The sequence below is a fragment of the Elgaria multicarinata genome, chromosome 7, assembly GCF_023053635.1.
Source record: "Elgaria multicarinata webbii isolate HBS135686 ecotype San Diego chromosome 7, rElgMul1.1.pri, whole genome shotgun sequence".
Lineage (NCBI taxonomy): Eukaryota > Metazoa > Chordata > Lepidosauria > Squamata > Anguidae > Elgaria > Elgaria multicarinata.
The window spans coordinates 80,495,654-80,784,011 of NC_086177.1; the positions used below are offsets into that span (position 1 = coordinate 80,495,654).

The window sequence follows — 288,358 nt, forward strand, 5'->3', positions numbered from 1 at the left end:
CTCTCGCTGTCTTGACTTTCTTTCTAGTAACTCTGCTTTGGATCCATTTCAATCTGGATTCCGTCCTCTGCATTCCACCGAGACAGCCCTTACTAAGATCACCAATGATCTCCTTACTGCCAAGTCTAAAGGCCATTATTCCGTTCTTATTCTCCTTGATCTAACTGCAGCCTTTGACACGGTTGATCATGATCTTCTCTTAGATTCCCTTCATGACCTTGGATTTTGTGGCTCTGTCTATAACTGGTTTGCCTCCTATCTAGCGGGTCGCTCTTTCAGCGTGTTGGCTAATGGCAGCTCGTCTTCCTCCTTTCCCCTTTCAGTAGGGGTTCCGCAAGGCTCGGTGCTTGGCCCGTTGTTGTTTTCCTTATACATGTTGCCCTTGGGCAAGCTTATTCAATCTCATGGCCTCCAATATCATCTGTACGCCGATGATACACAACTATATCTGTCATCTCCGGAACTTTCTCCTGATGTTCACGATCGTATCTCGGCATGTCTTTCAGATATCTCAGCTTGGCTGCTTCATCGTCGCTTGAAGCTTAACATGGCAAAGACTGAATTGCTTGTTTTTCCTCCTAAACCTTCTCCTCATCTCTCATTCTCTCTTACTGTCAATGATGTTACGCTTACTCCGGTCAAGGAAGCTCGTAGCCTTGGCTTTATCTTCGACTCCTCGCTCTCCTTTATTCCTCATATTGAGGCAGTAGCTAAATCTTGTCGATTTTTCCTGTATAATATTGCCAGGATTCGATCATTTTTGTCTGTCTCTTCTGCCAAGACGCTTGTTCATGCACTGGTTATTTCACGGTTGGACTACTGCAACCTTCTTCTCTCTGGCCTTCCTTCTTCTCACATCAGTCCGTTGGTTTCTGTTCACCACTCTGCCGCAAAGATCATCTTCTTGGCTCGCCGCTCCGACCATGTTACTCCGCTTCTGAAATCTCTTCATTGGCTTCCAATTCACTTCAGAATCCAATATAAACTTCTCCTGTTAACCTTCAAAGCTTTTCATGGTCTAGCTCCTTCCTATCTCTCCTCTCTCATCTCACACTATTGCCCCGCTCGTGCTCTTCGCTCCTCTGATGCCATGTTTCTCGCCTGCCCAAGGGCCTCTACTTCCCTTGCTCGGCTTCGTCCATTTTCTTCTGCTGCCCCTTACGCCTGGAACGCTCTTCCAGAACATTTGAGAACTACAAGTTCAACCACAGCTTTTAAAGCTCAACTAAAAACTTTTCTTTTTCCTAAAGCTTTTAAAACTTGATGTTGTGCAGACTTCTACTGTTACTTTCTACTGTTAGTTTTTCCCTACCCTGTGCCTGCTTACCCTACCCTGTGCCTGTTTGCATTCTCTTCCCCTCCTTATTGTTTTACTATGATTTTATTAGATTGTAAGCCTATGCGGCAGGGTCTTGCTATTTACTGTTTTACTCTGTACAGCACCATGTACATTGATGGTGCTATATAAATAAATAATAATAATAATAATAATAATAATAATAATAATAATACCCCTGATGGCTGTGCACGGCTCCCAGCTCTGTGGCAACGGGCCACACCTTCTGTGGAAAAAGCGGGCCCAAAGTGTAGGTCTGTATCCCGGGGCCAGGGAGGGATGATCCCTCCCTGATCCTGGGATCCCTTGTGTGTCATCTGGACGCACAGGGACGATCCCGGGGTTTGCCCCTGGATGAAGGCTGGTCTAGCTAAGACCTGAGAGAGAGAGCCAGAGAGAGAGAGAGAGCGCACATTGGTGGTAATAATTTGTGTTTGCTATCTGAACTGAATCACCTATTAATATATTTCAATCAGAGCTCCATAGATATACAAACTTGTATTGAACACTTGTCCTTTGAAGATGTAAAATAGTTCTGATTGTAAGCGGTGCCATTTCACCATTTAGCACTTCAAAATAAATTTGCAGAGCTTGGTATGTAATGCATACTGATGCACTCAGTAAATGCATTAATTAGGCAGATCACTCTGAAATGGTTTGAGTTAACCACATTTGCAAGTTAAATTCAGTATCACTGTACAAATTTGAAGAATGATCTAAAGTTTCAATAGTTTATACATTCTGTTAGTGAATGGCTAATTCCTGGAGAAAATTAAACTAAATAACATTTTACGTATTGATTAGGTGACTTCATATTTTGTTATTAAATAAAAAAAGATGTTCTTTGTGTCAGAATCCTCAATGTCCATTTAAAAAAAATACTGTATTACTATATGACTAGAAATCATTGCTAAGCAAGAAATAGTTTCATTATACCTTTTGTTGTGGCTTTTATGATTCCATAGCTTTAACATAGGAGTTAAGAATGTAAGAGAACCTCTGCTGGATACCACCAAGGGCCTATCTTTTTCCAGGATCCTGTTTCCCACAGTGACCAACCAGATGCCGGTGGGAAGTCCACAAGCAGGACATGAGGGCAATAGTCCTCTCTCATTGTTAGTTCCAAAGAACATGTATTCAGAAGCGTGGTGCCTCTGATCCCAGAGCTAGCATATAGCCATTATGAAATTTTTGCCACTGATAACTTTATCTTCCATGGATTTGTCTAATCCCCTTTTGAAGCCATCCAAATTGATCGCCATCACTACATCTTGTGGTAGTGAGTTCCATAGTTTAACTATGCACTATGTGAAGAAGTACTATATTGTGTCTGTCCTGAAACTCCCACCCGTTTCATGGGATGACCCTGGGTTCCAGTATTATGAGAGAGGGAGAAAAATGTCTCCCTGCCCATTTTCTCTACACCATATATAATTTGGTACACCTCTATCAGGTTTTCCCTTACTTGCCTTTTTTCTGTTAAACACCCCCAGAATATGTTCCCAGCAACTGGTATACATAGGCATACTCCCTCTGATACTGAAAGTAGTGTATAGCCATCATGACTAGCATCTATTGATAGCCTTAACCTCTATGAATTTGTCTAATCCACTTTTAAAGCCACCTAAGTTCATTGCAATCACCACATCTTGTGGAAGCAAATTCCATAGAATTACTTTTGTCTATGACGAATCTCCCACCATTCAGTTTACTGGATACTCATGCACATGTCTTGGCCACCTCATATGTAAGGTAAGCACAAGAACTCTGAACCCACCCTAAGAGAATTTTCTGAAAGTTTCTTCTTCTTTGAATTTCTTTTCGAAAGCAAGTTCTTGAATGACAATGGTTGAAAATAATGTGGAATAAATTTTTGGCCCAGCACTAGTTTTAACCAGCCTAAATAATTTGGTGTCAATCTGCAAACCTGGCCATCTTGCTACTCACTCTCAACTCCAGATAATTTATAAACAAGTTTGAAAGCACTGATCCCAGTACAGATCCTTGGGGCACTCCACTGTTTACATCTTTCCATTGTGAGAACTGTCCATTTATTTTTAGACCATGATCAGACAACACACTAAGCCACAATGGGTAAGCATTTTGACCTAAACATTATGGCTTAGTGCGTCATGGGAATCATTCCCAACCATGGTGGCTACATAACCATGGTTTAACCATGTTCACTAACCATTTACTGCAAAAGGATTAGCAGCCTAACCGTGGCTTTGCGCCTTGCTAGATGGAGGTTTAGCCCAGTGCTCGCCCAGGCTAAACCTCCATCTACTGGGCTGAGGCCGGGACCGCGGGCGTGTGGACCGTTCCGCCGCTTTTCCCAGCTACCCCACTTACGCATGAGTAGCCGGGAAAAGCGGTGGACGGGCCACAGTGCTCCCTTCCCCTGATTCCCCCCACGACCTCCCCTGGCCTCTGATCCCCCCCTGTCCCCAAGTCCATGTCTCGCCACCCCCCATCCCCACCTCCTGTGCCCTGCTGCTGCCGCCACTGTCCCCAGCCAGCATTTCCTGTTGACGCCATGTCCAGCCTGCAGGACATGGCAACAGCAGGCATCACAGGCTGGACATGGCGACAACAGGAAACACTGGCTGGGGACAGTGGCGGTGGCAGCGTGACAGAGCGGCTGGGGATATCGGTGGTGGCAGCAGCAGGACACAGGAGGTGGGGACAGGGGTTCGGAGGCCAGGGGAGGTCATGGGGGGGGGAAATCGGGGGATGGGGGACCTTTTTTTTTCTTTTTTTTTTTTAAAGAACCCTTACTTTTCCGGTGGTGCGCTCCTGCGCACGCTGGCCTCTTTAACAAAAATAAATAAATGGCGGACATGACGGGGATTTGCCACGTCTGACGTGTAGATAGGCATGATGGCCTGTGCTAATTGTAGCACGGCTGCGCCTGAAGCACTGATTTTCGGGTGGGTCTAGCAAGGCCCTTGGTGTGTTGTCTGAACAGGCCCATTCTCTCTGTTTCCTCTGTTTTCACCAGCTACCAATCCATAATAGGATCCAAGTTGTCAGTCTTCACTGTACTAAGGCCAGTTCCCACAGTCAAATTTACAAACGGTGAATACTAATACAGTAATTATTTGTGTATGAGTTTTACAGAGTTTTGAACGTAGGTGAGTGCTGATGTAAATATTTTCTAATGTTCCCGCTTTGCATTTCAATTCACATTTGCTCCACTGTTGTTTTACCCTCTTTTGAAAACTTTGAAATTACGCAAAAGTGAATTTGTTTGTAAACTGGGTGCATGGTGAAGTCACAACTTCACCCCAAATGAGTTTCTTCAACTCACATTTCCTACATGCCAATTTAATTGAGTGAATTGGTCCTGAGTGAAGAGAATCATTACTGTCAAAGAGATAAGCCATTGCTATCACTTGTATTAGTTAGATAGTGCTGATCACTTGTGTGTGTGTGGTGTAAGTGGTGATAGGACAGGAAAGCGGATTTTAAGAATCAGTGATGGTTTCTGTTACTATTCTCACTACTGTTTTTTAGTGCTGTATATGAGTAACACTTGGGCCTTAGCTAGACCTAAGGTTTATCCGGGGATCGTTCCAGGGTCATCCCTGTTCATGTAAATGACACACAGAGGATCCTGGGAGCAGGCAGGGACGACCCCAGGATGATCCCAGGATAAACCTTAGGTCTAGCTAAGGCCTTGGTTGCATGATTCAAATTTTCTCTTTCTCATATATCACCTTTTCATATACATAGAGTTGTATTCAGAAGGGTAATCCATGCCTTGCTGAATCACCATTCCTGGAAAGCCAGTATTGTTCTAGCTTTAGTGATATATGGACTGGATTTAAATCAAGACATAATTCAGAAGGTAGCATTCTTTAAAATCAATTTTAGCAGCCTTTTTCTACATCTAGACTGATGAAGCATCTATGTAGTTTTTGTCTTCAGAATTGCCAGCATAGGCTGTAGCTAGACCTAAGGTTTATCCCAGGATCATCCCGGGTTCATCCCTGCCTGAGTGCTGGATGCCCTGTGTGGCACTTAGATGAACAGGTTTGACTCCAGGACAATCCTGGGATAAACCTTAGGTCTAGCTACGGCCATAGTCTTTCAAATAGTCATCAGCATAAAGGAAGTGGGACCTGTATCCACTAACAATTAGCAAATTTGTTCTAGGAAGGTTTATAGACATTTGATTTTTTGCGGGATACTTTTCAGGATTTCAAATGGGGTTGTAAGTGAAAAGGTTAAATATTTCGTCAGCATGATTTATGGATGCTTCAGCTATACACTAACAGCTACGAGATAGGTATGAACTCTTAAATTCCTCTTCCTCTCATGTTGCATCCTTAAATTGATCGACACATCTAAGCTATACATGTTTGGTCTGAATGAAACAATTAAGTGAACAACGTTTTTCAGTGTTTTGGGCTATAATTTTGACCAATTTCCCACTGACAAAGACCCTTGTGATCAGAATGTGTATGGGACTGGTGGATGTGTATAGATTTCCGTATGACCAGTAGCAACAAGTGAAATGTGTAGTTTCTATTTAGAGCTTGTGGGCTGTTTAACTTCTATTTCAGTATACTTTTATGCTATGTGTTAAATCATTAAATTTTTAATGTCACTTTTTATGCTTAGCAGTATGGTTTAATTTTATCCCACCTGTATTACCTTGAGCCCTGCCCACTACTGGAATGAGACCGCTGAGAATTTGTCTGAAATTGAAATTTTCAGCTTCTCAGGCGGAAAGAAGATCCCCACTCCTGTGTTAAGATAATGACTTGATGATGATCCCTCCTTATTTCCCCAAAAAAGAAATGAGTCTCTTGCTGCACCATTTTTTCTGACATTACATGGTCCTCATCTTTAATAGTTGCACGGCAGGCAGGTACAACATGGTCCTCTCCATGCTAGCAATGGCTGTACCTATTGAATTTGACTGGTACAGATGGGTGAGAATTTCATTTGGTTCATTGTTTGATTAAAAAAAACCTTACCAAACTCCACACATTTTTTTCATAAACAGGATGGAAAGAACGTGAGATTTTATTTAAAAAAAATGAATGTGGGAGGAAGCGAAACCAACAGAATTGTCCATCCTTGGCCATTAATTATGTGAAGTTGTACTTGTTCATGTGAGTTGTATCTTTAGTCAGTTGCATATAGGTGTTGCTTTGAGGAAGTAAGACTGCAAATGTATACATGCAAAATATTTCTGTAGGTATGGGAACCAAGACATAAATAATAATGGTGCAATTCTAGAGGCTACTTGGACACATGAGAGCTCTAGAAAATTTGACAGATCTTTTTAAATAATGGACCTTTGGATTTACCCCCTTTGTGTATAACTCAATATGACTAAATATTCAGATTTTTATGAGTAAAATTATAAGTTTTCAAAATAGATTGGTAGCTTCCTTGTGTTTAAACCAGCAATAACTGTTAAAGAGAGAAAGAGAGAGACTGATTACTGCCTAGTTGTACAAAGACAGCCTCAAAATACAGATTAATACAACAAAAGTTAAAATACAACAAAGTCGTTTCAAAAAGTCTCTTTCCATTCACATATTTGTATGTGAGTTAGTTTTCTTAGGCACTACAAGCTTGTGTGTTTTCAGCTTCTGGAAATAATCTCTTCATTCCTTCCCCTATATGGCTTTCTAAGAGAGCTGTATTTTTGTGCTTTCATTAGCAATGTCTAGAAGAATAGCAGTTTGCAACAGTATCTTTTTTCACCAGCAGATTTGTTCACAAGAGCTAGAATTTATATTCTAATTACTAAGATAAAGAGTGGTTTTCAACTTTATAACCAAACAATGGGGGATTTTATTATTATTTCAGGGGAAATTACTTTGTTTCCTTATAAACTTTAAGAATAAAATAATGAACCACTTTGATTAGCTTCCATTTACTAAAAGTAATCAGAACATCCATGCACTGCATAGAAAGTAAATATATCACATTAATCCATTATATAATAGGAATTATAGTTCTTAGAGTTTAAAAAGGAAAGTACTCTTGTTAACTTTGGGGAAGTGATCATTTTTATTTTATTTTTTGCCCTGTTTGACGTTTATTAAGTAAATGCATTAGTGATTTCTTATTTCCATTTTTACAAAGATAACAATAGTTCCCTTATCCCCACCAATAAAGGAAATTGTCAGTAGCCTATTGTACAAGCTGCGTCATTGGTTTGGCAGACTGGCTTTGCATGCTAACTTATCCCTGGGGCCAAAATTCTGCTTCTGTCCTCGATTTCTGCCTTGCTGCTTCATCCCTAAACTCCTCTCTTGCACAGTTTCTGATCTTGACTTTTGCCCTTCTGCTCTTTCCATGTATTCATCGTCATGTTCCTGGGTATACATCTGCTCTGTACCATTACTTTGTCACAGACATCTGAGCTCACTCTATGCTGACCCTTTGCAACCAATACTTGGCTTGGTTTGATATTGTAGTTTCTTATCTCCCGGGGATGTACAATGTCTTCATTTTTCTATGGTCTGTTTGGACTTTCAGTTCTCTTGTCCCTGTGCTCCTGTCTGTGCTCACTATAGGCACTGTTCTTGTGTAAGCTGCACATTGCCCCAATTTCTAAGTGTTCGCACAGAGAAAAATGCCCACAGCACTGCCTTCAATGGCGATAAATAGAACTGGGTACCTGGTCATGCATTCTGGTTAGTTAGTTTTCACAGTTCCCAAACAGAGTAGTAGTTGTTTTTAATACCTTGACAATTTTTGGACTGTCAACAATCTCGGTGGAAGCCATTTTTTGCCCATTGGATTTGGCAAAGCAAATGACCAAGACAGTCTCAGGAAAGAGAACGGTTAGGGAAAGTATCTATGTATCTCTCACTATCAGTGCCCAGAGCAGGAGTGGGCAACTTGTGGCCCTCTGGATGTTGTTGGACTGAAATTCCCATCAGTCCTACCCAGTATAGCCAATGATGAGTGATGATGGGAGTTGCAGTCAACAACATCTGGAGGCTCATAAGCTGTCCACGCTTGGCCTAGAGACTGTTGTGCAAGGTAGTTAAAATAAAAAAAATACTTCGTACTAGGGCTGTGTGAACCTCAGCTTCAGATTCGGATATCCGAAGGCTCGGTGGCTATGTTATGCTGAAGCTGCCATTTAGTGTACAGCCCCAGTGGGGAAAGAACACAAACAGCATGCAGTGCTTGAGAGGGAGTGATTTACCAGGCCCAGGAACAGCAGGCACTTGCGGCCTTGCCACAGCAATCGCCTGCCTACTGGTGCAATTGCCCACTCACGGGATCCAGGATGGGCAAGTCACTGAATGGGTCACCTCACATTCTGCAAGCACGCCACAGCCTCCTGCTTCCCCTGAGAGCTGCCTTCTTCTGGTAAAGGCTGGGTTCCCAAAAGTGGGTGACTCATCCAGTGACTTGTCCATCCTGGATCATGCAGGCGGGCAGGCAGTCACGCTGGTGGGCAGGCAATCATGGCGGCACTGCTGTTCCTGGGCCCTAGTAAGTCCAACTCTCCCAGGCATTGCATGCTGGGAGTTGTAGGGTCTTTCACCGCTAGGACTGTGCCCTAAATGGCGGCTTTGGTATGATATGGCTGCTGAGGCTTTGGATATCCAAATCCGAGGCTTCCACAGCTCTACTTAATACCCCAATTTTGACAAATATCGTGTTTGGATTTGACTTGGACCATAGATTTTCTAGTGAGACTAGTGATTTGGGAGAGTGGCACTAGAGTGTGTGGCAAGTGATTGAAATTGACTGGTTACTATGGAGATGGACAAATTTTAAAAAGACAGAGCGAGGGAGAGATGTGTCTGAATCATGAGGCGGTTATGTCTGGGAGATCCTGCCTGAAATTCAAGGGGAAAGGATCTTCTATAATAGGTAGATCTTCTGAGGCTGGAGGAGAGGGTGAACAGAAAGGATTTTTAGCATAGACATTGGTACTATGGAGAAAATTAGTACTGTGCAGTTAGGGAAAATGTATGTGTTGCACATGAGTTTTTTGTAACGTTCCAGTCACTTTTCCAAAGCAGCCCACGTACAGCATTGCAGTCATCCAAATGAGATGTAACTAGTCTTCAAGAACAGTGTAGCTGGTGCATTAGTCTAAGCTAAACAAAGATGAGTCTGAGCATGGGATACACCTGGGCATCCAGGGCTTTAGTCATCAGTGCTCCTTTATAAAGACCCAGGGGGTGTAGAACCTCAGTCCCGAAGGCTAAATCTTGTCTGCTTGCGGTCCCAATCTCGCCCTCTGGGGTTCCCTCGACGGTCATGCCTCCCCCTCCCCCGAGTACTGATCATTTGGTGGTTTCCCAGCTTTTGCAGAGTTTTTTTTCCATTCTAAAAGGTTGAAGGCTTAGGTACTGGCAATAAGAGTTTTAAGCTAAAATATGCCAGTATTTTGATAGTTCATCCCTGCCCACTCCTGAGATGCAGCCCCCAAAAGCTTCTCCCAAAAGCATTTCAACGGTTGGGTGGAATGCTGTTCAACACCCCTGATATAGATCTAGGAAGAACAAGAATCAGTTTGGATGACTTCATATATTCGTCAGGTGTTACACCTTCATCACTCACCATTTGAAGAATCAGTCACTGTCAAGCTGTAAAGTGCACTATGTAGCTCTCCCTTGCTCATTGGGTGGAAATTTCCCTTCATCTCATTGTCTAGAATAGGATGTTCCTTTTTATATGAAAAGAAAGGTTCCTTAAGAGCCTTTATGCCATTATTTTTTTAAAGTCTGGGCTTCATTAAAAAGAGAGAGAGAGAGTGAGTGAGAGAGAGAGAGAAGAAACATCTTGTCCTGCTTTTTCCCCACTCCTAGCTTCCCTGCTGCATTCTGAATTATTCAAGGCAGACTTCACTTGAGGTAAATAGTTTGATTTGAAGGTTTTTGTATCTGGATTTGGATGCAACAAGGAGTGTTAACTGCTCTGAATGTTAAGTGAACGGAATTGCAGAAGCCTTGTTATTAAGATGGAACACGTTTGCTGCTAGTGCTCTGGGGCTGCCATTGAAATTTCAGCGTCGTGCTATTTGTCATTCTGGAGTAGGAAGGCATTATGATGCCTGGAGTATAAATCAGCCTTTACATGGTGTCGAGTCCTGAAGCACTTTGAACATTCTAATCCACTTCAGAGTTAACAGAACATATTTTTTTGGCTTTACAAGCTTTAAAGTTTCCTTTTTAAAATTTAACCCTGTCGTTGTAGTGCTAAGCATAATGCATATTTTTCAAGACTTTTATAGTCTCTTTGTAAGCAAATACCATCCCCACTGCTTCCTTTATAACCATAATGGTAAGAGATGTAGTCTTACACTCTTACGCTGAATATATAATTTCCATTCTAGTCATTCTTTTTTTCATCACTCTGTCTGAACTGATTGAATTTTGGGAGGAGGAGTTCCAGTCTTTTACTACCAATTTTGTTGGTTGGACTGACAGTGTTTGAATCCTGTTTGGCAGATATTTGTTTTACTTATGCATTTAGATATATATATATAATATCTTAAAGCATCAAAATCACTGAGGCTGCAGTCCTGTATTCTCTTACCTAGGAGTAAGACCTATTGAACTCATTGGGACTTACTTCTGCGAAGATGTGCATAGGATTACACTGTAACAGATTTACAATCCGATTTACCCAGGAGTAAGTTACACCGAACTCAATGGATTTACTTCTGAGTAGAATGAACATAAGATTGCATTCTGACATAAAGCTTCATGAATTTGAGCCCACTTCTGCATTTGATGATGTGGGTTCTGCTCCACAACAGTAGGCTTACCTGGCAACCACTATGGAATTTATTTTTTTAGGATTTTCTCATGAACATATTAGGTTAGAAGGAAGTTGGATCTTGCTCACTTGAATTTGCTAGTGGTTAGATATTGTCAGTTTTTAGGAGAACAACCATTACTGCATAAATGTAGCACAGAAAACCATGGGCACAATTGACCTGGAATTTCTCCATTACATTTCCCATCAAAATAAACATGCTTTCTGATGGAATGTGAGCAGAAGGGCCCTGTAAACTCTGTTTCCTATAAAATTAGTAGCATCTGCTAACAGTATAAATATACTTGGCACATACAAAAGGTCCAAAATCTTCAAGGCTATGAATCCAGTGGCATAAATAGAACTTTGAGAACCAATTCTTTGCTTTGCTTTGATTTCTTTTCTTTCTTTCTTTTAAAGAATCAAGTGTCTAGGCCTCATAATTTCAGGAAGTTTTAAAGCAGAAACCATTTCCATTGGTCGCAAGTCACAGCAACCCCAGACATTTTGCTGTCTGAGGTGAAGGACAATTCCATTTACAGAATCCATCTGGACTGGCAGTTGACACTGGTGATGGAACAGCATCCTTCAGTGCACCTGAGGACAGCAGACTAGATTCCAGGGCATAGGGCAGGCTGCATAGCACACACAGCTCTGCCTTCAAGCACTTAGTTGCAGTTCATTCACTCCTCTCGTGGGCACCTGTTCAAACAAATGCAGCAATGTAGCAGCAGTGGTGCCAGTGTACATCATGTGAGTATGCACGATACCTGCTAGAATGTGTAGCCTGTTCTGGCCACCTCTCTGCCTGTCCACTTGCTCAGGGAATTTTTTCTGATAGCACTGGGAAAAAGTGACTAGGACCCTTTCTACACCTAAGGATTATCCCAGGAAAATAGAGGGACCATCCCTGCCTGCTCCCGGGATCCCCTGTGTGGATGCACAGGGATGATCCCGGGACGATCCCGGGGAAAAAGGTAGGTGTAGAAACAGCGTAGGTCATACAGCCAGGCAGCCCATCAGGAGAATAGGAATATTGGGGGAGGTCCCTTAGGAGAAACACCAGTAGGGACGCTGCTTCTCCCCACTGCCTTACTCTACCTAATGGCAGGGCCGCTCCTGACACAAGGCATTTTTGAGAAGTGTGACTTCCATTGGTCTAAATAGGGCTGGGCGCACAAGGCTACCCCACAATGATTTCTTCACATTTACTTTAAGCCTACCATATTCCATGTACTACATCATTGCTGGCTGCCTCCTGTGTCACTGCTTTTCTGGTAGTGTTACTTAATTATGTCATCTGGAAGGGTGGTCACATACCCCATCACACCCCATTCCTGTTTCTGCCACGGCTGGGAGCGTTCTGGCTGCCTTGTTTTTGTTTGGTGCTATTGCAAAAAATATTTTTTAAAAATGGGCTGTAAGAATCAGTTAGGCAATAGAACTGGGGGGAGATAGAAATGTGAGAGACGTGGGTCAGGAGAACGGGTAGAGTCTTTCTTGGTGAGTTGGAGAATCAGGCTTGGCCAACAAGATCTGGGCCATTGGCTGGATATTGCCTTTCATTTCATTTATTGCATTTTTATACCACTCAATAGTTGAAGCTCTTTACGAAGATATTAAAAATGGCAGGGCATTAATCGTAATCTCCTATAAGAAGATTTCATTCTGGTGCTATTCTAGGCAGAGGCAATTATCTTGTGCTGTACTTCAATATAGTCGTTATGGGTCATTCACTCTAATGTTTATTTTTCCTTCTGTTGTTATTCTAGACTATTAGAGTAACCAAACAAAGAAACCTGTCTTTATTCTCAATCCCCTATAGATATTAACCACAAATTCTTGTATTTTATATGATAGAAATAATGGCAGGATAGGAGTATGCCTGCTGAAAAACCTTTCCAAGATGCTGCAGTTTTAAGTGCTTAGTATTCTGCAAGGCACAAAACTATTGCTGTTTGCTGAGCTCACTCTTGTTAAATTAGATTAGGTACTTTTAACAGTACAAATGGGTTTTGGCATCTTTGTTTGCTAAAAATCTTTGGAAACACTGTATAATGTTTTCAAAGTTGAAATGAATTTTTCTCAAGCTGTGGTTTTGAATTAAAAGGTTTAATGTACTTTAAAAAAAAACAGGGCATGTTAAAAGTCAGAAAAATGATAGTTTGGTTAAATGTATTTTGCAATTGCTCTGAATTTGCTGTGTAGTAAAATGTAGTCATTATAATAGAAAATCCATTTGTATGATTTTGAGGACCTTTGTTTTCTCTTTAATAGCTAAATCATTAGTTAGGGTAGTGATATATGCAGAAATAGAGGAACTTTGATACTTTCCATTTTAGCTTGTAAAATTTTCAAATTCTAATATTTATTGATTTATTATTTATTTACAATATTTATATACTGCTCCCCATTCAAAATTTTGGAGCGGTGTACAAGATAAAATACAATAAAAACAGAATAAAACACCTTAAAATAGATTTTTTAAAAGAAGCAAATTGAAAAGTGAATCATGAACCGTGGCTGGTCATTAAGGAAAGGTAATTATACAAAGATATACAAATAACTCATGTTTCTGAAACCCTTCTTCCAAAGACCTTGCTTCCAGCGATTCACTGTGTGAACATGTGAGGCTCCCCTATGGGTACAAATTAGGGCTGTGCCTGAGGGCCCCCCCGAACTGCTTCGTGGCCCGATCCGGAACTTTAGGATTGGGCCGATCTGCTTCGGGTTGATCCGACCCTCCACCGCAGCCTGCTCTTCCGGCTTGAGGCATGGCCCTCAGTTGAAGCCGGCGCTGCACCACAGTGGAGGCAGGTAAGCCCCCCTTCCCCCTGCCCCCTTACCTGGCTCCACCGCCATCGCCGTATGGACTGCGGCGACGAAGCCAAGTAAGCCCCCCTGCCCCCCCACTTACCTGTGTCCATTGCGGTCCATCGCAGGCTTCAACTGAGGCCCAGGCCTCAAAGCGGAAGCAGGCCTGCTTCCGCTTTGAGGTCTGGGCCACATGTGAGCCTGAGATAGACACAAGTAAGCTCCCCTGCCCCCTTACCTGGCTCTGCCACTGCCGCCGCACAGACTGCGGCGCCAGCGCCAGGTGAGCCCCCCTTCCCTGCGTTTGGAGCTCTGGATGGAGGCGAATCGCTTCAGCTTGATCCGCAGCTCCCCCGACCCTATTCGGATCTGCCTTTGGCAGAAGCGGATCAGGTTGCTCCGCTCCAGATTCGCGATCAGAACGGAGCACATCCCTAAAACGAATCATGTTTCCCTGCTTTATATTTTTGATTGGAGAGAAAGTGTTCAGAAGCACAAGAGATTCCTTTTTCTGCAATCTTTGCTTCTTTGTAATGTGCAAATTAGCCTTTGGTGTTCAGTGTCAATGATGTACAGCCTATTTCCTCCTGTAGGAAAAAAAATACTGCTGTTAAACTCTTGAAAGTAATTGGAGGAAGTATAATGTTTCATATCTGCATTTTCATATTAGTACCTGAAGGCCTTCTTATTATCAATTCTTTAAAAGAACTTCAAGAATGTAATTGACATGGGTTGAATGTTTCAAGTAATGCCAATATTCTCAAACTTGCTGAAGTGTCTTCCTTTTCTAAACTTGCACTACTTTCTAAAGAGTCACAATCAAGCACCAAAAATTTGTTCCACAGGGGAATGCATAGAGTACCTTGCACATAGTCAGGTATACATCCCGCTGCTACATACAAGGATCTGTGGATTGGCCTGGTAGTCTCACACTGTCTTTAGAACAGGAATAGAACTCAGACGTGCACCTAAAACCACATGTACCATTCTTTCTAAGCTCCCTTCTCCCCCAGATCCCACTGGGTTGATGGGCCAGTAAAGGTCCAGTTGCCTCTCCAAACCCATTTGGGATCCATGATAGGCCGCTCATTCAATCTATTAAAGCTTTAGTAAAGAAAGGCACCATTTGCCTCAGAATAGTATTCCTCCCAAACACCTTATATGTGCCCTGTGGTCTCCAAGAGGGGGAGGATAACAGAATCATGCAAATAATAACATCAGGAAAGGCAATTCTGTTTTCCTTTTTAAAATGGGTGAAGAATGCTGTTTACTAAAATCCACTATTGTCCTCATGGTGATAAAATGTATTCATTCAATTTCGTGGGGTTTCATGATAAGGCAGGTAGGACAACAATCATGTAAACTTATTTTCCAGAGCTGGTTTGCTCTGGAAAATGAAGGAAATAACTCTTTCCTTTGTGTTGCCCTTTTTCTTTGTAGGCCTCTGCTTAGATTTCTATGTAATTTTGCCTGATAGGCAGTATACTAACTTTCAGTCCAATCCACAGCTTGTCTAAATGCTTTGATTCAAACTGATTTGAGCCTATTGATTGAGTTGTTTGTTTTCATTATTAAGTATTGGTGAACATGGACAAGCAAATGTCCTTTTCTTCTTACCATGGCTGTGCTTTTTATAGTTTGATCTGTTTTCCTTACCTTGTTCATTCCTCTTCAAAATACAGTCCATTGCCCCATCTCTGGAACTCGTATTACATTTAGATCTTAAAATATCTGCAGGTGGCTTATCCTGGACATTATTCTCTATGCAAATAGAGTTTTCCATAAGACCAGGAATACAGAGAAACAAAAATGGTATGTTCCTTTGAGCACCACTGAATTCTCTCCTTTTTTGCAGAGCAGGGGAGGGCACCGATTCTATTTCTTCAAGACATTAAGAGAGCAATTCTGTATCTCTTGGACATTGTCAGAGAGGCCATAGGATACTGGCAATTTACCCCTCCAAGCCTGAGCTACAACCATAGCGTGAAAGGGGGAGGGAATTCTCACCCACTGTTGAAATTTCTGTGGCAGCTCTCTCTCCCGAGGTAAGTGTCAGAGCCCTCTGTTGGTTGCCATCATTCTTGAAGGATTGTGTCCTAAATGACTTGAAGAAATAGCGATCATCAGAAAAACTGTTATATAAGTACTGGTAGGCACCATATTTCCTGTCTTCCCGTATTGAATTCCCTTTCCCATTGTTTGGCAATTAGCAGCAGTTTTCTAGCCCCTTGCAATGCAAATTTCCTGAATCTATAGACATTTTATTTCAATGTGATTGATTTACCTAACTTTTCTCACTAATCGTAAAGTTACAGTAGTCTAGTATCCTTCCTCTTTATTACTGCACAAAAGCAAACCTTAGAAAGGTTGCTGAGTCATATAGATTGAAATGGACTGGATGGAATAAATGTTGATGTATTAATACTTAAAGTACCTTAGCTTTGTTTTGTGTAATTTACTAGAACCTGGAGAATGGATGAAACACGTTTCAGATATAAAACCAGCCGTATTCTAATAGAACTGTGCCTGATAATTGTGTTTTAACAGGAAAGTTTCTAAAAAGTCTGACATTTTTGGTGAGGGTCTGGTCAGTTAGTGCTAAAGCAGTTTTATGGACTGTCAGCACGAAGAGAATATTTACATATTTTTTCCTCTTATCCAGGAGCTAGTAATTGGGTTTTTATTATCTGCACTTTCTGTCAAATTGAATTATGGAATTTCATGTTCTTCATAAGAGATGGCAGCATTGTCATGTTAACAAATTGACATCACAGTGTTACCTCAAAGTAGCATACTTACTGTCTTGTAGTTGTTGATAGAAATGTGAAATAAACCAAGTTGTAGAAGTGATATTTTAAGGGTTTTTCAGCCTTTCACATAGCAGAAATATGCTCCTAAAGACATAAAAAATGATGAGCAATTGAAACAACAACAATGGTTTACATATGTTATAGATGCATAATACTAAGAGACCAATGGCAAGGTTCCAAATATGGCCATGTTTAATTGATGTATGCACTGCCATTCTTGTGATGCATTGGCACAACACAGACGACGCAGCTAACCAGCACAGCATAATGCAAGTAGACTTTTGAGTTGCATGACTTTGATCTATGCATGCCCCAAACATGGCAGGTCCACACAGTAGTACCTGGCCTCTAAACAAGCCCCTTGAAATATTAAGGTTAGTTACTTATTTAATGACCATGAGCCATTTGCTTGTCTGCAGCTTACGAAATGGAAGAAGCTCCTATCCCTTCCACTTAGTCATCCTCCACTTGTGCTTGAGTGCTGTCAGTGTTTCCCCCATCCTCCTACCAGTGGTTCCCTATATGTCTGCATTGATTAACCATTGTTAATATCAATCATTCCTGGGCCTGGATGCTTAGAGAGGAGGCATGTGGAGAGGAATCCCCATGTTATCTCTGATTACCCTACACAATGCTCATCATCACAATTGGAGGATGAGCACAATGAAGGGGAATCTCTTTGTTATTTCCAGTCAGAGATCGGAGATATCATGGGCAACGGGGATTGCAGGACCAGCATCCTACAGTCCACTTGGGATGCGAGCAGAGTGGACAGGAGGCACCCCATTCACTCAGTGCATGCAGGAGCCTCCTCTTCCAAGAGTTGGCTGACTCTCTTTCTCCATGCAGAGTGAAGCATGGAACTCTGCACCTCTCTCTGCATGGAGAAGAGGGAAAAGTAGGTATGGCTGGGTAATACTATTGGAAGGGCAAGACGATGGGATGGGACTCTGCTCCTTAATGTCATCTGGCCTGCCAACTTGCTCTGGGGAGACAATCTGATCCCTGCACCGAAAATGGTTGCCCGGCTTCTGACATGTTGTATAGGAACAGAACTGTCTTCCAATTTTGTATTTAGTGTTGGGTTATTATTGTGTGTGTGTGTGTGTGTGTGTGAGAGAGAGAGAGAGAGAGAGAGAGAGAGAGAGAGAGAGAGAGAGAGAGAGAGAGAGAGAAATAAGCCCAGAGTCCTAAAGAAAAGAGTTGGAACTGCTGGAGCTGGACCATTGGAGTAAGATATTGCTTGGAAAAAATAGGGACACGGTATAGTCTGGCTAGCTGGATGAGTTAATCCCTGGTTGTTTTATTATCCTATTGCTCATATGATTTTTTGGGGAATGATGTGTGCCTGTGTATCAATTTGTTAAAACTTTTCCCTATTTATAGTTTTCTTCAGTAAAAATTAATCTTTGTTATTTGAAATGTTTCAGTTTGTTTTTTGAGTACCTACGCAATGTCAGCCTAAAGTCGACACCTGAAACCCAGAGAGCTTTGAGGCTGTTTTTGTAGAGGCAGCCAGAGAAATAAAGATTTCTACCTGGTGCAAGCAGAAAAGGCCACAGAAACGCAAGAGCAAGAAGGCTCACTATTTTGCCTGTTTTCCCTTCTGCTCATGCCAGCCCATGGCACATATTTTGCATGTGAGATCTATGATTACCTGAAATAGTTGGAGGCTGTTTCCCCACACACACCAATTTCTCAGTTTGTTTTCTACCTTTAAAATTTACTGGCTATATTACTTGTTTTAAATATTCATACGAACCACCATGTCCTTACTTTTTTCTCATCTGGAAGATCTCTTGTCTCTTTGGAACTGTCAGCCAGGTTATATACTCCTTTGTTCTTCACTCTCTTCCTCTCTGTTGAGGAGGTTGTGGGTTTATGAATAGTGCTAGACAATAATTGCAGCTTCATTTATAAATTACGGGTTGATAAATTATCACGAGAATCTCTGCTGACAGCCTAAGATCTAAGATTGCCTCTCTCCTCCTGTTCCTGAATTTAAAAGCAGAAACACTCTGAAGGGGGAGAACTGAGCCATTTGACTCTCACCCTCTAAGCTAAATCATTTAACTTACTAAAAGAGAAACTTTTAAATCAATTATTGTATCTGCATTCTGATAAAATTCATTCAGTGAATGGTAATTTTGTTGGCATGAATGATGCGGTTGGCATGAATTGTGCAAATACTCCTCAGTACTTTCTTTTAGTTCACTCTAAACAATGAAGGATATTTCTTAGTAAGGCTGCTTTTCTTCTTTGGTATTAGGGAAGGATGGGATGGAGCAGAAACTAAGGGGCCAGATAGCATGATTGTAGGGACAAAATATCTTACCAGTGTGATAGGAATTGTGTCGGAAACAGCACCCCCCCTCCCAATATTACAGAGAATACTTGTGAAAATAAATGCTTGTTTCTTGGCAAACATTCCCTTCTCTAGTTTGCAAGAACAATGGAAGCTTTAAATGGAGAAGATAAGATTGAAATAACCACCGGGTTCTTGACACTGCTGGAAAAGAAAGTGAAGAGAAGAGGTTTGGGGCAGTATTATTATTATTGTTGTTATTATTATTATTATTATTATTATTATTATTATTATTATTATTATTATTTATATATCACCATCAGTACAGCACTTATAGCCAAAATCCACAATTTGCCATGTCGTTCTATATATGTTTACTTGAAAGTAAGTTCCACTGTGTTCAATTGTTACTTTTATTGCATTTTAAAGTATTTGATTCTTTTAATCAATTTTAATTATGCCTGTAAACCTCCTTGAGTGCCATTTTTTGGTAGAAAGGTGAGATACAAATCAAATAAATTAATAAATACATTTTTATAAATATTTTGCCTTTTATTGTGAATTTAACAAAACAGAAAATAAATCATAAAAGAAAAATGAAAAAAGAACAGGGATTATATGTATAGAAATGTCAATATTCCATCAAGTGCAATATTCTTTTTAAAAGGGGGGGAGGGAGTTTATGCATATGTTTCAAGAAAAGCAGACCAACTATCTATATATTATTCACTTACAAGTGGCACCTGTATACCACTCATTCAAATGTTGATAGCGTTGTTGGGTCCCCAGACCATTGTATTATCGGATATGAATATTTATCCTTCCAACATTGCAATAGCAGTCTTTTGGCTGTCATAAAGTCTCAGAAAATTCATTTGCATTGACCATATGTTAACTGCCAAGAAACTGGTAAATAGTTTAGGAGGACATGGACTCATTCAATATTAAAGGCTGTTCCAATATGAAATTTATCTGTACTATGACCTCCTTCCAAAAGAAGGCAACTATTGAGCATTGCCAAAACGTATGAATAAAAGAAGCGTTCAGTGCATTACATTTCCAACAGTTATGCAAATTAGAAAAGCCCATATTAAAAAGGCATTGTGGAGTTCAATAAACCTGAAACAAGTTTTTTTGCTGAATAAAACATAGCAGAGGATCCATAGAAAATTCAGGTACAGACACTAAAACAGCGATCCATTGATTAGGCAAAATAGAATGCTCCCATCCCTATTTCATTCCTCCTGTCTTAGACGGTGCATATCATATTTACTGATAACAAGTATTTATATACATAAATCGTGGGTCGATATGCCACTACTGTAAGTGTTTCAAATAACAATGGGGGATCTGAAACTGTAAAAGCAGCCTGGCCAAACCTGGATTCCAGCAAGCGTTGCAATTGCAAGTATTGCCATTCAGCCATGGTGGATAAGATCCAAAGTAAAAATCATCCTATCTGTCCATGTCCTCCACAAAACATTTTCTTTTCAATTTTTAAATCTGGATTTCCCCATAAAGTTAATTTAGCATGGGAGAATGGATCAAACTGTAATTTTATTTATTTATTTATTTAAAACATTTATATCCCACCCTATATCAATAAGATCTCAGGGCGGCATACAGATAAAAGCTTACAGTATAAAACAGTAAAATATACACAGCTAAAAACAAAATTAAACCATAAACCAAGTTAAAACAATATATAATTTAAAAGCAGTAGAACTATTAAAACAGTTAAAACAATATAATTGATGTGATACTATACGCCATACCTCTCTAAAAGCCAAAACTGTGGGAGAAAGTTTATTTATTCTGGTATGCCGAAATCCTATTGCCATCCATCTTAGGAAGTGGGTCCAAACAGAAGAATTCCAGAACTGACCAGGGTGGAAAATCTAATTGGACTGGAAAAGACCAAAATTTAGTGCAAGTCAACAAGTAGGCCCGATGGTATAAAGGAAGGTCTGGGAAACCAAACCTACCTTCTTTAATTGGAAGCTGTACCCATTTAATAGATATTTGTGGTGGAGAAGAACCCCAGAAAAAATTATGAACCAAAGCATTAAATTTTTGAAAATATATACCAAGTATAAGTAGAGGAATCCCTTGTATAACATAAACAATTCGAGGTATAATATTCCTCTTTATTGTGTTAACTTTACCCCATAAACTCAAGTTTAACAATGCCCATCTCTCTTACACACATGCAATCTCATTCATCAACTTGTTCAAGTTTATTTTAATCAGTTGAGTTATATCTCTTGGAATAAGTATTCCCAAGTAGGAATACTGATAAAATCTTGTGGTTGATTACGGGTGGTTTTACATGATGTACAGACGATCTCCAGGGACACCTCCTTCTACAATGCCTGGCTCTGGGAAAGAACTCCTCATTTGAGCCTGACTGTATCTCTGAAGAGCCATGCTGGCCATTTTTCCAGCCGGCATGACTCTTCAGGGAGCAGGAATAGGGTGGGAGAAATAGTCCAAAAGGGGTGAGTGAGCTGGGCTGGCGGGTTGGGAGGAAGGTAGACATGGTGTACATGTGGGTAGGAAGGGGGGAGTCAGACAGGATTGGGGTAGAAGGGAAACGGGCCCAGCAGGCAGGGGGGAAATGGACGTGAGAGGAGATAGACACATCATCAGTGGGAGAGATGGACACGGTGGCAGGATGGAGGGGAGAGGGACATACCAACAACAGCGGCAGGTTGTAGTAGGTGAGTGGGCACTGGCACTGTGTGCTTTTTGTTTTAAAAAAATTGCAGTGGGGAGAATCTTGGAACTGTTGTTTGACTCTCATTGATTTGGAGAGGATTGTTGTAGACCATCTAGTGCAGGAGTGGGCAACATGTTCCAGACGTTTTGGCCTACAGCTACCATCAGCCTTGGCCAGCATAGCCAATGGTGAGGAGTGAAGAGAGTTGTAGGCTAAAATATCTGGAGGGCCACAAGTTGATCTCATTGTTTGATGCAAGAAATCCAGAGCATCTGCAAGAGATAGCTGTCCTGCCTCTGCTTGAAGACTCCTAGGCCTTAGCTAGACCTAAGGTTTATCCCGGGATCGTCCCTGCCTGCTCCCGGGATATCCTGTGTGTAATTTACATGAACAGGGATGACCCTGGGACGATCCCAGGATAAACCTTAGGTCTAGCAAAGGCCCTATTGAGGGAGAGCCGATCACTTGAAATGACTCTGAAATTTGATCAACTGTAATGATCCCGCTCCAATATCTTCCTGTTATTCATTACAGCTTGTGATTTTTGCCTTGGCAGATTGTAATTGCTGTTTGGTATTTACGTAATTTTTTAATCAGTTTTATGCCCCTCTTTCTGTCAATGTCTACTTTTCTTTTATTTTTATTTGAGCACAGGTTTATTGGTTTTATTTATCTTTCTGTCACAGAAGGGGTACCATTTCTATTCCCATTCTTGCTTAGAACCATTCTCTTGTATATGCTGCTGATGCTTTACAACTTATTATTATTATTATTATTATTATTATTATTTATTTATTTATATAGCACTTTAACAGCATGGGGAATTATTATTATTATTATTATTATTATTATTATTATTATTATTTTACATTTTTATACCTCCCAATAGCCGAAGCTCTCTTTTAATGGCTGCGCACCCAGTGTTTCTGTTTCCTTCTCCTATTATATATAATACATCTATAATATACCCAAACTTAATTGTTATAATGGTAAAATATCACAATTTTGCCCAAATAATATTTTTTGTCCTGCAATGCAAAGGAGGGAAAATGTCACTTCGAACAACTCAAATACCTCAAATTTAAGTTTTCTTATTTTTGTTTCCCTTCGTTTCTGCTTTCTTTGTCCAGTGCAATTGAAGTTCATGCTCGAAATGATTATTTTAAGTCCTACTTGAATGTACCACATGTGTGTAAAATTATTAGGGTCACAATGTTTAGCTGATCAATTGATTGTGTTTATTGATTAAAAACCTTTCAGTCAAATAAAACGCTGCCCTAGTTTATTGGCATGAAAAAAATCGGAAGTAATATTGCCAAAATTGTAGTATGGCGAATATATATCATTCCCCAGCTTTGGCAAGGAGATTGTTAAAAAGCAACTACTAATCACTGTGAATATGTGATCTTTATTTTCCTATCATGCAGGTGAGTCCTCACACTGAAAGAGACTTTACTTGATATGCTTTTCGTCTCTTTTTGTATAGCCCTTCATATGCAGACCATTAGACTAAAGGAATATACCTCCTAATGTTGCGCTTCTGCTGAGAGTAAAATACAACTGTCGGTTCATAATCATTATGCTCTTTTATGGTTGACACTGAAATATTTTACAAAATCTGATACCTCAGGTTTATCTTCAGTACCTTATGCTTTCTAGTTAGCATTCATGAACCAGTTTTTTGTCCCCTAAAGCAGAGGGGGATGGAGAATCAAGAAAAGCATTAACAATGGCAGTAAAAGCTCTACTTAATCATTAGTGGTAATGATGGAACATATAGAAGTTCCTCTCATGTACGTTATCCATAATAGGATGTCTACTTACTAATTATAATCACAGATGTATCATCTGACATCTCTATGAAGTGAGAAGGTTAATGGAGTTGAAAAGCAAAATACCCCCTAAAGCAATTGGAAATCTGCTGTGAAGTTGGGGAGCCAACTTCCACCCACCCCAGTATTTAACTGTCCTGTAAAGAAGATTTTTATATTAACTCCTTGATTTCTGGGTTTTTGTAAGAGCTGAGCTGAGTAGGGTAGGTGGAAACAACTTTTTTAAACCATGCATTTTCACCGATAAACTTAGAAACTAGTTAAAAGAGGAGAAAGGGAATAGTTTCAAAGCTGTTGAAAACAAACGGAGCTGGTAAAAGGGTTGCATGTATTGCTGAGACATTTTTGATAGGCTAGGTATAATTTAAAGTGTACAGTTGCTGCTGACTATGTATGCCACCATATCCGCAGGAATTTTCTGGACCATCATGCCAACCATGTTTCTCCCCCCCCCCAAAAAAAAAAAAAAAAATTGAAGAGAAGGTTTTCCAGTAACCTTAGTATATTTCCACATCTCTTTTGACTATAGGAAAGCAGGCTTTATGAAGTTCACATGTGTGCGTGAAGGCTATAACCATCTGCTGAAATTACGAACGGTTTGTTGGGTAAATTTAACATGTGGAGAGGAGGTCTGAAGGTCAGTTGTGATTCAGCAGTGCTGGTGTATTTCAGGGAGACTTTAAAGTTTATCCAACCATGTTGAAAAGCTGCAATGAGTGCATAGCTATCATATGAAGTAGGTCAATTCATTTTTCCTTCTAATGTCCATTGGTGGTGGTAGTGAAGGAAAATTAGTAGACGTGATGTTGAACTTCTTAATTTTAGTGGGGACTAGAATACAGTTTTTAAAATCCATGCTGGCAATTTTCCTAAAAAAACTTGGGAGAGCAAGGGAGAGCGACATGAGGAAATCTGCTATTCTGAAAAGAGAGCTGATAAAGAAGCAGGAGATGAAATAGCAGAACCTCCGCTTTCAGTTTTGCATAAGCCATAAATTATGTCAGAACTTGGGAAAATGTGGTTTATTTTCACCGTGGTTAGTTAGTCCTAAATCAAGGCATAATAGCCTTACTCAAAATCAAGGTGGAAGTTTTTGATTGACCTCTCGTCGTGTATGAGCTGTAGGAATCACCACAGTTCTCGTAAAGAGGAGAAGAAGGTTCTCGTAATGGGAAACCTGAGTGCTGTGCTCACACATGCCATCCTACCCTCACGTGCTCCACTGAATTACTCGTTGGTTTGCAGAAGACTATAGCTTGCTGCTACATCTGACCCAGGTGCATTTCAGTAAAATAAGATTTTAGTAAGCTACTGATTATTTGTATTTTTGTTCTTAATTCGTTAAAGTCCTTCTCCCTGTTCTCCATTGTGTAAGGTTGTGTTCGCTCAGTATGGATTAAAAATGCATTCTGTGTATGCTCAGAGCCTCATTTCATTGTTAGTATTTCATATGTTGCATAGATAAACACACAAAGAAATGTCTATTTGCTAGGCTCTGGTGCTGAAAGCAATTTACTGTGCCTTTGATATTCATTTGGATGCTGGGGTAGAGATGCGATTTGTCTGAATTTATTTATTGCCATTCTAACCCTTTTATATAATAATAAAGAAATTTGATTACACCTAACATTGCTGAAAGAACAACCTGAGAAAATAAATGTGTTAGAAATCTTATAAAAACATAATAGCATATTACTATAGAAGAACAAAACATTCAGGGAGTTTAGGCACAAGTAACTATTACACCTGATAGAAAGAAGTGGACCAACAGGTTAGACAGTTCCCCTGTGGGTGCTTTCCTAGCTTCTCAGACAATCTTTAGGCAATTCATTGGCCAATGGCTTTCTTTAAGTGCCATCCACTATGTCTAGGGTTGCCATACGTCCCAGAAAACCAGGAATGTCATGGTTTCCAAGTATTTCCAAAATGTCCTGGCCAGTCAGTCAAGAATCCTAGATTCTTGTTCCAGCCAGCCGGAGAAATTCCAACCTCCGAAATGGTGCCTTGAGCCTGCTCAGTGGAGTGTAAGGCCTTAGCTAGACCTAAGGTTTATCCCGGGATTGTCCCGGGGTCATCCCTGTTCATGTAAATGACACCCAGGGGATCCTGGGAGCAGGCAGGGATGACTCTGGGACGATCCCGGGATAAACCTTAGGTCTAGCTAAGGCCTAAGTCTCCATATTGAAGTCTCCTCTAGCTTTGGAGAACTAGTGGAGAAATGTAATTTATTGTCACTTTTTTCTGTTTGTTTGCTTAAACTGTTCTTTGTCTATTATTTATTTGCAGGTGCTTAAGTACTTTAGGCTTCAATCCTATGCATACTTACCTGGGAATAAGCCCTATTTAACAATAGGATTTGTTTCTATGTAGACACACATAGGATTGCAGTGTTAGATAACTAAACCTTAGATAGCTGTCTTTCTTGCCCTAGACCTTTACATATTGCTCAGTTTTTTTAAAAAAAAATCCTACTACCAGCCCCTCAAAAAAATTGTGGATTCAGAATTTGGCAACCCTAACTATGTCACCTCGCACAATAGCTTACCTCTAGTCCTGTCTTTCTCAGCCTGATGCCCTCCAGAAGTTTTAGACTACAGCTCCCAGCATTCCTACCCTTTGCCCTTCCTGGCTGGGGCTGATGGAAGTTGGAAGTCCAAGACATCCGGAGGCCACTAGGTTGGGGAAGGCTCCTCTAGTCCATGCTTGGAACAGGGTCTCAGTCTGGCCAGGTTTTTCTTCTTGTAATAATGAAAACATTAAATATAAAACCAAAAAATATATTAAGGCGTTGTTCAGATATATTGTTGATGATATGTTCCTCTAAATCTGGTTAATATTTTCAGCACTAAATGCTTTTTTAAAAAAAACTTAATTATTAGGTTTAGCTGTCCAAATTGCTTGTACCTTTCCTTTTCATTTATTCCAGCCACAGTCTGTCAATTATTTTTCACCTCCTACTTGGAACATCCAATTTTTAAATTGCTTCATCCACTAATCATAATCTAGGTAAAGCTCAGTACAAAATTAAGGGAGAGACCAGATGCATCATGTACTGAAATAGATATATCAACTGTGAAGTGGATATTAATAACTGTTCCTTGTGCAGTACTGTAGTAAAATCTGCAAGCATGGCGGTTTATTTATTCATAATGAAATAAATATACCACTGGGAAGAATTACTACTTAAACAATTATTATTTTTGAACCTTGACAATGAATCAAACTGATACTTTTTGCGGTCCCACTACTTTTTCTAATTGAAAAATTGAAACATGTATTTTCGTGATACTTTGAAAATATAGCAGAAATTAAACAAATGCTATATTTCTTATTACGGACCATCTGCCGTTCAAGAATAAGAACATAGCAATCTGTCCTATACTGAGTCAGACCATTCATCCATTTAGCCTAGTAGTGTCGACCCTGACTGGCAGCTCTCTGAGGATTCAGGCAGGATTCTTTCCTAGCCCTGCCTGGTGATGCTGGCAATTGAACCTGGGACCTTCTGTATGTCCTCCACCCCTGTGACTATGCATCACTGCTTCATCCAGGTCTGCAACATCTTTTCTGACCAAACACTGATCAAAGGATATGTGGTTGGTAGTTTGCAGAGATCCTGTTCCTCCCTAACGTTACATGCTACCCCAGTTTGGGTTTTTTTTTTGGGCATGTGTTTCTTGGGCAGGAGAAGAACTGCTGACTAATTCACTTCTACTTAGCAGTGCCACCTGGTATCTGTAGGTATAATCATTAGGGCTGTGCACGGTCTCCCCGATTCGCCTCTGGGTACTTCGGGGTTTACCCCCCTTGCCTCGGTGCCAAAGCCGAGGTGAGATTTCCCTCCCCCTGAGGAGACTCAGCATTGCAGTCCCTGGCTGCGCAGCTGGCATCCAGGAAAGACGAGAGCAAGTCTGGGTAATAGTCCATTGGCCTCCCAATTCCATGCTCCCTCCCTCGCCCCCAACCCAGAGCTGCTGCTGCGGGGACTTACCTGCTCACCTGCTGCCCCCTTGCCACTGCTGCATCATTCCATCGATTCCAGTATCGCTGCCATGAGCAGGAAATGTGGCATCCTCCTGAGAGCCAAGCCGTGATTTCAAGATATTGGTGGGGCTCTATTTTAGTACATCTACGGCCACAAACTACGGTGGCCACAAAGGGCCATTTTCCCTTTACGGCTGCCATAGTTTGCAGCCCAGAGACCTCAAGATATCTTGAAATCGCGTCCTGGATCTCAGGAGGACGCTGTGTTTTCCTGGTCGCAGCAGCAATGTGGTGGCGGCAAGTCTGTGGGGAGAGTGAGGTGAGTCCAGCGCTGTCCAAATAGGCCCGAGGTATCCCAAAGCTTCGGTACCAATCTGCTTCAGCCTCAGGCCGCCCCAAAACCGACTTGGAACCAAGGCGAAGCAGGCCGAATCAGCCTGCCTCGCCTAGATTTCAGGGATTCGGCCTGAGGCCGTGCACAGCCTTAATATCCATATAATTTCTCCCCCCCCTTCCCATAAGCTATTGTTTTCATAGTGAAACATTGATAAGAATAGAGTGAAATTAAATTATTTGAAATGATTCAATAAACAATGGACTTTGCTGCATTTAAGGTTTCTGTAAGCACAGTTGTTTGTTTGCGTGATACCTTTGGAATCCATCACATTGTAGATTCCTTCAAACAACTACTTGATTATTATTATATTTTTTACCAAGAACAATTTTTCACAAATGGTATCTCTGCCCATTTTCCCCCAATCACCTTCTTCCTCCTCAGCCCCCTTTGCCCCACTCAGCAGGGTCCCCCAGCACTCAGGGAACATTTTCAGGATATTTTTGGAGGCTGGCAGGGAGAGAAAAGGAGACAGGAAAGTTTGCTTCCACTCACCTCATTCCACAGGTAGATATCTGGATCCAAACCATTGTTCACAGTCCCTTAGACAATCACAGTGCTATGTTAATCACAGAGAAATGTCTTTGTATGTGCCTTTACCTAGAGCATGAAGAAAGATTTTAATTGCTCCAGGCCTAGTGCAATTTGATTAATAATGCAGGGAGCTGGATATTTTCTGTTCGTTATAAGACTGCTGCATTTACTCTTTGTGCATCTCATGCCTTGATTAAGTGGAATCAGCATTTCTGCAAATGATAATACTTGGAGTTGCCATAGGCACAGCAAGGAGCAAAAAGTATGGAGATATTCCTCTCAGTAGAGACAAACAGACAGAAAAAAACCTGGAATTGATTCTTCTCTTACATATTAAAAATCAGAAGAATGGTATAATAAAACACTGAAGTGAGCATTTTTGAAATACAATGGAGTCTCAAGTGAATACTATATTACAAATAATAAACAATAACAATTTTATAAATATGGATTAGGTTTTCTGCATTTTGGAACATGGGATATTCAAGCTAATTACATTGCTTTCATTGCAGACTCTGCAAATATATTTATTGTAAATGAATTCATACAGAAAGCCTGTAAAGAAACTTGTAAGCACGTTAGCTTGTAAATCTACAGTAGTTTGATCACTGCAATATGCAATTAAAAAATAATGTTTGGTTGTTTGAAGGCAATGATAAATCTTCAAGCAGACTTTCCCATCCTGGTGCCCCCAAGATGTTTGGACTACATGTCCCAGTATTCTTGCCCAATTACTGGCTATGGCTTATGGGCACTGAAGTCCAAAACAGGTTGGGGAAGGCTCCAAAACTAAAGCTGCACCCTGGGAGTAAGCCCCATTAACCTCAGTGGGATTTAATTCTGAGTAAATATGCATGGAATTGGCTGCATGTCTGATAGTATTCTGAATTTGGATTCATGATAAATGCTAATGTTGCAAAAGAACACCAAACCTCTGTCTTCTTGAATTACTTCAGTAAGAGTAATGTGAGGACAGGGCAGAAGATGTCATCATATGTACCTTTGTAAATCAAATATATAAAGATGCATGAGAAATACAAAGAGAAGAAGCCTTGTCTCAGAGTTGATGAACAAGAAACCTAAAGATGAATTTGCCTTAACTTTATATAGGAAGCAATCAGATATTTTGCATTTCAGGTTAAAATCTCTATAGATTTCCATCTAGGAATAGGAGCCACAGGCAACTGAAGCTAATGTCCGTTGAAATTAATGTCAGATTACTCAATTCACAATGTCAGATTACCCTGGTTAGCGCAGGAATTGTGGGGAGTAGTGGAGTGTACAAGACACGTGCTGGTTAATTTCGCTGGTTGATTCTGCTTTTAAATAAAACCCAGGAACAACCCATAAACTTCGGTTGTTTGGGGGCTAAATAGCCCAGGTTAACCCAACAACAAACCATTGGTAATTATAACCCATAAACAACTCAGAGTTCCAGGTTTGCAGGTCATTAAACAACTCAAGAACAGGGCGGGACATTCCTGGGTTGTTTATTCAAAGCAGAAAGAACATGCGCACAGCTCACATGCTCCATTCATCTATGCAGTTCTTGGGTTAAACAACCCAGGAATTGCCACTCTGACCTGTAAAGGAGGTCATGCCACAAATCAATTATGTATCTACAAAATCAATTTGAGAATAGTTGAAATCACCTGGTATTGTACGGCATTTTCTCTTCGGGGTGATTTCTTTCCTCTCAGGATCACCATCAGTACTGGTTTAAACATTAATTAATTTGCCTGTTATCTAAGCTCACAGTGTCTAGATTTAATATTCAGACATAAACCTAGCCCACTGATGCTCACTGTCCCACCACATTTCTGACATGCCCACTATATCTATACTTTTTTTAGTACCAAGAAGTCCATTTATCCCATTTTGCCTTGGATTTCTAAAATTAAGATAATTTGATTATCTCTAACCTTGTGCAATTTTAAATTAGGGGAAATAAAATAGGGTAATGTATATGGAAAGGCAGGAGCCACACCGAGCAGGATATAGCGGTATGAAAGCGGCATATGGTATATGTCAATGGGCTTCAATACCGCTATAAAGCAGTAGTGTGGCTCCTGCCTTTTATATATCACTATCATACGAATATCCTGCTTGGTGTAGGTTAGGCCTCACTGTCTGCTCTCCCTTTATATAAACTCAGGCCTAATCTACACCAAGCAAGATATTGTACTATGAAAAGCAGTATGAAAGTGGTATATAAAAGGCAGGTTAGAGTGTTGGACTGGGAGTCAGGAGATCCGGGTTCTAGTCCCCACTCAGCCATGGAAGCTCATTGAATGACTTTAGGCCTGTGACAGACTCTTAACCCAACCTTCCTCACAGAGAGAGGAGGAGGATTATGTACATGTTCCAGAATATACAGGACATATAGATCATTTGCATTTGAGTGTATGATGTTTACTAATGCTAGTGTATGGATTTTTCAGCATTTTATCTATTACAACAGAGAAACTATTTTTATTTGCAATAGTTGGGAGAATATATCTCGGCATCCTTCCAAACCATCAAAACATGTCAACTATTAAGCATTTGCCAAAATAAAAATGGAAATTGCATGCATAAATTGCTCGCTATAATGTATACATTAATTGTTCGGTATAATAAGTATTAATAAATAATTCATCAGATCTACATAGAGTCAAAATAAACCAAAAAATTATCAGATATCATCATATTCACAGGCCAAGAAAATAATAAATAAAAATAACCTCTGAATCTGGGAATATGAAAATATCTGTCTATTAAACTGCATCCTGGATAGATTAAGTGTCAAGTGCTATAAATAACAATGACAAATCACTTGCAGTTTATAATGAGAAATTTATGACTGGTGTAAATTAAAGCTTCAGCTGTCTTCCCTTTTCCTTCCCTTATACAGAATAGACTATAGAAAGTCTTGTTCATGTGGTTTAATCCATAATCATAAAAATAAGTCAGTAGTGGTCTTCAGTAGGATGTAGGATGCGTCCCACAAGTCAGTAAACTCCTGGGTATCAGTAGTGCTTCTAATGAGAATGAAAGTGAACTTCCTAATATAAATATTAATTAGGGATGGTAATTGGTGTTTTCAAAACTACCCAGTCACAGATAACCCACATTTATTTCAATTCATAGGAAGAGATCAAAGAGCGCATCACATATGCAGCAGATCACAAACTTCAGTACCTCAGACAGCTCCCTCTGTTATATATGTGGATCATCATACACACAAGATCAAAGCAGGGGCACAAATGGGGACATAGAAATATGCCTTATATGAAGTCAAACTATTTGTCCAGGTTGACAGCCGTAAAAGTTCTTCTTTATGTTGGTCCATGGAAGAAAGGATGATGATGCTCTAGCCACTAGGCACATTGCTCCAAATCTCTCAGGTTCCATTTTGCACTTGGGAATCAGCTGTTGCAAATGCTCTTGCAACAGCTGACATGCATTTACTGACTTTGAAGGTCATTTTCCTTGTGGCGATAACGGCAGCAAGGAGGGCAAGTGAGCTCTGCGCACTTTGTTTAGATTCCCCATTTGCAATTTTTCTCAATGACAAAGTTGTTCTTTGTCCAGACCTCAACTTTCTGCCTAAAGTTGCTTCAGATTTCCATATCAGCCAACCTGTTATCTTATTTTCATTTTTTCCTTTTCCATCTATGCATCTAGAGAGGAGGTTGCATGCGTTGGATGTCCGCCGGGCCCTGGCATTTTATAAAGACAGGACTCCACCCCCAAGTTTTCATTCATCACATCATCTCTTTATTTGTTATGGAGGTGAAAGGAAAGGGCTACCAGTGTTCAGCTAGAGGCTATTAGCTTGGCTAGTACAAACAATGAAGCTAGCCTACCAATCGTCAAAACTAGAGCTCCCTGCTCAAGTTAGACCTCACTCAACAAGGGGAATGGCAACATCAACTGCCTTTGGTAGACTTGTTTCTCTACAGGAGATCTGCAATGCAGCAACATGGTCCAGACCACTGACCTTTGCAAAGCACTATAATGTCGATGTCAGATCCTGGAGTGATTGCTCGTTTGGCAGAGCAGTGCTGTCCTCTGTGTTGCATTGACACCTACCCACTTAGTTTAGTAATCGCCTGTACGTGTGATGCGCAGAGACCACAAAGAAGAAGAACAGGTTGCTTTGCATCTGTGCAGTCACTCAACACCCCCCACCACCATCCCCTCTATGGTATCAGAATTGTTCTAGTGTTGATACCGTGGGGTTCCTCGGTAATGAGACTGTTCATTGGTGGTCTCAAGGAACTGAGGGGAAAGGTGGGAACCTGTCAAGTTCTGGCCAAAACATTCCTCAGCTTTAGAATCTTCCTGAAGTGAGGCTCCGCACAGACGCAGAGCCCCCCATAAGTGTGACTGCACAGATGACCGCTCAAAGAACCACAGTTACAGGTAAGCAACCTGTTCTTCTGTGGAAAGTAAAATGGCGGCCGCTCTGATTTTCTTGCACCCAAAATAATTTTGCCCTTCACCCTGAAATATAGCAGAAATGAAACAGACAATTTCATAAGTGGGTGAAACTGCTGAGAAATGGTCCTAGTCAGTTTGGCACAACCGTATGCCTTGCCACCACAACCTAGGAGTCTGCTGGTTGGATATCAAAGGCTACACCTTATGTTGTAATATTTGCGAAGATAGCAAACTAATGTTATAAATATGAACAATCAAAACTATATAAAATATTACTGCTCTACCAAGGTAACAAGCAATAATTATTTGAATAATTATGTTGATTTACAACACATTATTTTATTGAGGCTGAGTGGAAGACTGTAATTGAGATCAGGTGTTCATTGTGATGTGTATGTTGTTAAACATAATAGATGGAAACACTGTACACACAGTCTAAATTCAAAGGCCCTGGGGAGTAATTCACAAGATCTGAACTGGCTTTAGTTATATAAAGACAATAGGAAGAAGACAGGAGCTAGAACTTTAGGAACCTTAGGAACAAAGAAACAGTAATAATAATACATTTGTTCAGACAACTGAAACACATATAGACCTGGTTTGCACATAATACTAACCCATGGTTAACCCATGGTTTGTTCTCCTACCAAGGGTTTATCTGGCAGACGATGGAACAGACATTTTTTTTCAATCCCTGGTTTGTTTGTTTCCCTCCTCCTTTGCCAGCTTCTTTCTTGTATCCCAACTGCCCTTGCAATGCTGTAGTACTGGCATGTAGAGTAGCTGTTTTTTTTTTTTTACACCATTCTTTCCCACCACCCATGTAGCAACCCATGGTTTAAAGAACCCAGAGTCATAATCCAATAACAAACCATGGGGTCCCTTTCTAGGTTATTTGTGCTTAACAAATCATGATTTGTTAATGCAGCTTGGTTCATGCAACATAACAAAACTAGAATTCAGCAACTCATACCATGGATTCATATTATGTATGAACCCATATATGCAGTTTAGTGGGGAGAGTGAGAGCACAACTTGTGCAGAGTTTCCAACCACACATTCAAAACCTACTTAGTCTTCTACTTTTTCAGACTTAGGACCCACTTTTAAACTAACTATACATTTTAGGGACCCACTTCTTCACTTTTTCCTATATATTTATATATAAGTGCATGGTGGTAATACTGCTATTGTGACCCAGCTTAGGTTAGGCCATGATCCAACCCCACCAATGATCTAATGAACATGCATTGGTCAAGGGAGTTACACTGACTCCCATCCTCCCACTTCTGGTGCGCTCAGTATATCTGTTTCAGTAGAGATGTAAAATTTCCAGAAATTTTGAAGCCATGGGAGAAAAACTCATTTTTTCCTGGATTTTTTTGGGGGGAAACAGACATTTTTGGAAAAAATGTAAAATAAAATCCAATATTAGCTCTTCTTACAGATTGAATGTCACTTTGTTACTTTAGGAACATCAAATGTAATTATGTACAAGTTGGTTTGGCATAAAATTATTACATTTGGTATATTAAAACTACTGTGTATTCAAACAATTATTACAAATTGAATTTACCTTTTAATTTTTTTTTAATTTTTTTGGTAACAAGTGGAGCTACAAGCTCCTGAACTGTAAGGAACACCTGAACTGTAAGGAACCTCTTTGGTTTTGCCAGTTTATGAGGAGCAGGAACATTTTTTAAAAAAAAACACGCCAGAAGAAATCATCAATGTTCATAACAAAGAAAATTATTTATGTCTCCACTAGTCCTCTACAGTGTCAAGCATACATAAAGCACCCATTCCCAAAAAAAGAACTGAGAAAAAGGGGGGACCAAGATTCAATATGCATGAAATCTAATCAGACTCTTTTTCTGAGCTATAGCTATCACTATCAGTTTCAGCCTCTGCTTCAATGGCAGTGCCCCCTAGAGGCAGAAATGCATCTTGCTCTTACATTTGAGAGTTGTAGTCTCAGTTTGCAACCTAGGACTTGCTTGTCCTCAGTGCACAGAAATTGTAATAATCTGATACTGTACATAGTTTTTAGAAATCGTTTGGAGAAGTAAATATCTGAACACTTTGTCTTAAACATTTTATTCGTCATGCTAAAATAAAACATTCCATAATCCATTTTTTATTCATTTTTTTCTCAATTTTTTTTGGGAAAAAAAGGCTTGTGGGGAAACGGGGGGGGATTTTTTTTTGCAGAATTTTTTCATTTTTTTCTAGGCCTTCACATCTCTAGAAAGGACTAATCCCTATTACAATTAACTACTTGTTGTTCAGAGCATGGTATCTAGTAGGACTGAAAATTAGCACTGCAAGTAGACTTGACCCTTATCAAAACTGTTCATTGCTGTATACAAGTTCATCACTAATTAAGGCAATTTATGAACTCACTGGTGCCATCTGGCTGACAGAAACTCTCAACCTTATTAATTAGCTCCCAAATACTATATTTATTCCTGTTACCCTTTCCTGCTTCCCTCCCTACTTCACTACATAACAATCTATATTTTAAAACTGCAGCTTCTACAGCAGGTACAATTGTGTTGTGGGATGTTGTTAATGAAAAATAAAGTGAAAGCCAGGAATGAGAAAGGATAAATTAGAATATTGAATTCGGGTTGTGAGTACTGGTAGTTATGTATCCAAAATTGAGCCAGTGAGAAACAAGAAGGAGGTATTGGCATTCTCAGGGGAACTGAGGTCTGCAAAGATACAAAAGCATTTTAAAAAAGGCCAACCAACGTAGTAGAGCAACCTCCCTGCATGGGTAGCTGGGCATGCTCAGTAGCACAGAATGTCAAGTAGCAATTGAAAAAATATAACAAAATCGGGATGGAGGATGCAGTATTCTGGAGGAGGTTGACTGGAACCCTGAACAGTAAGACTTCTAGGGGTTGAATATAAATTGGACCATTTTATTGCAAGTCCCACTTGTAAATAATATATTACTTGCCTTGAACCCTTAGGTTGGGTCAGGGTATATGTCAAAATAAGTAAAGGCTATTTGAAGGACTGCCTGTGCCTATATGAACCTGCTCATGCCTTATCATTGTCATTGGAGACCCTGCTCATTGGCCCACACTAAAGTCAGTTAGATTGGCAGGCACTAAGGACAGGACCTTCTTAGTACTGGGCCCCCACCTTATGGAATTCCCTCTTAAGGGATGTGCAGTTACCCTGTCAGTAGCAGCAGTAGTATTCAAAAAGATTTAAAAACTCAACTGTCTTAACTTATGTATTTTTTGGACATGCTGGTTTTTCATTGTTTTAGTGATGCAGCTTTGGAAATAGTTGCACACTGGCTGAATTATATTTTAACGTATTGCTAGTCTTCTGTATTATTTTAAGCTCAATGTTTTACTATAATGTTATATAACACTATATTACATTGCATTACAGCATATACAATGTTATATTATTGTATTTTTATGGTAATATTATTATTCGCTGCCCTGGGTGACCGTGGCCCAGAAAGGTGACTTATACAAATTTAAAATGAATAAAATAAATTAAAAAGTTGTTTTCTAGATTGTGTCTCAAGGGTGAAGTTTCACTGCCGTTGAAATCAAAGTGAGTTGCCACTGACTTAAGCTGGGTTTCACACAGTTATTTAGTGGGTCTAATAAAAGTTCTAACATTTGACTACTTGGCAGTTTATATTTACGCCGAAGAGATGTGGTATGTGTATGTGCGTATGTTAAAGAAGATATCTGCTTAAAAAGGCCCAGGAGACTTGGAAAGACTTTGACAGGAGAAATCAGAAGTGTGCAGTCCAGTGAAGAATTAAACTACTGGGAGTAATAATATGGGCTGATGCACTCAATATAGCAGTAATGCCTTCAGAGAAGGAGAGGAAATAATTCAGATCCTCTAGGCTGCACTGAAGCTAAATACAGTATGACAAGAAATAGGAGCAGTACTCATTATGTCTGATTGCTAATTACCCCTTTGAATGATTCAGTTATGCCTGCTACTAGATAATTAGTTTAGTAATTTATGGCTGCAGCACAAACTAGTACTTTAATTTCCACAGCACAATTTTCACAACACCTACCATTCAGATAATATCGCCTCTTTTTTATTATTCAATTTTAAATTGCTTTTTTGATAGCCTTTACCCAAAAAAAACAACCCAGGGCTTTTTCTCTCTCTCTTTCTCTCCTTGTTGTCACGGTTTTAATGTGAAATTAGGTGCTTCTGTGGAACTTAATTCAAACTTCGGCTATATAAAAGATATTAAGGACTTTAGCTTCCATCTTGTTTTTGTTTTGTTTGCTCAGTTGATGAGCAGGTAATTAAAAAAAAAGTCTTACGCACATCTCCATTTTCCACTGCACTGTGGTATTTACATATATAAATATTTCAAAAACCAGTACAGAACAGTGAATATTTTTTAAATGTTGCGCTTCTCACCAATACATCAGTAAATCATGATGTTTCATATGAGTTAAGTGACTGATTCACATGGGAATTTGGTAGGATGAGTTTAAACCACCCAGAGAGCTTCGGCTATATAAATGTAATAAATAAATAAAATAAGACTTCAGCAGATTTAAATAGAGGGCTCTAGCAGCAAACTACTTACAGTGCTAGTTGGTGAAGTAGCTGAGGGCCAAATATGTGACCCACAGCTGCCCTCAAATGCACATTTCCCCCATGTACACATTGTCTGTGTGAGACCCCCAATCTTGATTGGGACACTAATGTGTGCAAATAGGGGGCTTTAATCCTTTGGGCAGCATCCAACACTAGTAGTCTGCCTTCACTAATCATGCTGCACTAGCAAGAGTAACCACTAGTGCAATAGGAAGCTAACACTTCATAGCACAACCCCAGAAGGTAGCTCAAAGTAGCTCTTCGGGACAAGTCGTTAGAGCTCCCTTCCTGCAATTTGCATTGAAAAAAGGTTGTGTTTGTTTCAATGGGACTTTTTTTGCCAAGTAAATAGCAGGCATGAGGCCCCCAATTCTTATTGGGACTGACAGACTGGCAATTTGTTAATTTGTGCCAGGGGTGGGCCTGCACCCAAAGGCAGAATTATACAGTCGAGTATAAACTATAAAGCTTTAACTCCAAAGAATGTAAACAATAAAACTAATTATAGTGCATTCTGAATTTTTGGCTTAGAGAGACTCTCGGGTGATGGGGAAGTTTGGTTGCCTGTGTGATTGTTTTACAGATTTAGTTGTGCTCTGTCACTGGAGCGGTAATATATTAATCAGGATTAACACTGGAAACTCCTGGCAGTTGTCTTCATGGGGGGTTTCCTGTGGCTTGGGTGTGTTGTGAGGTTGATTGCAGCAAACATGGAATAATGGGCTCAAGTTACAGATTCCAGCTGGACATCAGGAAAAACTTCCTGACTGTTAGAGCAGTATGACAATGAAACCAATTACCTAGGGAGGTGGGCTCTCCCACACTAGAGGCCTTAAAATGCAACTGGACAGCCATCTGTCAGGTATGCTTTAATGTGGATTCCTGCATTGAGCACGGGATTGGACTCGATGGCCTTATAGATAGATCCCTTCCAACTCTACTATGATTCTATGAAATAGGATTGCCATCAAAGCAAAGGAAAGAAGTATTCAGTCTCTTAAATTTCCCCCCTCATTCTCTGAATTCCTCTATGCTAATATGCAACAAACAACTGTAAACTTGAACACCTCATCATCTTCTTTATTCACTCAAACAAGGAGGGTCAGTCAATTAGCATGGTGCTAAGATGAGGTCAGTCGTCCTGCTGTGGAGGAAAAATAGTGTGTCCATGCAGTTCCTCTCTATTATACTCCTGGTCTCAAAACTTCCTCACACCAAGGGGGATCTACACTACTGCTTTAAAGCGCTTTATAACAGTTTTGACAACTGTTGGGGCCCAGGACACACAGCATATACAGGTTTCAAAACGTTTTCAAAGTGCTTTAAAGCGCATTAAAAGCAGTAGTGTAGATCCCCCCAAGAAAGTGTATTGCCTTATAGTTCTTTTCTTAAGTCTATTGTCTGTTCTATGTCTCCAGCCATAATGGGCTAAAAGGTCATAGTAAGAGCTATATGTGCATGGGGAATACTGATGATGGATTTACAGATGTTAAAGAAACACCAGGCTAGAGGAACAAGAGTTCAAATGCCCTATCTTGGATATTTAACACACACAGGGTAATTCCAGCATGGAGTAGTGATTAATCCATGATGGTTCATGGTGACCAGTATGTGTGCAAGAAAGTAAAAATTGAGAGCTCAAATGGAGCATCTTCCTTAGTACCAACGGGATGCTCTGGGATGCAAAAGGATGCAAAACATGGGGATAGGATTTGGATTATGAGAGGTTGGTACCCCTCTGCCTTGATTTTCATTTCCTGAATATGACAGTTTGGATGATAGCTGTATAGTAGAACGTTTTGCAATTTACTGGCCCCGGCTGTTATGAGAAAAGATATTGGGATTGTTCTACCTTATCTTAAGCTTCTTCCCTTAAAATTTTGCGTGAGTCTTCCTGTTGTGATCGTTATGTTGCGAGCTAAAGGTCACTTCCTGAGCTACAATAGTGGCTTGTCAGGTTGAGAGTTTGAAAGGGTATGTGACACGTGAAATAGAAGGGTTTTAAAAGTTTGTAACATATGGCTTGTGGCTCTGAGACACAGAATACTATTCATGTTGGGAACCTTGGGGCAATTTATGCAAAAGAGCAATTGGCAGCTCGTTGGTAGGGAAGGTATTTTGCAATGGCAGTTTTTCATATTAGAAACCCCACCCCACACCCCACCCCACCTTCACAATACATGGATTCTATTTTATGTTTTGGATGATCTCCTGCAGAGCTTAGTATTGCAGATTTTATTATAAGAAGAAAGAAAAGGTCTACACTAAACATTGGATTATGACAAGCCTCTTTGCAGAAGTAATTATGTAATTTTCTTGTTCAGGGACAGCAACTGAGATGCCTGGAATATCGAAGCGAGAATAAAAAACATTCTCTCAAAATCGGTGCATTAGTATTCCTAGCACATTAACACAGTTGCTGACAAATCAGTTGGGACTAGCAGGCAAATATTTAGATTATCGAAATGAGCTTTTCCTTATGGGCAGCAGCGCAGATTATGTTTGCAGGTACTATATTACTCTGAAAAAATATTTGGCGTTATGAGTTTATCAGGTTTGGTCTGCGCTTGCTATTTTATTTTCACTGCAATCCTGTAACTTAATGTGTGTGGATTTGTACTTGTAGCAAGCTGCATTGTCCTGTTACCCAGTATTTACCAGACATGGATCAATGTTCTAAAGGGCAGCCCTGACAGTAGTGTGTGTGTGTGTGTGTGTGTGTGTGTTATTTTTTCCTCCCAGTGAACACCAGGGTTGCGTTTAGTATGGAGTGAAACTATGCCCTTTATAGCCAGCAGTCTTGCTTGAAATATTAAATGGGTCAAAGAACAAATAAATGTTCCCCGACAGGTTGGATGCCATGGCTCTTCTTTTATGCAGTTTATTTGTGCACACAAAATGAACTGTCCCTTTTTCTTCTCTCCCCCACCAAAAGGAAAATCAGATTTTTCCATGACCTTTACAGTTTTGTTCAGAATGATAGTCTGGAGATTATTTTACCTATCAACTGGACCATTTGCACACTGCAGGAGTGGTAGTAGCCAGGTGTTTATTTTTTGATTTTCCGTATAAAGAGAGAGAGAGAGAGAGAGGGCTTTATTACAAGTAATGATCACACTGCTGTAAATGTATCAAAATAGCACAGGTGGCATTTATAACTGGCAGGCTTTTCAGCCTGTCCACCTAGCCACAGAAGAAACATATGCACGTATACGAATAAGAAACGTATACAATAGTATATAAGCCATAGCTGTGCTGCACTCCTATAGAAAACCTGGTAGGCTCAAAGTGTTCTTCATTTGGAGATTATTCAAATTTCATAAATAAAAGGACTGTATAGATGAAAACTTACAGAAAATAAAAATGTGTTTTCAGGGGACATAGATTTTTACTACCGTAGTTTCTGTTTATTGCATACAGTTCAAAAGTTTGCAAATATCAGTAGTACTTATTTTCATTCACACTGTTTAGGAGAAAGTCCAATTGAATTCAGCTGGACTTACCTCTGAGAAAACATGCTAAAGGGGTGAAAATTGATGGATTACAATTTGGATAACATGAAAAAGCACTATTTGGATAACCCTAATGCATTTTAGCATGTATATATAGGGTGACCATATGAAAAGGAGGACAAGGCTCCTGTATCTTAAACAGTTGTATTGAAAAGGGAATTTCAACAAGTGTCATTTGTATACATGGAGAACCTGGTGAAATTTCCTCTTCATCACACCAGTTAAAGCTGCAGGTGCCCTGCCCTCTTTTAAATCTGGTCACTCTAGTATAGCTCCTCCTTTTCATATAGTCACCCTATGTATATACTAATAGCAAACTGAGGAGTTTGAGTGCTTATCAGTTTGTCAACAAAACAAGTCCACTCAAATAAAGTAATAGTTTCTACAGACTTTGAATTCTCAATGTATGATAAAGATGTAAGTTTCTAAATTAAAAGTAACAGAAATATTTTAAAACTCTAAACTGGCTTGACAACCAACTCTGAAGTTCCAGAATGTACAGAATTGCAGAATGTCCGTTTATGATGGGAGAGGAGGAAAATGGAGGGCAGCAGAAGAGAAGAAACTGACCTGTTCAAGCCCCTGACATCTTAGAGTAAGCATTCTGGAGGGAGGCAGGATTCTCAACGTATAGATTTGCTCTAATTACGCATAAGATGACTTAGCCAAGAGCAGTACATTCAGCCAATAGAAGTGCATTGCTACCTAGAGTATTTTGTATATAGGCAGAATATAAATTGAATAAATAAATAAATAAAATTTACAAAGTAATCTAAGAAGTAATAAAACTACTGCAGGTGTGTGTGTGTGTACGTGTGTGATCACTTAGGTTAATATGACAAGTTTCAGCTGCACCTATAGAACTGCAGATTGCCAATGAGGTCAATTCATACATCAGGCTTTTCCATGATCCATTATACTTGGGTCTAAATTTGAGTGAGTCTATTCTTAGCACAATACTAGAGATATTGTCTTGATGCCATTGTCATAGGGCATCTCTACATAAGGCTGTTATAATGGGCTAGCGATTAGTCACTCGTGGATGTTTATAGGTACTTTACACGACATCATCAACCTCCAGAGCTTCTCCCATGTTTTATAACCATTCTCCCATTTTTATTTTTATTTTAAGATTGGGGACAGTGCGGCATTTTCTTTTGAGTGCTTTAAGGGCTTCATGAACTTTCATAATTGTGCTGTACCACACTGCCATCTAGTGGCTGTATAACAAAACTTGCAGAGAAAGAAACCTCCCCCAAAACAGCATGTGTAAAGGAGCCAATCTTACTCCTGCAAAGAATCCAGAAGCAGACGCCCCACTAAAGCTGTGAGAGAAACCCCTGGTATAGAAAATTATAACCTGAGAGTGATACAGCCATCTTGCTGAAGCTAAGCAGGTTGAGATCTGCTCAGTGCCTGGATGGGTGTTTTCTTAAAAGTTCCATATACACTCATTACCTTGAATTCCATTATTGAAGAAAGGGGGTTATTAATGTTAATAAATTAAATAAAATCTAAGTAGATACAATAGTTGTGCCCAATATTTAAACTTTACTGGCTCAACAACACCTAGAATAAAATGAATTCACAGGCCATAGCTAGACGGGGCGATATCCTGGGGGGATCCCCGGGATCATCCCTGGGTGTCCACATGACGTACAGGGGATCCCAAAAGCAGGGAGAGATGATCCCTCCCTTTCCCTGGGATCTCGCCCTTTGAGTCCGCTTTTTCCAGCCGATCGGGCTGATCGGGGATGGGGTGGGGGGAGCAGGACAAATTATTTAAAATAAAAAACTTACCTTTTGCGCACAAGCGTTCGTGTGCACTGCTCCTTTAACAAAAAAAACCCAAAATGGCGGGCACGACATCCTCTCCCTCTGAGGTCATCGCGTGCCATGTGTAAACAGAGGGAGAGATCTCACGATAAAGATATTGTGAGATCCTCACCCCTGTGTCGCACTAGACCCGGTAGGTCTAGCTGAGGCCACAGAAACTAAAATTGGGGGGGGGTGGTGGTGGTAAATGTGGGAATAATGTTTCAGTATGTTATTTATGTTTAAATGGAATAATGATTTAAATAAAATAGTTAATATATAATATTTGTTTTCAAGTGATAAAAAACTCAATATTTTTAGTTCCTGGGATATTATAAACTTCTTTTTGTTCTAGATGCATTATTCTTCATTATATTATATTTGCAGATCTATCAGTGCAATATTCATGCAGTTCAGATCAGTGAATACACGTTATTTATAGTTTCAAATAAAAATTCTCAGCAAGTCAGTCTGTCAGCAGGCCATGCTCTTGGAAGAATGAAAGGTGTAATGAAGAGAAGAATATGCATTTATCTTTATTATATCCTTATTGCACACAATTTCTAGCATAAAATATATAGTATTAGGCAATCTAATCACTGTGTCATTGTACTAAAATCTGTATCTGAAAAATTGGTGTGCATATAAGTATACACAGTACCATGATGAGTTCCTACACTTGAAAATTTGCCACTACACCAGTGTGTGTGTATGTGTGTATGTGATCATTCTTCATTGAAAAGAAATGTGGATAGAGTGGGCATTTGTAAAAGTTCTGTCTGCAAGCTGTTACTTGTTGCTACAAATTAATGATGAATGCTCATATGTGAACCTATCCTCAGTATCTCCAGAAGAAGACAAAAATTTAAACTGTGCTATCTTTTTGTTTTATTTTTCACTGAAAGCTTATTGAAGGGTGGGCTAAAAATCTCCAAAGCAAATAAATAAATAAATAAATAAATAAATAAATAAGAGTACCTCTTTTAGCGATTGCAGGAAAGACACAGGCCTCAATGTGGTTCTAGTAGTATATATCAGTTGGGGCCTCACTATTATGAAGTCTTTTCATTAATAATCAATGAACTCTTGGATATCTGAACTGATTGAATGTTAACATCTTAACAAAAAGAGTACAAGGGACAGATGAATGCTAAAATATGTTTTGAATGCCCTACAGGTTATTGATTTCCATCTTCCAAGAAAATAATGGTGAACTCTACCCATAATAGGTTTTCTGTTTATTATGGACAGCATTCCCAAAATTAGAAGTTCTTCAGGAGTGAATGACCATTCAAAAAGCTTGCATGTATAACTTCTCCTAGTGTGGGTTCTATGGGGCTTAATTAGAACAAACTTGCAAAGATATCTATATCTATAGATATAGATATATATAGATATATTTTTAACAAAACATGTTTTTAGTAAACATTCAGACACAGAAATATGCTACAATCTGTCCTTCTTTGTGCAGCAACAACAACAACAAAAACATGGATCTCTTGCTTGCAGCTCAATCCCGCGTGGTGCGCCAAGTACTTTTTTGTAGACTTTTTCAACTTTTATTTCACAGGGCAATCCCCAAGGAGTAACAAAACACTTCAGAGTATTAACCCTGCAATAATCATAATTAGTACAAATACCAATACAAAAAAATGATTCCCCACCCCCTTGAAATGCTACTGTATACAATTAACATTTAAATTTACTTTATACAAGGTGATAAGGGCTTATAATTAAACAGAATTCTCATAACATTCAGCTTTCAGCAGAACTGGTTCTCTTTCTTTCAGTTGATATTTCTCTAGCCCTCCCTCTGAGTGACCGCCCCACCCAAGGGACTAAACCATCTACTCCATAGGGGTTACACATGCAAAAGCCTTGTGCTGCGTTTACTTGGGTGCAGAGAAGTTGCAATTTTTAAATGTTAAAAGGCTAAAACATTTTATGCAAAATAAGTCTATGTATTCATAATTCTCAGTTTGCATGGTATTAGGCTGCCTGATTTTATAGAACTGGAATAGGGCAATAGTAGATTGGTCCAAAGTCACCCAGTCAGCTTTGTGGCTCAGAGGGGATTGTAACGTGGTTGCAAGTGGAGAAGGAAGCATAGAATAAAGTCACAGACACCAGAATTTAGGGCCTCTTTATTTGAATAACATGGGTATTTCTCCCCTCCCTGGATCCACACGTGAAACCCGGCTCCTTTCTTATATGCCCCTCTGCAAGTGTGGGGAGACCGCCTCAGTTCACCCCCTCCCTGTGCCTCACAGCTCAGAGTAGGTGAGGCAGGAGGGTATCCATAGGCAAACCATATCCTGACACAGGAGCCTCACAGTTCTTTAAGAGCAGGTCCTCCGGATATGCCAATCACCAAAAGGTGCCATAGTGCTCACCGTCCCTATTCTGATATTGCTAATTCCCACACATCCCTGTAACCAATCACCTATTTATGCCCCCTCCACCTTAGCAATTCCAGTATGAAATTGGCAAAAACCTACCCGCTTTAATGGGAGGAAAAATTCCTACTTAGCCCTCCTTCCAAAGGGAGCAACTGGCTAATCCCATACTAGACTAAGGGAGGGTGTGTGGGAGCTGAGGTGAAAGAGGCCGAGGGATTCAGCGGGTGGGCACTTATAGTCCCAGCCCCACCCTGCTTCAAAGGCAGATGTGCTTAGGCACATGCGGTGCCTTTATTCTCCTCCTCCCCACTGGCAACGTCCGCCTCCGTCCAAGCTGTTCCAGCTGGGCAGATATCGGGTATCTCCTTAGTTTCCCACATCATCAAACTGGTACCTGAACTATCCAGGGCCCTGTCTACACGCCGTACTGAAGGCGCATGCATGCACCCCCAGTACGACCCCAAAATGATGGTGTAGACGGCAGCCCAGAAGAGACGGAGGAGGAGGCAGCTGGGGAACCGGTTGCATCCTTGCCGCCGCCGGCCTCCTGCTGCCGGGGTAAGAGCGACCCACGTCGGAGAGCTCGGCGGAAGTGGAAGCCGAGCTCTCAGACCCGGGTCGCTCTTACCCCGGCAGCAGGAGGCCGGCAGGGAGGCGGCGGCAAGGATGCGGCCGGTTCCCCAGCTGCTGCCTCCTCCGTCTCTTCTGGGCTGCCATCTACACCATCGTTTTGGGGTCGTACTGGGGGCGCATGCATGCGCCTTCAGTACGGCGTGTAGACAGGGCCCAGCTTTGGAATAAAAAGCGAAGGATCATAAAGATCTAGATTTTATAGAAAATGTACCTTTGAAAAAGACTATGTTTAGGAAAATGATTTTTCTCACCTACTGTAAAAGTAGCACCTGGGCACCTCATATCATTTTAAAGATAAATTAAACAATATTTCATTTTTTTTTTAAAAAAACCCTCAATAGCACAAAATTCAGCTTGAAAAAGAAAAAGAAAAAAACAGCTGAAAATGACAGGCCGCCACAGAAATCCAAATCTGCTGTGGAGGCCCCCAATATATCTGCAGAACATTTGTACTACTAGTGTTTCCGCTAGTGTTAGGCCCTGAAAGGGTTTTTGCAGGAGCAGGACGGGAGTCGTGTTTCATCTTCTGGATCCAAAGCCACTTAGTTCCTGTGAGAGGCTCCGGAAATGGGCTTCTTAAGTAAGTCAGCCTGGAGATGGCATAGTTAATCCCTCCCCCCTCCCCAGTTTCCAAAGTAAAACAAAAAGGAGGGAGCGAGGGAGAGAGAGAACTGCAAGTGAAATAACTGGAGCTGAACCACTCCCTACCTCCCGCCATGACTGGCTTGAGGTGGCAGGGTTTTGGAAGTCGCAGATTGGGTGCTACTTCATTCCTCCACCTTAGGATTGTTCTCACATCCATTAAAATCCTAACTAGGCAAGGTAGAAGCCTGTCTAAAAACAGATCTCAACTACACACTGGGGGAGTTAAACAGAGGGGGTGTCGAACGGGTCTCCTGAGTAAGGAAACTCCACAGTTCAGGTGTGGTCACAGAAAAGACTCACCTGCATCCTGACCCGTTTTGCCTCAGCTACCATCAGGATGTGGAGGAGATCCTCAACATGGGACTTTAAAGAGTACACAAGAAAATACAAGAGGAGTCGTATCCTTTAGGTAACCTGGACCCTAGCCAGTTGGGGCATTAAATTTATTTCATTTAATTTATTTAATGCCTCATAAAACAAAGTTCTCTAGGTTACAGTAATGATAAAATACAAATAAAATCACATCACATCAAAAACAACAATAAATACAAAACTAATAGACACGCCAACACAGAATAAAATACAATATCACATTGCAAGGACTAGGATAAATAAACAACACTGAAGGAACTAAGATAATAATAAAAAAAATACTGTAATATTTTAAAAGTCTTTGAATTTTGAACACAAAAGTCCTACCCTGGTGCTGAAAATATAGCAGTGTAGGGCCAGATGATCTTTCCTTCAGAGAGTATTCCAGAACTGGAGGGCCACAACAGAAAGAAGAAGAAAAAACACATCTCTCTTGTTTCCACCCTCCAAGCCTCAAAATGGAGAGCGCTTGAAGAGGAGCTTCTGTGAATTATTATAATGTGTGGGCAGGTACATATTGGAGAAGGTGTTCCGTCAAGTATTGAGGTCCCAAGGCACGTAGCACTTTAGAAGTCAAAACCAATACTTTGAGTTGGGCCAGGAAACAAATTGGGAGTCAATACTGGGAAGAGAGGACCAGTACAGGGGAGAGTAATATGATAATAACAGCTGTCCCAGTTGGAATTCTTGCAGCCATATTTTTCCATTCCCCAAAGCTTCCAGAATGTTTAATACAAACATATTAAATTTTATTTCAATAAATAGAAATTAATTTTTTTAGTATAGTCAGTAAGACTAATTGTACTTTTAATCCTAGTGCTTTGGAAGAACTGGTTAGTTGGTGAAGGGCGCAATTCCATGCATGTTAGACTGAAAAAAAATCCTACAACTCCCAGCAACTGTGCTGGCTGGAGGCATGAAGGGAACTGTAGGACTTTTTGGTCTGACTATGCATAGGATTGTCTCCTAAGTTACAGTTTTCCAAACAGCCTTCAAATGGTAATTGGTGCTCTGTCTATTATTTGGGCTAAAATCCAGCTAATGATAGGAAAAGTCTGTCTGCTATTATTTTAGGAGACTTTTTTTTTAAGAAATATGTTTGGGGTATGTGTAAATCCGTATATTTACAAGTAAAAGCAGAAGTACATATCCAGGAGATATAACCACTCTAAGACTCAGAAAATGTTCTGCTATTTCATTCAAAGGTTGTATTAAAAGAGCAATGACTTCCTTGGTAAATGCATATGTATAGATGGGTGCAGTCTTGCTTCTGTAGATGCAATTTATGTTGTGTATATTTCACTGATGAAGCAGGCAGGGGAAGTAAAGTTTAATTTTTGCAAATATATTCCCAGAGCAAAGGTGCAGAGTGTGTTCTGGTGGTGTTTTTTTAAGGGCATGCTAATGTGCTTCAAATGAATTATTTATACAGAAAGTGACTAAAAAAGGAAAGCACAGTTTGATTAGAATGAAGTCTTTATATAACTGGACATTGATTGCTGCCTCCAAAGGAACCAAGAGGGAACGCATTCCCAGATAGTGGCTGAGAATTCACTAACATCAGTGGAGTGTGGTACTTAGCAACTACCTGCAGGGAGTTCTAAGCACATACTTTAAATAAAGTGTTTCTAAGCATAAAGAGTGATTAAAATAAAGACTTGCTACTGATTTTTAGTACTACTATCCTACCTTTCTTGTATTTAATATATTTTATCAAACAAGCACTGAGGCTCATGAATTGTGTTGATGAAGTACTTTATAATATTATTATTATTATTATTATTATTATTATTATTATTATTATTATTTTATATAGCACCATCAATGTACATGGTGCTGTACAGATTATACACAGTAAATAGCAAGATTATAATGTTCATAGTATTGTAGATAAAACCTAAGCATATGTACACACACATAATCCTGTAAATACTCTACTGAGGTGAGTGATATTTACTCCATAAGTTAGGTGTTTATAGGACTGAAGTCAATTCTATACAAGTTTTCTTGTAATGAAACCTTACTGCAGCACGTTCCTTTCCATGAAAATGCATAGGGTCAAAATCCTTAATTATTCTTTGATTATTGCTTTTGCACTGTCTTAATTATACTTCAATTGTGATGAGTTCTGTATTCTTGATCTTCTTTGCACATTCACTCAGGCAGTGACAACATTATGACAGATAGCAAATAAATAAAACCACCTTCCACCAATAAATAAAATCACCTTCCACAGCAGTACAAAAAGATGTAGTATGTCTTGTGGTTCCCAGATACTGTCATGACCACAGGATCGGATTACTGATTGGGGCAGAGTTGGGGGTGGAGTGTAGCTGTGGATTCTGAGAAAGCAGCAGAGTGTAGGAGGGAATGGCCACCAACAGGCCACCTGGCTAAACCCACTCCACGATAAGTGTATGAGGAACCCCAGGAACCCATTCTGTCTGCACCTCACCAGCCTGAGAAGGTCATGATAGCTCTGTCTTCAGAGTTTGATCTCTCCCAGCCTATAAAGTACGATGGAGCTACAGTCTCTAAAATGCCTCCAGAGCCAATGCTTGCTAAATCAGGCATGGACCCTTTTAAAATGGGAGAACTTCAGCAGAAGTTCTTGCTTGCTGCCAAGTTTCACTGAGTTCCAGGCTGCCACTGAAGTGTGCCTTCCTTGTGTATTGAGTCTCCAGCTTGAGCTCACTCAGAGCTGTCCATGGTCTTGTTTGGGTCTGAATTTCTCTTGGAATCCCCACTTGGGCCTGAGCCAACACCTGGCCATGAATACCGCCTGGAATAGAACTGAGATCTATTGTGTCAAGAAATCATCTCTAATTCTAGATAACTATGTTGGCCAAAACGCAATGAGTACCATCAGATCAGTTTTAAGCTCCTTAGATTCCATTGGTTTCAGTGAGTTGCACACATATTTAACTTTCATTAAAATCAACAACACTTTAAAGTATGGAACTTGGCCGTATCTTTTTCAACACGTATGGTTCAAAATGTTCAATACTGTTGCTCATTAATTAATTAATTTGTATTTATTTATTTATTTATTACATTTATATACCGCCCCTAAGCTGAAGCTCTCTGGGCGGTTTACAAAAGTTAAAAGCAGTGGACATTAAAAACAAATATACAAAAATTTAAAAGCATATAAACAGCAATATAATTTAAAACAACTATTCTGGGGTCAGTTAAACAACTCAGCATATGTTGTTAACTGCCTGGGGGAAGAGAAAGTCTTAACCTGGTGCCAAAAAGATAACAATGTTGGTGCCAGGTGAGCCTCGTTGGGGAGATCATTCTAGAATTGGGGGGCCACCACTGAAAAGGCCCTCTCCCTTGTTGGATGATCAGACAGCATTAGTCACTTCAAACATGACCATAACCTTATTAATCCATTTTCACCTCTCATAGCTTGCAATCTTCTGCCCATTTCTCAGTTGTCACTTCCAGGCTGAGAGAGCTTCACCCTTTTAAGTAACACATTTCCTAGAACATATGTCTATATAAGATAGTATATAATGCATTTATATAATACTATATAATCAATCTGTATGATACCCCATACATCGGGTTGGGGAACCTGATGTTGGACAGGAATTCGCATCATTCCTGATCATTAGGCATGCTGGTTGGGGCTGATGGGAGCTGGAGTTTTCTTGCCCCTGCTGTATGTCATACAGCCCTTAACAACAGAAGCTCTATTCAGGTGTCCAGATACTGAGTATAATCAACACGGGAGGATGGGGAGTGCACTAGTCCCTTCCCCCTCCGTTGTCAGGTTGGTTGTCCTCTACATGTGGAAAGAGACTTTGTGAAGAGGAAGCCTCCTGTATTGATGGAGGCTGTCCACGCAATCCAGTAAAGGGTGATGAAACATGACAAAGTTGAAGGGCAGGGCTGGAGAGCTCCCTCAACTCATATGTTCACCCTATTCAGCCTTAGAAAGCCTGAATAGGGCTAGAGCATCTGAACATTCATTAACAAGTAGAACACATTATTTGGCAAAGGTCTTTGCCCATGGGCTGGATCTAGAATTAACCTTGCTTGGAGTAGATGCATTTATATCAATGGCCCTGTTCAGATGACACGCTAAGCCACGGTGGTTAAGCATTTTGAGCTAAGCATTATTTCTTAGTGTGTCATGTGAACCATGTCTTACCATGTCTTGTGAACCATTCCTAACCATGGAGGCTACATAACCAAGGTTTAAACATGCTCACTAACCATTTGTTGCAAAAGGGTAGTGGCCTAACCATGGCTTAGCATGTTGTCTGAACAGGCCCAATGGGACTTAAGCTAGTCATGACTAACTTAAGTACCATTGATATTAATGGATCTTCTCATTTGGATCCTACCCCATTGGTTTCCTGGTTAATTCATGACACAGATGGGAAATAAGCGCAGAAAGAAAACTAAAGTTAATACGGCTAAAAGAATTCTGATGAGATGAGCATCGTGCTCCTATTTCCATCTTAAAATGTCATGGAGAAGACTAAAGTAATCTTAGGAGTCTTTGTTTTGCAACTATCTACCAAATGTCATTATTGTCACAGCTTTGCCTTATAACTCTGTCCTGAAAGAATATAAATTATCTGTAGCTTCCCCACTGCTTCTTTAGTCTGTTTTTATATCACACATTTACTTTATGCATTTATTTTCTGGATTTTTTAAAGCCATTACCAGTTAAAACATTACATTCCTGGCACGGTCTCAATCAGACACAATCTCAATTACAGCAGCCACTGCCCAAAGGATGTGTTGCTGCTTTGCAGTAATTTTTAAAGCAAAAACAAGAACATAGCAAAACAGTCCAACTAAATGACTGAGGGGAGAAGGCAGAGCTGGGAATGATAGAGTGGCTGTTTCCTACTGCCATTGAAAATGACCTGAAATTAAAATAATTGCACAGTGTATATTTCAGTACCAACATCAAATCTGACTGGCAATTGAATGATATTTTAGTAATGGTGCCGCTTGCCTGATGTGAGCTACATTAGTGACGAATGCTGTGTATGTTCCCTGGTAATATTTCGAGCTCTGGTTTTCTTTGGGTTTCACAGCATTCCAGCAGTATTCCAGCATATTAAAGCTTCTTGCCAGTCCTCTCACCTTTCGCATATGCTCCATAGCCTTTTTCTCCAAGTCTGAAAGTTATTTTATGGTCTTTATCCCCCCCCCCCAATTGCCTCTAATTCAGCATTCATTGTGTATAATTGCAGAGTAGGGAGATATTACACTCCAAAGAATTACAATCAAACTCAGCTTGTTAGAGTATAAAGCTTTGGTTGTTAATCAAAATCATTTAAGCAAAAGCTAACCCCAGTAAAACACAGATGGTTTGTTGTTATCTCTTAGAACTCCCCAGATCATGCATTGTTGGTGTAGCCCAGAGAGGACAGTGCAGTTCAGTTTCCTCTCAATAGTATTTGCTGGCATGATAGCCTCTCAGACGCATGAATATTGTACAGCTGCAGTAATCTCATTGCAGAAAAATGTAGAGGGTTCTCTGCACCCACTAGAAATAAGACCTGTTATTCCTTTTGCCTAGCCAGAGCTATGAGGATGGAAAAGGTTTCAGAGTAGCTCCTCATAACAGTCAAGCCCTTATTCTGTGCCACAGTGCAACAGGCAAACCGCTGCCCTTTTGACATCCACTGTCATGGCTGGACAGTTGATCTCAAGAAAAGCCCCTACTGCACCTTCTATTTAAATAGAAAATTTCAAAAGTGGTTCACAAATCAAAACAGCAAAACATTCATAAATAATACAATCTAAACAAACTAACCAGCACAGAATGAAATCTGTACTTCTTCACACAGCACATAGTTAAATTATGGAACTCACTACCACAAGATGTCGTGATGGCCACCAATCTGGATGGCTTTAAAAAGGGGTGGATAAATTCCTGGAGGCAAAGGCTATCAATGGCTACTAGCCCTGACGGTTGTGTGCTATCTCTAGTATTCGAGGCAGTAAGCCTGTGTGCACCAGTTGCTGGGGAACATAGGCAGGTGCTGTTGCACCATGTCCTGCTTGTTCATCCCTGGCGAATGGCTGGTTGGCCACTGTGTGAACAGAGTGCTGGACTAGATGGACCCTTGGTCTGATCCAGCATCAGGGCACTTCTGATGTTCTTATGTTCATATAAGGACCAGAAAGAAAAGCAGTTAATTTTCAAAGGGTTAGCAGCGAGGCAGCTGTCATCTTCTCTCTTGGGAGAGTTCCACAATATTTGGGTTGCTGCAAAGAAGGCCTTGCAACTAGTGGAAGCTAAACTGTTCTCCACACAAGATGCAATACAAAGTAGAGACTAATAAGAAGATCTTAAATACCAGGTGGGGCTTATACTGGAGAAAGCATTCCCAGAGATCATCAGGACCCAAGAACCATGAAAAGATTCTGGCAGCCTGTTCCTCTGTTGACGCATGCACAGCTTAGATTCTGTTCATAAAAAAAGTGAGCCAATTTATAGGCTAGTATTCCCCCTCCCTTCTCCGGTAGGCGCCAAGAAAAGGCCGCAAAGGTGTGCCTCCGTGCCTCGTCTCCCACCCACAATAGCCCCCCCCCCTGCACGCCCAGGCTGCGCCGGGCATGGAAGTAAGACATATTTGTAGAAGAACAATTATGTAAACAGGAAACGGTCTTGATTAAAAACACCTACAAATATGCACAAGTCAGATTTTTTCCCTTCCAAGCTTGATTAGGGGTAGAAGTTTTTAAAAGCCCCTAAATTCCTGCTGAGAAATGCATATTAAGTTTGCAGCATGTCATAAAATAAGTAGCTGCTTGTTGTCTTTTCAGTGTTACTGACCTAAATAAAAGCCAGCTACTGTACATCGAGCGGTAGAACAAATCATAGCATCAGTGTCAAGCCTTTGGGTAAGGATTGTTAATAAGAATGATGAAATGCACGATAGATCACCACAATCCACTGCCTCAAAGTCTGCACTGTGGCAAAAGAGATAAAACACATATGTTTACAAAGGATGGATTGCTGTACCTAAGGACATGGAGAATGATAGAGAGGCAGCGTTATTCTGTGGCGGCAAAAAATGGCGAACAAGAACCTTTGAGTGCGACTCTTATTGGGGAAGGCGATCCACCAGGTAACCTGGTGCCAAGCTGTTCAGGGCATTATATGCTGAAAACAACACCTTGTCCTTGGCTCAGTAGCTAATATGCAGCTGGTACTGTTGCTTCAGCGTTGGTGTAATATTGATGCAGTGTCTCAAGTAGCAGAGACAGTAAGCTTATGTACATCAGTTGTTGTGGAACATCGGTGGGAGAGTGCTATTGCAATTGTGTCCTGCTTGTGGGTTCCTGGTCAATAGCTGTTTGGCCATTGTGTGAACAGAATGCTGGACTAGATGGAGCCTCAGTCTGATCCAGCATGGTTCTTATGTAATATGTGCAGGGCCAGACACTCCATTCAGCATCCCTGCTGCTGTATTCTGCAACAATTGCAGCCTCCAGACCAAGCCCTAGAGTAGCCCCACATAAAGCGCATTACAGTAATCTAAGCCTCTTGCGCCTTACAGCCTCTCACTCAAAGGTAATGATATTCTGGATCCCATAACCTCTTTAGGCACTACCAAGACCTTTCCTAACGATAAAAATGTCCAACAGATACCACAAAGTAATCAGAAAATAGTGGTAGCCGAAATCAATATTCCAGCGATGCCAGTGTCAGAATTCCAACATAAGGCAAATCCACCACAAAAAGCTCACCTTTCTTCAAATGGCTCTGTACAAATGGACCCCTTGATAGAGCGGATAACACCTGATTATCCCTCCTGACAAAATAAAGTTGGCCGAACCCCAATAAATTGTGTCTCATGGAATATCTCAGGATGGGCCAACAAAAAAACCAATCCCACCTTCAGCAGCTACCTCAGATCCTTTGATATAATACTCCTACAAGAGACTTGGTGTGTTGGGGATATTTGCCTGAGCAATTATAAAACTTATGCAATTCCTGCAACTCCTGGTAAAGTCACAGGGCGACCATGGAGGCGTCTAGCCTGTTGTATTTCATCAGTTCTGAACTGTGAAAGTTACCTTATTAATAAGTTACAATCTCTGGCATTGGCCATATTTTTAAAAATTAACTCTACATCATATATTCTGGTAAATGTTTATATCCCCCCCCTGGAAATCGGCCCACTATAGCGAGGACACTTGGGAGAATCTCCCTGAGTATTTACTGTCCTTGCAAATTCAGTTTCCTGAATCTCTTCTGATTTTAGCAGGTGACTTCAGTGCTCAGATAGGTACGGACTGGTCCGCAATAAAACAACATCAGTAATCTACCAGCGCATGGGTTACAGTGTCCATACTATCCCTGTCCAGAAAAGGGAGTAGCTTACATACCAACTTGAGTTGGTAGTAGGTGCTGCTTGCCACAGATGACAATGATTAATCCATGAGCATCCTGCACACTATGTACCTGTTCTTTTTTGAGGGAGTGTGACGCCATCTAGAACAGGCAAACCCCCAATTCCCATGCCTGGAAACTACCCACTAATAGAGTCTCGGTCTTCATCTGCAATAGAATTCTCTTTGCAGATTAAAGCTTTTCTCATGCACCCAGAAAAGCTGGCTCCCAAAGTTTGGGTAATATCTGATAAACAATGAACAGTTGCACTTGAAATTGAACATCTTAAAAAGCAACAGAAGAGCTTTATGCATGAGTGTAACTTTCCTTTTATCTGGGTCCTACATTTATCCAAAGTCTTAACACTGATATTCTGATGTCCAGTAAAACTATATAGCATTTAAATTGCACAACATGTGCTTTAATTTTCCCCAGCAAATATTTCAGGTGATGTGGTGTATCAAGACAAAAAATTAACACAGGGTACTTTTTTTTTCTTTGTTGTTTACTAAATACAAGTAAACATGCTAAATTAGATCTCACTAGGGCATCAGAGATGCAAACTGAAAATTTTCCAATGGAAATGTAATTTGCATTGCGGGGGGTGGGGGGATCCAATTCAAAATTTCCCAGAAATCCGACATCACCACTTCTAAAAAGGAAAGTTAAAGAAACTGAATCAAAAGCTTGATGTTATTGTATACAGCTGGCGTAACGTAATATTGCTGCTTTCCCCCACCCCAAACTCACAAGATACAATTTATTGGTATCCAAGGGTCCTAGAAGTGGAACTCCATTCATGGCAATAACTCTTCAGAGTCTGTTAATAGAAGCGCAAAGAAGGTGATTTTCACTTATTCCCCTTTAATTGTGCCCCTCCCCCAATCTGCTCTGGGGAATAGGGGGACTGTCCAGAGCAGGGTGGGATACTGTGCAAGATGCTGCTGGGGGGCAGTGAAAATGGTCTCTTTCCCCTCTACCATTACTGTGTACCTCTGCTGGATCTAAGCCCAATCCTTCACAAAAGAAGTCCTTTCATGAGTAGAAGGGCATGTTGCTTCCAATCCATGTTCTCTAAAATCCTAAATCTACTGTCAGATGGATTTTATGCATATTCACGTGAAGGTAAATCCCACCTTGTTCAATTGGGACTATTTTCTAGTAAAACTAAAAATGCATATAATTGCAATCTTACCGCCTAATCCTTTGCATGTAACTGTAGTCCAACCGTGTCCAACTGTGTTCAATGGGGCTTTTTCCTAGAAGCGTGTGTAAGACTGAAGCTATAGTTTCTTAATGTTCTCCCTTCAAATTAAACATCCCATAATTAATCATCTTCAGTTAGTAGTAAAAAAAATATACTCAGCACTGATATATGGGACTAAATTTTGGACCTGGTAGCACTTGTGTGACTGAACATTTTGAACTGGAGTTTATGAAAAGCACAAGTATAATATGTGATTTCAAATGCAAATTGAATTAGTTTGTTGCTTTCATTAATTGACCTCCTTTGAATTAATTTCCACACTTTACTTGTTTGCTTTCCCTTAAAACTTGATTTATTCATGACATGCTATTCTCTTGTGCTTTGAGATAGCCTCTGTTTATTCAAGCATTTTCAGAGAGATAAAACTTTCCAACGTTTAATGAGGTTTCTGATATATGACTTTTTTTTGAGGGGAGCGGGGTGAAGCCCATTGGGTATTTTAAAAAGTTGAGGGAAATGTGTCTTTTTAGGAAAATGTCATCAGTTGAAGGGTCCAGAGGAAGACACCACATGTTATTACAATAAAAATGAAATTTACAAGTGGAGCTTCATTTACAACAAGCGATGCTTGTTCGTCTTTCCTGGCATTTATTATAAACCTCAAGTAATTCAAATAATCTCCATATTATGTAAATCAGCTCTTCTCCACAAACATTTTTGGTTTTTGGTTTCTATTACGCTGAAAGATTAGTGCCAAGGCCTGATGTCAGCCAGAATTAAACAAAATTGGATCATGTCACAAGGAATTTTTATTGCTGTCAATACAGGTGACTGCCATTTCATGCAATTAAAGGTTCTGATGTATATCAGCAAGAATATGCTTTATTGTGAGTGACTTAAGCAGAATGAAGGATGGCTCTATTTGCTGGCTGACTAATTGGAATATTGCTCCCAGACCAAAATAACTTCAAAATCAAGAAATACAGTTCGCGCTGGAGAAAATGCTAGTTTTCTAATGAAATAAGGTTTTAACAAAAGACGATTTCAATGGGGAAAAGGTTAGATCATCTGGGAAAAGGAGATTAACAGAACACATATCTTCAATTGTTCTGTGCTTCTGACTATAAAAGGTCATACTCTTATTTGCAAGGAATTTTCAGAATAATTATCTTCTGACAGTATCTACAGAATTTGCAGGAATACTAACTCTTTCTAAGTGGATGAAATCTACCAAATATGAAGCAATTGGATTCAGGGTTTGTCAAAGTAGCCTTTAAGATTTGTTTGGGTTTTGTTTTCAAAATTTAACTGCTGTTTGTTTGTTTTCTTGGCAGAACTGACTGAAATTTGCATGTGTGCTTTCTGATTCTAAAGGGATGAAGCATTATTTATTAATTGCATTTATATCGCGCATACATAACCCTCCTCCTCTTTCTTTTCATTTTATTCTCACAACAACAACCCTGTGAGGTAAGTTAGGTTGAGAGTCTGTGACTGGCCCAAAGTCACCCAGTGGGTTTCCATGGCCGAGTGGGGGCTAGAATCCGGATCTCCCGATTCCCAGTCTGACACTCTAGCCACTACACCACACTGGCTCTCACACCACGCTGGCTCTGAAGCATGTCCCAAGTATATTAAAATCTCCCTCTTGTGTGTGGATGGCACTGGTTTGGGCAGCTACATAGGATAGGCATTTGGAAAATGAGCTTGCAACTAGACTATAGTATGGGTACCATTCGTAATTAAGTTATCAAATCTGCCTGAGATGTAATGATTACTCATCAAGTGTAATTTCTAATAAAAACTCACAATGACAATAGTTAAACTGTTTGCAGTACATAAAAGAAGGTGACTCCCTTAAAGGATAGTAAAGGATATGAACCTGAGGGTTTTGTTTTTTCTTGTGTCCTGTAAAAGTTGTGAACAACATGCATAATTGTCTCACTTACCCACTTAAAGCAAAAGACATCTAGCAGAGCATAGTGACTACAGAGGATGTGGTGGGCATGGTCTCAAGGGTTTTAGAACTAATGTAGATGATTCCACTTCATTGCTCACAATGGGTTTTAACTGTCTACATTAATGAATGGATACCCGTCTTGAAGACATGCTACTGGTGATATTCTAATGATGACATACTTAGAAAGCAGACCTAGTTCATGGTGAGATGATCGCCTGTAGTCAAAACCCATAAGCTCCTCCACTCAGCTGTGTTCAAATTCAAGATTAGTGAAGCATAGAAAGATAAACTGTATCGTATTACAGAAGATATCAAGGTTATCTATATTTTCTAGAATACCCCATATACTTCAGCTGTTAGAGAAATGAAAGTGTTGAAATACTGCTTTTCTATACTTTTGGATAATTTTCCTTGCTATTGTTCCTGAAAGGCAGGTCACAGAGATTGTTAAAACTTGCATAAAGTTTGCAGTAGTCTTAAAAGAATTTTTTTCCTGGACCAATAGTTTTATTTTCTATTGAGGATAAAAGGCACTTGGTAATCATAGGTAAAGAGTGCACTGTAGAAGAATAAAGATTTTATGAGCCTAGGTAGCAACAGTGTATTTCGGACTGACATTGTAAAATGAGATTTAGTTGGCAATCCAGTACCCACTTACCTGGGAATAAGCCCCATTGAACTCATTGGGAGTTACTTCCAAGTAGACATGCGTAGGATTGCAAAGGTTTAGTACTGTAAAAAACAAAAATGTATTATTCATATAGTGTGAAGTAAAAAGAGAATCAATTTTACGTTTTATATAATTCAAAGGTAAAATAGAGAATAATCATAATAAACTGAAAATTCTGGATTAATAAAAAGCAATAGATTTTATCCAATAATTTAAATAGCTCCTGTAAGATAAACCAACTAATACTTAACTGAATGCAGTACAACTAAAGAAGGGAGAATATCTTCACACTTAACTTGCTGTGGAAGCACTGCAAGGAGAAGTAAACCTCATAGGATTCAATGGGGCTTACTCCCTGTTAAGTGGGAATAGGATTGCAGTCTTAGGCCTTTGCTAGACCTACCTGATATCCCAGGATGGAGGAGGAGTGATCTCGTGTTGTCAATAACACGAAATCCCACCCTCGTCTACACGTAACGTGAGGCGACTCAAGTAGAGAGCCTTCGCATCTGCCATTTTTTTTAAAGGAACAAAGCGCACGAAGGCTCGCGCACCAAGGTAAGGGTTTTCTTTTTTAAAAAAAAAAGGGTTTCCCCACTCCCCACACCCTGCCCCCCGATGGGTGCAGCGCTCCTGGGGAGCGCTGTGTCCCATGCTCGGCTTGTGGCTCCTCGTGAGTAATTGCACGGAGCCAGGAAAAGCCACGAAAATGGGCCACAAGCTCGCGGTCTTAGGCACAGCCTGAAACTGCGAGAAAAGGTGGGCCCAAAGGGGTAGGCTTTATCCCGGGGCCAGGGAGGGTTGATCCCTGACTGAGCCCGGGATCCCCTGTGCGTCATCTGGACACACAGGGGCGATCCTGGGTATCAGCCCAGGATAACTCCTGGTCTAGCAAAGGCCTTAGAATCCGTTCTGATTGGATGTTAACACCAGTGGTTGATTGTTGGCTTGTAATGCTAATCTTTTTTCCCCAGGTTTTAAAACAAACAGGCAGCTTGAATTAATTTTTTAAACTGGCATATTTGATATGTAATTGGGCGAGCTGTATTCTTTAGTGTGTGTGTATATACTCTATTGATATTTTCCTACTGGTGTGAGGCATTTGGGGTGGGGACAGGCTGGCTGGCTATAATAACCTGGGTTATGGTTCATTTATCACACACACAAAACTTTAAAAGTATAAGTTTTGATTTTAACTTCAATCCCATGACCTCTTACCAAGAGGTATTTCCTCTGAAATTATCAATCCTTCTATTTTCCCACTTTCCCCCCTTTTGGTAGGCTATTACAACTGAGGCTGGAATCATATGCTCAGTTACCCATTGAAACCATGGATGCCGTAAAAGTCCCACTGAAATCGCAGATGCCTTAAACCACATAAGGCTAATATGACCAAGTGAAATCACCATGGGGGTGGGCAGGGGAATTGGGGCATGATTGGGCTAATGTGACACACTTTTAGTTTCATCAGTCTCAATGGAATCGTTAAGTGCATCCTGAAATAGGCATGCTGAAGCCCATTGAGATGTATGCTGGTTGTTGAAGCATCCTTTCTTCTTTTAAAAAATAATCTGGGAGCATCTGGCTGGGCATGTATGTGGTTAGAGAGGCTCGTTTTTATTCTTTATTTTTAAATTATTTATTTACAATCATTTTTAGGCTGCCTTTAGAACCCTCTAAAGGAGTGTACAAGATTTTGGAAAAACCCATTACAAGTACAAATAGGCAATTGTAAAATGCGTTATGCTTTTCTGCAAGAAAATGGTTCTTATTCCAAAGTAAATGTGTCGAAGCATAACAGCAATAGTCATAACTTTGATATGATTTGAGTGCAAAACTATACATATGCTCAGAGTATTTCCTTTTTATCAGGGGTTGGCAAACAGTTGGATGGATGGATGGGTGGGGCAGGTGGGAGAAGTGTTAGATTTGTGCTTCACAACTGACGTAATACACATAGCTGAAGTAATACACATAGCTATCTAGAGGTGCTGGTGCTGCTGGTAGTGGGGATAAAACAGTTTAGTCCAGGGTCTAAAATTAGCTTGACACATTACTGGCCTGGAGAAGGCTGTTCCGGATTAACGCTATTGCCAACGCTCATTGCTGCCACCAGGAAAACCCACTGATGCAGGATTGGGGGCACACCAGAGGGCGCTTTGTCAAGGGAACACTTCAAACCTGCAGTCAGCCACTGCAGGTTTACCTGTGCTACACATGCTACATTCAGAGTTCACATTAATGTGAAAATCCATAGGTTTTGGCTTTTTGCCTGTTAATTTAAATGCTCTGGTATGTCTGGGTGACCTGTATGAATTTGTTTACAGGATGGCGTGATGTGACCATGGCAAACTGTATGAATTTTATGGTGCCTGGTGTTGTGTTTTAAGACCTCTGTTGCAATTCTTCTTGCTAGCAAGAAATTCAGTTGGCTTGCATCATTCTTGAAATCCAATGCACGTGCATCAGGCATACATCCACTGGGGGGATTGCATTTGACCAGTGGCAGTGGGCGCTTGATCTTGGGAGGGTGTGTGTGTGTGTGTTCTTGGTATGTTTCCTTTTCTTATCTTTCAGAATGTAGCGTGGCACTTGCTGGAGTGAGCTGCAGATGTTGGTTTTACCAGCAGGTTTGGCTTGGTGCATCTTGTTCTGCGTGTTAAGAGGTTGTCACACAGAGGAGGGCCAGGATCTCTTCTCGATCATCCCGGAGTGCAGGACATGGACTAACTGGCTGAGGTTACAGGAAGCCAGATTCCGGCTGGACATCAGGAAAAACGTCTTGACTGTTAGAGCTGTACAACAATGGAACTAGTTACCTAGAGAGGTTGTGGGCTCTCCCACACTAGAGGGCTTCAAGAGGCAGCTGGACAACCATCTGTCAAGTATGCTGTAGGGTGGATTCCTGCATTGAGCAGGGGGTTGGACTCGATGGCCTTTAGGCCCCTTCCCACTCTACTATTCTATGATTTTATGTTTCTCGTCTTGTGGCATGCTGAGTGGTCTTGAGTATTATGGCTAAACTCTAAAGCTACAGTCCCCTTGGTTCCACCCCTGGTGACCTTTTGGCTCTGTGCTGGTGGTGGCTCATTTTCCACCTCACCAGCCACAGTAGCCACTGGCTGCTAGCAAATTTATTCTGGCATTACTTTGCATACCCACTGTCCACTTAATCAGATGTATCACTCTTCCCTGCCAGAACGAGACACAGCTCCAGCTGAGACTCCCCTGGAACTGCAGACTCTGGCCTTATCCATCGACCAGACAACCAAGGGTCACTGGGAGGCTACATCTATCTAATGAAGTGGACAGTTCCTACCAAAGCTTATGCCAGTATACATTTGTTATCTTTACGGTGCCACAAGATCCTTTGTCATTTTTCTATCTTATCGGTAACTTAGCTCCACCTGAACCATGCATTTTTGCATAGCAAGCAACTGTGACCTGGTTCTATGATGGTACAGCTTGTCCCTTCACATGTATTTTCAGCGGCATGGGAGCCACTTTCAGCTAATGCAAACCATGTGGTAGGGGAGTAGGCGTGAACAGAGAGACTTCAGCAACAATTTCCCACCCATTCATTATCTCGCGTGCTGTTCAGGTAAGAAAAAAAACCCCACCACAAACCCCTCCCAAACATTGCATTATTTACATCCATGTACCTGAAGTGTGGCATCACACCACATGGAAGGAAATGGTTCCCACCCTGCTGGCAGCACATGCTAAAGGTACTTACAAGAGCTGAAACAGGTAGCAGCTCATCTCATCTCTGACTTAGGGCAAATTGAAAGGTATGGCACATGTAATGAAGGTAATGAAAAATTAGGACTGTAGGGTTAATTGATCACTCTGTTAGATTACCTCATAACATAAAACATTTAACTGACCAAAAGTAAAAGATGTAATTAATCAGACAGCAGATTTTTTTTAATAAGAAAATTGAATGGTGTTTGTTTTTTTATTAGAAAGTGATTATAAAAATTGCAGGTGGCAAGTACAGACTTAAAAGAGCTATCTCCCCCACCTCCATATCCCTCACACGTAGGTAGGAATGCTCTTCTAAGATAATGTATGCTATGGCACATGTGTGGATCATCCCAAAACATTTTTCAAAATGCTCCTTACTTCAAAAATATTGTTTTTACCCGTAGGCAAATTTAACTGACTAAGGACACAATCCTACACATGGGAGAACAATCTTCTGCTCCCCAGAGAGTGTGTGGGGTAGGTGGGAGATAGGATGGTTCTGTTTCCTAGCTCCAGGCTTGGAGTCAGGAAACTGCACTCCCCAGCTCTCCTCCTCTCTCTCGTAGTTGTCGCAGAGAGAATTGCATTGGTTTTCTCTCCATGCTCAGAAAACTGAGTGAGGACATGGGGAAATTGGGGCATTTGTAGGGGTGGGGAGGGGACTGTGGCAGTTGCATTACACCATTTCCTTTAGCCTCCCCAGCCTCCTTCCCTTCCTCTCCAAGGCACTGAAGTTAGACGGGCAAAATCTCCCTTCTAGCAGAAAGGTATGACGGCTGGAGTACGGAAACGCCACTCTCCTCCTGCCCTCCAAGTTTGGAGGCTGCTTCCAAGTTTGGAGGCTGCCGACTATCTGGAGAGGATTATGCTGTAAATTGACTGAAACTCATAGGTTTGGTCAGTTAATATTTCATTAATTGAGTTGCTGCCCTATGAAAGATTCTTACCCATCTCAGCAGTATGATGTCCAGCTTATGAGCTTCTAGAGGTGTCTGGCTGGCCACTAGTGGAGATGGACAAAGAACATTGGATGAGATCAGCTTTCCCCAACCTTGTGCCCTCCAGATGGGTTGGACTGAGCCACCATGTTCAATGGCCATGCTGGATGGGGATGACAAGAGTTGTAGTTAAGGCACAGTATCCAAGAGGGCTGTTCTGCCTCAGATGGTTCCATTGCTCTTGCAGGCTTGACTGCTTAAGCAATAGGGCTTTCGTGCGTCTAAAAATAACCCTGGAAATGAGCAGAAACACTCATTTCCAGAACAGGGCAGGTCAGCGAAGCTCCCTTCTGCAAGTTCTACAGACTTGCCCCATTCTGGAAATTAGCGTTTCCAGTTGTTTCAGGTTACTTTTAAAACCAGGGTCACTCCTGCAAGTGCACAAGCTTAATAGGATACTATGTCTCCATGTCTGGAAGGAACATGTGGAGAAAGGCTGGATTGGATTAACGTTTGCCTGATCCATCAGGAAAAAGGAAAGGAACCTCTCGTGCAAGCACTGAGTCATTACTGACTCTTGGAGGGACGCCAGCTTTCGCTGATGTTTTCTTGGCAGGCCTTATAGCGGGGTGGTTTGCCGTTGCCTTCCCCGGCCATTATTACCTTTCCCCCAGCTAGCTGGGTACTCATTTTACCAACCTCGGGAGGATGGAAGGCTGAGTCGACCCGAGCCAGCTGCCTGAGAACCAGCTTCTGCTGGGATTGAACTCAGGCCGTGGGGAGAGTTTCAGCTGCAGAAACTGCTGCTTTACTGCTCTGCGCCACACGAGGCTCCTCTGATCCATCAAGACAGCTTAAATTCTAAACGGTGGGGTGGTTTCATCACTTAATTTTTTAACCCAATATCTTCTGGTTAATGCACTGACTATTGAAATAGTCCATACATTTTTATATATCTTATTAGTATAAAATAGGGAGATGTTCTTGTTGGTGCTATATAAATAAATAAATAAATAAATAAATAAATAAATAAATAATATCCATCCTGTTATGAGTATAAAATTATTGCAGAGAAAATGGTTGAAAGAAAAAGGGGGGGGGAACCGTGCTGGGTTTTGATATCTCCAGCAATATCTGCTGAGAATGCCTGAGCAGTTTTTATAGCAGTATCAAATAAATGTAAGCTTTACATAATTTAAAGAGAAGTATGTGCATTGTCAAAACAAATGAAATTCTTTCCAGCTAGCCACACTAGGTTCATGTAAAATAGACTTGTGAGCGGCCCATATGTTTTCTCTAAAGCTAAGTGTATATTTTATTAACTGTAGAAGAAAAATAACAAGCTTCCAAACCAAAAATAGGACAGTCTGAGAATAGGGCTGTTGTGTTGTTTAAAAGCACCATGTTTAATGGATAACTATGATAAATTAATTTATCAGTAGAACATTTTATCAAATTTGCTTTTGTTTTGTGCTCTCCTTTCACCAGATGCCTTGGAAAAATGTATTTTTAAAGGCAGGATAAAACATGTCTAAAATAAATGAAAGTAAATAAATAGAATGTTCATTTTAGTTCCAACTCATCAAAACCCGATCAAGTTACACAGTTTAAAAAACTGTTTTGTGTCTTTAAACTAACTTGATGGTAGAGACAGTAGAATATTGATGGAGGCAAGTTAAAGTGTGGTGTGGGGGTGGAGATACTGTATAATGCCATGAATTCAGGAAGCTGTGAAAGTCAAAGCATCACTATACCAACACATGTTAGGACAGCATGCAGTGCAAGTTATTTGCATCTATTTGCAACAGAGATCCTGGCAATCTTGCAATCACAGTTTCAGAGGAAGGTAGTTTTTATCGATCAGACGAGTTCTCCATCTAGCCCAATATGCTCTGCTTTGTGAGCGGCAGGTCTTAGGCAGAGGTCTTTCATATCACCTGAGAGCCAGTGTGGTGTAGTGGCTAAAGTGTTGGACTGGGAGTCAGGAGATCCGGGTTCTAGTCTCCCACTCAGCCAAGGAAGCTCACTGGGTGACTCTGGGCCAGTCATAGACTCTCAGCCCAACCTACTTCACAGGGTTGTTGTTGTGAGGATAAAATGGAGAGGAGGAGGGTTGTGTACACTGCCTTGGGTTCCTTGGAAGAAAAAAGGTGGAATATAAATGCAATAATAAAATAAATAATAAATCACCTGTTACCCTTGCCTTTCAGCTGGAGACACCAGAGACTGAACTTGGGATCTACTGCAAGTTTGTGCTCTGCTGTTAAATCATGGGTCTCAAAGATCAAAGCATGGGCATAAATAGGAATATAGGAGCCTGCCTTATACGAGGTCAAGCTATTTGTCAAACTAGTCCAGTGTTATCCAGAGGCAGCTCAAGGAGGTTTAAAGCAGAGTTCCTCCCCTTTTTAACTAGGGATACCAAAGTTTCAACCTTGCACCTACTGAATGCAAACCATGTGACCCATCCCCCTGGTTTCTAGTCCCTCCCCATATCACAGAATATCATAATACAGTAATCCACTGCATGGGATCCACTGAAATTACAAACACGATATCGATTATTATAAAATAGAAGTACAAAAGCTTATGCCATTATAAATAAGTTTGTTTGTCTTTAATGTACCACAGGACTCATTTTTATTTTTACATAATCTGCTGCCTCCAGTGGAAGCTAGTGGTGACAATTTTGGTGGAGCTGTGAATATTTATTTATTACATTTATATACCGCCCCACAGCCGAAGCTCTCTGGGCGGTTTACAACAGTTAAAAATGGTAAACATTAAAAAGTATACAAAATTTAAAAACCATCAAAAACATAAAAACAGTATAAAAACATAATCCACCCTGGGTTTCAGTCAGAACCAGCCATAATTCTACAGGAGTTATACAAGGTGATGAACCCCATCCCCAAAATAGGTTCAGCTCCTTGGCTAGATCCTATAGAGTTCTGGTTGGTTGTGACTAAAACCCAGCATGGATTCACAGCCCCACCAAAATTGGAGCCGCCAGCCTGCATTGGCTTTCACCAATATTGTGAAATGCCAATGTTGTGTCGAGATTTGGAGTAACGATGCCCAAAATGATGACTAGCTCAACTCAGAATCGGTTTGGTAATTTTGAGCTTTGCTGGTGAGCATTCCTGGGGGTCTTAAGAGTTTTCTCCCAGATTGTATTGCTATGCATAATACCACTAGGTCATAATGCCACTAGGTAATCATAGGTCTAAGCACAATCACTAAGAAATTCAGTGATTTTGTCCTTCAGGCTGCCTCTCAGAAAATCTTCTCCTGGGTTTCTCTCCTGTCCAGTTACTAATGCTATAGATATGGATAGTGCCAGAATGCTAATAAAGTAAAGTATTCAGGATGTAGATAGGCAAAGTCTAATAGCTTTCTTGGCGTATCAGTTCACCTTTGACTAACAGGCTGAATATAACCCTTACTTGAGTGTGCTCCAGTGATTCCAAAACATAGAAGAGCCTTTTTCCAGGCAAGGTTCAATTATTGGAAGGCCAACTCCTAGGAATCCAGTCAAACTAAGAATATGCCCCTGAAACTGGTGAGATTCAAACTATTTCTCATGAAGTGTTTCTGTATTTATTTATTTATTTATTTATTTTATTTGTACCCCACCTTTCTATATATAAAAAAATAGCACTCAAGGCAACTTACAGATCCAATTAAAATTGATTAAAAACAATGCATTAAAATGAAATGAAAACATAACAATTACAGAAAATATATTAAAAACAGTACCCAACCCACCAGACTCACTTCCAGGCTAAAAGCTTCTTAAATCAAGCGGCCTTTGCCTGCCTCAAAGAGGGAGCAGAACTAGCCAATGGAAGGACATCAAAGAGGGTGCAAGTCCTTGAGAAGGAATTCCATAGCCTGGGAGCAACTATTGAAAAGACCTTGTCTTAGTCACCACCAATAGGGTGACAGTATGGAAAGGAGGTCAGGGCTCCTGAATCTTTAACAGTTGTATTGAAAGGGGAATTTCAGCAGGTGTCATTTGTATGCATGCAGCACCTGGTGAAATTCACTCTTCATCACAACAATTAAAGCTGCAGGAACCCTTCTAGTGTGACCAGATACAAAAGAGGGCAGGGCTCCTGCAGCTTTAACTGTTGTGATGAAGAGCGAATTTCACCAGGTGCTGCATGCATACAAATGACACCTGCTGAAATTCCCCTTTCAGTACAGTTGTTAAAGATACAGGAGCCTTCTCCTCCTTTCCATACCGTCAGCCTAGGAAGGTCCGTAAAGCTGTGATGTTCCTGCTTCTGAGGCCACAGCTAGACCTAAGGTTTATCCTGGGATCATCCAGGGTTCACCCCTGCCTGACCACTGGATCCCCTGTGTGTCACCTAGATGAACAGGTCTGACCCCTGGACGATCCAGGGATAAACCTTAGGTCTAGCTATGGCCACAGTTATACGTTTTCTAGTTTCCATCTGAACACCTAAATAACTGCTGAACCCCTAAATAACATAAAATTCTTATTTTTAGGGAAAAGGACATCCATAGTTGCTACAGAGAGCAAAAAGCATCAAATTTAGCTTACTTGCAAACTAAATTTGACCTTTTTGGTGCTCTGAAGCAACTGTGGACACCTTTTTAAAAATAATACTAATACTAATCAAACATTCAGTTTGCCACCAGTGGTGGGCCAAAGATCACATGTTGTTCACACCTGATATAAACTGTTTGTAAGAAACAATCAAGAGAAGTGACCCAAATGAAGAGGATTGTCATGAAACAAAAGGATGCTTAGTTGCGTGGTCTGGTCATGTAATTGACAGCAATCAGTGAGACTTAGGGGTGGGTGAGAATTTTGTTTCAGTTTGATTTTGATAAGTATTTACCAAAATTCACAAAGCTCTCCATATTCAAGTCAAAAGGAACTTGAGATTTTAAAAACAAAACAAAACAAAACCTGAGTGTGGTTGAAATAGAATCTAACAGATTCATCCACCCAGCGCCAGGGCTTTGAGCATTTTATTCTTAAAAGTCTTGGTTTGAATCTCTGGGGCCTTAGCTAGACCTAAGGTTTATCCCAGGATCGTCCCAGGGTCATCCCTGTTCATGTAAATGACACACAGGATATCCCGGGAGCAGGCAGGATAAACCTTAGGTCTAGCTAAGGCCTCAGTATTCAGCCATCTTTAACAGAAACATGGCAGGCAGGAACATCATGGTCCTGGCCATACTGGGGATAGCTGTATCTGTTGACATTGGCTGGTGAAGATGGGTGAGAATTTTGTTTCAGTTTGGTTTTGATATGAATTTTCCATGTTCTTCATATTCAGGAAAGACCCACAATACATATTGTATTCTCAACCAGGATATAAATTCAATGATTAAAAACCTGCTGGTTCAAGGCCATAGTTAAGGCTCAAGCTCCACAAAGCTGGGAAATGAGAAACTAAGGTTATGTCCCCGTGATCAGTAAGGATGTTGTGCAAAGACACAAATTGTGCTTGCTTACAATCCACAGTTTTCCTGGGTCTTTCAGCCCAAATCCAGATAGAGAGGATGGAGTGCTTGGACAGCAAAGGTGCCCCATGTTGTCTTCGTATAGTATTGCCTTATGAATCATCCGAGCCTGGCCATATTGGGAGAGAACTCCTCTGTGAGTTGACTGACACATGTTTGTTGCTTGTAAGCAAGCACACTTTGTGCTACAAACTGCTTGCTTGACAGGCAGAGGGCATGTAGACAGTGGCATCTATTGCTCTTCCTTCTCACCACCACTGTTGCCTGGGCTAGTATGAAAGGCAGGTGAAGACAGAGATTTCACTGGTGAAGAGGAGGAGCAAACCCAGAGGTTCTTCTCATTATGCTTGTACTGGGGTGCAGGCTCTCAGCAGTTGACCAACAATGCCAAATGCTTCTGAGGTTCGCCTAAGGAGCATTTGCAGTAGAAGATTTAGTGAGGCAGGCTCTCACAGTTCTGATTTTTAGATGTCTCTGACCCATCTCTTCACACAGGCTTTCCCTGAAATCTGGCCCAGCCAGCTATGGGCATGGCTAGACAACTGTTTATCCTGGGGATCACCCCGGGATCATCCCTGTGCATCCACATGACGCACAGGGGATCCTGGGGACAGGGAGGGGTGATCCCTCCCTTGCCCCTGGATAATGGGTACCACTTTTGTCCCAGTTTTTCCTGCAGTCTTGGGATAATCCCAAGACCACGGGACGGGTGGGCATCCACCCCGGTTTTGTCCCAGCTCCCTGCAAGGAACCATGAGGAACCGGGCTTGGGGCATGGAGCTCCTTACGGAGCTCCTTGCACATCGGGGGGTGGGGTGGGGGGAGCGGGAGATGTGTGTTGTTGTTGTTGTTTTAAAAAAAACCTCACTGTTTGCTCGAGAGTGTTCAACTTGAATAAAATTAAAATGGCGGGCGCGACATCCTCCGTCCTCCAGGGAAGTTGTGGGCTATGTGTAGAATGGGGTGAGGATCTCCCGATCACCATATCGCGAGATCCTCTCTCCCCAAGGCGCTGGTATAGCATGGCCTATGATCCGTAGAACAAGTAGAGTCTGCATTTTACTGCTGATTAACATTTTTATGATTGTGTTGTTTTATTGTTATATTTTGAAGAATAATACATTTGAGGGATGAAGATGATGCTGGGAATCCTGCCTTCCACTATGGAATTTTAGACAAATTTAATGGAAGATTAGTATATCGGTGGCTATTCATGATAGCTATAGGCATCTCCAACTTCCGAGGCATTAAGCCACTATATTATGGCTGCTGCAGCAGAATAGAGCTACTGCCTTTATGTCACGCTGTGGGGGCATCTAGTTGGATTAGATGGACTGCTGAGCTGATCCAGCCGGTCTCCTCTTATGGCTGTGGGGGCAGAGGGAATATAGGCAACTGCCTTGGGCTCTCCATTTTACGATCTGCAAAAGTAAGAGCCATAGAGACGAGGTGCTGACAATATTCAGCTCCTAAAACTGAGCTGGGATTTAAAGAAAAACCAAGATTGAATTGCATTACGTGCAACTGGCTATGTTTTCATTGGATTTGATTACATACTGATTGCAGATGTTCTTCAGAGCAACTCGCTCTTGATTATCAGTAGCATTTGCCAGATGTTGTGAAGTTAGAAAAAGGGAGAGTTGGAGCCAAGTGTAGAGGCGAGACATTTCAGACAAATTGAAATGTGCCCACTTACCAATTTCAGAAATTAAGTCTTTTATGCTGCTAAGCATTCTATTAATGTTAAGAGGCTTCTTCTCTGCCTCTGGTTGTGTTATCCTACTGCTCTTAGTTTTGCAGCTCAGAAAAAATGCTCTGCCTTTTCTCCCTCTGTACACTTATTAAATCAAATCCTATTCATGCAACTTCTATTCAAATCTTTATCATTAGTGAATGAAGGAGGACAAATAGGCTAGTTTCTTTGAAAATCAGCATGTATAACCTCATTTAAAGTTCTAAAATAATGTCAAAATTTTATTCATTTTAAATCAGAAGAGGGGTGGGGGTTTGGGGCAATTAAAAGTCACCCTCCCCCAGGTGTTTTGGGCTACAACTCCCATCATTCCCAGAAAGTGTTTGTCCTGGTTGGGTCCTGATGGAGCTTGTAGTCCAAAATATCTGGAGGATACCAGGTTGTATGTGTCCAAAATGAAATATTTTAATAATTTATCAAAAACAACAAGCTGTGATCTTGAATTTACTCCCTCATTCTGCTCACAGGATACTCCTGCAAGTGGAATGGGGGAGGTGAATTTCCCCTGCAGGCCCTTGAAATCTGCTCTGGAGATATTGAAAATTGCAGTTGGTTCTTAGTTAGGCTGGTTATAACAACATTGCAGATTAGAATAGAATAATCCACTACGCTTCTTTGATATCAATGGCTAAAGATGCTTATTTAAGAAAGCTCTGGTGTACAAGGGCATCTTGACACCAGCTTTCTTTCTTTTTTGTTATTTGTTTGGACTGTAAATATGTGGTTTAAACAGATGTTGACTCTTTCAGACACGGCTAATTTTTGCTTTAACTGTTTGCGCCTCAAAGGCAGCCCTCAGGAAAAAGCAGAAACTCCTTCCGCTATCTAAGTACAAGAGACAGCACATGCGCTGGAAAGTTGACATTTCTTTTTCCAAGCCAGAATATGGCTTCTACCCTCATATTTCAGCAAGTGTATTAAATTGTATAGGGTCGTATCCAGAACTGACTTCAGCTGAGGTGAAACCATTTCAGATGACTAATTGTTAAGTGAATTAATGTGCGCCTTGAAATATGCTCGTTAAATGTTATCACCAACATATTATAAAGTCTTGTTTTAGAACAGTTCAGTCCAAGAAAGGGCATTTCAGATCCTCTCCTCTACATCAGCCACCAGTCGTGAGAGTGCTTGCTGCCCGTGCCCTCACATTAGCCATGCAAGGAAACCACCAAGCAGAGGCTGGTGATGGGCAGACAACCAAGCAATCAGAAAGAGACCACAGCATCCTCCCCAGCAGTACGCAATACTCATGGCACAGTAGGCAAGAAGGCAGGAATTAGAACCTAGAACCACTAGCTCAGGGCTTCTTGCAGATGGGGCTTGAATCCCCTGGCAGCACAAGCATAGACTTCTTGTAAACAGCTACTTCTTTCCCAGGCAAACAGCCAGGGCAAGCCAGTTACATAGTCCTCTGGGTAGGAAGTATACAGGGAAAAAGTATGGGCTACTCAAGAGAAGGGTTCAAGTTACACCATAGGCACAGTGTTCACACATAGACACACAGCCATATCATCAGAGTCCTACCAGTGCCTTTGTTAAAGAAGAGGGTCACGTGATCAAGACTAGAAAGTAGGGGTGTGCACGGACCCCCCGATCCTCTTCGCGCCCGATTCGCAAATTGCAGATCAGGCCTGCTCCGCCCCGCCTTGATCCACCTATGGGCCACTCTGCTCCGGCTCCGAATCAGAGCTCCGCAGCGGCGGAGAGTGGTGCCAGGTAAGACCCTCCTCCCCCTTACCTGTGTCCGTCCCAGCCCAGCCCAGCTTCACTAGAGCCCGCGGCTCAACCAGGAACTTCACTTCCTACTTGAGCCGCGGGCTCTAGTGAAGGTGGGATGGGCCAGGACAGACACAGGTAAGATCCCCCTTGCCCCCTTACCTGGCTCTGCCGCCGTCACCGCATGGGCGGCAGCAACAGCGGCAGGGCCAAGTAAACCCCCGTTACCTTTTTTGCAGAGCTCCGGATCGAGGTGAAGGATCCGCCTTCACCTCGATCTGCAACGCTCCGCGGCTCCCCCAATCCTCTTCGCCTCCGCCTTAACGGGAGGCGAAGCCCCCCAATCCGCTCCGGTCTGAGGAGAAGCAGAGCACATCCCTACTAGAAAGCACAGCAAGAAGCTACCTACTAGCTCAGCGGGAAGGAAGATTGCAGTGAAAAATCTTGCAGGGGTGGAGTAGTTTATTTATTTATTACATTTTTATACCGCCCAATAGCCGAAGCTCTCTGGGCGGTTCACAAAAATTAAAACCACAAAGAGCATAAAAACAACCAACAAATTTAAAACACAAATACAAAATACAATATAAAAAGCACAATGAGAATAAAACCACGCAGCAAAAATTAATATAGGTTAAAATATGAGATTAAAACAGCAAAGTTTAAATTTAAATTAAATTAGGTGTTAAAATACTGAGAAAATAAAAAGGTCTTCAGCTGGCGACGGAAAGAAAACAATGTAGGTGCCAAGCAAACCTCTCTGGGGAGCTCGTTCCACAACTGGGGTGCCACAGCAGAGAAAGCCCTCCTCCTAGTAGCCACCTGCCTCACTTCCTTCGGCAGGGGCTCACAGAGAAGGACCCCTGTGGATGATCTTAAGGTCTGGGCAGGCACATATGGGAGGAGGCGTTCCTTCAAATAACCTGGCCCCAAACTGTTTAGGGCTTTAAAAGTTAATATCAGCACTTTGAATTGGGCCCAGACCTGGACTGGTAGCCAATGAAGTTGTAGAAGGACTGGCGTAATATGATCTCGTCAGCCAGTCCCTGTTAGTTGGCGTGCTGCCCTGTTTTGTACCAGCTGAAGTTTCCGGACCATTTTCAAAGGCAGCCCTACGTATAATGCGTTGCAGTAATCCAAATGAGAGGTTATCAGAGCATGGATAACTATAGCTAGGCTATCTCTGTCCAGATAGCTAGACTATCTCTGTCCAGAATTTTGCAATGGGGAGGTCAGGGGATAGCTTGCCTTCATGATGTTCTGCCAGCCACAATGACCTTAGATGTGCAGGAGGGTGCATCAGGACTAGAACTCAAGCCCCTGCTCCCACTCACTAACCACATAACTGCAGCCTTGCAAGAGCCCAGCCTATAACATGCCTCATTTTTTCCAGCTCTGCCCATGGACGGGCCCCAGGGAGCACCACCATATAGACACGAATGAAAAAAAGCTTCATGTGAGACTGTAGCCAAGTGGAACAGCCCAAATTGTGTACAAAAGGAATCCAGGGTTCAATCCCTAGCTGTGAGCTCACGAAGGAAAGAGCTGGGGAGAGCCACGCCTACATACCTCTGAGACGGTGCAATGATCTGTCCAATCAGAGGCAGTAGTGCAAGGAAATACTAATGTCCTGACCTGTCTATGCCCCAGGGTGCCATTGGTTTTGCCCAGTCTAGAGATGGGGGAGAAATTTGTTCGGTTTGCATTTTAATGCAAACTTGCCTGATTTCACCCTTTCCTATGTGTGCGCCGAAAGCAAGTTACCCTTCAAAATTTCTCACTGTGTAATAAGAATGACCAGGACTGTTTCCTGACTTGGAGCTGAGCAGAAGCAGGGAAGAGCAGCTGGCCCAGCTCAAGTAGAAGCTAGAAAAGTAAGAGTAAAAGTAAATGTAAAAGTAACAGAGAGCGAGCGAACAGGAGTTTGATGGGGGGAGAGTAGGGGAACAGGAGACCAAGGTAAGTGGGAGAAGAGAAGCCTCAAGGAAATCCAGGAGGCTGCCAATTCAAAGAGGCCATGTGCTTGCCATGTGCTCCTGAGTGCTGAGTGAAGAAGGGAAGGGGTGGGTGTGGAGAGTTGCTGCAGGACCTGAAGGGTGTGAGGCCTGATTGCTGTTGATTGTTGTTGGCCTCCCAGTGACCTCATTCTGTTTCCTGACTTGGAGCTGAGCAGAAGCAGGGAAGAGCAGCTGGCCCAGCTCAAGTAGAAGCTAGAAAAGTAAGCCAGTTCCCAGAGAGAGAGCGAACAGAGAGCAAGCAAACAGGAGTTTGACAGGGGGAGAGTAGGGGAAGAGGAGACCAAGGTAAGGGGGAGAAGAGAAGCCTCAAGGAAATCCAGGAGGCTGCCAATTCTTGGAAGAAGATTAGAAAGGGAAAGAAAAATACTCCGGATGTACAACTGGCTACGAAGGTGGTGCCGACGTGAGAGTTTTGGATTCTGGGACCACGGGCTACGCTACTTGGAGCATGGACTGCTGGCAAGGGATGGGTTGCACCTCACAAGGGCTGGAAAGAATGTGTTCGGCCACAGCATGAAGAACTTGATCAGGAGGGATTTAAACTGAATCTTACGGGGGCGGGAGACGTAAACTTTAAGGGAACAATGGATGAAGGCCAATGCACCACAGTACAGAGAACAGCTCCAATAGTGCCCCAAAATAGTGTCCGCAACAATGTAGGAACAAAGCCAGACTATAAAACGCATAGTCTTCGATGTCTGTATACTAATGCCCAGAGCATGGGAAACAAACAGAATGAACTTGAACTCTTATTACATGAAGGCAAATACGACTTGATAGGTATAACTGAAACTCGGTGGGATGACTCCCATGACTGGAATATAGCAATTGAAGGATATAACTTGTTCAAAAAGAACAGAAGAAATAGAAAGGGAGGTGGAGTTGCACTATATGTTAAAAATACCTATCCCTGCACAGAAATACAGGCGGATCAGACTGGGAGCCCCATCGAGAGCATCTGGATTAAAATAAATGGGGCAAGGAATAAAAAGAACATGATAAATGGAGTCTACTACCGACCACCCAATCAAGGAGAAGACGAGGACGAAACTTTTGAGAAACAAATTGCCAGTGTTTCAAGGAAGTGTGATGTATTAGTGATGGGGGACTTCAATTACCCTGATATCTGTTGGGAGACCAATACTGCCAAAAGCGTCCCTTCCAAGAAATTCCTGACATGTGTGGGTGATAACTTTCTCTTACAGAAAGTGGAGGAAGGAACTAGAGGATCAGCAATCCTTGACTTGATATTGACCAATAGGGATGACTTAGTGGATAAAGTGGCAGTTACGGGAACTCTGGGGGAAAGTGACTACGTCATACTTGAATTCTTGATTATGAAGGAGACAAAAGTTGAGTGTAGCCATACACGTACTCTGGATTTTAGGAAAGCTGATTTTAATAAACTCAGAACTATAATAAGTAAGGTCCCGTGGCAAATGAGCCTAATGAGAAAAGGAGTGCAGGATGGGTGGGAGTATTTAAAAAAGGAAATTTTAAAGGCACAGTTACAAACAATTCCAACAAGGAGAAAAGATAGAAGACAATAGAGGAAACCAATGTGGCTCCACAAAAAGCTTAGAGATGACCTGAAAACAAAAAAGTATACATATAGGAAGTGGAAAGAAGGCCAGGCTACAAAAGAAGAGTACAGACAGGTGGTGCAGAAGTGCCGAAATGGCATCAGGAAGGCTAAAGCTGAGAATGAGCTGAGATTAGCGAGGGATGCTAAAGAAATAAAAAGGCTTTCTTCAGATACATGAGTAGTAAAAGACAGAGGAAAGAAATGGTGGTTCAACTGCTAAATGAGGATGGCAAATTGATAACAGATGACAAAGAAAAGGCTGAAGTGCTCAATTCCTACTTTGCCTCAGTTTTCTCCCAAAAGCGGGTCTATGACCCCCCTGGAGAAAGTGAAGCAGAAGTTGAGGGGGCAGGATTGCAGTTTGAGATTGATAAACAAATGGTCAAAGAACACCTAATTTCCTTGAATGAGTTCAAATCTCCAGGGCCTGATGAACTGCATCCTAGAGTAATGAAGGAGCTAGCGGAAGAACTCTCAGAACCTTTGTCTATTATCTTTGCAAAATCATGGAAGACGGGTGAGGTGCCGGACGACTGAAGGAGAGCTGACGTTGTCCCTATCTTCAAAAAGGGCAAAAAGGAGGAACCTGGGAACTACAGACCAGTCAGTCTGACATCCATCCCTGGGAAAATTCTGGAGCAGATTATAAAGAAGTCAATCTGTAAACACCTTGAAATCAATGTGGTGATCACTAGAAGCCAACATGGATTTGTCCTGTCAGACTAATTTGATCTCATTTTTTGATCGGGTAACCTCCCTTGTAGACTGTGGGAATGCTGTGGATGTCATATATCTTGACTTCAGCAAAGCTTTTGACAAAGTGTCCCATGATATTCTGATTAACAAACTAGCTAAAAGTGGGCTAGATGGAACAACTATTTGGTGGATTCACAGTTGGCTACAGAATCGGACTCAAAGAGTACTTATCAATGGAACCTTCTCAAACTGGGGAGAGGCAACAAGTGGGGTACCGCAGGGATCAGTCCTGGGCTCAGTGCTCTTCAACATTTTTATTAATAATTTGGACGAGGAGGTGCAGGGAAAGCTTATCAGATTTGCAGATGACACAAAATTGGGTGGGATAGCTAATACCCTGGAAGACAGAAACAAACTTCAAAGTGATCTTGATAGGCTGGAGTGCTGGGCTGAAAACAACAGAATGAAATTTAATAGGGATAAATGCCAAGTTCTACATTTAGGAAATAGAAACCAAATGCACAGTTACAAGATGGGGGATACTTGGCTCAGCAATACTACAAACGAGAAGGATCTTGGAATTGTTGTAGATCGCAAGCTGAATATGAGCCAACAGTGCGATATGGCTGCAAGAAAGTCAAATGCTATTTTGGGCTGCATTAATAGAAGTATAGCTTCCAAATCACGTGAGGTACTGGTTCCTCTCTATTCGGCCCTGGTTAGGCCTCATCTAGAGTATTGCGTCCGGTTCTGGTCTCCACAATTCAAGAAGGACTCAGACAAGCTGGAGCATGTTCAGAGGAGGGCAACCAGGATGATCAGGGGTCTGGAAACAAAGCCCTATGAAGAGAGACTGAAAGAACTGGGCATGTTTAGCCTGGAGAAGAGAAGATTGAGGGGAGACATGAGAGCACTCTTCAAATACTTAAAAGGTTGTCACACAGAGGAGGGCCAGAATCTCTTCTCGATCCTCCCAGAGTGCAGGACACGGAATAACGGGCTCAAGTTAAAGGAAGCCCGATTCCAGCTGGACATCAGGAAAAACTTCCTGACTGTTAGAGCAGTACGACAATGGAATCAGTTGCCTGGTGAGGTTGTGGGCTCTCCCACACTAGAGGCCTTCAAGAGGCAGCTGGACAAGCATCTGTCAGGGATGCTTTAGGGTGGATTCCTGCATTGAGCAGGGGGTTGGACTCGATGGCCTTGTAGGCCCTTCCAACTCTGCTATTCTATGATTCTATGATTTCCCCGTATTGCAAGGTGGGCAAGGAAGACGCTGTTTGGCCATGGAATTATGACTGCTCTGCCCACTTGGAGTTCTCAACGTGAGGGATGAGGGATGTTTGGGAGAAACACTTTGATGTTATTTGTTCCCCTGGCTTACCTGTGTGGGGCACCTTGTCCTTTCAGCCCCACAGTAGAGTTGGGATTCCTGCACATTTTATATTTAAAATGTGCTCTACAGTACAGCCTGTGTTTGCACAAATGAATTCAGACTATTGTTGCCATATAGACCACATGTGCATTTCTTATTTGTGATTCTTTAGGTAAGGCTGTGAGTAATGTATGTCAATATTATGCAAATTCATGTGGTTAGTAGGGTAAAATACTTATTTTGAATTCTCACTCATTGCCATGGAGATTCTTCTTCTCTCTCTCTCTCTCTTTTTCCCCCTTGGTCATATGGAAATTTAAACAATTGTATTATACTTCTGGCCTCAAGGCAATCAAATCTCGTTTATACAAACATTAATGTTATTCTTACTTTTACAAATTTCTGCAATACATTTGCCTGGCCACATATTTTAATATGAGAATAACCATCAGACAAATCCTTTTCTTTCAAATAGAAAATTAGATGCATTTCGCAATGCTAGTTCTGGCTACAGGAAAAATAGTTCAGGGTCCTATTTATGCTTTATTGAAATCTTAGCAAAAGAAAACTGAATTTAAAATGTGACATTGTTGTGACATAAAACAAAGGAAATGCTCCAGTAATCCCTATGTATGACCTAACAGTATTGTGGAAGACATTTAAATCATGATGAAATCAGTCATAAATACATATACACACACACACACACACACACTAAAGTCCCTGTGGTCTGTCAATGGATGAAAAAAGTATAAAGCTAGAGAATATCAGGATCTCTAAAAAAATAAAGCATCACTAACTGATCTTGAGTATGTATCCAGTCTTTCTTAAGAACTTAAGTATTTTCTGGATCAGCTTAAGGTCTTTTCAAGAATCCTAGCAACCAAAGAGTGTTGGGATACTCTGCCAAAAATTGACCACCACCCTACCAGTGAACCATAATGTATCTCCTGTCCAAATCCCTCTAACTAAAAGTTTTGAATTGCTTTTAACCTAAGATATCCACAATTGATATTTCTACATTCATTATTTCGTATTTAGATTTATAATTGAACTACTATTTTTGTTTAGTTACCTATATTCAATATACAAAGGAATGTAGTCATCATGGTGGTGGGGAAACTTTTGGAGTGATCAGTTGAACAGAAACCACAAAAGGACATGTAGGGGAATTATGGAATTATCTCTCACTGACAATTTAGGGTGACCATATGGAAAGGAGGACAAGGCTGCTGTATCTTTAACAGTTATATCTTTAACAGTTGAATTTCAGCAGGTGTCATTTGCCTGCATGCAGCACCTGGTGAAATTCCCTCTTCATCACAACAATTAAAGCTGCAGGAGCCCTGCTAGAGTGACCAGATACAAAAAAGGGCAGAGCTCCTGCAGCTTTAACTGTGGTGATGAAGAGAGAATTTCACCAGGTGCTGCATGCAAGCAAATGACACCTGCTGAAATTCTCCTTTCAGTACAATCGTTAAAGATACAGGAGCTCTGTCCTTCTTTTCATATGGTCACCTTAAATAGCTGAACTGATCCTACAGAAGTACACAAGGCAGACAGAAAGGTGTGTGGAATTAGGAGTAGAAAAAGCATGACTCCAGAGGAGACGGGGAAGGCAGTCTTTATCAAGTCTGACTAAGAAAAGTGTGTGTGTGTGTGTGTGTGTGTGTGTGTGTGAGAGAGAGAGAGAGAGAGAGAGAGAGAGAGAGAGAGAATGAATTAACAGAGTGGAAATTAATTAAAGTGCAAATTACCTACAACAACATGCAATGTTATGTAGGAGTGGGTGAGTAGTGGGTGGTCACTGCTCCAATAGTGGTTTTTATGCAAAAACAAGTGTTTAAAGTCTACAAGAGTGTCCTTATCGTCACCTGTGAAATGATGCAAATGGGAGTTATCTAACTCATTTATCTTCAGCTGGTTTTGTCATTTTATTGCAAATCTTCATGATATGGAAAATTGTTCAGCTCTTGGCAAACACATCATCCTTTCCCTTTAACCATGGTAGCCTTCACTTTTTCTTCCCTTCCCCCCCCCCCGCCCCCAGTCTCTCTCTCACACACATACACAAACAGCCAGCCCTGTCAGTATGACTTTATAAGTATGAACAAAGTATAACAGGAAGAGGAACAAGCAGACTTGGTCACTTTCTAGTTGGGAGTCTGCTTGGAAAGCTGTATGTTTCCTTGAGTTCTGTGATATAAATATATTAAAAATCAGCATCGATCAATAAGTCGATATGAGTTAGTTTTCTTCATTCTGCAACAAAATGTTTGAGCCAGGCTTTTGAAGCAGCATGTAAAAAACCTTGTGGTTGCATCTGATCTGTGTGACAGGCTGCTACACACAGTAACGTTTTTTTTTCCTTTGGAATAATTGCCAACATGCTAAGGGGCTTCTAAACTTGGTGTTTGTGCAACATTGGCCAAACCAAGAATTCTTAGCAGAATCTTTTCGGTTAGGATTTCATAAATGCCATTAATCGGTTTTTTCCGCTTGAGAAATGAACTAGTAGCACCTCAGATTTAAACCTCACTTGAGTAATGATAGTGATAGAATCTAAAATATGACCACGATGAAGCAGAACAAACCACTAACATAATTCTTAGTCGTACCCTGTAAGAAATGTTATGTCCTTAATTGCTATATAAATGACCTCTTCCTCACCAGAGTCATTTTTCAATATTAGGAAATATGTGTGGCTTTGCGTTTTGCTACCTAGCTGGTGAATGAAAAAGCCATATGGTTTGCTTGAAAATACATTTGTTGACCTCTAGTTAACTGACAAGTGTTATACTTGCAAAGATAACAACTTATGTACATTTTGACTTGCGTATAACACTTTAAATACTCTTAGTATGGGAATTGCTTAATAAAAATCACAGAATCTTGAAAATGCTTATGAAATCTTAAGTGCTCAAAATTAGTTTCAAATTTGTAGAATGTGTACAGGACACTTAGGATAATAGCTTAGGCAATCACGGTTCTGTTTATTAATTGCAGAAGAATACATGACATCTGGGATAGTTTTATAAGAAACAACAGCATAAACATGAGATCAAATGATTTAATGTAAATATGAATCTGATCAATTTCATTGAAGCTATACAAAGTATTCACACTATTGTCTGTCAAGGATGAACTATGCAATCAGAGAGGCAGGCTTAATGTACGAATAAAATCCCACTAAAATCAGTTATGAGAATTAGCAGTTCGTTCTGTTTTGTTCGTTTGTTTACCCTTCTGAGCTATACTGAAAAGAAGAAATTGCTAGTTCCTAATGGAAATATATTGATTGCAGTAAGCATCTGTACATAATCTGCGCTGGACTTCTTGCAGTGATCTATAGTATTTAACAGGCTGGAAAAGGTAATGTGTGCTGATTGACAGGAGGCAGATAAAGGAAGGACATTCTTTCATCACGGTTAAGATATGTTCCCAACCTGGTCTTGAATGTTTATTTCATCGACACATAATAATGTTTTAGTCTCTTCCTTTGCATAATGAAGCCAGAAGCCAGGGACTGAACTTTCAAGCTGAAATCAGTGAATATTGGTGAAATGCTAAATTTTAGTGGGCTTTAATTATGAGTATATTTTAAATGCGTAGAAATATAGGATTTAAAATTGGTTTCTGATAATATTCTTTAAAAATCACTGCACTTTTCTTATTGTTAGTCATCATTAAACTATATAGTTCTCATGATTTTCTTTTTAGATCAATTTAGTAGTTGTTATATCACATGATATACCTGACCTGAAGTGAATATATGCAACTAAACATAAACGTTTGTCATCTTGTTTTAAGGCTGAAGCCAAGTCAACCAACGATGACCGGCAAAACACAGACCAGTAATGTCACCAATAAGAATGACCCCAAATCCATCAACTCCAGAGTCTTCATTGGCAATCTTAACACAGCCATTGTCAAAAAGGGTGACATAGAGGCGATCTTTGCAAAGTACGGAAAAATTGTCGGCTGTTCAGTGCACAAAGGTTATGCATTTGTACAGTACATGAGTGAAAGGCATGCGAGGGCTGCTGTGGCAGGAGAGAATGCCAGGATCATTGCAGGACAACCACTTGGTGAGTATCATTCACATGTTAAGTCATATTTTCATTTATTGCTAATTCCTCGTACAATCACTTTTCTTACTGCCTATACCTGGTGCTGCATCCATTTGAATAAAAGCAATTACATATTTACTGTTGTGCTTTTAGTAGGTCTGTTTACTCTGTTCTAATAGTGATCAGAAATTAGGAAAAACTTAGCTTCCATGAATGAACATAGGTTTACATAAATACTTGGTTCTTTCATCAGAGGTTAAAGAACACACATGTATTTCATATGTGTGTTTAATAAGGACACTTAAGTCCACATACCTAAAATACACCTCACACACACATGGGTTATGAAGCTGACTTGTTTAAACATAGCATAGTTATCATTAACCACTCTTTTGGGTTTGGATGACACACTAAACTGTGGTTAACAGAAATTGGAAGCAAAAGCTTCCAAGTGCTTTTGCATCTGCACCGAAGAAGAGTGGGTGGGGAAGAGCATGAGACCCAGTGCTCACTATGTCTCATTCTTGTTGTGCCAAATTATAGTTTTGGACAAGGAATATTTCCAATTCAGGAAGATGGCAGCCCAGTGTATCTCTGAGTATTCATTGCAACTCCCGTGTGCTCACTGGAGATAGAGAATTGAGTGTTACCTAAACTTAACAACTCCTTCTAGTTTGTAAATATTTGTACAAATTGTACACACTTCTCTGTTGCTGACACAAGCTTTCATTTTAGTATGTTGGGTGGGAGGATCCAGTAACTCGCAAAAAAATAATATGCAAGGTGTAATGTAATTATGTAAAATGAAATATGGCCATCAAGGACTTGATTCACAAAGCTCCATCCAGTCTGCTGCCCTGAAAAATTCATCCAGGAATTATGAAGTGCTGTAGGCATTACTGTGCTAGTTTGCTGCCCAGAAACCATAAATTTACCTGAATGTCTGTTACAGCAATTGTAGGGAAACTGGGGAGTTCTGTGTTGTTACTTGTCTATCAGTGTGTAGCAGCCTGTTTGCAGTAACCTTATATCTGTTGTATATTCTCACTTACCAACCTGCCCGGTCACTGAGGTTGTCAGAGGGCATGCTCGTGGTGGCTCCACGTGGACCTATGGCCTGATTGGAGTCTACCAGGAGAAGAGCCTTCAGTGTGGTGACCCCCTTTCTGTGGAACTCCCTGTTCCTGGAGGGCAGGCAGGTACCAAAACTGTATTGTTTTCACCACTTCCTAAAAATAGTCTTATTCCAAGAAGCATTCATTGACTGACAGCCAAGGTTCTTCTTCATGGCATCACACATATGGGCTCTGCGCTTGTGCGGAGACCTGATTCGGGAAACTTCCATAGCTGAGGATTTTTTGGGTGGGTGGGGGTGGGAAACCTTCCCCACCGTCCCACTGCACATGCTCCACTTGACATTCTGTGTTTTTTAATATAATAATGGTGTTTTAATTTTTGTATCTTTTACTGTTTTAATTCTTATGTTCGCTGCTCCAGAATCTGTTTCAGATATAGAGCAGTATACACATTTTGTAAATAAATAAATAATATAATTTATATTTAAAATAAACCACAAGCTAACAAGTTGAGTTAGGCTTTCTGAACAAGCAGAATAATTAGGAACGTGCACTAGAAGCTGTACACCCCTTGCTCAGATCTCATCCCAGACATGAACTCACTGGTAGTGTTGGATAAGCCACTATTTTCTTGCTACCATATGTACTTTGGGGATATTATTTACTAGTTTATAATACAGGGATTTTTCCTTGACTCAGTTATTGGATGCAAAATTCTCTGTATGCCTATTGAAAATAGTATGTGAGTAGTAATTTTTTAAAAAATTCAATTTGTCACTAGAAATGCATATTAATTAAGGGTGAATACAGACCATTTGCCAAAGGGTACATTGTGTTTAAATTACCACTTTGCAAATGGTCATCCATGTTCAAGGTATGACAGATATCTTCATCTATAGAGTTCGTTGATTGAGATTTTTGTTACTGGAATACTATTAAATTGTGCTGGATACAGCAACAGGATCTCAGAGTTCTCTCTGGTAATCAAGTTCATTTACCACTGCATTTATTACTATTTCTGCAGATAAATTATCTCCTATTCCCACCAGGTTGTCCCAATTTATGAGGAATCAACTATCCTACTATACTGTAAGATTGTGCTCCCTCCCTGCCCTTATTTTATGTCTTGATTTGCACCATTTTTATATTGTTGTAAATCAGGTGATAACCTATTACACTGATGCAAGATCATCAGAATTTAAAACTGATTTCCTAAGTGAAGAATATGAGGTTTAACTTTTTGTGGGAATCCTTTAATATACAGTATTCATTACTTGTTGTAAAAGAAATCCAACATCAAAAACACGCAAGTACTAGCTAGGAGTAACAAAGGGCTGTCTACTGCTCCTTTGGCTGATGTCTTCTAAAACTAATAAATTAGTTCCACTGTGGTTTCCATCCGGTTTTGTCTCTGTAAGTATTATTCACGTCCGCTTGCCTTCAGGTCCAAATTAGACACAGTCACAAAGTACCTAGTGAGCACAGGCTGACATATAGCCGCAAGTAAAATGGTGGCTACAGATAATTATTTTGGACAATGCACTCTATTGCACAACCTCTAGGGAAGTACAGGAGCCCTGCGGGAGCTTCCTAAATCATGACAACCTCAGAAAACATACGACGTGTGGAGTAGGTAATAAAGAATACCTTTAGCAAGAGTTCAACATATACCTCTGTCGTAAACTGAATTGATGTGGCAATACAGCCATTTCCCCCCTTTTCACATCTTGTGCCCCTGCCCCAAACACTTGTTTTTAGTGTCTTGAGCTTGTAGTGGCTCATGGAAGTGAAACATTCCAACCGTGTTTACAGAGTCTGTAATCTCCAGGGTGAATCAATTCATCACTACAGCCTGAGTCTCCGAGACAGCATTAGCAATGTCACATGTTTATAATGGTTGTTTTCTCATTTCTGAAAGGAAGGAGATGGGTCCTCTGTGCAAAATTGTTTCCGTACTAGCAAGGAAGCCAAATATGTATGCTTTGTTGTTAAAGTAATCCTAAATAGCCTATTTACAAAATCTTTAAAAAGCAATCTAAAGCACTTATTAGCTTCTCTGAGTCCACTTAAGGTGGTGGTTGATGATATAATGAATAAATAGGTTAATTAATCGATTCAATTTATAAACCAACCTATCCAGAAGTACTCAGCTTGCATAACAACAAAACACAAAACTTGGATATTATACACCAAAATGTAGCATCTAAACCATTAAGAAAATAGTTGAAATTGCAGTGGCCATTTTATACAGCTGGTACTTCAACATAGCTCACTGGGCTATGAGCCTTCCAACAGCCCCACAGGTGATTGTGTGCTTCCCACCAACTGTCTAAACCAGGCTAAACTAGATTTTGGTGGGGAGATGTATACATACATCTCTATAGAATTGTTGTTTTTAATAACTTCCTCCATTTAAATTAATGCAGGCAGAGATCTTTGCAGTCATGGGTGTGGGAATTTACAATAAAATCATTCACAGCCGAGTCATGGAGGTTGTTTCTGTTTATTTATTTATTTAACACAGTTGCCCTTACTTCCTTCTCACTATTTCCCTCGACCTATGCCATCATAGGGAGCAATCTGCCATAAGCTAGGTATGCCTAAATATCATTGAAATCACTAGGACTAGAATATTTAACCATGTGAGAGCAGAATCAGTTCAGATTTTTGTGGCACCCTTGGGCAACATTGGCCCCATTCAGAAAACACCTTAAACCATGGCTTTGCCCATGGTGGTTAAGCCAGAAAGCTGGGCTGTGTTCAAAAGTCACTTTAAACCACAGCTTTAACCATGGTGAATTAAGCAAAAAGCCTCCTCCACCCTCTCTGATTCCGTTCAAAATGGATGCTTCCTCACTGCTATTAGGTATCTTGAATGAGATCACGTGGGATTGCTGGGGGGGGGGACTGTAATCTCAGACACACACACACACACACACACACACACACACACACAATCCTGACAAAGACTGGCCGCCACTCAGCATCCCAGGGCTCTGTGGGCCACACAAAGAACAGACAAAGGCTACAGGAGTTCTTCACATGTGCTGTATACACCTATCTGGGAGCAAATCCATCAAACTAAATGGGGCATGCCTCTGCCTTGCTGAACAGAATGGAGCCACACTTTCCAGAAAGCAAACCCAAGTGATGTAAATTGGGCTTACTTTTGAGCAGAGATTTATAGGGTTGCACTATGAAACACTTTCTTCCTTCAGTAGCAATCAGCTGGTTATAGCTATAGCCATATACATGCATGAAGGATAAAACTAAGTAAAGGTAGATTCATGTTATCACTTTCCATCATGAGTTGCTTTTCCCTTTTCCTCTGGCAAGATTTCCTGACTTCAGTCAAAATGAGATGCCAGGGATTTAAGACTGCTTTGAAGCCTACCTTCTTCTCTAGAAATTATGTTATTGGCAGGATCTACACTACTGCTTTATAACAGTTTTAAAGTGCACTGACAACTATTGGGGCCCATGACACATTCCGTGTACCGTTTTCAAACCGCTTTCATAGTGTTATATTATGCTTGATGTAGATCTGGCCCTTGTCTGCATAGACTGTGGACTGTTTGCTCAGATATAAGGCCCTAAGTGTTCAGTTTTGGCTTCCCTGCAAACTTTGGCCTAATCTACACCAAGCACTATGAAAGCGGTATATAAAAGGCTGGAGCCACACCAAGCAGGATATAGCAATATGAAAGTGGTATATGTTATGTGTCAATGGGCCCCAACAGTTGTCAGTGTACTTCAATACAGCTAAAAAGCAGTAGTGTGCCTCCTGCTTGGTGTAGATTAGGCCTTTATTTAATTGGCCTTGGCCATATCACTAAAAGGGATTCTCCTAACCTAGCTGCCTCTTGTCAATTTTGCAAAGATTACTAACAAGTCACATCTTTAAAGTGCCAGTAAAACTGCATACCTTTTGCAGGGAACGTCTAAGATAACATAATAGGCCTGGCATTCCTCTCTTGTAAGTTTTGCAATTTAAAATATAAACAGTGCAAGCTCCCACATTGTACATTCTGAAAGTTGTTTTTCTGAGAAAAACTGGCTATGTTTAACCATAATTGGGGTTGGGGTGTCCATTATCATTTCTGATCTCATAGCCTTTGCATAAGGTAGATTACAGTTATTCCTATATTATAGTTGAGATCTGAGGCAAAGTGACCTCCAGACATATCCATAATGGCGAAGCAGAGACTGAATTATGGCAGATCAGAGACATACTGACTTATTCCAAGTAAAAGGTGAAAGCTCTGTCTATTTAATACTTTGATTCCAAGGAAGTCAGATGGCCCCTGTTTTTCTTGTCTTTCTGTAATACACTCCAATATTTCGCTAAGCTTTGCTGTCTATGCAGCTTCTGTTCAAAGAACTTTAAATTAGAACTTGTTACCCCAAGAAGAACAAATTCATAGAAAAGCAAAAGCTTCGCCCCACCATGGTGGTGTTTTAGGGTTTAGTCTCAAACGTTTTCTGGAGCAGATCAATACTGAACTTGTTTGCATTCTAGGTGCCTGACAGCATATAGAGGTTTTCTTATTTTACCTGTTTGTGTTTGAGTTGAGGAATAGATTCAATAATGATAGAGATGTTTACCTTTCCATTTCTTGGGAAATAAGTAGCCTGGAGGGTGGCAAATTGGGTAAGACTTGTTAATTTCTGTAGTTGCAATGTTACACTAACTCTGGTTCTTATGCTTCACATTGAGAAGGAACTCCACTGCTAACTATAATAACATTCCTTACTATCACTTCCCTGCACTTCCTCATTCTTCCCAGAGGGGAAAGAAAAAGTCAACAAAGTCCACATGGCCCATTCAGAGGCTGTTTTAAATGCACCACTTTTCCTGCACACAGCAGGAAATGGCGGCACGTTCCATCTTTTTTTTTTTAAAAAAAAAAAAAAGTAGGAATAAAAGGGTTCTATTTTGCTACGGAAAAACAAGTAGAAGGAGTGGGAACAACGCGGGAGGTGGAAGATGACATCTAAAGGATGTGCACACATTTGTGAATGGGCAGTAGCGGGTGGGCGATAAAACACTCTTCTGATGAACCTCTCAGAGGTTCATCAGAAATTGGTGTTCAAAGAAGCTCTATGTCTGTAAGTAGCAAATGTGCACACTGTGTGCGGTGATTTAGTCCATAATATACAGTCATGGCATAATATTAAAAAGAACTACTTGCTAAATGTTTTGATAAGTAAAAAATGAAAACACTTCTGAATAGTGTTTGGGAAGTGACAACTAGCTGCCAAATAAATGGTGCTAAAATAGTTAAGATCCTGAGTCAGCAGAAGATATCCATAACTTCTTGTATAGCCCCATGAGAACCATGAACCACCTGGTATCTTGGCTCCTTGTGCAATTGATTTATTAGTTCTATATTTGCCGAGTGTATTACTGGCATGTGCAGAATATATCATGAATCAAAGCCTGCCATTTTCCTTTAGCTGATTTGGAGAAAGTGTAATGTGTTGTTGTCAAACTGAGAAACATACACAGGGTTTGCTTTGCACGGACAATTACTGCTGAAGAGCGATGGGAATGACTCTCCACTTACTGCCACTTGGCTCTAGTGCCTATCCTGCCTCTGCGGGTAAATAACTATGCAAAGATAATGAAGGAGGGTTCTCTGTATAATGGGCATGCCATTGTTGCAGGGAAAGAAGCCCGTCTGATTCTTTCATTTATAGATACATATATCAAACAATTATCTACAAAACGCCACTATTTGAAGTACTTTAGGTTTGTATTTGCAAATAGTGGTGGGTTGAGAAGTTTGAGCTATTCTTGAGACTCATGAATCAAGGAAAGGTGATTTAAACAAATCTGGAAATGTTTATGAGTTGCAGGCTGGTGGGTGCATTGCTGTGGCGGAGTGACTCCAAAGAAAACACAACATCACTACTAGTGCATCCAGTTTATAAATTTGTATGGATTTTTTTTTAATTCTATTTTTTTTTTAAAAAAATGTAGGATATGTATAGCTCTCCAGATGTTGTTGGACAGCAGTTCCCATCAGCCTTAACCAGGATAGCTAAAGGCAGAGGACAATGGTAGTTGGAGTCCAACAACACCTCAGGAGCCACAAGTTCCTTCCGGATCCCTGCACTAAGCTCAGGTGCACTTTTACTTGTACCCAGCTATGTGCCCCCTGGGTCCCCTCCCAATTCTATGATATGAGTATCTTTTCTAATATCCCTTACTCACATCTGTTGCTGCAACATCAACTCTGGACAGTTTAATGCTTTAGGGCAGGCATGGGCAACATCCAGTTGTCTGGGGGCCAATTCTCACCCAAGAACCCACCAGAGAAGCACCCTGTGCCCTGACACTGCTACACAGACAAAATTGCCACTAAAATTTGACCGTGTGGCAGCAAAAGAGGGCTGATTTTCCCCTGTTCTGTTGCTGTGCAGCTGAATTTCAATAGCAAGCTGTGTCTTATTTCCCTTAACAGAAGAGGAAAGTCAAATGGTCCAGGCTGCCTTGCAGGAGATGCAGAAAAAGCCAAAAAAGGGGGGGGGCATCCATGCAGCCCATTGACCCTGTGCAACTCACCCCGATTTATGAGAAGTGTGCTGTACTGTCTTTCTGTTGTCCTAAGCTATTCCCTTTTCATCTAGCTTGGAAAAAATGATTGGTCCAGGGCTGGTACTAATTCTGAGGACCTCAGTGATTGTGGCATACCTGGCTGCTCACTGCTTAGTATTCCCCAAGGGGAAATGTTCTACATGAAAAAATATCAGTCCAACTCTAATAACAAGACTTAGAATTTGAAGCCCATTACTGCAGTCAGGTCTCCTCCTCTTCAGGCTGAAATGACAATATCCCCTCCTCCTCCCTCCCTCCCAATCCCCTTTCCTTTTGTGTCATGTCTTTTAGATTGTAAGCCTGTGGGCAGGGACTGTCAAGAAATACTTTTGTAAGCCGCCGTGAGAGCCTTTTTTGGCTGAATGGCAGCATAAAAATGCATAAATAAATAAATAAATCTTTCTTTTCTTGAAAGAATTACTACGAACATTTTAATGAGGGGGCACAAACAATGAACAATATTCCCCCCTCCTCACATTCCTTAAATGTATTGGTGTGTATCTATCATTTTGGCAACACATTCACTAAACATGAAGTGTATTAGTCATTAGGCTAATCCTTTCATAACTTTAGAAGGCGTTTTTCAGAATTATCTTAAACTCTTCAGATTTGAGACAAAAATGAGGCCAATAGTCCTGTTCCAGAATACTCAACAGTGTGCAGGGCTTCCATGCTCCATGTCCATGGTGGTCCTTCTCCATGGTCGCAGTTGATATAAAAATATTTTCCAAGAACTGGAAGTTTGAAAGCCACCGCTTGTATTTATATGAAAGGATCTGAGAAGGACTTTACATTCAAAATTGTACGATGTTTTATGGGGAATCTTTCTATATAAAAAAAGGATATAAAATTTATATAAATACAGATGAGAGGGAGAATCAGAATATCAGAGTATGATTTATGAAATAGTTCATCACAACTTTCACAGTACTGAAGTAAAAGTTAGGGCAGAATCTGGCCTTAAATATAGCTTTTTAAAATTTGGCTTTGCTCTTCTTTTTGGTAATACTTATTTAAATTGTGTTTAGATTTGACTCTATTTTGTAACAAAGCTGGATAAAATAAAGTTTCGCTCAGAAGCATTGCACACCATTGTCGTCATTCTATTGGTATGAAAAGAGAACTGCAAACCAGATTAGACAGCATCTTGTATTTTGTTTCAGATCTACAATTACTACCACCTAAATTTCAAAATTATCTAGTTTTACATATAATTCAGTATAATATATTGTGCCAGTATCAGTCAGTAATGGAAATCTACATCTCTTCCCCTCTCCCAAATTCAAGTGTTTACATTTCTATTTGCCATCATCACTACCCAAAATGAAAAGCAGCAATGACACCTACTTGATACATTTTTAGAAAGCATATCAAGCATATCAAAAGAGGTGTAGTTTTATAATCCTAGAATGTTCACTAAATTAATGACAACTGTGTTGGAAGCAGACTTTAAAACCATGCTCATGGAGCCGCTATGCTTAGCACAGAGCTTAAGTTTGAAGAGCCTCTTTCTGTTATGATTCACGTTCAGTTAATTGGAACGGTGCCGAAATTCAGGAACCAGCAATGTCATGTTTTTTATTGTAATTTCATGCTTGTTCCCTCAGAAATTGCACACTGTGTGGTAAGGAATACAAATGTAGAATGCCAGATCCAGAGGCCCCTGGAGTCAGTTGGAGCCAATGCTTTAATCGAGCTTTACAAAGTTGACGTCAACAGAGAAGTTTGCTGAAACAGAATTATGCATGGGCTGCAGGACTTGCAGGCCGGTCTACAAGCTACGTTTTAGGAAAGGGCACTGCAGTTTTGTTTCACCTTTTTTTTTTTTTGTGGCTATATGCAGGAATAGATTAGTGAGTGCCACACTAATATGGCGGTCACATTACAGGAGCGAGCAATATATGAAGCGGTGGATTCCCTGCAATGAGAAAGCAGCTTTGTGTAACCTTTAGGCAATTATTATAATGTTGTCTGTCTTCTTCCCTCATGATGGCAGTGATAGGTTTGCACAAATGGCAGCAAGATGCATTAAAGCAGGGGTGTGGAACTCAAGCCCCAAGCTCCTGGAGACTCCCCAGATGATGCTTCCCCCTTTTTCCTGGCCTCATTCCCTTTCCGCTGATCTCTTGTTGGTTTCCCAACAATTGTGTAGTTTCCCCCTCCATTATAAAAGGTTGAAACCATCTCCTACACCTCGGTTACTTGCAGTAAAAGCATTAAGATGAAATATGCTGGTACTTCCCCCCTCCCATATTTTGGCACCACCCACCACTGGAATGCAGCCCTTAATAGCTTCTATGTAATGGTATTTGGCCCAAGGGGCTGAAAATGTTTCAACGCCCCTGAACTAAACACTCTATTATTAGCAGATGCATATGTGTGAAGGGAGGACCTTGCACAAACTCCAGGGAGAGGGGTCCAAGCACACAGAGAGACATGATCTCTGTAGAAGAATCTAGACCAGTGGTTCCCAAAGTGGGCAGTACTGCCCCCTTGGGGGCAGTGGGATTGCATAGGGGGCGCTAAGAGGCAAGGGGATGCTAAAAGGCAAAGCGGCGGCAGGGGGGCGCTCGAGGTGGTCTTTTCCAAGAAGCGCCTCTCCAGAAGGTCTTAAAACCCAGGGACATTTTTATGGAAGAAGGTAGTTTGGTCCCAAGCCATATAGGGGAAGAATCCACACATGTATTAATACCATTTAAGAAGAGTCCTTTTAACGGTGAATTGAAATGTTTCAAAAGCACCAAAATGCTAATGAAGAGACATACCGTGCTTGGTGTGCCCCGCCACGCCGGCTGCAAAACAGAGGCGTTCGCTCTCTTTTTCCTCCCTCCCTTGGCAAGCCTGCAGTGGGTGCTTCGGATTTTGAATAAATATTCAATTAATTGTTACTGTTTTGAATTTTATTGTTATTATCTTCCTTAGTGGGTCGTTGAAAACCGCTATTCTGAATAATGATTTTTATAGTGTAGGGTAGGGGGCACTAGGCATGAGTTTGTGGAACCAAGGGGGTGGTTACCTGAAAAGGTTTGGGAACCACTGATCTAGACTATTCAGTATTAGGAATAGAGGACTAGTTTTGTCCACGCTGCAATTTTATGCTTACATTCAAGCACTTTAACCCCATATGAAATTATACAGCAGAACAGAATATTTAAAAGAATGTCTACGGCCTGGGGAATGAACAATTAACATAATAATCTCTCCACTGCTTAAGCCACCACTGCTGCTAGGAAGAAATCATAGTTTGATCTTAGCTTGTTTCAGAAAACCATGTTCTAAAGATAAAGTTTGACCTGACTCAAACATAGTAATAAATTATGGGTTTAAACCAGGAAGCAGATGCTTCATGTCACACAGGAGGGAAGGGAGGAGCAACCATGATCATACTTGATCAATGCTGGAGTACCATCTGTACTCCAGCATTGCTCAAAAGTTGGTAGAAGTCAGTACCAAAACTCCAGTAGTTGCTAATATGAGAATTCAGCTGAGTTCATTAGAACCTTAAGCATGTACTTCACTTGTGTTATGAGCAAGACTTCAATCTTCAGCCCAGTTAAGATGAAATGCTGATTAATTAATATACCCATTAATTCTCTGCTGAAAATAAGTGAAATCTGAAAGAAATGTGTTTTACATTGGCATTTGAGAAGATTTAAATAGAAATATTCCACAATCTGGATTACAACCTGCGTTGTACTTGGATTTAAATCTGAATGCATCGGACCTAATGAGTTCCCCTGCTGCCCCCTGCCAATATGTAGCCCAGATTTGCATTTAGTATTGAGGTGTTATTCCTAATTAGGCAAGCGAGATGAAATTAGAATTTGCTGCTAGTAATTGTTGTCGGGCTTTAACAATGCTGAAACACCAAGGAATTCAGAAAAGTAACTCAATGACAGCACATTGTCTGGCTGTTGAAAAGTAATGGTTCAGAATTATCTCTCTTAAAATTTAGTCACATGTTTTTCACAGGATTTGTAGCTCACGCCTTCCACTTAATGTAGTCATTTCTCAATATGTGCTACAGGGGATTAGGCTACCACCGTGTTGAGGGGAGTTTTGAATATGCTTTTTTTATATTAAATGGAAATTCGGACTTTAAAAACTTTGGGGGTCAGGGAAAGACATGATTGGGAGAAAATAATGGCAGTCATTAGGGTTGCAGCAAATACCTTTCTGGGGTAATCTGTGGAGGAGCTAGTTAATGCAGCTGTGAAGCTGCACAACATGTCCCTTGATTATGGTTGATTCAGATCTTTATTTATTTAGGTAAAAGCAGCTTTACTATTTTCCCATTCCTTGTGACCTTTATGTCTCATTTAGTCTGGAAATTGACTGCTGCTCAGCATTTTCCCTCCATACTAAAAGCTGTTACTCTGCAGGACTTATATTTAAAGCCTGCCAAGCAGCTATTTGCCAGGCTGGAGGGGGAAAGGGGCTGCCCGTCACGCCACTTATGGGCTTTATTTATTGTAGCAGTTGCTTGGGAAGTAGTCACCATCTGTACACGATGGTGTGAGCATGAAGGAAGGATTTGATTTTTCTTGGGACTTCACTGGTTTTGCATTTAAATATTTAAACTGTTTTGAGTATTGGGCAATGTTCACATGTCGTGCTATCAGCCCCAAGACATCCCAACTTGCTGAGTAGTAAATATGAGGCAAGGTAAAAATTGAGCCGGGTTTACATTAGGGATAACTGCAGAAATTTGAGATGGACTAAAATGAGTTTGGATTTCTAATCATCCGACCGGAATCCGCTGCAGAGCAGCTTCACCAGGTCACACGGATTCCACGGACATTTGGAATTTTTTGTTTTTGTTTTTTTACTTTCCCAAAATTTACAAATGGAATGGGAGACAGCACGTTTAAATGTTTTGTACTAACATAAATTACGTAAATGGTTGCAAATTTCGTTATGAATATTTTTGCATATTTTATACTCATAATGGGGAATAATTGAATCTATCTATGAATGGATGCTGGTACAAACGAGACTGCGCAATCCACAAAACACAGACGAACAGATTTTACACAATCCATGCATTCCTAGTATACATGGGACATAAGTATGTACATTAATGGTGCTATATAAATAAATAATAATAATAATAATAATAATAATAATAATAAGTGATCTGACCTATCCATCTCAGCAGGGAATGCTCTTGGTAAGCTCAGAAAATGAACAAGAAGAAAACATTCTGTGAGTAAAGCATATTGCCATAAGTGCCAAAATTAAAATCATTATAGCCAATTCCTAGCTGTTCTTATATAACTGCCCCCAGTGGGTTGCTTCAACTTTTGTACACATGGTAGTTGTGCAGACATATTAAACCAAAACTCAGGGATCCCATGAGCTTCTGAAACGCTAATTAACCAAGTAGTTACCTGAATTCATTTTACATGACAGCTTCTTTTGAGGAGCAGATGGGTGTGGTAGGGCATCTCCCCAAAGCAGAATGTCAACAGGTTCTGGTCCTCAGCAACCTCTCTCTCTCTCTCTCTCTCTCTCTCTCTCTCTCTCTCTCTCTCTCTCTCTCCACACACCTTGCTCGTCTCTGGCCTGACAGTGGGAGGGCACTCATTCTCCTCCCAAGGGCTGGATTTCACTTTACCGCCTACAGTTGCAAATTCCTATACTACTTCTTTTGCAATGCCTAGTGTGAGTGTTTATCTGAGCATCACCAGTTTGCCTTCTGTGAAACAGTGTTTTGCGCCCCCCCCCTTTTGTGGGAGCAAATATGTGATTTGCATCTGGGGCTCAGACTCCAACTTTGCTTTGTACTCAGTTTCATAGCCAAGTTATATGTCCCTCAGACTCATCAGTATACCTTCTGTGAAATGGTTTCTGGAACAGAACAAGTGTGACTTCAGAAGAGTGGTTTTATGTTTTGTTGCTCAGACCACACTTCTGCCACGTACCTTGGTTTTTGGGCATGCTACTTTTCACCTCACAAATTCGCCCTTGGGAAGTGGGTGTCCTGTGTTTTGTCAAAGCTGCCAGTGGCAGCCATTTTGTGAGACCATGCACAGCATTCTTTCAGAAATCTAAAATCTATCCACCAGCCTCAAAAGATTGGGGATCCCTGGCCCAGATTGATTCTCATCTTGAATTTCTCAGAGCCTCATTCAAAGTACAGCCAATACAGATATAACCCTTACGTTAAGCCAGAATACTTGGATTTATGAAAGTCTCTGACTTCTGTATTCCTCTGTGATGTGACACTGGACAAATTGTTCCTGTTTGTCTTTAAAATAGCAAAAGTTGCTAGGGCTTCCAGAGTATTGGGTGCATGGCCAAACCCTATTCATTTTGTAAAAAGTTTTGCCAAAACTGCATTGTCTACCTGTTTCTAATCTTTTGTCCTCACAGCTGTGAGTTTTATATGTAAGAAATGCTACAGTTGTACAGCTGAGATAAGATATTATTTATTTCAAATGTCTGCAACTTCCACACAATTCCCCATCTTTATGCCTTTATTAAAGCTTTATTATATTTGCAGCCTATAAAAACTCATACAAATTGTACTGATATAGCATTGATGATTAGGACTGTAAGCTTTGTACAGAACAAAGCAGATTTCTGATTGTGCAGCATTAGTTAACAATTCATGTTTCACAATGAGCAACAGTTGTTTAGCTCTCTCTTTGACATTTCACGTGGGAGAACATAGCTTTTTCTTGAAAAGATGCTGATCGCAATCTCGCATTTCTTTCAGTTGATACGTTCTTGAGGTAGTGCCTTGAAATTCATGGTTTATTTTTACTTCAGTTTTTTTGGTTTGTTATCAGCATAGGAGTTTTATAATAATTGTTCGTAGCTTGTCTGATATTATGGGCAAATTCTTTGAGTAATGCTGAATCCATAGCTCAGAGTTTAGTTGCCAGGAATAATGCCTAATGTAGCCTTTGAAATAGGTTTAAGTAAAGTACCTTGGCAAAATTTATTTCATATTATGCTGTCTTCACATGCAAAAAAGAGCAGATCAGGGTGGGGCAGACCAAGTTTACATAGCCCCATTATTTTGTATGTTGGGAACAAAGCGGGAGAATGCTGGCATTGTGGATTATGAATACAGATACTAGACAATTCTTGGGACAGACCATGACAAGAGAAAGCATAGGACTTCACTAGTATGTCTATAAATATAAACCTAATATATACACAGAATTAATATACCTGGAATCTATAGGTTGGACACTACTAGCTTACTAGCATCTATTTAATCTGAACTGAGTTATTATTTTTCCTAATGGAAACTGTTTTTGAGAGAAGTGTTTAAGTATGATTTGATTTAGTAGTGATGTGGATTAGATTCTTTCAGGTGTTTTTGCATCTGCTTCAGTTCTGAAACTTACTGTCAGAGTATTTGTATCTCTGAATGCTGTTCGCTAGAAACTAATTAGCATTTCATTGTGTGAGTATTTCTGCTTACATGGTGCTTTTGATCTGAGAATTTCGCTAATCCCTCTGTAATTTATGCTAAAATGTCATAAATAATGTACCAAAAAAATCAGATGATAGGTAACATTTTATGATAATTCCATTTTAATTGCAAAATTACTAAGCAATTCCCATAAATTACATATCATATCCACATAACTACAAAGTGAATTAATTCATTTCGATTAATATAATTTTAAAAACTACATGAATTAATTATGACTGTCCACTTATTTAAAAGGATTTCCAAGTGAGGTTAACACCGTAAGTGTATATTATTTTATTAACAAGCAAAACAGGTATTTCTTGAGTAGGCACAGAGGCAATTGAAAGATTAAAAATAATTTTAACTATGGGGTTGTTATATATTATTTATTTATTTATTACTTTTATATACTGCCCCACCCATAGCCAAAATTCTCTGGGTTGTTTACAAAGATTAAAAACATTGTACATTTAAGAAAAACAAATATACAATATTTTAAAACTCGTAAGAATATAAAACTGATAATATACACAATTTTAAAACCATAAGAACATAATATACAAAGACAATATCCATTTAAATGGATATTGATATGAGGTCGGTTAGAAAGCTGTTCAATGCTGGGAGAAAAGAAAAGTCTTGACCTAGCACCGAAAAGATAACAATGTTTGTGCCAGGTGAGCCTCATCAGGGAGATTGTTCCATAATTGGGGGGCCAGCACTGAAAAGGCCCTCTCCCTTGTTGCCATCCTCTGAGCTTTCCTCGGAGTAGGCACCTGGAGGAGGACCTTAGATATTGAGCGCAGTGTACGGGTAGGTTCATGTTGGGAAAGGTGTTCCATCAGGTATTGTGGTCTCAAGCTATGTAAGGCTTTATAAGTTAAAACCAGCACCTTGAATCAGGCTTGGAAATGTACAGGCAGCCAATGCAAGCGAGCCAGAGTCGGTCTTATGTGTTCTAACCTTCTGGTTCTGGTTATTAAACTGGCCACTGCATTTTGCACAAGCTGCAGCTTCTGAACCATCTTCAAAGGCAGCCCCACATAGAGAGCATTACAGTAATCTAACTTGGAGGTTACCAGAGCATAGACAACTGAAGCCAGGTTATCCTGTCCAGATAGAGGCATAGCTGGGCCACCAAACCAAGTTGGTAGAAAGCATTCTGTGCCACCAAGGTTACCTGAGCCTCAAGTGACAGAGATGGTTCTAGGAGAACCCCCAAGCTATGAACCTGCTCCTTCAGGGGGAGTGCAACCCCATCCAGAACCGGTTGAACACCCTCTATCCAGCCAGAAGAACCATCCACTAATTGTCTGGGTTGAGTTTCAGTTTATTAGCCCTCATCCAGTCCATTGTCTCAGCCAACCACTGGTTCAGCACATGCACAGCCTCACCTGTTGAAGATGAAAAGGAGAAATAGAGCTGTGTGTCATCAGCATACTGATGACAACACACTCCAAAACTCCAGATGACCGCACCCAACGGTTCATGTAGATGTTGAACCGCATGGGGGACAGGACTGACCCCAGCGGAACCCCATACTGGAGAATCCATGGGACTGAGCAATGTTCCTCAAGCACCACCTTCTGGGGCCAAACCGCCAAGTAGGAGCAGAACCACTGCAATGCAGTACCTCCCACTCCCAACTCAGCCAGTAGTCCCAGAAGGATATCATGGTCAATGATATCAAAAGCTGCTGAGAGATCAAGGAGAATCAACAGAGTCACACTCCCCCTGTCTTTCTCCCAACCTAAGTCATCATACAGGATGACCAAGGCTATTTTCCATGCCAAAACCAGGCCTGAAACGCAACTGAAATGGATCCAGATAATCAGTCTCATCCAAGAGTGTCTGGAGCTGGCCCGTAAGCACTTACTTAAGGACCTTACCCAGGAATGGAACATTTGCCACTGGCCTATAGTTATTAAGATTTTCTGGGTCCAGGTAAGATTTCTTCAGGAGTGGTCTCACTACCGCCTCTTTCAGATGGCCCAGGACCACACCCTCTCACAGAGAGGCATTAATCACTCCCCTGGCCCAGCCAGCTGTTCCATCCTTGCTAGCTTTGATTAGCCAAGAGAGGCAAGGATCCAATACGGAAGTGGTTGCACGAACCTGTCCAAACTCCTTGTTGATGTTTTCAAGCTGTACCAACTGAAACTCATCCAAGAAAACAGGACAAGGCTGTATTCTGGATACCTCACTTGATTCACCTGCTATAACACTGGAGTCTAAGCTCTGGTGGATGCCAAAGATTTTATTCTGGAAGTGCCTAGCAAATTCATTACAGCGGGCCTCAGATGGTTTTACCATGTCCTTGGGGCTGGCTTTTAATAGCCCCCGGACAACTCTGAAAAGCTCTGCTGGGCGGCAGATTGATGATTTGATAGTGGCAGCAAGGTATTGGGTTTTTTTTGCTGTCCTCACTGCCCCTGAATATACCTTACTATAGGCATTATGAGTGTTTAATTGCATCCACTAGGAGTTTGTCTTCATCTGCCCTCAAGCCATCTCCTATTTTGTTTCATCGCTCTCAGCTCTGTAGTGTACCATGGAGCTGTACAAGCTCTACTCAGGAGAGGGTGCTCAGGAACAATCATGTCAACCACCTGGGTCATTTCTGCATTCCACAGATCAACCAGGGTTTCAACAGAAACGCCAGCCTTATCAGCCCCAGAGCCCTTTGGAAACCATCCAGATCCATTAGTCTCCGGGGGGGGGGGGGCAGGCCATCTTAATTGGGCCGCACCCTTGCAGATGGGAAAAGCTGCTGTCAGTCTAAACCCTAGCAAGCAGTGATCTGACCATGAGAAAGGGACTGATGTGAAGTCCCCCACTTTCAGATCACCATCTCCATATCCATTTGCAAAAAAACCAAGGTCTAGACTATGCCCTGCTACATGCGTTGGGCTACTGGCATGTTGGGACAGTCGCATGGTTGTCATGGAGACCATGAAATCCTGAGCTGCTCCGGATAAAGTGCCCTCAGCGTGAATATTGACATCCCCCAGAACCAACATTCTGGGGTATCTCAGCAGTACACTCGAGAACACCTCTGTCAGCTCACTTAGGGAGTCTGTTGTGCAGCAGGGTGGGCAGTACACCAACAGATTCCCTAATCTGTTCTGCTGATCCAACACAAGGTGTAAACACTCCAGACCAGTAGTCACCTGGACAGGAAGCTTGCAGATGGAGATGGAGTTCCTATAGACCACAGCAAGCCCCCCTCCCCAAGCATCAGGTCTACCTGATGGTGAACTAAGTACCCCAGTGGGCATAGCTGGGAGAGTCTGACTCCTTCGTGCTCACCCACTCAGGCCTCAGTTATACATGCCACAATTAAGTCATGGATGAGGGAGGTCTTACTATGCTCCGAACTGTCATTTAAAAGCAGCATCTGGAGACCTGAGAGCTGGCTGATAGGACAATCAACAAACCTGCAGTTGCAGGGAGGACTGGAACACAGCACAGCCCTTAACTCTTTGGGCCACGTTCCCCTTAACTGGCTAACAAGGGCAAATAAATTCACTGGGAAATAAGATTTTATCAAGTTCTGCTTCTGGTAATTCTCATGGCCCAGGACCAGGAGCCCTCAGAGGCAGAAGTCTTCTGTGACAGTGACTCCGAGGAGGTGCTGTAATGTGGTTCCTCTGAACCTATGCTCCCTGCCACAGATCTTATATCCTATCAACATGACACACACACAAGTGGTGTCACTGCCCACTGACTCATAGGAGTGGACCTTAAACTCCTCTTGTGAACAGAGAGACCCTGAGGAGTATTCCCCAACTGCCTCTTCATCGCTAGAGTCTTCACTCCCTTGGAGAAGGCCACTGACCCTTTAACAGCCAAATGCAACATCTGATGGGGTGGAGCTCTCTCAGCCTGACTGTAAATCCCAAAGTGATGAAGTAATTTGTTAGTGCTCTAGTCCAGAACTGCTCTCCATGGTCCTGCAATTAACTCCTGTTCTAGATGTCCTCACCCTGTATCTCCTTGTCTGAGCCATTGCCCAGAGCAAAGAACAGAAGAGCAGGAGGACGACGACAACGACAACAACAATATTTGTCAGCAACAAAGGTTATTTTGAACTGGCCTGGAAATGAATTTGAGTGTTACTGGGAGTTACATATACTCACCCTCTGATACTAACACATACATATTACATATATTATAGTTCTGATATTCTTTTCCTTCGGTATTGCAATTGTAGGACAGCTATCTTTCTGGTTGGCAATTCAGATAAATTCATAGAAAAGCAGTGATTTCTTCTTCACCAATGACTCTCTGTGTTTTGGTATTGTGAATAGTTGAAAATGTATCCTGAGCCAGGGGGCAGCTTAACCGGGTCAGATAGGTGGTGTTCAGAGTATTTCTACTCCCATTGAAGTAGAGAGTGATGAAACAGCAGGAGTGACGGCTGTAATTATAGTTTTGAAGTCAAGTTTTGTTAGTAATTGAGTTTTAATGTATAGTTGCATATTTGGAATGTGCCATTACAATTTTTGTTACTTGCCTTTACAGTTCTTTTGTTATTTGCCTTCACAGTTCTTTACAAGTTGTTGTTGTTGTTGTTGTTGTTGTTGTTGTTGTTTGGAAAGGCAGGCTATGAACAAACAAACAAAAACCAAATGAAAAAACTATTCAGTGCAGGAATAGACAGTTAGACATGTGGATGTCACAACGAACTAGGGTGGGCTTTTTTATATATAAAAAAACCTGGGTTGTTGTGAACAAACAGGAGTGAATGAGCAAGCATACTGGCTCCTACTGTCTGATCGCTCCCATTAATAAGTACAAGAAATGGGTTGTTGTGTCATGCAGACATGGTCTAGTCACACACCTGAGTAGCTCAGTTGCTGGTTTCCTAAGTCTAAGCCCATTTCCACCATTTGCTGGGGAATATGGGTGGGGTGGTGCTGTTGTGCTCGTGTCCTGCTGTGGGTGCCTGGGTGACAGCTGGTTGGCTACTGTGTGAACAGAATGCTTGGCTAGATGGACCGTTGGTCTGATCCAGCATGGATGTTCTTTTGTTCTAAAGCAAGGGAGGGGATTTTAGAGGAGAAGTAACAGCCTGAAGGAGGAGTGCTTGAGCCTTCCATTCACCAGCTTTCTGCTCCTCCCACCCTCCACCGCACTATTGCAGCCTTCCACCAGTTCCCTGGATTCAGCAGCACTGCCTTCTATTTGGAATCTTGGAGTATTGGGCATTGAGCCAATGTAATGTAGTGGTTAGAATGTGAGATTGGGTCTAGGAACAATTTCCCACTTGGCCATGAAGCTTTGGGCCTGTCAAAGATTTGCAGCCTAGTATACCTGTTGTGGCACCCAGACTGTGGAATGCCCTCCCCTTGGAGGCCTGACTGGCACCAACACTGATTTTATTCCAGCGCCAAGTGAAAACATAGCTTTTTAACAAAGCCTTTGATGGTTAAATTCACTAAGATGGCACATTGTTTTAACTGTTTTAACTGCTTTTACTGCCTTTAAATTATATATTGTTTTACCTTGGTTCATGGTTTAATTTGTTTTTAACTGTGCATATTTATTGTTTTATACTGTATGCATTTATCTGTATGCCACCCTGAGATCTTAATGATATAGGGCGGGATATAAATGATTTAAATAAATAAATAAATAAAACCTCACAGGGGCAGTTGTGAGATAAAATGGAGAGAACTGGGATTATGTATGCCACCTTGGGCTCCTTAGAAGAAAAGGTGGGATATAAATATAACAAACAAATAAAATAAGTAAATTTATTTTATTTTATTTATTTTTATTTTATTTATTTTATTAAATGAGTTGGGGATGCAACTGATGTTTGAATTATAAATATTTAGTGGCAATCACTGTCATGGGTGGTAGGTGTAATCTGTTTATGTAGGCTATGTTTCCACTACTCCTCATCGCTCACATTTTCACCATCACTAGCAGTCCATGCCGAAAATAAATAAAAATGAAATGAAATGTAAATAGAGACAAATTAGATAGAAGGGAAAGCAGGCAAAAAATAAAATGCCATACCCCATTCTTTCATATAACACAGTCTCTGTGTAGAATACTTCTTAAGTCTTTCGAACGTCATGAAAATTGCACGTTGTGTACATTTTCAGACACTGCTGCAAGTCTATTAATAGTTTCTGAATCAAGTCTAGCTCTGATGTTGAGTTTTCCGCGCAAGATGTAGGTAGACAGCTCAGTCAATAAAAGGGTATTCTTTCTAGTCCTGGCTCTCTGGCACAAAGAAGGCTTGTTCATAACGTACAGGTAAATCTCAAAAGGGGCCTCTCTGCCACAATAGATATGGGCTTGGACATCTGTTCCTTCTCATTAATCAGGCTTGGAGAAATGACAGGAAAAATAGTGACATGTCTATCTACAGTTTAGTGTTTGAGGCAAAGTGAGGTGAAATGAGCACGTCAGTCTGAAATATGTTGCCTGTACTTAGGCCATCTTGAAATCATATAGATATATGATTTTAAGATGACCTAATCTATATAGTTTGTTAGCCGTTTTGCAATTTTTACAACCTGTAAAAGGGGCAAATGGCCATTAATAAGTACAATTCAAAATAGTTATCAATATCACTAATATCTACAAAATACTACTCAGAAGATAAACAGATAATATCCCAAATATGGTAAACATTCCATGTCTGGATAAAATCAGGATAGATGGTTGTGGTTGTTGCTTTCACACTATTTCTGCCATGCCCATCCACTGTGTTCATTGTGCTCACGGCCGCTTGCAACACTCTTAAAACAAAAATCCCAAAACAAGTGCAAAAATAGTAAGTTAATAGAAACTCTAAAAACTGAGACAGATAATGCAGAAAAACCCAACAAGTTAAATGCTTTCCTGTATAAAGAAGACTTTGGGCTCATCTACATCAAGCAGATATTCCACTGTGAAAGCGGTATGAAAGTGGTATATAAAAGGCAGGAGCCACACTACTGTTTTATAGTCATACTGAAGTACACTGACAGCTGTTGGGACCCAAGACACATACCATATACTGCTTTCATACCACTTTCATAGTATTATATCCTGCTTGGTGTAGATGTGTCATGGGCCCCAACAGTTGTCAGTGCACTTCATTACCACTATAAAGCAGTAGTGTAGATCCTGCAGTGCAGTTCAATACTTCTATAAAGCAGTAGTGTGGCTCCTGCCTTTTATATACCACTTCATACTGCTTTCATAGTGGAATATCCTGCTTCGTGTAGATGAGCCCTTTGTCAGGCAACAGAAACCAGGAAGAGATGAAGCCAAGTGGATATCCTGAAGTTCAAATCCATAGTTTTGAATGTGAAGCTAAAAGACCTAAGCACCCAGACCTGGCAAATGGCAATTGGGAAGGAATTCATAAATATAAGGCCAACACTAAATCTGAATACATGGGAAGGTTCAAAGTATGTGCTTTCTCAGATATCTTGGGCCAATGCCAGATTGTGCTTTAGATATAAAAATCTTTCTTCTCACATTTAGTGTGGAAGCAAATTGGTAAGCAGTAAAACATTTGCAGAATGGATGCTGAATCCTCCCTGTGGCCTAACTGCTGCATTCTGGACCAACTGAAGTTTCTGAACTAATTCAAGACCAGTGCCATGTATTAGCAGGTACAGTACTTGAGTTGGGAGCTTACCAGGACAATGATAACGTAGCCCTGGTTTGCAGGAAGGGGATTCAGCTGGTGCACTAGCTGCAAGTAACAAAACACACTCAAAGGGCTCATCTATACCAAGCAGGATATTCCACTACAAAAGCGGTATGAAAGCAGTATATAAAAGGCGGGAGCCACACTTCCGCTTTATAGCAGTAATGAAGTGCACTCACAAGTGTTCGGGGGCTCATCTGCACCAAGCAGGATATTGCACTATGAAAGTGGTATATAAAAGGCAGGAGCCACACCAAGCAAGATATAGTGGTATGGAAGCGGTATATGGTATGTGTCAATGGGCCCCAACAGTCGTCAGTGCACTTCAGTACCACTGTAAAGCAGTAGTGTGGCTCCTGCCTTTTATATACCTCTTTCATACCGCTTTCATAGTGGAATATCCTGCTTGGTGTAGATGAGCCCTTAGCCTCAAACAAGTTATCCATGAGAAAACCCAGGTCCAGGGGTAGGCTCTGATCCTGATCCTGGGACTACCATCACACCCAGAACAGGCATATTCTGGGTTTCTGCCCTTCCCTTAAAAATAAGAGAAGGGGCACTGAGGACAATGCATTGCTCTTAAAGCAGCCTTTCTTTTGAATGTTGCACAGTACTTTTGAAAGAGAATGTCTTGCTGATTAAACAACCTTCCTTCTCTCCTTTTACCTTTCCCCAACAGCACAGAAAACACCATTAGTACCTGTGTAAGAAGAAGGTATTCAAAAGCCCTGTTCCTTTCCATGGCCTTTAGTGTTTGGGTATGCCCACTTCCAGAGAGAATCCGCACATCACAGAAGCTTTGTATTACATTGGCCATGTTCGTTCATCACACTAAGCCAAACTTGTAGCTTATTGTGAACAAGCCTGAGTCATCAGCAATTCAGCTCAAGGTAGCGGTGAAGCTGGAATTAGCCACAGCATAAAATACCCTACCATATCCATAATGCCTAAATAACATGTTTGTTAAGGGCATGGTGTTCAGCTTCTGAAATTTCCCAGCATTTGGGGGCTTGAATGAACATGGAAAGCCCTTAATAAAACATGTTAAACCAAAATGTTTTATTTAATTGAATTTTTATTCAGGTATTGCAATCCCAATAAACAAATGAAAAGTGATCAAGATACACTAAATATATTGTATTGTAAATTAGATTCATACTTTTATCAGTCCAATATTTTAAAATGTCCAGAAGCACACATTTACTAGATGGCAAATAAACTGCATCAATGTGGGTTGATCCCCTGTTGAGCGGAAGGCTCTATTGGTCGTGATGCTACTGTGACCCTATTTCTATAAAACAAAGATATGAATGTGACAGTGTTTCCAGTCAAATGCAGAGGATGAGAAGCTTGGAAGGTTATTCATAGCAAAGCTGCAAGGGGTGATTGTAACATCTTAGCATAAACCGTTTCTAAAATATCCCATGTTCCACTCGGGCAGTCTTATTTTAGCTCCTTTTCAAGATAGACTGATAAAGCAACAATTCCTACTGGGCCTTACATCTACAGTAGTTTTGCATAATAATTAGTTCCCTCTTGGCAAAGGCAGGACGCTGATCATCTCAAAATAACACTAGCCTGGGAGTTGTGTTTGCTTTGCCTGTTGGTTCAAGCTGTTATTAGTCATTGCTAGTGGGCAACGGCTAAAACAAAGCGGTATTCTTCATACAGAAAACATCACAAAGAGATATGCAAGATGCACTCACATCTGCATGTACGTAATTGGAATATTAAAATGTTAGGGTACGTCATTTCTTTTATTTTAAGTTCTCCCTTTGTGTTAAACTATCCTCACAGTCTCTCTTATCCTTGTCCCAATTCTGTTATTCAGTGGCTTGATATGCCACCAAATAGTTTAAAAAACGGTTCACCACTCCCCAAATTATTCCATCATCTACAGCATTCCTGGTCCATAATGTCCCCAGAGTAGAGACCAATCTGATGTCTTATCTTTTGAAAATGAGATGAATTCATGAAGGACAGGACTATTAATGGCTATGATACACAATGATAACTAAACTGAATCTCTTTGTTCAGAGACAGTGTACGTCTGAATACCAGACGCTGGAAATATATCCATCATACCCGCTTTGTGATCTTCGAGCACCATCTGGCTGGCCATGCTAGGAGCAGTATTTGATTAAATGGAACGTACTGTGCTCCCAAAAGGCACGTTTATGCTCTTGAAATATTGTAATACTTTTTTTTACTCAGGCATTTGATAGCCAAAGATACACAGGGATAATGCTGCTCTATAAACTGGGGGATGTTCAAGGACTCCATTCCGCCTGCATTTCTAAGCCAGCCAACCTGATTCCCACTTCCTGGGCTAATTGGTGGATTGGGACATAGTTATACATGTCTCCAAATTTTGCTATGCAGTTCGCATTTCAAAAATGTGTACATTAGATTAAAATACATACAGTAATGCATGTTTTAGGATAGAACGCAAACAAAAAAGCATATTTTAGAGTAAAAAGGGTAAAATGCATATATTGCGGGGAAATGTGATAAATGATGCAGATTTTTGACAGTTTTTTTTCTAAACTAAAACAAAAATGGATTGATGGAGATACAGGGATAAGATATTCTTATGAATGAACGTATGTGAAATTGACACGAACTGAAAATAGACTGCACTATCCAAAGCGGAAAGGACCTCACCAGGACCACAAAATGAAGATACACAACCCCAACTGTGTGAAAATGTAAATACAACAACAATAATAAATGATACTCTTCAAAACACATGAATAGAATTGAAATAATTGAACAGTCAGATGTATACAGCATCTATTTAAATAATGCATAAGTATACAATGGTAAAATTAAAATTCATAATAATGCATATCTATAATCTATTCATGAGAGCTTCCAAATCACACGAGGTACTGGTTCCCCTCTATTTGGCTCTGGTTAGGCCTCATCTTAAGTATTGCGTCCAGTTCTGGGCACCACACTTCAAGAAGGATGCAGACAAGCTGGAGCGTGTTCAGAGGAGGGCAACCAGGATGGTCAGGGGTCTGAAAACAGAGCCCTATGAGGAAAGACTGAAAGGACTGGGCATGTTTAGTCTGGAGAAGAGAAGACTGTGGGGAAACATGATAGCACTCTTCAAATACTTGAAAGGTTGTCACACAGAGGAGGGTCAGGATCTCTTCTCGATCAACCCAGAATGCAGGACACGGACTAATGGGCTCAAGTTACAGGAAGCCCAATTCCATCTGGACATCAGGAAAAACTTCCTGACTGTTAAAAGCAGTACAACAATGAATGAATAAAGCTTTATTGAATAAGTCTTCTGACCATTTCAAAAGATCACGTCATCTTTAAAACATACAGGCATTAATTAAAATTTACAATTTAAAACAATTACAGTTTCTATATGATATATTATTTAAGACTAACAGTTAATAAAACCCCTTGTGTTGCGAGATTTAATAAAATCTACTTATTAAGCCATTTTTCTAATTCTTTTTTCCTTATGCTGGCTGCTTTGAGAGCAAAAAGAGCAACTTTCTGAGTCAAAAAAATAATTAGAACCACGTAGGAGGAAGGACAATTTATCCTTCACTGTCCAGTTTCTCAGGCGTATTAAAAACATAGATAGATAGATTTCTCTACATTTTGAATACATACAACATTCGAGTAAATAGTGAGCTAGTTCTTCAATAGCAGGAATGCCACATATACATAATCTATCTTTCGATGGGATGCCTGGAAATCAACCCTGTAGCATTATTGTATCCATCAGCTCGAGGCGAAGCCGAGTAAAGGCTACGCGATGGACCCGTTCCATATCGAAGAACAGGTATTTTTCTTCTTTAAAATGGACTTTAGATGTTGCTAGCCATTTCATGGCCCTTGAATCTGCTACTGCGGCTATATCACTCTGACTTCTAATATCGGAGATCCTAAGTTTAACAGCATTTCTTATGTTAGTATTGGGGGTGCTGATTGCCAGCAGACTGAAACCAGAGCTTGGTAACATCTTTATAAATCTATACAGCCAGGAGGTTTCCAAGGTTTTAGCCATCTTCTCGAGAAGACACTTCTTGGGCAGCCTGGCCTCGTTCATCAAAACTAACTTAAACCAATAATTGAATAGCCCACAATGTATTTGATCTCAGACTGCCGTAATACCGACTTCCGATCTAAGCACGTGTGCTGGACAGGTTAGAGCAACCCCTAACATCGTACGCAAGAAACAATTTTGGACCCTTTCTATTTCCCTGCTATTGACGAAACCCCATATTTCAGCCCCATAAATTTGTACCGGCGACACTTTAGCCTTATATACATTAATGATTGGCAAGAGAGAACCAGGTTGTCTATAATTTATTAACCTGTTCAAGGATTTTGCACAAACTGTTGCCTTTAACTCACTTCTTTTTAACTGCGGTGCCCATGATCCTGTGGAAGTGAAAGTTAGTCCAAGATAGATAAATGAATCCACCTGGTCAATTTCATTAGAGTTCAAAAACCACTTGTATCGCTGCTTTTTCTTACCAAAGATCAGGACTTTTGATTTCTTGCAATTAATCACTAGGTCATTTTCCCTGCAGTATGAACAAAAAAATTTCAGAAGCCTCCGCAGTCCAACCTGAGTGGTGGAAGCCAAAATCATGTCATCCGCATAGAGGAGAATGTTCACTACTTTGTCCAAAACCCTTGGCATATGAAACTCTTGCCTGTGTAGTGTTGAAACTATGTCGTTAATATAAAAGTTAAAGACAAATGGCGCAAGAATGCAGCCCTGGCGAACTCCTTTGCTTGTGGGGATCTCATTTGTTAGAGCTTGGTATACCCTGGTTCTAACCTTTAAATGAGTGTCTGTATAAAGGATCTTTACCAGAAAAAGGAGTCTCCTATTAATGTTTGTTTTAGCCAGTTTATCCCAGAGAAGACTTTTATTAATTGAATCAAAGGCAGCACTTCAATCGATAAATGCTGTGATGAGCTGCCCACCTTTTGCGGTATATTTAGATATCAAGTGAGATAGGGTGAAACAATTATCAATGACCAACTTTCTTGCCTAAAACCTGCCTGCTCTTCTGCCAAAATGGCATTTTCAGTACAACAATGGAACCAATTACCTAGGGAGGTCGTGGGCTCTCCCACACTAGAGGCATTCAAGAGGCAGCTGGGGGGGGGGATCTACACTACTGCTTTAAAGCGCTTTAAAGCACTTTATAACAGTTTTGACTGCATATACAGGTTTCAAAACGTTTTCAAAGTGCTTTAAAGCGCTTTAAAAGCAGTAGTGTAGATCCCCCCTTGGACCACCATCTGTCAGGGATGCTTCCAACGCTACTATTCTATGATTCTACTCTTATCTAGTTGCCCATGTCATAACACAACACAAATCATGGTGGGGGAAAGATGTAATGATAGCTCTCTGGTATGTCTCCCCAAAGGGTTGATAAATATTCCAGGATATTGTTTCTTTTTAGTGATATTGCCTTTAGTACTTTTATAGCACTTGTAGTTATGTTTTAATATTCTTTGTACTGTGTATTTCTCCTTTAAAAAATAGCTACATTGAACTTTTTAAGAAAGGCAGTAGCTAAATCTTTCAAATAAATAGCATATCCAGGTGTATTCACTAAGTGGAGATGGAACACTGAGAGTGGTCTGTGTATAAACTCAATACAGTTGTTGGTTGGTGCCATAATGTATAGGATAATGGTAAATTGAATGTGGTTTGCCTTACATCCTGCCCAGTCCTCTTCAGTTTCGTTTAGTTCACTGAGGGCTAATTCAGAAAGAATTAGTAAGTTAGTGAGTTGGTAAACTTACTGTTTTATTAACTGGCCATATTTATATGCTACCCAATAACAGGTTCCTCTGGGCAGCTTCTTGCTCCCTGATACCTCCCTCGGCTTTTCCTTTTACCACAGTGTCTGGTTCAAAGAGACATTGCCTATTTTGTAACTCCCTAATGGTAGAAATGTTAACAAGTCCAAGTTTGGAAAAACTGACAGGTAGCAATTTCAAGCAGCCAGTCTCTCCAGTAATGCCACCTGTCAGTTTGCTACTGTGGAACGGTTTGTGGTCTAGGTGCAAGATCCCTACAGGTGCTCAGTCAGACTGTCATCTGGCACAAACCCATCTTGTCATTTTACAGTCCATCAGAGGCAGATAACATTTATTGGTCTAGGTGGGAACTGCCTACAGATAGCAGGTGACATTCAGTCTGTCCCAAACTGCTACGTGTCTGATATTCTGATGTTGTCAGGTTTTCTGTCTTAAGAATGCACTGCCTCATTTTTCAGATAAAAAAAAAGGTTTTCTTTTCTTTTTTTAAGACATGGTCATGTAAAACTTCAACTCCTTGTGAAGAACTTAACATATCACAGAGACAAGGCATTAATATCATCATCATCATCATCTTGCATGGGTGATCATCATGCAAGATGCTTTCAAAGAAACTCGGCTCTGTGCAGTTCAGTATCTGCCTGGGGACTTCACTACCTCATTTAGCAATGTGAGTCTTATAGTAATGTTCAGCAAATCTACTTTTCCATACTCTTCCAGTGACTCTATTCTGAATGCTGACTCTTACAGAACTTCCGCCCACCAGAGTTGTCCCTGTTTGATGCTTTAATACCCAACCGGATGTTTGAAGAGACGTCCCCTGAGACTGCAGTTGAAGTCTGGCATGTGAGAACTCCAAACCAGCACCACACAAATAAATAAAATAAATAAATATTTTGTCCCACAGTGTAGCATATGCTTTTCCACCATATAGAAGCTGAGCATGCAGTACCATGGGCTTTATTCAAGGCCCAATTGGCTTTAAGTATTCACATTATAGTCCAAATGAGTGAATCTGATGCCTGGGGAACATGCTGTTAGTGAACATGCACACAACGGTGGAATTGATCTGCTTACAAAAATAAAGGTGGTGTTATCTGAGGACATATGCTTTGAACTTGTTCTGGAATGTTTGGTTCCTTAATAGCCTACATACACCAGTGTAGTGTCATGGCTAGACTGTTGGGCTGGGAGTCGGCCATGGAAGCCCACTGGGTGACATTGGGCCAGTCACAATCTCTCACCCAACCTACCTCACAGGGTTGTTGTGAGGATAAAATGGAGAGGACACCGCCTTGGGTTTCTTGAAGGAAAAAAGGTGGGATAAAAATGCAAGCAATAAATAAATAAATAAATAAAACATAGCCTTTGGGAAGATAAAAGTAAAGCCTTGTAGAAGGTATTGCTGAAAGAAAATATGCTAAGTGTGACCCACATGGCACACTCTCCAACATTTTGCAGAGGAAAATAGGGACATGCTTATAGTATCCCTAAATACCAATGCACACTGCTGAAGCCCTCTTCCTCATGACACATAGTTGAATCCTGCTTTAGAAATCATAAAGCAGTTGTTTTGGTTTTTTTTAAAAAAATTCTTTTGTTTAAAAAATTAAAGGTAGAAAACTATATTGATCTACATCCACAGTTTTCAGAATTTTTCATGATGCTAGGTGATATAAAAAGCAAGAGATGGGGGAAGAAACAGTAAAGTCCAAATATATGGCCAGATGTTGTGACCATGAGATCTGTAGAATAGATAGCTTCGGTCTCAAAATCGATATTTGCAATCTGAATGAATTGATTGGTACATTTTGCAGGTATCAGATTACGCTTAGCAATGAATGCATTTTTGGGATAGAGAAACAATGGCTGATCTCCATTTCAGAGAACTCAAAGGCCGGATGTAACTATGATCTTCCTCTTGCCAAGAGCAAAACACAAAACTTCCTGAATCAGCATAGAGCAGAACTAGAGAGAAACATGACATGTTCTTATATTAGCAAAGCCGTATGCTAAAGTAAAACATGTAGCTGTTTTAAATACTGGGAATAAGTTATCATTTTATTATTGCTCAGATAAATAAGCTATTATTATGTATTCAGAATGTTGTCTCAACTTTAATTCTGTAGATCAGCCACTCAGAGAATATAAATCTACCTTCTCATATCTGTTTATCAAGTGCCCTATCATATATTGCCATTTCCTGATGTGTCATCAGAAGAAACAGCAAAAATAAATAAGTTGTTGACTGCAGACACACCAGCCTGCAAAAACCTATCTGAGTATGTCAAGGAGATTTATCTGAACAATCCAGACTCTAAGCAACCACCAGCTGAGACACTGATTGACATGTATAGTGATGTTTTTTGGCCAATCACCTCCAAGACAGTCAAAACGGAGTTCTCTTCTTTTCATTCCTCTGCTTTCTTTGTCTTTTTGCTTATTGAACTTAGGGTTGTACCTAGTAGCTGACAGGTATTTTCCCCAGAGGAGGTACAAATTCCCTCACACAGCCATTATCTGACAATGTTAAGGTTCCCCCCTACAGAGCTTATGATGGAAAGGCTATCAGACAAGCAGGCAAAACAGTTTCACTTGCCACAGCATTGCACTGCCTAGAGGGAAAGGAACAGTCAATCTTTCCTGTTCCGAGTGTCTGACTGACACTATCCAACTATTTTGCAAAGTGTGCTCAAAAGTTCAGACAGGGAATAGTGTTGATTGACTAAAGCTGAGGAAAGGCTAAATGTCAGCCTTTCAAGTCTAAACTTGCCACTGCTCTCTAACAGGATGACTGATGGAGTGATGTCTAGAGTGAAGACTGAAATTGAAAGGGGTGGTGGTGGCTGAAAAATATATTTAAAAGTGAGTCCATGGCAATTTTAGTTTTTAATATTTGTATTACTCAGGAGTACAATTAGGGTGCAATTAACACAAGAAAAAGAGCCCATTTTGTCTGTTGGATAATTGACAATAGGACTATTGAATTGCTGTATTGAATTACTGCCCTCCGTATGAAATCCCAAACCAAATAAACGATTTTCAATTGTCCTTGAATCTATTAGTATTGACAACCTAGTATTGCCATATTAGTTACTTTGTTGATTCATATGGCATTCCACTCGCTCTACTTAGCCAGTTGTATTTGGCTAGAGTCTTGTTATCCCCCCACCCCATTTTGCAGCAATGTTACTCTTACTGTAAGCCATTCCTTCTATCCATCAAAAAAAGAAGAGTAAAATGTGACATGGTAAGATGTATGTTGTAACAGTTGCATGTGTGGCTGCAGTGGAGATGTGGGCCTTTGGGGAAGCCCCTGGGGGTTGAAATTGCCCACCCCCCGAATGGCCTGGGAGCCCAGACGTTGCCCACCCCTGTTGTAATCATTTACAGGTCACTGTTCCAAATCATGCTTATAAAGTATCTTGACCACCATCAGTGAATAAAATATGCTTTATTTTTGCCACATTTCCAGCGTTCATTAAATACAACCCCTATGCACTTTTGCTCTCCATAAATGGTGTAAAATACCAGAGATTTTCATTTGAAGTCAGTAGCTATGCAATATAATTCAGAGAAAACATAGAATCATAGAATAGTAGAGTTGGAAGGGGCCTACAAGGCCATCGAGTCCAACCCCCTGCTCAGTGCAGGAATCCACCCTAAAGCATCCCTGACAGATGGTTGTCCAGCTGCCTCTTGAATGCCTCTAGTGTGGGAGAGGCCACAACCTCCCATAAACTGGTCCCTTTTTAAGATCTGATACTGATTAATAAGTTTAAAGCATGTCTAACAATATATTGGATTGTGGCCACTGTGCAACAAAAAGAAGGGAATCTAAAACAGTCCAAACCTATACTTACTTGGAAAATCTAGCATGTTTTGAGAATGAGACTCTTCTTCAGTGGAGTAATTTTTATCACTTTGATCATTCTTGTCAAGATCTCCATGCCCAGAAAACAGGACTTCTTGATGAAAATAACTTCCCTGGAGATGTTTGCACCTTTGGGCATGTGCTGAATGTCCTGGTACACCCTCTTATGTTGAATTGTAGCTGCTGCTTTTTTAAAATTAAAAACAACATTCCAGGGATTGGATGCAGATTTATGCTGGATCAACTGTGCTGGCAGAAGTAGACTTTTCCAGCTCATCCTTCCCATGGCAGCCCCGCCAGCCCTCTGAAAATGATACACAGAGTCAGGAGACCCTTGCTGAATGGGATCAGCTGTGATTTAGGGGAACCCCAAAAATCAGGTGGACGGGCTTTCCATGAGCGGAGCCCTTCCTCTCACGGAAGGCAGATCCTAGGTCCAACCCAGGTCTGTGCAACATGTAATGCAGCCTGCCAGCCCTTTACAATAGATCACTGGGAACTTGATAACACCCTTTTCTGCTTCCTACTTGAGACTGCACATCTAGAGGTTATCGAATATCTGGCAAGCCACAACATCTTATTCGTGGGTTTTGTTCAGGTTGATAGATCACTAATTGTGCAGTCCTGATTTATTCGCATAAGCACCTGACTGAGTGTTACTGGGATATTCATTCCCTGGGAACAGAAATATAGTACTAACATTATGATTATCTACAGTTTTATTCCTGCCACAAGACTCAGATGACAACAGATGTTTCTTTCTAATTTTTAACAACACAGCTATAAACGAAGGCAATGTTTACCATCAGATAGCACTTAAAAAGCAAAATAACTGTATTACTAAAGCTGGTGCATAAATATAATTTAAGAATGCTACCTATCCAGAAGTTTAATACCTATTAAATCCTAGGTGTTTTTGTTTAAGGTGGGGGATCAGAGGGAGTTCAGAAGCCCTGAGGTGCTCATATTGAACAACACGTTTACCATATTTATGTTGAAGGAGATTTTTAAAAAGAAAAAGAAAAAAAGATGACTGGAAAGAAACACATAATGTTTTTCCAAGGAAGAAGCAGAAGGCTATATTTGCATATTATACAGTTGGATGCAAAACCATCAATCATCATATTATCTGTACATTGAGGATGATAAATGACTTGCATTGTGATGAGAGAATTTAATCACATAGAGAACTGAAGGGGGCACATAACACAAACGCTTTATCTGCAGAAGCAATAGTTTATCATTAGACATATACATCTAAGGACACTTCTAAAACAGCACCATCCATTTTCAGGCTCACTCAGGTAACTTTGGAAAAGGTCAAGAATGTGCATTCTTGATAGTTTAGCTTTTGTTCTATGGAGTCCTGCAGCAGTCAATTTATGCAGTTCTAATCAATTCAGACAGTAATTACAAATTTCCTAACTGAGGCCCTTTCTACACCTAAGGATTATCCCAGGAAAATCGAGGGATCATCCCTGCCTGCTCCCAGGATCCCCTGTGTGTCATTTGCATACACAGGGATGATCCCAGGATGACCCCTGGAAAAAAGGCAGGTGTAGAAACAGCCTGAGATGACTTTTAAAAGTGTTAAAACTACAATGATAATTGTATGATCAAAGTAAGCTATATGTAAAATAACTTTAGGAGCAGGAAGGCTGCTTTATATGCCTAAAGCAGTCCTTCCCAACTTGGTGCCCTCTGGATGTTTTGGACTACATGGCCCAGCATTCCTGACTATTGGCCATGCTGCCCGAGGCTGATGGGAGCTAAAATCCAAAATATCTGCAGGGCACCAGGTTGGGGAAAGTTGTCTTAAAGCAATACAGTGACTTTAGATCTGTAAAAAGATCTAAAAAAAAAAGTATTGCTTCTTTTTCCATTTTTCCGCCTTCCTTCCAGGGCCTCAAATTTTCTGGACGTTTTACATCTTCATACAGTGGCATTTTCACTATCACCTAGGTTATAAATATAGTACACTGGGCTGATAAAACAAGGATATCATTGGAAAAGAGGCCCATTTTATCCATTCCAACCCTCCAATTCTAGTATGAGATTGTATTATGACTGTATCCTATGATGGAAAAGAAGCCACCATGTAGCTTTCTGTACATTGTTAAATTGAAGCAGTAGTTCATAAGCGTAGACTCTCCAGTTTCAGTGCTGGCTTGAAGAGTCCTGACCTCATACCAAAGCAGAAGGATTGGCACATCCTGATTTTATTGCAATGGAGCTGTGCATGCAAAGGCAGCCATGTACTTTGGTAGAAGTGATGGTAGATTGCCTCCAGATGTGCATCAGGCCTATTTGGGGGAATAATGGTGGGAGAGGCTTGGCTGGAAAGTAGTATGAATTTGACACACACACCCTCCCCCACAGAAGCAGGTTTCACTATGGGCTCATCTACACCAAGCAGGATATTCCACTATGAAAGTGGTATGAAAGCGGTATATAAAAGGCAGGAGCCACACTACTGCTTTATAGTGGTATTGAAATGCACTGAAAACTCTGAGGGCCCATGTCACATACCATATACCGCTTTCATACCACTTTCATAGTGTTACATCCTGCTTGGTGTAGATGTGTCATGAGCCCCAACAGTTGTCAGTGCACTTCAGTTCCGCTATAAAGCAGTATTGTGGCTCCTGGCTTTTATATACCACTTTCATACCGCTTTCATAGTGGAATATCTTGCTTGGTGTAGATGAGCCCTATGTGTGCTTCTCCAGTTAAATCTGAACCCATAAACTCTGAATTAAAGGTGCAAAATCCTTGCCATTAGTAGAGAAACTGAGCTGGAATGGACGACCCGAAAACGATAAACATATTATGACATTCCAGATAAATATATAAATTGTGTTCATCGCTAGTAATCACGAGAGCACATTGATGGCAGTAGGAAGCAACTATGACTTCAAAGTGCTGATATATGTTCATTGCTGTGCAAAAGCCAAGGTTGGAAAGATACACTTGTCTCTAAGCAAGAAGAAGGCAGAGCTAACCTTCCTATAAGAAATCTTTGCATGTAGCTCAACCCAGAAGTCCGCTCCTATTTAGTGTGTGTCATGTTAGTAACACAAAATGAAACAGAAAAGGAGCTCATGACACAGGACAGATCACAAAGGAGACTGTTTTAATTGTTTTTATTGCTTTTAAATTATATACTGGTTTTAACTTGATTCATGGTTTAATTTGTTTTTAGCTGTGTATATTTATTGTTTTATATTGTATGATTTTATCTGTACGCTGTCCTGAGATCCTAATGATATAGGCAGGATACAAATGTTTTAAATAAATAAATAAATGTTGTTTTGTTTACGCTATGGGCACGATCCACTGAGAATTTGCCATATATCAAAACAAAAGAGGTTGATTTTAGGTGTCTTGTTACTATGAACAGGGCAAATTTACTTACATGGAAGCAAATCCCAGTTAATTTAAATGGGCTTACTTCCAAGTTAACATTGTTAGTTTGATTCTGTTGAGCATATTACTGGAGATAAGTGTTTCATCGTGTGGCCTTGTGGAGAACATAACAAAATCACAGACTGTAGCATGGTAGAACCATATATAAAGCTGACCTAATACCATCAAATATTGTATTGGTTTTATATGGGACACTTAGGTGCAAGCTCAATTTGTCCAGTACTAAATGGATGCCTCCCCAGCATAAGATGGAAATAATTGTGGTTCAGTGCAAAGCACTTTGGACTTGTAGCATGAGAATCTAGGTTTTAATTAGCAGCTCAATTACAGGTCTGTTCAGATGTGACTGCTCCCCTTTAAATTTTATCTGAAGTGGTAAGGGATACTGACTGAAATCCTATAAATGTATACTCAAAATCAAGCTCCATTGACTTCAGCAGGACTTACTCCCAGGGAAGTGAGTCATGTGCTCCCTCCCTTGCTCCTTTCACTGCAAGTTGAAGGTAAATAATGAACTGGGAGATCTGCTGCTTTTGGCTCCATAAATTCTCCACTTGCTGCCACATTTCAACAGTTATAAACTGGGAATAATAAAAATCTTGTTCACAGTGGCATCAAGGCTGAATGAAGAAAACATCATAAAACCATATGCAATCTAAAATGTGATTTTATTATTATTATTATTATTATTATTATTATTATTGATGATGATGATACTGATATGCCAAAATACTTGGACTTTTTGTTTACCTTTACTCTTGAATAGATTAAAATACTAACTTTGCTTCACTTCCTGACTGAATGTTGCAGAAAGCAAGATGATTAGGGGAGTATTATATGTTTGCATAATATTAATAGCCATGGGAGGATAAAGGCATGCACAGAAATGTGATAGATAATTTTGAAATACCCAAGCCAGAGCAACTCATTCGAGCTAAAATTACATTATCCAGCAATAGCATTGCTTATATGTTAGCATTGTATTGAAAACTCTGAAGCCTAGAGATTGCAAATTATTCCACCTTGGACCTTGGAAATTATTCATATTATCAGGCAGTGACTCCTCCTGCATTCTGTTTGTGTCTCAACATTATTTTATATATTGTTAGTTAATTAACCCTGCCTGTAGCATGGATTGTGTATCTTCAAGAAATGTGACTAAGTAATCACTAAATAGCATGTAGCATTTCTTAGTTGTCTTCCTTAAAGTCTGAAAACACTCTCAAGAATTGTAGACCAATTCATTTTAAAATGAAGATCCTTGCCTATAACATAATCAATGTGTCCTTTTATTTTAAGAATGTTAAGACAATCCAGAAAGTTAATTCCCATCGAAATCAATCTGTGAGGGTGGGGGTAGAGAGAAGAAAATATAATATATACATTTCCCACCAGCCCCTGAACCCTCATAAAGAGCAAACATAAAATCTCTGAATGGCTAAAATGGATGCTCTGTAGAATATTAAGGAAGTAGCTTGTGAAAAGTCATTCATTTGGACTTGCTCCAATTTAATCTTCTTGTCTGGTCTGCTGACTTCAAAAGAAAATATCACACAAACAAACTGTAGAAACTCACAATAACCTTTCAAGAGCTGGCAGAAGCTTTCATTTGAATACTAACAGGAACATGGTGGGTCAAGGCAAAAAGGTATATGAATTTCCACTCTAGTCCTTACAGGCCTGAACAGAATTATGCCCAGTTTACCTTTCTGCTATAAATTATATGTGTTCCATCTCATTAAAGACTTATATGTGCTGTTCACATTGCACGTATCACATTGCCAAAAATCTGGCAGGAAATGTGGATTACAGATCAATACAAACGATATTTATGGAAGAGAATCTGGGACGGGAGCCAGTTGAGTCCTGTTCAATGAACCTGGCTGAAATCCAAATCTTTCAGCTCTTCGACGTTGTGCGACAAGTTACTGGCGATCTGGTCATTTGACTGTGGCCAGGATTCAAAGTATTTGGTCAGAGACTGTTCAGCACTCTTTTACTTTTACAAAAATCCGCTGTATGCCTCATATAGCTTGATCCAATGAGCCTCTGTGTTACCAATAACTAGGATGCTGTGGCCACTGCATTGCAGTCTTGGTTTGAGATGATTCAGGTCGTTGTTGACCAAGCACAACTGTCCGCATTAATGTTATTGCAACAGCTGCAGCCGCCAGCAGATGACTGAAATGGCAATGCAGAAAGCCACTATGTGGCTAAAGAATAGGTAGGAAAAGGGGCCGGCCTGAGACAACCCAGCTACGGATGATGTGAGACTTTGAATGGGAAATGCAAACTTCCTCCATTCAATTCAGAACTTAACTGGGAATAAGTCACATGGAACATTTCAAGACTGGGGCAGATCCATTCACGCTGGCTTCAGTTTGGTGCTTTGCTTTGCTTTCTTTCTTTTTTAGGGGGGATGGCAAGGGAGGAACTGACAAGATATGCAGAGAAGCACTTTACCCATGTGCTCTTTTCAAGCATTCCTGCTGAATGCTCAAAAAGTTCCTCTAAGCTTTGTGAAGGTTCAACAGGAACACAGCTCAAGTAGTATGGGGAAACTGGGGCCTTAGCTAGACCTAAGGTTTATCCCGGGATCATCCCTGTTCATGTAAATGACACACAGGGGATCCCGGGAGCAGGCAGGGACGATCCTGGGATAAACCTTAGGTCTAGCTTAGGCCTGAGTAGAACTATTTTTAAAAAAAGCATCTTCTAGATATCTAGAGCCAGGTACTTCGATGCAGGCCTCAGCTTTTTGTGAGCCTTTATAATAGAATTGCAATTTTTTAAAAAGCTAGATGGGCTTTTTCTTACACAGGTCACTATGAGTGTCATCGTAGTTATGCCTATCTTAAGAACTTTTAGACTGAAAACTTTCTGGATATTCAATGAACTCTCTTAGCATAGGACAGAAAGGCACTTTTTATTCAGGGAAATGCATTGCTCTGTGATTCCCACAGCAAGTAAATCTTCTCTTTCTCATCAAGCAAACCGTTTTAGTATTGATTCAGCAGTAATGTTCAGTAGGCTTTAGAGATGAGGGTCATTCAGTCCTGAAGAGACAGCTTCTTTTCTTGAAACCGTGATCACGTGTGTGTGTGTTTTCCAAGCACACAAAAAAGAAAGGCAGGTTTTATTTCTCCTTTCCCCGATCTTTTCCTTCTTGCTCTTGGAGCACAGTTGGTCCCTGCAGATGATCTCCTTCCTTATCCGCCACCTGCAAAAGTTTTTAGCATGCTTGATAGCTATTCAGAGTTTAATGATCTGAAGGTCATGGTGTGGTTGAAATTTAATTACTACCTTGCGAATCTTGCCAAATTCTCTTGATAATTCTTTGTGAGACTGAGCTTTATATGTTTCCCACTGTGGTTTATGACACCGTTTGACCCGAGTAGTTCTAAAGCCAAATGTCCTAAATTAAAGATTTAACTTTTAGTGCTCTCTCTGTCTCTTAACTTCTTCTAATAGGAAAGTAATCTTTTTCCCGTCATAGATAAGATTCAAGGATATAGCCATGGTAAGCTTGAACTCTGAAACTGCAGATCTCCCTAATGCATTTAAAACATTTTTATTCTGTCTTTCCTGAAAGACTTCAAGGCAGCTATCAATCAATCAATCAGCTATCAATCAATCAGTAAAATCTTCAGTAATCAAGACTTGAATTCAACACTCATGGATCTATATTTAAATCTTTAGCCACTAGATTCCATTCATATTAGCTTTATTGTTAGAGTAAAAAAAAAGGTATCTTTTGAAAGTCAGACATAAACTGGAAACTTTACTGAAGCATTTACCTCCTTGTTTAACCACCTACCCAGACCTTGAGTTCATCTTCAGAGGGATTTCTTAAAGTGCTCCCACCAAGTGTAGTATGTTGGGTAACTATAAAGGAAAGGGCCTTTTCAATGGTGGCACTCAATTGTGGGAAGTTCTCCCCAGAGAGACTTGCTTGGAATCTATTTTGTGATAATTTTACTGCCAGGCAAAGACCTTTTTATTTTCCCAGGTTTTTTTTTAAAGACCTTTTCAGATCTCTTAAATCTGGGGTAAACCTGTGGGGGCAGGAGAGGAAAAATGTGTGGCAGAAGAACCGCCATTTTCTAAACCCTGCCAAGTACATGCTGCCCAGGAAAAAAGGTGGGTAAGTGAGCTGTTTTACCCCTTTCTTTCCTTTTCTGTTTGAGCTGTTTCCCCCCTTTGGTTATTATTCCTTCCATTGGTTATAAATTCTGTGTGGCTGCCCTGGGAAGGAAAGGGCTTTGGATCTGATGGATGCCTCCGATCTCCCCCTAACACACCTTTGTATTTCTCCCTTTTTGCCCTTACTGCTGCAGAGTAGCTGCAGACAGTACCCGAAAAGTAAACTGCCTTTGAGGAAGGACTTCTAGAGGTGAACTTTGACCCCATGTGAAGGTGGAGGTTCACAATGGCCTAATCTACACCTGCCATTTATCCCGGGGTTGTCACGAGGTCATCCCTGCATGTCCAAATGATGCACAGCTGATCCCAGGGTGAACTGGGGATGAGCACTCAGTTCTCCTGGGTTATCTGGGACTGCTTTCTTCCCGTTTTTTCCTCTGGTCTCGGGACCAAGCTCCGCAGGTAGTGTGGGTCTCCCTCCCAGGGTCCTCTCTCTTCCCCTAACTAGTGGGGCTCAGGAAACAGGCACAGAGCTGTGTGGGGAGAGTCCGGGGGTAAGGGGGAGAGAATTTTTGCCATCTTTGGAATGGCGCTTGGCGTCTTCCAGCACTTAGTTTGCTGTACTGCTGTTTTTAAAAATCATTACTTCGCTCAGGATTGCGCCTGTGCAATTGCGCAAATGTCTCCTGTTTTTTAAAAAAAATGGCGCCCTGGAATGTCCCTCTTTACTTCTAGGAGAACTCGCTGGCGTGTGGTCCCTGAGGGATGATCCCGGAAGTGGAAAACTCCGCAATCATCCCTCCCCACTCCCCAAAGGACTGCAGGCGTAGATGAGCCCAATATCTCATGGCCCTTGGGATGCCCTCCCAGGGACCATAGGATTGCATCTGCAATCTTTTAAATTCTGTTTAAATGTACTGTTTTATGGTTGATTGTTGTATTTTAATATTTTACTGATACTGCAAGTTATCCATGGAACATTGTTATTGGTTGACCTATAAATGTGATCAATAAATAATTATTCTGGGTAATGAAATAACTATAATCCACATATAATTGTTGCATACCAGCCATAGAGCTTCTCTATATAAATAAATAAATAAATAAATAAATATAGGGTGTGGGTGTGTTAAGATAGTTTTTCAAGATATTTCCATGAGGTCACATGAATATAACATTTGTATTATGTTTATGATTTCTGCAGTAAAACCATGTTAAATATGAATCTGGATTTTCTGTTAGTGAATGTACATGGTGTTGTTTTCAGCTATATTATCCGGATCATTCTGTGATGAAAATGTTTTGAAAGTAGTGATATGTCAACCCTACGGTTTGTTTCCTGCTGAAGAAAAGAAGTGCAGTGTGTTTAGCTATAATCATGTTTTTATATTCTGAAGGAAAACATGCTGTCTGTGACCAGTAAATATTTGAAAGTGGGTGAATGAAGATACTCAACAAAATCCTTTGCTGCCACCTTGTGGTTTAAGTGAGCGGTGCATTTCCTTAGACTTCATGAATACATGTAAATTCACGCAGTCTTTCCTCAGAAGCAAATTACAATGACCCTGTTTAGATGACACAGTAAGCCATGGTGGTTAAGTGTATAGCATGAACCATTCCTAACCATGGTGGCTACATAAGCACGGTTTAAACACGCTCACTAACCATTTACTACAAAAGGGTTAGCGGCCTAACCATGGTTTAGCATATTGTCTGAACAGGCCCATTGAGTTCAATGGAGCTTATTCCCAAGTAGGGTTACAACCCCATAGTTTGTTTACTGAACTTGAATGTGTGTTTGCATGTACACACACACACACAGAGAGAGAGAGAGAGAGAGAGAGAGATTATAGCTTAACTAGAGGCAGTAAGCCTATATACAGCAGTTCCTGTGGAACATGGGCGGGAGGGTGCTGTTGTACCATGTCCTGTGTGTTCATCCCTGGCGGATGGCTGGTTGGCCACTGTGCGAACAGAGTGCTGGGCTAGATGGACCCTTGGTCTGATCCAGCATGGCTCTTCTTATGTTCTTATCAATAGTAGGGATGTTGGAGAAATCCTAAACAATTCAAATGCTTTTGGATTTCTATAAATCCAACCTATGGATTCCATAGCAAACCACCATCTTTCAAGTAGTACAGATTCCAGAGACTTGTGGACCATTCTTCTACATTCCATAATTGTACACAAATTTAGTAGTGCACAAATATATAGGCCATTTAAACACACACACACTTTTCATATAGCTCTGGCCCTCTTCAGCCCCTGCTCTTTAGCTCTCTGTTTCTGTGCACTCTGCTCATTGATTATGTGCTGAACTAAAAAACGCAAAAAGTTACAAACTAGCAAAAGTTCTGTAAATTGTGGTGTACTTTTCCCAAGCAGAAAAAGAAACAAAAAATTTGAAAATCCATGAAACAGATACAGAACAGATTTAACAAAATCTACATTCTTAATGGGTAGTATTGAAAGAAAGGGTTGAACGCAGCCTCTAGCAATGTCACCTACCTTCCTGCAGTCTCCCAGACACTTTCTCCTTCAGCAGAAGCGGACAGGCTGCTATAAGGCACATGCCTGGATTTGTGCCCCTTATACATTCTTTGTGAGCTCTCATGCAGCCTTTTGGCTTTTAGTGCCCAATCTTTTCATCTGACAGACCACAGGACAGGAATCACCCATCCCAGTTGGGACTGCCCAAAATATCAGCAACAGTTTAGGCAGAGCCTTAAATCTTCTCATACCCACCACTGTCATTTCGTTTCGTTTTATTTTCTGCCTTCCCACCTTTGCATCTAGCTTGATCTAGGAGCATCTCCCTATTTTGTCTGCTGCTCTCAAAATCATAACTCTCTCATTTCCTGCCTTCATGCCTGAACTTGAACTAGGGGCAGGGCAAAGAGGCTGTGTTCAACCCTTTCTTTCAAAGGCTGCTGGAAATACTACCCATTAAGAATTGTGGGAGATCTAGAATCCTGTTTGCTAGTGAATCATGATTCTTATCGACAGACATTTTTCAAAGGGAAGACGATATACAGCAGCAAAGAGCATGGAAAACCTCCAATCTGCAGATTCAGGTAGAGATGAGGTCAACATGCAGGTGACCTGGGTGACTGCTCAGTCTGCTGCCCAGGTTGTAATTGTTGATGGACTAAATCAAGACCCCTACTATCCACCTTCAAATGGAGCTCTGTCTTGTGAAAAATAGGACACATGCTCCCCAACCTGTCTGTCATGCCCTCAAAGAAGACAATAGCCGCCTCCGCCTCTGATGCCTGTGGGCATCTAGTTGAAGAGGATCCAGAGCTCAAGTCATTTCCTCATTCTTTCCTGAGCTAGACTAAATGTTTTAATGACACCTGGTCTAACATCCTCTGCCCAGACCACCTTGCTCCTTCTGCTTCAACTCCCAGACACGTGTACATGTCCAGCACATCCAAGTATGAGCACACATTTCCTCTGGATGCAGCTTTTGAACAGATCATTAAAAGTGTGTGGGAAGAACCACATAAATCCTTCAGGGTTAATGCCCTACCCTTTTCTCTAATGAGAACGCAATCATCTTGGCTTCCTCCAAAGTGGAACACTATGGCTACAGCGTTAACTAAGACAGGGGTGGGCAGATTTCAGGCTTGTCGGAAGCCCAAGATCCACCAGCCAGAGAAAAGTACAGAAGACATGTGTTAAAGAACAGGATGCCTCTGAACACATTGTGAACCTAGGAATTTGTTTTTGACTACCAAAACTGAATTGAGCTCACAGCACTTCCACACAAAAGCTCATTATTTGTTACACCAGGCCCAAGCTTTCTTCATTTCAGCAGCATAATTTAGGTGGTAACAGTTATTTAGTTGATGCTGTTGTTAAACAGTTCAGTATAGTAAATCCTTGAAGATCTATTTCAAGTCTACCAGTAGATCCTGATCTATCTTCTGCTCCGAACTAAGGATCGCGTACTTGCTCCTGTAGGGAGGCCCAACTTAAAAATCACACTGGGAAGTGCCTTGAAATGGAACTTTAATACCTTAGACATAAGTTTGAAAGCTTCAGTGACTGAGTCCTATTTAATCTCAGAAGCCAGGGTCAGGGAGACAAGCAAATATGGCCCCCATTAATAAAACAATGGGATTGCTCCTGATTAAATATAAACCTAAATTTTCATTGATTCAAATCTAGGTAAAGAGTGTCACACTGCAGCAGCAAATTTATTTCCTGAATTTTTTTATAGTGCAGTTATTAATGCGCACGTGCGCATTATCGCATATACGATGCTACGGAGTAGAGACGATGGAAGATATAAAGTTTATATGTGGAGCTCTGCAGATTCATATAACAGACAAACCAGGAGTGGGGTGGGGAGGAGAATCAGAGAATTCAAACTAAAAACAATGTGAAGGAACGAGGCAGCAGATAGGTGGGAAATCAGCCAATCATATTGTCCTATCCTCAAAGCTTTGCCCACATGTCAAAATGCAATTTAACTCCCCTAAAGACACATAACCATAATGCGGTGCAAACTCAGACGTGATCCAAAGGTCTCGGTAAATGGCAAATGTGAATATGCACATTATCGCGTTAAAAAACCACCACTGCGGCAAATGGACGGCTGCGACATGTGTCCTGAAATGCAAAAATGTGCATTTATGTCAGGGTAAACAAACCATATAGACAAGCCCCAGCTTGGACAACATTTCTTGGGCTGCTAAATGGCCAATATGGGCTTGGATTCTGTTAGACATATTGCTCATGTTATATCTTGTCAACTCATCTTATATCGTAGTCATATTTTAGGTGTTTATTGAAAACATATGGGGTGTTTTGGCTTTCCCCCAACCATGAACTATTTTTGTACCACCCTGATGGTAGTATTGTGTGTATCTCTCTGGTTTGTTTGTCTTGTTGTTTGTTTTTATTCTTTTGTTTCAAATGGGTAGTAGTATATAAATATTGAAGATGATGATGACGATGATGATGGTTTATTTTATTTATTTACAATATTTATATACTTCTTCCTATCCAAAAGATTTCGGAGTGGTGAACAACATATAGAATAAAAGAATAAAAACACCATATTAAAAATACATTCTTAAAAGAATAAAGTTCTGATAAAAAAAAATCCATGGCCAGTCATTCAGGGAAAGCTTCCTGGAAAACAACATTTAATAATAATATAATATCCTGGGATACTATTGACTGTAAGGCTCTTTTTGCTCAAACCCAGATGTTCTGGTCACCAACTGTTTAAGATGGCCTTCCTGTCATTCAGTCCTGTCAAACAACAAAAGAGTTATAGTTGTTTGCTGACTTCTAATTATAATCAATGGGAAGCATGAAGCTTCTGATTTCAAAAATTAAGATTCATATTCAGTCCCCAAGTTGAATTGGACTGCCTCTAAATCAGAATGAGATGAATTGGGCTGTTTTCCAAATTGGAGATTCAGGTCCAAACTGAATTTTTGTGGTCAGTGCATACTCATAATTCATAGCCTTTCAGATTTACCCTGGCAATTACATAGAAGTTGCCTGTCACATCACATCCTAATTTGCCTATGTCATGTAGTACGTTTCTCTGCTTCAATAACCAATGTTACCAGTATCACACATTCTGCTTTGACTCTCTACTTCTTCCAGAGCATCCAGGGTCTAATATGCCATTCTAATCCATGTTTTCTGAATCTGAATTGAGAGAAAGACAAGGCCTTTAGCTATTCTACATGATAGTGATCCTATCAGTAATATGTAGGCTGACTACAAATAGAAGTTATGACACTATGTGTAAAATCTTTGTATCCTGTTAGCATCTACCCAACCAATCTACAATCCATCATGTACTGAATTTTTTGTATGATGGACTGGGTTTGGTCTCAAACCAAATGCTATGAAAATGCAATTTGCAGCCTTAGCAAGTGGTTAATAATAATCAGTATACAGAATCCTGTGCAGAAAGCATTCAGTGTACACCTTCCTATATCTATTTATCTTTAGTTGAAACATATTTTAAAATAGTGTAACAGCATCTACAACACAACAAAATTATGTATTACAGATTAAAGGAGAGACTGTCAAATAAAACAACTATACAGTCAAGGGATCAGTAAAAGATCTATGAGCTTTACAAGCCAAAAACCTCCTGATACAGAAATGGCTTAGCCAAATGGTAGATGGCCATCAAAGAAGGTGCAAGGTGAACCTCCCTAGGTAGAGAGTTATACAGTTTAGGCATAGCTGAAGAAAGGGTTCTCTTTCCTATCCCTGCCAGCCCTGCATCAGCTACTGAGAAGACACAAAGACTCGTATACAGGTGTAATATGTATGTACCTTCCTTTGGTTCCCAGCCAAGTGGCATAGTCATATCCTAGGAAGAGATGCAAGCAAGGTTATTCTTCGAAAGTGGGCAGCTGGGAGGAAGTTCTCAATGCATTTTTTCAGAATACACGTTACGACTATAACAAAGGGGGCTGAATCTTTATATTGTGAGAAAATAGGAGTGCATAAGTTTTGGATGTTCCCTTTTGAGTCCCCGCTTCTAAGTGCAGGTTACAACAGAATCCAGTATAAGGAAGGAACAGCCAAAACAAAGTCTTAGGCAATTGCCCCGCTCGGGCTCTTCGCTCCTCTGATGCCATGTTTCTCGCCTGCCCAAGGGTCTCTACTTCCCTTGCTCGGCTTCGTCCATTCTCTTCTGCTGCCCCTTATGCCTGGAACGCTCTTCCAGAACATTTGAGAACTACAAGTTCAACCGCAGCTTTTAAAGCTCAGCTAAAAACTTTTCTTTTTCCTAAAGCTTTTAAAACTTGATTTTGTTCTGACTTTATACTGTTAGTTTTACCCTACCCAGTGCCTGTTTGCATTCTCTTCCCCTCCTTATTGTTTTATTATAATTTTATTAGAATGTAAGCCTATGTGGCAGGGTCTTGCTATTTACTGTTTTACTCTGTACAGCACCATGTACATTGATGGTGCTATATAAATAAATAATAAATAATAATAATGACATGGATAATATGAACAATATGTGTCAAAGAATAAACTGAACTCAGCACTCTCATTATTCTTATTATTATTTATTTATATAGCACCATCAATGTACATGGTGCTGTACAGGGTAAAACAGTAAATAGCAATACCCTGCCGCATAGGCTTGCAGTGTTTCCCAAATACCAGCATGCCTTAGCTGCTTGTAGCTAAGCCATAGGAGAACTACAAAGCTGTGATACAGCCAAATGATTGGGGGTTTGGGGGAAGGGGTGTGGCTTTCTGGGGAACTCTGGAGGGCTGGATTGGGACCAATAGGGGGGGCAGATGTACCTCTGACACCCCAAGCAACACCCAGCCTAATTGAGTCCTAATGAGTTGTGCAACACCTTGTAGAAGGCGTGTGCAGTGCCTTATACAAGTCCTGCAAAGTGCTGCATAAATATTCAAAGGTACTGGAATCAAGTTATTGGATTTAAAAGTTCTGCAAGGTTGAAAATGGGGTTTCTGCAAGTGGTGGAAGCTTTGCCCCAGCAGAATGACACCATTGGATACAACTCATTGCTTAGAACTTTTTGAAATGAGCTCAAATTACAGGAAGCTGGATTCCGGCTGGGCATCAGGAAAAACTTCCTGACTGTTAGAGCAGTACAACAATGGAACCAGTTACCTAGGGAGGTTGTGGGCTCTCCCACACTAGAAGCATTCAAGAGGCAGCTGGACAACCATCTGTCAGGTGGTTTGCTGCATTGAGCAGGGGGTTGGACTCGATGGCCTTATAGGCCCCTTCCAAATCTACTATTCTATGGTTCTTTGAAAGTAGAACAGTGTGTTATTTTAACAGTTCTACAGAGAGAGAACTAGTCTCAGGGCAGAATCTGATGGGGCACTTCTCTCTCTCCCTCCTCTTCCACTCCACCAATTACATTGTGCAAGCAGTCCCTGTTGCTTGCACAGTCGCACTTTAGCACTTCTGGGGCAACCCCCTCTGTTCTGGAAAAAGGCAGGTTAGTAAGGCTGGCATGAGGCAGATCCACCAACCTGCCTTCCAGAAACGAGCATTTCTCCCTTGTGTAAGCCGTGGGTTCCACTTGCACAATGCAGTTGGCAGGATCCACAGCTTGCGGAATGGAATCAGCGGGGTGGAAGAGAATCAGTAAGGGCGTAAGCAATCCGTTGGCTACTGTCTGCAAGGTGTTGGAAAACATAACTTTAGTTTCATTAAAGCCCAATGCTGATATTTTTAGGGACCTGATTCAGGGGTAACTTTGAAATTACCTTCTGAAAACTAGGAATGATATATCTCTTCCACTCAATAACTGACAGGTTATTGAACTCAGTTCAGTAGGACTTACTTGCAGGTAGTATAAGCTTATCTTGTATATAAGATTGCAGCCTATAATTATTTTTCATGCAAGAAACTTCAGGGTTAGTTAGTAAATTATGTGTGGCGGAAAGAGCTTTTAAAACAATAGTTTCTAGCAATAAATGAAAGTTTATGTGGACACCTGTGTGGATTGCTTTAAATGTGAATATAACTGAAAACGAACACAATATTGTAACACAAAGGCAATTATATCCCATGGAAAGTTAAAAAAAAGGAAGTGATTAGAAATTAAATATTAGCTACATAATAATTCCAAAGCTGATTATTTCCCCCATATTTGCTGGAGGTCCCCACTAATTGAAACTTTTTGGAGATAGATGATTATTTGGACAGGAAGATCCTTAGTAGAACAATTTTTAAAAATATAGTTTCTGTCTATTGGCATGCTTACAGCTGGCTGAAAAACAAAGGTAGGCATTTACTAGCTACAACTGGTGTCAGTATTTGCCAGCTAAGAGTGCAGATTTATGGCTGTCCTTATCAAATGTGGAGGCTGAGCCAGGAAAAACTTAAGCAGGAATTCCTCATTTGCCTGGGAAGCTGGCAGAGTTGAATAACACAGTCACCGGATGCATTCAGACAGCACTTTAGTCAATGGTGGATTGAAAGTCAACTCACAGTTGGTTATTTTGTGGGTACTCCCCACACAACACGTTCCTACACAACTGTGAAGTGGTTGGGGCTGGCGTTGAGTGAACTAACACTCAACCTGACGTTTGACTGAGACAGCCCCCATCCCTCTCCCCACCCTCCCTCCTTCCTCAGTCCTCCCAGTGCTATCCCAGTACCCTCTGCGAGTTCTGCCAGCTGTAGCAGAGTGGCCAATGTGTTTTTGGCCACTTGCCTGGGAACTCTGTAGCCAGCCGAAATAGTCCACTCAACCTTGCAAAATAGTCTACTTAGGGTGACCATATGAAAAGGAGGATAGGGCTCCTGTATCTTTAACAGTTGCATAGAAAAGGGAATTTCAGCAGGTGTCATTTGTATATATGGAGAACCTGGTGAAATTCCCTCTTCATCACAACAGTTAAAGCTGCAGGAGCTATACTAGAGTAACCAGATTTAAAAGAAGGCAGGGCACCTGCAGCTTCAACTGGTGTGATGAAGAGGAAATTTCACCAGGTTCCCCATATATACAAATGACACCTGCTGAAATTTCCTTTTCAATACAACTGTTAAAGACACAGGAGCCCTGTCCTCCTTTTCATATGGTCACCCTAGTCTACTGAGCCCGACAGACAACACACTAACCAGCAGTCAACTCTGCAGAGCGTTGCTTATCTCAGTTGATTTCTGGAAAATAGTCAACCATGGGGTTGTTTTTGCCTGAAAGACAACACTATAACCAACTGTTGACCATTCAACTGATAGTTGACTACTTAAACCACCATTGGTTACCGTGTTGTCTGAACCCAGCCACTGAGTAGGGCTTCTAAATGCATGCAAAGTTGGGATCACAGTGCAAGAGGTCTAGGTTTACCAGGAAGTCCAAAGAGCCAGTAAGCTGGATGGGCCAAGCACAGTAGGTTGCACATTGTTTCCAGCGCCTTCCCTGGGCTGCTCAGAACCTTTTAACTCTTAACAATCTGACATCAGGTGCTGGCAATTAGCTCTGCAGCTTTCCAGCTCTGACAGCCTGCAGATGCTGATCCCTGGCTCTCATTAACCTGTACTCATGACAAGTGGAAGCAAAAATAAATGTCACCATTATATTTCTGGCTAATAAAGATTTGAACAATAGCCCAGATATTGTTATCTGATGTGATTGAATTTCATGTGGGTCAGATGAGAACATCTAAAGAAGGATCACACCACAAAATTTGGGATAAACTAGAGCTTGACCAGTCTAAACTGGTGTTAAACTGTTCAAAAATGTAGGATACATGTGGATTAGTGTAGGATACATGTGGTATAATCTCCAAGGTGACTACAAAAGTTACATAATCACCCCAGAGGAAAGTGTGAGCAAACTCTCATTCATTGGAATCAGATTCCTGATATATAATGTAAAGTCTACATTGATCCACTAGATGGCACAGTTTCTTCATATTTGTATCAGCCAACGATATTTTGTGTGTGTGGAAAACTCATATGGAGAGAAACAGATGAATAACTATTAATAAAATGTTGTAAACCGCCCAGAGAGCTTCGGCTGTGGGGCGGTATATAAATGTAATTAAATAAAAATAAATAAATAAATAAATAAATGAAAAAATGAAACGTCTCCATATTAGGTCACTAAAATAAAATGTATTGACAGTCAATTTGGTATGCTTTACATTTTAGAGATAAAGCATTTAATTTAGAACTAACGTATTGTGACTAACGATGCCAAGGAATACATTTTCTGTTGATGTTTGAGTAGATTGAACTATGTAAAAAAATGCAGTTGATAGCTAATCTGCTGTTGTTGCAGTCCCATGTGCTTACATGAGGACTCTGATAAAGGCATGAAGTTTTATGACGTTTCCTCTAAGTTCATTTAAGAGTTCATGAGTCTGCATAGTTGGATTTCTGTAGAGCAGCCCTGCCTCAACATGGTGCAGTCCCTCAATGTTTTGGACTGCAGGTCCCATTAGCTCCACAGGCATGCCATCATTACATCTTGTGGTAGTGAGTTCCATAGTTTAGCTATGCACTGTGTGAAGAAGTACTTCCTTTTATCTGCCCTAAACCTCCCACCAATCAGCTTCATGGGATGATCCCTGGTTCTAATATTATGAGAGAGGGAGAAAAATGTCTCCCTTCCCACATTCTCCACACCATGCAACATTTTGTACACCTCTATCAGGTCTCAATCTAAGCTAAACAATCCCAGCCATTGGAACCTTCCCTCATGGGGGAGATGCTCCAGCCCCTTGATCATTTTAGTTGCCCTTTTCTGCACTTTTTCTAGCTCTACAGTACCTTTTTTTTCAGTGCAGTGACCAGAACTTTACATAGTACAGTCGCACCATAGATTTGTACAAGGCCAGTATGATATTGACAGTTTTATTCTCAATTCCTTTCCTAATTCTGCCTAACATGGAGTTTGCATTTTTTACAGAAGCCGCACACTGGGTTGACATTTTCGTCGAGCTGTCCACCACAACCCCAAGATCTCTTTCTTGGTTGGTCCCTACTGCATACAGTAGTCTGGAATTTCATCTCAGCAGCATGTCAGCGTTCAATTCCCTGCAAGACACAGGGAACCAACATTGCCCCCCCCCCCTTTTATGGCTGCTCTGTAGATCAATCTGTAAATCAATCTAGAGTTAGCCTAGGTGGCAGAGGCTATGCCATCTCAGCAGCAATGTCAGGTGTTCCCTGTGCCTTCAATGTTTTTGCATTTTGCAGGTTAGCTCACCAGTCAAGATGTAATTGTGTGTGCCTGTGTGAGAAGTTATACATCCACTGAAATACTTGGGATTCTGCCTGGGCTGTCTCTGCCATGCCTTTGCAGACATCCTCCTTTCAGCATGTGCAGGTACATGAAAGTACATAATCCTGAATCTTGAACATGCTGGTAGAATTGAACAAATCTAATTGCCTTGCCATAAGCAAATTTGTTCCCCCCCCCAAAAAAAAAAACTTAGTTGGATTTCTTCAAGGAATACTAGTGCCTCCATATGTGTTTCCTGCATATTTTGAAGCAGGTGCAACTGTGATCTAAATAACAATGAATCAGATATCCTAAGCAATTTACACAGGGTGGAGTTTCAAAAGCCAACATTTCCAGCCATACAACATCTCCTAAGCCAAAAGCTACATTTGGTCTGGTGGTGATGATTGGCATACCTCTCTAAAATGGTCCAAAGTGTTTAATGTACATTTTCCTACCACTACCTATAAAACACATACAACCTCAGGCCTGTGGGCCAAATCCCACAATCCTGGAATCCCGATCTATCCCTCTGTGGTTCCCCATGCGGCCATGCTGTCTTTCCCCTGACTGCTGACCTTGCTGATTTTCCTGGTTTTGCCTGAGTTTCCCCCCATTCACAATGGATGAAACATCTCTACAGTTTTCAACCAAGCACCAAAAAGCAGGGAAATTGGGAGTTAAGGCTCACAAGCCTTAACGCCACATCCTCCCTAAGGAGGCAGAAAGTGCCAGTGAAATTCTCATTCTTCCAAAGCAGATAAACCATGAGGACGGGATGGAGAATAGGATATGCAGAGGTGACTGTGACATTGTGGAAAACTGATGACGAACCATATGTTTTTTTGTTTAATGAATTCTATAGTTATTTCAAAATTTAGAATATACTATGAGCTTCTTCAGACGAGTGTTTTATCTAGGGTGACCAACTGTCAGGATTTCCCCGGATTTGTCCTGGTTTTTGTTCTTTCCATTTTCTATAATTTTCGATAATGTCCTGGAATGACACACCTTCCCCTTTAAGGCTGCCATTAGCATGGCAGGAGGGAATGACATGCTTTCTTGAGGCACATCATTCCCCCACCCTGAGCTCCAATTGAGGTCTTAAAGGGGAAAGTGGGTCATTCGTGGACATTATAGAAAAGGGCCCAATTGGAGTGGATGGTGGTGGTGCAGAATGAAATCCTTTCCCCTCCTCCACTCCAATCGGGTTCTTTAAGGTGGCGGGGGAATAACGTACTTTCTGCAGGACTCAGAAAGCTGCTTCCCCACACGCACACTAGGTGTCCTCTTTTTTGGTTTCCCAAATATGGTCACCCTATTTTATCACACTCTCGCGACTGGCCACTCACAGTTCTTTGCAGGGCATTTTGATGATGCAGCAATCCTTCCATATGTCTTCCACTCCTTCTGCTCTTTTTTCCATCACAAAATGAGCCTAGTTGAATCCATTCCCCCCCCCCCAGCTATAACGAAACTTGCTGACCTTTCCTGCTGTGTGCAGGAGAAACTGCCATAAAAATGCCCACTGAATAGGCCACATGGTCATTGCTTGCTTCCTCTTTCTTCACCCTGTGAAAAAAGAGGCAGCTGTTCATCCCTATTGTGGGCCTGAAGCAGGAGGCAAAGTGGGTGTAGGGAAACGGGATTCCCCCCCCTCCATCTGATGATCCCCTATGTACCAAAGCCAAGGAAATTGACCTTCTGCTAGTTAGAAAGATAGTTTTAAAAAGATATGATCAAGCTGTTAAGAGCAAGTTCGGTAGATGGTAACAATTTAGACACACGTGCAAGATGTGGTTTGCTATTTACAGTACTCCAGGCATAAAGGAAACAACAGAGCAGGGGTGCAGAACGGTTTGGGGGTGGGAGTCTTGATTGTCTTCCACCCCACAGGCCAGATGATGTCAGAGGACATGACTCTAGTCCTGACCTCCCCACCACCACCATTTTTTTCCCCATTTTCATCATTTTTTCTTTGCTGTGCAAGAAGGCACGGAACTATGCCTTCCCCCCCACCCCGGCTGCCCTGCACCCCTCCTGCTAACTCCGAGCAGAGATAACAGTGGGGGTGCAGGGCAGACTGGGCATTGGGACTCACCTACGTGAGGAAGACTGACCGCTCTCCCTGGCACAGCCATGTCCTGTGATGCCACCCTCCATTCCCCTGCTATCTCAGTTCCGATATGATGGGCAGCAGCGGTTGTGGCTCCCCTGCACACACTGGGTGAGTCCCGCCACTTTTTATTCCTGCTGCCATCTCTGATTTGAGATCAGAGGTAACAGTAGGGATGGAGGGGAGGGGTCAACTGCACATGGAAAAGAGTGCTTGCTTCCCCCACTGCACGGGTGTGTCTCCCTTCCCAGGCCACCCTGCATCTCTGCTTCTATCTCCACTCTCAGGTAAGAGATAGCAGCGGAGAGGAGGTGTGTTGGGCGAAAGCAGCGACTCTCTCCCTGGCGTAGGCAAATTCCTGCCACTGTCTCTGGTCTGAGATTAGAGATTATAGCAGGTGTTCTGCTGCTGGTGTTGTTGCTATCTCTGATCTCAGATCGGAATCAACAGTGGGGATGCCCTCCAAGGGGATTCCTCCAGGGGATGGGGCTTAGATATAAGCTCCACATTCAGGGAGAATACCAAGTGGTGGCACGTACTAGATTGGGGTGCCCCATGAGCCAGATTACGCCCACGTGCTGGAATATACTGCAGCCCTGCTGTAGTGGGTTAACACAGGCCAGGATTTGTATTTAACCACGTTGGATACCACTTTCCACCTACATCAACAGTCAGTGAAATTCCAGATTGGATAAATTATCTGAAACAATTCAAAGTAATATAAATATGAATATACCACACTGAAATTCTGCTGGAGGAGGAAAGAACACATTTCACATATTTGTATTATTAGACTTTTAAAATAAAATGCAGAAATTTTAGCTAAAAGGCAGTTTTATATATCATATAAATATTTTAAATTAAATGAAACTGATCTCATATTTAGAAGTTATAATTCTAGCTTGAGTGACAATAAGAAATGCAGCTCCGGAACGGAAGAGAACTGATATGTTGACTGAAATGAAAAAGCAATTGCAGAGACAAAAGCTTCTTTGGGTTCCTTATTTTCACTTACAAACTTTTGCAAGCTTTCGGGGTGATTCGAAAGTGCAGCACTATCCCCAGTAGATGGCGCAAGAGATTCAGCTGTGATAAAATACAAAGAGCCTGATTCTTGTGATAGTCATTTGGTGTGGTTCAGATCGTATAAATGATCTTCCTGCAATGCTGGTGTAGTATTGCTGTTAACCTGGAGCATCACCTAGTATCATGTGAAGAGCACTATGTTGGACTGGGGCTGTAGCTAGATCTAAGGTTTATCCCAGGATCATCCCGGGTTCATCCCTGCCTGAGCACTGGATGCCCTGTGTGGCACTTAGATGAACAGGTTTGACCCCAGGACAATCCTGGAATAAACCTTAGGTCTAGCTACGGCCTAAGTCTGGGTCCAGTTACTCAGTTACGAGCCTTACTGGATGACCAGTCACTGTGTCTCAGCCTAATTTGCTCCACAAAAGGAGAACCTTGGGTGTCATCCTGAGCTCCTTGGAGGAAGGGCAGGATAAAAACATAATGAAAGGCATCTGCCAGGGTCAGTAATGCATAAGGCCCAACAGCTCTGGAGGCACTCAAATGACCACTTGCAGGACTGCAGATGATGGGAGCAGCGCCAAACAGGCCCAGTGTCAGCACCTGGACTGACATGGGCCTCCTGAGACCCACTGGGACTGATGCTGTTCACTCCTGCATGCTTTTTTATTTTAAAAGAATGCTTTATAGTCAGTGACAGTGGTCTAGGCATACACATGGTCACAGGTGATCATTTTCTTATTTTAACTTTTATCCTTTTGTACAACACTATTTATTTATTTATTACATTTTTGTACCGCCCAATAGCCGAAGCTCTCTGGGTGGTTCACAAAAATTAAAACCATAATAAAACAACCAACAGGTTAAAAACACAAATACAAAATACTGTATAAAAAGCACAACCAGGATAAAACCACACAGCAAAATTGATATAAGATTAAAATACAGAGTTAGAACAGTAAAATGTAGATTTAAGTTAAAATTAAGTGTTAAAATACTGAGAGAATAAAAAGGTCTTCAGCTGGCGACAAAAAGAGTACAGTGTAGGTGCCAGGCGGACCTCTCTGGGGAGCTCATTCCACAGCCGGAGTGCCACAGTGGAGAAAGCCCTCCTCCTAGTGCTTATTCCTGAGTAAATGTGTTTAGCGTCAAACCAGCAAAAGCAAACTCCATTTTATTCCTGTATTCATGATGGTGCTATGATTTAAGTGAGTTTAAATGCAAAAATGTATGTGCTGGGCGTATTCCCTCTTTATTAGTTAGCTTGTTTGATCAGAGTGGCTCAATATATCAGGAATGTAGATGCAGTTGTAAAGCATGGCGTGGGGGTGGCTGGGGTGGGGGTAGAAGAGAAATGTCCATTCTTCATCGTGGTCTCTGTGCATTACACATCTGGGCTCTGCCCCTGCACGGAGTGTCGTTCGTGAAACTTCTAAAGCTGAACTACTTTAGACACACCCAAAGGTTTCAGTATGCTCTTAATAGCACAGCCCTTGCCTATTTATTTATTTATTTATTAAAACATTTCTATTGTGCCCCATATCACTAGGATCTCACAGCGGCGTACAGATAAAATCAGAACAATGTAAACACACATAATATACACAGCTAAAAACATTAAATAATTAACAAATTAAAACTAGTAGAATTTTTTTAAAAGCAATAAAAACAATTACAACTATGTGTGACCATGGAGAATTTAGCCCTCAAAGGTTTGATAAAGAGTCGTGTTTTAACCTGGCACCGAAATAAAGCCAGCGTCGGCGCCAGTCGGGCCTCCAAGGGGAAGGTATTCCATACCCGGGGTGCCACAACAGAGAAAGCCCTGTCCCATGTCCCAACACAATGTATGTCTCGAGTTGGTGGGATGCAGAGGAGGGCAAAGCAGCATTTACAAATTCCTTTTTTAAAATGCCTTTTTTTTTTCCATAAGTGGCCAAAGCTTCTTTGGGCATGCAAAACTAATTTCTTGGGTCCTGGGCATAACTTTGTGCCACTGTATGGCTATATTTGGAGTTATGTTCCACTGTGAGCCCTTCTTGCTCTTGTGTATTTGTTTTAGACTCAGGCTGTCAAATGTATACTGTGTGCTAAGACTGCAGTATAGCAAAGCAATAGTTTACAAGCACATAGAGATGTCAGACTGAAGAATGATTTATGAACAAGTTTCCCCTGAAACACAAATCTGACAGTGGATATCTGCAGAATTATTGAAAAGTCCTTCTCAAATAAAAGTGAAGTAAAAAAGAGAGGCATTTAATTAAAAATGCCTAGCAAAGTGGGCCAGCCAAACACCCAGACAGACACCTGAAAGCAGCTATACGTTAAATATCACAGTCAGAATGTGGAATGCATTGCTGAGCTGCTGTGCGTGATTTGATATTGAAGTCTAAAGTAATCATTTGGCAAAACAATTTCTCCTAACACACGTTCACAGAGTGAACAAAATTTAAAGGGACGTTTGGAAACTAACAATGTAGTGTCTACAGCTAAGAAGGCCACCTTTGCCCGACAGGTCCACGCTCACACGAGTTTTGGCAGTTATGGCACGTGATGTTTAGTGAGTACGATATGAATTTAAAATGCACAAGCTGATTTGGGCAGAATTAGGTGAGCAAAGCAGTTGCAATACAGATTGAAACATAACAGCAACCTCAGCCCAGGGGTTGGATTCTTCGTTGTGCCCATGGGATGGATACTGCTGGCAGGGCAGTACTTCTGTGTCCTTTCCTCCTACCTGCAGATCCCTGCACACCTTCAGATCTCCTTTAGAGGGTCTCCAAACAGTAGGAGAGGATGTGGAAGTCCCATTCTGCCTGCAGTATTCATTCCACAGGTGCACCAAAGAAGTTGGATCGAACCCGTTCTGTGTTTGGGCACTACCCTTTTCTCTAATGACAAGGCAGTTATTTTGGCTTCCTCAAAGGTAGGATGTTATGCAGACTTTGGGGTCCTGAGGTCTACTTTTTTTGTTGGTAGAACCCTGAAATCTACCACTCAAACCCTGAGGCAAAAGGCCTACACTTAGAATTTAAAAAATGTGAACCCAGGAATTTGTTTTTTGTACCAGAACTCATAGTCCATCCACACAAACATCCTAGTTGCCCATACCCCAACCTATCTTCATTTCAGCAATATAATTTAAGATAGCTGGGGAGTTATTTGATTGCTATTATTAAACAACAGGAAGTCAGAAATCCTGGCTGATCTACTGCAAATTACCCAGAGAACTGCCAGAAGATCCAGACGTACCTTCTGCCCACTCCGATCTAGGACACATTCTATACTCCTTCAGCTGTTCACCACAGAAAAAGATCAGCACATTTGTACTCCATGTTTGACCCTCCAGTAGAGGAGTCATTCATAAAATTCCAAAATATCTCAGGAGTTCTTGGAGAACCACGTCTGAAAACCACTGGTTTAATAAGTAAACTGTGCTGTGACCTTGCATACCCGTTTTACAAAAAGAAAAATATCCCTAACAAGTTAACGATTTCTTATTTTCAAATTTCTAAAATCCTGCAGATACCAAGGGAAAATTTGAATAAAGTTTTGCATGCTACATTGGCAGGATAATTGAGATATTTATTTTAAATTGCAACTTAAAATAGGATTATGATAAACTCTGGATGAGGCTTTTAAATTCCTAAGAAATTAAAATGCAAATACATTTTCTGCTTATGTGGAATGAAAGAGTCTTGACTTATAATCAGGTCTCTTGTGCCTGACACTTTAAACATGCTTTGGAAAAAAAACTTTGCAAAGAATCTCAGTTTTACATACCAAGTTGTTTTTTGCACTTAGCATAGCAGTTGCTAAAAGTGCAAAATTGTAGTCAATAAGGAACGTTGATTACAGTTTGCTCATGAATATATATTCCACACAAATTTGGCAAATATGGAGCAACACTATCTCATGTAGAAAGTAGAAAACCAGATAAAGTTTAAAGAATAAAGAGAGATGACCTGCCCACTTTTTGCTTTGACCTCACCCACCTTTTGCTTTATTATTCATTTATTGCATTTATATCCCTCCTTTTTCCTCCAAGTAACCCACCTCCAAGTAATCCTCCTTCTCTCCATTTTATCCTCACAACAGTAACCCTGTGAGGTAGATTGGGCTGAGAGTCTGTGACTGACCCAAAGTCACCAGTGGGTTTCCATAGCCGAGTGGGGACTAGAACCCGGATCTCCCGACTCCCAGTCCAACACTTTAGCCTCAATCATCCCTGGCATGTAGCCCCAGAGAACCTCCATGAAGGAGTGCATCCTTCAGGGTGAACAGTGTCCCCCAGCCCTGCCATACATGCTTCCTTCATCCAAACATTGCCATGGAAACATGGGATCAAGTCACAAAAAATAGAATCGCTCTGCACATTTCTTCTTCCTGGTGCTGCATCTCCCTCCTTTCTGAGGCTGTACTATTTCAGGGCTCACATGCTTGACTGCAACGTAGTTTGAAACATTATATATAATTATACGTAATCTCTGGAGGAAAATGTATTTGTCTGATACATCCTGGCATGATACAATGAACCGTTGTCCTGTAAATCATTTGCCTTTGTTTGTGTATTCGCCTTAAGCACTTATATGATTGTATGTCCCTCTATAAAGTTTTCATTTTTTACCATGTTTTAATGCGCAAAGCCTCTGTTGATTGAAGTTATAATGATAATTGCAGTCACAACTGAAACAACTCAGCTGGGGGGCGGAGAGTATTGAATGTTCTTTAAGTTTAATAGTCTTTCTGGCTGCAAAGATGTAGTATTAGTTTTATATTTAACTTGCATGCTGCTGTTGGTCATGTGCTAACAAACCACCTTGAAGGTAAAACCATCTTATCAAATATCTGCAGCGGCAGTTAGGATGCAAGCAAAGGGCTGTTGCGTTAGAGTGGAGTTTAGCACAGCCTTCCCTTTCCACAACTCTCTTTACTACACCCTTTCCTGGCCTACTTTTGAACATGCTTAACTAAATGGGCCAAACTCCTGCTGCATAGGGATCATCTGGGTAAGCATGCACACATACACACACCGCTTCCCTTTCCCAAATTCTGTGTAAAGAAGGTAGGATCACCTAGCACCAAAGCTAAGCATAAAAGCAGATTCTTCATTTTAAAATATTTTACGGGAAACAAACTCTTCACAAACAAGTGGGAAAATGAACGCATTTTGCACATTTAGTCGGCGTTGAAGCCCATTGAGGCCTTTAAAATTGGTTCAGAATTTCCTCATCACTCATGTCAAACTGAATCGCTCACTTCTCTAATTAGAAGCCAACTGCAAAATTGGTCATTAATTCTAAGTGTCAAAATCAAGCGCTTGAAAATGGTACATTTTGGTTGGCCTTCACGCTTTGGTTGCCAAGTGGAGGGTGATTTAGAGTTCGTACATGCAGATGTGCATAATTTCAGTTGATAAAAGCAGCATGCAGATGTTTCTCTGTGCTAACGCCATACTCTTGCCTTGGGTTTATAGCATCCTTTAATATTTTTGAAAGATATAGGACTGTGTCAAAAATTATTCTTGTGCCTCTCACATATCCTGTCTTCCTTTCATATAGCATTCAAGATAGTTCTTTCCATCAGTTCCCTAATTCTCTGCTTTGAAATCTCTTCTCCTCCTTCTTCTCTATTTCTTTTTCCTGTCTACCTAGTGCTGTCTTCCAGATGTGTTGGACTACAATTCCTATCATCACCACCTAGTAAAGCCATTAGCAGATGTAATCTCCCATATTCCAGCAGTTATTATTTCTGCAGATGTTACACTTTCGATATTTTGGGTTACAGCCTCAGTGAAGAAACATATTGTCAAAGGGAATGCAGATAGCATCATGCAGGTAGTGAGAAAAACGACATGCCCTCTCGATCCCTGTCCTTGGTTGGTCGCCCAGGGAGGAGATGCAGTTAGATCACAATTACAACATATTATTAATGCATCTCTCAGGGAGGGTAGTTTTCCATCATGCTTAAAAGAGGCAGTGGTACGGCCGCTTCTAAAAAAGCCCTCCCTGGACCCCCTGGATTTTAATAACTATAGACCAATATCAAATCTACTAATTTTGGGTAAGGTGATCGAGAGGGCAGTTGCAAACCAACTCCAAGCAGTTTTGGATGACACAGATTATCTAGACCCATTTCAAACTGGCTTCAGAGCAGGATACGGAGTTGAGACAGCTATGGTCGCCTTAGCGGATGATCTATGTCTGAGTATTGATGGGGGAGTGTGTCCCTGCTGGTACTTTTGGACCTCTCAGCAGCTTTCGATACCATCGACCATGGTATCCCTTCTGGATCGCCTGAGGGGATTGGGAATCGGGGGCACTGTGCTTCGGTGGTTCCGGTACTACCTCTTGGGCAGGTTCCAGATGGTGATGCTTGGGGATAGCTGCTCCTCAAAGAAGGGTGCCACCCTTTCCCCAGTGCTATTAAATATTTACATGAAACCGCTGGGAGAGATCATCTGGAGGCATGGTATGCTGATGACACCCAATTTTATTTCTCTATGCCTTCAACAACAGTGTCAGCTAAGGATAGTGTGTCTCCTCTGAATGAATGCTTTGAGGTGGTAATGGGCTGGATGAGGAAAAACAAACTGAAGCTGAATCCAGACAAGACGGAGGTGCTCACTGTCAAAGGCCACAACCTGGGTTTTGAGGTGTGTCATCCAGTTCTGGATGGGGTTACACTCCCCCTGAAAGACTGTGTTCGCAGCTTGGCGGTGCTTCTGGATCCGTCGCTCCAAATGACAGCCCAGATAGATGCGACGGCCAGGAAGCTTTGGCTGATACACCAGCTGCGCCCCTTCCTAGAGTTAGAAGACCTAAAGACGGTAGTGCACGCACTGGTAACTTCAAGGCTCGACTTCTGCAATGCGCTCTACATAGGGCTACCTTTGTGCCTAGTCCAGAAACTTCAACTAGTTCAGAATATGGCAGCCAGGCTGGTCACCAGTACATCTAGGGGTGACCACATTACACCAGTTTTAAAATCTCTTCACTGGCTGCCAATTAGTTTCTGAGCAAAGTATAACGTGTTGGTTATCACCTTTAAAGCCCTACATGGTTTGGGTCCAGGCCAGAGAGCCGCCCAGAGAGCTTCTGCTATTGGGCGGTATAAAAATGTAATAAATAAATAAATACCTGCGGGATCACCTTCTCCCGTACAATCCACCCCACACACTCAAGTCCTCTGGGAAAAATCTACTTCAGCTAGCAAAAACTAGATTAACAACAGTTACCCAGAGGACTTTCTCTTCTGCTGCTCCCAGACTGGAATGGCCTGCTGGAGGAGACATGTCAACTTAACAGTCTACTAACATTCAAGAAAGCTATAAAGACTGTTCTCTTCCAGCAGGCCTATCCAGTGGAATTTTAAGATTTTTTTAAAAAAAAAATTAGGATGTTTTTAACAATGTATATTATGTTTTAATTGAGTATTATGTATTTTATCGTTTATTGTTGTTCCCTGCCTCAATCAAAATGAAGAGGCGGGCAAGAAATAAATTTAGATTATTATTATTATTATTATTATTATTATTATTATTATTATTATTATGCAGGAAGGATAAACTGCAGTCATTTTTTCAGTGTACAATCTTAGTAAGACCTTTAAAATTTATTTATATCATTAGATATGTATAATCATTTAGAATAACAAACTTTTACGTCTTCTTGGAAATTATTCGTCTGCATGGAAAATTGAAACTCAAAGACTGGAGTGCTTGTGTTTTGAGAGTTCTAGGGTTTTGGAATCATTTACAGCCATTGACATTTTTTATCTTTTAAGAACCATATTATTATTTTTTTTTATTAAATTTTTATTCATTTTCAACACTATATAAACATAGATAAACATTACCAAAATATAACTGAAACAAAACACAATAAGAAAAAGAAAAACATCAAATATCTGCTGCATACATATTGAATGATTGTTGAGTACAAATATCAAAAACTATTACATATACCTTATCATACTACAACATCTTCGTTCTTAACATAAAAGTGAACCCCCCACCTCGGGATCATTCTTGAGTCCAAAATCTAATCGTTTCTTCTGCTGGTGGTTTCCCACTTCCCTTAGTAAACACAAACACTAGGAACTGTTTCCAAATTCCCTCGAACTCATTTATTTTAGTTACGCCTTTTCTCCACTTAATATTACATGTCAGTTTATCATTAATGGCTATGTCCCAGACTTCTTTGTACCATTCCTCAATAGTATATTCCCCTTGGACCTTCCAGTTCCTAGCTACCATCAGTCGTGCTGCAACCAACAAATTCGATATCAGCTCTATAGTTCCTTTTCCACACTTTATATCTTCAAATAGTGACAGCAATGCTATTTTTGGTGTTTGTTCTATTTTCATTCCCACTATTTCTTCAATTTCTGAGAACACCATCTTCCATAATCTTTGTACATATTTGCATTGCCACCACATATGTAAATACGTTCCTTTTTCCCCACAACCTCTCCAACAATTTGCTGAATGTTGATCACTTATCTTATTCAATCTAACCGGGGTTAGGTACCACCTCCATAGGATTTTAAAATAATTCTCCTTTATTCTTACTGATAAACTTCTCAACACTCTTTGTTTCCATAGTCCCTCCCAGCTCTGTCGCCCTATTTGTATCTTCAAATCTGATTCCCAAACCATTTTCTCTGTATTCTCTCTAAACTCCTTCTCTAACAATATTTTATATATTTCACTCATTAATCCTTTTGAAACTATACTCCCTCCTTTCCCTTCCTCCTTACTTACTACTAATTCTTCAAACCTCGTCATCTTTCTGCACATTCTATTATCTTTAATCCACTTTTTATTCCATTGCTCTGATTGACCATATTCTAGCCAAGATAGCTTCTTCTCCTTTAACAAATTTTCCATATCCTCTCTTGTTTTAATATCTCTTACCCAATCCTTTAATCTTATTTTATTTTTCTCTTTTAATATTTTACATAATCTACCCTTTAGATCCTCTGGGAAATTCTTTAACATTATTATCGGTGCTAAGGGAGAGTTGCTCGGAAGCAGCTTCCCTTTAAATTTACTCCAAATTTCCCATTGAGTCCTCAGGAGTGGATTATCTATACTTCCAACCCACTTTCTTCCTCCGTCTTTAAAAAAAACATTCTCCAAATTCATCTCTACCTTATTTATGGTTTTTTCTTCCATCCAATATAAATCTCCTACTCCCATAATTGCTTCTACAACATGTCTTAATCTATTTGCTACGTAGTATAATTTTATGTTTGGGAGACCCATTCCCCCCTTTTTTTGGCTTAGGTACCAATTATTTTTATTCACTCTTGCTCTCTTTTCTCCATTACAATATTTATTAATAATATTTTGCCAACTTTTTATCTCGGTTTCTGATATTTTTATAGGTAACATTCTAAATACAAAATTAATTTTAGCTAATATCTTCATTTTTATTAAGGCTATTCTTCCGAACCAAGATAAATTTAATCTTTTATATTTCTCCAATTTCTCTAATACCTCTTTCTTTAACCTCGTTAAATTTTCCTTTTCAAGATTCTCTAAATTTTTTGTAATTTTAATTCCCAAATATTTAATCTCATTCTTAACTTTCAATTCCATTCCCTTAAATTCCCAATCCTTTTCTTCCTTCTTGGTATAGTTAAACAACATCATCTCTGATTTAGACCAATTTATTTTTAACCCTGTAATTTCCTCAAATTCCCTCAACTGATATTTAATTCTTTCTAACTTTCTTAATGGATTCTTAATGGTCAATAAAGTGTCATCCGCAAACATGTTTAACTTTATTTCCCTTACCTCTCCAATTCCTTCTAACTCTTCATCCTCCCTTAGTGCCTTCGCCAAAACTTCCATAACCATTACAAACAGGACCGGCGAGAGCGGACATCCTTGTCTTGTTCCTCTGGCTAGTCGTATCTTTTCAGTAAGTCCGTCATTTACCACCACTACCGCCGTATTTTGGGAATATAGCTGTTCTATTACATTTTTAAATTTATTTCCAAATCCCAATTTATCTATAATACTCTTTAGTGCCTGCCAGCTCACACAATCAAAAGCTTTAAAAATATCTAATGCCATAATACCTGCCTTAATATTTGCTTTTTTTATTACATTTATTACATTTAAAACTCTACCCACTAAATTATGCATATGCCTTCCTACCACAAACCCACATTGATCTGCTCCTATATATTCTGCCAAAAATTTATTTAGCCGTTTGGCCATAATAGATGTAAAAATTTTAGCATCCTGATTTATTAAAGAAATAGGTCTATAAGAATCGGGATTAGTCAAATCTTTATCTGGTTTTGGGATCAGAATTATCACTGAATGTTCCCATGATTCAGGTATCTTCTCTCCTGATAATATCCTATTATAAAGTTCCATTAATTTTGGAACTAAACAGTCTTTGAAGACCTTATAATATTCTGGACCCAAACCATCTGCTCCCGGTGATTTACCAACTTTTAACTTATCAATAACCTCTTCAACTTCTCTTTGAGTTATTACTGACTCCATTAACTCCTTATATTCTAATTTTATTCCCTTCTTTATAAACCTTCCAATATACTCCTCCACCTTTTCTTGTTGACTTTCTTTACCCTTATACAATTCCTGATAGAATTCCTGAAAAATTTTTATTTTAGCTTTCATTGCATGACAATAATTCCCTCGGCTATCTTTCAACGTTTCTATCCCATTCCTCCCTTTTTCTTTTTGTGTGAGCTTGGCAAGCAACCTCGAGTTCTTATCACTGTTTTCAAAATATTCCCTTTTCATATACATTAAATTCTTTTGAATCTCTTCTATATTTAAATTTTCTAATTGTTTCTTCTTAGCTTGTATTTCCACTAATTTATATTTATCTTTAACTCGCCAATATCTTTCCTCCAAGTTTTTAATTTCTATCTCTAACTTTTCCTGTTCTGCACGTTGTTGTCTTTTTAAACTACATGTTTCTCTAATACAGATTCCTCTTGCTACAGCCTTCATGGTGTCCCAAATGACTGACCCAGCTGTTCCTCCTTTTTCATTAATTTCCCATGACTCCGACAGTTCCTTCCGAATTTTATCTACTATTTTATTATATTTCAATATCTTTGTATTCAGCTTCCATCTATATGCCTCTTTATAATCTTTCTTAACTGTAAATTCTAGACTTAACAAGGCATGATCAGTTACTTTTATTACCCCCATTTCCATTTTACAAATCCTCGTTGCAAAATCTTTTGAAACAAATATATAATCTATCCTGGAGTATGTATGATGAACTGGGGAAAAGTATGAAAATCCAGGCCTATTCCCGTTAAGTAAACGCCACGAATCTAAATAATCATTTTCTTTTACTAATTTATTCAATATAGTCATATTGTTCCTCTTTTCAGCATTAGTGGGATTTGACCTGTCCCGTTTATTATCCATAACCATATTAAAATCCCCAGCTAATATAGCATACCCCTCCTTAAATTCTTCTATTTCTTTAAACAACTTTATAAAAAACTCTCTATGCCTCTCATTTGGGGCATAAACATTAATCAAAGTATAGACCTTTCCCTCAATTTTACCTTTTAACATAAGATATCTGCCCTTATCATCCTTTTTTACTTCTTCTAATATAAACCCACTTTTTTTTGAAATCAAAGTGGCCACTCCATTTTTTTTCGATGTCCCTAATGACTTTTCATAATAGGCTAACCACTTTAATTTTATCATATTCGAATTCTCGGAGCCTTGGTGTGTCTCTTGGACCATTATAATATCTGATCCCTCTTTATTAAGCATTTGTTCTATTCTCTTCCTTTTCACGACTGCCCCCAAACCTTTAACATTGAGTGTTGATACCTTTATCTTTTTATCCATAATCACCCTTTTGAAATCTCTTCCGATCCCTTGTGCTCAGCAGTTCAAACTTGCTTACATAAAAAAACAAACTCCATACATAAAACCCCCACCCTCCTACCCCAATCCCTCCTCTCCTACCTTCCCCCCCTCCCCACCCCCCCACTCTAATCCCCCCTCCATATCCCCGTGAGTCTAGTACTCCAGCCATCTACTTTAAAGGGGGGGGAGGCAGTGCTGCGCCTGGCCGGCAGGTTTCTATATTAGCATTTCTATTTGCAATTATCTCCAAACATAATTAACAATTCTCTTACTCTCCAGATGTCCCAGCCTCATTCCCTCCCCCACCCACTCCAGCCCCATTTGCTTCCCCATCCAGACCCAGCCTCTTCAGCAATTCTTTACCTTGATCCAATGAGGTTACTCTGTGTTCCCTCCTCCCATATGTAAATCTTAAGAAAACCGGGTAACCCCATGCGTATGGAATTTTGTTCTGCATTAACATTCCAGTTATTGGTTTAATACTCCGTCTCCAATTTAATGTATGTTGAGAAAGATCATTATAAATTTGCACTGCTTTGCCTTTATATTGTAACTGGGTCAAAGATCTCAATTCTTTCATGATTTGCTCTTTTTTATAATAGTTACCAAATTTCACCAAAATATCTCTAGTCCCTTTGTAGTTTTGCCCCCCCACGCGGTGGACTCGGTCCAGATCCGATCCATCTATTGGTATGTCAGGCATCAGCTCTTTGAACCAGTTCAGAATGATTTCTCTAAGATCTTCTCCTTGTATCTGCTTCAGCTGCTTTATTCGAATTGAAGATCTACGAGATTGGTCTTCCAAGGCGATCAGACGTAATTCCCATTCCTTAAATTGAATATTTGTTGATTTTTCAAAAGCCTCTTGCTTCTTCTGGTCCAATTCCGCTTTTGCCTCTATCTCTTTGATCTTATCCGAGTTTTCTGCGGTCTTATCCGAAAGAACACGCATTTGTTGTCTAAATTCATTCATTTGCAGATCCATTTTTTTAAAAATGATGATATTATTCTCTACAATAACTGCCTTAATTTCTGCTAGGGAGGGAAAGTTGCTGTCCATTGCTTTTCCCCCTTCAGCCATATTCTTTTCTTTATTTGGTACTGTATCCAAAGAAACTGGGTCTATAACTTCGTCTTCCTGGTCTGTTCCAGGGGCTGTATCTTCCAGGTGGGAGAGGTGGGTTAAATTATGATTTGAAGGTTTCTTTTTTTGTATATTCAACTTTTCCCACTTCTTAATCTTTTTTTTAATGTTGGACATAGGACCCTTCTGAGTAGGGCATAAATCTTAGAGCCCCCACTTCCTTAGCAACTTTTACTGGCTTCTCTTCTATGTGCCAAACACACCACCTTCTTCCCGAGGGGGAGGAAATATATTCAGTTCACAACAGCATTCACTAGAGGGGATCAGATCCAATCATTCACAGTTTCTCAAAATCCCACATCTCCCTCACAGAATGCTGTTTCTTCCCCTTCACCCCCCCCTTCTCGGCACACCGCAAACAGCTTCCACTTTCCACTTTACAAAGATTACAGCAAACAACTTCAAAGCCAGTATTTCAATCTTTCCAACTTAAGATAAAGGATGAGAAGTGAGGATCGCTGTAAATCAGATCAACGTCTAACAAGCATAAGTTCTTTCTTTTCAAACTGCGACATCAATCATGTTACTTTACTTTCGGTTTTGCCTCTGCAGTTTATAAAGACATTCCGTCAAGCTCACCTCATCCCATCGGCTCTTCTCAACACTTTCCAGCTCCGATAGCTTTTATAATCATTTCCTGTCGTTTGCTCAAAGATTTATGCCCATTAAAAAATAGATAATTGCTTTTTCCGGCAACGCCGCTCAGAGCCTCAGAAGAAACCTGCCACCGCCATGGCTGCCAAGCTCCGCCCCCCCTAAGAACCATATTATTAAAGAATTGCTTTGAAGCGGACAGTAGGTACTGTGATAGTAATAAGCAAATGATAAAAAAACACAGATGAAAGCCTTAAAGCTGGCAGCATGACTCATACATCTATATTAGGGTAGGACAATGGTGCTATCTTCACTTTCTATCTTCACCAACTCTTCTTTGTGCAAGCTTATAAAGAATCGCACTAGACAAACAGAGAAGAAAACTTAAATTTGTGTAGAGTGTTTCTCCCTGCTGATGGAATTTAAATATTAAGGCATGTTAGATCATTATCTTTGCAAACAGAATCTGATTTACATTGCTTTTGTTTGTTTATTTATTTATATTAAGGATTTCTGTGCTCCATTTCAGAACTAAAAGTGGCTTACGAGCTGAAAAGATACAACTAATATACCATTAAAACCACATTAAAATTCCATAAAATCTGATGAAAGTAGATGTTTGCATCCCACTATGGATGGTAATTAGGAATGGGTGAACGAGCAATGTTTGAGATTGCCAGGATTCTCCGAACATCATCTTTATGTGATTGCTTCTCATTCTTGCAAACTTGAAAAGAATACTGGTCAAATGGGAGATTGGCGCAAATTTCCCCAAACTTGTGCAAATTTGCTCCATAGACTAACGTAGGGCTGATTCAGTCTACTGAGAAAGTTTGTGGAAATCAAACTGGGAACAGGATGAATACGAACACACATTCGAAAATTCGTGAATGTTTTCGATGGACACACACTTGCACTCAAAGCTTCAAACCGGGTATGCCTGCATGCTTTGTGTGAAGATGGTCTCAGTTCAATCTCTAGCATTTCTAGTTTACAGAATCAGAAAGTGGGTGGTATGAAATTCCTCAGCATGATTATTCATATTATTCATTATTCATATTATTCACTAGAGCTGAGGTAAAACCACCTAGCTTTAATCATGGATGGCATTACAATCATTGTATCATTTGGGTAATTCTACAATAGCCTTTTAATCCATTATAGACACCTTCCATTCATTCAGTTATAACAGAATTCGGACACCATCACTATCAACCCATTGCATTGCAGTTATTGACTTGTTTAAAGCCCTAATTAGTGGCAATCGTATTGGCTTCCAATGCAATTGCCTTGCCTTGTAATGTGCTAATGATACACAAAGCATGGTGGAGTGGTCTTTATTGATATGGTTGGTCATGCCCTACCACTCTAGATTGCATGACCTGCATTTTTAGGTTTTGCTGCTACCATTATTTGTCCTGCTTTCACAAAACACTTTTTGAAAAGTTGACAATTATGCAGACCAATTGTTGGAGGTGGGTGGGGTTACAATACAGTCTCCTCCCCAGTCCGATTTAGCACTCAATGGTGCTAAATAGAGGCTAAGTCTAAATAGACCTAGAGTAGCAGGTTTAGTGAAATTGTGCTAATTTGAGAGCATTTCCCTTGCATCCTGCCTTGGACTCAAACTATGGGCCTTGCTAGATGAGGGGTTATCCCGGTGCAATGCCCGGGCTCAGGCAGCGGACAAACCTCCCTGGCCCCGGGGTAACTGGCACCACTTGTGGCCTGGTATTTCCCGCAGTCTTGGGCTGAGCCCGAGACAGCAGGCATATAGCCCGGTCCGTTGCTTTTCCCAGTTACCACATTTACACATGAGTAGCTGGGAAAAGCAGCGGACGGTGCACAGTGCTCCACAGGAGCACTACGGCTATCTGGGCAGGGGGGGAATTGGAGCCAGGGGGATTGGGGGGAATCAGAGATCGCGGCAGCGGGGAGCGGAGATCGCTGAGGCGGGGAGCGGAGATCGTGGGGGGAATCTGAGATCGTGGTAGCAGGGAGCGGAGATTGCAGGGGGGAATCGCTACCAGGGTGGGGAAATCGGGGGCGGGGAACCCTATTTTTTTTTTAAAAAAAACACCCTACTTTTCCCTCTGCTGCGCTCCTGGCCCTTTAAGAGGGAAACAAAATGGAGGACGCGACGGGGCTTTCCTGCAGCCCATCGCATCTGATGTCTGGATTGGAGCAACGGCCCATGCTACTTGTAGCGTGGGCTCACCACTCCTCCAGCACTGATTTCAAGGTAGGTCTAGCAAAGCCCTAAATCTCAGGACCAGCCCTACCATTAGACACCATGAGGCAGACATCTCAGGAGGCAGATATTGGATAGTGTGGAAGGGGCAGTGGTGCCAGGCCCTTGGCCATTTCCCTCTGTTGGAGGACAGAGCTGTGTGTTCAAGGCAGCCCGCATTGCAGAAGTCTGATGCCCTCAGTTGAGCTGGAGAATGCTGTGCCATCCACAGTGCTGAGTTAGAAATTAACTGCCACTGTGATTTGCTTCTATGGAATGGGTTTGTGGCATTCCTGCCTATTACCAGTGAACATGCCATTTCAATGAGGCCTTTCCCACAGCAGGCAACACTTTCCACCACACACAGTAATGCTGCCACCAGGACCTTTCCCTCAGGTCCAACTCTTTTACTTCATGAGTTGGAGGGCACACTGACTTTATTTTAATTTGCATTATGCCCTTTATTACTTTACCATTTTGTAACCATAAGCAGTAGGCATAGGATATTATAAAACAAAGAAATCTTTATTAAATAAAGCATTAAGATGTTGAACAGTAAATAAGTAACTTTAAAAGCTCCTATCTATGTATATCCTCACACACACACAAATCCCAGTCTCTCTCTCTCTCTCTGCAATTTGTCTCTTCATAATCAATGTCTTCGCAGACCCTATCCAAATCCTATCTTTCTTTTCAAGCCTTGTCTGTTCTAAATCCCATCTTTTACAAACCCCATCTCTGTCTCTAACGTTTCCCTATCTGCCCTGCACCAGCACAGCTCCCTGTTTGTATATCACACACGCTTCACTCCCCTCACTCACTCAGCCAATCATCTCAAATATGCAAATACACTATACCTCCTGTCACTCATACCACTCTCTCCCTAGATATACTGACCACAAAAATACAGAGAGATAACAGGAATACACAACTATAACCACAAATTCATAATATAACCTCACAGAGATTACATATACAGAATCTAGAGTAAGAATAGTAACCCCCTACATCATTCCTGTTCTAAAAGGGCCTGAATGTATGATGCATAGTAGTCAGAAAAGGTGAGAAACACATTAATCAGTTGTTTTCGAAATGATAAGTAGGCAAAGTTGATAACTAGGCATCATCTTTGGAGAATTATACAACACAGTATGAAGATAATATGTGGAGCAGGCAGAAGACAATGAGTACAGCAGACGTAGCCAGAACTCCTGAGAACCTGGAAAGTTACTGAGAAATGTATAGATATTCATTTGGGGTAACAATCTTACTAAAGCATTATAGGACAAAAATTTCCTTCTGGTACAACACCTATTATTTTCAAAAGCCCCTGTAATACCTAACATATTGTATGACATTAGGACATTTATAGCTCACTACCTGATATATATATATGGGAAATACTACTCTTTAAAGAAGATGGCATGTTTAATAGTGCAATGTCTACTCAGATGGAAGCTCTACTGACTTCAACAGTGCTTACTCCATGTAAGGGTATAGCATTGCAGCCTGAGCATACTAAATGACCTGGTTTGCATGAACAATTACTGTGACCAGGCCTGCATGCTAATTCATGTGGCTAGATCACTCCCACTTGGCTCCTCCTGTTAGTGGGAGTGGCTAAAAATCCATGGACAATTGTTGGAGTGATCAAGCAGTGTGCACTAGCACACTAGCTCATTCTCAGTAACCCAGAATTTAAAAACCCTAGGTTACTTATGTGTGCAAACTGGACTACAATCTGTGGTAGTTATTGCAGGGAGGGTTAAGAAACATTTTATTCCTTCCAACTGTTTTGGGAGATCAGCCACTCAAGAGATAATAAGGAATAAAAGATCCTAGCCACTGATTCTTTCACCCCTTCTCCACCCATGCTATGAGCTGTTTCTGCTGCATTTGAGAGCTCTGTGAAAATTCTGTGTAAAGCTTGAGAACAACTAATAAGGAATTAAGTATATCTACAAGGAAAAGGTCCTGTGGGCTGCAAGAGTGTGGATTATTAAGGACTACAATTGCAGTAACACTGCTTATTTTAATGGGAAATGTACAGCATCTGCTCTTCTTGGATTGCATTCATAATGTCCAGAGGTAGCCTATTAATTAAGTTTTGCCGTTATCTTTGAGAACTGTAATACAAGGGAGAAAACTAATTTGTCTGCTTTAGGATAAAAGCTAATCCCTTTGTTACCATAACAACATCTAGAAATCTCCCTAAATCTTAAGCATATTAAGTACTTGTATTTTTTTCTTTAGTTCCAAACCTTAATAGCACAAATGCAAGTCTAGTGGAAACTCTCAATTAATGGAGAAATTTCAAATTCAGGAGTAGAGTTAGCTTCTATCTAGGATTGTATTATCTTCCTATCTAAAAGGGTATTTTAAAAAAGAGAATTGTTAACTTTTATTCAAATTCTGTATCATTTAATAAAATGAAAAGGTTATATAGGACCAACAGAATTAATTGCACTGATAGAGATAATGAGAAACTACCCACAAATTCCCAGGTTACCTGGTCAGGATTTGACTAAAGTTCCAGTTATATGGTTGTTGCTATTTTAGATAGTTCTGTACACAGACTGGGAACAGCCCATTTTGATACCAAACGTAGATAATAGCACTCATACATCACACAACACATTTATAGAAGCTGAGCTCAGTAAGGGATCTTTCAAATCGGATTTATTAATTTATTTATTACATCAGCACTCTTCAAATACTTAAAAGGTTGTCACACAGAGGAGGGCCAGGTGGTGAGCTCTCTCACGCTAGAGGCATTCAAGAGGCAGCTGGACAACCATCTGTCAGAGATGCTTTAGGGTAGATTCCTGCATTGAGCAGGGGGTTGGACTCGATGGCCTTGTGGGCCCCTTCCAACTCTGCTATTCTACGATTCTATGATTTATATACTGCCCCATAGCCAAAGTTCTTTGGGTGGTTTACAAAAGCCGGACATTATATATAAAGTGTACCTGTGCTATTTCGTTGTGTGAACTGTACAGTTTAGATTCTCTTTGAATGAATTCTCACTCTGGCGCTAAACCCACATTTCTAGGGCCAGAGTTTTCCTTCTTGCTTGCGCTACTTTCCTGCCTTGAATACCCAGTTTCACCCCACTGAAGCAGCCACACCTGCATTTAAGCAGCAATTCATTTCAGCGGTGCTGCGTGACCACACGGGGAACCAGTCTGCAGGTTCTTGAGGACTTCATAGGTGCATTAGTGGGTCTGCAGATCATTGTGGGCTCACCACCTTGGGCCTACAGAGTAAGAATAAGACCATGATGGCTTTAAGCTTAGTGGTTCGCTAAAAGCGTAGGGCGGTGCAGAATCTCGAGCCAGGAAGAGCCACCACTTAGCTCATTTTCTTCTTTGAGCTTTATCACACCAGCGTTATACTGTGCAATCACTGCGAATTGCGTGCAAAGGACTCAGAAGTTTTCCACCTTATAATCTGCTTTGATTGTGAAGTTCTCCCATGCACCCTGCCTTAATTGTGCAATAAAGCAAAAAGATTTGCCGTATTTAGCCCCTACATTTTTAGCATATCTTCCGAGCCGCCGCTGGGGCACAGGAGCAGGATTTTAAAGAAATGCTTACATCTGCGTAAGCGTTAACGATAAAGACACCAAAATTGGTACAGTAATAGATATTAGGGAGAGCTTTAAGCATACCAAATTTGAATTGAATTGGGTCATCCATTGATTTTTTTACATTTCCCCCCTTAAACTCACTTCCTGGTATGCAAAGAATCGCTGTCGCCCAGTAGCAAAAACAACAACAACCGCTAAAGCTTAGCGCTACGGGGATAATCTGAGGGAAGCAGGTACATGGGATTAAGCTTTTTGTCTCCTTTCCCCTAGTTCCCTCTTTGCATTTGTCTTTTTCCATGGACTAATTGGGGTCCAAGAAGAGACACTTTTTCACTGGCTTTAATTCCAAATCTAGCTTTGAACAACATTCCTAAATTCAGCTCAGCCTGCCCTCGGTCTCCATCATGGCCTGTGGTAACATTTGTCTACATGGAACAGAAGACCACTGAATCATGGGATTCACTCCCACTCAGGCAAAGACCCTACTGAGCATTGTGAATTTGTGACCAAAAAGCTCTGAGAGCCAGGGTAGCCACCACTTGCTGTGGGTTTCCAAGTGACTATGAGCAACTATGAGTAAAGCCCTCTATGTTCGCTTTCCTCTGAAACAAGTAATATACCTGCTCTGACTTTATTTCTCACTAGCTGTACTCTGCCACGCGTTGCTGTGGCTCAGTCTGGTTAAATTGAAAAGAAAGAAAAGACAAAGCGGATGTTTCTAATATGTTTAATTTCACAATGCTTGTGGATATACAATATTTTTAGTTGTTCCATTGTCTGTGTAGATATAGAGATTGTCTGGTTTGCCGACTCTAGAACACACAACATATAATTGTCCATGTGAGAAGCAATCTGTGTCTAGATCTAAACCGCACAATTCTAAAGATTGGCCCTGAGCTTTGTTGATGGTGATTGCAAACGCCAATCGAATTGGGAATTGCAATCTCTTAAATTGAAATGGCATATCTGTTGGAATCATAGGAATGCGAGGAATGAGGACATCTTCACCTTTGAAAGGTCCTGTCAAGATTGATCTCTGACTATAACAATTGCCACTTCGTCTATAGTTGGAGCATTGAATCTTCGAACATGTTCTCCAGCAGGTGTTTTGTCAGCATGAATAACAATCTTGTGTGTATCAGATGGCATCATGTCAATTGCTGTTTTGAACAAATGTACTAAATTGTTTTTTTCGTGAAGTAGCTGTTGCAGTTTTGAAACGATGGACCTTTTTATGCTGGTATAAATTCCGCAGCGTGCATTCAATTCATCATTGCCATCACCAATGAAATACATTTGTAGGAATTTATGTTGACTATCTTGAAACGGAAGGAAGGAGCCGGCTTTATGATAAATTTGTCCTTTGACTTTGAAAGTTGGCATAAATGGAGCTGTGATTATTTCTGCACCGAACGACGTCATTTGGAAGCATGAGTTGTATTTCCTGATGTTAGATAGGAAATGCTTTGATTCTGCAGTATATCCAGCAAGCAAAGTTTGTAATGGCTCTGGTGGTCCTCCAAGTTGAGGCAGTTTAATTTTTCCAGCAGCGCAACACATTCCTTTTGTTTCTCCATTAAATTTAAGAGCCCTGCAATAAGGACACACTTCAGTCACAGTGCCGATGAGAACATGCCGCCTCAAACTATAATCATCAGCTGGGTTGTACCGGAATGCAAGGCGATTGTAATCGTGTGATTGTTTACCACGGAGTCATGTTTGACGCTGATGTGCTGTTTCTCGTTGACGTCTTTCAGCCGCTCTCAGCCTGTCGCGTTCATTCTGTTGAGAACAAAGCAGATCTGAAGCTGTAGAACGCGATTGCCGTGCTCGCAACCGTGCATCCTCAAGTCTGGCTGAACGTTGCTTGGCTGGTTCCTTGGCATGTATTTGAGGCATTCTTTTCCTTTTTTTCTCGTTTGCTGATGCCCGTTCTTCCTCAGTCCGATTTGCAATTTCTCGTCGCAGTGCTTCCGCTCCGCGAGTACGACGACCTGAGTGTGATCTTCTGCGAGGCATTATTTGGATGAAGTAAAGCAAATTGTTTGGTTTTTAAAAAAGGATGTTTTTACGGTGAGGAGGTTAGCGGAAACTCCTGGCAGTTACCTTTCTTCAGAACGTGTAACTGTCACAGGTGTGACATCTATATTCACTCAGCCAATTGCGAGAGTACATGCAAATAGGAGAGGAGGCAGAGGGAGCGGATTGGCCTACTGGTTGGTGATGTCACAATGATCAGCAGGACTGGTTTTGAGGAGGCCTATTTCTTCGATTTTAAGACAAACCTTTGACCCCATAGAGAACATAGTTACATAACAACGCTCACGTATTCGAACGCAACGCTGTGTCAAAATTTCAAAGCAATCGGTGAAGAACTTTCGGAGATATAAAAGCATGTTTTTACGGTGAGGAGGTTACTGGAAACTCCTGGCAGTTACCTTTCTTCAGAACGTGTAACTGTCACAGGTGTGACATCTATATTCACTCAGCCAATTGCGAGAGTACATGCAAATAGGAGAGGAGGCAGAGGCAGCGGATTGGCCTACTGGTTGGTGATGTCACAATGATCAGCAGGACTGGTTTTGAGGAGGCCTATTTCTTCGATTTTAAGACAAACCTTTGACCCCATAGAGAACATAGTTACATAACAACTCTCGCGTATTCGAACGCAACGCTGTGTCAAAATTTCAAAGCAATCGGTGAAGAACTTTCGAAGATATAAAAGCATGTTTTTACGGTGAGGAGGTTACTGGAAACTCCTGGCAGTTACCTTTCTTCAGAACGTGTAACTGTCACAGGTGTGACATCTATATTCACTCAGCCAATTGCGAGAGTACATGCAAATAGGAGAGGAGGCAGAGGCAGCGGATTGGCCTACTGGTTGGTGATGTCACAATGATCAGCAGGACTGGTTTTGAGGAGGCCTATTTCTTCGATTTTAAGACAAACCTTTGACCCCATAGAGAACATAGTTACATAACAACGCTCGCGTATTCGAACGCAACGCTGTGTCAAAATTTCAAAGCAATCGGTGAAGAACTTTCGGAGATATAACGACAGTAACGAACGGTCTTTTTCATTTTTATTTATATAGATTATTTCTCCTGATATCTCTAGAAATCTATACATTCTACCTCCTGTGTGGCCAACCTTGTGCCATTGAAACTGAAGGTGTCCCACTGCACTGAGGCCTCCAAGTACTGCCTTGCCATTTCCCTAGTGCCTCTCCCATTTTTTGTTTGGTGAACCATAATTTCCTGCCTCTTCTCATTTTATCACTGCCGGTCCAGGGCCGGCACCACTATACTAATCAATGTTTTTTTAATTTATTTATTTTATTTATTACATTTATTTATTTATTTATTTATTACATTTAAATTGCTTTCTGTAAAAGTTTATGGTACAAGAGATCCAGTGTGGTTAGATTGTTGGACTAGGTACATAGCTAGATAGGGCTTTATCCCAGGGTGATCCCCAGGATTGTCCCTGTGCGTCCACATGACACACAGGGGATCCCGGGATCAGGGAAGGATGATCCCTCTCTTGCCCCGGGATCTCGCCCTACCCTTTAGGCCCAGTTTTTCCACGGTCTCGGGCTGAGCCCAAGAACACAGAACGTGTGGCTGGGCGCCGCGGTTTGTCCTGGCTCTTTGCAGTTCCTTGTGAGGAGCCGGGACCTGCACACGGGGCGGAGAGCGCCTCAGAAGCACTGTGCCCATGGGGGGGTGGGGGGAGTGGGGAAAATATTTTTTAAAAACCAAAAAAAAAACCACTTACCTTTTGCTCACGAGCACTTGTGCGCTGTTGGCTCTTTAAGAAAACAAAAAAATGGCGGGCACGACGCCTCTCCCTCTGAGGGGGGGGGATCTCATGATAAAACCATCACAAGATCTTCACCCCTCTGTCGCGGACTAACAGGTAGGTCTAGCTAAGGCTTAGGTCTCAGGAGGTCTGGGTTCTAGTCACCACTCAACCATGAAGCTCACTGGGTGACTTTGGGCCAATCACTGACTCTCAGCCTAACCTACCTCACAGGGTTGAGCAAAAAAGGCAAGACATAAATGAAATAAATAAATAACAAAAAAAGCCCTTCTCAATCTAGCACAGTGAATAATCCACTGCATGCCACACCTCTACAGAAGATCACATTTTTGTGTCAGTCAGGTACACATGTGCACATACAGCCAAACGAAGATACACAGTAAGAAGGTGCTAAGACATACACCTCTCCATTCCAAATGAATGCTCGTCCTGCTATTCAGGCACCATCACCATTAGCAGCTAGCTCTTGACAGCTACATACAGACAAAATGGAGGCATGGGGAGAAAATGGAATTCCTCTGAAAACACTAAGGCACTGGCAGTATCATTGTACGGACTTAGTTTGAACACACAAAGTGCATATTAATAGTTTTCATGGACTACTGCCTCTTACTTTGGCATCCAATTAGTTGACAATGGGAACAAAGCTATGAAGTAAAAAGCATGTTCACTATCAAATAGCTTTAACATACGGATTGGATCCTAAAGAGACTGTGAAAATGTGGTTTACAACTATACAAGGGGAAATCAAAATTGGCAGAAGTGTCTTAGAAAAATTCCTTCTTCAACATATTTTCATGTTTCCAATTGTGCAGTAATGTAATCCTTACTCTTCCCTAACAAAACTCCCATAAATTTAGCTTACTGGGTGTTTTTTATCTTCTCTCTTTCTGCCTTTGACTAACTAACTAACTAACTAACTAACTAACTAACTAACTATATATATATATATATATGTATATATATAAAATCAGCAGGTTAAAGCAAACCATAGTTTTGGATAAGTGATCGTGAAATCATGGTCTGTACAAAGATAAGTACTTAGATGTTCTTATTTCTGTTTTTTTTTGAGAGGCTTTTTTTTCCTACTGCCTCTTCATGAAGAAGTCAGTTTTTAATTACTTGTACATTCACTTACTCAAGATCCCAATCTTGATTTCCAAGGAAGAACACAGAGGTCACACTGGGAAATAATATGTAATTATTACACCATTAAAGCAACACTGTTCAAGTTATGTCTCCTTATAGTTTGTGGGTTTTCAGGTAAGATGCCTAAATGTCACAGGAACAAGGGGTAGGGGAAGGTACATTTTGCCTCCAAGTTGCATGAGAGGTAACAGAATCAGAATATCTCCCCAAGATTTGATGAGAATGGTATTACCCTGGCTTTTGCCGGGAGATTGCTGGTTACCTTCTGTCAGTGAGCAACTGCCTCACTACACAGCAGAAGCACAGCTTCTTTGTCTCAGTGTCGGAGAGAATTGTTTCTTGGATAGCAGGATTTCTTCAGAATGACTATGTACAAGACCAAACGCAGAAACCAAAGATGTAAGTAGCCATAATTCTGCGTGTGTGTGTGCGTGTGTGTGTGTGTGTAAAAAGAAATATAAATTAGATCATTGAGGAGGAAAATGTCTCCTCATTTGATTGAAAACTATCCCTTACTTTCTTCTGCAGTGGATAAATAACACGAGAATGGCACAAGTGGTATATTTTGGTGCTTTTACATTACAGCATCTATATTATTAGGTGATGTAGAGATCATAAGAATGGAAAATAAGCTCACTTGTTACTATGGAAACCATCAGCAAGTGTGACTACTTTATAAAACCAACAAGGAAATAGAGATTAAATGTAAGTTCACACCAGCTCAGCATTCTTTATTCAGAACATAATGACTGGATGGGTTGAGGTTTTGCCCTTAAGAAGAGACGGGGGAGGAGAGAGAAGAATTTTTTTGCAGTGCTATATTATTTTATGCAAATTGACTTAAGGGAGCTAGAGATGTTTGAAGTTCAATCGCCCTCATTTTTCATGTGCTACTTTTGAAGAAAAGAAACCGATAAAGGGAGGAAAATAGAAAGAATATCTGTGGATTCAAAATAAAATTCTGAATACAGGAGCAGGTTAAAAAAAATTCCACTTCATGATCAATTGTATTTTGTTTCTTAAACCAAATATGGCATCAACTATAGTGTGCTCCGAAACCAGCTACATTTGCATACCTGAGTCAAATAAAAAAACTTGTAGGGTCGAAGCTCTCAAGTCCATGCTAATGTAGTTAAGATTAAAAGCAGCAATAAAATAAATAGTTTTCCCATTAACTTCAATAGGACTGCCCTTACAGTCATGCTGAGAATGAAGTGGGAATTATCTTGTTAAAGGTTGCAAATCAAAGCAGGTAGGCAAGGATGAAAGGCAAGCAAATGCAAATATATTATTAATTGGCATGAGCCAATGAGCTTTGTTTCTTTCTTTTGTCCAAATGTTAAATACTGTTTTTAACCACCCTTTACTTCCATAAAAGCTTCTTGAGGTAGGACAAAGTATGCTGTGTCTGGGAGTGGAAAGGATCCTTTATGGTCCATAGAACAACAACAAAACGATCCTAGAGGGGTGGTGGTGAATATGGCACTTTTAAAAAGCCATGAACCTTTTCCACATTCTCAGCAGTAGCTTATCCTATGGAATTGGTCACACTGCCTGTTTCCTGCTGATCCATGTTTTTACGATGACTTAATGCCAAGCTATTTTGCAGCATCTATCTTGAAAATGTATCTTGTAGGTACAGTAGTTCAGGATGCGGAACTAGACGCTGAAAGCAAAATGTAGCGAGATAACCTATAGAGCATAAAACTTGTGTTTGCACTTTATTTGGCTATAGCATTAGTTTGCTTAGCTCTTAGTCTGGCTGACCATGACTCTGCAACCATTTCCTTTGTTTAAAAAACAAAAATCTTACGACTACATGGGAGGAAGCTATTTGAAGTCTTCATCCCAAGGGAGTTTTTGATATCACAGTTTTTTCTATCACATTGGTAGGGCCAGGGGCCATTGTGGTAATGTAACCTTGGCAGAGTCATGGCCAGTAGGACAGAAACTCAAGCAGAATTGTATTTGACAGAAGCTGCACTCTGAAAGTCAATTTCACGGTTAAGCTTCAGGCATGCAGCTTGGAGGAAGTGGGATCAGATCTAGAAACCCAGAGAGGAATCAAAGCAAGACTGGAACAGCTTCATTGGAGCAGGCAAGTTGGGGTTGGACCGGGAAATTAGGAAGCAAAGAGGCAATGTAGGAATAAACTGTGATAGTGCCTAGGGCAAAGTGTGAGGCTGATCCCAACAGACTCACATCCCAGATCTGTAGCATCCGATTGATCCTTTGCAGCTAGGTAGTATCCGCTAGTAATATGCATCTCAGGTCTGGATTTTGTCAAACTTTCCATTGACAATTCTTCAAGCAGAAGTGGGGTAAGCTGCTAAAACGTTCAGCCATAGGGGATTCACGGCATACTGGGATGCAAGGTATTTTGCACATATACATGGGTCTGTTTGTTTTTAATCTGCTGAGCCTGTCTCTATTGTTAATACTATTGTTTCATTTTCATTTGTTTATTATTGCTTTTAAGTGTTGTTGCAGGCTGCCCTGAGCAAACACATTGAACGGGCAAGATATACGTTTTTAAGATAAACAAATCATCAACATGGTAGCACCAGATTAGAAGAACACCATAAGTAGTAATTATAATCATTCCTTACTGTTGAAATCACAGTCATTCATAGCATTGTTTCACCTTTTTCTTGGTCACTTACTGGCATTCCTGCTAGCCATATACAGGGTGGCCAGTTCAGGATTATTTGCGGTTTCAGTCTCAACCTATCACTAAACTGATACATTTTAAAATATCTTTATTAGCTCTTGAATCTCAAAATGATTATGTATTTTGTCATTTCATAATCTCTAGCCACTGCTTAATCGTAGGAGTACAATCCTGTGATCTGTTTTGTATCTGTACCTTTTACTGAATAAACTACATGTGCTCAATGCTTATACAAGGTTTTCTGTGAATGGGAAACATTTAAGATCTTTAACAGTCAGAGTCCCCTAAATCTCTTCACTATAATTAAAGTGATAACCGGAGTCATCTTGGATCTAGCTCCTTTATAGAAAATGACTCCAGGTCCATATATCCTTTTAATATTTTTGAAATGTTGGATGCATAAGGAAGTTCTAAATGAACAGTTTGCACATCACAAATGATATGCTACAGCAAATGGGAATGAATTGTAATGACTATATGTAAAACATAAATTTAGGTGAATGTTTCAAGGGATGTTGAATAGCATCCATCCATAGTATTCACAGTATCCATCCTTGTAGACAATGGGTGTTGCTTTGAAGAACTGGAAATTAGTAGATTTTAAAGGGATTTTTTTAATAAAATAAGAACTATGAGTATTTGAAATGATGGTGATATATCTGCATTTACTTATTTATTTTTACATGTTCCATGACATCCCTCAATATAAATATTTATTGCAACTTAGTAAATAAAAATAGCATATATAACAAAATAACAATAAATGCTTAAAAAGCATAAAACAGCTTAACTGGTAATAAATTCATTACACTTTAATAAATATATAAAAGCTTGGGTAATAGAAAGGTTTTGCCTGGCAAAAGCCAGAAATAAACTCTAGGCAAAGCCTCCCTGAGAAGAGAATTCCATAAACAGGGCACCACTACTGAGAGGACCCTATCCACAGATCTGATGCTGTGGGGCATCTGGAGGATGAGGAAACCTTGACAATTAGATTTCCTCAACTTGCCAAGATCATTTTCATTCAAAATGCTAAGAATAGCCGCTAGGTCTCTCTTGCACTACTTATGCCCTGAGTGAACATTTCCAATACAAGATATAATAATGGTCAAGTTTATATTTCAGTTGATGATCTATAATGTTAAATTATAGATCAATTTAAACCTGATTCAAGTCACATGTGTGAAACTTTGCTTATGGATTTCCTTTCAAGGAGCTGGAACCAAAACTTACTCATACTAGAGTAGACCCACTGAGATCAATTGATTTCAATGTGTCTACTCTAAGTATGATGAAGTCTGGATCCAACCCATATTCTCGTGTGGGAAAATGCTTCTTAATGATGATCTTCTTTGATGGTCATAATAGTACTGTATAAGGGGAGAGTGACAGGCTTGTCCTACAGATTTTATCTTTTTTCATCAAATTACTGATGACCAAAAACTGGATCTACTTCCTTAATGGAAGATGGAAGATAATGATAACCAAGTAAGATATACAAACTATTACATACCTGTCATGATGTGTTGCAGATTCGTCGGTCGTTATTTTCTTCATCCTTGAAAATGACCTTGAAACTAAAATTTCTTTTGTAGGTTCATGAGCTGATAAATAAAAGCAGCAGTTAACATAAGCATAGAACACATTCCTTGGAGAATTTAAAGGGCCTTGAACTGATATCTAAAAGATACTAATGTAAATCTCTCTGGGAAGAATGTTACAAAGATGGGTCCAAAGTCTAAAAGGGCTTTCTGTCTACCTAATCTCAGGTACTTGGGCATCCAAAGAAAGGCATTGGAAGCAGAGCTTGAAGATCAGCAAGTTCATATAAGAAAAGGTTGCTTTTCAAGTATCCCGGTTGGAGGCCATTTAGAGCTTTAAATACCAAAAAAAAAAATGTACCCAGAAGACTATGGTAACTACTAAATATCTTTTAATACAGGTGAAACATGATTGCATCCTGTTGATCCTCTCTCTGCTATCTCTTAATTAATTGACATTTCAAAAGAGACTTCAAGTGTAGCTTCACATATAAGACATTGCAGTAATCCAATGCATTGAATAACAACTTGCATGTCATAGAATCGTAGAATAGCAGAGTTGGAAGGGGCCTACAAGGCCATCGAGTCCAACCCCCTGCTCAATGCAGGAATCCACCCTGAAGCATCCCTGACAGATGGTTGTCCAGCTGCCTCTTGAATGCCTCTAGTGTGGGAGAGCCCACAACCTCCCAAGGTAACTGATTCCATTATCGTACTGCTCTAACAGTCAGGAAGTTTTTCCTGATGTCCAGCTGGAATCTGGCTTCCTTTAACTTGAGCCCGTGATTCCGTGTCCTGCACTCTGGGAGGATCGAGAAGAGATCCTGGCCCTCCTCTGTGTGACAACATTTTCAGTATTTGAAGAGTGCTATCATGTCTCCCCTCAATCTTCTCTTCTCCAGGCTAAACATGCCCAGTTCTTTCAGTCTCTCTTCATAGGGCTTTGTTTCCAGACCCCTGATCATCCTGGTTGCCCTCCTCTGAACACACTCCAGCTTGTTTGGAAGTAAAATAATGTTTGGAAGTAAATAATGTTTGGAAGTAAAATAATAATAATAGAGAAGCATCTGTGTTTTAAAGAAAAAGATGAAAATTCTATAGTCCAACAACTCAGAGAGCAATCCAGAGAGTCTTTCTCCTGTACAAGTTTTATTTAAATTAACAGGGAGTATATTCATCTTGTGGAACTCATTTCATCAGGATAAGTGCTGGGGAAGATCCCTGTAGAATGCATTGACAATTAATAGGAAGCATCTGGTCCTGTTCAAGCTCTGAATGCTAGGAAAGTACAGGAAATCACCCTATGGAAATAGGAGTCTGAAAAAGGGAACATTTGCCTGAGTGCAGACCATCTGCTGCCTGGATATTGTCCGTTGCTCTTCAGCTGGTAATTTGGGAACAAGAAGTGGGTCACATCCAAATCTTAATTCATCAAGAAGTTCAACTCTATGTCCTGTAGCTTGAAAACGGAAAAAGGATTTTAAAAAAAAAATCACACGGCATATATTAATCAACTTAACATTGCAAAGATTTCTGTGGGCATGGCTAGACCTACCAGGTCTAGCGCGGCAGAGGGGGGAGAATCTCGCGATATGGTTAGCATGAGATCTCTCCCTCTGTCTACAGGCAGCGCGCGATGTCCCAGGAGGAAGAGGACGTCACGCCTGCCGTTTTGTTTTTGTTTTTTTTAAGGAGAAGGAGCACTCGAGCACAAAAGGTAGGGTTTTTTTTTTAAAAAAAAATGCCCCGCTCCACCCACCCCTCCCCCAGCTCCCGGCTCCTCACGGTTACTCGCAAGGAGCCGGGACAACCCACAACGCCCAGCCACACGTTCCGCGGTCGTGGGATCATCCTGAGACTGCGGGAAAAGCGGGCTAAAAAGGTAGGGTGATATCCCAGGCCAAGGGAGGGATCACCCCTCCCTGCTCCCAGGATCCCCTGTGCGTCATGTGAATGCACAGGGACAAACCCGGGGTGATCCCTGGGATATCGCCCCATCTATTTATTTATTTATTTTTTATTTATTTATTACATTTTTATACCGCCCAATAGCCGAAGCTCTCTGGGCGGTTCACAAAACCTCTAGCCACGTCTAATAATAATAATAATAATAATAATAATAATAATAATAATAATAATAATTTTCTTACCCGCCTCTCCCTTTGGATCGAGGCGGGGAACAACATTAGAACAGGAATCAATACATCTTAAAAATTCATGATTTAACATTGATCTGGATAGGCCTGCCGGAAAAGGCTAGTCTTTAAAGCTGCCTTAAAATCACACAGAGAGTTAATTTTACGAATCTCCTCTGGCAGGCCATTCCACAATCTGGGGGCGACAGAAGAAAAGGTCCTCTGGGAAACTGATGTCAGCCTAGTTTTAGCTGACTGAAGTAAGTTCACCCCAGAGGACCTGAGTGTGGGGAGAAGGTGATCCCACAGGCAACCTGGACCCAAACCATTTAGGGCTTTAAAAGTAATGATCAGCACTTTGTACTTTGCCCGGAAACTAATTGGCAGCCAGTTTTAATGTTAGGGTAATATGCTCACCCCTAGATGTACTGGTGATCAACCTGGCTGCCATATTTTGAATTAGTTGAAGTTTCCGAACTAGATACAATGGTAGCCCTGTGCAGAGCGCATTGCAGAAGTCAAGCCTTGAGGTTACCAGCGCGTGCACTACTGTCTTTAGGGTTTCTGACTCTAAGAAGGGGTGCAGCTGGCGTATCAGCCGAAGCTGATAGTAGGCACTCCTGGCCATCGCATCCATCTGGGCTGTCATTTGGAGTGACGGATCTAGGAGCACCCCCAAACTGCGAACACAGTCTTTCAGGGGGAGTGTAGCCCCATCCAGAACTGGCTGACACATCTCCAAACCTAGGTCAGAGCCCTTGACAGCAAGCACCTCTGTTTTGTCTGGATTCAGCTTCAGTTTGTTTTTCCTCATCCAGCCCATTACTGCCTCCAAGCATTCATTCAGAGGAGACACACTATCCTTAGCTGATGCTGTTATTAATTAGCACTTTTTGTACTTTCTCCCCTTCAATTCCCTCTGACCTCACTGTTTACAAACCCTGCCCACACCGTGTGTGTGTGTGTGTGTATTTATATAGATATTACAGGGAACATGGCAGTGTTCCCTGTGTTAAGGATGCTCAGTAAAAAGAGCATTCCACCATGTTAAAAGGAGTTATTGGGGGGTGGGTCAACCTAGCATCCTAAAATGAAAAATATTTCATCAATCTTTCTGAAATGGAGTACTGCCAGAAAGAAATGCTGGTTTTACATACCCTGCACATTTCATGAAGTTTGATGAAATATTGAGGGCAGGATGTCACTTTAAATGACAAAAGGGGGGAAGCATCTCTGTTCCAAACTGGCACAGAAATGCTTCCGGGTTGGCGACCATTTTTTTGCGCACTAATAGCTGCAAATTGGGAGCCTCCCCATGCAATCCAGTTGTAGGATTGCATTGCCCTATCCTCCCCATTGATGGAATGGCCTTTCTTTTTTCAAAAGACCATTCCATCAATTTTTTATTAATTTTTTAAAATTCCTATGTTTCCCTATGGGGAATCTGATAAGCTAACGCATGTGCCTCAGATTCCCCAGAGGGAAGGGGGGAGAAGAAGGGAGAGCGTGGCCTGCGCTCATCCCCAAGAGATCAGGTAAGTGGGGGGTTTGCCTGGGCCCGCCGTCGCTGCTGCAGTTTTTGCGGCGGCGGGACGGGGGGGCTACCTTCTCTGGTAGCGGCGGGCCTGGTAGCCCGGGCCCGCCGCTGCTGCAAAAGGTAAATGAAGGGGGTTGCCTGGGCCCACCGCCGCAGTTTGTGCGGCGGCGGGACCAGGCAGGATGGGGGGGGCACTTACCTGCTCTGTCGGTAGCAGGCCTGAGTTAAAATGGAGCCCCCAGCTTCACCCGGAAGCAAGGCCAAAAATTGGGCCCTTGCTTCTGGGTGGAGCCAGGGACTCAATTTAAACCCAGACCTGCTACCGCCGGAGAAGGTAACTGAAGTGGGGTGGGGGGTAGCCTGGGCCCGCCACTGCCACAGAAGGTAAGTGAAGGGGTGGGGGGTTGCCTGGGCCCGCCATCGCCGCTGCAGTTCGTGCGGCGGCAGTGGCGGGCCCAGGCAGGACGGGGGGGCTACCTTCTCTGGCAGCGGCGGGCCCGGTAGCCCAGGTCTGCTACCGCCGGAGAAGGTAAGTGAAAGGGGGGTTCCCTGGGCCCGCTGCCGCAGTTTGTGCAGTGGTGGCAGCAGGCCCAGGCGGGGGGGGTACCTTCTCTGGCAGCGGCGGGCCCGGTAGCCCGGGCCCGCCGCTGCCGCAGAAGGTAAGTGAAGTAGGGTGGGGCGTTAAGTGGGGGGAGGAGAGCCTTTTAAATCTCAGACGTGCCTATTACATATGACTTAGAAGTCACATGTAATAGCCACATCAGAGATTTAAATGCATTTTAAAATACTGCTTCCAAAAACTGCATTTGCCTTGTATGCTGCAACCTTACACTGTTAGCTCACATTGAGAAATCCATCCAAAAGGTTAGCTTCTTTCCACCTGCCTATTCCAAAGTACATCCAAGTCATATGGGATATGTGCTTTGGGATAGCCAGGTGGAAAGAAGCTTTTGGATGGATTTCTTAATGTGAGCTAACCGTGTAAGGTTGCAGCATACAAGGCAAATGCAGTTTTTGGAAGCAGTATTTTAAAATTCATTTAAATCTCTGATGTGGCTATTACATGTGACTTCCAAGTCATATGTAATAGGTACGTCTGAGATTTAAAAGATATCTTCTGGTCATCCTCTACACAAAGCCATGAAATTCAATAAACAAAAAACCTACGGTTTACAAAACAACGTTAAGGATGTACACTTTTCAACCAAGCACCAAAAAGCGGGGAAATTGGGAGTTAAGGCTCACCAGCCTTAACACCACATCCTCCCTAAGGAGGCAGAAAGTACCAGTGAAATTTTCATTCTCCCAAAGCAGATAAACCATGAGGACAGGATGGAGAATAGGATATGCAGAGGTGACTGGGGTTGTGGAAAACTGATGACGAACAACTTAGAGCCACCTACTTCTTTTTTTGTTTAGAGCAGCCCTTCCCCAACCTGGAGCCCTCCAAAGGTGTTGGACTACGACAATGGAGCAGGTAAGAACCCCCCCTCCTGCCTGGCCCCGCTGCCAGGTAAGCCCCACCCCACTTACCTGCTCCATCGTAGCTGGGCCCGGGCTTGAACTGAGCGCCCTGGTCCACCCGGAAGCTCAATTCAAGCCTGGGCCCGGCGACGATGGAGCAGGTAAGAACCCCCCTCCCTCCTGGGCCCTTACCTGGACCTGCTGTCGCTGATGTATGAACTGCGGTGGCAGCTCCAGGCAAGCCCCACCCCACCCCACCTACCTGCTCCATTGTCGCTGGGCCCGGGCTTGAACTGAGCGCCCTGGTCTACCCGGAAGCAAGCCCGCACCTGCAGCCTTGCTTCTGGGTGGACCCTGGGGCTCAATTCAAGCCCGGCCCAGCCATGACGGAGAAAGTAAGTGGTGGGGTGCGGGGGGGCTTGCCTGGAGCCGCCGCCCCTGCAGTTCATGCAGCGGCGGGTCCAGGTAAGGGACCAAGCAGGAGGGGGGTTGCCTGGAGCTGACGCAGTTCATGCAGTTGAAGAGAAGGAAAATGATAAAACTAGAGAAAAGAGAAAGGAAGGCGTAAACAAAGAAAGGGAGACAGACAGACACGTTTTATGTTTTTTGTTTTGCAAATGAAGCAGACGGCACCACTTTGGTATTTTATTTTGTCTCTTATACATACATTTATGCCATTGCTTTTTCCTTCATTGTGCCTTCTCCTGTTTTAGTTACAGTCAGCCTGTTGTCACAAGTCGAGTACGGAGTGTGTGACCGTGTTACTGTAATGGGGATGTGCTTCTTCCTACAACACAAAGACACACATATCATACGTCCATGGTGTGGTTGTAGCTCTAACTTGCTGAATTCAAGACCAGGAAATGGAGTGTATGAGAGATTTAGGCTGCTTTAGAGGCCTGAGTCGTGAAGCTACTCCATAGCCTGGGCCACTTTAAGCATGTGTGCCACAGGATTAGCACTGTATGGTTTAAATCTAATAGTAGACACAATCTAGCTAACTTTAAGTATTTCATTATAACTGTGCCCATTGCTCGAAATTAAGTCCTGCTGAGTTTGAATTGTATTGATCTATTTTTATCCCAATTTGTACCCTGCCAAATCAGCCGAACATGAGTCCTCTATGCAGCTAGCAGCCATGGACTAAAATGCAATTATGAAATCAATGAAAGCACTCATAAGCCAAAGTACACTACTAAAAATTAAACATCACTCAGAGTAGGGTCAGAATAATAAACCCATTAATGAACTCCAGTCATTAAAATAAAATCATCCTAGACCAAAGGCCAGTCTTCCCTGACCTTATTGTCCTCCAGATCTATTGGATTTAGACTCCCATTAGCCCCTACCAGCATGGCCAATGGTCAGGAATGCTTGGCGTTGTGGTCCTGGCCATCTGGAGGTACAGGGTTGTGGAAGACTGCCTTAGCCTATGGTCTGCAGCAAAGGTTATTAGTCTTTGCCACCTTCCTTTTCATATCAGCAGTAAATCCCTAGCAGATACAAGCCATATATGAACATAAAGTTAATGCCTTAGAAAGGATCTGGGCTGGGCTTTTGTCTTTGAGATACTTTATTCATAAATGCCCAAGCTCAATTGCCTTTCTTCAGCATGTTCAAAATAATTTTGGCAAACACAAGTTGGCCACTAAAAATCCCCTTTATCTCATAGGCTTTTGAGTCTGTTCTTCAGTGAAAAGTGCCTGTTCATTATTAAATAAAGAATAAGAAGCTTATGGGGTGTGGGGATATACTCACTTCAAGCAGCCTATTGCCAAGGTTAAGCCCAGAAACTTCCCCATAAGTATAGCAAGATGGTGAGGAGTTGCTTCTGTTTCTGGTGAATGCAGGATGTGATAGAGTGCTGTGATTCTGGGAGGGGGTTGATTCCCCTTCCCTCTACAGGGTACTGCATGCCCTTAAAACCTGCTCCAGAAACCTGGGTAACTTTCAGGAGGAGGTTTTCAGACATTGCAGTCACTACACGAGGTGGTGGGCGGGGGAGAGAAAGTCCCATTATGCTAGCAGATGTCCCCTAGTTCAACGCTGGATTTAAGCCTTGAACTTGCCCTTTTTTTTCTGACTCTGTTTCTGCAAAAAGAAATTATTGTAGAACTTTAAAGAGCTGAAAAGCAGAGTTAAGAGAAGCAGGCACACCACCACTGAAAAGGTTGTCAAAAAGGCACTTTGGAGACTACTTTCCAAACTGGGATGAAGACTCGTGCAGTGTGGAACCTCCATTCATGGCCATCTTCTGTGTAGGAACCAAAACTAGGAATGACAGTCCAGCAATTTATCCAGTTCTTGATAGATTTGGAAACAGGGTCTTCAATTTGCTTGGCCTTGCGCTCTGTTATGATTCAAAACAAATCCTACAAGTACACTCCAGTTCTTTGCCCTCTAAAAATTCTGCTGTTTGGGGTGGGTTGCAGCTCACCACCTCCAGGTTTTCTCCACATTTTACATAAATCCCCAGAGGTGGTGAGCTATTATTTCCTCTCTGCGCTAACTATGAGTTGAAAGTACTGAACGGTTCTATGTGTTTACAAGAGGTCAGAAATAGCTGAGGTTGTCATAGCTCCTCTGTGTATTAGAATAACTATAATTATTAGTACAACAGTTTCAAAGCTATTTCAATAAATGAGGCAACATTTTAACCACCCAAAACTGGAGCACTGTGAAACCATGCATTCATTGGGTAGAATAGTTTCAGCATTTCTTTGCCTGATGTGAAACCACCCATACATTTATCATGGCCTTAATGTTACCGCACATCAGATAATATGGTTTTAAACTGTCATTTTCCAGGTTTCAACATAATTCATGAATACTTCTTTATGGTATTACTGATAGTAATGCTGTTTGGGTGTTGTTGGACCTTGGAAGTATCTGAGGGCACATCTACACCAAGCAGGATATTCCACTATGAAAGCAGTAAATAAAAGGCAGGAGCCACACTACTGCTTTATAGCAGTATTGAAGTGCACTGACCACTATTGGGGCCCTTTGACACATACCATATACCGCTTTCATACTGCTATATCCTGCTTGGTGCGGCTCCTGCCTTTTATATACTGCTTTCATAGTGGAATATCCTGCTTGGTGTAGCTGTGCTCTGAGAGAAGGGCAAGGCGGCATTTTATATGCATAGCTTAGAATAGTGGTCCTGTGTGCTGTGCTGTATGTTGCAAGGGGTTTAAGTAAAAATGGAACCATGGGATCATTAGATCTAAAAAAGGAATCAATTCTGGGCGCACCTGTTTCATTTCCACCACCATGTACTTTTTCTTTTACTACTCTGACAGTTAATTGTTTTGATTAATGAAACTACTCGGCCTTGCAAGCACACTGAGAAAAGCGACTCTTGTTCTTACCAGCAATCGGTGATTCTGCTCAAACATCATAGCTAATAAGATTTCAGTTGGTTGCACTAGAGATGGCTGTTTTTTGCCTTGGAAGAGAGGGTGCATATACCTTCCTCTGATAACTAAATGGGGGGATATGCACATCCTTAGGGATTCAATGGTTCTAGGTCAGGGATGGGGAAGGTCTGGCTGAGCCTGATGCAGCTCAGGAATTCCGTATTGCATGTAAGGTTATCTCTGGTATTTAAAGGCAATTTAACTTTAAATATACTGCTAATGATTGAGCTGTACTTGGAGATATACCGTATTTCTTCAATTGTAAGACGCCATCAATTGTAAGACACACACTAATTTCAGTACCACCAACAGAAAAAAAACCTAAGACACACCCGCGATTCTAAGACGCACCCCGTTTTTAGAGATGTTTATATGGGGGGAAAAGTGTGTCTTAGAATTGAAGAAATACGGTAGAAGGAAGTTCAATATTTGTGGTACCGAGGCCACCCTTGGGTCAAATCTGATTCCCTTTGTGAAAATCGAGAACCGTGTCCACTTTGCTGAGTAAGATTTTCTAGTCAGTATTTGACGGAGAAGTCCCAAAATGAGCCACAATGTCGGTTGAGAAAAAACTGAGGGAATGGGCGGGAACCCATTGGAGCATGCCCAGTGGGATGTGCTTAGCTATAGAAGTTTCCCGATCAAAGCTCCATGCAGGCACAGTGCCCATATGTGTGAATGCACAGATGACCACTCGAAGAACTCCAGTTACAGGTAAGCAACCTGACTTTCTCCTGAGTAGACCTGCATAGAATTGAGCTTTGTTGCTAGGAAAAAGTCCAAATGGGTAAGAATGACATCTGGTTCTGCCCACTTCACTTTTCTTGCTCCCACCCTTGCCCCGTGTCCTTGACCCATGCAGGCCTTGTGACCCTTCGCAAATTGGAATTTGTCCCAGGCCGAACAGCCCTGTTCTAAGACATTCTTCACACTCCCAGCTTTTGTGTGGCAAGTTTTGTTTTGTTTTGTTAATGCCCAATGCATTAGAAGATTTGTTGTGTAAAATAGCCAACCTTGATTCACTTCCATCTCCTCAGGAGTCCTGAAAGAAAAAAACATAGCTGTTCCCGTCACCAAGAGAAGACAAATTGCATTTACCTAGGAATTTGCTCTAAAGTGTCCAGTGTTTATTAGCCTGGGTATTCACAGTTGTTGTTTCTATTAGCTCCCTGTCAAGGGGGGCGGGGGAACCCCACCTGAGAGTTTGTCAGTCAAAGTAGACAATACTGCAGTAGATTGACCAATACTTTTGGCTCGGTATTTATTTACCTATCCCATCCTTCCTTCAAATAGTTCTGGGTGGCCTGGACCATCCCGCCCCCGCCTAACCATGATATAGGTTAAGCAGAGAGGTACTTAATGTCCTGAGGGAGTCAGTGTGGTGTAATGTTCAGAGTGTTTGATTGGAGAGACCAGGGCTGAAATATCTGTTTAGCCACAAGTACGCTTTGTGATTAAGCAGAAATTTGAACCCTGATCTCTCCAATCTAACATACTGGCTCTCTCCGTATGAGGCAGTTTCAGATGTTCAGCAGTCAACAAAAAAATGGATAAGGCAGGAATGTATCTTAGATGAATTGATTTGGTGCATCCTTTCATCAACGGCATGCATGTTGCCTTTCCTTCGTATACAAACTAAATATTCCTGTAACTAGTCTTAAGTTTTAAGACCTAATGAATATAATTCTGATTGTTGCCTAATCAATATGGTCATTATGCTTCTTGTCTAAGTAGAATAGTGAGTCCTGGTTTAAAGCAGGAGAACTAGTGAACAGTCAGGCGACATTTGTGGAGCTCCTAATGAAGGCTATTTAAATCTCTGTGTTATGCTGATAAACATGAGCTGTTTGGAAAAACCTAATCTGAACTGATAAATAGCTCACATAAGCTGGTTTAGAGCTTCCCTGGCTGTGATCAGAGAAGCAGCATCCTTTCAACGAAGGCAAGTATGAATCGCTGCAGCTGCATGCAAATTGGAAGTGAAGATTGAAATGTATCTACAGCGTCTGGAATAATTGGCTTTTCCAAAACAATTGCCTTTAACAAAATGACACCTGAGTGACTGAAAATAACAAAGCTTTATATCTAAAACCTCTGATAGGATAGATTGCTGAAGTAGTTCTTTGTACTGTGCTTCCAAATAATTTCCTGTATCTTAATAACATTTCCAATGCAAGTGACACTTGGGGGAAAAAAAAGAGACGTGGTTGTTAGCTCAGGGAAATACAAAGTGTTCTGTGCTTATTTTTAACTTCCAACTGCCTAAGTTGGTTGTAGAATCCCCGTTCTTGAGTACGTATGAGAAAAAGAAGGCCAAATGCATCCATGGGCAGATGTTGTGGGTACAATGGACAAGCATTTTGTACTTTCCCAATCTCCACAAGTTGTTTTTTTTCACCCATAGAAATAAAAACAAACATCTCTATGATGCCTTTATTGGGTTAGCCCCTGATTTTCATCTTATACATAGTGATCTCAGAGTGCAGGACACAGAATAATGAGCTCAAGTTACAGAAACCAGATTCCGGCTGGACATTAGGAAACACTTCCTGGCTGTTAGAGCAGTATGACAATGGAACCAGTTACCTAGGAAAGTAGTGGGCTCTCCCACACTAGAGGCCTTCAAGATGCAGCTGGACAGGGATCCAGGGATGCTTTAATGTCAGGGATGCTTTAATGTGGATTCCTGCATTGAGCAAGGGGTTGGACTCGATGGCCTTATAGGCCCCTTCCAACTCTACTATGATTCTATGATCTGCTCTGGAATAAATTGGTCTAATCTGGTATGAATAAGTATTTTAGTACTGGTTATTACAGCCCTATCTTCCAGGAAGATAATGAAGGATAGAGCTGTGAACAGCGTCAGTCTATGGATCCTATTAACACTATAAGCAAAGGTAGCTATGTTGACCATATGTCAACATCCCCAAATCCACATTAGGGCAACCAAAATATCAGCATCTAAAATTATCTCTCGCTTTGTTAATATAAAGACTGCATCATTTCTCCCTGTGGGTCCACTGGTAAAGGCAACCCATGTGCTTTGCCCAGGATGGAAAACATTTCTGAGAAGTGATCGATTTTATATTTCCAAAAATAGAGGAGCCAACATTTCCCCCTTTCATGGTCCCAGCAGCCCCAGGGGCAGCTGCAGGTCCTTCCTGTAACCATCACATGACCTGCAGAGCCTAAAATGAACATTGGTAGATCCACCACCACCACCACCCCGATATTGGGACTCCCATGCAGGCAATGTGTCTTCACTTCACCACATGTAGAAGAGGTACTAGTTTTCATGCCTCCCATACTTCCCATCCCAACCTGCTTTTTATAACTTCTTCCCTGATGAAGAGATCCAGGGGTCTTGAAAGCTTGCATATTTTTTGTGATCTTTGGGTTGGCCTAATAAAAGATATTGACCTAATGTGGATATTAACACTATAGCCATGTTCTGACATTCTCATTCTCATATAATGAGAGGAAGAGCAGATATGCACTCATGGGCCCCATCTTCTCCATCCCATCTCCATCATCTCATCCCACCACCTTCCGCCTATTGGAGGGGTGGGTTTGCAGCAGGGAACCTGGTGTACTTGGGTAGGCTCCTAATGCGATTAAGAAGCCTGTGTGATCAGGGTACTCATGGGGAATCTACATACATAAGGCTTCCGGCTTCAGACCTACCCTCCTCCTCAGCAGGTGCAGGGTAGCAACAACAGGCATGGATAGAGGCAGAGGGGCCAGCTAGGGTCTCCCCTCACGTGAGACTAATTGCGTGAGGCTTTGAACGCCTGCATGCTGAATGCAGTCTTGTAATGCTGATATTAATAACAATGGCCGTTTCTACACCTGCCTTTTCCCCCTGGATCGTCCCAGTGTATCCAAATGACACACAGGGGATCCCGGGAGCAGGCAGGGATGATCCTTCCATTTTCCTAGAATAACCCTTAGGTGTAGAAAGGGCAATTGTCTCAGGCTTCCCTGCACCCAAACAAATACTAGCTTCAGAAGAAGGTGGTTATTCCTCCCACCCACCCCAGGACAGGACTTCAGCGGGGGGGGGGGGAGAGAAAGGGTTAAATTTCCCCTCAGCACCAGCTCTGATGCCATGCATTGTTACCCCAGCTGATGCGATTTGCATTCAAGAAAACCTGTACCTTAAATGCAAAGGTGCTGTTAACATCACTGTAGCTTGTCCTTAAAAAAATAAAGGGCTGCATATCACAATGCCTCTTTTAAAAAGCATTTTCTTGGCTTTATTTTATCACAGGCTTAGACCCCTCCCTTGTGTCTAAATCATAAATGGGGAACCTTTTTCACCCTGAGGATCAAAATTCAATTTCAGAGAAGCTGGGGGAGGGCAGGGCAGGGCAGGGCAGGGCAGGGGCGGGGGGTAGGTGAGTAGCAAAGACAAAAGAGACAAGGCCAAAAATACCAGGATATTTTAGCTTAAACCTCTTATTGTCTGTAAACTAGTCTTGGGAGAGGCATTTCAGTCTTTTAGAATGAGGGGAAATGCATGTAAACTGGGAAACCAGCAAAGGATTGGTGAAAGAGGATGGGGCAGAGAAAGGAGCCTGGCCGTCTGAGAAGCCCAGTCTGAGAGCTGGATTGGAACCCCAGTAGGGCCAGATTTGCCCTTGGGATCCCTCTTCCTAGAGAGAACTAGGAAACTAGGGAGGTAAGAGAAAGGACTATAGGAAGGGAGAGCAGGGCCTTGAATTCGTCCCTGGACAAAAGACTGCACTGTGGTGAGATTGATTACAGTTCTTTTTAAATTATAGTCTCTCCCTCTCTCTCTCTCTCTCTCTCTCTCTCTCTCTCTATATATATATATATATATACATATGTATATATGTATACATACATATACACACACACACACACATCAATTAACACATAGAAATTTAATACATTTCTTTGTCCTCTTTTTGAGGTGGCAGAGGCAATTTGTAAGAGAGTATCATTCCAGGAACCCAGTTTAACTGGGCTGACAGCAGTGGATTAAAAACTCTGAACATGGCCCAGAGGTCTATGAGGTTCATCAAATGAGTGTTTTATCTCACGCTCAATACAAATGTGTGCGCATCCTCTAGACGTCATTGTCCGCCTCCCACATGCTTCCTGCTTGTTTTTCTGTTGCAAAATAGACCCTTTTAATCTGACTTTTTTAAAAATGGAATGTGCCGTGATCTTCTGCTCCTCCAGGAAGAAAGAGGAAGTAATAACGGACAAAAGCGGGGGCAGAGAAACGATGGTAAAGAAACACGATTTCTCCCCGTGTGATGCCGCTCATACTTTAATTTGGAACAAGGACAACCCTGGGTAAAAGGTGATGTTCCAAACCTCAGAATAGAATGGTTCCGTGACATAAAGCAGCAGTAATTTGGGTGGTTAAAACATGTGGCGGTTTGTGTTTTTTAGCTATGTGGCTCATAGCCTTGTACAGACGCTAAAGATCATTTCCCAGATATTATAATCTTCCAAAGACCCTCTCAGGTGAGGAAAGTTGAAACTCCTTAATAAAAGGAAATAAAATAATAATAATAATCTCTTTCACCTTTCTTTTCCTCCAGAGATTGTTGCATTACTTCTCAAATAGCTTTAAAGGTTTTTCATAGATAATTGCAGCCTTTGAAAGAAAAGCACTTATAGCCTGCAGGGGTTGTGGGAAAGCAGGCTTTCAAGTGTAGTTGAGTTCTGTTGACAATTTAGCGTGATAGCAGAACTACCCTAACCGCAAACAAATGCAACTTTAGGATTAATGGTGTCTGTATTCCAGAGACAGTGTCCCAAAGGCTTAGACTGACAGGGTTGTAAATGAGTTTGGATGGAGATTTCTCATCACAAGACTTGGGAAATATTGTCCCCTTCACACATAAGCACTTTTTATTTGAGTTTGTCTGATTCTGCCCTTGTAAGCATCACGTTGTCGGCATCCCTGAATTCATCTGCAAGGTCACATATTGGCCTCTCCAGTATACCTACAGCTTCAATTATATTTGCACGAATTGGACAACTAATAATAAAAATGTTAATAGGGATTGTAATATTTTTTCATGGAGGTTTTTTTTTTAATAAAACTCTTCTCTTTTTTGCCATGTTTCCCAGCATAAGTCATAATTTTATCTATTCATTATGCTTATGAATTGCCTCTCAGAAAGAAATGCATCACCAAAAAAGAAGACAAAAGAGGATAGAGAATTGCATAAAATTTACATATGCTAATTATATCTGTAGGTGCAAATTTAGAAATCATTTTTATAATTTAAATAGAAATTCAGAACATAGTGTGGATGACTATGACCAGTTGACCTGTGTTCAATCTCCTGTCCAAGTGCTATTGATGTGCAACGTATGCTGTTTTAGGGGTTTCATCTTTCAATTGAATCTGGACTGGATAGCTCTTCAAATACAGGACACCTTCAGATAGAGGACAGTCCTTTGTAAAATAGGGCACCTGGCCACCCTACTATTCATGTGAAGACATACTTGACAATACCTGGGGTAGATAATATTTAAAAAATACCAGGAGTGGGCAGAAAGTAGAATAGGATCTACTTGGCTCAACAATACTACAAATGAGAAAGATCTTGGAATTGTGTAGATCACAAGCTGAATAGGAGCCAACAGTGCGATATGGCTCCAAGAAAGGCAAATGATATTTTGGGCTGCATTAACAGAAGTATAGCTTCCAAATCGCGTGAGGTACTGGTTCCTCTCTATTCAGCCCTGGTTAGGCCTCATCTAGAGTATTGCGTCCAGTTCTGGCCTCCACAATTCAAGAAGGACGCAGACAAGCTGGAGCTTGTTCAGAGGAGGGCAACCAGGATGATCAGGGGTCTGGAAACAAAGCCCTATGAGGAGAGACTGAAACAACTGGCCATGTTTAGCTTGGAGAAGAGAAGATGGAGGGGAGACATGATAGCACTCTTCAAATACTTAAAAGGTTGTCACACAGAGGAGGGCCAGGATCTCTTCTCCATCCTCCTAGAGTGCAGGACACGGAATAATGGGCTCAAATTACTGGAAGCCAGATTCCGGCTGGACATCAGGAAAAACTTCCTGAGTGTTAGAGCAGTATGACAACGGAACCAGTTACCTAGGGCGGTTGTGGGCTCTCCCACACTAGAGGCCTTCAAGAGGCAGCTGGACAACCATCATTCAGGTATGCTTTAGGGTGAATTCCTGCATTGAGCAAGGGGTTGGACTTGATGGCCTTATAGGCCCATTCTTTACTATTCTATGATAGATCTCAGGGTGATTTGCAATAGATCAGCAAGTGTTTCTGACTCCCAGTGGTTTAACAATACAAACAATTAAAAGCACACACACACACTAACAACTCTAATAAAGCTTGGGAGGAAACCAGGCAAGTCTCTCCATGTGGACTGTGAGGTCATTTCTGGTAAAGAAAAAAATGTTCTTGGATTGAGCATGTGCTCAAAGGCATCCTGGTTTTTAATTCTTAGTGTACAGAAGCTCTGCTCAGCCACCATTTTGCATCTGGCTCTAATGCGTGGATCTTGAGATTCTAATAAAAAACAAAACAGATCCATCAATTCTGAAGTCTGCCCATCCCTGATATATATTCATTATTCCTGCAAAATTAATAACAGAAACTGTTTTTTTTCTTTAATATTTGAGTCGAGAACTATCAAATGCTTAATTTGCAGTTCGAAGTAAGGAGTCACAGATCAAAGACACTGGGTCAAACTGGATGATACTTTGGTCGCTCCCTTAGGTGTAATTCCAAACAGGATCAAGAGCACAGATTACCTTGATGCCTACCCAGGCCACTTACCCCTTTCCCAACACCTCTGGCTATTCAAGCTGGAGTGTAACCTTCGAATTGGACCTATATATCTAGATCGATTTTATGTAGTCAATTTTCCAGATAAAATCAGGGAATTGATGATGCAATCTAAGCTGCTGTACGTTGGATTGTATGTATATACGCCTCATTGGCTGGGGCATTTGCGATAGGGCAAGTATTCTGGTAGGCAAAGAAGTAGGTACTGTTCTGCTCACACTTCCTACCATAAATAAGGAAGCGGCCAGATGAAGTATCACCTGATTCAATCCACTGTAAACTGTATTGTCATGCCATGCCTACCAGCGCTGTTCTCCTGAGCCTCGAAGTGCAGAAAGCCTAGTAAGAACTGCCCTCTGTCAGATAGAAATGAGAAAATAGGTGGATAGAAGCATTGACCTGAAGTTCCGAGAAGGAACCTCCACACCTGGATCACAGTTCTGTGTGAGACATCATACAAGATGGTGGGTAACCACATCTTGTAGGGTGGTAAAATCTCTTAACTGAGTAAAAGTCTACAGGGATGGGAAGGGAATGTGGTCTGCAGCCTTTCTATACAGAACTATATAGGAAGTTAATAAGACATAAAGCAATAGATGAGACTTTGGGCATGTCTAGACAGGGTGATATCCTGGGGATCATCCCGGGATCGTCCCTGTGCATTTACATGATGCACAGGGCATCGTGGGAGCAGGGAGGGACGATTCCTCCCTTGGCCCAGGATATTGCCCTACCTTTTTATTTCAATTTTCCCCCTCAGTCTCGAGATGATCCCGAGACCTCAGGACATGTGGCCCACAGTTGCATGGGGCACGGAGGTCCTCAGGAGCTCTGTGCCCATCAGGGGTGGGGTGGGGTGAGCAGGAGGGGGTTTTTGTTTTGTTTTAAGAACTCACATTTTGCGCAGCAGCACTCCTGCGTTCTCCGATTTAAAAAAACAAACAAAATGGTGGCCGTGACGTCCTCTTCCTCCTGGGACGTCGCACGCCACGTGTAGATGAGGGGAGATGATCTTGCAATCATAAAATCGCAAGATCCCCCTCAACCCCTCTCATCTAGCCATGCCCATAGAGGATAAAACATTAGGTGGTACACACATCTTGACCATCAATGCCTAACATGGTAGATTCATAGACCTTTCTGTCTCCTAAATGGAGTTTTATATTTTCGAACTGGAGTCAGTCAGATGAAACCGGCCAAATATTAATAATGGTAACAGTCATAATAATCATGAACAGCCAAGTTCATCACAGCTTTCCTCTCTTTCCTCCACAGTTTTGTCCCCCTTTCATCACTGTTATGTAGAAAGATGATACTTGTGCTTAACTGGCTTTATTTCATTCTTGGCACCATAGTCAATTTTCTGCTCTTGTCAGGTTGTCAGGCTTTATTGTTCTTCCTTCACATGCAATTGCAAAGCAGTGGGTCAATAGTAAATTGTACCTTCCACAGTTGTAAAACCCATGTCGTCTTTTTTTTTTTTAAAAAAAAAATTGATTCACAGTGCTAATTAGTTTAGGGATGAGCATATTTTCTTTTGCAAAACTGATGCTTATTTTGAAAGACCGGGGGGGGGGGGGACCTTTGAGCAATAAAACTCAAATTATTGTCTATACGTCTTTCTGTAAAAATGACTGTTATCTTATGTAGAACTTCTTGATAGTTACATTGGGTGACAGAATACTGCATTTTCCTATAGAAGGGAGATGATTTTGTGGGAGGAAACCTTATCATCCCCACACACACACCGCACTTGTAGAATTTTATCATACATACACAACTTGAGTGGCGTAGGAAGAACCCATGGAGAAGTAGCTCCGATCTGCTGCAGTTACTTGAGGATCAGCAGCATCAGAGGTTGAGCCAAGGTCAGTAGCCAGGTGATCCATCCAGGGTGGCCGCAAGCTGCAGTTTGGACCTAAGAAGTCGGTTTTGGACTGGAGAGATGTCTGGACAGGTAGCAGGATCACAAAGACTGATCTCTTCCAGCAGGCCTATTCAGTGGAATTTTAAGATGTTTTTAAAATGTTTTTTAGGATGTTTTTTAGGATGTTTTTAACAATGTATATTATGTTTTAATTGAGTATTATGTATTTTATAGTTTATTGTTGTTCCGCGCCTCGATCAAAATGGAGAGGCAGGCAAGAAATAAATTTATTATTATTAATAATAATATACAGAAATACATACTATTTAAGAAACAAGCTTTCTGAACCCACCTGACTGCAAATGAATGCAGTAAAAAGGGGAAAAATTGCAGCCTTAGCTTTCTCTCCATTTCTGGCTATCCCTATTTTCAGACTTGATATGTGTTAAATCTACTATCTTTAGTAGGAAACTGTTAATTGCTAAATTCAACCTAGTGGTCATTTTACATTATTCACTTGTGGATATTCCCATTAATTTTACCAAGATTGCTTCTGAGCAGCCAAATGTATGTGCAGTGCACACCTAGAATTTAGTGTCAAGAAGAAAATGAATAACAAGCAAGAAACAGGCGTTTATTTGTTATTGAGATATGGCACACGGTTTGCTTGTAAATAATATGCCGGATAAAACTGTCCCCTTTGAAATTACCTTTGGCAGATTAATGCCTCTCTTTGTCGTCCGATAGCTCAGCCTTGAGTTTTTTGTGAAAACAATGGCATTTAGCCCAGTGAATGCAACAGGATTATTTTTTCATAATATTTACTCTAGAAAAACATTTTAAAAAAGAAAAGAAAGAATGTAAGATCATGGTAGATTAATTTTGTGGCTGTCCTTTACTTTTGTGTATAAATACACAGAGAAAGTGAAGGGCCAACCCCATCAATGCGTTGGGATGTATTGGTTCCAGTGAAGTTCTTCTTTACCGAGCTATTGCCTGCTGTTCCCTCCCACCCAATTGAACCTGCCTCTGCCATTGCTGGAATGTGCTTGTGCTCTTGCCATTTAGAAAAAGACGTTTGGAAACTACTGAGATGTAATAATAAATGTTTAAAAGAGTTATATCGTCTGCCTTGATTTGGAGATTTTCCACTCCTTCGAAAATGTCAGTATTTACTCATACATAATGGAAAAGATTATCCCACTTGATAGTTACCCAGAAGCTTCTGTTTATTGTTAAATATCAGAATTTTATGACACCTTCTACTGGGTTCCTAAAATGGTAAGAATAGCTAGCCAGAGTCAATATTCACTGTGTGTTATGTTTAGTTGGAAAACAAATTGAAGAACTGAAGGGTTAAATCCAGAGTCATAAGAATGGACTTTTGCTAGTGCAATGGGACTTTGCTCCTCTTTCCTCCTCTCTGCAGACTTCCACGCCACCCTGAAAAGTGCCCTGTGGGGTTTCCCAACCCTTCAGAGCCAATTTTTGGGGTGTGCAAATGGGGTGGGGGCTGTGGTTCTATGAACAGAACCGCTTCCCTCTCCTGGTTCTACTAAAAACTGCTTCTGTCAGTGAAACAACAGCATTGAATCCTGCCCAATGGGTTTTAAAAAGAATAAAAGCAGGCAATCAACTCATTGGTCTAAGAAAACAATTGAGATAAGACAGGAGCTCCAGTTATTTATTTGATTTAATGTATATCCCATCCTTCAACAGGTTCCTAGAACAATTTACAAGAAGTTAACATTACAATAAAACAAAAACACTAAAACACCAAAATATAAAGGAACAATATAAAAGGAGTCATCGGGAATTAAAACAAACTTTAAGAAACATGAAAGGAACGTACAGAGGATTTAAAAGTTCAGGGAAATAAAAAGGTACAGAAATAACACCTAAGTTAGGCTGAGGCTCCCTCCCAAGTGAGCTTTCCTGCAGAGAGCATTCCACCATCTTCCATCTCCCAGAATGTCAGGTTTCTGGTCTCTCAGGCAATAACACATTTTGAGAAACTCTGATGGAACACCGAATTGCAGGAAATCTCATGGCAAAAGCTTAGCCGTTACACACTTTAGAAATCCTATAGCTGCTGGTCAGTAGTTATAAGCTCTAAGACATTCCAGAACAGTCAAAAGCTAATCATTATGACTGTGACTGAGATCCTCATCTGTGTGGTTTCCACATTGCTATTTCCACAGCCCTGAACACAAGAGAAGGGTCTCGGGATTCCTGGTGTAACCCAACCCAGACAATCCATACAAGGGATTTCAAACCCCAGACAAGGAGTGGGAATAATTCCTGGAATGATCTCTCAGACAAAGGGGTAAATTCTTGAAAGGCCTAAACAAAACCTCTCTCACAGAGGGTTAGTCCAACTTTGAATCTTTCTTTGGTAACTTCAGGCTACATGGTCATGACCTATCAAGACCTAGGGAAGGGTAAACCCACAGATGCAAGGAGTTTCATGCCACTGCTCTCGCACTGATAATTCCGTGCTGCATGAGTCCAGGCAGAGGAAAGTTCAAAAGTCATGGATCAAACCCAGTCTGCCGGTACACTGAGCTGATGACAAACAAAGGCACATAATCCACAGCAAATGAGAAAAGTCTTACAGTACTTTTCACGGTGAGTCCTTAGTAATCCAAAATTCTGATGAGAGAGTCCAAGTACAGAGTGCCTCCAGAGGTGCAGCAATGATGGATCCAAACAGAGTGGGTTTCATGCAATGAGAACGAGATGTTCCAAGCAAAGGCTCCTCACCTTTGCATCAGCTTAAAAGGGGGGAAAGCTTCTCCAGACCCCTTGACAGACAAGGACTTTTGGCCTTTCAGCAAGGCCATAAACAGGCATCACTGCTCAGTTCTCCAGTGATGACACTTCAACCTGGGCAACTGTTCTGCAAACCCCACCCCCAACTCTGTCAAGTTCTCCGGGAGAGCTTCTTTGCCAAGGATGAGCCAGCAGGTGGACGGGGAGAGTAGGGTGACTCTCCCTGGCTCTGCGAACATTGACAGTGATACACACACAGAGATTCTGACATTCCACAGCCTGAAAAAGGCCCAGACCCTTCCAGACTACTTCTAATTTAATCTTGGCTATAAACTACAAGGCCCACTGCAGTGCTGAAGCTGAGCCTTGACAAAGAAGAAGGAACCCAAGGGAGAAAGGCAGGCAGGCAAAGAATGCCTCAAAACCGGCAGCAGCTGAACCATTGCCTTCTCTGGAGCCATCCAGCACCAGCTGCTTTGTAGGAAGGTTTCTGATGATTTGAAATTGGTTATTGTGGGTTTTTAAAAATGCATTTTGATCTTACTAGTAAGCCGGCTTAGAAGGATTTGTGTCTTGAAAGGCAGGATACAAATCATTGTAATTACAAATAAATATTAGGTCTTACTGTGATATATCTGCATATATGCCCGTGTCTATTATTTGCATGTGTGTGTGTGATACATATTTATAATTGTACAAGATCTGCTTAGTCAAGTTATTTACGAAATTGATTTATTTTCCTGTAGGTAATGAATGAAAGGGAATTCCTTGGGGTGGAAAAAAGAAATCATACCAGCAGAGTTAAGAACTGTATTTCACATAACTGTTCCATTTCATTTCTTTAGGGAGCATTTAATAGGAGAGGTAGCCAAACAAATGATTTCCTATACAATTCAAACCATGCTTTTTATTGTGTGCGGCATTAACAATAGCTGTCATCTCTGTAAGCAACAACAACAAAAAAAAATACAGAAGGTTTCTAATTACTTCCAGAAGGAGAGAGAATGCAAATACAATAGCAAGCCATGTCATCAAATTATTTTTATGCTACCATGGAAAGTGCATTATGTGACTCAGAAAAGACATTCGTTCAATATTTTACTAGCAATGACAGTTAATTTGATTTTTTGTGTGTGGTCAATTTCTGATAAGTACCTTCCTTGGATCAGAGCCCGTAACAACCAGAAAGTGCACACATCGAGCTAGAATCCTTCCTACCTTCCTCACCCCAACCCCATTTGAGCTCGTAAGTTTCCTTTACCAAGTCATTAGTCGTATTTAGAATCAATAGTCTCTTCATTTCTATCTTAAGAGAAAGGGTATATTAAACTCCTTTTAATGTAATATAAACCTTGTTTGCTGTTATAATTTTTGTGCTTTTATTATTCAATAATAATAATAATAATAATAATAATGGCTACAATAGTTTTCAGTGCACAAAATTCTTATCTTCCGAAGAGCCAAACTACAAGGAGAACTAACCATGTGTAGCTCAGGGTTATCTTTTTTATGTACTATAGTGTAAGTGTATGTGGTCCTGATTCTGATCAGGACCACGGCACTGCAGGAGACAAGGATTAAATGTTTCCCCGTTTTCCCCAAAAAAATTCTGCTCACCTGTAGGGGATGAGTGTTATCAAAGACAAAAATATCCTCCATTGAATGCCAGTAATTGTGAGACAGCAATAATTGCTCCCCACCATAGGGCCAAACTATACCCAATGGCATAAATATTGTGATCTGATCGCCTGCAGTTCTTTAAAAGTTTAATAGCGCCTGCTGGGGAACATGGGTGGGAGGTTGCTGTTTCATCATGTCCTGCTTGTGGGTCACTGGTTGACAGCAGGCTGGCCACTCTGTGAACAGAGTGCTGAACTAGATGGACCCTTGGTCTGATCCAGCAGGGCTCTTCTTATGTTCTTATGGCTGCAGGAATGGGGCATAACCGTTTCTCCATCCCCATTCTGATTCTCTCTTCTCAGTGAAAATAATCCCTGAACCTTATATTTGCTACATGGAGCAAACATATGCATTAGCATTTCGGGATGGGAGTACTTCATGCATTCTAACAAGATCCTTTCACTTGTTCAGCCTGAATATGTTTCTAGTAGGAAGCCATTTAGGGCTTTGTTGGTCAAAAACAGTACTTTGAATTGAGTCCAGAAATGGACTGAAAGCCAATGTGACTATTTAAGAACTCACTATTGCAGCACAATAATACTCACTCAATCACTCCGTTACAGCCTTTGGGAAGTACGAGTTAATGAGCCTGAGCAACTCTGCTGTTCTGTTTTCTTGGGGAATTGTTTTTTTGTTATGCGCTCTTTGGCTAGGTCAAGGAGACAGTGAATCAACATATTCAGTTTTACATACCAAAGTCTATCAAGCCGCAAGAAACAGACATCAAAATAGCACGGGTGTGTCCCTAAAAGACAGGAAAATGCCAGAGAATCCTTTAATGTTAAAATGTCTAAGAATGTAGTGACCTGGTAAAACATCTATGAATGGAAAAGAATGACAGAGAAGAAGAATATGGAGATTAATGTTATGACCGTAGGGAGTTTTCTCCCCAAGATAATTTCATAAATATTGCATTTCTCTCCCCCCCCTCAACATATAGCCTTACTTCAGACTGTCATATGGTAAAAATCACTGACCTTAAAATTGCCATATTAAAATATTGTGGAAAAATGCAATTATAATAAAAGGTCACAGGATGAAATTTCCTTTGCAATCTCAAAAATACAGACGGCAGAATTGCACAGGTAATAACATCTCACAACCATTTTCTGCAATGCTGAGAGAATTATCCGCTGTTGTTATTATTTTCCTTTAAACAGATACTTTTGAAAGCATCTCAGGTACATATTTAAAGAGGTTTGACCTTTGGTTTAATAACACATTTATCTTAAAACTGCAGAGTGCGGTGTGGCAAATCATAAAAACAAGCTCAGAAATCTCATGGTGATGTTGCTTTATTGAAACAAATATTACCCACATAACAAGCATCTCAATGCATTTTTGCCGAGAGACAAATTTGTCTGTGAGGGTAACATAAAAGTCAAGAGTTGCAGAAATGGTTCCTTTTGCATTTAGAATGAAATGTGCTGAGACTCGTCAGTAAGAAAAAGCAATAGTCCAACACTATCGTCTCAAACATAGCGGCATAATGTGTGGAAAGGACAGAGTTCAAAGTTCTGAATAGTCATGTTGCCACAGCATTGTGATACAAGCTAGGATGTTGCCCAGTGTAACAAGGATGGATCAGCACTACTTTTTCAGCTGAAGCAGCAGCCAATAGCAGTAGCTGGTGTGCAAAGCTGTGGTGCAGTTTAGAAATGGGCTGTGAGAAACACAGTGAGAGTGATATAGGGACAAACATTTGGGAAGACGTTTCCACAAGATGCTTCAGATGCAGGTTCCCACTTGCACTGAAATTTCTATTTACATTCAGACCTTGCTGGCTCAACATGGCAAGACCTGAACTGAGGGGGCAGGGGTGGTGCGCCCAGAGATGTAGGGAGCCGGGCCAGTGTGCCCCACCCTATGTCTGTACCCATTTTAAGCCTTCCCATTCAGGCAGACATCTCAACAGGGCTATATACTATACTGAGTTTGATGGACCAATGGTCCTACTCCATTTAAGGCAGCTTTATACACGTTAGAGTCCTGGGTTCAATCCCTGGATCTCATGGAAAGGATCAGGTAGTGTGTGGTGTTAATGACCTCTGCCTTACACCCTAGCTAACCACGGCTAGTTGGAGTAGATATAACTGGGCTACTTGGACGAACAATCTGACCTGGTTTAAGGCAGTTTCCTAATGTTGCTATGAATGGGGAGGAAGGAAATTAAGACCTGATAAATGAATGAAGTGGTCAAAAAGTAGCAAAGAGCTAGTAGGGAGACAGGTAGAATTTTGAGGAGCATTTTTTTTTGCCTCATTTACAAGCAGTGAAGAACACATTGCAATTCTATGTATAGTTGTTGGCCCTATTCAGAAGACACCTTAAACCATGGCTCTAACCACAGTGAATAAGGCTTTTTGCCTTATTCACCATGGTTAAAGCCATGGTTTAAGGTGACTTCTGAACAAGGCTACTCCCTTATTTAGAAGATTATTGTATGTAATCTCTCTCTCTCCCCCCCTCCCCTCTCTCTTTCCCTCCCTCTCTCTTTGAGCACTATATTTTAATTTAGGTATGCATTATGTTTACTTTCAGACATCAACATGGCAGGAGAGCCAAAACCATACAGACCTAAGCCTGGAAACAAGCGGCCACTTTCAGCTCTCTATAGGTAGGTTGATCTGCTCATTACAATATCTAGGAACAGTTTGTGGGGATTTGGAGACTGTTCCCTATGGATAGTGAAAGATTCCATCTTCCTTGAGTATCTGACTACCAAGTAGTCCCTTGGCACAGCAACCTTGCTAGGACAAAAAGTGGCAACTCTATCACCCATTCCCTGTGAAGCTTCAGCTGGGCCTCAGTCCAATACCTCCATCTTAACATTCACTCTGTTGTCTTTTCCCCCTACCAATTACTGGGACAGGTTTTCACCTGCAGTCAATACCCTACAACTGATCTATGAATGCATAGAAAGTAAATAAAAGGGATTGATAAAACTGCAAAGACTCCCACCACATCATTCTAAAACATCTGGGGCTTGTTGGGACCCCTTTTAGTCAGTCAGTGTGTACACTGTTGTCCTCTAGGCAACTGTTCTTATATTAAACCATTGGCAATATCCTTTCTTTCTAATAGGACATATTCCTTTGTATTACTAAGAGATAAGCAGGCTGGCACCAGATATTCCACCAGTCCCCATATGAATCAGATTCTTGGTGACCACAACTTTTAAGATGTGACAGGTGCCAAAGGTGCTCAAGCAGGTGGTTGTCATGTGACTCCCAACACTCTTGGTAACACCAACTATCTAGGGACATTTCAATCTGATTTCCAGTTTGGGTTTGGCACTGATGACTTCGGCCATGGACGATCTATTCCAGGAGAAAAACAGGAGTAGTGCAAACATTCTGCTGGACCTCTTAGCAGAAGTAAAACATTCCACTAAATTAGTACAAGCTCCTTACATGAGCCTAGGCAGCTCCTCGTATCTTGGCTATTATCCTTATAATGACAATTATTATTATGAAAGTGTGCACTGTTACGCAATATATTCTTGGCTTAATGCAGGCATCATACTCCCAAAATGAGTTTATTATAGCAAATTGTGAGATAAATATGAATTGCCAGCTCAATGCATAATCTGCTGAGTTGCTTGTGAATATTAGCAGAGAAATGAGGGATAAGAACATGAAGTGTCTATCTTAAGAGATGTGCGGGAGGCACCTTTCTACTGCTCCTGATTGCAAATATGCATGTAATAATGTGCCATTGGTTGTTTGCAATTGAACGGTCAACACCATTTTGCTAAGCTGACTCTGATGGGCTCATTACAGCTTCTTGATGCATAATGACTTTGGTATTATTTCTTGATACAGGGTATAAAAAGGTCAGCTGGCATCAGCTTTATCCAAATAATTACTGATGTTAGAAGAGTGGTGCTTAAAGATGACAGCTAGACATATATTTTCCCATACCATCACTGTTGATCTCAGTGCTTATTGATCTGATCCATTGAAAGACATCAGATAGGCAAAACTGTTGTTTAAAAGGTGAAATCTTCCAAATCTTATCTTCTTCAAGTGCAGGTGTCCAGAGCACAAAAATTAAAGTAAAATGAGATTATTGATTGGCACCGTACTTTATTTTTAGAATATTCACAGACATGTTCTGAAACACCAGATCGTGAGAGGGGAATTGCAAGGTGGAAGTGATGGGTGGGGGAAGCGCTACGCCTCACTCCACCCTTCCACGCCTACCAGCAGCTGCTCTGATGCAAATCACCCTCTCCTGATGCCCCCTTGCTGTCAAGGTCCCGCAAAGTCAAATCTTAAAGCAGTCAGTTGGAAGAACCCAAGGGCAAGTACACAGTCCACGTAAGGCAAAGTCATGATCCCAGAGTAGTGAACGAATGTCAGAGAGCCCAGAGGCAGGTGTATAGTCAGGTCAGGCAACAGTCATACTGCAAAGCACCCAACAGTGATCAGAGGGATGGAGGCAGGTCTGTAGTCAGATGGTCAGGCTCCAAAGGGTGTGGTAGGCAGGATAAGGCACAGACATCTGTAAGGCAAGTTGAGTAACGAGTTTGAGCATTTTCAGACGGGGAATCGTGTTTCCCTACCGTCACTTTGCCTCCTGCTTTTCTCCCACAGTAGTGATGAGCAGCTTCCTCTTTCTTCACATGGGGAAGAAAGAGGAAGCAAGTAGTGACCACGTGGCCCCTTCAGTGGACATTTTTATAGTGCAGCTTCTGCTGCACACAGCAGGAAATGGTGCCAATTATCATCAGAGCCAAGAAGAAACAGATTTTCTAGGTCTTATTTTATAGCGTGAAAAACAATAGAAGAAGAAGCGGGAAGCGGGAGATGTGCAGGAGGATCGCTGTGTCATCAAAATGACCCGTGAAGATCCCTGAGTGTGCAGCCATGAGTATGCGATAAAACGCTTGTCTGAAGACACTCTTAGACTGAGAAAGCAACAGCTGTATCAGGCCAGCCAATACTATATTGGGCTCCTCAGCTCACCTGATCCACCTGGTCAAATCAACTGTTGTCCCACTTTAACAATTACCCTGGTGGTGGTGGTGCAGCATGGCAAACCCCTGGCCAATCGCTTGAGAGCTACTTAGGAAGTGAGTCACTAGGGCAATGATTTGAGTATCTTGAAATGCTGAGGCAGAGTGCCATTTGGAGTTTCAGTACATGAGGGGTTGCAGGACATGCATTTCTACCCTCAAGTGTCTCATTCGAATGCTGAGGCATAGCTGGCCCAACAGCTTTCATTAGGGAGGTGCAAATTTTGGGAAATCCATCCCGCATGTGTTTCATGAATTGTGCAGTGTCATTTGTCCCGGTGTCGGTTCAAGTACAGGTTCGATTTTTTCCCCATTATGTGGAAAATATGCAAATAATTCCGTAAGAAAGTTTGCAACAATTTGCATAATTTATGTTAGTACGTAACATTTAGCATATTGTTCCACATTCCATTTGACTTTTTCCAGCGTATATTTTCCATCATGGCATATTTCTCAGCAGAAACCCACGTATTTTCTTGTGAATGAATTTACATACATTTCAAGAATATGTATGTGTGTGTGTGTGTGTGTGTGTGTGTATATATATATATATATGGAAGTCCACAGACTCTGTGCGGCCAGGAGAGGCCAGTCCATAACAGATTCCGCAGGACAGATTCTTAGAAATCCAAACTCATTTTAGTCCATCTCAAATTTTTCCAAAATCCCTACTTTTCATTAAGAAAACCAATTAACTATAAAATGTAAAGAGCCAGTTGCTTATTGCATTTGCTTATTAAACTGAGGACACAATCCTATGGATGTTTAGACAGAAAAAAGCCCTACAACTCCAAACATGCTCCAGTCGGCCATATTGACTGGGGCATGCTGGGAGTTGTAGGACATTTTTCTGTCTAAGCAGGCATAGGGTTGAGCCCTTAAAGGCCTATTTGCATGATTTGGGGGAGCTGCAGTGCTTAGTCTAGAACTCCTTTCCCCAACTCGGTGCCCTCCAGATGTGATGGAATACAACTCCCACCATCCCCAGTCAGCAGAGTTAATGTCTAGACTTAAATTCATACTGTTGTTCTTTATACAGAGAGTAGCACAGTCACAACTATTGTTTTGGAATGATGTTGTGAGTTTCTTCACCAAATGAATTTAAAAACCAATTGGTTTCAAGTATGCAATGTGCAATGGTGTGTTTTTTCCCAGCAGGACAAAAACGGAAAGCTCTGTTCTTCATGGGGAATCACCCTGAACATTTTTGGTTGCTGAATTGCAATGCGGTAACATGTGAATAAATACCATCATTAGGGCATAATCTTTCCCATTTAGTGTTGCAGTCTTAACATCTCTATTTTAGTTTCATTTAGTTACTAATTTAAAGAGCAATTTAAATGAAAGGCCAATGGATAATTGCTTTCTTCTGTTGCCTGAAATGCTTTGAAGTAATTTACTGAATCACTACAAATCACCTAAAACCATTTAGTTAAATATACTAAGAGAAGGTCAAATTGAGGGCAGTTGTATCTTGAGCAAATTCTTGAGAATGGATTTCAAACAGATTTTTAATTGCAGTGCTTTATCCACAGGGATCACACACCCAACTTTCCCCCCCTCAAAGAAGCAGACGCCCAATTGCATCTTTTATCAGAATACTGAAGTCCTACCTTTTGGTTGCAAAAAAATTAATCAGTTTGCTTCTACTAGACTTTGTTATAAAAACAAAATTATTTATTTATTACATTTTCATCCTGCTTTCCCTCTGAAGAGTTCCAAGGAGCTCATGACCGGAAACACAGTTTCCGCCCACCTCCCATTTTATTTTTACAATGATCTTGTGAGATAGGTTAGACTGGCAAAGTAACCCTTCATGGCTGGGTGCAGATTTGAACCCGGGTCTGCTCAGTCCTAGTCCAGCACTCTAATCACTAAACCACAGTTTGAAAGGGGGCCTTGCTGCTGGCTCAAAGATTTTGCAACTATGCAGCTTCTGTCGGGTGCCTTAAACTGGAAGAGATGCAGTGCGCAAACAAACATTTCTCTCATGATGATCCAGTTCACATGTCACAACAACAACCCATGGTTTGTTTAAAACATGGGTTGTTGTGAATGAAGCGGGAGCGAATAGGCATGTTGGTTCTGGCCACTTGATTGCTCCAGCTGCAGCCAGGCAACGCTAAACAACCCAAGGAACCCTGTCCCTCGCTTGTTGTCCGTGACATGTGACCTAGAGTTGGAATCCATGGTTAAACCATGCAAACAATTCCCTGTTTGTGCATCATTGACAAGAAGGGACTGGGCATCCTTGGATTGATTAGCTCCATCAAGCTGCAGAAGGAACAATGCATAGGTGAGAACTAACACACTTCATTCACAGCAGCCCATGGTTTAAACAAACCATGGGTTGTTGTGACATGAGAACCAGGTCACTCTTAAGTTTCTCAGGTGCTCTATCCGCAGTGAGGGTGGTGGTGCTGTTGGGGCAGTGGGCCTTTAGCCAGGCTTTGGGCCCTGGCAGATGCCCGATCTTGCCACCCTGTAAAGCCAGCGCCATTATCGTCTAGACTAGGGCATACAATGTAAGTCTTGTGCAGTATGTTAGCTATGTATTTTTAATACATTTAACCATTTCAATATTTTATTAACAGACTTGAAACAAAGGAGCCTTTCCTGTCAGTCGGGTAAGTAAGAATCTTTCGCTGAGTACTGTAATTTTCACTGGTTACTTAACAACATGTGACAACATTCAGAATTTCTAATATCACCCTCGCTTTCCTGTGGAGCTCATTAAAATTCTGAAATAATCACAAAATCCACCAGGTACATCGGCTGAGGTCTCAGAACTTATTCAGCTACACATAACTGGTGCAGTTCTATTTCCAATGATTGCCTTGTTCAGTGGGTAGGTGTAATTATAAAAAGGACTGATATTATGGTTTATTTATCAGTACTCCCAGCTGCAGCCTAAATGATATTAGTACTGGCCTGGTCTTTTCTCTGACTTACTGAAAATGAAAAGGAATACCCCCTAGTTTCATTAACTTTTATTAGCCATAAACTCATAAGACACATCTTCTAACTAACTCTTTTTTTCCTTTTGTGACCTTAAAATATTAGTGTGGATATTCTTCTTAATGAAAAAAGGCAACAGAGCATGGGATCACTTTCCCCTCTCTTGGTTGGTTATATTATTGCCTCCTCTCTTCCCTGTATATATGCTGTTACCCAAAGCTATTTTTCTGCTTGTGCTTTTCTCTGAACGGCGTGTGAAGTAAGATTTCACATCGTGCTAGTATGACTCACCGGTTTTTTCTAGGTTCAAGAGCGACAATGCAAGCATGACGCCTTCAATGTTTGCCCCATTCCGCCCCCTCCCCACCCAGATACCAACAGCAAGTCACCACAGCATCTCAAGCTGCTCTGGTTGAGCTCTTGTATGTGAACGCTACCCCAGTCATTTGAATAGAGAATCCAGGTTTTTTCTCTCTATTTAAATGAATGGAGCAGCTCTAGATGCAAGAGCTCCATCATAGCAAATTGGGATGCTCTGGTGCATTTATTTGATGTATATTGTCATGTTACCCCATGCAGAAGCAGTCATGCACATCCAACAATTCAGCTCTAACTTATGGTGTTCCTACCACACAAAGACACGTAGCCTTGATAATATTTGGATTTTCATGGCACAAACATTAGTTTGACAGTTCTCTAAGTTCCTGGATCCTTTCAAAACATTTGTGTTGCATTGTTTTCTTTTGTCTTGTTTAATAAAACCATTATGTGGAGAGGTGTTGTTTCTTTTTATGAAATGGACTGAAATTCTTCCCAATTAGAACAAGTTGCGCTAAGTTGTTTCATGTCATGAAGTGGCCCATTTTTGCATGTAAAGAGCAATTCTGCTTAAAGGCGAGAAAATATACAACGTAAAAGGTTACATTTCATGCACATCGGAGAACAAAATGATAGACAAAGATAAGTTAATAAACCCTGCTCAGAATCCAAGATATGTTAATAAACCCTGCTCAGAATCCAAAAAAGAAAAGGAAAACCTTTTTGAGGGAGCAGGAGAAGAGACAGATTTGAACTGAGGGATCTGGTGCAGCATAAATATATTTTATGAGCAGTAAAGGACATTCTAAAGAGATCATGAATACTCTATAAAATTATAGCAAAGTAGGGAGGATTTCAGGCTGAAAATCCAAGTTCTAGTTGGGTAGTTTCCAGAACTGACCCAGGACTCCATTGCATTTCACTCCCAATAACGACAGGAAGAGCAGGGGGCACTTCGGCCTTAGCTAGACCTACCGTTTGTTCTAGGGGAGATTAACACGAGATCTCACCCCCGTTTACACGTAAGGTGCAACGACCTCAGGAAGAGAGGCGTCGCGCCCATCTTTTTATTTTTTAAAGTAGACAGAGCGCACAAACGGTTGTGCGCAAAGGTAAGTTTTTTTTAAAAAAAAATTAACTACTTTCCCTGCTCCCCCCACCCTACCTCGATAGGCACAGTGCTCCTGAGGGGCGCTGCACCCCATGCGCGGCTCCCGGCTCCACACAAGTAATCACGGAGCCAGGTAAACCCACAGAAATGGGCCGCATGCACTGCGATCTCGGGCTCAGCCCGAGACTGCGGAAAGAGCAGGCCCAAAGGGGAGGGCTGTATCTCAGGGCAAGGGAGGGATGATCTCTCCCTGATCCCGTTAGCCCCTGTGTGTCATCTGGACGCACAGGGACGATCCCGGGGTTCATGACAGGATATAGCCTGGTCTAGCTAAGGCCTTCATGAATTAGGTTTACTAAGAAGCCTGACCACCTGCAATCTTGGGAGCAAAACAGACATTATTTTAACTACGTATCTAGCAACTACGCCTTTTTATTTTCATTTTTACTCGAAAGTAGATGCAGAGTCTTCATCTAAATTGGGACCTTAATGTATGGGTTTGGGGAGCTTTTAACATCCAGATAGGGAGCGCTCCAGTAAAAATGGAGAGGGGAGAGAGACATAGCTCCTAGATACAGATTTAAAGTAATGCCTGTTTGGCCTATAACTTCACTTGGTAAGAATTCACACTTCAAACACGCAATAGCTCTCCCCTGAGGGTCAACCTCTGAGCAACAGATGCTTCGAAGATATCTCAGTAGATTTTAAGTGGAAAGGCTGAGCCAGGATCACTAAAAATAATCCTCCAGTTTAGCTTTGTGAAAGCTCTAGGTTGTCAGATTGGTTAGAAATACAGAAAGACTGCAATTAACGGTAGAGACAGAGTGGGAGTTTTTATACACACACACACACACACATATATATATATATATATATATATATATATATATATATTCTGATTCTGATGAAGACCTCAAAATAACTGTTTAAGAATGAAAAAAAACAGAAGACAAATGTATCTAGCAGATGCAGCAGGGTGGGTGTGTCAAATTAAAGTTGGTTAAAATATCATTTAAAAACATTTTCCCCTTAGTTCAAGGAAGTCAGCTCAATGTCCAATGTAGACTTAGCTCATATGAGTTTTTGCATGAGCATTAAGATGATTCCAGAAAAGTTTGCAACTTAGATGTATGCATCATTTAGCATTTCAGGTGGTAAAAACAAAGTTAAGGGCAAAGATATGCCCAGGGAGCTTCGGCTATTGGGCGGTATAAAAATGCAATTAATAATAATAATAATAATAATAATAATAATAATAATAATAATAATAATAATAATACAAACATTAATACAAAACAGATAAATTAAAAATAACAATATTTTTACATAGGAGTACTTGTGGTTCCAAATTTTACATCCAATAAATTATTAAAATAGTGCTTTCTTTCAAGTGGCCGTGCATGTTTCAACCAGAAAGTCTTCTTCAGTGGCCAAATGTCTAGGCTTGTATGCACATAAGAATTTTATCAAATGGGGCTAACTGCTTTATATTTTTCTCAAGTAAATAATCAGTATACACAAGTAAAATGTTTCAATTCCAGTCAAGCCTCAACTGTAGCATACCATGTAACAAAAAGCCTATGGTTTTACATTGGATATAAAATTTGGAACCACAAGTGCTCCTATGTAAAAACATTGTTATTTTTAATTTATCTGTTCTGTATTAAATTTTGTACATATCTTTGCCTTTAACTTTGTTTTTATTATCAGCTTGCATTCTGTTACGGCTAAAACCTGTTTTTGTGTGTATCATTTAGGGTTGCATCCAATGGTGTCATTCTATGTTTTTAAAAAATTTTGTATACTTTTAATGTCTACTATTTTTAATTGTTGTAAACCGCCCAGAGAGCTTCGGCTGGGGGGCGGTATATAAATGTAATAAAATAAATAAATAAATAAATAATAAAATAAATTCTGCTGATCGAATTGTTGTTTTAATTTCTACTAGCAATATAATAACTCCATATTCTTGGTGACGTTGCTGCCAGCCATCTGTCCTAAATCTCCATCTGTGTTTCAGCATGAAATGTTTCTGTCACAGAACTATCCAGTGATGGTTATGTTCTAAGCAAAGTATCTATGGTCGTAATAAGACTAGATAAGACCTGTGTACTTGGAGATTCAGAGTTACGGTTTTGAACGAGATTTAGCTCTAATCCTGTACACGTGCAGATCACTTTCACCCTGGGATTTATGCAGCTGAAGGACAAAACTTGATATAATGGAAGACTTGTGGCTGCCACTGTGTCCCCTTGTTTTCCCCACCCCAGGAACATCTATTAATGCAACGTATGTTATGTCACCATACTGCAAGTTGTGACCCAACCCTGTGCTCCACTTCATTACTTGCTGCTTATGGGGGCAGAAAAATACACAACATGGTGACATCGCATCACAATCTTGGTATTACTGGATATAACAAAACTCTGCCAGCCATGTGAAGTAATAACTTGGTTTGATTTTTGTTCTCTATTCACACAGGCCTTAACCAGGCATCTATCCTGGAAGACAGCTTTTGCTCTAAAGCTGGCTCAGTCTTAAAAAAAAAAATCTAAACAAATTAATTCCTTTTTGACCAGTAGGTGAAAACAACCTGCCCATATCTTACACTAGAGTAGAGTTGGATTATTTGTGGTGCTCCAGATGTTTTGGCCTACAACTACCATCTTTCACATTTGGCTATGCTGGCTAGGGCTTATGGGAGTCATTGGCAAAAAAATATATCTGGAGAGACACCAGTTGCCTATCCTTGCATTAGACTTTACCAATGGGGAAAGGAAGGATAGAATTGGAGCTCCTGGTAGCAGTCAGACTCTCCCATAACACAAAAGTCATTTTCAGACATTATGGGCTTCTATGACTAGGGCAACTAAAATGATTAAGGGGCTGGAGCATCTCCCCAATGAGGGAAGGTTACATCAACTGGAATTGTTTAGCTTGGAAAAAAGGAGGCTAAGGGGAGACATGATAGAGGTGTACAAAATTATGCATGCTGTGGAGAATGTGGAGAGAGAGACATTTTTCTCCCTCTCTCAAAATACAAGAACCCAAGGTCATCCCATGAAACTGACTGGTGGGAGTTTCAGGACAAATAAAAGGAAGTACTTCTTCACACAGTGCATAGTTAAATTATGGAACCCACTACCACAAGATGTAGTGATGGCCACCCATTTGGATGGCATTAAAAGGGGGTTGGATAAATTCTTGGAGACGAAGGCTATCAATGGCTACCAGCCCTGATTGTTATGTACTATCTCCACTATTCAAGGGAGTAAGCCTGTGTTCACCAGTTGCTGGGGAACATGGGTGGAAGGGTGCTGTTGCACCATGTCCTGCCTTGTTGGTCCCTGGCCGATGGCTGTTTGGCCACTGTGTGAACAGAGTGCTGGCCTAGATGGACCCTTGGTCTGATCCAGCATGGCTCTTCTTATGTTCTTATGTCTTTGACAGAAAGAGCCATTGCGGGGGGCAGCATCCTCTCCAAACCTATGTGCATTTGTTAGAATGCGTGAAGGGAAACCCACTCCCCACAACATGCACATGTGTTATAGAAGCTCATGACATCTGAAAAAGGCTTTCATGCTGCAGGATCATATCCTTTGCATATAGTAAACTAAGGACATCTATTGAACAGTTCACACGTTGTACCATTAATGATATTATTAATGGAGCCATGTCTACCACAGTGAGCAATTAGAGAGTAGCTGAAAGGCTTGTCCCTAATAATTGTCACTGAAAATTCACTTCACTGGAAAATACAGTTAAAAAGAAAGGAATGCTCTGATGGTGGTGATAAAATAACCTTAGGACTGGTTAGGATTTGGTGTTTAAGTCTCTTTCTAGTGACATGGGAGAGTTGATTCCATTACATTTCTGCAACTTAATTAGTACAACCTGTTCCTTCTTATTATTTTATTAAGGAGCATGATGAGAGTCATCATTACTAATGAAAGATTCTCATCTGTTTTATTTGGTGTTTTGGCTGCGTAAAAATTGCTTAAGGCCTAAACAGACTTCTGCAATTACACACTTGCTTCTTTTGGCTTAATGAAGAAGAAAAAAGACCTGTTCTAGAACAATTTGCATTCATTTCACTGCGGTTTCTGAGAAAGCCTTCTGAATTCTCTAGCAACAGCTTTCTTTGATGTTGAAAATAGAGACAGGTGATAAAGAAGTTTCTCTTTTCCTGCTGGCTCGTCTGGGGTTGACTTTGGATCCTGACTGGGTTGTAAGGTGCTGGTGCTGGTGAGATTTTCTACATGAAGCTCTTAATCCCCTGTAACTACTTTTGGTTTCATCACAAAATTGAGATCCAAGCACTACATAAGGAACATTTGCTTTCTTGTTTTTCCACTACATAACCTCTAGGTGGCACTTTGGTATAGCAGAATAGTGCAAATGCACAAGAGGAAATAGCACTTTCTTTCACTTTTGCAATTAAATGCAGCATTTTCCTGTAAACAATAGGGAATGATGAGCACACAATGAATGCCTCATGTAGAAAATTCTGGTGTTGCATGACTACAATTTGGGTCATCAGCTGGGCCCCCAATTAAAGTTGTCTCCATTGCTGATATTTGCCCTGTTGTTAATGCTGGTATTAATAGGAGCTGTGGGCGTGTATATGTTAACGAGAGCTTTTTCTTTTTTTGAAGTATGTGTAATTTTGTCCTGTGTACTGCAGGCCTGCTATCATTTGTATAGATATAACATGCCATACTTTCTACCTCAGAAGAATGGAAGGAAAAATAGAGATTTGCATCCCACAATATCAGACAACACTGATACTGTGAGAGGAATTCCTTGTATGTTCAGCAGACTCAGACCCTTTCTGCACCTAAGGATTATCCCAGGAAAATGGAGGGATTGTCCCTGCCTGCTCCTGGATCCCCTTTGTGTCATTTGGATGCACAGAGATGATCCCGGGACGATCCCGGGGGGAAAAGGCAGGTGTAGAAATGGCCTCAGACTTCACGGGCAATGTTACCTTTCGCTACTCCCTTAAGGCAAACTATTTCCCTCTCTCTCTTTCTGGTGGTGCCATTTGGTAGGTAGCGCACAAAGCTTAGTTCTACTGCAAACTCTACTCTTTATCGAGAACAAAGCTATTACCAAAGTGATTGTCTTCGGAACATCATTTGGCTCCATGTAGCTTTCATAGAAGGATGCATTTCATATTCTCGTTTGTACTTTATAGGCTATAAACCTGTCATGGTGTGCAAAGTATTCACAAAAGTATGACAGACCTCTAAGGGCAGTATTGATTATAATAGTCTCTTCCTGGGAGAAAGCAGAAAATACGAGAGGTAAAATAAGCATATCACAAGTGAGAAGAAGAGGCTAACAGTTTCAATTCTTTCATGCAGTTTAGGGGATATAGGATAGTTTGCTGTAGGCTGTTCTGAGAAATTATGAGGGTAACTTGATTCAGTAGACTCTTGTTAATGATGTGCCGACTGGTATTGTCCAGGGGAGCTTGCTGTTGCAATTGAAGCCTTTTAAGATACTGTGTGTAAGTATAATATAAACATATATACCTTTGGTTGCCTCTATTATTACCTACATAGAAGAGATGATGAATACATTGTACGTGCTCTTGTAACCTCTAGACCAAACTATTATAATGTATTATACATGGGAATGCCCTTAAAAAGTGTCCAGAAGCTTCAGTCAGTCCAAAAGTCCACTGCCAGGCAATTATCTAAGATGGGTCAGAGAAAGCACCTAAGTCCAGTCCTGTTTGATCTGTGTTGGCTGCCAATTCATTTCCAGGCTCAATTCATTGTTACTTTTAAGGCCCTAAACTATTTGGAACCTAGTAACTTAAGATCTACTGCCCCCGTTTGTCCTTTCTCCATACTTCTGTTCAACCCTGTAGGTACAGAATTTAATCATGCTTCAAATTTTCTGAAATTTGCCCTGCAGTTTGGGGAAAAAAATGCGCATTTGAAAAAATGTGCCAAAAATGTGTATATTTTGAGAAATGTGCAAGAAAATACATCAAAATGTTTGGGCAGCATTTTTTTAAAAATCACAATCTGATGTGGAAACAGGATGAACTTTGTGGTGGAAAAAATGGGGAACCTAAGTGAAATTGAGCTTGACAGGTTCATCCACCCCTACCTACTCTGTATATCATCATCAAAGGACTATATGTATTATCTATATGGGATCAATGTGTTGATTTTGACATAGAATCATAGAATAGAGTTGGAAGGAGCCTATAACCTGCTGGATCTAGTCTAAGGAGCTGGCATTGTCTATCCCTACCCCCTTCTGCACCTGAAATAGGCTCTGAAACCTGAGTACATAGTGCATGCAGGGAACTCACTAAGTTAGACCCCATCTTATGATCTGAAGTTCCTGGTTCAAGCTCAGTAGTCCTTGATGTGCTCCATGTGGATGAAATCCCTTTTACTCCAGATGAGAGGTTTGCCTGAAGTAGGTCTGTTTTCAGTTGAATAAAGAAATTGTCTTTTCCTTCCTTCATAAAGGAACATAAAAGACTTAAATATTAATTCTGGGCTAATTGCAACTCTTCGTCATATAGCAAAGTAATAATGTTAGCAACGCTCTGCACCTCTGCAAATAAATTAATAGCTTTCGTGTCGGTGATCCTCACGGAGTCCTTTACATATGTGCATAATCATGCACAATGACTAAAGTGTAAGAGACAAAAGAGGAGGCTGTCATTGTGTTTAGGGATGATAATTATTGTAGGTTTTTATTTGGTAATGCTTCATTTGTTGAAAAGAGTTTCCTTATAAAGATCCACTAAAGCATTAAGGAAGCATGTATAAAATAGCTTATATAGGGTTGTATCCTATTAGAGCCATGCCCATTTATTGGCTTCCATCTGTGTGCTATTACAGCTAAGGTTATATAGGACTGGGGTGCTCCTGGATTCTTTGAATGTGTTCTCGTTGCTGCTGTGTTATCCCATGCTTCTTCTAAGGAGGCCCTGGCTGTGTACATGGTTCCTCCCATTCTATCCTCAAAAATACCCAAAGAGGTAGATTAGGCAGAAAAAAGGTAACTGGGCAAAATTTACTCCTTGAGCTTCATGACTGAATAAATATTTAAACCTAGATGTCACAGTCCTAGCCTAATACTCTAACCACTGTACCACACTGACTCGCATATATGAACAACATGTGCATTGATAGGTCTGGGCTTTATTTATTTTTAATAAGATTTAAAACAACGTTTTCTTTATATATTGCAATCCCTACATTTTTAGAGAAATCCCAAAGACTCAGCAATCCCAAAGACCCAGTTGTCAACATACAAACAATATTTAATAAAGGTAACTAAGAAGAAACAAGCTCCAAAGATATGGATCTAAATTAGCATTGTAATTTCATAAATTACATGAAGTTATTTTTCAGGTAATGCGGTTTGCCACTTGTTTCAGCTTATGTGAATTTTCTGTTCTTTCTGCAGTGGCTATGTCTTTGATTATGATTACTACAGAGATGATTTCTACAATCGGTATGTGTAGCTTTGATTTCTGTCCTTGGATACATAAATCACACTCCCTATATATCATCACATAAGTAGTTCAGAAAAAGTTTGCATTTGTTTTCTCAAAGGACTTAATTTATTTTTATTGCTTATTTGTGACTGTTGTCTTTCTGGTTTCTGTTTGTGTTCAGAGCATAAAGCATCAGGAGTATGGCTCCATTTTGGGGTGTTGTTGTGTGTTAATAGATAGCATGGCTTCACCTGCTGGAGTACTCATGGGCAAGTCCCAGTGATTTGTTCCAGGGTAACATGCTGCTCATCTCTGTTGGGCAAGGGACTTTGTGCCACTATTGAAGACAGAGTGCCGGGTCTCTGAAGTGTGCAGGAGCTATAGCTTCTGCACAATAGCCATCCATTTTTTAAGGATGAGAAGGGAAGGATTTTTTTGAACACAGCCAAGTGGCTCTTCCTTGCTCTTCTCATAGGATTGCGCCTCAGCTGCAGCAGTTAAGATACTACTGCTATTAAAGCCAACATATAGGAACAGGTTGCCCAGTGGAAGAACAGTAGACAATTATTCAGGTGGCTAGGATGACATTCTCACACTGCTCAAAATGCTTTATGAGTTTCATGTTTCTGAACTATTAGGGGATATGCTAGATATAACCCTGGATGCTCATTCCTGAATTTTCCTCTCTGCCATATGCTGTTTTAGAATTCAGACTCGAATATTTTTTAGATACAGCAGTTCTGTATTGTTCATGCTAGTATCTTCCACGAGCGTCATTGATATCTACCACCGTGCAACCCATTAATATGTATTCTATTTCTGTAATGTAAAGCCAAGAGCCACATATTTCATGTTCAGGAATGTCATGGTCTGCTGGGGAGTAGGAGAACACCCAGAAATCTGGTCAAGAACAATTATTGTCAAGGATAGAATTTAGAGGTATTTTTTTCAGATTTTAGACGGACTATGATCATGACATGATCAGACCTAGCCCTCTCTCAAAACTATCCTTCATCGCTCATTGCTTTGTTTGGGGACCAATTCCAAGGCACTTCAGGAAGCAAAACGTATTAATGGAAAATTGACCCAACCCCCTCTAATATCCCCTTGGATTTTTGACCCGTTTGTCTATGGCTGCTGTTTACTTACCTCTGGAGCTGAATTAAGAATAATTGATTGACTTTGTTCAAATGACCATAATCATTTACAGCTCATACCTCTGCATTTTTACTCACAAGCAAGTCCTACTACTTGTAATGGGATTTACTCCCGTTTAAAGCTCTGTTCAAGCATCTGCCTGAACATGCGAGGATTAAAGTTAGGACTCCTACATCTCCCTGATAAGGCAGGGTCAAGCAAACATGAGTAGAACTCCCTTTCAGATCTTGCTGATTGAGCACAGCAAGGTCTGAACTGGGGTGGGTGTACACCAGGAAGCATTGGGGGGGCAGTATGCATGTCCCCATCGCTCTACCCACTTTAAACCCTCACATGTTTGTGCAAACACCTGAACAGGGCTTCAGTGTGCATACGATTGCAGATTTAATTATTGAACATAGTGACAGATTTCACATTGGTGAAAAGAATATTAGTTAAAGTTTCTCTGTGATTTGAGAGAACCTCATTTGAAGCTGAAAGGACTACATCAGTTTGTGAACTTCTGCTAAGAAAGTACATCTGTCATTCCAAGGAATAAGTGAAAGTCAGGGTTTTATATCTTCTCTCCTCTTCTTAAAGGTAGTTCTTACTAAATTGTATGAATAGTGAAAGTAATTGTTTGTCCTTCCTGAGAGACGTTTCAACTCAGCCATGTTTCATTTCAGGACAGACCATCCTAAGTGTCACTGTAAGCATTACTATGAAGTGAGAAAATAAAAAGTTGAAACCATAAATTTAGTAATAGAGCTACAGTATTGCTTACATTAAAAATTCATGATACAATTACTTAGGGGAAATTAAATTAAGGTGGAGAAGATTTTCCACACCACAAGTGAAGGCGGTCTAATAATGCTATTCCTCACTAAAATTGCAACTACACACTTGGTCACATCTGAAATATAAACGCACCTCTTAATGTACAAAAGTTCTCAAAATCTAATTTAACTGTCATGTACGTCGCTGAGAATTCATAAGGAAATTTTCTCTTAGAAAATGGGAAAATTTAGTCTACAAGATCTCCTTGACATCAAACCATGATAAAATACTATGAAAACTCTGTTTTCATTTCCTTAAGGTTGTTTGATTACCATAGCCGTGTCCCTGCACCACCTCGTGCAGTAATTCCATTGAAACGCCCACGTGTAACGGTCACGGCAACTCGCAGAGGAAAGGGGGTGTTTTCCATGAAAGGGGGATCAAGATCTACATCAAGTGGAACTTCCTCATCAGGATCAAAATGTGAGTTCAATTTTGTACTTCTGAGGCTGTCTGTATGTATCTAGGTCACATAACTCAATAATGGATGTGTTAGCCCAACCCGTCACAAAATCTTTAAAACAAGGTAGTTGGAAAAATCTTCAGAAGGCCACATTAAAGTTATCATACTTGAAGCTGGGAGCAGTTTTCAGCACCCAACAATGTATTAAGTACTTTGGCTATCTCATAGGGATGCATTCACAGCCCTCCTTTAGTTTCCTTTCTTTTCTTTTCTTTTGCATTTGCCTCATGTTTAGGTGCATGTACAATCCAGTTTTAAGAAGAAGTTTAAACCTAATTGGTATCAAAAACCACTGTGCAATTAGGGTATGTCAAAAGAAAAATTGCTATTCCATAGTGGTGGGAAGCCATGTTGGACCTGTTGACACATGAGTTCCACATAGATCTTACAAGTATGAATTCAGTTAATACATTTGTATTCCAGCTTCCTCCAGAGAGATTAAGGTGATGCGGTTGGGGTTATCATATTTTATCCTCACAGTATATGTGAGGCAAGCTATGTTGCTCTTCTGAGCCAGGAGCTGGAGGAATAGCTTGATGGGGGCTGATAATTCAGCAAATGCCTGGGAGTAGACTAAGGACTTATATACTTGCTGGCAGCTCAACTCATGCTTGGCTCAATAGGCGTTTTCATTCCTTCCAAGTAGATGGAGGAGACCCTGAATGAAAGGGACTTCTGGGGGCAAAGTAGATGCTCTGACAATGACTCTTGAGTCTCCCACCTGGTTCACTGCATATTTTCTGAAGAGCCACAGGATAAGAGAGGACAGTTGGGAAATTCAGCAGGGCTTGGGGTAGGTTCAAAGGAGTTCTTCAGGTCCCCAGGAAGGGCATCCTTGTGACAGGAAGCTTAAGACTGCCTCACATCTTCTATGGGAGTGTGATTTGACATGGAATCCCAAACCTCCAAAGAAGGAGTCTCCCCTGAGGTTGGGTCGGCCAGGGAGGTTAACTGTTGCTCAAGTCCCATCTTGCATGTTTAATGCCTGAATGGGGATTTGGACCTGCATCTCCCCAGGCCATGTCTAACACAATGGGATGATTATAAATATCATCATGCACCATGCCCTTGTGGATTGGCCTGTATATTGGAATGGAACCTTCAAATATCATTGCTTTTTTTTTTTTAATTGCATTAATATGATGAGAACTGTTTTATTCATCTCCATTTTCTGTCATGATTTGTTCCAATCCCTTCATGTTTTCATGAGGTAAACATTTCTGTAAGATGGCATTATTATTATTATTATTATTATTATTATTATTATTAAGTACATTTGAAGAATAGTGACTATCATGAACTGATGTCACTAAGCAATGTTACCATAATTTCTTTAGCTGTAGATATCATGGATCTTGAGGCTTTTGCTCAGAGAGAGGCTTCATGTACACTCTTACTTCATGCTCCTCCCTCCTTCCCTTCAGTCATCAATATGCCCACATTCACAAGATGTGCCCACTGTCTCTCTCGAACTCCCTGGATGCAACACATACACACAGTGCCCTGGAACAATGTTAGGTCCAGGGTATTATGGAGAATGTGAAATGGTAGCTGGGCTGCTAACACAGTTGCTCCCCCTCTCAATTGCAGCAATAGGAAAACAAGAGAATTTAGTTTTTTTTTAAAAAAAGCAAGAGGCTGTGCTACTGCCACTACTAATAGTGAGCCCATCCCTGAGCAACAGTTGGAGGAATTCTTGTCCTCCTGGAGAAGTTCAGTAAAATGGTCTGTCCATTTTGTTACCCTCACCCCCGAGAGGGAGGAGAATCCTGAGAGGCTATTTGCAGACCACTCTAGTTAAAACAGAGCAGAGCTTCCTGAAGAAGAATATGACAATGGAGAAACCAGCAAATTACACTGTGACTTGAATCACTGCCTTGACACCAAGTACCTTGAGGCACAACTTTGATCTCCTTGAATTAGGTTTGAAAATTATGTTTATGCAGTTGCATTTTGATTACAATAGGCTTTTAAAAAAAACCTCAGTGAATTACAGAAAGAGTTATGTTTCACATCCAGAAACCTTGAAAATACACTGGGGAAGTTAAAAGGTTTTTAAAAGAGAAAGAGAGAGAGAGAATGACTTTCATGCTTGATTTCCTCATGGAATTGGTTACTTTCTCTTCCTCAGCTGGTAGACCTTAAAAGGAGAGAGACATAATTTTGCAGATTTGAACAGGAGGGCACACAATTTTGCAGAGCATTTATTAGAAGAACAAAAAAGCAGCTTTGTAGGGTACCACATGAATAAAACTCATGAAGGATCTATTTTTTAAAGTTTGTATCAACAGGAAGACTTTCTAGTCTAGTTGACATTTTATTATCACTCTCTGTTATCTTTCCAAATTAAAATATGCATAGGATGAGTACCTTACTAGTAACAACAATAGCAGTTTCCAACTTCTGAAATTCATAAAACCAGACAATATCTTGGGTTCAGACTCATTTTGGATCATCACTTCTTAAGCATGCCACTACATCCATCTTCATTGTCTCCATATGTACAAAGACAATATTAGTACACCAACTCACAGAGTTGTGAGAAAGAACAAGATGAGGCCTATAAACGAGGCCTATAGACGAGGTCTATAAACAAGACGAGCTTCGGCTATTGGGCGGTATAGAAATGTAATAAATAAATAAATAAATAAAGTTCTATAAGCATTATCCCTATTTGGGTGTTGGCTTGAATGGGATGGGGCCATGCACTCTGGCTGTGTTGAGCTGGCAAGTGTGTAACAGGATGGGGCCATGTTGAACCGGCAAGTTCTGAACAAGAATTCTACCTCATATTCGCTTGAATCTGAGTAGAGCAGCCCATGCGATCGCAAATCCTGACTTACCATGTTTCCCAATCAGTTCTACTCACATTCAGGCATACACAAGCAGAACTACTATCAGACCTTGCTGGTGCAACACAGCCCTATCCCAATACACAATTTAAGCCCTTACACATTCAAGTGAATGCCTGAATAGGGCTATTGAAAGAGCAAAGTTGTTAGAATTCTTGAAGAAAAGTTCTTCTGAAGTTCATATACCCTTACTTTTCACATTATCTGGACAAATATAGCCTGGCAACAGTTATCCATTTCCTCCCAGTTGAATTACTCCAATAAGGACTACGTGGGGCTATCTTTGAAAACTGTTTGGAAACTTCAGTTAGTCCAAAATAGATCTGCTAAACTAGTAACTGGCACTGGTTCGTACAATAGGCAAAATTGCACCCCAGATGGTATGGGTGTGTGTGTGCGTATTTGCAAAAATAGTGGGGGGTTGTCTGTTTTTAACTAGCAAATTTTACACTAGAAATAGAAAGCATATGTACATGTTCCCATCTTGCTTTCTTAACAAGCTTGAGGGATTTGCATTTTGCTTTGAACCTAATTGCTGACCAATGGTTTTTTATTTAATCCAATGGCTTAAAAATACATATTTACATATTTAGCAAAAGTTTCCTTTAAAATAAACCATGTAAAAGCTTACTTGTAATTTTCTATCTAAAGAGGCAACAGATGTAGATAGTTTATTGATATTGCATGGCAAACTTTGCTTTCTGCAGGAGAAGATGAAACAGATGTTCCTTGAATATTTATATGTGACATTTTAAAATGGGAAGGGGTGCTAAACAGTTTTCTCATTATTCTGTTTATGGATCCAGAATAGCTATTTGGGAGCAAAGTGTTGTTTTCATAAATCAATTCTGACTTCATAACTGCTAGCCAGTTTTTACATGACACTGTAAGATAGACAGTTTGATATGGTATTAAATGGGGGTAGAATATATACCCCCATTTGGCAAGTCTGCCAAAATAAGCTTTCATTATGTGAAATTAGATAATCATTTTGTAGTTGTGACCAGGTTGAGTTAAAAAGGGCAGTATTTATGAACATCTATCAGAAAATATTGTATCGGTGATTTTTCTGGCATGGTATTAAAGTGGAAGATTGTGTTCACTAGGGATGGGTGAGTAATTAGTTCAGTTCTCATTACTGAATTTTAGATTTTAGAACCACTATATGAACCCAAATCAGGGAGCCTTTGAAATTCCCACTTCTCTGAATTTTGCATTAAAGTTCTACAATAAAAAAAATGTGTACCAAAATATGTAGATTAGGGGAAATAATTTTCAGAAATGCATTATATTAGAAAATAGTTTGCAAGAAAATGTATCAAAATCCATGTATTGGAAGAAACATGTACAAAAACAATTATGAATTTTCATGCAAACTTAAAAAAAATACTCAGAGTTTTGCACAAACCGATGTGTCATGTTTCTCAAAACCTCCTGCCTTCTTGGGAGACAATAACGAGGCCTGCTAAGTAATTCACAAAGCTTTATTCAAGCAATAAACATCTCTTCCCACCTGAAGAGAGTCTAATCTCTAGGAACTTCCCCCTAGGCAAAACTATGCAAACTAAGCGAGACAATTGTCCTTTCAAGAAGAATGGAAAGCCCTTTTCCCAAGACACATTAACTTCAGAGAGACTAGTTCTGAGGCAGCTTCTGATGGGACATGAGCTGGGCTGACTTTCTCTCGCCTTCCTTTAGCTCTGCCCATTTTAGTCTGTGGTGTACTCTAGGATCGGCTAACTTCTCTGTGCTCTCTCCCTCGGAAGAATGTTGGCTTCCCATTGACTGTGTATTATTTGCCTTTGACGAGATAAGCTCTGGAAAGGGTTCACTCTCATCTGGTGAAGAGCGCATGAGAGCTTTCTCTCCCATTGGTACAGGCTGGCCTGTTTCTGGCACCAACTCCTCTACTTCAGAGTCTGATTTTGATTGATTACTTGAAACACCCAGGGGGAGCAGGGCTAGACATGACAGAAAGTTAAGACTAGAGATATTCTCAAAGTTTGAGATGAACTGAATTAGAGATGGAAAAATGAGAAATGGAGAGAAACCAAAATTGACAGATTTGTTCAGCTATTGAGAATGAGGGCAATTATTCCTGAAGGCTGGTTCATTTGCCCTCAGGGATGACAGCATGTAACTAAATATGCTTGGCTATATAAGAATGATTCCCAGTTGCCTAGAATCGCCCATGTATTACAAGAATAATTGTCATTTCTCCGAATTGGCTTTGTTTGCCTTCAGAGACATTATGTCTACCTATAAAGCTGAAAGTATGTATGGGGGGTTGTACATCCAGAAATGTTTACCCACTTCCTGATGAGGTCAAAACTTAAAATTTTCAATGCCGATTGGTCTTTGTGTACAATGTACCAAAAACAATCCGTAAACCTGAATTTCTGTGGTTAAACTATGTTTAAATAATTAAAAAGAAATCGTAGGTTGACAGCTACAACTCCCAGCATACTGACAACTTACAGCAACTTCAAAGGAATGCTGAGAGGTATAGGTGTTTCACAGATCTCATGTCCATGCATGATCTCGTGAGACCTCTTTAACGGCGACACATCTCAGAATGTCCTGGATGGAGCTGCTGGCGTCCACTGAGATCTGCTTCACTCCACTCCTGCACAGGATGCAGCTCTACCATTAGCTGCCCTGGAGCAGTAAGCAGGAGCTGCAATCATGGCCTGCGAGAGCCACACCAGGTAGAACAACCTGCCTCGCTCGGGCTTTGGATAGCAGCTCAGAGCAGGTAAAAGCAGCCCTGAGGAGGAGCCGACGGTCAGGCTGGAGCGTTGTTTGGAGTGTGGAGCAGAAGCTCTGCCCACCTTCTTCCCCCTTCCTCTGCCCGTATGAAATGGTCTCTCATATGTGGACCCAAATAGCTGTGCGCCCAGATACACACACACACACACACACACACACTCAACCCAGCATGAATCTGAATCAACAAAATACCTCGGAGACATATATTTTCTCTCTCTCAAATAAACGTCATTAGGGGGGCCGAGCAACGCCGGGTATATCAGCTAGTCAAAAAACTAAATCCCATTGGCTGCATGATGTTATCCTATTCGTTACAGATGCTTAAGGGTATCCTGTGTGACTATTCTCAGGAAGAATAAGATCCAGTAATTAGTGAATTACTAATTGGTATGGGGGATGAAAATTTGAATAATTGGAGGAGATATTTCAATCCTTTCCCCCAAAAACCCCAAAACTGAAATGGATGAACATTTGGCACTGTCATACAGTTTTCCTTAATGTTCTAAACTGAATGAAATTTGCCATTTAGATTTTTGTACTTGCATGGAAAACCCTGAACATCAAAAGGCATGTTCTGTGCACATTGCAAAGGAAGTATAAGTCCAATGCACGTATTGCACATGAACAGATGAATACAGAAATTGGGGGTGATATACTAGATGTACTACCCACCCCACAAAAAAAGAAATAAGAATACATTAGGCTCGACTTTTTACTATATTTTGTAGAGTACAATGAAGAGGTTGTGCTGGAATTCCTTTGCATTAAAATAACGATTTGTTTCATGGTTGGCACCTTTTTTGTTGTTGTTGTTATTCTTTTTTTCCATTCAGTGAAATCAGATGAGTTGCAAACAATCAAGAAGGAATTAACTCAAATCAAAACAAAAATTGACTCTTTGCTAGGGAGACTGGAGAAGATTGAAAAGCAGCAGAAGGCTGAAGCAGGTAGGTGAAAATGATCTATAGCTCTTGGCATCTCATTAAAGAGTGAATTAATCCAGTGCAAAGTTATCAATCATATTGTCAGTTCGGGGCAGTGGACAAGGAAATTTGGGAAATATCATGTGCTCAAATGCAGGACCAGAAGGAGGTTTAAAGAGCCCAATTCTTTGAGCTGCTATACCAGCTAACGAGTGTGTTAAGTCTGGGTTTAAGTGTTTTTGGCTGCAATCCTATACCAATTTGCCTAGGAGTAAGCCCCATTGAATTCAGTGGGAGTTATTTCTGAATAGATTTGCATAGGATTCTCCTGTAAGACTCTGATTTCAGTATGTGCTTGTTCTTTCTTTTTAAAAAAAATATTTTCTTCACCTGCATACAGTAGTAGATTCGAGGAACTGCTTTGGAAGAATTTTTGACACTTTGTCTCTTGAATAAAATGAGTTGCCCATTTAAAAGTATGTTTTCCGGTAGATAGTCAGTTGCTTTCTGTTATAATCTCCCCCACCCCCAAGAGTGGCAGCCAGTTGTGTGTGTTTTTATGGCAAGAGCCATTTTAAATCCATCAAAAAGCTCCTCAGAAAGGGCTTTCTGGAAAAAACAAAATTGCAGCTGTTCAAATTCTTCCCCCCCCCCCCCGCAAAGAATTATGTCTTATCCCAACATAGATCCAAAACAAAATAGCCAATTTGAGGTGGATGAAACAGCTAAGAAATGATCCTTGACAATTTGCGTCCACCCATATTTCTACACAGGTGCCCCTGAGATATGTATTCATCTCAACATTTAATTATTAAAATCTGTCTAGACATACAGTTTGTCTCCCATTCCTTTCTTTCTGTATCTTCCATTTCCTAACTATAATTAGCTGAGTGATTTTTATAGTAGGCTAAATAATAAACTTTATGATTTGGATACATCTTCCCATGACTGCTGTTACCAGCTTTAAAGCATAGAATTAATTTGCAGAAGAAGACATCCAAGTATAAGCACATTGCTTCCCTGTCCTTTTATAGCTTCCATAAAATCAGTGAGACAGGCCTTCATACTGCGTATTGAACACAATTAAATTTTTCACTGGTTTTAGCTACTATATTTGTTTAAGATTTCTAGTGCTTGGCCTAAACAGCTCACGCTGTCTATTCAGAAGTTTGCCACTTTATAACTAAAAACCTTTTATGTCATCCTGTTTCACAATACAACATATTGCAGGGTGAAAGAATATTTTCCATTGTCTAGGAGACCATCCCATTTCCTGAAAAAGAGGTGATGGTGGTTATTATTTATTTTATTTCTATACTGCCTAATAGTCAAAGCTCTCTCTGAGAGCCAGTGTGGTGTAGTGGCTAAGGTTTTGGACTGGGAGTTGGGAGATCCAGGTTCTATTTATTTATTTATTTCATTTCATTTCATTTCATTTCGATACTGCCCAATAGCCGAAGCTCTCTGGGTGGTTCTAGTCCCCACTCAGCCATGGAAACCCACTGGGTGACTTTGGGCCAGTCACAAACTCTCAGCCCAACCTACCTCACGGGGTTGTTGTTGTGAGGATGAAATGGAGAGGAGGAGATGGAGGATGTACTCCACCTTGGGTTCATTGGAGGGGAAAAAGGCGGGATATAAATGCAATAATAAATAAATAAATTTACAAAAAATACACATAATACAAGATGATAAAAACATAATATAACGTATTTAACTACAAAACAATTTAAACAGCTAAAATATGTATAATACAATACTGGATCTGATAGAAGCAACTGACATAAATGCCACATTATATGCCATCAAATGCCTGGGAGCAGAGACCACTGTTTTCACCAGGCACTCAAAAGATGTGAATTTTGGCACCAGGCAAATCTCAGTGGGGAAAGCATTCTGTAATTCATGGGACCACCACTGAAAAGGCCCTCTCCCTTGTTGCCACTTTCTGGGTCTTCCTCAGAGGATGCACTTGGAGGAAGGCCTCTGATGTTAATTGTAGTGTCCGGGTGGGTTCAGGTTTTATTTAGCTACACTTAATTTTATTCCTTACAGAAGCCCAAAAGAAACAAATAGAAGACAGTGCAGAATTGATCCAAGAGGAATGCATATCAGAGAATGCTGACAACTCTACAGAAGAGCCTATTGAAGGAGGGTTGGATGGGGATGGAGAAGAGATGACTGATGGAATAGAGGAGGATTTTGATGAAGACGGAAGTAATGAGCTGGTAAGACATTAAAAAACAACTATATATGTAAGTCGGTATGTGTTATGATGAATGCAAGAGAACAGTATTGGGGTCTGTTACTGAGACACTCAGCCAGGGTGGCTTTTGTAGACGTGTAGTTTGTAGTTTGCATTTGTGCTGGCATCACGCCAGCACCTTGTCTAGTATACCCTTTTTTCTGGAGGGCTGCACAGGGCAGCTAGGAGCAAAAGAGTCATATGGTAGGTGTGCACCAAATGCACTTGACATACTTAACATAGTATGCTAGATTACCCGCTTTTATTGTAACTGAAGTTCACGATCTGAATGTCTTCTGCCATACCTTGCAGTGAGAGAAAGCAGTATGACTGCTATGAGTTGTTGACTTTAAACACAGTGGTTTATTCCCCCTGTAGCCAAGCTGAGGGTTGAGGGTGTTGTGTTAGGTTTTCACTGAACCTTGGACCAGGAACCCCAATCACTTAGATAGCTTCTCTCCCTTGCGTCTGTTCCCTAAGTCCCTTTGCCTTTCTTTGTGTTTTTCTTTGGCTCAGGGTACAAGGAGAGACCTGTGTTTTCTATTACACATTTGTGCAGGGTTCTGGGGTCTTAATCACGGTGTAGCCAGACTTTGGACTCTCTATCTTCTCCTTTAATCCAATCACCTTTAGACATTTCAGCCCTTGAGTGGGTGATGGCGCATTGCAGTCCTCAGTTCCATCCAGACCAAGGTCAAAATTCGTATTCAACCATGACCAACTATGAAGTATTCTTTTTGCCTTGAAACAAGGTTCTGCTCTGTATTTATTTATTTATTTATTTATTTGGGAAGAGCTTGCATATCACTGTGATTCTTTTCAGTGCATTTATTTATTTATTATTAACATTTAGGATTAGAATGTAAGTCTATGTGGCAGGGTGTTGCTGTTTTTTTCTTTTACTTTGTACAGCACCATGTACATTGATAGTGCTATATAAATAATAATAATAATAATAATAATAATAATAATAATAATAATGATGCATTTTGTTGTTGTTGCTAAAAAGTCATCCAGCAGTGTGTGACTCTGGCCTTAGCTAGACATATGGATTATCCCAGGCAAATGGAGGGGTCGTCCCTGCCTGTTCCCGGGATCCCGTGTGTCATTTGGATGCACAGGGATGATCCCGGGATATAGGCCTGGTCTAGCCATGGCCCCTCTCCTCTGTTCCTGCTTGTTAATGATTCTAACAATATAGTATAGTATAGTATAGTATAGTATAGTATAGTATAGTATAGTACAGTATAGTACAGTATAGTGGTGCTTCACCAGAGAACTCCACCCTACAGTCAAATGCTGTGGCTGGTTAATGTTGTTCTGTGCCCAGAGCCCACTTGGCAAGTCTTTAGAAGAGCTTACCTTTGAGGTTTCCCCAAGCTTTTTGGGTCAGTGAGCACATTTTGAATGTTGAGAGTCGTGGGTGTTCTCATAAAATGGCTACCATGGGAGCTTGCCCATTCATAAAATGGTTGCCAGTAATGGGCATGACTGGTCTCAAAACACTCATTTCCCAGAAGGCAAGCTGGTGAAAATAAAATAAAAGTAGCTCCCCCAAGAACCCGGGTACAAGGCAGAGGTAGGGTCTGCATTCTAAAACACAAAATGATTCTTTTAAATCCAAATAAAGATTGTTCTGGAGGGCAGCCCTTTGCTTTGCAGAATGCCAGCATCCCATGTAAAAATACAATGCATAAATCTTATGAAATAAAATAAAAATCAGGTGGGGCAGGAAGCCTGGTGAGCACCAAGACAGTTGTCCCTCGGCACACTGGAGCCCATGGGCCCCATATTGGAGATCCCAGTATATGATATATATAATACAATGGCTAGAAATTAGGGTTTGGAGTCTGTCACTAGAGCACTGAATTCCTGTACCGTCATTCTTCTAGTAGGCAAGTAGAGTAAAAGTGCTGTGGTTTTGAGCCTCTTTCATTCACACTAAAATCTGTTTTACAAGTGTATTGTTCCTTTTTTTGAGTGCTACCTGGATAAAATCCTGACGCTCTTAAGGAAGCTGTTTTTGCAGTCACTGAGGTTCTTGTTTCCTAATTCCAGTTTCAAGTAATGAAAGCTACATGTTTTCTATTTATATATTTATTTTTATTCTATGGATTATTTTGTTTCAGCCTCTGTGATTAATGGTGTCAACGTAGTTTATTCTGCACGTCTTTCCTCAGACACACAGCCTCACCGTCTGGGATTCAGGCAACGTGCAGAGTCAATTCGTCCTTTGGTACACTCTGTGTGCTTTCCACAATACGTTGTTATCTATCAGTTTGGGCCACAGTAATAAACATGGCACATTTCAAGTTAGATTATTTGTGGATATAGGGCTGGGGGAGTCAAGAGCTTATGAAAATGAATGCATATTGGAAGGATATCCTAGTCTAGAAACAGAAAGGGCACTCAACGGGTGTATCTACACCTAAGGGTGAAGAGGGAGGGAGGGAGGGGGGAAGATCACAGACTTACCTGCTTCCGCGATCCTCCCCCAGCATCTAGATGGCCGCGCAACGTCCTGAAAGGGAAGAGAGACATCATAGGCACCTTCTTTTTTTTTTAAGAGGAGCCAATCATGCAGCAAAAAAGTAAGGAACACACACACCCGGCGCCCAACCCCCAAAGGGCACAGAGCCCCCCCTGAACAGCTTAGTGCATGTTTTGATAGCTGTGGTTACTCTTGAGGAGGTAGGAAGCTGGGACGGGCACCCACACCCCTGCGGAGCTCAGGATCTTCCCAGGACTGCGGGCAAAATTGGAATAACCGAGGGGTCATCCCTGCTTGCCCCTGGGATCCTCTATGCATCATTTAGACACACAGGGATGACCTTGGAATGACCCTGGGGGGAAAAGGCTGGTGTAGACATGCCCAACATGCAGTTCCCAGGTGGTCTCCCTTCCAAGCATTGACCAGATCAAGACCTGCTTAGCTTCAGTAAAGTAGCTGCTTCATGTGCCTTCAGACCATATCTTCAGACCATGCCCTGAAGTTATGCCATCTAGCCTGCCTGCACATTCAGTGGCTGTACATGCATAGAGATGTATGTGCATGGGATCTAAAATAGTCACCAGATTATCCGTCCTGTGATGCGTACTTTTGATGTGACTCACCTTTTGAATGGCACATTGTTATATGAGGTTTATTTAAAGATGTAAAACAGAATGTGCCCAGTTTTGTAATTGCTATTACCCAGGGATGGCATTCAACGTGCAGCTTACTCTGGAAATGGTCGAGACTTTGCGAAAAATTGAAAACAAACACTTGTAGAGCTTGAATGCTGTTTTTTTTGTAGAGTTCATTGCAAAAGCTCAAAAAAAAAAGGTTAGATGGTGCTTCCAGAATACCTGTCATTTCCCCCTTTCCTGACTTCCAAGGGCCCAATAACCTATCTGAGGCAGAGGAGGGGGAGGCAGCAGTGGTGGTGAATGCTGCTGATGCCTAGAGGAACGTCTTTTCCACCTGGGGATGGGCCTGGGACTACCAGTGCCAGAATCCATGGCAGGAAACTAATACAACGTGGGCATGGTCCAGTGAAAACCCTCCTCAGACATACAAAAGTGGGTTCTCACTTCTATGAAAATCCTTATTTGAAGGTTTGCTACAACCCTAGTTTCACCTATACATCCCTAGGATAAAATCCTGAAGTGGGGTCCATATTGGCCCCTGGCAGATCCTCTGCAGGCCAGATGATGTGTGTGGGCGTGGCCATGGCCACTGATATCATTGCCTCGTTCCTACCCATATTGCCTTTCTCCGTGTTGAAGGCACAGCTGCTCCTCTCAGTGCTGTCTGAGTACCCACCTTTGACCACCTCACACCTTCCCCCATTGGGGGTAACAGGTGAAGTATCTCCAATCTGTGATCAGAGATAACAAGGGGATTCCTTTGTGTACCGCTTGCACTCTCATTTGGGAGGGGGACCAGCACACAGAGGAATCTGTGATCAGAAATAACAAGGGACTTGCTCTGTTTGCCTCCTCCCCAAGCCCAAGTAGCTTCCAGGCCAGGGGCGGGGCTTGGGGAGGGGCGGGGAGGGGAGGGAGGGCAGTCAGCAGGGCCCATGGAAGGAGTCCAAGCCTCTGTGCTCCAGGTGAGGAACCTTGGCGGTTCCCCAATGGTGAACCATAATGTTCATTATATCAGTAGTACTAAAACTAGCTTGAAAGCTTTAAAATTGTTCATTTTGGTGGGGCAATTTGAAGGGCACAAAAGGTTCACAATCCCATTTACTTTGAAATAACTCCGACGGGTTTCAGTAGAACGCATTTTTATTTAACGAATGTGTTTCGGATAACGGCATTTCAGCCTGATTCGCAGACAGCCAGCTGGGATGTGGTCCAATTTAGTCTTTTGCTGAAGGGAATGGGATGAAATCAATTTCGAGGCCGATCATACGTCTCCCTGAGTTCCCTGAAGCTAACTCTTGAGAAGGTGTTTCTAGGACTGCAACCTTATTTTCACTTGCTATGTCTTGTGGCCCTTCTAGGTGATAACTTACAGATCGTTTCTCTCTTTGCTATATTTGCAGTAACACCAATCCAGCATTGACAGCATGATATCCCTTTCTCATGTAATGGAAAAGGGTGGGAATAACCTTACTGTGGGGATGGCAGCCTTGCTTTTAAAACCATCAGGAGCGCTCTGTGCCGCTCCATTGGAGAGAAGGAACACGCTGCCTGAAAATACCTCTCTCTTTTGTTTTTCTTTTTGTATTTATAAAATAGGAGGAGAACGTCCATGAAACTATGAAGCATTGCTATAAGAGATGGGGAGCAACTTCCTTATACTTTTTTTCTTTTAAGTAAATAGAACAAGCAAGGCTATCTGTTCATTGTTTCATGGACATTTTCCATGTGCTCTCCTCTTCTCCAACACACTGACTATATAAAAGAGGGATACAGCAGCGCAAGTTACACTGGGCGATATCCCGGGGATCGTCCCGGCATCGTTCCTGTGCGTCCACATGATGCACAGGGTATCCCGGGAGCAGGGAGGGATTATCCCTCCACTTCCCCGGGATATCACCATACCCTTTTTTCTCGGGTTTTCCCGCAGTCCCGGGATGGTCCTGAGGACCGCGGATGGTGTGGCCGGCTGTCTTATGCACCAACCCCTTTAGTTGCTTTGCCAGAAGAACCAGTTTGCAGTTGTCCAACTTCTGTCCAGCCCCATTACAAATAATGACACGGAGCAAAAGACGTTGGATGTTCCCTTTTGGTAAATTCAGGGGTTTGCCTCCTTGACTGAATAGTTCATGTAAAATGTGAACACATCTTAAAAGTCAGTGCCGTGATGGTGGTAATTTCTAAATTACGGATATTTTAGCCCTGCTGTTTCATGCTATTCTTTCATAGCAGTTATTTCAGGCAAATTTGCAATGTACATAAAAGCTGAAAGTTATTATTTGGAATGAGATCTATTCAAGTTGTAGCAAAGACAATCTTTCTACTGTTCTATTGATTTAGCTGTGATTGCAAACCTATCCATCATGGCTTTCCTTTGTTAGTGTGAAACCTGAGGTGCTTATCAATTCTCAGCGCCGATGGCTTTGAATCATACCAAATAATTACTGCTTTCTATGAATGACAAAGATGACATCTGATTAATTACTCTCGGTATCAGTGTACTTTTGGCGAAAGAGAGAAAATACATTTCCACCAAAGAAAAAAGTACAATAGACAGTGTACAAAATTACTTCTGATTACACCATCAAGGAACTATTGTCAGAACAAATCAGCAGTTCTTACTGTGTTACCTTCTTCCCATCTGAGATTGAATAGCAGGGCACTGGGGGTACTTTCACCCTCTGAAACCCTGCATGGAACTGTCAGCCTTTCAACTCAACCAGGCTGCTAGGAGAAGGGGAAGGCTCAACCTTTCTAAGGATCCTTTGACTTTTCTGGGGCTTTGCTCCCTCTTTCAGATGACAATACACAAAACCCCCAACCCCACAAGCAGGCCCACCCCGCAGTCTGAGAACCACTGGTAGAGTTTGCTCACTTGATAGATATCACTAAACTGGTGTACTTGAGCAATCAGAGGGAATTCATTAATAGAGGCACACTTGACAAATACAGATGTGTTGGACCTTCCAAAGCTCCTGTGTACCTAATAAACTATGAGGGCAAAAAAGTAATGAAAGCACATCATGAAACCAAAAATTGCAAATCATCCCGATGTCACCCACCTTTTTATGCTTAATATTTGCAGCATCGCACTCAACTGGTTTATTGTTCCTATTTTGTATAGATGAACGGCTGCAATGTCTTTGCCATCAGCCCATTCGTTTTGGCTGTCAGTTACTCAGGGACAGGCTTCTCAGGCATTGTGCTGGATTTAACTGTATTCCTGTCGCTGCTTTAATATGATTTCTTTTACACTCAAACACCACCACCACCCCCATATGCTGATTTTCAATGAGAACAACCAGCTGGCAGCATTTCCTTCACTCAGAATGTTTCGATTAGAAACTTAAGCAAGTAATTGATTTCTGATATGAATACTTGGCAATTCACATTTTCAAGAACACCCTGGATGGAAACATTAAGCGGCACATCTTCTTTTGCATACAAATCTGCAAACTAAGGAACCAATGTGTGCAAATCAGTATTCCTGGATATAAATGGCCCTGGTCCGGCTTCAGCATCCCAGTATTGGTGCAATGGCTGCAATTGTCAATGGCTGTCAGCTATGATAACGAAACAGAGCCTCCCAAGAGCAGGAGGTGCCCATCATCTTCGTGCCCTCCTTGTGAACTGAAAGAGGCACCTGTCAGCTAAGGGGTGGGCAACGGGTGGCCCTCCAGATTATGTTGCTGCAACTCCCATCAGCCCCACCCAGCATAGCCAATGGTGAGGGATGATGGAACTTGTGATCCAGGCTTTCTGGCTCACATGGGGAGCCGACATAGACACAGGAAACTCTCTTCTTCAGACTGTCACCCTCCATGAGTTGAGGGTGACCAACAGAACAAGGGAGAAGGCTCGGGCTGGAACGCTCCATTTCTCGAATGCCTGAATAGGGCTGATGTTCCTGCTCAATCTTGATGTCTATTGATCCTTGTGAGTCTTGTATGGAAAAATGAGGGTTGGTTCACAGACAATTTCCTCTCACCCTTCTGCTAAAGAAAGAGTAGCTTATATGTGTCCCCCAGAGGGTCTCATATCCATGTAGGGTAGAAGGCCAGACTGTCTTGACCCCCATCTTGGCCAGCAACTTGGACTTTGGCCAGAGTTGACCCAATATATTTTGCTCTAGTGCCCCATTCAACTACCCAAGTCAAGATGAATACCCTGGCCAAAGCCAAGGAAATCATTTTGACACATGGCTCAGAAAATCCCGCAAGCACCTCTCCCTGTTCCCAGCAATAAGAATACAAGTAACAAATGAAATAACTAACCATTTATTTGACCTAGATGAGGAGTGGCCAGCCAGATCAGGGCTAAAAGCATAGACCATGGGAGAATTAGACCCTGACAAAGGCCCCAACACCAGCAGTCAAGAGATCTCTGAACCAGGATCCACAGAGACCACAACCCCCTGGTTTGAGATCCCCAAGAAACCGACTGCCTCTCTACCTGGCACCCTATATTCTCTTTTGCTGGATTATCAGCATAGGCAACAAACATAGGGCATGTCTACACCAGCCCTATATCCCGGGATCGTTCATGTGCATCCAAATGCATTTCTCCATTTTCCTGGGATAACCCTTAGGTGTAGAAAGGGCTCAAGAAAAAAAAACTATTGAAGAGGAGACAAAGAGGACTTCAGGCCAGGCATCTGGCCCTTTCAGTTCACCACTCTCCAGGGTACAGATGAGAGCAAGGCCTGAGCAGTGTAGTCTGGACTAAAAAGCATAAAAGGACTTATTTGGACTCCAGAACCTGCTGGAGCAAGTTGCTTACTTGGACCTCGCTGAAGTCCTTCAACTCCAGCCTTAACTGCTAGGCTGCAACACCCCTGGGCAACTTGGTGTGCTCTATGGGTTGCTGCACAGGGTCAAGACTTGATGTCAGAGCCTTCTGTGAGCCTGAAATGCACTGAATGGTTCATAGATTGTACTCTACATACGGATTGTTCTTCCGCACAACTCCCAGAAAGCATGTGGGTGACAGGTATTTCTTCTCAATTTATGCATCACGCTGACACAGCCCATCTGATAGAACTGCCTAGCAGATCTCCTGAGATTCAGGTTGAACTCTGGGACAATTCCAGAAAAAAAAACCCATAAGATCTACCTCCAAATCACTCTACATTTCTAATCACTGGTTGAAAGTAACTAGGAACATATGGTAAGTAGGGACTATATAGTAGCTGCTGACACACTGAGGTTAGTGAATATGATGAGTTTTTCATTATCAGTTACCATCTTTGGGGGGCATCTTTCCATTACTGAAGAATTGCATGTTTCGTAGCACCCAGATGAATGGTGTTTGGCTGCAAGTTATAAATTCAGAGCAAAAAGTGAGTTAAGGAAAAAGAAAAGAGACCCTGATGTAGAAGAGGTTGTGAACTGAAAAAGAGAGCCAAGAAAAGAAAATAGAGTTAATTGTATGCAACCAAGCATCAGATGGTTCAGAACCATTTGTATCCCATAATGCATCTCTTAAGCTATCATTTCAATTTGCAATTTATTTTTTCAAAAGAAAAGTACCACTAAGAAGCAAATTGTTGATGGAGTTATTCAATACTGTGTGCAGGCAAATCAGTATTGATGGGAAGAAAACCCAAGGAAAGCCATTTAATGCATGCAGTTGAAAACAGGTCCAGTTTAATATTCTTTTCTAAATGTGTTAGTAATCCTTGCTTGATATTTCAAGACAGCAATTTTCAACTCCATCACAATCTCATTATAACTTGTCTTATGCGAATGTAAAGTAGAAAATTTATTCCTTTGGCTCTTTACCCAAGTGCCCTACATCGAAACAACTTCTATTCTCCACTTTGGGGATTTTCCCTCATTGCTGCTACTGCTTTTTCTCTTACTTCTCCCAGCCCAATTCCCTAGGAGCTCTTTGACATTCAGCTCCTTCCCACTTTCTTCTCAGATAGTTCAATCTCTTGTATGTATTGAAGAAAACTACCATGAAAATACGCATCTTTGAATATAGGCAAGTTATAGCATATAAATTATACCTCTCTCCCTTTTCTTCCAATAAAGCTCTGTTTGACCTACTATAGGGTGACCATATGAAAAGGAGGACAGGGCTCCCATACCTTTAACAGTTGTATTAAAAAGGGATTTTCAGTAGGCGTCCTTTGTATGCACGCAGCACCTGATGAAATTATCTCTTCATCTCAACAGCTAAAGCTCCAGGAGCCTGCCCTCTTGACCAGATACAAAAGAAGACAGGTCTCCTACAGCTTTAACTGTTGTGATGAAGAGAGAATTTCATCAGGTGCTGAGTGCATACAAAGGACACCTGCTGAAATTCCCCGTTAAAGATACAAGAGCCCTGTCCTCCTTTTCATATGGTCACCCTAACCTACTATCCTTGCCATCTACCTATAAAGTGGTGCAAGTACCATTTTCTGATCACAAAAATCCAAGGGCCCTGAGTTGGATCCAACATTTCTGTCTGTCAGTGTTAGCGGAATTCTGCTCAGAACTCTCCCACATTTTCACTGATTTATCCCTTCTGCTACAGTCCTTAGCATCACCTCCCCCAATCTTCTGGAGGGTCCCCCAACTTCATGGAATAGATTTGCAGGGGACATAGGGGTGCAGGTGTGGGGGAGGAGCAATGAAAATCTACCCTTCCCCCATTCCACAAGTGGGATCCCTTCACTGGACTTGAAGCCTTCCACGGACAAAAGGAGCCCTTTTGTGGGAAATACATTCTGGATTCAACTCTAATTGAAAGGACTGAACATAGCAAACCATCTCAGACTAACCCAGCATTGTCTACTTCAGAGATGTGCAACTTCTGAGGGTCAGGAGGGGTCACATTGCCCACACTTACCAACCTCAAAGGGTGCAACCTCTCCCAGGAGACATTTATAGCCCCATTTTTCATGGTGTGTGGCAAGAGCCACACTTTCTAACCAGCCCTCCAACCACCTCCTAACATAAGTACTTTAAAATACTAAATCCGGGTGGGGTTTTTTGGTGGGCAGGGAATCCACATGGAAAGAGGACGTAATGGACAAAGGGGTGAACACATGATGGGACATGAACCAGATCAAGACTGATCAATCCATCCCTAGTCAGGTACACTAACTCACCTTGCTCCCAGTACTTGTCTGGGCCTGTGATGTGATCATCCTCTAAAAAGGAGTTCTTACTCCCTTCTGGTTTCAGACAGAGGCTGATCCTGACAAAAAAATATAGCAAAGAAAAATGGTTTCAAATAGGCCGTGATACTTATAATCCCCATGAAAAAGTTTTTATAATTATGAACAATAATTTCTATGATTTTATTAGATTTAAGGGGCTCACATTACACAAAGCTAGATTTCAGTTGGACATTAGGGGAAATGTCTTGGCAGTAAGAGCAGTTTGACATTTGAAAGAACTTCTCAGGGGAGTAGTTTGCTCTCCCTTGCCGGAGGTTTTCAAGTAGAGACTGGACAGCCAGCTTTCGGGATGCTCTAGCTCTGTACTTCCTGCATTGTGCAGGGGCATGGATTAGATGACCTGCAAGGTTCCCTTCATCTCTGTGATTCTAGATTGTGTTCGATAGGAAGTATGAGTACAACATCTATATTTTCTGTCACAATCCAGTTTCTTTACAGCCAAATGGATCTTCTTCTTTCAGATGATGTTTTTCTTTACACGAAAACAAATGAAAGCCACATGGCTTGCTAGAATTTAATTTGATTTCATCTACATTGTTATAGGGGATAATTTATATTTAATCTCTTAGAATACTTCCCTTACCATAAATTTGTCAGTGTGTGTGTGTGTTGAAATGTCATAGCTGCCACACAACCAATAATAAATTTAGCTGAAAAGGAGGGAAACAAAATGAGTTTTCTATTGCCTCCTTAATCATATCCCTCTTAGAAGTGGGCCTGGCACTCTGGAGATAATAAAACGTGTGTGTCTTTAGATGTTAAAGGCGCTCACAGCTCTGCGATGTTTTGGCTGGTCCTAATACAGTTACTGTACTGTGGGTTGGAGTGTGTAGACATTAGCTTTCCTTTCCATCCTATTAAAACAAGTCGGAGAGCAAGGGTGTGTATACTGCAAGAAAATTCCATAGCCATTTTGCTTATAATTTGGATTGCTTAATATTCATCACACTGGAACAGCAGAGCAACATTGATTTTTCGGATCCAGATGGTTGGCAGTGTTCTTTCCTAATCATAACTCGAAGCATTTTAGTGCTCCAGACAGGCTTATGGAAAGATAGAAACATAGGAAGCTGCCTTATACTGAGTCAGACCATTGGTCCATCTAGCCCAGTATTGTCAACACTAACCAGCAGCAGCTCTCCAGGGCTTCAGGCTGGATTCTTTCCTAGCCCTGCCTGGAGATGCTGGCGATTGAACCTGGGACCTTCTGCATGCAACACACATGCTCTATATGAGCTATAGCCCCTCCTTGAGTCAAAAAAACAATCTGAAAATCTGCTGGTCTTTGTCTTTTATATAATAGAAGAGCACAATCAAAAGAGTAAAAAGCAGACGGTTCTTTAGAGTTAAAAGGTAGAGCGTAGAGTGACACTGGTTTCATTCTTGTAAGAGCTATAGACCTACTTAACCATCATTAAGGCTGTTAAGTAGATTGAAGTGGGGGGGGGGCGAATACACCTCTTCATACAAACAATTCTGCCTATGAATCTGTTGCTATAAATAGTTGGAAGGCATTTAAAGGCATCAGTTAAAAATTGAACTGGACTCAGTAAGCTCTTGTGTATGTTTACAGGGGTGGGATAACATGGAAATAGTCCAATAGATTTGCAGATCTATCTATCTATCTATCTATCTATCTATCTATCTATCTATTTATCTCATAGACCAGCAGATTAAAATAGCTACAATTACAACTATTATAAAAGCAATCCAGTTAAAAACAAGGGAACAGGAGTCCCATATCTGAAACTTGTTCACCTCTACATAATATTCAGAAAACACTGAAAACTTTGGCCAGATCTACACCAAGCAGGATATAACACTTTGAAATCAGTTTGGAAACTGTATATGGAGTGTGTAATGGGCCCCAACAGTTGTCAATACTGTTATAAACCATTTTAAAACAATAGTGTAGAACCTGCCTTTGACTCCATGGTTCCATCTCTACACTTCAATGGCTGCTTAGTCAACTTGCTCTTGACAGACTGGAGTACTTCAATAAACACAGAGCTCATCAAGGTTTTGCATAGCTGAGACACTTATAGCACTATAAAATTGGCAATTAATGTTCAAAGGGTTATGATTCAGATGATAACACAGTGTCACTTTGAGGATGAATCCAATTATGAAAATGGACCAAACTACTATTTGTTGAATCTTGACATCTATAAGTAGCTTCACAGAGTGGCATAATTTTAGAGCACTAGACAGGGCTGGGGAAAAACTGGGATAAAGGAGAAATTAGGGTCCACATTTCCCCCCTCTGCAGGTAATAGTTCTGGTGGGGCAGTTTGCATTGGGAGATTGGTGTGGGGGAAAGGGGTTAACACTCACTCTTTCCCATACCATGGTTCTGATCCAAATCAGGTGCCTGTGGCTACAAAGGAGAAAGTCATCCAGGGAGACCCAGCCATGTATCTCCCGGGTCCCATTTAGTTTGGGCCATCGTCTCCTTTCATTCACTTTCCTTTAAAATGTTTTCAAACTGAAATACTTGTTTTATTTTATAGTTTCTACAGATCAAATGAATTGGGAATCACCTACAGCCCCTTTGGAAACTGAGAAGATAATTCACTGGCTTCCTGGTGTGGAAATGAGAACTGCAGTTTCTTGCCGGCTAACAACACCTATGACTCAAATTTTTATGAAGAACTGAATTTAGTTCTTGAAATGGACATTACCATTCAAAACTAGAAAATCCATTTCTTATATGTTCTAAAGATGTACAATTGTCAGATTTTTATCGTTTAGATTGTAAATGTGTTTTTCCTGGCTAATTATTGGTATTATTTTTTTAATTTTGATGTCAGAAGGCCAATGACTTGTATGATAACATGAAGGACATATTTAAAATGAAGGAAACACTGTAAACAAATGTATATTTGTAAAAGCTATTTTTATGATTAGCATGTTTTATGGTTCATCATATTTAAAGTCAGGTGATATTGCACTTAAATGTTTACAGCATACTGAAATGAGATCGTCAAGATTTATGAGCCAATATGTTGAATAGTATTTTAATTATTTTTATTTATTTTTATTCCTGTTTTAAAGTGAATATTTTTATTAAGAAGGGTCATGATGAAGGGCAAAGTAATATTCATGGCTGGATTCCCCCCCCCCCCATGCATCATTACATGGTAATAGATGTAATTTGCATATACTAGATCTGTGCACAATACATATCCCATTGGAATCAATGGGAAAAAATACAATTAATTTCAGTACTCTAAACTGCACCCTAAACCCTTACTATATTGTAAGGTTCCTCTCTCTTGCTACTCTGTCTTCAGATAAGCACATTCCAAATAGCAAAGATCAATATGATTCAAAAATTCCATTAATACTTCCAAGAGTGTTGCCATATTGAAAAGTTCACATGTTTGATTTCATATCTACTCTGAATCCTGAATTGTTGCTATTGGGACTTTTCAGTCATGGCTGTGGTATGAAATGATTTAAACCAGACATCTGTATACCAACAGTTTGCCTGATGTTAAAATTGCCCCCAAATGATGTGGGTGCTGCTTCACACAAGCAGCTAACCAAAGAATGAGGCAGTCCTGATGGTATCCCAATAACATGTGAAGGGAACCTTCAATAGAGCACTGTGTTTCTCTGCACTTATTTCTCATTCCTGAAGGTTTCAAGTGCTCTCAAAATGAGATTTGAAAGTAGATTGCTTCCCCCAGGGTGGCACAGTAATTCATTCTATGGTTGCTGAATAAACTCTCCCCACTACTCTGGTGAATCGTTCCTTGTGTGCTAATCATCAAACGTTTATAGGTACACCTGCGGTTGTAAGCCAGCCTCTCCCAAGCTGGTTCCCTCCAGATGTTTTGGACTACAATCCCCAGCATTCCTGACCATTAGCCATGCAAGCTGGGGCAGATGGGAGTTGAAGTCCAAAACATCTGGAGGGCACCACGTTGGGAAAGCCGCTACATCGCCAGAGAAAGTGCCAGAACTTGATCATTCTGATCATAAAATTGCACAGATCAGTTTTGTTTTCTTTGCCTTAGTACCAGCTTACCGTATTTCTTCGATTCTAAGACGCACCCAATTTTTAGAGATGTTTATTTGGGGGGGAAAGTGCATCTTAGAATCGAAGAAATACGGTAGTTCAATTATGATTCCTAGCAGAGAAGCGGTGCTAGACTCCTATAAATAGAATATGGTTTAAAACAGTTTACATATGAAACGACGTCCTTGTGCAGCTCAATGATTAGGTTACTGTTGCAAGATGTAAGCCCCTTATGGATAGTTGGGAGGGTGCGTCATACATACCGTGAACAGCTTCACAGTGGCAGCTTCTACTCACCGAATGTCTTTTCTGTCACTCATAGGCACATTGCACACATACAAAGGAACACACATGGCTGTGAATGAATTTGCTGTTCCCCATTCTGTATGTGTTCATTTGCCATGTGCCTATTCACTGAAGGGTTTGTAAGTCTTTAAAATGATACTGTTTAGGAGTACTTTCTCTATCATTGTTTATGGAGAGCCATTGTTCAGGTTTTGGATAAAAAATAAATAAATAAATCCCATGAATTCATGGCTATCTGTTACATGCACACACATTTTGCATGAATTACCAATGTGGCAGACCTGTATAAGCCACAGCACAGAATACCTCTGGGGGGCTGACTAAATGTTGTCTTTGCTTTGGGGTAGCTCCGAATCCACACTGCGTTGGTTGAATGATGCAGAAGCTAATTCGGAGCCATCCTGGGGAAAAGAGCCAAAGATGCGCAGTGGAAAAGTCAGGGTCTTACCCCGACTTTTCCTGCCCAAACAAGATCAGTGTGGCTCTTCTGCCATCTATCCTCACTCTGGCATTGTGCCGGAAGTATTCCTGTGCAGAAGGCGACCTCCCATTGGTTGCCAGAAGCTGTGGGAGGGTGTGGGCCCAGCGAGCCTACTGGCCACTGGGAAGTCTGCCCTGCCTCCCCCAGTGGGGATTATTCACCCCCCCACAAGCAGCAATACCACAGGAGGTGGTGGCGGAGCAGCACCAACTCAGCACCATGAAGGCAGCCTCTGATGAACACTCATCAGCTAGAGAGCAAATCATGCAGGTTATTCATACAATTTGCATTTACGGAGACATGTGGACAAGTGAATAGGTTGTCATCGCAATACCCGAAAAGCAAGTCTGAATATCCCAAATTAGAAAAACTTATGGTCGGCTAGACCTATGAACAATATGTCCAGCTGCTATATACTGAGTCCATGTAGCTCTGCATTATCTGCCCTAATTGGCAGTGGTCTCCGGCAGCAGCTTTTCCTAGCCCTGCTGTGTGAGATTGTTTTGGCGATAGTTGTCAGGGATTCAATCTGGGACTTCCTGTATGGAAGATGTGAGTTCTACCCTGAGCCATGGTACCTTCACATGTAATCCAGTCCATTGTATTATTACAGCATTTGCACTAAAGCAGGCTGATTTCAGTGCAAGCACTTTCTTCCTAAGGTTGTTTTGTTTTCTGACTATAATGTGGGGTTTGATTCACAGGGCTCATCTGTCCAATATCATAGTGCAATATCCAAGCAGGATATTGCACTATGAAAGCGGTATATAAAAGGCAGGAGCCACACACCAAGCAGGATATAGCTGTATAAAAGTGGTATATGGTGTATGTCAATGGGCCCCAGCAGTTGTCAGTGCACTTCAATACCGCTATAAAGCAGTAGTTTGGCTCCTGCCTTTTCTATACCACTTTCATAGTGCAATTTCCTGCTTAGTGTAGATGAGCCCACAGTATGTTTAGCTATGAGCACAGCACCCACATACCTCTGAGTACAGGAGAAATGGGTCCAGAGAGGAGTTGTATTGTAACCTCCATTTATAATCTGATCAAGGCAACCAGATTTGTACCTTTCTGTATCCTTGCATTAAGTAATGCTGTAACTTTTTTTATCTACAGCAATTATTTCCTGGAGGGACAAAACAGTTCCTAAAACAATGAAAAACAACCATATACACTTCTACAACCCTTTTAAAGCCATGGTGGTTTTTAACAAATAGGACAGAAAGTTTATTTACATTCAAATGCACTGAAAATATTGCCATGTGTTCTTGTGCAATCATTCATGATGATTTTGTTCCAAATGTTGTAACATAATTTTTACATTCCTGTAAATAAATATTTTCTCTGATTAATGCACTAATTCTCTTTAGTAGTTCCTGCTGCCAAATGTCGAATCTAGAAATTGATAAAGACCCCAAATATATTCATGCTGCCTCAGCCTTCCCCAACCTGTTGCTCTTCAGAGGTTTTGGACTACAATTCCCAGTATTCCTGACCATTGAGCATGCTGGCTGGGGCTGATGGCAATTGATGTCCAAAACAACTGGAGTCCACCAGGTTAAGGGAGGCTGCCACCCAATACACACTTGAAGGAAAGGAACCTCTCATGCAAGCACTGAGTCATTGCTGACTCTTGGAGGGACGCCAGCTTTCGCTGACATTTTCTTGGCAGGCCTTATAGTGGGGTGGTTTGCCGTTGCCTTCCCCGGCCGTTATTACCTTTCCCCCAGCTAGCTGGGTACTCATTTTACCGACCTCAGAAGGATGGAAGGCTGAGTCGACCCGAGCCGGCTGCCTGAAATCAGCTTCCGCTGGAATTGAACTCTCTACTGTTTTTAACAATGATACCTGTAGAGCTAATAACTTAAAAACTGGCATCTATAATCTATCAGACAAGGTCTATGATTATGTAACATTTCTAACCACTCCAAGAAAAATTGCCACAGATACCGCAAGTTAAAAAGTGCTGAAAACACATTTGTACGTGGTATTCAAGTTGTGCCTCGACATATTATGTATTTCTTTCAAATTCTCAGGAAAACTACTTACATACTCTATTCAAACTTGTTGAGGAGGTGTGCCTTTCATTGATTTGGTGAAATTCTGAGCAGCATTTAAAAATGATCAAGGTTTTTCTGCCCCATGAAACCCCATGGCAGTGTCATGTCTAGCCCTGCTCCCCCCCCCCCCGTTTTGGAAGAAGGTGTTTCAGGTAATCAATCAGAATCAGACTCTGAAGTAGAGGAGTCAGTCCCAGACGCAGGCCAGCCTGTACCAGTGGGGGGACAGAGCTCTCACGCTTTCTCCTCCAGCTGGTCCTGATCTCTCTCCAGAGCATATCTTGTCAAGGGCAAATCATACAGAGGCCGTGGGAAGCCAACATTCTTCCCAAGGAGAGCCCATCGACAGGCTAACTGATCCTACGGTGCGGCACAAACTCAAACGCACAGAGTGGAAGGAAGGCGAGAGGAAGTCGGCCCGGCTCGCATTGCGTCTGGAGCCGCCTCAGAACTAGCCTCTCTGAAGTTAATGCCTTTTGGGGAAAGGCTTTCCATTCTCACTTAATTTGCATAGTTTTGCCTAGGGAGAAGTTTCCAAGTGATTAGACCCTCTTCAGGTGGGAAAAAAATGTTTATTGCTTAAATAAAGCTTTGTGGATTACTCAGCAGGCCTCCTTTTTTGTCTCCTAGGAAGGTAGGAGGTTTTTTAAGAAACACAACAGGCAGCAACTGCTGGCAAAGTGTTTTGTGGGTTTTTTTTTGAAATTTTTTAATTTTATTTATTACTACATAAAATACAAACCAACATAACAATTAACATACTAATACCTGACAAATTGCTTAAATATATAATTGTTAACATATAATGCTTTATCATAACATAATCCAACATAAGTGCTCCCCCTTCCCTTCGGGATCATTCCTGTTTCTAAAATCTTAACACCTCTTCTGCTGGTGGTTTCCCACTTCCCTTAGAAAACGCAAATATTAGGAACTGCTTCCAAATTTCCTCGAAATCATTCGTTTTTGCTATACCTCTTCTCACTTTTATGTTACATGTTAATTTATCATTAATAGCAATCTCCCATACTTCTTTATACCACTCTTCAATACAATAATCACCTTGAATCTTCCAGTTCCTAGCTACAATCAACCTTGCTGCAGTTAGCAAATTCGTTATCAATTCCTTAATTTCTTTACTGCATTTTAAATCTTCATGTAGTGAGAGTAATGCAACTCTTGGTGTTTCTCCTATCTTCATTCCAACAATTTCTTCAATCTCAGAAAACACCATCTTCCACAACTTTTGCACATATTTACATTCCCACCACATATGTAAATACGCAAAGTTATGTCAGGCATGCTTAGTTTCACTCTGAAGCTAGAATGCTGCCAGTACACTCCAGTGTTTGGAATTCCCCGTCAGCATTCTGACAGTGGGGGAGGGGGTAGCAGAGAACAAAGAGGTATTTGTCAACTCGCAGAAGGAATCTAGTGATACAGTAAGCTTCAGCTGCTTCATAAAGCAATACAGGGTCAGGACAATGTGAGGCACCTTTGCTGGCCCAGGCCTGGGCTGGCCCTACCATTAGGCAGAATGAAGCAGTCACCTCAGGCAACAGATGCTGAAAAGTGGCAGCAAGATGTAGAAGAAGAGACCTGTGTACCATGCAGCCTTCTCTGAACCCCCTACGTTAGCCTGCTATCTTCAGATGCAGTGCAGGACATTGTCCCATAATCAATATTGAAGACAAATTAATCTGTCAGTCCAATCGGCTTTTGTATATGGAATGGGCAGGTGGGGGGGGGGACCATCTTGGCCTTCACTTCAGGCAGTTCCCTATCCCAGGAACTCCCACCTCCCCATCTGGATTTGGACCTGAAAACCCCAGGAAAAGTGTGGGTGCATGGAGGGTAATTTGTAAGCAAACACAATGTGTGACATCATTACTGATCACAAGGCATGTCTGTTAAGCCATCAGCCTAAGCTTCCAAATTCCTGACTTCATGGAACTTCAGCCAATCTGAGATAAACTTAACACTGGTCATAAAACAGCAGGATTTTATTAAAAGTCATTTACACATACGATTATGCTACACATTCCTGCAACTGCTGTCCTAAAATGGTTTTAGGTTTCTAATTGACCAATATGGTGGCATACTAGCTGCTATGTACTGTCGCTCAGTTGTACGCTTGAGGCAAACCTGCAAACCTCTGGGTAACTGAGCGAGAGGATTCATATAAAAGGCACAATTGTTGACAGAATCTACGTTCCCCAGACAGTTATGCCTTCAGGAGCCATCAGCATTGGGATGTTGTGGCACAATGTTCCTTGAATGTACAACATAACTCACAATGATGATGGCCATGTGTCCTACTTTACAGAAGACAGTCCTCTATTTGTAGGGGTCCACTATTTGAAAGGCTATCCAGATCAAGTTCAGTTTAGGGGAGAACAGCAGGGGCCTTCAAGTTTCTCATCAACAGGTAGCACCTGCACAACATGTATGAACAAGTACACTAGTCATAGATTTCCTATGGGGGATGTATAGCATTTTTAATTAAATATATGCCATGTGTGTGTGAGAGAGAGAGAGAGAGAGAAAGATAGAGAAATTAACAAAAGAGTACTTTCAAATACATATTTTGAGCTAAAAGTTTCACCTGTCTTTTCTTTTGTCCTCTCTTTTGGAGATGCATTTCCTTCTCTTTTCTTTTTTTAAATAATAATAATGCATAAGTGCCCATCCTACTCACAATCCTCCTTGCCACTCTCTGCTGTTGTGAAGGTGCAGTCACACCGAATACTATAGGTCAGATTTACTGAACTGGCACATGGAGTCATGTGCACCAAGGTAGCTTAAAGCATGATCTGGTTCGTGGGCTTCCTAGAAGCATCTGGTTGACCAGTGGTAGAAACAAGGAAGTGTCTATACAGCCTATTTACCCCATCATAGCTGTGTTGTTTATATGACGCAGCCGCCAACTCACAGCCACATCGGGCTTTTATCCACAAGACTATGCTTTTTCACGGTGCCATTTTGCCACAATTTTTTAAATTGCTCTGAGGTTGGCATGTCTCTCAGACTATCAGTGATGGCCTTGGTTTGGGTTAAGCCAGTGGACATTGCTGGGGATGGATCCAAGTCCAGGATAAGTCCAGAATAAGGGTGGGAACTCAGAGCAGGGGGCAGGCTAGATGGACCAAATGGCCACCAGTGCTGTAATTTTTCTGCCATCCTGCCATCTAAATTTATTGTTCCTGCCTTGCAGAAGTGATGCTGTGGAGTTTTGAGGGGAATCAGCTACAAAGCGGCAGCTTATAGACACCTCCCAAAATGCCGTAGTAGTTGAACATTTGATTTAATGCAGCCAGGCTCTTCTTAGATCCTATATAAACTCATTCTCCAGGTGCTGGTCATATGTAGCCAAAATGGCACAAGCCGTGTACAAGAAGGAGGTAACAACAGCCTTGGGGGAACTCCCAAGGTTTACAGAAGTACAAAGAATCTTAGAACTGATTGCTCCTTTACCACTGATTACTTCTGAGAAGACATATATAGGATTGCACTATTAATCTGATAGAGGGTCTGCCCTTTGCAGCTTAAAGAATTTTTGAGGTGAATTAATGGGTGAGACAAATTGCTTTTTCTTACTCCCCACCCCACCATGGCCATTTATTTCTTCAGATGCTTTTATCCAATACCCATAACAAGGCAACATGCAAAACTCAGAAAATTCTTTATTTAGGGTATTATAAATGGGGTAACTCCTGAACATCACCCAGAGCTCCTTGGAAGAAAGACAGAATACTGATGAAGAGGAGGAGAAGGAGGTGACATTTGCTGTGAGCATACAGCTTTTCTTACTCTTTCATGTACTTCTTTTAAATTTGGTAATAAAACATGTGCATTTTAAGGATCAGAGAAAAGAGGAAAAAATAGAGCACGCCAACAGTATTTGGTTCTGCCCCAATTTGCAACAAAGGAGCTTGCAGTTATTAGGTGAAAGGCAGTGATTTACTCGCACACTAATAAGAAGCAATGTGAAAATGCTCATATTTTTGTTCCAAGGTGGAGAAAATAGCCTGCTTTGTCTTTGCTATTAACTGAGTGTTAAATGCAGTGGCGCTGGATGAGTGACATTAATATCTTCTGAGCTTGATAAGGGGTTTCTAATGCTGATTACATATTGGTTTTGTTCTGTATGAGAAACAAAATGATTAATTCACAAACTCAAACTGATTATTTTAATGAATTAAAATTGATTGGTGAATAATTCTTGAAAGAAGGGCTGGAAGCCATGCTTCTGATTTACAGCCTTATCCCTTGAGGAAGGAGGCAAAGGGGCTAGGGAAAGCCACAATGCAAAGATCTAGCTCAGACCCTGCAACATCCAGGTATTGTTGACGCCTATCATTCCCGGCCATTGACCATGCTTGCTGGGGCTGATGGGAGTTGGATTCTACAACATCTGGAATTTCTGTCACTTCCAAGCTGGTGGGAATACATTGAGCAAAAACATTTTTTCCACCCCTGGTGGAACTCTACCACCGGAAAGACAATCTGAGGGCGTTACTAGACGAGGCTCTAGCGCGCGTTACCTTCCGCAGTCACGTCGAGGCTTCCAGATGACGTTCACGAGGATCCGCCGTTATCCCGCGGTGAAGCCTCTTTCTCCCGACTTTAAAAAAGTGAGTTTTAGGGCGCCTTTTCCTGCTGTCCCGCGGTAATTCGGAGTACGTGTGGGAGGATGTGAGGTCACTGCGGTCGGCACTGGTCAGGAAAAGGCGTGCTAAGGGGGAGTGGTCAGCGGCTTCGGTCAAGCCGCCTCCGCCATTTGCGCGCAGTCCACCAGCTGGGGCAGTGCGGCGGAGCGGCTTTTTTTTTTTATTTCCCCAGTGACAGTTTGCGCAGGACCGGAGGACCGGAAAAGTGGCTGGTGACTCCTTGCGGTGGGCAGCTACCGTGGCCGCATAATGGCGGTGCTGTACGCTGCCTGTTAGTGTGGGTACCAGGCTGGCAGAGGGCAGAGCTGTTTGTGGGCTGCTGCCATGGCTACGGCCAGATGTGGGTTGGCTCCTTGGGATGGGGCACAGGGCACAGAGGCGATCATCGCCGCCGACACCTCAGAGGCATGATGGGAGATGTAGGCACAGAGTGGCCATGCAGACGATTGACCTCGGGTCATATGACACCCGCCACGACCCCCATCAGGAAGTGAGCGCATCAATGTTGACCCTCAACAGCACCAGCAGCACTTCGGCTGGCACTGGCACTGCCGCCGCTGCCGCCGCCAGGGCCGGCGGCGGCATCGCTGACGGCTGCGCAAGTTTGCGGTCTTTCGGACGTGCGCAAACCGTGCAGCGAGCGGAAAAAAAAGCCGCGGCAATCAGGCCGGTGTGGCTGCGCAACCGTGCTCGTGGCGGCAGCAGCACAACCGGCGCAAACTTCCGCCACAAATCGAAGGCAGGTGTGGAGCATGAGGCGTCACGGCTGAACGGGAAAAGCCGCTTTCACCGCTCCTCAACGACGGAACACCCGGTAGGTCTAGCAACGCCCCGAGAATGAAAGGGCTAGGAAGAAGCATGCAGGGATAAAGTTAAGCCCAGAAACTGATGCAGGTAACCAGGAGGCCATAGAAACAAAAAAGGTAGAAGCAATCACTGAGAGCAATATCCAAGGTGGAATCAAGGGGGAGATCATTTGAACTAATTAGTTTCAAATGATCTCTTGAATCTATAATGCCTTCAGGAGCCAAGAAACCAGGATATTACGGCCACAATCAAAAAGCTATATTCAAGACTAAGGGAGAAAGTAGAATGTTTGCTGTAGTGTACAGAATGTACAAAGCATTTTTAGTCTTTTTACTTTCAATCCAAATTTATGACACTTATAATTAATATGTCACTCATAACAAGAAGCACATTGGTTCCATCCAACATGGTTATTTACAGAAAGAGGTTTCAGAGACTAACTGCAAAAGATCATGTTTCGGGAACACAAAGTAGTTTTTGACAGCAAACTGAATAAAATCAATTGTGGTGATTTCAAGGATGAGTTGTCTTTTAGAGCAGGTTCTCGCTGTCTCTCTCTCTGCTTCTTGAACATTGTTTTTAAGTGAATGTCGAACTCTCGCTTTCTTTCTTTCTTTTTTAGTACGAACTCAACAGAGCAGAAAAGCAATGCGCTTGCATTGGTACCATTTTAATGGTGGTCATTTGGGCCAATTTATTGGGGGCTTTGCTTTAGGTGACCCAGGTTGTGCAATGAGGTGCAACAGATCAATAATGGCAACAGGAGAAATGAAATGGGGGGGAAAGAATCTATGTAATTGCACACAGGTAGCTTTGAAGACAATACAGCACTGATCGCTCTCTCAGACCCAGAGTTCATCAGGTGCAGAACAGTGATGTCAAAAACACAGTCTGCAGAGGCAGAAAGGATACAGTTGACTCTATAGAGTACAATAAAGTTTTAGAAATGATATATAATGGCCGGTTCATAGTTGGTAAAAAGTTGCTGCTGTGACATGGCTAGTTCAAAAGAAAGTGGGGATGTATTGTTATAAAGCATAATCTTTGCAGGTCTTTTGTTTCATCAGGAGAACCTTGAGATTAAAGAGACTTGATCCTTGATTTTGCTCAACTTTCATCAAAGCAGTTGGGGACTGGAATTCCTCAAAGCTGCCCCCATGCAAGCCATATTAAAAAGTACATGGTACTTTGTGTATCAAATTAAAGTTCCAATTAAAGTCCCAATATAGCATTTAGGTGGTGTGCTGTGACTAAGGCCTTAGCTAGACCTAAGGTTTATCCCGGAATCGTCCCGCGGTCGTCCCTGCCTGCTCCTGGGATATACTCTGTGTCATTTACATGAACAGGGATGACACCAGGACGATCCCGGGATAAACCTTAGGTCTAGCTAAGGCCTAAGGAAACAGCAAATGCTCAAATATGTGTTTCAGGTTTCAGTCAGTACCAGTCAGAACTCTAAAGGAGCTCTCCAAAGTCATCGTTTTGCATCTTGCTCCATTCTCCATGCCACTGTTTTGCACCTGGCTCTGTTGCTGGACCTTCTATTAGGATACTAGTAGAAACCAAAGCAATTGACACAAGCCTACAGCCAGCCTCTCCTTGAGGAAATATCAGCAAATGTTTCTGTCGCTGCCAAGCTGGTGATGGGATGCTACCTCCTGGGAAGACATAGAGCAAAAACATACTAAAAGAATATCATGAGCTTCCTTTGGATTTTACCACTCTGGAAATTAAGAGATTGAATCAGATGTTTAACCTTTCTGGAATGCTAGCTTTCCAGAGTCAAGGAAAGAGGCTCTAGCTAAATGTTTCCCCTGAACAATCATTGCCACACACCTCAGGCTGCAGGTTTTTTTTTTGGGGGGGGGGAGTTTTAGGAATTACCTCCCTTCTACTTCTCGCTGCACCACCCTCTCTCCAGCAGAAGGCTAAGGGTATGAAATAGCCTTCACAATTTGCAGGGTTATTGTGTGTGTTTGGTTTTTAAAAAGGGAATTTATTATTTCAATTTATTCTTATTTAAATTTTAAAACAGAAACAGAAAAAAACACAAACAGAAACAAGTCATTTAAGGTAGATTCCTGCAATGAGCAGGAGGTTGGGCTCGATGGCCTTGTAGGCCCCTTCCAACTCTACTATTCTATGATTCTATGAACTGAGTAGATGTGAACAAATACTTACATCTGAATAAGACCAAACTGAATTCCAGCGTAGGTTTTGGTTTTGTTTTCATTTTCCTCCTTCTCTTCATCAGTCAGAGTGAGTCCCTCAGTGTTCAAAATTACCTTACTCTTATCTCAGTTAACAGTTCCCTGCTACCCCATCCTCACTGTCATAATACTGACAGGAAAAGTGAAATTCAAAACCCTTCAGAGCTTCAGAATTCAAAAGTTTCAGAGTAAAACTGAGCATGCCTAACATTATTTTACCAGCAGTTGCTGCCATAGACTTTCTCAAGGCAGAAAAACTTTGATAACTTTTGAACGGCTGCTCAGAATTTTACCAAATCAAAGAAAGGCACCCCTCCTCAGCAAGCCTGAAATAAAGCACATCAGTAGTTTCCCCCAATGAGGAGTAGTGGCTAAAGTGTTGGACTAGGAGTCGGGAGATCCGGGTTCTAGTCCCCACTTGGCCATGGAAGCCCACTGGGTGACTTAGGACCAGTCACAGGCTCTCAGCCCAACCTACCTCACAGGGTTGTTGTTGTTGTTGTAAGGATAAAATGGAGTGGAGAAGGAGGATTGTGTATGCTGCCTTGGGTTCCTTGGAGGAAAAAAGGCGGGATATAACTGCAATAAATAAATAAATAAATTTTGAAATAAATAAATAGTACACCAAGGCACATCTTGCAGGGACGGTGTAAAAGCCGGAAAGGAACGGAACAGGCCGGAACGACCCCATTATATTAAAAAAACATACTAAAAACAGTGGCATGTGTTAGCAACACTTGGGAACAATATTTTAGGACTAAAACTATGCCAATATTATATCACTATTAACCCCAGAACTCCCAAAACAACGTCCGGAACAGAATGGGATGGCCAGAACGGCCACTACTGAACAAGTGATATCAACCAAACTCACCAGTCATGCATAACTCCATGGCAGGGATGCAATAAGCCACAAAAGGTGCAAAGAAACTGCGTTGCGATAACCGTTCCGTGCAAAGCGCATATTGCGCAGAACGGACAGGGACAGCAGCTTCCAAGTGAAGTATGTTAATCAAACTCACCAGACACACATTACTAGGTGAGCCTGATGTAATAAGCTCCAAAAATTGCCCCCAAACCATGTTCAGATACCCGTTCCGGGCAAAAACGCGTATTGCCCAAAATGGGCCGTAACGGCAGCTTCCCAATGAGGAAAGTCAACCAAACTCACCAGATGCACATGACAAGGTGGGACAAATATAGAAAGCTCCAAAAGTTGCCCCGAAACCACGTTCAGGTACCCGTTCTGGGCAAAAACACATATTGCGCAAAAGGGCTGTAACGGCAACTTCCCAAAGAGGTGAGTCAACCAAACTCACCATACAAACATTACTTGGTGAGCCTGATGTAATAAGTTCCAAAAATTGGCCCCAAACCACGTTCAGATACCCGTTCCGGGCAAAAATGTGTATTGCACAAAATGGGCCATAACAGCAGCTTCCCAATGAGGAAAGTCAACCAAACTCATCAGATGCACATAACTAGGTGGGACAAATATAGAAAGCTCCAAAAGTTGCCCCGAAACCACGTTCAGATACCCGTTCTGGGCAAAAACGCGTATTGCGCAAAACAGGCCGTAACGGCAGCTTCCCAATGAGATAAGTGAACCAAACTCACCAGATGCACATAACTAGGCGGGACAAATACAGAAAGCTCCAAAAGTTGCCCCGAAACCACGTTCAGGTACCCGTTCCGGGCAAAACGCTTATTGCGCAAAACCGGCCGTAACGGCAGCTTCCCAATGAGGAAAATCAACCAAACTCACCAGATGCACATGTCACGGTGGGACAAATATAGAAAGCTCCAAAAGTTGCCCCAAAACCACGTTCAGGTACCCGTACCGGGCAAAAACACGTATTGCGCGAAAGGGCCGTAACGGCAACTTCCCAATGAGGTGAGTCAACCAAACTCACCAGATACACATTACTAGGTGAGCCTGATGTGCAATATGTGTTTTTGCCCGAAACGGGTACCTGAACGTGGTTTCAGGGCAACTTTTGGAGCTTTCTATATTTGTCCCACCTAGTTATGTGCATCTGGTGAGTTTGGTTGACTTTCCTCATTGGGAAGCTGCTGTTACAGCCCATTTTGCGCAACACAGACTTTTGCCCGGAACAGGTTTCTAAACGTGGTTTTGGGGCAACTTTTGGAGCTTTCTATATTTGTCCCACCTTGTCATGTGCATCTGGTGAGTTTGGTTCACTTATGTCATTGGGAAGCTGCCATTACGGCCCATTTTGGGCAATACCCGTTTTTGCCCGGAACGGGTATCTAAACGTGGTTTGGGGCCAATTTTTAGAGGTTATTACATCAGGCTCACCTAGTAATGTGTGTCTGGTGAGTTTGGTTGACTCACCTCTTTGGGAAGTTGCCGTTACAGCCCTTTTGCGCAATATGTGTTTTTGCCCGGAACGGGTACCTGAACGTGGTTTCGGGGCAACTTTTGGAGCTTTCTGTATTTGTCCCACCTAGTTATGTGCATCTGGTGAGTTTGGTTCACTTATCTCATTGGGAAGCTGCCGTTACAGCCTGTTTTGCGCAATACGTGTTTTTGCCCGGAACGGGTACCTGAACGTGGTTTCGGGGCAACTTTTGGAGCTTTCTGTATTTGTCCCACCTGGTTATGTGCATCTGGTGAGTTTGGTTCACTTATCTCATTGGGAAGCTGCTGTTACGGCCCATTTTGGGCAATACGCGTTTTTGCCCGGAACAGGTACCTGAACGTGGTTTGGGGGCAATTCTTGGAGCTTATTACATCAGGCTCACCTAGTATTGCATGTCTGGTAAGTTTAGTTGACTCACCTCATTGGGAAGTTGCCGTTACGGCCCATTTTGCGCAACAGGCATTTCTGCCCGGAACGGGTATCTGAACGTGGTTTCAGTGCAACTTTTGGAGCTTTCTATATTTGTCCCACCTTGTCATGTGCATCTGGTGAGTTTGGTTCACTTATCTCATTGGGAATCTGCGGTCACGGCCCGTTTTGCGCAATATGAGTTTTTGCCCGGAACGTGTATCTGAATATGGTTTCGGGGCAACTTTTGGAGCTTTCTATATTTGTCCCACCTAGTTATGTGCATCTGGTGAGTTTGGTTGACTTTTTTGCCCAGAACGGGTATCTGAACATGGTTTCAGGGCAACTTTTGGAGCTTTCTATATTTGTCCCACCTAGTTATGTACATCTGGTGAGTTTGCTTCACTTATCTCATTGGGAAGCTGCCGTTACGGCCCATTTTGCGCAATACACGTTTTTGCCCGGAACTGGTATCTGAACGTGGTTTCGGGGCAACTTTTGGAGCTTTCTATATTTGTCCCACCTAGTTATGTGCGTCTGATGAGTTTGATTCACTTATGTCATTGGGAAGCTGCCATTACGGCCCATTTTGGGCAATACACGTTTTTGCCTGGAACGGGTATCTGAACGTGGTACATAAACTAGATATATGTGCAAATTATATAAGAAGTAGGAACAATACAATATCAGCACGTACACACACACATATCAATGCCACAATCCAGTGCACTCTTAACCCTCCTGAAATCAATGGGCATAAGTATGCCTAATTAACTGTGTGGGATCATGGCCGAGATGTACTTCAGCAATGGATTGTGCCTAATAACATATGAAAGGGACATGTGAACTAGACAGAATATTACATGGTTGTATTTTCATGGGAACTACCTCTTCCAATGCTGGAAAAATTCACACAGAGTAACAGACTACTCTAAAGGCTAAAGTAGACATGACACCATTTAAAATTACATGAATGACTTTAAAAAAAGTTTATACCAGGCAATTTTGTGTCATCTGCAAATTTGATAAGCATTCCCTGCACCTCCTCGTCCAAATCATTAATAAAAATGTTGAAGAGCACTGGGCCCAGGGCTGAGCCCTGTGGTACCCTGCTCGTTACCTCCCCCTGGTTTGAGAAGATACCATTGATAAGCACTCTTTGAGTCTGATTCTGCAGCCAACTGTGTATCTACCTAATAGTTGTTCCATCTAGCCCACTATTAGCAAGTTTGTTAATCAGAATATCAGGGGCACTTTGTCAGAAGCTTTGTTGAAGACAAGATATGTTATGTCCACAGCATTCCCACAACAGAGGTTACCTGATCAAAAAATGAAATCAGTTTAGTCTGACAGGATTTGTTCTTGAGAAATCCATGCTGGCTTCTAATAATCACTGCATTATTTTCATGGTGCTTACAGATTGACTTCTTTATAATCTGCTCAAAATTTTTCCCAGGGATTGCTGTCAGACTGACTGGTCTCTAATTCCCAGGTTCCTTCTTTGTGCCCTTTTTGAAGATAAGGATAAAATTAGCCTTCCTCTAGTCGTCCAGTGCTTCACCCATCTTCAATGATTTCACAAAGATAATAGACAGTGGTTCTGAGAATTCTTCTTTATTATTCTAGGATGCAGTTCATCGGGCCCTAGAGATTTGAACCTGTTCAAAGAAATTTGACCATTTGAACTTGACCATTTGTTCATCAATCTCAAACTGCAGTTCTGCCCCGTCAGCTTGTACTTCACTTTTTCCAGGGGGGGCCATAGACCCGCTTTTGGGAGAAGACTGAGCCAAAGTAGGAACTGGAAGTTTCCGGCTGATTCATCTAAACCAGTACCATTCGTTATGAACATTATAAACTTGAACATTAATCTAATTAGACAAATACCCGCCTTGTTTATTGTCTTATCCCTGGATTTCTTAGGTGGCAAGTATGCTAAATCTTCCATGTTTAGAGATAGGTTATTTAATGCAATAGTATATTCATCTCATATCCTAGCATTAAAGTCTCCCATTACAATAATTGGGCATAAAAGATACTGTTGATAACAGTATCTAAAAGGGCCTCCAATGTGTCCCAGATGTTAGCAGGATAGTAATTGGATCCTCTGGGGGGATATATATGTTTATACATGTTAGTCTGCCCCCTTTTGGATAGTCAACTGAATGGCTTGCAAAAATGGTGAGTCAGTAACTATTTCCTGGGTCACAACGTTTAGACTGGCAGATATACCCAAAGCGAGGCCCCCACAGCTCCTCCCTTTCTTGAAAAAAAATTTTTTTTTTGCTGGTACTGAGAATATTTGATAGCCTTGTAGTTCTATTTTTTGTGCCCTGGTTTCTTGTAGACTAAATATATGAAAGTTGGTCAGATATTGTACAAACTCCAAATCATTCAGCTTGTTCTCCAACCCCGCGATATTCCAAGACAGTAGTTTAAGCGACTCTGTTTGCACTTCCAGATGGAACCTTTTAGTTAGATCAGGAGGTGAAATTTGATTGTTACATCAACTTTTATCTAGGTCTTGTCAATCTTCACCAGGGCTCAGTTTCAGTATGCTACACGGCTTTGGTTTAGTGATTTCTAAGGGGATATATTCACCAACTGGGCTCAGTGTTACTTTTCCTTCATATATCGCTGTTATCAATTTGCCATCCTCATTAAGCAGTTGAATGAAGCATGCAGAGGGAGGAATATTCAATTTGAAACCACGTGGCTGCCTGTGTAATGGCGATGGTCATAACCCCAAAAGAGAGCGAATGCAGAAAGCCATGGTAAGGCGGCATGATTTTTTATTAATTTTTATTTGCTGAATTGTCATGGCTTCCCTCAAAGAATACCAGAAAAAGTAGTGTGGTGAGGGTGTAGAACTACAGTTCCCAGGATTTTCTAGGGAAAAGGAATAGCTAATGATCCAATTTAATTCTTTGGTATACATATGTCCTCTGCAGTTATCAGTGGGACACCAGAGTAAACTGTTTTGTTGCTTTCCTGCTACTTGTACCTTTCCCCCCTTCCCTTAAACTTGCCCTCTAACCTTGAGCTTCATAAAGTTTCTGAATTTAGAACCTGAGGTTTGACTGCATATTTTGACAACCAAAGTTCTTTCCCCTACATGTCAAACAGTGACTCCAGAAAGGCCGGGCAGAGGTCCGGGACCAAAAATACAGTCTCTCCCCCCCTGCCCTCGCCACTCAGCGCTCACTCTCCCCCGTGCCATCTCCCCCCTTACCCCTCCCCTTTTAAAACTTCCTTTTAACTTTTAAAACAGGTTGGGGCACGTTGCCACATGGACAGAGGTACGCAGCACAACTGCAGCTGTGCTCTGCAGTGCCCAAACTCTTCTAAAAGTTAAAAAAGGGAAAAGATCCTGATAAGGAGGTAGAGTAAGTGTGTGTGGGAGAAAGACTAGACAGAGAGCTATGCTGGGGGGGCGGGGTGGGGAACATGCCGGTGGGGGGAGAGAATACTGCCCAGGAGTATGCGTGTGACCTCCCCCTGACATGTGTCTTGTTCGGGGGCCATTCAAGCCAGGCGGCAACACCCATGTTGGACCCAGACTGCTCTCCCATGCTCCTGACGTCGACCCAGGAGAGATCAGGGGAAAACAGGCCGAACTCCCACACAACAGTGAACAGGGAGTTGGTTGGTTGCCCCCAGTCCCAGAATGAAAATCCACTTCTGTCACTTTGACTTCCTCTTGCTAAAGGGATCTGGTGAACTGAATTGAGAGCAGGGTTGCCAGAGGCCAAGAAGGATAGGGGTTCTGCACCTTTGAGAGGTGCCAAGAGGGTGAATGCGTGAGAAGCGGCACTTGGTGAAATGCCCTTTTCTACACACATGTGAAAGGCACAGTAGCCCAGTTCTCTTTGGTATCTGGTCACCCTGAGACAGGGGTAGCAAAAGGAAAACATAGTGCTGCAGACGGATTGCATCCCCCAGCAACACAGCACAGCAGGATAGAAGTTCTTCTGCAATGGCATTGCCTTGGTGTGGGGCTGGACTTGCGGTCAGGATGGTGGGGAGCTCTTAGGGTGGGCTTTTCCCATGCACCAAGGACACTGGCATGGTGGGGAGGGTGAAGGCTGTAAGAACCATAAAAACCCAAAACACACACACACGGTGTTATTATTTATCATACTTTATTTATTAATTGTTATTGCTTAATCTACCCTGATAATTGAAGAGGGTATTTTTGCAAGTAAAAGGGTTGTTCGGGTTAATTCACTCGCACTTATTGAAAGTCAGGTAGGTGCAGGAAATGCATGTAGGACTAGGGCAAGTGAGCAACTTGAGGGACCTCTCTGGTGATTGGCAACTGGCAAAGACTGTGGGACCTATTGGAAGAAAACACACTACTTTTGGAGCTAAGTCAACACAACTGCTCAGAGCTTTGGGGGCCCAAAACTAAGGAAGGCCTCCCCCTATACACCTACAAAACTGAGGCTGTGGTGGAAGGGAGTGCCAAACCTGATTCAGCACAAGAGCCCAAATTAAATTTCAGAGCAGCTCTTGGAAGCCAGGTTCTAGAAGTGAGTGGGGTTGAAGGAAAAAAGCAGATGTTTATTTCTTTCTTCATTTTATTTAAAACATTTATTGGCCACATTTCAGGGCAAGAGACCCCAGACAGAGGCTTACAATAATAAAATACACATTTTCATTGGAGAACTGAATTAAGCAATTGAAAACGAAGGATTCCCTGCTCTCCCCTTGATGGGCCATCTGGCCAGTAAAGTGTGAAGTCCGGCAATAAGGGGTCCCCTCCCGTTGAAGGCAGTGCTTCCCTTTCACATCTTTACAGCAGAATTTCCAGGCATCCCTTCTTCGGCAGCTGCATTCCCTTTCCATTCAATCCATCCAGAAGGTGGAAAGCAGAGAAATGGCCAGGGAAGTCTTCATCCAGGACAGCCAGGAGGGCCTTGATTTCAAAAGTGTAGCAGACAATCAACCTGGCATAGAGGAGTGAAAATGTACAATCAACAAACGAGAAGGAAAGAAAACACAAAAACAAGTGCAATCAAAGCCATTGTAATATGTTTAGAGGGTTGGACTGACCTACCTAGTAGGGTTGTTTCGAGGATGAGATGGAGAGGAAGATGACGATGTAAGATGCCTCGGATTCCGTGGAAGTGTTAAAAATCAAAGCCCACCACATGAAGGGGAGACAGAGGAGGGGAGAATGGCCCCTAAAGAGTGAAGGCCGGCAAGAAACAGTGCTCTCCCTTTGAAGGGGTCTCTGGCCACTGAAGTGTGCAGATGGGCAATAAACAGTGATCTCTATATAAAGAGGAATCTGGCCAGTAAAGTGTGAAGGCTGTCAATAAGCACTTCTCTCCCCTTGAAGGCAAAAACGGCTAGTAAAGTGCGTTGTCCTGCAATAAGCACTTCTCTCCCCATGAAGGGAAGACTGGTCAGTAAAGTGTGGTGTCCTGCAATAAGCACTTCTCTCCCCTTGAAGGGAAGACTGGCTAGTAAAGTGTGGTGTCCTGCAATAAGCACTTCTCTTCCCTTGAAGGGAAGACTGGCTAGTAAAGTGTGGTGTCCTGCAATAAGCACTTCTCTCCCCTTGAAGGGAAGACTGGCTGGTAAAGTGTGGTGTCCTGCAATAAGCACTTCTCTCCCCTTGAAGGGAAGACTGGCTGGTAAAGTGTGGTGTCCTGCAATAAGCACTTCTCTTCCCTTGAAGGGAAGACTGACTAGTAAAGTGTGGTGTCCTGCAATAAGCACTTCTCTTCCCTTGAAGGGAAGACTGGCTGGTAAAGTGTGGTGTCCTGCAATAAGCACTTCTCTCCCCTTGAAGGGAAGACTGGCTGGTAAAGTGTGGTGTCCTGCAATAAGCACTTCTCTCCCCTTGAAGGGAAGACTGGCCATTAAAGTGTGGTATCCTGCAATAAGCATTTCTCTCCCCTTGAAGGGAAGACTGGCTAGTAAAGTGTGGTGTCCTGCAATAAGCACTTCTCTTCCCTTGAAGGGAAGACTGGCTAGTAAAGTGTGGTGTCCTGCAATAAGCACTTCTCTTCCCTTGAAGGGAAGACTGGCTGGTAAAGTGTGGTGTCCTGCAATAAGCACTTCTCTCCCCTTGAAGGGAAGACTGGCTGGTAAAGTGTGGTGTCCTGCAATAAGCACTTCTCTCCCCTTGAAGGGAAGACTGGCCATTAAAGTGTGGTATCCTGCAATAAGCACTTCTCTCCCCTTAAAGGGAAGACTGGCTGGTAAAGTGTGGTGTCCTGCAATAAGCACTTCTCTTCCCTTGAAGGGAAGACTGGCTGGTAAAGTGTGGTGTCCTGCAATAAGCACTTCTCTCCCCTTGAAGGGAAGACTGGCTGGTAAAGTGTGGTGTCCTGCAGTAAGCACTTCTCTTCCCTTGAAGGGAAGACTGGCTGGAAAAGTGTGGTGTCCTGCAATAAGCACTTCTCTCCCCTTGAAGGGAAGACTGGCTGGTAAAGTGTGGTGTCCTGCAATAAGCACTTCTCTCCCCTTGAAGGGAAGACTGGCCATTAAAGTGTGGTATCCTGCAATAAGCACTTCTCTTCCCTTGAAGGGAAGACTGGCAGGTAAAGTGTGGTGTCCTGCAGTAAGCACTTCTCTCCCCTTGAAGGGAAGACTGGCTGGGAAAGTGTGGTGTCCTGCAATAAGCACTTCTCTTCCCTTGAAGGGAAGACTGGCAGGTAAAGTGTGGTGTCCTGCAATAAGCATTTCTCTCCCCTTGAAGGGAAGACTGGCTGGTAAAGTGTGGTGTCCTGCAGTAAGCACTTCTCTTCCCTTGAAGGGAAGACTGGCTAGTAAAGTGTGGTGTCCTGCAATAAGCACTTCTCTCCCCTTGAAGGGAAGACTGGCTAGTAAAGTGTGGTGTCCTGCAATAAGCACTTCTCTTCCCTTGAAGGGAAGACTGGCTGGTAAAGTGTGGTGTCCTGCAATAAGCATTTCTCTCCCCTTGAAGGGAAGACTGGCTAGTAAAGTGTGGTGTCCTGCAGTAAGCACTTCTCTTCCCTTGAAGGGAAGACTGGCCATTAAAGTGTGGTGTCCTGCAGTAAGCACTTCTCTTCCCTTGAAGGGAAGACTGGCTGGTAAAGTGTGGTGTCCTGCAATAAGCACTTCTCTCACCTTGAAGGGAAGACTGGCTGGTAAAGTGTGGTGTCCTGCAATAAGCACTTCTCTTCCCTTGAAGGGAAGACTGGCTGGTAAAGTGTGGTGTCCTGCAGTAAGCATTTCTCTCCCCTTGAAGGGAAGACTGGCTAGTAAAGTGTGGTGTCCTGCAGTAAGCACTTCTCTTCCCTTGAAGGGAAGACTGGCCATTAAAGTGTGGTGTCCTGCAGTAAGCACTTCTCTCCCCTTGAAGGGAAGACTGGCTGGTAAAGTGTGGTGTCCTGCAGTAAGCACTTCTCTTCCCTTGAAGGGAAGACTGGCTGGTAAAGTGTGGTGTCCTGCAATAAGCACTTCTCTCACCTTGAAGGGAAGACTGGCTGGTAAAGTGTGGTGTCCTGCAATAAGCACTTCTCTCCCCTTGAAGGGAAGACTGGCTGGTAAAGTGTGGTGTCCTGCAGTAAGCACTTCTCTTCCCTTGAAGGGAAGACTGGCTAGTAAAGTGTGGTGTCCTGCAATAAGCACTTCTCTTCCCTTGAAGGGAAGACTGGCTGGTAAAGTGTGGTGTCCTGCAATAAGCATTTCTCTCCCCTTGAAGGGAAGACTGGCTAGTAAAGTGTGGTGTCCTGCAGTAAGCACTTCTCTTCCCTTGAAGGGAAGACTGGCCATTAAAGTGTGGTGTCCTGCAGTAAGCACTTCTCTCCCCTTGAAGGGAAGACTGGCTGGTAAAGTGTGGTGTCCTGCAGTAAGCACTTCTCTTCCCTTGAAGGGAAGACTGGCTGGTAAAGTGTGGTGTCCTGCAATAAGCACTTCTCTCACCTTGAAGGGAAGACTGGCTGGTAAAGTGTGGTGTCCTGCAATAAGCACTTCTCTCCCCTTGAAGGGAAGACTGGCTGGTAAAGTGTGGTGTCCTGCAGTAAGCACTTCTCTCCCCTTGAAGGGAAGACTGGCTAGTAAAGTGTGGTGTCCTGCAATAAGCACTTCTCTTCCCTTGAAGGGAAGACTGGCTGGTAAAGTGTGGTGTCCTGCAATAAGCACTTCTCTCCCCTTGAAGGGAAGACTGGCTGGTAAAGTGTGGTGTCCTGCAGTAAGCACTTCTCTCCCCTTGAAGGGAAGACTGGCTAGTAAAGTGTGGTGTCCTGCAATAAGCACTTCTCTCCCCTTGAAGGGAAGACTGGCTGGTAAAGTGTGGTGTCCTGCAATAAGCACTTCTCTCCCCTTGAAGGGAAGACTGGCTGGTAAAGTGTGGTGTCCTGCAATAAGCACTTCTCTTCCCTTGAAGGGAAGACTGACTAGTAAAGTGTGGTGTCCTGCAATAAGCACTTCTCTTCCCTTGAAGGGAAGACTGGCTGGTAAAGTGTGGTGTCCTGCAATAAGCACTTCTCTCCCCTTGAAGGGAAGACTGGCTGGTAAAGTGTGGTGTCCTGCAATAAGCACTTCTCTCCCCTTGAAGGGAAGACTGGCCATTAAAGTGTGGTATCCTGCAATAAGCATTTCTCTCCCCTTGAAGGGAAGACTGGCTAGTAAAGTGTGGTGTCCTGCAATAAGCACTTCTCTTCCCTTGAAGGGAAGACTGGCTAGTAAAGTGTGGTGTCCTGCAATAAGCACTTCTCTTCCCTTGAAGGGAAGACTGGCTGGTAAAGTGTGGTGTCCTGCAATAAGCACTTCTCTCCCCTTGAAGGGAAGACTGGCTGGTAAAGTGTGGTGTCCTGCAATAAGCACTTCTCTCCCCTTGAAGGGAAGACTGGCCATTAAAGTGTGGTATCCTGCAATAAGCACTTCTCTCCCCTTAAAGGGAAGACTGGCTGGTAAAGTGTGGTGTCCTGCAATAAGCACTTCTCTTCCCTTGAAGGGAAGACTGGCTGGTAAAGTGTGGTGTCCTGCAATAAGCACTTCTCTCCCCTTGAAGGGAAGACTGGCTGGTAAAGTGTGGTGTCCTGCAGTAAGCACTTCTCTTCCCTTGAAGGGAAGACTGGCTGGAAAAGTGTGGTGTCCTGCAATAAGCACTTCTCTCCCCTTGAAGGGAAGACTGGCTGGTAAAGTGTGGTGTCCTGCAATAAGCACTTCTCTCCCCTTGAAGGGAAGACTGGCCATTAAAGTGTGGTATCCTGCAATAAGCACTTCTCTTCCCTTGAAGGGAAGACTGGCAGGTAAAGTGTGGTGTCCTGCAGTAAGCACTTCTCTCCCCTTGAAGGGAAGACTGGCTGGGAAAGTGTGGTGTCCTGCAATAAGCACTTCTCTTCCCTTGAAGGGAAGACTGGCAGGTAAAGTGTGGTGTCCTGCAATAAGCATTTCTCTCCCCTTGAAGGGAAGACTGGCTGGTAAAGTGTGGTGTCCTGCAGTAAGCACTTCTCTTCCCTTGAAGGGAAGACTGGCTAGTAAAGTGTGGTGTCCTGCAATAAGCACTTCTCTCCCCTTGAAGGGAAGACTGGCTAGTAAAGTGTGGTGTCCTGCAATAAGCACTTCTCTTCCCTTGAAGGGAAGACTGGCTGGTAAAGTGTGGTGTCCTGCAATAAGCATTTCTCTCCCCTTGAAGGGAAGACTGGCTAGTAAAGTGTGGTGTCCTGCAGTAAGCACTTCTCTTCCCTTGAAGGGAAGACTGGCCATTAAAGTGTGGTGTCCTGCAGTAAGCACTTCTCTTCCCTTGAAGGGAAGACTGGCTGGTAAAGTGTGGTGTCCTGCAATAAGCACTTCTCTCACCTTGAAGGGAAGACTGGCTGGTAAAGTGTGGTGTCCTGCAATAAGCACTTCTCTTCCCTTGAAGGGAAGACTGGCTGGTAAAGTGTGGTGTCCTGCAGTAAGCATTTCTCTCCCCTTGAAGGGAAGACTGGCTAGTAAAGTGTGGTGTCCTGCAGTAAGCACTTCTCTTCCCTTGAAGGGAAGACTGGCCATTAAAGTGTGGTGTCCTGCAGTAAGCACTTCTCTCCCCTTGAAGGGAAGACTGGCTGGTAAAGTGTGGTGTCCTGCAGTAAGCACTTCTCTTCCCTTGAAGGGAAGACTGGCTGGTAAAGTGTGGTGTCCTGCAATAAGCACTTCTCTCACCTTGAAGGGAAGACTGGCTGGTAAAGTGTGGTGTCCTGCAATAAGCACTTCTCTCCCCTTGAAGGGAAGACTGGCTGGTAAAGTGTGGTGTCCTGCAGTAAGCACTTCTCTTCCCTTGAAGGGAAGACTGGCTAGTAAAGTGTGGTGTCCTGCAATAAGCACTTCTCTTCCCTTGAAGGGAAGACTGGCTGGTAAAGTGTGGTGTCCTGCAATAAGCATTTCTCTCCCCTTGAAGGGAAGACTGGCTAGTAAAGTGTGGTGTCCTGCAGTAAGCACTTCTCTTCCCTTGAAGGGAAGACTGGCCATTAAAGTGTGGTGTCCTGCAGTAAGCACTTCTCTCCCCTTGAAGGGAAGACTGGCTGGTAAAGTGTGGTGTCCTGCAGTAAGCACTTCTCTTCCCTTGAAGGGAAGACTGGCTGGTAAAGTGTGGTGTCCTGCAATAAGCACTTCTCTCACCTTGAAGGGAAGACTGGCTGGTAAAGTGTGGTGTCCTGCAATAAGCACTTCTCTCCCCTTGAAGGGAAGACTGGCTGGTAAAGTGTGGTGTCCTGCAGTAAGCACTTCTCTCCCCTTGAAGGGAAGACTGGCTAGTAAAGTGTGGTGTCCTGCAATAAGCACTTCTCTTCCCTTGAAGGGAAGACTGGCTGGTAAAGTGTGGTGTCCTGCAATAAGCACTTCTCTCCCCTTGAAGGGAAGACTGGCTGGTAAAGTGTGGTGTCCTGCAGTAAGCACTTCTCTCCCCTTGAAGGGAAGACTGGCTAGTAAAGTGTGGTGTCCTGCAATAAGCACTTCTCTCCCCTTGAAGGGAAGACTGGCTGGTAAAGTGTGGTGTCCTGCAATAAGCACTTCTCTCCCCTTGAAGGGAAGACTGGCTGGTAAAGTGTGGTGTCCTGCAATAAGCACTTCTCTTCCCTTGAAGGGAAGACTGACTAGTAAAGTGTGGTGTCCTGCAATAAGCACTTCTCTTCCCTTGAAGGGAAGACTGGCTGGTAAAGTGTGGTGTCCTGCAATAAGCACTTCTCTCCCCTTGAAGGGAAGACTGGCTGGTAAAGTGTGGTGTCCTGCAATAAGCACTTCTCTCCCCTTGAAGGGAAGACTGGCCATTAAAGTGTGGTATCCTGCAATAAGCATTTCTCTCCCCTTGAAGGGAAGACTGGCTAGTAAAGTGTGGTGTCCTGCAATAAGCACTTCTCTTCCCTTGAAGGGAAGACTGGCTAGTAAAGTGTGGTGTCCTGCAATAAGCACTTCTCTTCCCTTGAAGGGAAGACTGGCTGGTAAAGTGTGGTGTCCTGCAATAAGCACTTCTCTCCCCTTGAAGGGAAGACTGGCTGGTAAAGTGTGGTGTCCTGCAATAAGCACTTCTCTCCCCTTGAAGGGAAGACTGGCCATTAAAGTGTGGTATCCTGCAATAAGCACTTCTCTCCCCTTAAAGGGAAGACTGGCTGGTAAAGTGTGGTGTCCTGCAATAAGCACTTCTCTTCCCTTGAAGGGAAGACTGGCTGGTAAAGTGTGGTGTCCTGCAATAAGCACTTCTCTCCCCTTGAAGGGAAGACTGGCTGGTAAAGTGTGGTGTCCTGCAGTAAGCACTTCTCTTCCCTTGAAGGGAAGACTGGCTGGAAAAGTGTGGTGTCCTGCAATAAGCACTTCTCTCCCCTTGAAGGGAAGACTGGCTGGTAAAGTGTGGTGTCCTGCAATAAGCACTTCTCTCCCCTTGAAGGGAAGACTGGCCATTAAAGTGTGGTATCCTGCAATAAGCACTTCTCTTCCCTTGAAGGGAAGACTGGCAGGTAAAGTGTGGTGTCCTGCAGTAAGCACTTCTCTCCCCTTGAAGGGAAGACTGGCTGGGAAAGTGTGGTGTCCTGCAATAAGCACTTCTCTTCCCTTGAAGGGAAGACTGGCAGGTAAAGTGTGGTGTCCTGCAATAAGCATTTCTCTCCCCTTGAAGGGAAGACTGGCTGGTAAAGTGTGGTGTCCTGCAGTAAGCACTTCTCTTCCCTTGAAGGGAAGACTGGCTAGTAAAGTGTGGTGTCCTGCAATAAGCACTTCTCTCCCCTTGAAGGGAAGACTGGCTAGTAAAGTGTGGTGTCCTGCAATAAGCACTTCTCTTCCCTTGAAGGGAAGACTGGCTGGTAAAGTGTGGTGTCCTGCAATAAGCATTTCTCTCCCCTTGAAGGGAAGACTGGCTAGTAAAGTGTGGTGTCCTGCAGTAAGCACTTCTCTTCCCATGAAGGGAAGACTGGCCATTAAAGTGTGGTGTCCTGCAATAAGCACTTCTCTCCCCTTGAAGGGAAGACTGGCTGGTAAAGTGTGGTGTCCTGCAATAAGCACTTCTCTTCCCTTGAAGGGAAGACTGGCTGGTAAAGTGTGGTGTCCTGCAATAAGCACTTCTCTCACCTTGAAGGGAAGACTGGCTGGTAAAGTGTGGTGTTCTGCAATAAGCACTTCTCTTCCCTTGAAGGGAAGACTGGCTGGTAAAGTGTGGTGTCCTGCAGTAAGCATTTCTCTCCCCTTGAAGGGAAGACTGGCTAGTAAAGTGTGGTGTCCTGCAGTAAGCACTTCTCTTCCCTTGAAGGGAAGACTGGCCATTAAAGTGTGGTGTCCTGCAGTAAGCACTTCTCTCCCCTTGAAGGGAAGACTGGCTGGTAAAGTGTGGTGTCCTGCAGTAAGCACTTCTCTTCCCTTGAAGGGAAGACTGGCTGGTAAAGTGTGGTGTCCTGCAATAAGCACTTCTCTCACCTTGAAGGGAAGACTGGCTGGTAAAGTGTGGTGTCCTGCAATAAGCACTTCTCTCCCCTTGAAGGGAAGACTGGCTGGTAAAGTGTGGTGTCCTGCAGTAAGCACTTCTCTTCCCTTGAAGGGAAGACTGGCTAGTAAAGTGTGGTGTCCTGCAATAAGCACTTCTCTTCCCTTGAAGGGAAGACTGGCTGGTAAAGTGTGGTGTCCTGCAATAAGCATTTCTCTCCCCTTGAAGGGAAGACTGGCTAGTAAAGTGTGGTGTCCTGCAGTAAGCACTTCTCTTCCCTTGAAGGGAAGACTGGCCATTAAAGTGTGGTGTCCTGCAGTAAGCACTTCTCTCCCCTTGAAGGGAAGACTGGCTGGTAAAGTGTGGTGTCCTGCAGTAAGCACTTCTCTTCCCTTGAAGGGAAGACTGGCTGGTAAAGTGTGGTGTCCTGCAATAAGCACTTCTCTCACCTTGAAGGGAAGACTGGCTGGTAAAGTGTGGTGTCCTGCAATAAGCACTTCTCTCCCCTTGAAGGGAAGACTGGCTGGTAAAGTGTGGTGTCCTGCAGTAAGCACTTCTCTCCCCTTGAAGGGAAGACTGGCTAGTAAAGTGTGGTGTCCTGCAATAAGCACTTCTCTTCCCTTGAAGGGAAGACTGGCTGGTAAAGTGTGGTGTCCTGCAATAAGCATTTCTCTCCCCTTGAAGGGAAGACTGGCTAGTAAAGTGTGGTGTCCTGCAATAAGCACTTCTCTTCCCTTGAAGGGAAGACTGGCTAGTAAAGTGTGGTGTCCTGCAATAAGCACTTCTCTCCCCTTGAAGGGAAGACTGGCTGGTAAAGTGTGGTGTCCTGCAATAAGCACTTCTCTCCCCTTGAAGGGAAGACTGGCTGGTAAAGTGTGGTGTCCTGCAATAAGCACTTCTCTCCCCTTGAAGGGAAGACTGGCCATTAAAGTGTGGTATCCTGCAATAAGCACTTCTCTTCCCTTGAAGGGAAGACTGGCAGGTAAAGTGTGGTGTCCTGCAGTAAGCACTTCTCTCCCCTTGAAGGGAAGACTGGCTGGGAAAGTGTGGTGTCCTGCAATAAGCACTTCTCTTCCCTTGAAGGGAAGACTGGCAGGTAAAGTGTGGTGTCCTGCAATAAGCATTTCTCTCCCCTTGAAGGGAAGACTGGCTGGTAAAGTGTGGTGTCCTGCAGTAAGCACTTCTCTTCCCTTGAAGGGAAGACTGGCTAGTAAAGTGTGGTGTCCTGCAATAAGCACTTCTCTCCCCTTGAAGGGAAGACTGGCTAGTAAAGTGTGGTGTCCTGCAATAAGCACTTCTCTTCCCTTGAAGGGAAGACTGGCTGGTAAAGTGTGGTGTCCTGCAATAAGCATTTCTCTCCCCTTGAAGGGAAGACTGGCTAGTAAAGTGTGGTGTCCTGCAGTAAGCACTTCTCTTCCCTTGAAGGGAAGACTGGCCATTAAAGTGTGGTGTCCTGCAATAAGCACTTCTCTCCCTTTGAAGGGAAGACTGGCTGGTAAAGTGTGGTGTCCTGCAGTAAGCACTTCTCTTCCCTTGAAGGGAAGACTGGCTGGTAAAGTGTGGTGTCCTGCAATAAGCACTTCTCTCACCTTGAAGGGAAGACTGGCTGGTAAAGTGTGGTGTCCTGCAATAAGCACTTCTCTTCCCTTGAAGGGAAGACTGGCTGGTAAAGTGTGGTGTCCTGCAGTAAGCATTTCTCTCCCCTTGAAGGGAAGACTGGCTAGTAAAGTGTGGTGTCCTGCAGTAAGCACTTCTCTTCCCTTGAAGGGAAGACTGGCCATTAAAGTGTGGTGTCCTGCAGTAAGCACTTCTCTCCCCTTGAAGGGAAGACTGGCTGGTAAAGTGTGGTGTCCTGCAGTAAGCACTTCTCTTCCCTTGAAGGGAAGACTGGCTGGTAAAGTGTGGTGTCCTGCAATAAGCACTTCTCTCACCTTGAAGGGAAGACTGGCTGGTAAAGTGTGGTGTCCTGCAATAAGCACTTCTCTCCCCTTGAAGGGAAGACTGGCTGGTAAAGTGTGGTGTCCTGCAGTAAGCACTTCTCTTCCCTTGAAGGGAAGACTGGCCATTAAAGTGTGGTGTCCTGCAATAAGCACTTCTCTTCCCTTGAAGGGAAGACTGGCTGGTAAAGTGTGGTGTCCTGCAGTAAGCACTTCTCTTCCCTTGAAGGGAAGACTGGCCATTAAAGTGTGGTGTCCTGCAATAAGCACTTCTCTCCCTTTAAGGGAAGACTGGCTAGTAAAGTGTGGTGTCCTGCAATAAGCACTTCTCTTCCCTTGAAGGGAAGACTGGCTGGTAAAGTGTGGTGTCCTGCAATAAGCACTTCTCTCACCTTGAAGGGAAGACTGGCTAGTAAAGTGTGGTGTCCTGCAATAAGCATTTCTCTCCCCTTGAAGGGAAGACTGGTTAGTAAAGTGTGGTGTCCTGCAATAAGCATTTCTCTCCCCTTGAAGGGAAGACTGGCCATTAAAGTGTGGTGTCCTGCAATAAGCACTTCTCTTCCCTTGAAGGGAAGACGGGCCAGAAAAGTGTGGTGTCCTGCAATAAGAACTTCTCTTCCCTTGAAGGGAAGTCTGTCCAAAAAAGTGTGGTGTCCTGCAATAAGTACTTCTCTTCCCTTGAAGGGAAGACTGGCTAGTAAAGTGTGGTGTCCTGCAATAAGCACCTCTCTCTCCTTGAAGGGAAGTCTGTCCAGAAAAGTGTGGTGTCCTGCAATAAGCACTTCTCTCCCCTTGAAGGGAAGACTGGCTAGTAAAGTGTGGTGTCCTGCAATAAGGATTTCTCTCCCCTTGAAGGGAAGACTGGCTAGTAAAGTGTGGTGTCCTGCAATAAGCACTTCTCTTCCCTTGAAGGGAAGACTGGCAGGTAAAGTGTGGTGTCCTGCAATAAGCATTTCTCTCCCCTTGAAGGGAAGACTGGCTGGTAAAGTGTGGTGTACTGCAGTAAGCACTTCTCTGCCCTTGAAGGGAAGACTGGCTAGTAAAGTGTGGTGTCCTGCAATAAGCACTTCTCTCCCCTTGAAGGGAAGACTGGCCATTAAAGTGTGGTATCCTGCAATAAGCACTTCTCTTCCCTTGAAGGGAAGACTGGCAGGTAAAGTGTGGTGTCCTGCAGTAAGCACTTCTCTCCCCTGGAAGGGAAGACTGGCTGGGAAAGTGTGGTGTCCTGCAATAAGCACTTCTCTTCCCTTGAAGGGAAGACTGGCAGGTAAAGTGTGGTGTCCTGCAATAAGCATTTCTCTCCCCTTGAAGGGAAGACTGGCTGGTAAAGTGTGGTGTCCTGCAGTAAGCACTTCTCTTCCCTTGAAGGGAAGACTGGCTAGTAAAGTGTGGTGTCCTGCAATAAGCACTTCTCTCCCCTTGAAGGGAAGACTGGCTAGTAAAGTGTGGTGTCCTGCAATAAGCACTTCTCTTCCCTTGAAGGGAAGACTGGCTGGTAAAGTGTGGTGTCCTGCAATAAGCATTTCTCTCCCCTTGAAGGGAAGACTGGCTAGTAAAGTGTGGTGTCCTGCAGTAAGCACTTCTCTTCCCTTGAAGGGAAGACTGGCCATTAAAGTGTGGTGTCCTGCAATAAGCACTTCTCCCCCTTGAAGGGAAGACTGGCTGGTAAAGTGTGATGTCCTGCAGTAAGCACTTCTCTTCCCTTGAAGGGAAGACTGGCTGGTAAAGTGTGGTGTCCTGCAATAAGCACTTCTCTCACCTTGAAGGGAAGACTGGCTGGTAAAGTGTGGTGTCCTGCAATAAGCACTTCTCTTCCCTTGAAGGGAAGACTGGCTGGTAAAGTGTGGTGTCCTGCAGTAAGCATTTCTCTCCCCTTGAAGGGAAGACTGGCTAGTAAAGTGTGGTGTCCTGCAGTAAGCACTTCTCTTCCCTTGAAGGGAAGACTGGCCATTAAAGTGTGGTGTCCTGCAGTAAGCACTTCTCTCCCCTTGAAGGGAAGACTGGCTGGTAAAGTGTGGTGTCCTGCAGTAAGCACTTCTCTTCCCTTGAAGGGAAGACTGGCTGGTAAAGTGTGGTGTCCTGCAATAAGCACTTCTCTCCCCTTGAAGGGAAGACTGGCTGGTAAAGAGTGGTGTCCTGCAGTAAGCACTTCTCTTCCCTTGAAGGGAAGACTGGCCATTAAAGTGTGGTGTCCTGCAATAAGCACTTCTCTTCCCTTGAAGGGAAGACTGGCTGGTAAAGTGTGGTGTCCTGCAGTAAGCACTTCTCTTCCCTTGAAGGGAAGACTGGCCATTAAAGTGTGGTGTCCTGCAATAAGCACTTCTCTCCCTTTAAGGGAAGACTGGCTAGTAAAGTGTGGTGTCCTGCAATAAGCACTTCTCTTCCCTTGAAGGGAAGACTGGCTGGTAAAGTGTGGTGTCCTGCAATAAGCACTTCTCTCACCTTGAAGGGAAGACTGGCTAGTAAAGTGTGGTGTCCTGCAATAAGCATTTCTCTCCCCTTGAAGGGAAGACTGGTTAGTAAAGTGTGGTGTCCTGCAATAAGCATTTCTCTCCCCTTGAAGGGAAGACTGGCCATTAAAGTGTGGTGTCCTGCAATAAGCACTTCTCTTCCCTTGAAGGGAAGACGGGCCAGAAAAGTGTTGTGTCATGCAATAAGAACTTCTCTTCCCTTGAAGGGAAGTCTGTCCAAAAAAGTGTGGTGTCCTGCAATAAGTACTTCTCCTCCCTTGAAGGGAAGACTGGCTAGTAAAGTGTGGTGTCCTGCAATAAGCACCTCTCTCTCCTTGAAGGGAAGTATGTCCAGAAAAGTGTGGTGTCCTGCAATAAGCACTTCTCTCCCCTTGAAGGGAAGACTGGCTAGTAAAGTGTGGTGTCCTGCAATAAGCATTTCTCTCCCCTTGAAGGGAAGACTGGCTAGTAAAGTGTGGTGTCCTGCAATAAGCACTTCTCTCCACTTGAAGGGAAAACTGGCTAGTAAAGTGTGGTGTCCTGCAATAAGCATTTCTCTCCCCTTGAAGGGAAGACTGGCTAGTAAAGTGTGGTGTCCTGCAATAAGCATTTCTCTCCCCTTGAAGGGAAGACTGGCTAGTAAAGTGTGGTGTCCTGCAATAAGCACTTCTCTTCCCTTGAAGGGAAGACTGGCTAGTAAAGTGTGGTGTCCTGCAATAAGCATTTCTCTCCCCTTGAAGGGAAGACTGGCTGGTAAAGTGTGGTGTCCTGCAGTAAGCACTTCTCTTCCCTTGAAGGGAAGACTGGCCATTAAAGTGTGGTGTCCTGCAATAAGCACTTCTCTTCCCTTGAAGGGAAGACTGGCTAGTAAAGTGTGGTGTCCTGCAATAAGCACTTCTCTTCCCTTGAAGGGAAGACTGGCTAGTAAAGTGTGGTGTCCTGCAATTAGCACTTCTCTCCCCTTGAAGGGAAGACTGGCTAGTAAAGTGTGGTGTCCTGCAATGAGCATTTCTCTCCCCTTGAAGGGAAGACTGGTTAGTAAAGTGTGGTGTCCTGCAATAAGCATTTCTCTCCCCTTGAAGGGAAGACTGGCTAGTAAAGTGTGGTGTCCTGCAATAAGCACTTCTCTCCCCTTGAAGGGAAGACTGGCTAGTAAAGTGTGGTGTCCTGCAATAAGCACTTCTCTTCCCTTGAAGGGAAATCTGTCCAGAAAAGTGTGGTGTCCTGCAATAAGCACTTCTCTTCCCTTGAAGGGAAGACGGGCCAGAAAAGTGTGTTGTCCTGCAATAAGAACTTCTCTTCCCTTGAAGGGAAGTCTGTCCAGAAAAGTGTGGTGTCCTGCAATAAGTACTTCTCCTCCCTTGAAGGGAAGACTGGCTAGTAAAGTGTGGTGTCCTGCAATAAGCACCTCTCTCTCCTTGAAGGGAAGTCTGTGTAGAAAAGTGTGGTGTCCTGCAATAAGCACTTCTCTCCCCTTGAAGGGAAGACTGGCTAGTAAAGTGTGGTGTCCTGCAATAAGCATTTCTCACCCCTTGAAGGGAAGACTGGTTAGTAAAGTGTGGTGTCCTGCAATAAGCATTTCTCTCCCCTTGAAGGGAAGACTGGCTAGTAAAGTGTGGTGTCCTGCAATAAGCATTTCTCTCCCCTTGAAGGGAAGACTGGCCATTAAAGTGTGGTGTCCTGCAATAAGCATTTCTCTCCCCTTGAAGGGAAGACTGGCTAGTAAAGTGTGGTGTCCTGCAATAAGCACTTCTCTTCCCTTGAAGGGAAATCTGTCCAGAAAGTGTGGTGTCCTGCAATAAGCACTTCTCTTCCCTTGAAGGGAAAACGGGCCAGAAAAGTGTGGTGTCCTGCAATAAGAACTTCTCTTCCCTTGAAGGGAAGTCTGTCCAGAAAAGTGTGGTGTCCTGCAATAAGTACTTCTCCTCCCTTGAAGGGAAGACTGGCTAGTAAAGTGTGGTGTCCTGCAATAAGCACCTCTCTCTCCTTGAAGGGAAGTCTGTGTAGAAAAGTGTGGTGTCCTGCAATAAGCACTTCTCTCCCCTTGAAGGGAAGACTGGCTAGTAAAGTGTGGTGTCCTGCAATAAGCATTTCTCTCCCCTTGAAGGGAAGACTGGCTAGTAAAGTGTGGTGTCCTGCAATAAGCACTTCTCTCCACTTGAAGGGAAAACTGGCTAGTAAAGTGTGGTGTCCTGCAATAAGCATTTCTCTCCCCTTGAAGGGAGGACTGGCTAGTAAAGTGTGGTGTCCTGCAATAAGCATTTCTCTCCCCTTGAAGGGAAGACTGGCTAGTAAAGTGTGGTGTCCTGCAATAAGCATTTCTCTCCCCTTGAAGGGAAGACTGGCTAGTAAAGTGTGGTGTCCTGCAGTAAGCATTTCTCTCCGCTTGAAAGGAAGACTGGCTAGTAAAGTGTGGTGTCCTGCAATAAGCATTTCTCTCCCCTTGAAGGGAAGACTGGCTAGTAAAGTGTGGTGTCCTGCAATAAGCATTTCTCTCCCCTTGAAGGGAAGACTGGCTAGTAAAGTGTGGTGTCCTGCAATAAGCACTTCTCTCCACTTGAAGGGAAAACTGGCTAGTAAAGTGTGGTGTCCTGCAATAAGCATTTCTCTTCCCATAAAGGGAAGACTGGCTAGTAAAGTGTGGTGTTCTGCAATAAGCACTACTCTTCCCTTGAAGGGAAGTCTGTCCAGAAAAGTGTGGAGTCCTGCAATAAGTACTTCTTTTCCCTTGAAGGGAAGACTGGACAGTAAAGTTTGGTGGCCTGAACTAAGCAATTCTCTCCCCTTGAAGGGAAGACTGGCCAGTAAAGTGTGAAGGCTGGCAATAATAGGTCCCCTCCCTCTGAAGGCAGTGCTTTCCTCTTTCGTCTTTACAGCAGAACTTCCAGGCATCCCTTCTTCGACACCTGCATCACTTTCTATTCAACCCATCCAGCAAGTGGACGGCAGAGAAATGGCCAGGGAAGTCTTGGTCCTTGATTTCTGAGGTGCAGCACACCATCATCCTGGGACAGAGGAATGAAAATCTACATTTTATTTTTTAATTTATTGCACTTATATACTGCTCCCATAACAAGGGCTCTCTGGGCGGTTTACAGAAATTCAAAAATTAAGGTAAAAACGAGTATACAAAATTTAAATTCTAAAACACAGAACATACCCACATAAAGAATTAACAACTGTAAATCCACAAATGAAAGGGGGAAAAGTACAAAAACAAGTGCAATCAAAGCCAGTGTAATATATTGCTTAGAGAGTTGGACTGACTTACCTCGAAGGATTTTTTTTAAGGATAAGATGGAGACGAAGACGACGATGTAAGATGCTTCGCTTTCCATGGAAGCGTTAAAAAGCAGAGCCCACCCCATGAAGGGGAGTTAGGGGGGGACACTGGCCAGTAAAGAGGGTGGCCTGAAATAAGCACTTCTCTTCCCTTGAAGGGAAGACTGGCTGGTAAAGTGCATTGTCCTGCAATAAGCACTTCTCTCCCCTTGAAGGGAAGACTGGCTAGTAAAGTGCGGTGTCCTGCAATAAGCATTTCTCTCCCCTTGAAGGGAAGACTGGCTAGTAAAGTGTGGTGTCCTGCAATAAACATTTCTCTCCCCATTAAGGGAAGACTGGCTAGTAAAGTGTGGTGTCCTGCAATAAGCATTTCTCTCCCATTGAAGGGAGGACTGGCTAGTAAAGTGCGGTGTCCTGCAATAAGCATTTCTCTCCCCTTGAAGGGAAGACTGGCTAGTAAAGTGTGGTGTCCTGCAATAAGCATTTCTCTCCCCTTGAAGGGAAGACTGGCTAGTAAAGTGTGGTGTCCTGCAGTAAGCATTTCTCTCCCCTTGAAGGGAAGACTGGCTAGTAAAGTGTGGTATCCTGCAATAAGCATTTCTCTCCCCTTGAAGGGAAGACTGGCTAGTAAAGTGTGGTGTCCTGCAATAAGCATTTCTCTCCCCTTGAAGGAAAGACTGGCTAGTAAAGTGTGGTATCCTGCAATAAGCATTTCTCTCCCCTTGAAGGGAAGACTGGCTAGTAAAGTGTGGTGTACTGCAATAAGCATTTCTCTCCCCTTGAAGGAAAGACTGGCTAGTAAAGTGTGGTGTCCTGCAATAAGCACTTCTCTCCCCTTGAAGGGAAGACTGGCTAGTAAAGTGTGGTGTCCTGCAATAAGCACTTCTCTTCCCTTGAAGGGAAATCTGTCCAGAAAAGTGTGGTAGCCTGAACTAAGCACTTCTCTCACCTTGAAGGGAAGACTGGCTAGTAAAGTGCGGTGTCCTGCAATAAACATTTCTCTCCCCATTAAGGGAAGACTGGCTAGTAAAGTGTGGTGTCCTGCAATAAGCATTTCTCTCCCCTTGAATAGAAGACTGGCTGGTAAAGTGTGTTGTCCTGCAATAAGCACTTCTCTCCCCTTGAAGGGAAGACTGGCTAGTAAAGTGTGGTGTCCTGCAATAAGCACTTCTCTCCCCTTGAAGGGAAGACTGGCTAGTAAAGCGTGGTATCCTGCAATAAGCATTTCTCTCCCCTTGAATAGAAGACTGGCTGGTAAAGTGTGTTGTCCTGCAATAAGCACTTCTCTCCCCTTGAAGGGAAGACTGGCTAGTAAAGTGTGGTGTCCTGCAATAAGCACTTCTCTCCCCTTGAAGGGAAGACTGGCTAGAAAAGTGTGGTGTCCTGCAATAAGCATTTCTCGCCCCTTGAAGGGAAGACTGGCTAGTAAAGTGTGGTGTCCTGCAATAAGTATTTCTCTCCCCTTGAAGGGAAGCCTGGCTAGTAAAGTGTGGTGTCCTGCAGTAAGCATTTCTCTCCCCTTGAAGGGAAGACTGGTTAGTAAAGTGTGGTGTCCTGCAATAAGCATTTCTCTCCCCTTGAAGGGAAGACTGGCTAGTAAAGTGTGGGGTCCTGCAATAAGCATTTCTCTCCCCTTGAAGGGAAGACTGGCTAGTAAAGTGTGGTGTCCTGCAATAAGCACTTCTCTCCCCTTGACGGGAAGACTGGCTAGAAAAGTGTGGTGTCCTGCAATAAGCATTTCTCGCCCCTTGAAGGGAAGACTGGCTAGTAAAGTGTGGTGTCCTGCAATAAGTATTTCTCTCCCCTTGAAGGGAAGCCTGGCTAGTAAAGTGTGGTGTCCTGCAGTAAGCATTTCTCTCCCCTTGAAGGGAAGACTGGTTAGTAAAGTGTGGTGTCCTGCAATAAGCATTTCTCTCCCCTTGAAGGGAAGACTGGCTAGTAAAGTGTGGGGTCCTGCAATAAGCATTTCTCTCCCCTTGAAGGGAAGACTGGCTAGTAAAGTGTGATGTCCTGCAATAAGCACTTCTCTCCCATTGAAGGGAAGACTGGCTAGTAAAGTGTGGTGTCCTACAGTAAGCACTTCTCCTCCCATCAAGGGAAGACTGGCAGGTAAAGTGTGGTTTACTGCAATAAGCACTTCTCTTCCCTTGAAGGGAAGTCTGGCTAGTAAAGTGTTGTGTTCTGCAATATGCATTTCTCTCCCCTTGAAGGGAAGTCTGGCTAGTAAAGTGTGGTGTCCTGCAATTAGCACTTCTCTCCCCATGAAGGGAAATCTGTCAAGGAAAGTGTGGAGTCCTGCAATAAGCACTTCTCTCCCCTTGAAGGGAAGTGTGGCTAGTAAAGTGTGGTAGCCTGAACTAATCACTTCTCTTCCCATGAAGGGAAGACTGGCCAGTAAAGTGTGAAGGCTGGCAATAATAGGTCCCCTCCCTCTGAAGGCAGTTCTTTCCTCTTTCGTCTTTAGAGCAGAACTTCCAGGCATCCCTTCTTCCACACCTGCATTCACTTTCTATTCAATCCATCCAGCAAGTGGACTGCAGAGAAATGGCCAGGGAAGTCTTGGTCCTTGATTTCAGAGGTGCAGCAGACCATCATCCTGGGATAGAGGAGTGAAAATCTACATTTTATTTTTTAATTTATTGCACTTATATACTGCTCCCATAGCAAGGGCTCTCTGGACGGTTTACAGAAATTCTAAAATTAAGGTAAAAACAAGTATACAAAATTTAAATTCTAAAACACAAAACATACCCACATAAAGAATTAAAAACTGTAAATCAACAAATGAAAGGGAAAAAAGCACAACAACAAGTGCAATCAAAGCAAGTGTAATATATTGCTTAGAGATTTGGACTGACTTACTTCGAAGGATTTTTTTGAGGATCAGATGGAGACGAAGACAACGATGTAAGATGCCTCGCTTTCCTTGGAAGCGTTAAAAAGCAAAGCCCACCCCATAAAGGGGAGTGAGGGGGGGACACTGGCCAGTAAAGAGTGGTGGCCTGAAATAAGCACTTCTCTCCCCTTGAATAGAAGACTGGCTGGTAAAGTGCGTTCTCCTGCAATAAGCACTTCTCTCCCCTTGAAGGGAAGACTGGCTAGTAAAGTGTGGTGTCCTGCAGTAAGCATTTCTCTCCCCTTGAAGGGAAGACTGGCTGGTAAAGTGCGTTCTCCTGCAATAAGCACTTCTCTCCCCTTGAAGGGAAGACTGCCTAGTATAGTGTGGTGTCCTGCAGTAAGCATTTCTCTCCCCTTGAAGGGAAGACTTTCTAGTAAAGTGTGTTATCCTGAAATAAGCACTTCTCTCCCCTTGAAGGGAAGACTGGCTAGTAAAGTTTGGTGTCCTGCAGTAAGCATTTCTCTCCCCTTGAAGGGAAGACTGGCTAGTAAAGTGTGGTGTCGTGCAGTAAGCATTTCTCTCCCCTTGAAGGGAAGACTGGCTAGTAAAGTGTGGTGTCCTGCAGTAAGCATTTCTCTCCCCTTGAAGGGAAGACTGGCCAGTAAAGTGTGGAGTCCTGCAATAAGCACTTCTCTCCCCTTGAATAGAAGACTGGCTGGTAAAGTGCGTTCTCCTGCAATAAGCACTTCTCTCCCCTTGAAGGGAAGACTGGCTAGTAAAGTGTGGTGTCCTGCAGTAAGCATTTCTCTCCCCTTGAAGGGAAGACTGGCTAGTAAAGTGTGGTGTCCTGCAGTAAGCATTTCTCTCCCCTTGAAGGGAAGACTGGCTAGTAAAGTGTGGTATCCTGCAATAAGCACTTCTCTCCCCTTGAAGGTAAGACTGGCTAGTAAAGTGTGGTGTCCTGCAGTAAGCATTTCTCTCCCCTTGAAGGGAAGACTGGATAGTAAAGTGTGATATCCTGCAATAAGCATTTCTCTCCCCTTAAAGGGAAGACTGGCTGGTAAAGTGTGGTGTCCTGCAATAAGCATTTCTCTCCCCTTGAAGGGAAGACTGGCTGGTAAAGTGTGGTGTCCTGCAGTAAGCACTTCTCTCCCCTTGAAGGGAAGACTGGCTAGTAAAGTGTGGAGTCCTGCAATAAGCATTTCTCTCCCCTTGAAGGGAAGACTGGCTAGTAAAGTGTGGTGTCGTGCAGTAAGCATTTCTCTCCCCTTGAAGGGAAGACTGGCTAGTAAAGTGTGGTGTCCTGCAGTAAGCATTTCTCTCCCCTTGAAGGGAAGACTGGCCAGTAAAGTGTGGAGTCCTGCAATAAGCACTTCTCTCCCCTTGAATAGAAGACTGGCTGGTAAAGTGCGTTCTCCTGCAATAAGCACTTCTCTCCCCTTGAAGGGAAGACTGGCTAGTAAAGTGTGGTGTCCTGCAGTAAGCATTTCTCTCCCCTTGAAGGGAAGACTGGCTAGTAAAGTGTGGTGTCCTGCAGTAAGCATTTCTCTCCCCTTGAAGGGAAGACTGGCTAGTAAAGTGTGGTATCCTGCAATAAGCACTTCTCTCCCCTTGAAGGTAAGACTGGCTAGTAAAGTGTGGTGTCCTGCAGTAAGCATTTCTCTCCCCTTGAAGGGAAGACTGGATAGTAAAGTGTGATATCCTGCAATAAGCATTTCTCTCCCCTTAAAGGGAAGACTGGCTGGTAAAGTGTGGTGTCCTGCAATAAGCATTTCTCTCCCCTTGAAGGGAAGACTGGCTGGTAAAGTGTGGTGTCCTGCAGTAAGCACTTCTCTCCCCTTGAAGGGAAGACTGGCTAGTAAAGTGTGGGGTCCTGAAATAAGCATTTCTCTCCCCTTGAAGGGAAGACTGGCTAGTAAAGTGTGGTGTCCTACAGTAAGCATTTCTCTCCCCTTGAAGGGAAGACTGGCTAGTAAAGTGTGGTATCCTGCAATAAGCATTTCTCTCCCCTTGAAGGGAAGACTGGCTAGTAAAGTGTGATAGCCTGAACTAAGCACTTCTCCTCCCATCAAGGGAAGATTGGCAAGTAAAGTGTGGTTTACTGCAATAAGCACTTCTCTTCACTTGAAGGTAAGTCTGTCCAGAAAAGTGTGGAGTCCTGCAATAAATACTTCTATTCCCTTGAAGGGAAGTCTGGCTAGTAAAGTGTGGTGTCCTGCAATAAGCACTTCTCTTCCCTTGAAGGGAAGTCTGGCTAGTAAAGTGTTGTGTTCTGCAATAAGCATTTCTCTCCCCTTGAAGGGAAGTCTGGCTAGTAAAGTGTGGTGTCCTGCAATTAGCACTTCTCTCCCCATGAAGGGAAATCTGTCAAGGAAAGTGTGGAGTCCTGCAATAAGCACTTCTCTCCCCTTGAAGGGAAGTGTGGCTAGTAAAGTGTGGTAGCCTGAACTAATCACTTCTCTTCCCATGAAGGGAAGACTGGCAAGTAAAGTGTGAAGGCTGGCAATAATAGGTCCCCTCCCTCTGAAGGCAGTGCTTTCCTCTTTCGTCTTTACAGCAGAACTTCCAGGCATCCCTTCTTCCACACCTGCATTCACTTTCTATTCAATCCATCCAGCAAGTGGACTGCAGAGAAATGGCCAGGGAAGTCTTGGTCCTTGATTTCAGAGGTGCAGCAGACCATCATCCTGGGACAGAGGAGTGAAAATCTACATTTTATTTTTTAATTTATTGCACTTATATACTGCTCCCATAGCAAGGGCTCTCTGGACGGTTTACAGAAATTCTAAAATGAAGGTAAAAACAAGTATACAAAATTTAAATTCTAAAACACAAAACATACCCACATAAAGAATTAAAAACTGTAAATCAACAAATGAAAGGGAAAAAAGCACAAAAACAAGTGCAATCAAAGCCAGTGTAATATATTGCTTAGAGAGTTGGACTGACTTACCTCGAAGGATTTTTTTTTAAGGATAAGACGGAGACGAAGACAACGATGTAAGATGCCTCGCTTTCCTTGGAAGCGTTAAAAAGCAAAGCCCACCCCATAAAGGGGAGTGAGGGGGGGACACTGGCCAGTAAAGAGTGGTGGCCTGAAATAAGCACTTCTCTCCCCTTGAATAGAAGACTGGCTGGTAAAGTGCGTTCTCCTGCAATAAGCACTTCTCTCCCCTTGAAGGGAAGACTGGCTAGTAAAGTGTGGTGTCCTGCAATAAGCACTTCTCTCCCCTTGAAGGGAAGACTGGCTAGTAAAGTGTGGTGTCCTGCAGTAAGCATTTCTCCCCCCTTGAAGGGAAGACTGGCTAGTAAAGTGTGGTGTCCTGCAGTAAGCATTTCTCTCCCCTTGAAGGGAAGACTGGATAGTAAAGTGTGGTGTCCTGCAGTAAGCATTTCTCTCCCCTTGAAGGGAAGACTGGCTAGTAAACTGTGGTGTCCTGCAGTAAGCATTTCTCTCCCCTTGAAGGGAAGACTGGCTAGTAAAGTGTGGTATCCTGCAATAAGCACTTCTCTCCCCTTGAAGGGAAGACTGGCTAGTAAAGTGTGGTGTCCTGCAGTAAGCATTTCTCTCCCCTTGAAGGGAAGACTGGCTAGTAAAGTGTGGTGTCCTGCAGTAAGCATTTCTCTCCCCTTGAAGGGAAGACTGGATAGTAAAGTGTGGTGTCCTGCAGTAAGCATTTCTCTCCCCTTGAAGGGAAGACTGGCTGGTAAAGTTTGGTGTCCTGCAGTAAGCATTTCTCTCCCCTTGAAGGGAAGACTTGATAGTAAAGTGTGGTGTCCTGCAGTAAGCATTTCTCTCCCCTTGAAGGGAAGACTGGCTGGTAAAGTGCGTTCTCCTGCAATAAGCACTTCTCTCCCCTTGAAGGGAAGACTGCCTAGTATAGTGTGGTGTCCTGCAGTAAGCATTTCTCTCCCCTTGAAGGGAAGACTTTCTAGTAAAGTGTGTTATCCTGAAATAAGCACTTCTCTCCCCTTGAAGGGAAGACTGGCTAGTAAAGTGTGGTGTCCTGCAGTAAGCATTTCTCTCCCCTTGAAGGGAAGACTGGCTAGTAAAGTGTGGTGTCCTGCAGTAAGCATTTCTCTCCCCTTGAAGGGAAGACTGGCTAGTAAAGTGTGGTGTCCTGCAGTAAGCATTTCTCTCCCCTTGAAGGGAAGACTGGCTAGTAAAGTGTGGTATCCTGCAATAAGCACTTCTCTCCCCTTGAAGGGAAGACTGGCTAGTAAAGTGTGGTGTCCTGCAGTAAGCATTTCTCTCCCCTTGAAGGTAAGACTGGCTAGTAAAGTGTGGTGTCCTGCAGTAAGCATTTCTCTCCCCTTGAAGGGAAGACTGGATAGTAAAGTGTGATATCCTGCAATAAGCATTTCTCTCCCCTTAAAGGGAAGACTGGCTGGTAAAGTGTGGTGTCCTGCAATAAGCATTTCTCTCCCCTTGAAGGGAAGACTGGCTGGTAAAGTGTGGTATCCTGCAATAAGCATTTCTCTCCCCTTGAAGGGAAGACTGGCTAGTAAAGTGTGATAGCCTGAACTAAGCACTTCTCCTCCCATCAAGGGAAGATTGGCAAGTAAAGTGTGGTTTACTGCAATAAGCACTTCTCTTCACTTGAAGGTAAGTCTGTCCAGAAAAGTGTGGAGTCCTGCAATAAATACTTCTATTCCCTTGAAGGGAAGTCTGGCTAGTAAAGTGTGGTGTCCTGCAATAAGCACTTCTCTCCCCTTGAAGGGAAGACTGGCTAGTAAAGTGTGGTGTCCTGCAATAAGCACTTCTCTTCCCTTGAAGGGAAGTCTGGCTAGTAAAGTATTGTGTTCTGCAATAAGCATTTCTCTCCCCTTGAAGGGAAGTCTGGCTAGTAAAGTGTGGTGTCCTGCAATTAGCACTTCTCTCCCCTTGAAGGGAAGTGTGGCTAGTAAAGTGTGGTAGCCTGAACTAATCACTTCTCTTCCCATGAAGGGAAGACTGGCCAGTAAAGTGTGAAGGCTGGCAATAATAGGTCCCCTCCCTCTGAAGGCAGTGCTTTCCTCTTTCGTCTTTACAGCAGAACTTCCAGGCATCCCTTCTTCGACACCTGCATTCACTTTCTATTCAATCCATCCAGCAAGTGGACTGCAGAGAAATGGCCAGGGAAGTCTTGGTCCTTGATTTCAGAGGTGCAGCAGACCATCATCCTGGGACAGAGGAATGAAAATCTACATTTTATTTTTTAATTTATTGCACTTAAATACTGCTCCCATAGCAAGGGCTCTCTGGGGGGTTTACAGAAATTCTAAAATTAAGGTAAAAACGAGTATACAAAATTTAAATTCTAAAACACAGAAAATACCCACATAAAGAATTAAAAACTGTAAATCAACAAATGAAAGGGAAAAAGCACAAAAACAAGTGAAATCAAAGCCAGTGTAATATATTGCTTAGAGAGTTGGACTGACTTACCTCGAAGGATTTTTTTTTAGGATAAGACGGAGACGAAGACGACGATGTAAGATGCCTCGCTTTCCTTGGAAGCGTTAAAAAGCAAAGCCTACCCCATGAAGGGGAGTGAGGGGGGGACACTGGCCAGTAAAGAGTGGTGGCCTGAAATAAGCACTTCTCTCCCCTTGAATAGAAGACTGGCTGGTAAAATGTGTTGTCCTGCAATAAGCACTTCTCTCCCCTTGAAGGGAAGACTGGCTAGTAAAGTGTGGTGTCCTGCAATAAGCATTTCTCTCCCCTTGAAGGGAAGTCTGGCTAGTAAAGTGTGGTAGCCTGAACTAAGCACTTCTCTTCCCTTGAAGGGAAGTCTGTCCAGAAAAGTGTGGTGTCCTGCAATAAGTACTTCTCTTCCCTTGAAGGGAAGACTGGCTAGTAAAGTGTGGTGTCCTGCAATAAGAACTTCTCTTCCCTTGAAGGGAAGTCTGTCCAGAAAAGTGTGCTGTCCTGCAATAAGCACTTCTCTCCCCTTGAAGGGAAGACTGGTTAGTAAAATGTGGTGTCCTGCAATAAGCACATCTCTCCCCTTGAAGGAAAGACTGGCTAGTAAAGTGTGGTGTCCTGCAATAAGTATTTCTCTCCCTTGAAGGGAAGTCTGGCTAGTAAAGTGTAGTGGCTTGCAGTAAGCATTTCTCTCCCCTTGAAGGGAGGACTGGCTAGTAAAGTGTGGTGTCCTGCAATAAGCACTTCTCTTCCCATGAAGGGAAGACTGGCCAGTAAAGTGTGGAGTCCTGCAATAAGTACTTCTCTTCCCTTGAAGGGAAGTCTGTCCAGAAAAGTGTGGAGTCCTGCAATAAGCACTTCTCTCCCCTTGAAGGGAAGACTGGCTGGTAAAGTGTGGTGTCCTGCAATAAGCATTTCTCTTCCCATGAAGGGAAGACTGGCTAGTAAAGTGTAGTGGCTTGCAGTAAGCATTTCTCTCCACTTGAAGGGAAGACTGGCTAGTAAAGTGTAGTGGCTTGCAGTAAGCATTTCTCTCCCCTTGAAGGGAAGACTGGCTAGTAAAGTGTGGTGTCCTGCAATAAGCACTTCTCTTCCCATGAAGGGAAGACTGGCCAGTAAAGTGTGGAGTCCTGCAATAAGCACTTCTCTCCCCTTGAAGGGAAGACTGGCTGGTAAAGTGTGGTGTACTGCAATAAGCATTTCTCTTCCCACGAAGGGAAGACTGGCTAGTAAATTGTGGTGTCCTGCAATAAGCACTTCTCTCCCCTTGAAGGGAAGACTGGCTAGTAAAGTTTGGAGTCCTGCAATAAGCATTTCTCTTTCCATGAAGGGAAGTCTGTCCAGAAAAGTGTGGAGTCCTGCAATAAGCACTTCTCTCCCATTGAAGGGAAGTCTGTCCAGAAAAGTTTGGTGTCCTGCAATAAGCACTTCTCTCCCCTTGAAGGGAAGTCTGTTGAGAAAAGCGTGGTGTCCTGCAATAAGCACTTCTCTCCCCTTGAAGGGAAGACTGGCTGGTAAAGTGTGGTATCCTGCAATAAGCATTTCTCTTCCCATAAAAGGAAGACTGGTTAGTAAAGTGTGGTGTCCTGCAATAAGCACTTCTCTTCCCATGAAGGGAAGACTGGCTAGTAAAGTGTGGAGTCTTGCAATAAGCACTTCTCTTCCCATGGAGGGAAGACTGGCTAGTAAAGTGTGGTGTCCTGCATTAAGCATTCCTCTCCCCTTGAAGGGAAGACTGGCTAGTAAAGTGTGGTGTCCTGCAGTAAGCATTTCTCTCTCCTTGAAGGGAAGACTGGCTAGTAAAGTGTGGTGTCCTGCAATAAGTATTTTTCTCCCCTTGAAGGGAAGACTGACTAGTAAAGTGTGGTGTCCTGCAGTAAGCATTTCTCTCCCCTTGAAGGGAAGACTGGCTAGTAAAGTGTGGTGTCCTGCAATAAGCATTTCTCTCTCCTTGAAGGGAAGACTGGCTAGTAAAGTGTGGTGTCCTGCAATAAGCATTTCTCTCCCCTTGAAGGGAAGACTGGCTAGTAAAGTGTGGTGTCCTGCAATAAGCACTTCTCTCCCATTGAAGGGAAGACTGGCTAGTAAAGTGTGGTGTCCTACAGTAAGCATTTCTCTCCCCTTGAAGGGAAGACTGGCTAGTAAAGTGTGGTGTCCTGCAATAAGCATTTCTAACCCCTTAAAGGGAAGACAGGCTAGTAAAGTGTGTTGTCCTGCAATAAGCACTTCTCTCCCATTGAAGGGAAGACTGGCTAGTAATGTGTGGTAGCCTGAACTAAGCACTTCTCCTCCCATCAAGGGAAGACTGGCAAGTAAAGTGTGGTTTCCTGCAATAAGCACTTCTCTTCCCTTGAAGGGAAGTCTGTCCAGAAAAGTGTGGTGTCCTGCAATAAGTACTTCTCTTCCCTTGAAGGGAAGACTGACTGGTAAAATGTGGTGTCCTGCAATAAGTACTTCTCTTCACTTGAAGGGAAGTCTGGCTAGTAATGTGTGGTGTCCTGCAATAAGCACTTCTCTCCCCTTGAAGGGCAGTCTGGCTAGTAAAGTGTGGTGTCCTGCAATAAGAACTTCTCTTCCCTTGAAGGGAAGTCTGTCCAGAAAAGTGTGCTGTCCTGCAATAAGCACTTCTCTCCCCTTCAAGGGAAGCCTGGCTAGTAAAGTGTGGTGTTCTGCAATAAGCACTTCTCTTCCCTTGAAGGGAAGTCTGGCTAGTAAAGTGTGGTATCCTGCAATAAGCACTTCTCTCCCCTTGAAGGGAAGACTGGCTAGTAAAGTGTGGTGTCCTGCAGTAAGCATTTCTCCCCCCTTGAAGGGAAGACTGGCTAGTAAAGTGTGGTGTCCTGCAGTAAGCATTTCTCTCCCCTTGAAGGGAAGACTGGATAGTAAAGTGTGGTGTCCTGCAGTAAGCATTTCTCTCCCCTTGAAGGGAAGACTGGCTGGTAAAGTTTGGTGTCCTGCAGTAAGCATTTCTCTCCCCTTGAAGGGAAGACTTGATAGTAAAGTGTGGTGTCCTGCAGTAAGCATTTCTCTCCCCTTGAAGGGAAGACTGGCTGGTAAAGTGCGTTCTCCTGCAATAAGCACTTCTCTCCCCTTGAAGGGAAGACTGCCTAGTATAGTGTGGTGTCCTGCAGTAAGCATTTCTCTCCCCTTGAAGGGAAGACTTTCTAGTAAAGTGTGTTATCCTGAAATAAGCACTTCTCTCCCCTTGAAGGGAAGACTGGCTAGTAAAGTGTGGTGTCCTGCAGTAAGCATTTCTCTCCCCTTGAAGGGAAGACTGGCTAGTAAAGTGTGGTGTCGTGCAATAAGCATTTCTCTCCCCTTGAAGGGAAGACTGGCTAGTAAAGTGTGGTGTCCTGCAGTAAGCATTTCTCTCCCCTTGAAGGGAAGACTGGCTAGTAAAGTGTGGTATCCTGCAATAAGCACTTCTCTCCCCTTGAAGGGAAGACTGGCTAGTAAAGTGTGGTGTCCTGCAGTAAGCATTTCTCTCCCCTTGAAGGTAAGACTGGCTAGTAAAGTGTGGTGTCCTGCAGTAAGCATTTCTCTCCCCTTGAAGGGAAGACTGGATAGTAAAGTGTGATATCCTGCAATAAGCATTTCTCTCCCCTTAAAGGGAAGACTGGCTGGTAAAGTGTGGTGTCCTGCAATAAGCATTTCTCTCCCCTTGAAGGGAAGACTGGCTGGTAAAGTGTGGTGTCCTGCAGTAAGCACTTCTCTCCCCTTGAAGGGAAGACTGGCTAGTAAAGTGTGGGGTCCTGAAATAAGCATTTCTCTCCCCTTGAAGGGAAGACTGGCTAGTAAAGTGTGGTGTCCTACAGTAAGCATTTCTCTCCCCTTGAAGGGAAGACTGGCTAGTAAAGTGTGGTATCCTGCAATAAGCATTTCTCTCCCCTTGAAGGGAAGACTGGCTAGTAAAGTGTGATAGCCTGAACTAAGCACTTCTCCTCCCATCAAGGGAAGATTGGCAAGTAAAGTGTGGTGTCCTGCAGTAAGCATTTCTCTCCCCTTGAAGGGAAGACTGGCTGGTAAAGTGCGTTCTCCTGCAATAAGCACTTCTCTCCCCTTGAAGGGAAGACTGCCTAGTATAGTGTGGTGTCCTGCAGTAAGCATTTCTCTCCCCTTGAAGGGAAGACTTTCTAGTAAAGTGTGTTATCCTGAAATAAGCACTTCTCTCCCCTTGAAGGGAAGACTGGCTAGTAAAGTGTGGTGTCCTGCAGTAAGCATTTCTCTCCCCTTGAAGGGAAGACTGGCTAGTAAAGTGTGGTGTCGTGCAGTAAGCATTTCTCTCCCCTTGAAGGGAAGACTGGCTAGTAAAGTGTGGTGTCCTGCAGTAAGCATTTCTCTCCCCTTGAAGGGAAGACTGGCTAGTAAAGTGTGGTATCCTGCAATAAGCACTTCTCTCCCCTTGAAGGGAAGACTGGCTAGTAAAGTGTGGTGTCCTGCAGTAAGCATTTCTCTCCCCTTGAAGGTAAGACTGGCTAGTAAAGTGTGGTGTCCTGCAGTAAGCATTTCTCTCCCCTTGAAGGGAAGACTGGATAGTAAAGTGTGATATCCTGCAATAAGCATTTCTCTCCCCTTAAAGGGAAGACTGGCTGGTAAAGTGTGGTGTCCTGCAATAAGCATTTCTCTCCCCTTGAAGGGAAGACTGGCTGGTAAAGTGTGGTGTCCTGCAGTAAGCACTTCTCTCCCCTTGAAGGGAAGACTGGCTAGTAAAGTGTGGGGTCCTGAAATAAGCATTTCTCTCCCCTTGAAGGGAAGACTGGCTAGTAAAGTGTGGTGTCCTACAGTAAGCATTTCTCTCCCCTTGAAGGGAAGACTGGCTAGTAAAGTGTGGTATCCTGCAATAAGCATTTCTCTCCCCTTGAAGGGAAGACTGGCTAGTAAAGTGTGATAGCCTGAACTAAGCACTTCTCCTCCCATCAAGGGAAGATTGGCAAGTAAAGTGTGGTTTACTGCAATAAGCACTTCTCTTCACTTGAAGGTAAGTCTGTCCAGAAAAGTGTGGAGTCCTGCAATAAATACTTCTATTCCCTTGAAGGGAAGTCTGGCTAGTAAAGTGTGGTGTTCTGCAATAAGCACTTCTCTCCCCTTGAAGGGAAGACTGGCTAGTAAAGTGTGGTGTCCTGCAATAAGCACTTCTCTTCCCTTGAAGGGAAGTCTGGCTAGTAAAGTGTTGTGTTCTGCAATAAGCATTTCTCTCCCCTTGAAGGGAAGTCTGGCTAGTAAAGTGTGGTGTCCTGCAATTAGCACTTCTCTCCCCATGAAGGGAAATCTGTCAAGGAAAGTGTGGAGTCCTGCAATAAGCACTTCTCTCCCCTTGAAGGGAAGTGTGGCTAGTAAAGTGTGGTAGCCTGAACTAATCACTTCTCTTCCCATGAAGGGAAGACTGGCCAGTAAAGTGTGAAGGCTGGCAATAATAGGTCCCCTCCCTCTGAAGGCAGTGCTTTCCTCTTTCGTCTTTACAGCAGAACTTCCAGGCATCCCTTCTTCGACACCTGCATTCACTTTCTATTCAATCCATCCAGCAAGTGGACTGCAGAGAAATGGCCAGGGAAGTCTTGGTCCTTGATTTCAGAGGTGCAGCAGACCATCATCCTGGGACAGAGGAGTGAAAATCTACATTTTATTTTTTAATTTATTGCACTTATATACTGCTCCCATAGCAAGGGCTCTCTGGACGGTTTACAGAAATTCTAAAATTAAGGTAAAAACAAGTATACAAAATTTAAATTCTAAAACACAAAACATACCCACATAAAGAATTAAAAACTGTAAATCAACAAATGAAAGGGAAAAAAGCACAACAACAAGTGCAATCAAAGCAAGTGTAATATATTGCTTAGAGATTTGGACTGACTTACTTCGAAGGATTTTTTTGAGGATAAGATGGAGACGAAGACAACGATGTAAGATGCCTCGCTTTCCTTGGAAGCGTTAAAAAGCAAAGCCCACCCCATAAAGGGGAGTGAGGGGGGGACACTGGCCAGTAAAGAGTGGTGGCCTGAAATAAGCACTTCTCTCCCCTTGAATAGAAGACTGGCTGGTAAAGTGCGTTCTCCTGCAATAAGCACTTCTCTCCCCTTGAAGGGAAGACTGGCTAGTAAAGTGTGGTGTCCTGCAGTAAGCATTTCTCTCCCCTTGAAGGGAAGACTGGCTAGTAAAGTGTGGTGTCCTGCAGTAAGCATTTCTCTCCCCTTGAAGGGAAGATTGGCTAGTAAAGTGTGGTGTCCTGCAGTAAGCATTTCTCTCCCCTTGAAGGGAAGACTGGCCAGTAAAGTGTGGAGTCCTGCAATAAGTACTTCTCTTCCCTTGAAGGGAAGTCTGTCCAGAAAAGTGTGGAGTCCTGCAATAAGTACTTCTCTCCCCTTGAAGGGAAGACTGGACAGTAAAGTGTGAAGGCTGGCAATAATAGGTCCCCTACCTCTGAAGGCAGTGCTTTCCTCTTTCGTCTTTACAGCAGAACTTCCAGGCATCCCTTCTTCCACACCTGCATTCAATTTCTATTCAATCCATCCAGCAAGTGGACTGCAGAGAAATGGCCAGGGAAGTCTTGGTCCTTGATTTCAGAGGTGCAGCAGACCATCATTCTGGGATAGAGGAGTGAAAATCTACATTTTATTTTTTAATTTATTGCACTTAAATACTGCTCCCATAGCAAGGGCTCTCTGGGGGGTTTACAGAAATTCTAAAATTAAGGTAAAAACGAGTATACAAAATTTAAATTCTAAAACACAGAAAATACCCACATAAAGAATTAAAAACTGTAAATCAACAAATGAAAGGGAAAAAGCACAAAAACAAGTGAAATCAAAGCCAGTGTAATATATTGCTTAGAGAGTTGGACTGACTTACCTCGAAGGATTTTTTTTTAGGATAAGATGGAGACGAAGACGACGATGTAAGATGCCTCGCTTTCCTTGGAAGCGTTAAAAAGCAAAGCCTACCCCATGAAGGGGAGTGAGGGGGGGACACTGGCCAGTAAAGAGTGGTGGCCTGAAATAAGCACTTCTCTCCCCTTGAATAGAAGACTGGCTGGTAAAATGTGTTGTCCTGCAATAAGCACTTCTCTCCCCTTGAAGGGAAGACTGGCTAGTAAAGTGTGGTGTCCTGCAATAAGCATTTCTCTCCCCTTGAAGGGAAGTCTGTCCAGAAAAGTGTGGTGTCCTGCAATAAGTACTTCTCTTCCCTTGAAGGGAAGACTGGCTAGTAAACTGTGGTGTCCTGCAATAAGCACTTCTCTTCCCTTGAAGGGAAGACTGACTATTAAAGTGTGGTGTCCTGCAATAAGCACTTCTCTTCCCTTGAAGGGAAGACTGGCTGGTAAAGTGTGGTGTCCTGCAATAAGCACTTCTCTCCCCTTGAAGGGAAGACTGGCTGGTAAAGTGTGGTGTCCTGCAATAAGCACTTCTCTCCCCTTGAAGGGAAGACTGGCCATTAAAGTGTGGTATCCTGCAATAAGCATTTCTCTCCCCTTGAAGGGAAGACTGGCTAGTAAAGTGTGGTGTCCTGCAATAAGCACTTCTCTCCCCTTGAAGGGAAGTCTGGCTAGTAAAGTGTGGTGTCCTGCAATTAGCACTTCTCTCCCCATGAAGGGAAATCTGTCAAGGAAAGTGTGGAGTCCTGCAATAAGCACTTCTCTCCCCTTGAAGGGAAGTGTGGCTAGTAAAGTGTGGTAGCCTGAACTAATCACTTCTCTTCCCATGAAGGGAAGACTGGCAAGTAAAGTGTGAAGGCTGGCAATAATAGGTCCCCTCCCTCTGAAGGCAGTGCTTTCCTCTTTCGTTTTTACAGCAGAACTTCCAGGCATCCCTTCTTCGACACCTGCATTCACTTTCTATTCAATCCATCCAGCAAGTGGACTGCAGAGAAATGGCCAGGGAAGTCTTGGTCCTTGATTTCAGAGGTGCAGCACACCATCATCCTGGGACAGAGGAGTGAAAATCTACATTTTATTTTTTAATTTATTGCCCTTATATACTGCTCCCATAGCAAGGGCTCTCTGGGCGGTTTACAGAAGTTCTAAAATTAAGGTAAAAACAAGTATACAAAATTTAAATTCTAAAACACAAAACATACCCACATAAAGAATTAAAAACTGTAAATCAACAAATGAAAGGGAAAAAAGCACAAAAACAAGTGCAATCAAAGCCAGTGTAATATATTGCTTAGAGAGTTGGACTGACTTACTTCGAAGGATTTTTTTTGAGGATAAGATGGAGACGAAGACAACGATGTAAGATGCCTCGCTTTCACTGGAAGCGTTAAAAAGCAAAGCCCACCCCATAAAGGAGAGTGAGGGGGGGACACTGGCCAGTAAAGAGTGGTGGCCTAAAATAAGCACTTCTCTTCCGTTGAAGGGAAATCTGTCCAGAAAAGTGTGGTGTCCTGCAATAAGCATTTCTCTCCCCTTGAAGGGAAGACTGGCTAGTAAAGTGTGGTGTCCTGCAATAAGCACTTCTCTCCCCTTGAAGGGAAGACTGGCTGGTAAAGTGTGGTGTCCTGCAATAAGCACTTCTCTCCCCTTGAAGGGAAGTCTGTTGAGAAAAGCGTGGTGTCCTGCAATAAGCACTTCTCTCCCCTTGAAGGGAAGACTGGCTAGTAAAGTGTGGTGTCCTGCAGTAAGCATTTCTCTCTCCTTGAAGGGAAGACTGGCTAGTAAAGTGTGGTGTCCTGCAATAAGTATTTTTCTCCCCTTGAAGGGAAGACTGACTAGTAAAGTGTGGTGTCCTGCAGTAAGCATTTCTCTCCCCTTGAAGGGAAGACTGGCTAGTAAAGTGTGGTGTCCTGCAATAAGCATTTCTCTCCCCTTGAAGGGAAGACTGGCTAGTAAAGTGTGGTGTCCTGCAATAAGCATTTCTCTCCCCTTGAAGGGAAGACTGGCTAGTAAAGTGTGGTGTCCTGCAATAAGCACTTCTCTCCCATTGAAGGGAAGACTGGCTAGTAAAGTGTGGTGTCCTACAGTAAGCATTTCTCTCCCCTTGAAGGGAAGACTGGCTAGTAAAGTGTGGTGTCCTGCAATAAGCATTTCTAACCCCTTAAAGGGAAGACAGGCTAGTAAAGTGTGTTGTCCTGCAATAAGCACTTCTGTCCCATTGAAGGGAAGACTGGCTAGTAATGTGTGGTAGCCTGAACTAAGCACTTCTCCTCCCATCAAGGGAAGACTGGCAAGTAAAGTGTGGTTTCCTGCAATAAGCACTTCTCTTCCCTTGAAGGGAAGTCTTTCCAGAAAAGTGTGGTGTCCTGCAATAAGTACTTCTCTTCCCTTGAAGGGAAGACTGACTGGTAAAATGTGGTGTCCTGCAATAAGTACTTCTCTTCCCTTGAAGGGAAGTCTGGCTAGTAAAGTGTGGTGTCCTGCAATAAGCACTTCTCTCCCCTTGAAGGGCAGTCTGGCTAGTAAAGTGTGGTGTCCTGCAATAAGAACTTCTCTTCCCTTGAAGGGAAGTCTGTCCAGAAAAGTGTGCTGTCCTGCAATAAGCACTTCTCTCCCCTTCAAGGGAAGACTGGCTAGTAAAGTGTGGTGTTCTGCAATAAGCACTTCTCTTCCCTTGAAGGGAAGTCTGGCTAGTAAAGTGTGGTGTCCTGCAATAAGCACTTCTCTCCCCTTGAAGGGCAGTCCGGTTGGTAAAGTGTGGTGTCCTGCAATAAGCATTTCTCTTCCCATAAAGGGAAGACTGGCTAGTAAAGTGTGGTGTCCTGCAATAAGCACTTCTCTCCCCTTGAAGGGAAGACTGGCCAGTAAAGTGTGGAGTCCTGCAATAAGTACTTCTCTTCTCTTGAAAGGAAGTCTGTCCAGAAAAGTGTGGTGTCCTGCAATAAGCACTTCTCTCCCCTTGAAGGGAAGTCTGTCCAGAAAAGTGTGGTGTTCTGCAATAAGCACTTCTCTCCCCTTGAAGGGAAGTCTGTCCAGAAAAGTGTGGTGTCCTGCAATAAGCACTTCTCTCCCCTTGAAGGGAAGACTGGCTTGTAAAGTGTGGTGTCCTGCAATAAGCATTTCTCTTCCCATAAAGGGAAGACTAGCTAGTAAAGTGTGGAGTCCTGCAATAAGCACTTCTCTTCCCATGAAGGGAAGACTGGCCAGTAAAGTGTGGAGTCCTGCAATAAGTACTTCTCTTCCCATGAAGGGAAGACTGGACAGTAAAGTTTCGTGGCCTGATCTAAGCAATTCTCTCCCCTTGAAGGGAAGACTGGCCAGTAAAGTGTGAAGGCTGGCAATAATAGGTCCCCTCCCTCTGATGGCAGTGCTTTCCTCTTTCGTTTTTACAGCAGAACTTCCAGGCATCCCTTCTTCGACACCTGCATTCACTTTCTATTCAATCCATCCAGCAAGTGGACTGCAGAGAAATGGCCAGGGAAGTCTTGGTCCTTGATTTCAGAGGTGCAGCACACCATCAACCTGGGACAGAGGAGTGAAAATCTACATTTTATTTTTTAATTTATTGCCCTTATATACTGCTCCCATAGCAAGGGCTCTCTGGGCGGTTTACAGAAATTCTAAAATTAAGGTAAAAACAAGTATACAAAATTTAAATTCTAAAACACAAAACATACCCACATAAAGAATTAAAAACTGTAAATCAACAAATGAAAGGGAAAAAAGCACAAAAACAAGTGCAATCAAAGCCAGTGTAATATATTGCTTAGAGAGTTGGACTGACTTACTTCGAAGGATTTTTTTTGAGGATAAGATGGAGACGAAGACAACGATGTAAGATGCCTCGCTTTCACTGGAAGCGTTAAAAAGCAAAGCCCACCCCATAAAGGAGAGTGAGGGGGGGACACTGGCCAGTAAAGAGTGGTGGCCTAAAATAAGCACTTCTCTTCCGTTGAAGGGAAATCTGTCCAGAAAAGTGTGGTGTCCTGCAATAAGCATTTCTCTCCCCTTGAAGGGAAGACTGGCTAGTAAAGTGTGGTGTCCTGCAATAAGCACTTCTCTCCCCTTGAAGGGAAGACTGGCTAGTAAAGTGTGGTGTCCTGCAATAAGCATTTTTCTGCCCTTGAAGGGAAGACTGGCCAGTAAAGTGTGGAGTCCTGCAATAAGCACTTCTCTCCCCTTGAAGGGAAGTCTGTCCAGAAAAGTGTGGTGTCCTACAATAAGCACTTCTCTCCCCTTGAAGGGAAGACTGGCTGGTAAAGTGTGGTATCCTGCAATAAGCATTTCTCTTCCCATAAAGGGAAGACTGGCTAGTAAAGTGTGGAGTCCTGCAATAAGCACTTCTCTTCTCTTGAAAGGAAGTCTGTCCAGAAAAGTGTGGTGTCCTGCAATAAGCACTTCTCTCCCCTTGAAGGGAAGTCTGTCCAGAAAAGTGTGGTGTTCTGCAATAAGCACTTCTCTCCCCTTGAAGGGAAGTCTGTCCAGAAAAGTGTGGTGTCCTGCAATAAGCACTTCTCTCCCCTTGAAGGGAAGACTGGCTTGTAAAGTGTGGTGTCCTGCAATAAGCATTTCTCTTCCCATAAAGGGAAGACTAGCTAGTAAAGTGTGGAGTCCTGCAATAAGCACTTCTCTTCCCATGAAGGGAAGACTGGCCAGTAAAGTGTGGAGTCCTGCAATAAGTACTTCTCTTCCCATGAAGGGAAGACTGGACAGTAAAGTTTCGTGGCCTGATCTAAGCAATTCTCTCCCCTTGAAGGGAAGACTGGCCAGTAAAGTGTGAAGGCTGGCAATAATAGGTCCCCTCCCTCTGATGGCAGTGCTTTCCTCTTTCGTTTTTACAGCAGAACTTCCAGGCATCCCTTCTTCGACACCTGCATTCACTTTCTATTCAATCCATCCAGCAAGTGGACTGCAGAGAAATGGCCAGGGAAGTCTTGGTCCTTGATTTCAGAGGTGCAGCACACCATCAACCTGGGACAGAGGAGTGAAAATCTACATTTTATTTTTTAATTTATTGCCCTTATATACTGCTCCCATAGCAAGGGCTCTCTGGGCGGTTTACAGAAATTCTAAAATTAAGGTAAAAACAAGTATACAAAATTTAAATTCTAAAACACAAAACATACCCACATAAAGAATTAAAAACTGTAAATCAACAAATGAAAGGGAAAAAAGCACAAAAACAAGTGCAATCAGAGCCAGTGTAATATATTGCTTAGAGAGTTGGACTGACTTACTTCGAAGGATTTTTTTTGAGGATAAGATGGAGACGAAGACAACGATGTAAGATGCCTCGCTTTCACTGGAAGCGTTAAAAAGCAAAGCCCACCCCATAAAGGAGAGTGAGGGGGGGACACTGGCCAGTAAAGAGTGGTGGCCTAAAATAAGCACTTCTCTTCCGTTGAAGGGAAATCTGTCCAGAAAAGTGTGGTGTCCTGCAATAAGCATTTCTCTCCCCTTGAAGGGAAGACTGGCTAGTAAAGTGTGGTGTCCTGCAATAAGCACTTCTCTCCCCTTGAAGGGAAGACTGGCTAGTAAAGTGTGGTGTCCTGCAATAAGCATTTTTCTGCCCTTGAAGGGAAGACTGGCCAGTAAAGTGTGGAGTCCTGCAATAAGCACTTCTCTCCCCTTGAAGGGAAGTCTGTCCAGAAAAGTGTGGTGTCCTACAATAAGCACTTCTCTCCCCTTGAAGGGAAGACTGGCTGGTAAAGTGTGGTATCCTGCAATAAGCATTTCTCTTCCCATAAAGGGAAGACTGGCTAGTAAAGTGTGGAGTCCTGCAATAAGCACTTCTCTTCCCATGAAGGGAAGACTGGCCAGTAAAGTGTGGAGTCCTGCAATAAGTACTTCTCTTCCCTTGAAGGGAAGTCTGTCCAGAAAAGTGTGGAGTCCTGCAATAAGTACTTCTCTTCTCTTGAAGGGAAGTCTGTCCAGAAAAGTTTGGAGTCCTGCAATAAGCACTTCTCTCCCCTTGAAGGGAAGTCTGTCAAGAAAAGTGTGGTGTCCTGCAATAAGCACTTCTCTCCCCTTGAAGGGAAGACTTGCTAGTAAAGTGTGGTGTCCTGCAATAAGCATTTCTCTCCCCTTGAAGGGAAGACTGGCTAGTAAAGTGTGGAGTCCTGCAATAAGAATTTCTCTCCCCTTGAAGGGAAGACTGGCTTGTAAAGTGTGGTGTCCTGCAATAAGCACTTCTCTCCCATTGAAGGGAAGACTGGCTAGTAAAGTGTGGTGTCCTACAGTAAGCATTTCTCTACCCTTGAAGTGAAGACTGGCTGGTAAAGTGTGGTGTCCTGCAATAAGCACTTCTCTCCCCTTGGAGGGAAGACTGGCTGGTAAATTGTGGTGTCCTGAAACAAGCACCTCTCTCCCCTTGAAGGGAAGACTGGCTGGCAAAGTGTGGTGTCCTGAAATAAGCGCTTTTCTCTCCTGAAGGGAGGATTGGCTAGTAAAGTGTGGTGTCCTGAAATAAGCACTTCTATCCCCTTGAAGGGAAGACTGGCTAGTAAAGTGTGGTGGCCTGCAATAAGCAATTCTCTCCCTTTGAAGGGAAGACTGGCTACTAAAGTGTGAATGGTCGCAATAAGTGGTCCCCTCCCTCTGAAGGCAGCGCTTTCCTCTTACGTCTTTACAGCAAAACTTCCAGGCATCTTCTAGTCAATCCGTCCAACAAGTGGACAGCAGAGAAATGGCCAGGGAAGTCTTGGTCCTTGATTTCAGAGGTGCAGTAGACTATCATCCTGGGACAGAGAAGTGAAAATCTACAATTTATTTTTTTATTTATTGCACTTCTATACCACTCCCATAGCTAGGGCTTTCTGGGCGGTTTACACAAATTCTAAAATTAAGATAAAAACGAGTATACAAAATTTAGAATTCTAAAACACAGAACATACACACATAAAGCATTAAAAACCGTTAATCAACAAATGAGAAGGAAACAGAACACAAGAACAAGTGCTATCAAAGCCAGTGTAATATATTGCTTAGAGAGTTGGATCCAGTAAAGTGTGAAGTCCAGAATAAGCACTTCTCTCTCCTTAAAGGGGAGTCTGGCTGGAAATAAGTGTTAAGGCCAGCAATAAGTTTTGCTCTCCCCTTAAAAGGAAGTCTGGCCAGTAACTGCGAACACCGGAAATAAGGGGTCCCCTCCCTTTGAAGGCAGTGCTTTCTTCTCACATTGTTATATCAAAACTTCCAGGCAGCCCTTCTTTAGGAGCTGCATTGATTTTCCATTCAATCCATGTAGATAAGATGAAGAGGAGAATGACAATGATGCAAGCCACCTTGTTTTCCCTGCAAGAAGAAAAAAGCATATATACGTATGTAAACACATAATTCAATACAGCAGTGTCAAAACATTCAACTCCATTTTCAGACATTGGAGGTTTTATACCTCATAGCTCAACCACCAGTTAAACTATCTTGACAATATACCAATATGTGCTCATTATATTGTCTTAATAATAATACATAACTTGTTAAACTAGAAATACATTAATTCTTCATTTTAAAACTTCATGGTAATAACCCAGAGCAACAACAAAAGTTTAAATCTTATATCACATATCTAAAGCGGAAAGAGTTATAATCATATATATTCTCATGCTTTTTCTAATACTATATTAAACTTTAAAAAAAATCTCTTAAGATATTTTCTTTGCTTCCAACAATTTATCACTAATTTAGTAAGGCTAATTTGACAGCTTGATAATAGAATACAAGATAAGAAAAACCCATATCCCCTCTTCCTATATTGTTATAACTTTCCTATCTTATATAAAATTTCAGCTACCAGCCTTTGTTTCTTCCTGATTAAAGGGATTTTTAGTGCATCAGAGAATACTACTATTTACTTTGGGGTTTTCAAAAGACGGTATTAATTCTTAAGGAATAGAGACACTGTTGCTACTAACAATAAGCCTTAATGACTCATTTTACCTCAGGACTTATTCCCAAACCTTAACCTTAGATATACACCCACATCTAGCTCTAGCTCTTGGATAGTCTTCTTTTGACTCCCAAAGCACCTCCTGTTGTATTTCTGGCTGCTTGGACAATTTATTTGAGGTTTTGCTGCCTGCTTGTTTAACCCTCTTCTGGCAAGATCTCAGGGCCTAAGGAACTCTCTGCCACTGTAACTCCAAGTTCTACAAGTGCACCCTTCCCCCACCCCCCGCCACCAAATCTCTTTAGAATTTCCTGTTATAAGAGGCTTTGGCATAAGAGAGT

General features: G+C 42.0%; 1 protein-coding gene across 4 annotated transcripts; it reads left to right on the forward strand.

Moving 5' to 3' along the window:
* Positions 1-82,266: 82,266 nt before the first annotated feature.
* Positions 82,267-230,224, forward strand: RALYL (RALY RNA binding protein like). 4 transcript variants are annotated; one of them, XM_063129883.1, is made up of 8 exons: positions 82,267-82,525; positions 191,260-191,335; positions 196,333-196,365; positions 205,569-205,616; positions 207,833-207,996; positions 214,491-214,604; positions 216,636-216,808; positions 229,636-230,224. In XM_063129883.1, the coding sequence occupies exons 1-8, from the start codon at positions 82,270-82,272 to the stop codon at positions 229,651-229,653; spliced, it is 882 nt and encodes a 293-aa protein (XP_062985953.1). In that variant the 5' UTR covers positions 82,267-82,269; the 3' UTR covers positions 229,654-230,224. The 4 variants fall into 4 exon arrangements, with proteins under 4 accessions (XP_062985953.1, XP_062985951.1, XP_062985950.1 ...); XM_063129881.1 differs by having other exon boundaries at positions 82,270-82,525; positions 214,563-214,604; XM_063129882.1 differs by lacking the exon at positions 82,267-82,525 and adding an exon at positions 162,102-162,215.
* The last annotated feature ends 58,134 nt before the right edge of the window (positions 230,225-288,358 follow it).

What these genes read in the sequence shown, in the direction of transcription:
- RALYL (XM_063129883.1), top strand. Translation starts at nt 82,270, where the DNA reads ATGACCGGCAAAACACAGACCAGTAATGTCACCAATAAGAATGACCCC. An exon ending in CATTGCAGGACAACCACTTG is followed by an intron (nt 82,526 to 191,259) that starts GTGAGTATCATT and finishes GTTTACTTTCAG; the next exon opens with ACATCAACATGGCAGGAGAG. An exon ending in GCAGCAGAAGGCTGAAGCAG is followed by an intron (nt 214,605 to 216,635) that starts GTAGGTGAAAAT and finishes TATTCCTTACAG; the next exon opens with AAGCCCAAAAGAAACAAATA.